This window comes from Suillus plorans (genome assembly GCF_016647745.1).
Source record: "Suillus plorans strain S12 chromosome Unknown HD556scaffold_38, whole genome shotgun sequence".
Lineage (NCBI taxonomy): Eukaryota > Fungi > Basidiomycota > Agaricomycetes > Boletales > Suillaceae > Suillus > Suillus plorans.
This window is the reverse complement of record NW_024537422.1, coordinates 373-263742: the sequence shown is the minus strand read 5'-3', so window position 1 is coordinate 263742 and position 263370 is coordinate 373. Positions and strand designations below refer to the sequence as shown.

The 263370-nt window shown below is 48.1% G+C and overlaps 69 protein-coding genes and 1 non-coding gene across 70 annotated transcripts; 34 read left to right on the top strand and 36 right to left on the bottom strand.

Moving 5' to 3' along the window:
• Positions 1–6413: 6413 nt before the first annotated feature.
• HD556DRAFT_1381389 (uncharacterized protein) lies at positions 6414–7961 on the bottom strand. Its single transcript, XM_041303258.1, has 4 exons — positions 7250–7961; positions 7173–7191; positions 7089–7112; positions 6414–7011 (listed from the first exon to the last, which is right to left on the bottom strand). The coding sequence occupies exons 1-4, from the start codon at positions 7793–7795 to the stop codon at positions 6557–6559; spliced, it is 1044 nt and encodes a 347-aa protein (XP_041158857.1). The 5' UTR covers positions 7796–7961; the 3' UTR covers positions 6414–6556.
• A 337-nt stretch (positions 7962–8298) lies between these two features.
• Positions 8299–11479, top strand: HD556DRAFT_1519986 (pyridoxal phosphate-dependent transferase). The gene is made up of 11 exons (XM_041309143.1): positions 8299–8362; positions 9350–9465; positions 9521–9589; positions 9642–9754; positions 9804–9923; positions 9977–10241; positions 10295–10357; positions 10412–10551; positions 10606–10717; positions 10774–10892; positions 10958–11479. The coding sequence occupies exons 1-11, from the start codon at positions 8349–8351 to the stop codon at positions 11279–11281; spliced, it is 1455 nt and encodes a 484-aa protein (XP_041158856.1). The 5' UTR covers positions 8299–8348; the 3' UTR covers positions 11282–11479.
• Positions 11480–18210: 6731 nt separating this feature from the next.
• Positions 18211–18833, top strand: HD556DRAFT_1482324 (uncharacterized protein; the record flags this gene model as incomplete). Its single annotated transcript, XM_041308649.1, has 2 exons — positions 18211–18569; positions 18623–18833. The coding sequence occupies 2 exons, from the start codon at positions 18211–18213 to the stop codon at positions 18831–18833; spliced, it is 570 nt and encodes a 189-aa protein (XP_041158855.1).
• Positions 18834–34734: 15901 nt separating this feature from the next.
• Positions 34735–36645, top strand: HD556DRAFT_1381369 (uncharacterized protein; the record flags this gene model as incomplete). Its single annotated transcript, XM_041303257.1, has 8 exons — positions 34735–34883; positions 34935–35125; positions 35179–35262; positions 35317–35438; positions 35487–35572; positions 35627–36023; positions 36167–36499; positions 36549–36645. Coding segments are annotated over 8 exons (1317 nt in total), but the record flags the coding sequence as incomplete, so codon positions are not given.
• A 1991-nt stretch (positions 36646–38636) lies between these two features.
• On the bottom strand, positions 38637–39153 carry HD556DRAFT_1309486 (uncharacterized protein; the record flags this gene model as incomplete). The annotated part of the gene is made up of 2 exons (XM_041300294.1): positions 38637–38861; positions 38917–39153. 2 exons carry the CDS (start codon positions 39151–39153, stop codon positions 38637–38639), a joined length of 462 nt encoding a protein of 153 aa, XP_041158853.1.
• Positions 39154–39570: 417 nt separating this feature from the next.
• HD556DRAFT_1309485 (uncharacterized protein) lies at positions 39571–40438 on the top strand (the record flags this gene model as incomplete). The annotated part of the gene is made up of 4 exons (XM_041300293.1): positions 39571–39804; positions 39831–39944; positions 39991–40210; positions 40284–40438. 4 exons carry the CDS (start codon positions 39571–39573, stop codon positions 40436–40438), a joined length of 723 nt encoding a protein of 240 aa, XP_041158852.1.
• A 1104-nt stretch (positions 40439–41542) lies between these two features.
• On the top strand, positions 41543–42912 carry HD556DRAFT_1432703 (uncharacterized protein; the record flags this gene model as incomplete). The annotated part of the gene is made up of 8 exons (XM_041305151.1): positions 41543–41664; positions 41717–41754; positions 41845–41866; positions 41915–42020; positions 42073–42266; positions 42317–42455; positions 42504–42632; positions 42754–42912. 8 exons carry the CDS (start codon positions 41543–41545, stop codon positions 42910–42912), a joined length of 909 nt encoding a protein of 302 aa, XP_041158851.1.
• Positions 42913–44584: 1672 nt separating this feature from the next.
• On the bottom strand, positions 44585–44965 carry HD556DRAFT_1239751 (uncharacterized protein; the record flags this gene model as incomplete). Its single annotated transcript, XM_041298065.1, has 1 exon — positions 44585–44965. A coding segment is annotated over one exon (381 nt), but the record flags the coding sequence as incomplete, so codon positions are not given.
• Positions 44966–49632: 4667 nt separating this feature from the next.
• On the bottom strand, positions 49633–49722 carry HD556DRAFT_t74. The gene has a single exon. It is a non-coding gene; the product is annotated as a tRNA-Ser (tRNA).
• Positions 49723–49783: 61 nt separating this feature from the next.
• Positions 49784–57600, top strand: HD556DRAFT_1381362 (uncharacterized protein). The gene is made up of 34 exons (XM_041303256.1): positions 49784–49828; positions 49879–50059; positions 50108–50267; positions 50317–50463; positions 50512–51089; positions 51149–51297; positions 51348–51495; positions 51545–52018; positions 52065–52208; positions 52257–52559; positions 52609–52833; positions 52881–53138; positions 53193–53360; positions 53419–53527; positions 53582–53701; positions 53749–53924; positions 53974–54173; positions 54225–54443; positions 54493–54642; positions 54695–54840; positions 54890–55038; positions 55087–55293; positions 55344–55521; positions 55572–55681; positions 55730–55897; positions 55948–56073; positions 56126–56380; positions 56434–56680; positions 56733–56756; positions 56827–56834; positions 56885–57214; positions 57266–57275; positions 57329–57406; positions 57455–57600. Exons 1-33 carry the CDS (start codon positions 49821–49823, stop codon positions 57343–57345), a joined length of 5892 nt encoding a protein of 1963 aa, XP_041158849.1. The 5' UTR covers positions 49784–49820; the 3' UTR covers positions 57346–57406; positions 57455–57600.
• Positions 57601–62065, top strand: HD556DRAFT_1381355 (RNA dependent RNA polymerase-domain-containing protein). Its single transcript, XM_041303255.1, has 14 exons — positions 57601–58070; positions 58140–58276; positions 58340–58436; positions 58486–59468; positions 59515–59709; positions 59756–59928; positions 59990–60399; positions 60452–60541; positions 60590–60679; positions 60733–60778; positions 60826–60982; positions 61036–61069; positions 61123–61133; positions 61186–62065. The coding sequence occupies exons 1-14, from the start codon at positions 57638–57640 to the stop codon at positions 61978–61980; spliced, it is 3651 nt and encodes a 1216-aa protein (XP_041158848.1). The 5' UTR covers positions 57601–57637; the 3' UTR covers positions 61981–62065.
• Positions 62066–62331: 266 nt separating this feature from the next.
• On the top strand, positions 62332–63231 carry HD556DRAFT_573929 (uncharacterized protein). The gene is made up of 6 exons (XM_041310988.1): positions 62332–62426; positions 62479–62604; positions 62660–62747; positions 62802–62895; positions 62948–63039; positions 63100–63231. Exons 2-6 carry the CDS (start codon positions 62480–62482, stop codon positions 63157–63159), a joined length of 459 nt encoding a protein of 152 aa, XP_041158847.1. The 5' UTR covers positions 62332–62426; position 62479; the 3' UTR covers positions 63160–63231.
• Positions 63218–64875, bottom strand: HD556DRAFT_573617 (uncharacterized protein). The gene is made up of 6 exons (XM_041310987.1): positions 64558–64875; positions 64293–64510; positions 64016–64236; positions 63561–63954; positions 63361–63507; positions 63218–63306 (listed from the first exon to the last, which is right to left on the bottom strand). The coding sequence occupies exons 1-6, from the start codon at positions 64781–64783 to the stop codon at positions 63304–63306; spliced, it is 1209 nt and encodes a 402-aa protein (XP_041158846.1). The 5' UTR covers positions 64784–64875; the 3' UTR covers positions 63218–63303.
• On the top strand, positions 64872–65848 carry HD556DRAFT_1381326 (transport protein particle complex subunit). The gene is made up of 5 exons (XM_041303254.1): positions 64872–64919; positions 64981–65026; positions 65080–65241; positions 65295–65499; positions 65555–65848. Exons 1-4 carry the CDS (start codon positions 64899–64901, stop codon positions 65474–65476), a joined length of 411 nt encoding a protein of 136 aa, XP_041158845.1. The 5' UTR covers positions 64872–64898; the 3' UTR covers positions 65477–65499; positions 65555–65848.
• HD556DRAFT_1381323 (HORMA domain-containing protein) lies at positions 65833–69479 on the top strand. Its single transcript, XM_041303253.1, has 20 exons — positions 65833–65934; positions 65982–66058; positions 66107–66138; positions 66190–66341; positions 66399–66464; positions 66513–66532; positions 66590–66620; positions 66675–66827; positions 66883–66934; positions 66987–67161; positions 67214–67613; positions 67663–67900; positions 67951–68093; positions 68144–68202; positions 68256–68264; positions 68318–68461; positions 68508–68572; positions 68628–68678; positions 68735–68955; positions 69011–69479. The coding sequence occupies exons 1-20, from the start codon at positions 65896–65898 to the stop codon at positions 69050–69052; spliced, it is 2169 nt and encodes a 722-aa protein (XP_041158844.1). The 5' UTR covers positions 65833–65895; the 3' UTR covers positions 69053–69479.
• Positions 69480–70583: 1104 nt separating this feature from the next.
• HD556DRAFT_1381315 (WD40-repeat-containing domain protein) lies at positions 70584–74258 on the top strand. The gene is made up of 18 exons (XM_041303252.1): positions 70584–70806; positions 70867–71047; positions 71099–71258; positions 71313–71416; positions 71472–71601; positions 71654–71793; positions 71845–72099; positions 72151–72209; positions 72255–72414; positions 72471–72614; positions 72662–72819; positions 72870–72956; positions 73010–73187; positions 73237–73469; positions 73519–73598; positions 73649–73721; positions 73769–73834; positions 73883–74258. The coding sequence occupies exons 1-18, from the start codon at positions 70762–70764 to the stop codon at positions 74018–74020; spliced, it is 2391 nt and encodes a 796-aa protein (XP_041158843.1). The 5' UTR covers positions 70584–70761; the 3' UTR covers positions 74021–74258.
• Positions 74045–75187, top strand: HD556DRAFT_573086 (phosphoglycerate mutase-like protein). Its single transcript, XM_041310986.1, has 3 exons — positions 74045–74475; positions 74549–74617; positions 74671–75187. Exons 1-3 carry the CDS (start codon positions 74284–74286, stop codon positions 75103–75105), a joined length of 696 nt encoding a protein of 231 aa, XP_041158842.1. The 5' UTR covers positions 74045–74283; the 3' UTR covers positions 75106–75187.
• A 1416-nt stretch (positions 75188–76603) lies between these two features.
• HD556DRAFT_1432696 (oxidoreductase) lies at positions 76604–78306 on the bottom strand (the record flags this gene model as incomplete). Its single annotated transcript, XM_041305150.1, has 8 exons — positions 76604–76618; positions 76716–76873; positions 76922–77098; positions 77159–77213; positions 77265–77679; positions 77726–77937; positions 77989–78113; positions 78165–78306. 8 exons carry the CDS (start codon positions 78304–78306, stop codon positions 76604–76606), a joined length of 1299 nt encoding a protein of 432 aa, XP_041158841.1.
• A 2991-nt stretch (positions 78307–81297) lies between these two features.
• On the bottom strand, positions 81298–82170 carry HD556DRAFT_572682 (cytochrome c oxidase assembly protein COX16-domain-containing protein). Its single transcript, XM_041310985.1, has 4 exons — positions 81904–82170; positions 81787–81855; positions 81443–81733; positions 81298–81355 (listed from the first exon to the last, which is right to left on the bottom strand). Exons 1-3 carry the CDS (start codon positions 82069–82071, stop codon positions 81626–81628), a joined length of 345 nt encoding a protein of 114 aa, XP_041158840.1. The 5' UTR covers positions 82072–82170; the 3' UTR covers positions 81298–81355; positions 81443–81625.
• On the top strand, positions 82122–83967 carry HD556DRAFT_1381272 (Adenylosuccinate synthetase). The gene is made up of 8 exons (XM_041303251.1): positions 82122–82261; positions 82314–82496; positions 82552–82647; positions 82698–82803; positions 82855–83041; positions 83092–83370; positions 83419–83641; positions 83689–83967. Exons 1-8 carry the CDS (start codon positions 82255–82257, stop codon positions 83910–83912), a joined length of 1305 nt encoding a protein of 434 aa, XP_041158839.1. The 5' UTR covers positions 82122–82254; the 3' UTR covers positions 83913–83967.
• Positions 83947–85477, top strand: HD556DRAFT_1381271 (uncharacterized protein). The gene is made up of 2 exons (XM_041303250.1): positions 83947–84790; positions 84841–85477. Exons 1-2 carry the CDS (start codon positions 84098–84100, stop codon positions 85246–85248), a joined length of 1101 nt encoding a protein of 366 aa, XP_041158838.1. The 5' UTR covers positions 83947–84097; the 3' UTR covers positions 85249–85477.
• A 690-nt stretch (positions 85478–86167) lies between these two features.
• On the top strand, positions 86168–87773 carry HD556DRAFT_1381266 (Scd6-like Sm domain-containing protein). Its single transcript, XM_041303249.1, has 5 exons — positions 86168–86255; positions 86307–86401; positions 86451–86478; positions 86565–86706; positions 86757–87773. The coding sequence occupies exons 1-5, from the start codon at positions 86236–86238 to the stop codon at positions 87528–87530; spliced, it is 1059 nt and encodes a 352-aa protein (XP_041158837.1). The 5' UTR covers positions 86168–86235; the 3' UTR covers positions 87531–87773.
• A 488-nt stretch (positions 87774–88261) lies between these two features.
• HD556DRAFT_1528085 (uncharacterized protein) lies at positions 88262–89203 on the bottom strand (the record flags this gene model as incomplete). Its single annotated transcript, XM_041309370.1, has 2 exons — positions 88863–89203; positions 88262–88806 (listed from the first exon to the last, which is right to left on the bottom strand). The coding sequence occupies exons 1-2, from the start codon at positions 88945–88947 to the stop codon at positions 88262–88264; spliced, it is 630 nt and encodes a 209-aa protein (XP_041158836.1). The 5' UTR covers positions 88948–89203.
• A 641-nt stretch (positions 89204–89844) lies between these two features.
• On the top strand, positions 89845–92235 carry HD556DRAFT_1239639 (phosphoglycerate mutase-like protein; the record flags this gene model as incomplete). Its single annotated transcript, XM_041298061.1, has 13 exons — positions 89845–90116; positions 90170–90471; positions 90529–90622; positions 90676–90698; positions 90747–90776; positions 90826–90872; positions 90926–90972; positions 91023–91122; positions 91176–91444; positions 91492–91509; positions 91569–91765; positions 91823–91948; positions 92003–92235. 13 exons carry the CDS (start codon positions 89845–89847, stop codon positions 92233–92235), a joined length of 1758 nt encoding a protein of 585 aa, XP_041158835.1.
• Positions 92236–93513: 1278 nt separating this feature from the next.
• On the bottom strand, positions 93514–95211 carry HD556DRAFT_1381239 (uncharacterized protein; the record flags this gene model as incomplete). The annotated part of the gene is made up of 4 exons (XM_041303248.1): positions 93514–93541; positions 93605–93795; positions 94927–94929; positions 95156–95211. Coding segments are annotated over 3 exons (216 nt in total), but the record flags the coding sequence as incomplete, so codon positions are not given.
• Positions 95212–96112: 901 nt separating this feature from the next.
• HD556DRAFT_1272183 (phosphoglycerate mutase-like protein) lies at positions 96113–98502 on the top strand (the record flags this gene model as incomplete). Its single annotated transcript, XM_041299192.1, has 13 exons — positions 96113–96384; positions 96437–96738; positions 96796–96889; positions 96944–96966; positions 97018–97047; positions 97097–97143; positions 97197–97243; positions 97294–97393; positions 97447–97715; positions 97763–97780; positions 97836–98032; positions 98090–98215; positions 98270–98502. 13 exons carry the CDS (start codon positions 96113–96115, stop codon positions 98500–98502), a joined length of 1758 nt encoding a protein of 585 aa, XP_041158833.1.
• Positions 98503–99134: 632 nt separating this feature from the next.
• On the bottom strand, positions 99135–102055 carry HD556DRAFT_1293818 (amino acid/polyamine transporter I). Its single transcript, XM_041299410.1, has 15 exons — positions 101442–102055; positions 101339–101385; positions 101225–101279; positions 101082–101162; positions 100962–101028; positions 100880–100912; positions 100739–100832; positions 100587–100688; positions 100445–100536; positions 100335–100397; positions 100211–100281; positions 100128–100164; positions 99930–100077; positions 99569–99881; positions 99135–99520 (listed from the first exon to the last, which is right to left on the bottom strand). Exons 1-15 carry the CDS (start codon positions 101559–101561, stop codon positions 99230–99232), a joined length of 1614 nt encoding a protein of 537 aa, XP_041158832.1. The 5' UTR covers positions 101562–102055; the 3' UTR covers positions 99135–99229.
• Positions 102056–102127: 72 nt separating this feature from the next.
• HD556DRAFT_1381215 (cytochrome oxidase complex assembly protein 1-domain-containing protein) lies at positions 102128–103269 on the top strand. The gene is made up of 4 exons (XM_041303247.1): positions 102128–102378; positions 102429–102647; positions 102701–102815; positions 102873–103269. Exons 1-4 carry the CDS (start codon positions 102145–102147, stop codon positions 102959–102961), a joined length of 657 nt encoding a protein of 218 aa, XP_041158831.1. The 5' UTR covers positions 102128–102144; the 3' UTR covers positions 102962–103269.
• A 359-nt stretch (positions 103270–103628) lies between these two features.
• HD556DRAFT_1381211 (P-loop containing nucleoside triphosphate hydrolase protein) lies at positions 103629–105666 on the bottom strand. Its single transcript, XM_041303246.1, has 8 exons — positions 105445–105666; positions 105280–105399; positions 105108–105229; positions 104792–105060; positions 104264–104757; positions 104194–104218; positions 103958–104146; positions 103629–103902 (listed from the first exon to the last, which is right to left on the bottom strand). The coding sequence occupies exons 1-8, from the start codon at positions 105485–105487 to the stop codon at positions 103794–103796; spliced, it is 1371 nt and encodes a 456-aa protein (XP_041158830.1). The 5' UTR covers positions 105488–105666; the 3' UTR covers positions 103629–103793.
• A 1323-nt stretch (positions 105667–106989) lies between these two features.
• On the bottom strand, positions 106990–107497 carry HD556DRAFT_1381203 (uncharacterized protein). The gene is made up of 2 exons (XM_041303245.1): positions 107128–107497; positions 106990–107063 (listed from the first exon to the last, which is right to left on the bottom strand). Exon 1 carries the CDS (start codon positions 107486–107488, stop codon positions 107186–107188), a length of 303 nt encoding a protein of 100 aa, XP_041158829.1. The 5' UTR covers positions 107489–107497; the 3' UTR covers positions 106990–107063; positions 107128–107185.
• Positions 107498–107872: 375 nt separating this feature from the next.
• On the bottom strand, positions 107873–110080 carry HD556DRAFT_1381193 (P-loop containing nucleoside triphosphate hydrolase protein). Its single transcript, XM_041303244.1, has 7 exons — positions 109859–110080; positions 109694–109813; positions 109522–109643; positions 108676–109474; positions 108606–108630; positions 108370–108558; positions 107873–108314 (listed from the first exon to the last, which is right to left on the bottom strand). The coding sequence occupies exons 1-7, from the start codon at positions 109914–109916 to the stop codon at positions 108206–108208; spliced, it is 1422 nt and encodes a 473-aa protein (XP_041158828.1). The 5' UTR covers positions 109917–110080; the 3' UTR covers positions 107873–108205.
• A 2111-nt stretch (positions 110081–112191) lies between these two features.
• Positions 112192–113858, bottom strand: HD556DRAFT_1432687 (uncharacterized protein; the record flags this gene model as incomplete). Its single annotated transcript, XM_041305149.1, has 9 exons — positions 112192–112256; positions 112356–112523; positions 112578–112858; positions 112910–112949; positions 113007–113025; positions 113076–113113; positions 113160–113208; positions 113256–113331; positions 113383–113858. The coding sequence occupies 9 exons, from the start codon at positions 113856–113858 to the stop codon at positions 112192–112194; spliced, it is 1212 nt and encodes a 403-aa protein (XP_041158827.1).
• A 1659-nt stretch (positions 113859–115517) lies between these two features.
• Positions 115518–117153, top strand: HD556DRAFT_572080 (uncharacterized protein). Its single transcript, XM_041310984.1, has 4 exons — positions 115518–115793; positions 115848–116043; positions 116098–116232; positions 116294–117153. The coding sequence occupies exons 1-4, from the start codon at positions 115692–115694 to the stop codon at positions 116767–116769; spliced, it is 909 nt and encodes a 302-aa protein (XP_041158826.1). The 5' UTR covers positions 115518–115691; the 3' UTR covers positions 116770–117153.
• Positions 117154–120229: 3076 nt separating this feature from the next.
• HD556DRAFT_1444674 (uncharacterized protein) lies at positions 120230–120988 on the top strand (the record flags this gene model as incomplete). Its single annotated transcript, XM_041306825.1, has 1 exon — positions 120230–120988. One exon carries the CDS (start codon positions 120230–120232, stop codon positions 120986–120988), a length of 759 nt encoding a protein of 252 aa, XP_041158825.1.
• Positions 120989–132242: 11254 nt separating this feature from the next.
• HD556DRAFT_1309462 (uncharacterized protein) lies at positions 132243–134135 on the bottom strand (the record flags this gene model as incomplete). The annotated part of the gene is made up of 9 exons (XM_041300292.1): positions 132243–132377; positions 132531–132604; positions 132679–132754; positions 132795–132861; positions 133007–133040; positions 133073–133155; positions 133240–133300; positions 133479–133615; positions 134044–134135. The coding sequence occupies 9 exons, from the start codon at positions 134133–134135 to the stop codon at positions 132243–132245; spliced, it is 759 nt and encodes a 252-aa protein (XP_041158824.1).
• A 1783-nt stretch (positions 134136–135918) lies between these two features.
• On the top strand, positions 135919–139669 carry HD556DRAFT_1482212 (uncharacterized protein; the record flags this gene model as incomplete). The annotated part of the gene is made up of 9 exons (XM_041308648.1): positions 135919–136026; positions 136073–136249; positions 136314–136370; positions 136433–136639; positions 136689–136739; positions 136794–136989; positions 137044–137178; positions 137240–138798; positions 138860–139669. The coding sequence occupies 9 exons, from the start codon at positions 135919–135921 to the stop codon at positions 139667–139669; spliced, it is 3300 nt and encodes a 1099-aa protein (XP_041158823.1).
• Positions 139670–142807: 3138 nt separating this feature from the next.
• On the top strand, positions 142808–147136 carry HD556DRAFT_1482208 (WD40-repeat-containing domain protein; the record flags this gene model as incomplete). Its single annotated transcript, XM_041308647.1, has 11 exons — positions 142808–142915; positions 142962–143144; positions 143203–143340; positions 143394–143600; positions 143649–143699; positions 143754–143949; positions 144004–144138; positions 144197–144651; positions 144701–145744; positions 145806–147074; positions 147116–147136. 11 exons carry the CDS (start codon positions 142808–142810, stop codon positions 147134–147136), a joined length of 3807 nt encoding a protein of 1268 aa, XP_041158822.1.
• A 6556-nt stretch (positions 147137–153692) lies between these two features.
• On the top strand, positions 153693–156103 carry HD556DRAFT_1482188 (laccase; the record flags this gene model as incomplete). The annotated part of the gene is made up of 12 exons (XM_041308646.1): positions 153693–153817; positions 153868–153919; positions 153972–154040; positions 154098–154247; positions 154296–154380; positions 154430–154457; positions 154516–155218; positions 155271–155291; positions 155351–155499; positions 155555–155578; positions 155632–155693; positions 155743–156103. 12 exons carry the CDS (start codon positions 153693–153695, stop codon positions 155814–155816), a joined length of 1542 nt encoding a protein of 513 aa, XP_041158821.1. The 3' UTR covers positions 155817–156103.
• A 654-nt stretch (positions 156104–156757) lies between these two features.
• HD556DRAFT_1444662 (uncharacterized protein) lies at positions 156758–157761 on the bottom strand (the record flags this gene model as incomplete). The annotated part of the gene is made up of 3 exons (XM_041306824.1): positions 156758–156801; positions 156852–157619; positions 157671–157761. 3 exons carry the CDS (start codon positions 157759–157761, stop codon positions 156758–156760), a joined length of 903 nt encoding a protein of 300 aa, XP_041158820.1.
• Positions 157762–159390: 1629 nt separating this feature from the next.
• Positions 159391–161257, bottom strand: HD556DRAFT_1444661 (uncharacterized protein; the record flags this gene model as incomplete). Its single annotated transcript, XM_041306823.1, has 4 exons — positions 159391–160285; positions 160343–160663; positions 160711–161045; positions 161093–161257. 4 exons carry the CDS (start codon positions 161255–161257, stop codon positions 159391–159393), a joined length of 1716 nt encoding a protein of 571 aa, XP_041158819.1.
• A 473-nt stretch (positions 161258–161730) lies between these two features.
• On the bottom strand, positions 161731–162195 carry HD556DRAFT_1444660 (uncharacterized protein; the record flags this gene model as incomplete). Its single annotated transcript, XM_041306822.1, has 3 exons — positions 161731–161774; positions 161835–162041; positions 162105–162195. 3 exons carry the CDS (start codon positions 162193–162195, stop codon positions 161731–161733), a joined length of 342 nt encoding a protein of 113 aa, XP_041158818.1.
• Positions 162196–163915: 1720 nt separating this feature from the next.
• HD556DRAFT_1482179 (uncharacterized protein) lies at positions 163916–165314 on the bottom strand (the record flags this gene model as incomplete). Its single annotated transcript, XM_041308645.1, has 3 exons — positions 163916–163959; positions 164120–165163; positions 165224–165314. 3 exons carry the CDS (start codon positions 165312–165314, stop codon positions 163916–163918), a joined length of 1179 nt encoding a protein of 392 aa, XP_041158817.1.
• An 806-nt stretch (positions 165315–166120) lies between these two features.
• Positions 166121–168059, top strand: HD556DRAFT_1444658 (uncharacterized protein; the record flags this gene model as incomplete). The annotated part of the gene is made up of 6 exons (XM_041306821.1): positions 166121–166131; positions 166840–167142; positions 167199–167304; positions 167556–167618; positions 167676–167933; positions 167985–168059. 6 exons carry the CDS (start codon positions 166121–166123, stop codon positions 168057–168059), a joined length of 816 nt encoding a protein of 271 aa, XP_041158816.1.
• Positions 168060–169598: 1539 nt separating this feature from the next.
• Positions 169599–170219, bottom strand: HD556DRAFT_1239610 (uncharacterized protein; the record flags this gene model as incomplete). The annotated part of the gene is made up of 5 exons (XM_041298058.1): positions 169599–169688; positions 169739–169819; positions 169882–169936; positions 170000–170046; positions 170100–170219. The coding sequence occupies 5 exons, from the start codon at positions 170217–170219 to the stop codon at positions 169599–169601; spliced, it is 393 nt and encodes a 130-aa protein (XP_041158815.1).
• Positions 170220–170657: 438 nt separating this feature from the next.
• HD556DRAFT_1528071 (uncharacterized protein) lies at positions 170658–172587 on the top strand (the record flags this gene model as incomplete). The annotated part of the gene is made up of 13 exons (XM_041309369.1): positions 170658–170930; positions 170993–171025; positions 171078–171097; positions 171153–171167; positions 171221–171259; positions 171315–171343; positions 171402–171415; positions 171684–171743; positions 171795–171810; positions 171859–171929; positions 171986–172217; positions 172271–172328; positions 172384–172587. The coding sequence occupies exons 1-13, from the start codon at positions 170858–170860 to the stop codon at positions 172585–172587; spliced, it is 864 nt and encodes a 287-aa protein (XP_041158814.1). The 5' UTR covers positions 170658–170857.
• Positions 172588–172810: 223 nt separating this feature from the next.
• HD556DRAFT_1381080 (uncharacterized protein) lies at positions 172811–173083 on the bottom strand (the record flags this gene model as incomplete). The annotated part of the gene is made up of 1 exon (XM_041303243.1): positions 172811–173083. A coding segment is annotated over one exon (273 nt), but the record flags the coding sequence as incomplete, so codon positions are not given.
• A 6444-nt stretch (positions 173084–179527) lies between these two features.
• On the bottom strand, positions 179528–180788 carry HD556DRAFT_571088 (uncharacterized protein). Its single transcript, XM_041310983.1, has 8 exons — positions 180722–180788; positions 180610–180663; positions 180473–180542; positions 180368–180418; positions 180116–180306; positions 179972–180063; positions 179737–179922; positions 179528–179687 (listed from the first exon to the last, which is right to left on the bottom strand). Coding segments are annotated over exons 2-8 (681 nt in total). The 5' UTR covers positions 180612–180663; positions 180722–180788; the 3' UTR covers positions 179528–179598.
• Positions 180789–181492: 704 nt separating this feature from the next.
• HD556DRAFT_1239701 (amino acid/polyamine transporter I) lies at positions 181493–183837 on the bottom strand (the record flags this gene model as incomplete). The annotated part of the gene is made up of 14 exons (XM_041298063.1): positions 181493–181792; positions 181840–182152; positions 182200–182347; positions 182402–182438; positions 182485–182555; positions 182609–182671; positions 182719–182810; positions 182861–182962; positions 183013–183106; positions 183208–183307; positions 183358–183438; positions 183501–183555; positions 183618–183664; positions 183718–183837. The coding sequence occupies 14 exons, from the start codon at positions 183835–183837 to the stop codon at positions 181493–181495; spliced, it is 1623 nt and encodes a 540-aa protein (XP_041158811.1).
• A 926-nt stretch (positions 183838–184763) lies between these two features.
• Positions 184764–187096, bottom strand: HD556DRAFT_1444652 (amino acid/polyamine transporter I; the record flags this gene model as incomplete). The annotated part of the gene is made up of 15 exons (XM_041306820.1): positions 184764–185051; positions 185099–185411; positions 185460–185607; positions 185658–185694; positions 185741–185811; positions 185865–185927; positions 185975–186066; positions 186117–186218; positions 186269–186362; positions 186415–186447; positions 186497–186563; positions 186614–186694; positions 186756–186810; positions 186877–186923; positions 186977–187096. 15 exons carry the CDS (start codon positions 187094–187096, stop codon positions 184764–184766), a joined length of 1611 nt encoding a protein of 536 aa, XP_041158810.1.
• A 746-nt stretch (positions 187097–187842) lies between these two features.
• Positions 187843–191640, top strand: HD556DRAFT_1444651 (uncharacterized protein; the record flags this gene model as incomplete). The annotated part of the gene is made up of 15 exons (XM_041306819.1): positions 187843–188356; positions 188407–188556; positions 188616–188748; positions 188813–188823; positions 188874–189133; positions 189204–189290; positions 189354–189394; positions 189453–189531; positions 189747–189900; positions 189958–189969; positions 190027–190588; positions 190648–190897; positions 190952–191172; positions 191262–191385; positions 191440–191640. 15 exons carry the CDS (start codon positions 187843–187845, stop codon positions 191638–191640), a joined length of 2799 nt encoding a protein of 932 aa, XP_041158809.1.
• Positions 191641–192382: 742 nt separating this feature from the next.
• On the bottom strand, positions 192383–194759 carry HD556DRAFT_570792 (uncharacterized protein). The gene is made up of 3 exons (XM_041310982.1): positions 194702–194759; positions 194160–194649; positions 192383–194103 (listed from the first exon to the last, which is right to left on the bottom strand). The coding sequence occupies exons 2-3, from the start codon at positions 194511–194513 to the stop codon at positions 192847–192849; spliced, it is 1611 nt and encodes a 536-aa protein (XP_041158808.1). The 5' UTR covers positions 194514–194649; positions 194702–194759; the 3' UTR covers positions 192383–192846.
• A 230-nt stretch (positions 194760–194989) lies between these two features.
• Positions 194990–196225, top strand: HD556DRAFT_1381031 (uncharacterized protein). Its single transcript, XM_041303242.1, has 4 exons — positions 194990–195097; positions 195147–195512; positions 195614–196056; positions 196111–196225. Exons 2-3 carry the CDS (start codon positions 195419–195421, stop codon positions 195736–195738), a joined length of 219 nt encoding a protein of 72 aa, XP_041158807.1. The 5' UTR covers positions 194990–195097; positions 195147–195418; the 3' UTR covers positions 195739–196056; positions 196111–196225.
• Positions 196226–200882: 4657 nt separating this feature from the next.
• On the bottom strand, positions 200883–201814 carry HD556DRAFT_1537002 (uncharacterized protein; the record flags this gene model as incomplete). Its single annotated transcript, XM_041309644.1, has 6 exons — positions 200883–200966; positions 200999–201049; positions 201075–201305; positions 201378–201440; positions 201505–201675; positions 201722–201814. The coding sequence occupies 6 exons, from the start codon at positions 201812–201814 to the stop codon at positions 200883–200885; spliced, it is 693 nt and encodes a 230-aa protein (XP_041158806.1).
• Positions 201815–206585: 4771 nt separating this feature from the next.
• On the bottom strand, positions 206586–208645 carry HD556DRAFT_1537001 (uncharacterized protein; the record flags this gene model as incomplete). The annotated part of the gene is made up of 8 exons (XM_041309643.1): positions 206586–207310; positions 207370–207504; positions 207559–207754; positions 207809–207859; positions 207909–208115; positions 208170–208250; positions 208315–208491; positions 208574–208645. 8 exons carry the CDS (start codon positions 208643–208645, stop codon positions 206586–206588), a joined length of 1644 nt encoding a protein of 547 aa, XP_041158805.1.
• A 1746-nt stretch (positions 208646–210391) lies between these two features.
• Positions 210392–212592, bottom strand: HD556DRAFT_1444649 (uncharacterized protein; the record flags this gene model as incomplete). The annotated part of the gene is made up of 2 exons (XM_041306818.1): positions 210392–212412; positions 212466–212592. The coding sequence occupies 2 exons, from the start codon at positions 212590–212592 to the stop codon at positions 210392–210394; spliced, it is 2148 nt and encodes a 715-aa protein (XP_041158804.1).
• A 2924-nt stretch (positions 212593–215516) lies between these two features.
• HD556DRAFT_1239762 (uncharacterized protein) lies at positions 215517–216302 on the top strand (the record flags this gene model as incomplete). The annotated part of the gene is made up of 2 exons (XM_041298068.1): positions 215517–215562; positions 215635–216302. 2 exons carry the CDS (start codon positions 215517–215519, stop codon positions 216300–216302), a joined length of 714 nt encoding a protein of 237 aa, XP_041158803.1.
• A 1647-nt stretch (positions 216303–217949) lies between these two features.
• HD556DRAFT_1444647 (uncharacterized protein) lies at positions 217950–218486 on the bottom strand (the record flags this gene model as incomplete). The annotated part of the gene is made up of 3 exons (XM_041306817.1): positions 217950–218003; positions 218055–218288; positions 218346–218486. The coding sequence occupies 3 exons, from the start codon at positions 218484–218486 to the stop codon at positions 217950–217952; spliced, it is 429 nt and encodes a 142-aa protein (XP_041158802.1).
• Positions 218487–220095: 1609 nt separating this feature from the next.
• On the bottom strand, positions 220096–220619 carry HD556DRAFT_1444646 (uncharacterized protein; the record flags this gene model as incomplete). Its single annotated transcript, XM_041306816.1, has 3 exons — positions 220096–220149; positions 220203–220436; positions 220491–220619. 3 exons carry the CDS (start codon positions 220617–220619, stop codon positions 220096–220098), a joined length of 417 nt encoding a protein of 138 aa, XP_041158801.1.
• A 2240-nt stretch (positions 220620–222859) lies between these two features.
• On the top strand, positions 222860–223410 carry HD556DRAFT_1380945 (uncharacterized protein). The gene has a single exon (XM_041303241.1). It carries the CDS (start codon positions 222880–222882, stop codon positions 223234–223236), a length of 357 nt encoding a protein of 118 aa, XP_041158800.1. The 5' UTR covers positions 222860–222879; the 3' UTR covers positions 223237–223410.
• Positions 223411–223506: 96 nt separating this feature from the next.
• Positions 223507–224562, top strand: HD556DRAFT_1239756 (uncharacterized protein; the record flags this gene model as incomplete). The annotated part of the gene is made up of 2 exons (XM_041298066.1): positions 223507–223777; positions 223835–224562. The coding sequence occupies 2 exons, from the start codon at positions 223507–223509 to the stop codon at positions 224560–224562; spliced, it is 999 nt and encodes a 332-aa protein (XP_041158799.1).
• A 1175-nt stretch (positions 224563–225737) lies between these two features.
• Positions 225738–226945, bottom strand: HD556DRAFT_570341 (phosphoribosylglycinamide formyltransferase). The gene is made up of 3 exons (XM_041310981.1): positions 226842–226945; positions 226725–226792; positions 225738–226667 (listed from the first exon to the last, which is right to left on the bottom strand). Exons 2-3 carry the CDS (start codon positions 226786–226788, stop codon positions 226021–226023), a joined length of 711 nt encoding a protein of 236 aa, XP_041158798.1. The 5' UTR covers positions 226789–226792; positions 226842–226945; the 3' UTR covers positions 225738–226020.
• Positions 226946–227623: 678 nt separating this feature from the next.
• On the bottom strand, positions 227624–229115 carry HD556DRAFT_1432679 (uncharacterized protein; the record flags this gene model as incomplete). The annotated part of the gene is made up of 2 exons (XM_041305148.1): positions 227624–228748; positions 228804–229115. 2 exons carry the CDS (start codon positions 229113–229115, stop codon positions 227624–227626), a joined length of 1437 nt encoding a protein of 478 aa, XP_041158797.1.
• Positions 229116–236893: 7778 nt separating this feature from the next.
• HD556DRAFT_1432678 (xylose isomerase-like protein) lies at positions 236894–238698 on the bottom strand (the record flags this gene model as incomplete). Its single annotated transcript, XM_041305147.1, has 9 exons — positions 236894–237233; positions 237289–237397; positions 237510–237605; positions 237654–237753; positions 237810–237924; positions 237979–238062; positions 238122–238289; positions 238359–238518; positions 238575–238698. 9 exons carry the CDS (start codon positions 238696–238698, stop codon positions 236894–236896), a joined length of 1296 nt encoding a protein of 431 aa, XP_041158796.1.
• Positions 238699–241537: 2839 nt separating this feature from the next.
• HD556DRAFT_1239616 (winged helix DNA-binding domain-containing protein) lies at positions 241538–242998 on the top strand (the record flags this gene model as incomplete). The annotated part of the gene is made up of 5 exons (XM_041298060.1): positions 241538–241638; positions 241692–241761; positions 241814–241912; positions 242441–242680; positions 242828–242998. 5 exons carry the CDS (start codon positions 241538–241540, stop codon positions 242996–242998), a joined length of 681 nt encoding a protein of 226 aa, XP_041158795.1.
• A 1058-nt stretch (positions 242999–244056) lies between these two features.
• Positions 244057–245277, top strand: HD556DRAFT_1239761 (SKN7, two-component response regulator; the record flags this gene model as incomplete). Its single annotated transcript, XM_041298067.1, has 3 exons — positions 244057–244539; positions 244585–244773; positions 244834–245277. 3 exons carry the CDS (start codon positions 244057–244059, stop codon positions 245275–245277), a joined length of 1116 nt encoding a protein of 371 aa, XP_041158794.1.
• Positions 245278–246265: 988 nt separating this feature from the next.
• HD556DRAFT_568998 (P-loop containing nucleoside triphosphate hydrolase protein) lies at positions 246266–249139 on the bottom strand. The gene is made up of 12 exons (XM_041310978.1): positions 248674–249139; positions 248524–248627; positions 248407–248471; positions 248318–248350; positions 248031–248267; positions 247857–247979; positions 247685–247809; positions 247379–247638; positions 246813–247318; positions 246735–246759; positions 246486–246674; positions 246266–246434 (listed from the first exon to the last, which is right to left on the bottom strand). Exons 1-12 carry the CDS (start codon positions 248989–248991, stop codon positions 246329–246331), a joined length of 2091 nt encoding a protein of 696 aa, XP_041158793.1. The 5' UTR covers positions 248992–249139; the 3' UTR covers positions 246266–246328.
• Positions 249140–250338: 1199 nt separating this feature from the next.
• HD556DRAFT_1239767 (uncharacterized protein) lies at positions 250339–252059 on the bottom strand (the record flags this gene model as incomplete). The annotated part of the gene is made up of 4 exons (XM_041298070.1): positions 250339–250602; positions 250846–251049; positions 251539–251743; positions 251800–252059. The coding sequence occupies 4 exons, from the start codon at positions 252057–252059 to the stop codon at positions 250339–250341; spliced, it is 933 nt and encodes a 310-aa protein (XP_041158792.1).
• A 211-nt stretch (positions 252060–252270) lies between these two features.
• On the bottom strand, positions 252271–254035 carry HD556DRAFT_1380883 (26S proteasome subunit RPN7-domain-containing protein). The gene is made up of 7 exons (XM_041303240.1): positions 253845–254035; positions 253587–253792; positions 253386–253531; positions 253110–253329; positions 252952–253060; positions 252680–252851; positions 252271–252628 (listed from the first exon to the last, which is right to left on the bottom strand). The coding sequence occupies exons 1-7, from the start codon at positions 253972–253974 to the stop codon at positions 252457–252459; spliced, it is 1155 nt and encodes a 384-aa protein (XP_041158791.1). The 5' UTR covers positions 253975–254035; the 3' UTR covers positions 252271–252456.
• An 18-nt stretch (positions 254036–254053) lies between these two features.
• On the top strand, positions 254054–256031 carry HD556DRAFT_1380878 (proteasome regulatory particle subunit). The gene is made up of 11 exons (XM_041303239.1): positions 254054–254224; positions 254272–254374; positions 254423–254505; positions 254558–254699; positions 254747–254900; positions 254965–255189; positions 255239–255386; positions 255440–255596; positions 255645–255735; positions 255784–255852; positions 255907–256031. The coding sequence occupies exons 1-11, from the start codon at positions 254125–254127 to the stop codon at positions 255922–255924; spliced, it is 1290 nt and encodes a 429-aa protein (XP_041158790.1). The 5' UTR covers positions 254054–254124; the 3' UTR covers positions 255925–256031.
• A 575-nt stretch (positions 256032–256606) lies between these two features.
• Positions 256607–257981, top strand: HD556DRAFT_568758 (uncharacterized protein; the record flags this gene model as incomplete). The annotated part of the gene is made up of 5 exons (XM_041310977.1): positions 256607–256728; positions 256777–257144; positions 257199–257280; positions 257388–257879; positions 257946–257981. Coding segments are annotated over 4 exons (1023 nt in total), but the record flags the coding sequence as incomplete, so codon positions are not given.
• Between the last annotated feature and the right edge of the window lie 5389 nt (positions 257982–263370).

Sequence of the window (263370 nt, the reverse complement as noted above, 5' to 3'; positions counted from 1 at the left end):
TCAGTCTCAGAACGCGAACCGGAATTGATACTCACTAGCACGACATTACAAGCAAGCAGATCGGAATCGACAGAAAATTCGGCCATGTCTTTAACGCACATGATCGCTTCTTCGTGTTCATTTGCGTAGAATATTGCAACAGCCTGCAGAAACCATAATGAAGCAAGGAGCATGGAAGAAAAATGCAACGGACCTTCATCAGAGAAATGAGGTTATGGGTTGTTGAATCTCCAGTCGCCATCTTCAACGCGAGATCGAATGCGCTACACGCTTCCCGAATCTGCCCTTTTCCGCAGAGGGCTATGCCCTTTGACATAAAGCCGACCGACGAACGCTTAATACTGATGGACTATGTCGCGACCCAAATTAGTACTATATCTTGAAGCTCAGTATTAGTCGGTATAACTCACCTGGTTTGCATCTTCAAGCGCGGCATCCCAGTTATGCTCGCGTGCAAGAGCAATCGCACGGTGCCCATAGCAGACGTGGTTGCTGGAATTTTCCTTTATTTCTTGTGTGAATATCTCCACAGCCGTAGAGAAGTCCCCAGTAATGCACGCTGCTTGGGCGGTCTCGGACATGGTGAAGATTTCGACCTATGGTATGCTCGAATCACGTCATAAGAGTCAGTAATGAGAACGTGCCTTTGTCTCGACCACTTCAGTCGTTGTCTTTGTCTAAGATCCGCAAGATGAGATGACGAAATCATGAAAAATCAACGGGAACATACCCAGGCCTGAGTGCTAGCCATCACCAGTCCCGTCGAGGGTAATTCCCACTGCGATATCTTCAGGTCATCGCCTCCGCTGAAGATATACCTGCAATCTTTGGAGAAGGTGACACAAGATGCGGAGGCAGAGACCTTGAGTATGTTGGATTGAATCGGGAACGACCAGAGGCGGACACTGCTGTCGTCAGATGCGGAAGTAATGATGGTGCTGGACTCATTGACAGAAATGGAGTTGATCTGGTCAGTGTGACCATGGAAGGCTTCGCAGATCTCGGTCCACTCCGACGCATCCCACACCCGAAGGGTAGCATCACGTCTACCACCCCCTGAGACAAGGTATGTCCCCTTGAGCGTCCATGTGAGCGCGAAGGTGCCACCTAAGTGACCCTTAAGTGACCTGATGCAGTCCATAGTTCCAGCATTGTAAATGCGGATATCTTTCTCCATCGCGATGGCCAGATGTTCGCCAGATGGCGAATACCTAATGCAGAAGACAACTGCATCGAGAGTGATCGCATTTTCTTCCTGCCACGTAGTTGTGCCTAAAAACTTCACAGTACGGTTACCCGCACTCGCCAGAAATTTTCCATCTATGGAAAAGTCCAGCGATAGGACTGCAGTGGACTGGTGGGCTGCGATGAACTGAGAAGCGACAGATTGGACAATCGTAGTATTGGACCCGTTTTGGGTGCCGGCCTGTGTTTTAGCGAATCCCGACCCGGATCGGTCATTAATGAGACAATTTCCAGTTTCTCCATCCCAGGGGATGATGCCTCCAGTGGCATCACAACTTGCTATCAATTTCCCGTCCCGTGATACCGCCAATTCAAGCACATCACTGGAATGCCCTACCAGACGTTTCAACGCTTTCTTCGTCGACAATTCCCACAGACAAAGTGTCTTGTCCTTGGAACTGGTGACTATGCGCCGTGCGTCGGGCAAAGCTGCAACTGCAGAGATACATTGTTCATGACCTTCAAACGTTTGTAACAGTTTCGTGACGTATGAGGTTGGAGGCTGCGGTACTGGAGCGGGCTGCGATACTGGAGTGGGCTGCGATACCATCGTTGTACTAGAGGTTAAGAAGAACTTGGTAGCCTGAGAGGGATTGCACTGAGCTGCAGAGGTGCGTTAGCTGCGTGTTTTTATATTGTTTCGGTGTCCATTAGACGCTGAATGTGAGAGGTCCTTATCTTGAACAGATATGCAAGTCCATGGGTAGATGCGTCCAAGTCCAGCGCAAGAATTCATTCAATCCCCACCTCATGATGTCCGAAAGCAAGATGCTTCCTGGGCCTGGCCCACGTGGTGATAACTACACAGGCGCTCCGAGTCGCTGCTATGTTTTCAGCTATATCTGATGAATCCTAAAATGTGGTTGTCAATGTCGACTTAACCTTACGACAGCCCTGCGAGTCTCCGATACAATGCTCATGTGGACCCTAAATCTTTTCTAGTATCCTCGTTTCATAGAACCCAAGTTTAGCTACCTAAACCTTGTCATGTTTTATTGTCAATTGTCTTTCTAAACCTTTTAGCATTACTTTCGATACTAGTGATCAGCATGTTAAACTGGAATATTACTTACGAAAAGGTCCATGGCTATTCCCGAGTCAGACATACCTACCCCGCGTCCGTTGTGCCTTTGCCGGCACAGGAAGCAAGCAGAGCGCTTCCGGGCCTTTATTTATTTATTTTTTGTACTTGTGTCGTATTACTGCCGCGCTAGTCCTCAAAGCTCTATGGTCTGAGAGTCTGTAAGTGCGACTGTAGTAGCAGAAGGTAAGAGAATGGGACGTGTCAAGCCCACAGTTTCACATCAGCAAGGTATGGGATGTCATTGGCCCGAATATCCAGAATCGGTTTCAACTTTCAAGTGACTACCAAACTCCTTACATGACCATCATGTGATAATTGGGTTTAGCAGCATGTTGTAGATGGATGGGGAAAGTGTCCCATGCGGCCTGCATACCGTTCCTTCGAGTTCGAAGTATAATTTTCAAATCGAAGGAGACGGTGTCCGTTGCCGCGGAACGGATGATTAAACACTTGACGCTACGGTGGATGCAGGCAAAAATGACAGGAACAGTTTGTCATTCTCAAAACCTGTGTAGAGAATTAAAATTCCGATGATCTTCTCCTGATGCGGCAAATCTTGCCACATCTAGCGCTGGCCGCTAAGAATGTTTAACCCAGATGCGACATCCAGGCATTAGAAGTCGGACATTGTGAGGCGTGCGCCAGTCCCCCCATGATAGTAGATCAACTTCTTCGCCACCGGCAAAGGCATACAGGTCTTTCCGAACCCGGCAACACCTTTGTCTTATGCACATGCGCAGTTTTGTTTTATTTGCGGATCAAAACCATTGTGCAGGAATTCCCCTACTCGGCTGAACTTTCTCAGCCCCCAGGATTTGCGTGAATTTTACTACTCCAATTGACTTGGGAGCGTCTGCATGTACTAGCTAAGTTAAATTAATCAGTATATTCTCTTCATGATATCGACCGTGATTACCATGCGGCAAGATTATCATCGCTTGAGATTATCACGTCCATCCCAGCTGGCAAAAATTGATCCAAGGTTTAGGACAATGAATGCCAGATCCAGACAAGCGCTCCCCACCCTGATTCCTCGTTGTGATACTCGGAGGGTCGCGGGAGTACTGTTTCTTATAATAATAAAATAGCTTCTCCTTCTTGTCTTTTGCGTTCATGTCAACATCGCATACGTCCGACATCAGGAGCGCCAGGAAGGCTCCAATGGCAATTTCCCGTTCCTGGAACAATCTCAGATAACAGAGGATTTTCGGACGATTAACAGCGATAGACTCGTACGTAATGCAAGCATCTGACTCACCCTGTTGCCTGCAGTGGCTGACTCCGATTCTTTTGTTAACCTTTCGAAAGGTAGACTCTCAATCGTGACAATGACGGTGCTCTGAGACGACCAGCAGGTTACTGGCGACCAGCTGATTGGCATCGGTCTGGTTCACGATCCCTGAAACAAAATTTGGCCCCGGGTATAGTCGGTGAGTTTCGCTTCCGCATTGCATCAACGTATCTTGCGAATCGCATTAATATGTCTCGGAACGCCTTATACAAACGCTGAGCATTGTTTCATCTTTAGTGGCAAACCGCACTGTCACCATCTCGCTTCCGTGCCTCCGTTATTCTCTTATCGGTCACCGAGCTGTCATCAAGTCATGCAATATTCTAAGATTCCAGAAGCCTTCGTCAACTGCGGACAGTTTACAGCGTCAAACGCGATGTGATTAGCAGCAACATGACTCATCTTAATGATATTGATGTGTCAAGTGTCCCCGCTACAATCGTATCCGTGATGGGAACACACCAGGCAGATCCACGTACATGATCGTGTCAAAATGTAGCTAGGCTGCATTCCAGGGTACAGCCCCCTGACCTACAATAATCATCTAATGGTCAGATGAGCTACGATTCAGAATTTCGGATGATTGTATTTGCCTTGAGAGTTCCCCCATAACCCTGTTTTACTATTCCGAGAGAATGCCATCCACACACCATTTCAACTTCCAAGACTCCTTCTACGAGTATCATTTAATCACTGGGGTTAGCAGCGTGTTGTAGATGGTAAGAAAGCGTCTCTTGCGAGTTCCCCTCGTGTTCGGAGAATATTGGAAGGAAACGAGGCAAAATAAGGAGCATTTCCTGGCGAGAAAAGTAATAAAGATACTTTGCATGGAGTTTTGGCGCATGTTGAGAGATTGCAGATCCTAGACCCATATGTCGTCCTCTGAATTGACCTTACAGAAATCTAGCTATCAGTAAGATGAGCGTGACATGAGGACGTACTGGATGATGTGCTCAAAGCTCCAGATTAGTTCGGCGTCGCAGTGGAAAATGATTGGTACAAATTAGAAAAAGGCTCGATGCTCGAATCAGCGTCCCATATCATTTGTGGTAAAATGCACGCCACCCTAGCTGGTTCAACTGGGTCAAATAAACTAGGAGATGATGGTCCATGGATGAACATATACTTAGGTAGATGATCAGTGAGCAGAATTGAGGAACGCACACATGACTCTAGATTCGTCCACACTGCCCACTGGCATCCCTCGAAGCCGGGAGATAGGACGGCTGTGATGAGTAGAAACAATGCATAGTCGTAAAGACGGAAGTCCCTACATTTTGACTGGCTGCCCTTCCGCCTCTCTCCTGTATCAAAGGAAGGTTGATTGGGAAAGGCGGAATCAGTGCAAATACCGTGCTCAAGTGAAAGTATTTATTGGATAGACATCTATAATATTGTTATAAAGTTCATTCAGGATCGTTAGTGACATGGGACGGTTGGCGTTTGACGCTTGCCCGCCTTTATTTGTACATGTTTGACATGTCCCTCCCCATCGAAATTCTCTGTCCTCCGACCCCTCGGCTGAGCGCTGCCTTGATCTTTACCTTCCGCAATTCCACCATCCTTTGGTGGTGAATCGAACAACGAAAGCCAAGCGATCACTCGTTATGCCGTGTCTGAGACAACCTGAACGAGTACGTTGGGTACAACATTCTTCTGGGACAAGGATGAGTATCCCGGTACCGCAAGTATTATTGGTGATGAGCATGTTGGCTGGTTGGAAAGTTTCATGACAAGAGGTGTCGAGGTGATTTGGTGTATTCAAGCTATCTGGCACTTGATTCCAAACTCACAGGATACTTATGCGCCCATGTGCTCAAGATCTGCAGAGAATATGCATAACTTTTGCCATATCTCAGCTCGCACCAAGAAATCACTGCCTTCGCACTCATGTCTCAGAAGGTCTGCACGCGTTCACTATCGCAAGTCATGTTGGAGCGGTGTATCCGCGACTGTGTGCCTGCGTATCGCCAGCAAGGCAAGAAAAAGTGGTCAGAACCACTACGCTACGACGAATAGCTGACTAATCTACGGTGCTACCCGGCTGCTACTACCCCTAGCCTAGGGGTCCCCTACTCCAATGTTCACATTTGTACTTGAGCCTATCACGGGAACTGCTCACTGTTTCGTCTGCCGATTCAGACATCAAACATCAATGTCCCTGTTCTTACCTCGGGTGTCTATAAGTCTTCGCTCGAATTGTGGAACGTTACGCCCTACCAACAATCCCCAACTTTACTAACGAGTCCTGACGACCTTTGGTTCAGTATGACCTTGGACGCACATCAAACAAGATAAATCCCTGCATTTGGGCCATTTCTCGCAATACAGAACCTCACACGAGCCTGACAAGCTTTTTTTACTTGCAGGAACAGCCATCCCCACCTTAGTGCATATGCTTCCGACCCCGCGATCTGTACGAGTTGTGACATGAACTTTTGCCACGAACACCATTGCGTTTCGAAATTTCTCGACGTCACAAATAATCTCACTCACATTTATCTGTTGCTGGCCAATGATATTATCGTTGATATCCAACCTGCAGAGGTCCAGCGTTGTGTCAGTTGCTTTGCGTTCTATCCCTTGTTAATTCATGCTCGGATCTGTAGCCTCGTAAGATCTGCACGACATTCGGGAAGACTGATCAACGCCATAGTGATCGTGATGAGTATCGACGATCTCCGGCCAAGCGTGATAGGGCTTGGGCATCATTCTGTATGTCCAGAATGCATTGAATCAAGTCCTGCCGCTGGTCGGTTTCACAGAATCTAACATCAATTTGCGAAACATATACGATGTAACAGTGCAGTTTTGAGCGAGATTTGAGCTCCTGGTACAACAAAATTTGTCCGACAATGACTATGTGTGAAGCGACAAGAAATAGAGATACAACAGTGACTGAAAGGAAGAAGCAAACGCGGCAAGTACACGAATAATCAACGAGCCTCCAAGACCACGTTCCATCGTTCCAGCCAACCCCTCAGCACGAGAGCAGCCTCGAACTCGAGCATTAGCCTCCGTTTACGCCATCCCTTGACGCTCAGTGCGTCGACGCACTGTTGTCTTGCTACAGGATCGTACGTAATCTTGGTTGATAGTACAGCGAGCGCATCAGCGTATACTGCTGATGTGTTGGTGAGGGTTGATAGTTTGAACTGTGGAGTGTCGTTTATTGTTGCGAGGACATCAGACAGGCGGTGGGGGAGACGGTGGGCCAGGAAAGGGATTACGCAGAAAATATGCTTCGTGCTGAGAAAAGGGATATGATTGGAGAGGGAGGTGAACTCCAAAGTGGTGCGGGAATCTTGGGGGAGCTGTATAGTAGCCATGTGCGTGAGTGGATGGTTGTTGAGGTCGATGATGGTCCCATAGTCGGTGGAGGGTGGTGGTGCTGTGGCGAGTGGGTCGGTCAGTCCGTCGAGATGCCCTTATGCTAGTGACTGCAAGATTGGAATAATGAATATTTACCATCAAAACCCTTCGTGTTGTCTTCTGGGATGAGTATGTATGCGTTGGAGGTGAATTTTTAAGCGTAAGAGCGCATATACTCACCTGAGACGTCTGCGCGTAACTGATGGACGGTCGTTCAGCACACGCGTCAGTAACACACACATAACATGGACACGCACCATTCGGTCTAGCCATTCCACCCACCACTTCCACTCGACTTTCAGACTGACAGAACAGCCATATGCACGAACACCCTGATCTATCAGGTCCTCGAGATCATATAGAGGATCGCGAAGCTCGATGACGCCATCGCAGACGTCTTGCAGGAGCATGCCTAAAGGTACAACGATCCTAGATCCGGTACGATGATTGGAAGCATGGTTGACGAGCTTGATGTAGCGCGCGGGCCAGAGAGAACAGCTTGGGACGATGACAGTTTGGAGAGCCTGGAGGGCCGTGCGGGCGCGTTGAGAGTCCTTCGCGAGTAGGCAGAAAGGAGACGTGGTCCAGAAACGGATGACAAAAAGTAGTGCTAGGATGATAGCAATGAGGATTGATTCGAGAGTCTTGCAGTTCCAAGAATCGTAGGACTTGATGAAATCGATGGTCCGGCCTTTGATGGCGATGAGCAAAAAACGGATTTGCCGAAAGTATTGATAGTGCACGTTGTACAATCTGCCGAACTGTTCAGGAAGAGACAAGACATGGAAGACGTGGATTGACATGGTGATTCACGCGACGAGGGGGATGTGATCAAGAATGAATTCTATTATTAGACTCACGCTGGGCTATACTTGGACGTTCAAATTCCGAGTCAAACGTGCCATAATTATGTAGGATTCATTTTAGGCGAGGAGGTAAAATGCATTGCGAGTGTCTTGCAATTGTGACTATCCTATGGTAATGCAATATAATGACACGGCCGTGGTAGCCTGAGTACTTATCTGTTACGGGCATGGCGGGCATCGCGGTCGTCGCGGGCACCTTCTTTCCATATTTCGGGGTGATGCGACACTAGTGTACTTGCTGAAAATGAACTCGAGCTATGGAATGGTCCTTCAGCAGTTATTTTGCGCATCATATTATTACAGACTCGCATTGGAATGCATACTTCAATGGTATCATTTCAGAAACCAGAATGCACAAGTCTGAAACCTGGCCGCGGCCTGGGACTCGGAAGTTGGAACAAGTACTATAGATTAGTCTTCAGTAACACAGTTCAAGAGAACGATAACCAAGTGACTTTATATTAATCATGTAAAGTCCTTTAAAGCAGCGATGCAGAGTCCAGAGTACTTATGTGGCTAGTAACAAGCATCAGTGAATTGATGACTCCTTGAATTTTGAAATGGTGGGGACTGCTATTGTACTAATTAGTATTGCTACCGCGCTGCAACACTATAGATACACGAATCAAATTTATTCATGATGAAATAGATATCGATTGTGTCTAAAACATTAAGGGAATGATTTTGCTCGTGGGTCAACTGAAGCCGTAGCGTAGATTTGAAACGTCACGGCAGATACCGCAGCAGTCACAGTGGCGCAGCATGCCTGCTTAGTAGGGCATATTGTTTCAGACAACTTTTCAACTCGCTTCGACTGCCAATATTTCAGCAAAACCACTGAAATGAACGCTTGATATAAACGTGTTACGGACACTTACGAACGCTCACGACTTCAGCGCTCAGCTGCAGTACTTAGCGCACTCATGCAATTGGGTGTAATAACGACTAAAAAGGTGCGTGAGCCAACCCTAGCTATATTTGGTTCCCAGAAACTTGAAGCTCCTCAAAGGCTCGTTTCTGGATTCTGGGTTTTTAGATTGGCGAGCAGGAGGTCTCTTTTAGATGTCGTGAAACGCGACGCCACTCCCTTCCGCATTCCATTCGGCCTAGCGATAACCGAAGACCCTTACTACTTTACAGTATAAGTAGCCCATGTACAGTCCCTACTAGCAGGCAATAATACCTATCGACGTCTCACTTTCGCATTCGTCATCCAGTAGCACTTTCATTATTTCATCAATCGTCTCGCACTCAGCACGTTTCCTATCATATTGCTCTCGTTCGCAATCCTCTGACTCTACAGCGCATATCTATCCCACAAAGCGGTCTACACACCCCTTCGCACTCACAATACTTCGCAGGTTCTTACAATCACCTGTTCCACTTCAAGCCAACTCCTACCCAAGTAACAATTTCTCATCGTCATGAATGCTGAACAGTACGTTCTGCAAGTCTCAGACTTTGACCTTTGTCATATCTGATATACCCAAGATTCCGTAGAGCTGGTTATCAAGCCATCGATAGGATATGTGACTACCATCTCACCTTGAGGGATAGACCTGTCTTATCCCAAGTTGAGCCAGGGTACCTCAGAAAGGCGCTCCCGTGTGTGTATTTTTATTTATTTTGCCTCGCACTTGCTTCTTACCGTCACGAGCGCAGCCTCCGCCCCCACTGAAGGCGAGGATTTCCAGCTCATCGCTGACGACTATCAAAAGTACATCATTCCTGGTACTTGACTCTGACTATTGCACAAATTGACCTATCTCATTCGGACTGACAGGCCTGACACACTGGCAACACCCCTCATTCTTTGCGTACTTCCCTACATCAAGCACATTCGAGGGTATACTCGCTGAACTATACACATCTAGCACGTCTAACCCTGGATTCAATGTACGTCTCTCTACTGCAACGCTCCCGCTATCTTTGTAACTTTCTGCAGTGGTCTGTGAGTCCCGCATGTACAGAGCTTGAGGCTGTAGTCATGGACTGGATCGCTCAATTACTTGGGCTTGATGAGTCGTTCTACAACATCTCCGAGGTCGGCGGCGGCGTCATTCAGGTCTGTTTCTCATCTCTTCATATCGCTAATTTATACTAATTGTCATGCACTAGCCGTCAGCATCTGAATCTGCGTTAGTCGCCACTGTCGCTGCACGTTCACGATACATTCATGAGCACCCTCAGGTAGCGATGGAGAATCTCGTGCTCTATACCACTACCCAAACACACTCGCTTGGGAAGAAAGCTGGGCTTATCTTAGGTGTCAAAGTGCGCGCACTAGGAGTCACAGCTCAAGATGACTTTGCATTGCGTGGAGATACACTCAAGGTCGCATTGGAGGAGGATATGAACGCTGGGTTCCACCCTTTCATCTTGAGTATGTTCTTCGCATGGATAGCGGTCTCAAAATTCATTTTACTCGTTCTGCAGTCGGTACTGTAGGGACGACATCCTCCGGTGCTGTCGATCGGCTCGACGAGATTGCTGATGTCGGTGCGTATACTGATCATGTTATTGAAGCTCCTTAAGTTTCCATTTTACGCGTAGCAAAACATTACCCCTTCCTTTGGCTGCATGTCGATGCCGCATGGGCAGGCGTTGCATTCGTGTGCCCCGAATATCGCGAGGCATACCAACTTCCCGCCATCAATAGTTATGTAGATTCTTTCTGCACCAGTTTCTACAAGGTTTGTTTACTCCTATTTTGTGGCATCGGTCTGGGGCTCATCAACCTTCTGCAGTGGGGTCTAATCCAATTTGATGGCTCTTGTTTGTGGGTGCGGCACCGGAAACATTTTACAGACGCACTAGACGTTACACCCGAATTTTTGCGGACAAAGTACGGAAATGCTGGTCTGTTTATAACTGTTATAACTGTTGGCCGTTGCATAAACGACGAATTTGTATAGGCACCGCTATCGATTACCGCAACTGGCAGTTAGGCCTTGGCAAACGGTTCCGATCGCTCAAATTCTGGTTTGTTCTTCGTGCGCGGGGAGTGAAAGGCCTCCAAAAATACATCAGCGACGTACGTCAACCCATTTATTATCATTGTCCTCTAACCCATACTGGTATTCGGTCCTGTCTCGCCAGGGTATCAAGTTGAACACCAAGTTCGCACAAAGCATATATGAATCCGAGTTATTCTCCGTCGTCACCAAGCCTTCCCTTGCCATGACAGTCTTCAGGCTTTCACCCAAGTCCTCTCCTCAACTCAGCACTCCCGAGCTAAATATTTTGAATCGTGCTTTTTATGCACGGCTTGCAGCACGGAATGATATTGCGCTCACCCAGACAGACTTGAATGGGGTGTTTTGCATTAGGATGGTAATCGGGGCTGAAAAGACTTTAGAAAGTGATGTCGACCGCGCGTTAGCGTTGATGAAGTCTGAGGCGATGGTTTTGTTAAAGAAATGAGAGGGGATTAGAGGTCGCAGAGGTAGGAAGACGGATGTGGTCCCATTTCACTCCCATTAAAGATATACCTATTTTACTTGTAGCGTAGCAGTGCTGGGAAGCGCCAGTCCCCGACTTCAACTTCGGCGTTCAAGAAATGACGATGGATTGGTAGCAAACAGTTTATTGATATACAACAAACAATCGAGTATGTACAGCAATCAGACACTTCGTGAATCAGACGCAGCACCACGAAATTCACAACAGTATTCAAGTCAGGCTAATCATCATCACATCAGGAAAATGCGAATGTCCTGCCAATGTTAGTGCTGCCGTGGTCCGGTTCGGTCCGGTTCACAGAGGGTCGAGCGAGAACCAAGAACTGGACCTAGGTCCGGTTCTACCAGACTCAACGAACCTCGAACTGGACCTTGGCGAACGGTTCAGAATGGTCAGGTCCGGTTAATTTCAGGTTCGAACGTGAACCGAACCAAATTTATTTACAATGAGCAAAAAAAAACATAAGTAGGTACTCATAGCTACACATCCAACTACACAGCTTCTGCCTCGACTGTTGCAGAAACATGGCCATTCCTATACGCCGCCTTTAACAACTGTAATGAGCCAAACGTGGACGATGCGAGTGCATTGCGTCGCACGGTGGAGGTGATCCCTCCGCTTGAGCAGCGCATGAGTCTGAATGAGCCATGTTGAATATAGTGCTTACCTGCTGAGGCTTGCACATTTTATGTGCAAGCAAATCAGACAGCCGGTGGACAAACAGCCGGTGGAGGATCGTAATAGCATCGTAGGGTGTTGGTATGATAAGGATCTGGGCGAGGACATGGTCATTATGAGCACAACACTCACACTGTTCAGTTTGAACAGTGCATATCATGACTTACCTTGTCAATGAGCCTCTGCATTTGACAGAAACAAGTAAGTATCGAAGCTCGAGAATCCTTGAGGCCAAGGTGAATCATCAAAGGCAGTGTCAAAACACGCTTCGACAATGCGACAGAACTTCTCGCGGTTCGGGGTTCGGACCGGTTCGGGGAAGGTTCGAACCAACATAGAACCGTTCAGGCAAATGGTGGACCGTGAACCTCACTCAGGTCCGGTCCGCCCCAATTCATGGACCACGGACCGAACCAAGGAAGAACCTGACCGTTGGTCAGGTTCGGACCGTGGTTCTGGACCGAACCATGGCAGCACTACCTGCCTGTAGATATTTTGGCGCGAGCGGAACGAGGCGACAAGGACTAGAACAGAAAAATAATCTCAGTCGTTGCAAACGGACTCTTTGTATATTTTAGTATGTACCTAGAACAGAAAAATACTAGGTACTTGTTAGCTTTTGAATGTACTAAGTGAAATAACGAGCATGTACATCTCAGTCGTTGCAAACGGACTGAGATGCTTGAGCGGCTGCACGAAGCCTTTTATCATACGGTAAAACTCGGAGAGAGAACATATACATCTGAAACATACGTATTTGACACTCGGCCGAATGACGACGCTCGATGCATTCGTACCTGGTCCGATGTCACTCACTCCTGCATCTCTTCCGGCTCGGCTTCGGACTTCAACACTCCCCCTCGAACGTGATCGAGGCTCATGAGGCCACAGAGCCTTTGGAGGCGTGGGCTAGGCAAGGCCTTCGTGAAGGCGTCAGCGACGTTGTCGACAATAGATGAGCTCGAACACTCCATTTTTGACGTGCGTTCTAACGAAATGGTAGCGTAGGTCGATGTGCTTGGTTCGGGAATGGAATTTGTTGTTGTTGGTGAGAGCTATGGCTGCTTGATTGTCACAGTGTATAGGCGTGGGGAGTTCGGGTGCGTCGTAGAGCTCCTCTAGGAGGAGTTGAAGGTACAGTAGTTCACGGGCTACCGTCGTCAGGGCTATATACTCAGCCTCCGCCGTAGAGAGAGCAATCAGAGGTTGCTTGCGTGCACTCCATGCGACCGGACCACCGTTAAGCATGACGACGTACCCCGAGACAGAGTGATGATGGGCCTGCGATGCCCAATCCGCATCTGCATAAGCTTCCAGCCCACCTCCTCCACCTCCCAGCGTGATCCCATAGTCAGCCGTCCCCTTCAAATACCTAAACACCCGCTTGGCAGCCTCCCAATGGGCTACGCCGGGATTGCGCATGAATTGCGACAAGGTCGCCACACTGAACGCTATGTCCGGTCGCGTGCTTGTAGCCGCGTACATTAAGGACCCTATTGCGCGCTGATAAGGCACATTTTTCATCCCTTCGGCCTGCGAATGAGTGGCTGGGGACTGAGCGTCAGAGAGAGTGGTTCCAGTCTCCATGGGAGTGTGTGCTGTCTTGGCGTCGGTGAGGTTGAAGCGTTCAAGGATAGTGTCGACATATGCGTGCTGAGAGAGAGTGATGGTTCGTGCCATACGGTTTCGTTGAACCTTAAGGCCCAGGAGCCAATTTAGCTCTCCAAGATCTGTGATTTCGAAGTGTTCTTGGAGCTGCGACTTGAAGGACTCGATGTGACGAAGGTAGCGAGAGGTGACAGCCATGTCATCCACAGACACGGTAATGACGGTATGTTCGTCGTCTGTGCGCTTGAAATAAATGGCCTGGTCAACTTGAGAACACGTGAATCCAAGTTTATAGAATACTCCTGCGAGTTCCTCCGCCCATTCGTACCCTGCCTGCTTCAATCCTGGTAAACTCCTCTTCAGCCTCAGCACCATCTTCTCCTCCCCCTGCTTCAAGTACCCCGGGGGCGCCCTCATATATATCTCCTCCTTTATTTCGGCGTAAAGGTAAGCACTCTTGATGTCCACTTGATGCACTTCCCAGTCTCATTGTGCCGCCATGGCAAGGACCGTTCGTATGCTGGTCATATTCGAGGTAGGAGCGAAAATTTTGAAGTAGTCGAGGCCGTATTGTTGACGCTGACCGTTGGCTACCAGGCGTGCTTGGAGCTTCAACTTCTGGCCGTCGGGGCCACGTTTTGTGGCTAAGACGAAATGACAAGGAATCAAGTTAGCACCACGCGGTAAGTCCACTACCTCCCACGTGCCCAGCTTCTCAAGCTGACTAATCTTGTAATTGATTGCTTCCTGCCATTCTTCGGCGTCTGGGCCACTCAAGGCCTGACTCAGTGTTGGTTCACCCACTGCGGCCACAAGTGCGAGATCCTGCCATCGGGTAACTTCTTCTTCTTTCTTTCCTTCTAACTCCTCTTCCTCCAGGTGGGCTTGTGCCTCGGCAGCAAGGGTGGCTGTTTCCCCATTGTGAAGATCGGCATAATAGCCTAGAGGGGGCCGTACTCTAGTAGTCCTGGGCGCCAGGTGGAGTTAGCGGTGGTTGGCATGGTCTGGCAGGGGTTGAAGGTGGTTGGGGAGTAAGCAGGTACGTGTTGGTTTGACGGTTCCTGGACGTTAACTTTTGCTACAGGGTTGGACTCCCCCTTGGCCAGGATACCATCCGCAACATCGACACTCAAAGGTATGAATGTTACGTTTCTTTCAACAGAAACACGCCTCTTACCCTCCCAATAGACTCGATACCCCTTGCTCTCCCCATCCACACTGACAAACTTGGCTGTCTCTGCCCTCGAGTCAAGCTTCCCGGCGCTCTCCACATGTACAAGAACCTCGCAGACGAATTCGCGCGCTTGCGACAGGTCAGGACGCCTACAATGGACAAGCTCATAAGGTGTGTGTCCAGGTATCAACCTGGATGGGAGTCTGTTCTTTAACCAGACAGCATAACTGACGGCCTCCGCCCATAGGAACTTCAGTGCACCTCGTCCCAGCAGCATAGCTCGTGCATGCTCAACAAGCAGTGCGGTTCAAGTGTTCCGCCACCCCGTTTTGCTGAGGGGAATCGTGGACAGTCAACTCTCGCTTGGTCCCACTCTCCTTCAGCAACGCCTCAAACTCAGCACTGAGGTATTCGCCTCCCCTGTCCGACCGTAGCAGTCTTGACTCCAATGCCATGTTGGGTGGTAAGTCTGGCTTGATACTGGCGATACGCGTCAATGGCCTCACTCTTGTGTTTCAGGAACGTTACTGACGGTTTCCCGAGAATAGTCGTCGGTGAAGGACATGTAATAACGTGTGCCTCCGAGGCTCTCATTTTGCGCCGGGCCCCAAAGATCGGTATGTATTATTTCACCATATCCTTTTGCCCTTTTGGTAGCCTCCTTGGGGAAAGGGACTCGTGCTGATTTCGCTTTTACGCAGGTGTCGCAGAACTCCGGATCAGTGGATGCGTCCACGTCCAAACCCTCCACAAGACCCTCCTTGACAAGATGCTTCACAGCTGATTGGGAGATGTGCCCTAGGATGTGATGAGCTTCGCATAACGTAAGTTTTCCTTTTGCTACATTCGCGCACTCCTGCTGACGATTATTGACACTGTAGAGACCTTCCACTTGCGGGATTTCCGCAATGACCTTTTGGTTGGGCCCAGGTGAGAGTATCTTGCACATATTTCCCTCAAAATGGACTGCTAATCCGGCAGTGGTGATCCTATTCGTGGATATGAGGGTAAATGCCATCTTGGGGGCATAGAGGGCGCTTTTCAGCGTCACGGAGGTACGTGTGGCTCCCAGTGGTAAGTCGATCTGGACATCCCCGCGTCCTATAGCACTGACTGTTGACCCGTCAGCGGTATGAATGTCCTGCGGTGGGATGGAGACGAAATTGGAGAACTTGGCGCGGTCAGGGCAAAAATGAGAGGTAGCGCCAGAGTCCATGATGGCTCCTCGTCTGCTTACAGGTACGTCAAGATTTTTTGCTATAGCTGCTAAATCTGACGTCACGAATGCGTATTCATCCTGCGTGCCAGAGTGTTTGGCTGCATTTGCACCTTCTTTTGGGCCGCGCGTTCCCTTCCGCTGGGTCTGTCTTGGACCCTGTCCCTCCTTCCCACCTCCCGCCCTCCAGCAATCCTGCTTATAATGGCCCTTTCGGTCGCAATTAAAACAGGTGATGTCTGCCGTGGCCGAGTTAGAGTTGTGCAAGGTGCGAGGTTTGTTGTTTGTAGACTTTGCTGATAGTGCAGAGTTCCCCCCCTTTTTACCAGGACGACGTTCGGTGAGCATTCGATGCTCATATTCCTCACTGACGACGCTGATGAGTTCATAGGGAGTTATGGGTGTCTGTGTGACCCTTGCTGCTGCATTTATCGAGGACAGCAACGGCCTATAGGATTCTGGCAGGGAGCCGATGATAATCGCGTAAAAGTCACGATCCTCGACATCCGCGCCCATACCGGCCAAGGATTCGCGCAAGTGGAGGAGCTCGCTCAAGTGACTCTTTGCATCTCCACCCTCTTCGCATCGCAGATCTTGTAATCGGCGCCTCAGGTCGATTTGGACGAGTTCGGTCTTTCCTTCGTGGATATCCCGAATCTCTTCCCATATTAATGCAGCGCCCTCGAGCTTCTGCACGCGCAGTAACAGTCGATCCGTGATCGTACTGAACATCTGCTGCTTAACGAGCGCGTCCTTTTGGAAGTGCTCATCTATTCTGTTGTCTAGGTCGTCAACCTCCGCCTGCGTGGCTGTGGAGCCATCGGGCTTTTCAACAACGCCTGTCTTTGCATCCCTTTTGTACGGGACGGGTTTTACTGCACGGCTGTCGACGTAACGCATCAGACCTCTAGCACCGATCGCCGTCAACATGCGTTCCTTGTAGGTTATCCAATTGCTGCCATCTTCGGCTAACTTTGGTATGTTGAATAGTGCGGACGTGGTGCCGGGGAGCGCAGAGTCAGTGGCCATGTCAGGGCTCATAACCTGTAGATGTTTTGGCGCGAGTGGAACGAGGCGACAAGGACTAGAACAGAAAAATAATCTCAGTCGTTGCAAACGGACTCTTTGTATATTTTAGTATGTACCTAGAACAGAAAAATACTAGGTACTTGTTAGCTTTTGAATGTACTAAGTGAAATAACGAGCACGTACATCTCAGTCGTTGCAAACGGACTGAGATGCTTGAGCGGCTGCACGAAGCCTTTTATCATACGGTAAAACTCGGAGAGAGAACATATACATCTGAAACATACGTATTTGACACTCGGCCGAATGACGACGCTTGATGCGTTCGTACCTGGTCCGATGTCACTCACTCCTGCGTCTCTTCCGGCTTGGCTTCGGACTTCAACACTGCCATAGGCAGCTGTTTCCTATGATAGGTAATTAATACATTATAATGACACTATCGCCTGGCGTACTTGATGTTCATGATTTAACAATGCGGCCTCATCCTCTGAGGAGCTCAAAGTATTCCTGGCACGTTCCAAATGTCCACTGGAAAGCCTGACCGTCCATCACTGAATAGAAGGTAGCTCGCTATGACCTGATGTCGATTACATAACATCGTCTATCAAGGCGTGGGTGTACATAGCTCGACACCACATTGTAAAGCTGAGGGCACTTCCGGCAAATTATGTTTTACATTGTAGAACGCAAACTCTTAGACTGCACTTCTCTCATTCTATATCTATGACTTACAAGGGGCAAGTCATTTTGTCACAATTGAACCACGCACTAGCTGACAACATAAACATTAAGTAATATGACCAGAGCATTGGCTAGTCTCAGCAACGGCTGAAAAATATTTGGTGAGGATTACATATTTTCATCTATTGAGACATGTATTTGGATAGCTTGACATCACACGAGTAAAATTTTATCGACATTCTAGAATATGAACATTGAGACCGCACACTCTCATTTAGTGATGTGCACGGCCCGGCTTCAGGCCGTGGGCCGGCCAAAGCCGAGCCTGATTAGGCCGAGCCAAGCCGGGCCCAAGTCAGGGCCTGACCACGGCCCAGGGCCCGGCTTGAGGTGTTGAAAAGCCTGAGCCGGCGGCTCAGGCCGCAGCTTTTTGTCCCTTATCGGCCTCGATATTTGCGACCATGTAACTATGAAAACAGGGTCAGTCCAGCTAATCCACCAACCATGTACATCCCTCCATTTGATACCACCTCCTACTCCATACTCACTTCGCTACTTTCATCTATACCAACTTCTCTACCATCCATACCGGAAACATTGACCACGAGAACCTCTTCTCCATCTACAATGTCGGTCACGAATCTTTCCACTCTGGGGCAACAGACATCCAGCCAACAGTCAACTTCAGACAATCCCCAAAACGTTACTCCGCAATCCTCGCAGACTAGTTCCTCTGATTCACCAACTCCCACGTTACCAACCACGTTCCCCGGAGGCTCTCCAACAACAGTGCCAGGTGCACAATCTTCCCATATCCCACAATCTCCGTGCGGAAGTCCTGTGAACACTACTCTTCACTCACCGTAAGTCATTAGAGCTATGACCGAATGTGTTGACCTTATTGTGTGATTCTAAGCTTCGCTGGAGTTGCAAAAAACGTCATAAGCACGACATCGCCAATTACACACAGTGGGGATGCGTTCTCTTCGATCACCTATACTTCGATTGGTACCTCTACTATTACAACATACTCCTGCTTTGGGTCTACCTCAGCACTCGTGACCCTGACATCATCTCCTCATCCTCTTCCCTCCTCCTACTCACGTCTGTCGTCCGCACTCGTTTGAGCCATATCAGCAGTTGCTGATGTGCGCTGGGCGTTTGCGCATGGCGTTCGTGGTGTTGGGAATGGCGTGGTGGAGCTTCTCAACCTGGTTACCTGGGTGAATTCACGCGCGACTCAGAGTACCGATTTACATTGGTATGCGCGTGTCGTTGATTGCTCACCGTTACAAATATGCTTAGATTGAATTTTAGATCATTTTGTTCTTGAAAGCCGTCGTTGAGCCCAAGCCGAGCCGCGGCTTTGGCCTGGCTTGGGCTCACGGCTTGGCCTGAGCTTTTGCAAAGCCCAAGCCCCCCAAAGCTGGGCCTAAGCCGGGGCTTTCAGGCCGAGCCGGGCCCGCACATCACTACTCTCATTTCACTATCAAGGGGAAATCACCATGTCGCAGGTGGACCATGCTTTTGCGAAAGGTACCAATCAGAATGCAGCATTAATCGAGCAAATATTTCTGACAAATGTTTGTAACATCAGTACGGCTGCTAGGTGGCTTGCAAAAGAAGACTGTGTCCGTTTCCTCCGTACGTTGGATAACGATGGTGTTTCCTTCGAAACCAACATCTGTCTTATTTGTCGGCAAATTGAAAGAGTGATAGTTTGCGGAGAGTGCGAGCGAAGTGCGCAGAATGAGCTTAGATTGATCCTGGAGTGCAGGGTTATCCCGAAAGTTCGTTGCGCAGTTGCAGACTACGCGATCGAGTCTGACTAAGTGGATGCACAGTGTATAGATCAGAAATTACCATCGTCGTCGATATCATAGTCACTGAGACTTGTATCTTCCATACAATTGTCCTCGCTCTCCTCTTCGCTCTCCTCGCTCATGTCCTCACTCTCCTCCTCGCTCTCCTCGCTCTCCTCGTTCTCGTCCTGCTCATTCTCGTTCTCCTCGCTCTCCTCGTTCTCCTCGTTCTCCTCCTCCTCACTCTCGTTATCGTCCGCTAGTTCATCTTCCTCACGAGATTCGTCATCACTTGGGCTATCCACTTGCCAAGGACCATGTCCGACACCAGCACCAGTAAACCAAATGAACATATCACGATCCACAAAACTGCATGTTGAATGAGAATGAATTAAAAAATTGAGACGACGACTCACATGTTGATATAGTATGCAGTCCATGTGTCGTCCTCCATCCATGTGCATTGAGTTGATTTTTGCTGTTGTGCAGACTGGCATACGCATCCATCTGCAAAAGCTGGGATCAAGTGTACCCCGCGAACCACTAATGCAGGATCGATGAAACCGAAAGCAGAGTCGTCTGTCTCGGGTACAAAAGCCACTTTTGGAAGACGAGCTGCCTTGATCCCTGACCGGTACCGCCGCACTGGATTGAACCATCTGACAAACAATATCTCCATCTGAGTTTTCTGTGGGCTTGCTCCGCTCGATCGTAAATCAAGTATGTTAACATGGAATATGCGCAGTACTCGAGCATACCAATACGGATGATTGGAGCGGGATTCAGAATCACCTGACAATACCATGATATCAGCGTGATTTCGAGGGTTAATCAAATCTTGCTGGGATTGTAGATCGTATGAAGTGTAGTTGACGCGTAGTGTATTGACAGAGAACAGAACGTTGTCACATATGACAACCTCATTTCGGTCATCGCCTGAGAATTCAATGAGGCCATCTTGCGCGTGCAAGCAACGTAATATATGGTCCTTGAGTTTTGGAATAAATTTCTTGTGAAAGTGGCTGAGTAGCTAATGCATGGAGACTCATGAGAACACACCTCAAATGCTGGATCGTTTTTGTTGTCCTGCAGTAGTTTGTGTATGTGTACAGGAGAATTGCGATGGTGGGATAGTTGGTGATGAAGGCGGGGAGCTGGAGGTGGAATATTTTCAATGCAGACTGGGCCAAGAGACGAGGCTTTCTCTGCCTCTTGCATCTTCCGAAGTCGTCGTTGTCGTCGTTCGTGTTTTGAAAGCTGTTTGGCGGTATTCTGTTTGTTGGTGAACGGGTACAGCGCTTTGATGGCCCGATGAGCAAGTTCACCCTGCAATCCGTATCGAATTTAGATGCTCAAACTGATAACTAACCAGCACCCACTATCTGCATTGTGAAAGAATCGGTCGTCCCAAAGAACTTGATAGACTGGACATAATCTCCAAGAGCATGGAACTTGTAGGTTTTCATGTTGAAAATTTTCTTCTTTGGAGAGGATGGCAGTGCATCAGTAGTTCGGTGTTCCTTAAGTGCTTCGCGTCGATGCCGTGCAGCCTTTTCCTTTGGAAGTTCAGTAGTATCATAGTTATCGCAGATCTGATGACGGAACTTTCATAGCTGCTTAGTGAGCAAAGTAAATGCTTGTGACATAGAAACCAGAGTTAATTCACTATGTAGCCGCAATTTTGCATAGGCGTGCCATTCAGCAAACCTGAATAGCAGCGTCTGCACTATTGTGTCATGCGGGGTCGGCAGGAGTCCCTCAAAAACGGGCATAGCACACTGCAACAACATCAGCAACGATCTCTGGAAAGAAACAACAACGACCTGTAAGATATCTTCGAAGTCCCTTGCAGCCAATCTCTTCATGCTCGCCGTATCATCAGAGAATTTTCGGATGACGCCTTGGCCAAAAGTGGGTACATGCCTGAACCTGGTGGTGTGGTGAGCCTTTCCACAAGTTTTAAACGACAAAGTCTTACCTTTGATTGAGTGTAATTACAACTTCGGCACCTTTCGGGAGCGCATATAGGAGGCGGATCAAGTGACTAAAGAGACTCTTCCAGGTCCCTAATTCACACTCGTGCATAAAATCGACGACCAGCATGCGAAATGGGTCGAGTCCGAGGCTGCCAAGCTTTTGCACGAAGACGTTCTGCATGTCATATCTCAGCCAAAGTAAATAGGACGAGCGAAATACTTACGATAGTCGGAATCCATGACTCACTGGAGAGAACTTTCTCTACTGCTGTCTTAATAACCGAGGGTCTTATATAAAGCGTGTAAGAATGTAATGACACCACAATTACACTTGGATAAGACTTCTTGCCAGTCCTCGATTAACACGGTCTACGACTTTTCTTCTTTCGTGGTAGATAATGTGTGAGTTCTTGGGAGGCTCGCTAAACCAATCAGGTGATCAACTTAGCCGGAGCTTTTATGTGTACCTCCAATTGCTTTGTCTAGGATTTGCTACCTAGATTCAGAACTGTGGTCTGAAGTACAAATAGCTTTGCCTAGATTGCACGTTCTAGGCACTGAAATGAACTGGGTAGATTTTACCAAGGCACAAGTTGGTCAAATAGGCACGAATAGGAGTAGAGACAAAGGGGTCTCTGTAATATCACGTTGACCAAAGACTGGTTGGTCAAATAGACACAAATAGCACTGGTGAGACAATGGTCTCAAGAATAATCACGTTGACCAAGGCACGAGTTGGTCAATTAAACAGTAAAACAGGAGAGACAACGGTCTCTAAAATCACGTGGACCAAAGACTGGTTGGTCAAGTAAACAGTAACATAAGCTTCTTATCGTAAGAAACTTGTATTCTCAAGGGATACGTTTCCCTGCACTTGTTCTGCTACAAGTGGGAGATCTTAACAAGTGAGATGTCTTGTTCAACTGAGGGGGTTTCTCTGAGAAGAAAATTTCCTAGAAGAGGGATCTCTATTTTTTTTGGGGAGAATGGGCTCTCCTTATATACATTTTGTGTGGGAAAGTAATGTAGGTTCGCAAACAATAAAATAAAGAGAGAACCAATCAGAATATTGGGTGAAACCCAATAAAAGTATAAAATACAAATAAAAGATGGAGCAATGACATCAGAGATGACATCATAGTGGAGCTAGAATATTCTAGAGCCTATGACATCATTATGACTTCATACATTACATCATAATTTCCAACAGAATAGTCTAGAACTTTCTGTGGAGCTATATGACATCATTATGACATCATACTCAGAAATAATATTTTCTGGAGTATCTGGTAGGTCATAGCATCCTAAATAAAAGAAAATAAACGAACAATGCTAGAGAAAACAAGATAGAAACAATGATACAAATACAATATGCAAGACACGGGCTTTTTAGATAGGTTTTTGTTAGGCTTTGAGCTTTTCTCAATGGTTTTCTCTGGCCAAAGTGAATAAGCCAAAGGTAAGGCAATACCTTGACCTTCATTTTACTTCACATATGACTTTTTCTTCTTCTTCCATATAAAACTTGAAATATAGGACCGAGGTTTGATACCAAGGTATGGGGTGACTAGTCTGAGGACTGTGCTAACAGACATAATCTTTTGAGGGTTATTCCTAGTAGTAGTTATGTCCATGCATGATTCCCGTATTATGCAGGACACCGCAACGCCATCAACGGCATATCCAGACTTGTATACCATGTCCCGAGCAGCCTGTACCTTCCGCAAGCAGTAAATTCTTAGATCTTCAATTCGCCCGCGCATGTCTTTCATAAATCCAACACGATCAGCTTTCGATTTTGTCACCAGGCATCGTGGACAAAGACAAGACCCCATGTCTTTCATGGTCGCAATGAGAATCCTGATAGTCTCGTTACAGTAGCATGCGACAGATGTCTTTGAGCTCACTCACTTTTCTGGATAGTCGGCAGAATATGTAAATATTCGGGGAAACACGCGGCGAAGTATGCCATCAGGGCTTCTCATTACAATACCATGGCGGTATGCATGGAGAAAGTCTTCATCCAAAAGAATATCCCAACAGGCCTGAAAGAGCTCTCTCCGGCAATGTGTGTAGAGAGCGGCTATCCCACTTTTCGTAGAGACCCCGAGATTTCGAAAAGTGTCTTTAATTCGACCTGGAAGCTACACCTTGATGTGAAATTGCTTTGAACAATGAACGTAAACAACACTTACAGACGGTAGGAAAGCGATTAAGTGACAAGCTCCAGAGCTGGGTTTTGCGCGAGCGTACTTTGACAAATTGCCAAAAAATAAGTATAACGGCCATGCTGTTGCATTTCCGAAGTTGGTAAGTTGTGTTGCGTCGGAGGAAAACATCAAGCCAGTAATTACTCGCTCAAGAGTACAATCAGGCTCCTTGGGCTGCTTTTGTAGGTCGTCGTGGGCTTGTATCCAGGCATCTGATGTATAAAGTTCATCGTAAAGACGATATGTTCGCCCATCGTTCGGGTTAGTCCAAAGACGGCGAAATGGCCATAGATAAAATGCCTTCACTTGAGCATCTGAAAATGCTTCGCGAATGGTGCTGACCAATGGCCAATAGTGAAGCCCTGGGACTTTAAACGGATGGCCACCGGAAGTGTCACCCTTCCGACCTGGGACTTTTATCATGACATCCGCCTCCACCCAACCTTCCGGGAATGTCACAGCTGCAGAGGGTACATCGCTGTCCCACGAATTTTGATCTGGAATGTCGAGGAGTCTCAGGGATTTCCTCATACTGAAGTCTTGCAGGTCGGTGGTGTTGAAATCCTTTGCGAGCAACACGTCACAGACCAGACGTGAAACTTCCGCCTCGGACTTTCTTGTACTTCCACTGGACATCCAGTTGAGCAGCCGATACACGGTCATGTTTGGAAAGGGATGTGGAGGTGGAGGAACTGAATTAGGCGGCTGTAATGTCAGGCATTTTTTGGCCAGTAAACATGAGGGGACGAAGACATTGGGTTCATAAGATGGGCGTTGTAGATAATCACGAGTTAGACCAAATGCTCCAATGACATTGCGAAGGGACTCTGTGACCAGCAGAATCACCCTTCGAACAACACTGCGAGCTGGTGGTATATCATGTGTCGCCGAGTGGTCATCTTCTGTCGCATCCTGAGTAGAGGTTTCGATATCGTGGACAACATGTTCCACAGGTTCGGCGACTCGATATCGCTTCGGTAGTCTGATGCGCCTTTGAGGTTTAGAGCGAGCTATTTCAGACATTAGCATATATGAAAGTGTAATGATTAATTTTTCACCAATACAATCCAAGTTCATGTCCATGGCACTGGGAAGAGCGTACGATTCACCTGGAATTGAGTTATCTGACATGAAATCGTTTGGTACAAGAAATAAACAAAATCACCAAGCTTACCAATGACCATATCAAGATCCTGGCTTCCTGCTGGTGCGTCCGTAGCATCTGTGGTGCCAGTATCTAGGTCAACATCCATAGGGGACTCAGATGCAGAACCCAAGGGAGTGATCTCTTCAACAGCTGGATATTCAGGAAGCGATGCCCACTCCTGCGACTCAGTATCACTTGCAGAACCCCCTTCTGGGGCGACGAAACACTTAAAATTTACTTTGTGAGTATCAAATCTGAAGTCCCGCGCAATGTAGAACTTACTTGAGGGCCAGATAGTTTGTCTTTTAATGCCCTCGCGGCTATTGCGTTGCGTGCACGATCTTTCCGTTTCTGAGAGGCAGCGACCACTGTTTTCTTATATTCTACGCAAGTTTTCCGGTGCAAAGTAAGAGCGCGCTGATCCTGCAATGTCCGTTGGCACCCATGGGCGCCACAAGAGAGTTCAACCATTAATGAAATGCAGAAAATTAAGATGACCGTTGCAGTGATGGAGCATCGGATTCTAGAACAAAGTTGAAGCATAGGTCCGTCAGTTTGGTCATAGTGAAGATGCACCTGGCGGTGGCCAGCAGTGCATGGCAGGTGGCACGTGACCTCAAATTGCTGTGCAGCTCTGACGCTCTCAGGTTATCATTTTCACTTTTGGAGCTAATACAGGCTGTACAGCATAAAACCCAACGACCGATGGTCATTGCTTGTAGTATATAGGAATCAGTATTTGTCAGATAAAGATACCTAGGACATGAGACCGAGACACAAACTGTCAGGCTCCCAAATAATGTAACTGTCTTCGTCATAGGAAGCAAATCAAGCTTGTAATGAGGAAGTGGCCACTATCAATTAAGCTGAATGTTCGAATATAATGTTAGAGTATGTGCGAGATCCTGCATGGCCTATCACTCATGAAGAAAACACCGGCAAGGGTACACTCCATGTTTGGAGAAGTCATAAATGGAACAAATGTTCGCGAGATTCTCTTATGCTCTGCAAGCACTGTTTCCTCCGTTTCCTCAACTCTCTGGATTTCAAAGGTTTTCGACACGACTTTGTGAAACTTGACCAAAAAAATGCAGTCTGTGGGTTAGGTAAAGGAGGATCTGCTTTGTTTTCGGTGGGAGCAGGTGCCGGCAAAGCTTCATACATGGCTATAGTTCTAGAACGCGAGAAAACCTGTTGCAAAATTTAATAGATAAATCACAAGACTACTTACAAACAGATGAGGAACCAAAGCCATTTCGCCTAATGGTGCAACGAGAATTTGATCGATGTCAAGATCCTGAGGCTTTCTGGGGGGGTCTTGTGGTAAAGACAATGCAGCAGGAGAGCAAGAATCCACTGATATATTCTCTAACGGAGAGATAGCAGTGGTCGAGAATACAATAGTCAACTTTGGTAGTGACCAGATCTATAGAAATTGATATTAGCTAGCTTCATCCCAAAAGGTCGATGTGAGGCTAACCTCTATGACGCCTTGTGGTCGCACGACCATGAGCCACCGACATCTGTTGCCAGCCGTTGCGGCCACCTGCAGTGTAGACATATTCTTATCTGCATGTACTGCAGGGGTAGTCTCGCTCGCCTCTATATCGAAGAGACCGATAGTATCCGTGAAAAAACAGCCTGCAATATAGCGAGATGTCTACATTGAAGCAGTAAATAGTGTGGAACAAGGTAAGCGAAATCAGAAATACCTTGTCACCCATTGGAGACATATCTTTGCGTCGAATCTTTCCTTGCTCCGCTTCACCAATAAAAAGACCGATAAACTCGTCTTCTCAAAGGATAAGTACAAAGGGATCGCAAATATTGCATGATTTAATCCTTGCCCGAGGTAGACTGCCGTCCATATCTTTGATAACTTGTCTTTCATTACCGTCTTGATTCCACCTCATTAGTCATCAATGCAAAAAGTTTGTAGGAATATCGTACTGAGCTCCAGCACACGGATAGCATTTGTCATGACATGCAATAGAGTGGTGCGCTGGAAGAATGGAGCTGCGCTTATCGTTGTCCCAGGTATGTGAGTCGGAATGGCAACATCGGTCTTTGCGGTCCGGGTTGCTATCTGCGAGGGTTTAGCGAATAAAATGTACCAAAAAAAAATTACCTACCCGCAAAACACCCGGTGTAGGATTAGCGTCTGTGCCAGTAATTATCGCGTCAATTTCAGCTGAAAATGAGTCCATAGACTTCTCATAAGAGAGACCATTGACACGTTTGGACTGGTGAACGGGAAGAGACCAGATTCCTCGTGCCCCTCCAAGTACATGCAGTTTCCGCTTAGTGCGCGTCGGAAGGTCACGCTGTGCTGAATTGTCAGTTGAAGTAGCAGTCTGTAAGATCATATCAACTCGCCTGGAAAAGGGTGAATCCGCCTAAATGACCTACTCCTGTGGCAGCAACAAGTTCCGGAACAAAACGTTCCTAAAAAAAGATTGAGCAGAGTTTGACCCATCTAAAGTCATATACTTACTCCATTCTTAGCAAGAGAGAATGTCATATCAGCGATTGGGCCATATGCAAGTAATGAGTCGCACAATGAAAGGTGAATGATGGAACGAGTCTTTGTCGTGGCACTGGCTCCTGATGCTGCTCCAACTGCCACCTGTGTGGCTGTCTGTGAATCGCCATATGAATCTGTGACGCATCAGTAGAGTTTCAAAACCACGTGGCAATGTAACCAACCATCGTCATCGTCTAAATTCATACTATCAGAAAAATTCATAGTGGTGAGAATGCCAGTATGCTGCGCAGAAAGCTCGAGAGGTACCTCTTCTCTAGCAGTCTTCATCAATACTGACGGTCCATCCATGCTGCCTACGAAAAGCAGGTCGTCATTTAGTAGTCTGGCGACATGTCATATCCCGTATTCCGGACCTACATCCGACAATATTCCCACGCCTCATCCGGACCTTCGGACACCCTATTCATGTCTCCAGTCCTCTATCCATCCGGATCCCTGCACCCCTGCACATCCACATCCACATCCACATACATTTACCTCCATACCTCAATCCACGCGTCTCATCCGGATGTCCGGTCCGGTCCGATCCGGTCCGATCCGATATACGATAAGCTTCCTAATTCAATTCCTGTGCATATAACGTTAACACAGCCTATTCCTCTATTCGGTATTCCTTGTCCTCGGTATCTCGGTTATACTTACTACCGGTATGCTTACTGATCCGTTAACCTATGCTTCATTTCCGACTCGCGCTTGATAACTTTGCTTATGCTTCATACATAGCCTCGGATGCTTGCTTACTGATCTTTCCGTTATTTCCTTAGTATATAAACTCTTGTATATGTCCTGTAGTTCCTCAGTCTGAATATCATATTAGTCCTCGCACTAGATCTCACTCTAAGTCCTCATATCAGTTCTAGTCTATCGACTTAGTCAATATCCATCTCGGGCCTAGGGAGAAATTCCCTAGGCCAGAGCTCCGCTTATCCGCTCATCCGATCCTCCGAAGTTTCCGGACGTTCGTCCGAAACTTTCCCGCGGTCCTCCGGACCTATTCTGCTTCGGACTTTGTCCTTGCAGCCTTTCCTCTGTTTGCTTCTACTTAGGACTTGTCATAAGTAGCCATTACACGTATCCGTATCAGGATGAAACCTCATCGTAATTTCCGGAAGTTCCTCCGGAACTTTCCCGCACTCGTCCGGAAAGTCCTTCCGAACTTTCCCGCGCTTCGGACGTCCTTCGGACGTCCTTGGACTTTCTTCGGACATCATTCTGAAATTAAGGGCACATACTCGGGTAAGGGGCGTAGCGCACGAGCTGAAGCCAAGCCCCTCGGAATCAGTCCTACCCTTTGTGCACGGTCTTAACACGACAGCTGGTATGGTTGTCTGAGCAATAACGGGTAATAACACTAGTTTAGATACAGTCCTCCCGTCAAGGATAATCTCAATGGGGTGTATCATGCCATCCTTTTGAATAACAAAGAAAGTCTTTTCATCGACAAACACGAGCCGACTACCTTTGAGATACAGGCCAAGGTCATTGTCTGCTGGAGCATTGGCATATCACTGACGCGTGTAGCCCAGCCAATAGCAAGAAGGGACACACGGCAAGCTGCTTGATGATGGAATTACTTGTGAGGATGATGACACCTCCAAGTGAAGTTGCGCAGGGGAGGAGAGAGACGCTGTCGTAAGGGAGACCGTCGACAGTCATGATAATGGGGTAATTTCGGCTCATGAGATTCAAGGTAAATATGTAGAGGCAAGCAGTGTCACGGTACTCCTTGAGACGACTACACGGAACACGTCATTGTGTGAAAATTAAGCAAAGCATGCCACGCACCCAGCCCACGTCTGCTCAGATTGGCAAAGCACCGCGACCGTTGGATTGTTGTATCCAGGAGGAAAACAAAGTCAATGATGTTCCGAATGCGCTCACCGACATCGTTGACGAGGTCTAGCATGAAACTTGCAGAGTATGGTACGTCCCTGTTGGTTATTCGAATTTGCATCGAGCCAGAAGTGGGAGAATTCAGAAGAATGCACACATTGTGTGGTTTTGTTCCTTCCGTTACGTCGAGTTCTGCTTGGGTCTGAAAGAACGGAAGAATAGCAAATGTGTCCTTTGGAAGAGATAGTGCTGCACATCGGGACAAGGAGTCTGCACGCAATTCTATTCTGAAAAGGGGACTATCCAATGAAACGTGAAACCTGGTCAGATATGTGCACAGTGATGAAGACAAACACCAACTATCTGCCAGAGGCGCTCGCTCATACATATGTATTGAAATGGTGACAAGATCGTGTGCAGCGTCCGACTACTCAAGAGCTATCTGTAATTACGATCAAGAACCACTATGAGACGCAGAATAAATGCCATCATACCTTGGCGTCCTTGAAGGACACTGATAGACAATCTAGTTGGTCGTCATAAGTTGACATAATGCGCACGCTCTGAGTCTCCATGCCAGTGACAGTGCCATGCAGAGTATGCTCTCGCACAAAGTTAAAGTGTGACACCATTGAAGGATCTTTCTTTGCAGTAGCCTGTAATGCAACTAAGCTACCCTCCCCAATTTCAGGCTAGGTATTCACCTTTACGGAGCCCATATTAACCCACCCTTCTCCACCCTCATTTCGCCTTTCATAGCCTCAGTGCCTTTTCGTATATGAGCCCTTCGCTCTCGCTCATTTTCCATATAAGTTGATATTTGCGGAGGTTGCTCCCAGACTTCGAAAATGCGCAAAAGGTTGGATCTTGAAACAACAACATTGGTAAGAACGCGAGGCAGCTTTTCCTGGCTGTAAGATCCAGTGATAGTTGAGGGCGTTAGTTTGAGTGTCGTTGCGAATTCAATACCACTAGGGGGGAGTAGTAGTATGTCGTGTCTCAAGGCATGCATTTCTCCACCCCGGTCTGTTTGTTTCTAAAGGTCTTGCCAAACAACCTCAAATTTTAATCGATTATGTAATAAGATCACGTTCTACTAAGTGGATGGATGCTCGGCGCTTGAGTCTCAAGTCTTTCAGTTCCTCGGTGAGAACAGTGTACCACGATGATGAAAATATTTAGTGCGTTCTCCAAATTGGAAAGCTCCTGAACATCCGTGTAAAATTTGAGATTGAAATCTACCGGAAAGGTAAGTGATGTTGGTATGTTGCATGGTCACCCATATGCACCCAGGTCTCCGTATTGAGCTATCAAATCAACCTTTGACAAAACATTGACATGCGGCAGTTCCAAGAGCAGCATAGTCCGGAGGGACAGGAGAAGTACGGAAACATATTCATATTTCGCGGTGTTGGTCGCATAGTGCGCATTCACAGAGATGAATTAGCGTTGTTTAACAACAGAACCAACATAATAGAACGTACCATAAACCCGATCTTCGTCAATCGTTGCACTATGCATCTCAGCGCCTCGTGATGTATGCTAAGCTCGACCTGACCGAGTACGTCAAATAGCACATATCCATCAGATCCCAGCTCTTGCAGCCGTGCATCGAGCCAATTGAAGTTGATGTATAGGTACTCCATACAGATCAGGATTCCTCCGTTGGGGCCAAGGCCATGTTGGTCCATGACATCCTGGAGGGAGATCAAAGAAGTTATATCAATTGTACATGGATAAGGCATGTTGTCGTTAGCTGGGTCAAGGTTGACAATGGATATTGGGCGATTAAAAGCAGTAAATAACTGGTACTTCAACATGTGCGGAACTTGAGCAGAAAAATACAACCACGTCCCCATTACAAACTCACCTTGCAAAATAAAGAACGTGAGATTGTATCAGCACTCTGAAACAGTCCCCGATGGTCGATCCTGTCGATGGGTCGAGTCGTCGCAGCTCACTGAAGTGTTTCACGGCAACCCAGACTGAGAGACACAATGCGAGGGCCTCCCAAACAGTGTCGAGCATCCAAACCATTGAAATAAAAAGCCGGTCGTTCACTACAAATTCATAGCTGCACGTATATGTGCCAGAGAGTATCAACTCCTCTGGTGTTTGTCTAATGAGCCGTGCTCTTCAAGTCAACAAGTAAAGCTTACCCAGGACAGTATCGTTGCCGCAATTACTCCGCAGGCGACATTTACAGCCAGGAAGTTAATAACAATGAACATGAGCATCGCTCTAGATCCCTGATACATGGCATGTAACCGAGCAATCATGATGACTTGCATCGTGTGTCAGTCAGGTCAATATCAGAGGTATTGCACCTGGGTGACTTACTACCCAACATGGCACATTTGTGCCATTCACTGCGTAGTCCGTGATAGTACCTAAAAACTTCCAATTAGTGAACACCCTCGCACTAGTATCAAAGACTCCGACTTACACCTATTAAGTAACTGTGTTGAGCCAAGTTGGATGCTTGGAAATCTGACTCACTCCCACATATGAGCATATGGATTGGATGGGAATGAGATGGTTACAGAATACTTACTGCATCTGTCATTGATACCGATGGCATATTTCTCGACACATACGTAGAATAAGGTATCCCAATATAGCGCATCTAGAACATTTTGGATTCAGCATAAGTTGCCCACCACGCTAAAGCACAACATGAAATACGAACAATAAAATACAGCACGGTCATGAGAGACCAGCATTGTCTCTGTCGCGAATTCATCGCATGCTCTTGTTTTCTTCTGATACGGCACTCTTGTCACTCACCCAAATGAGTTCAATCTAGGACACCATTCTTAGTGAGATATCTGCTCCGACAATAACATCGACGTACCTCTTGTCCGAGTGTTAAGATTGAAAATATCAGTGATTTTCGAACATTAATATTGCTCTCTCTGTTCTCATGAGTCGGTCTGATAAATTGAGCAGGGCGGATGATGATAATGAAATATATGACAAAAACATATTCTAATGCCAAGTAAACTATGGAAAGGGCAGACACAGAGACCCATCATCACGAGTGTGTCGCAATCCGAGGATCTACGTGGCAACTGGTAGATATTCAATTAGACCTCAATAGAGTGTAGCATTTCCAGAACTTACATTGTGATGTTGATCGTTTCTCTGAGTTGTGGACAAACAATATCCCAGCTAGTTACTAGCTCGGATGTGACTGAGATTACCTCCTCAAAGAAATTGGTAGCTTCCGTGCTGTCAGCTAAGTCTGAACTGTAAAAAGGATCAAATGCCCGAATAGCAGCCCAGTTCCAGTTTTCACTGAAGGCATATTGCAACTGAGGGTCAATTCAGTTAGTTACTGGACGAATGAAAGACTACTATACGCACCGTAACAATGGCGCATGCTAGCGTGTACCTAAAATTAATGAGCCCCGGTGTAGGGATTCATTTCTGGCTGGGCTTGTAGAGACTGTTTTTACCTTACCTTATGTTGGCACTTTTGTAGCTTACATAAGCAAGTTATCTTTTCACCAGTTATCAGTATGAGTCTGAGTCTTCAGTAGTTTTTCATGATATTTCCTCTCCTCTGAGCCTTGAGCCTGGTCCAGAAACCCTTTAGGGTCGAATAGCAGCTAGGTTCTGCAAGACCCAACATTGTTCAGACTCACTCTCTGAATTGTTGTACCTTCACCGGCCCACTATTGAGGACTCGAGGGCCTGCCTGGTTGTTGGAAATTTCATGACGTATGGCATCAGCATAATTGCGGGAGAGAAATTCAGCCATCAATCCTAACGGAAGAGTATTCCGAAATAGTCTCCTGTCTCCCTATATACATTCTCGAATCATCAATGGAATGGAAAAAGAATGTATAACAGTACCCACCGTTAGCGAATCATGGTAGTGTAGCCACTCATACCGTGCTTCAGGCTGTTGGGCTAGGGTAATCCTGTCGACCACGAGAGCACTAAAACTGAACTGAACCGAATCCAACATATTCGCCTGAACAAGATATCCGAAGCAGCACTTTTTCCAAAGTGATAATAGTCGGATAGGGCCGCGTACCCCAATTTCAGTGTTCAAGGACAATATTGCCAGATTTTCTTGTTGAGTTTCTGTTACGTAGTGGTCAGATACATGAAGAGTTTTGAGAATATAAATTACCGCTGATATTATTCTTGAAGGCCACAAATTTGAGGTGGCGGCCTGCTTCGGCTTTCAGTATCGCAGGGGCTAAAGTCCAAGCACGCAATATGACTATAGCAAAAACCGCTTGATGAAGATCGTTAAACATTCGCTTGGTAATCTATATGAAAGGTCAGACAAATTTTAGGTGTCAGATTTTGACTTACCGGAGCGCCGGGAAAAAATGGATGGTTGGGGGACGAAATCATATAAGGGTCATAGTTGGGGGGAGGACCTTGAGAATTATCATGGTGGACGACAGTTCCTTCTTGGTGTGACATGATATGAAGAACAGCTGGGTGTAATCTCAGGTGAGCTGCTAAGCGCACTCAACATGCTTTATATTTTGGATGGGCAATGCGGGGCTCAGGGCCTCAGCCAAGTCACACTCACTCGCCTAACAAACTGAATTGCTAGTGTTGCCGAGTACAAAAAGAGTAAAAGTTTAACGCTCGCGAAACGGAACCGAAGTCCAGAAATTCATCTGGAGCGGTGAACTTTGTGAACTCGCGTTCCGATCGGAATGTTCTAGTTTTATGAGTAATGAGTTTAACGGTGCTGACAACACTGATTTTGCTAGTAAGTACATCAAGCTTTTAGTATACTTACCCGAAATAGTCACCTCGTGGCACAGCATCGGCATTCGGTGCGATCAATTTGGGGTTCAAAGTTGAGACTCTGGCGCCGCATGCACTGACAAAGTTTCGATACATTAGTTTTCTGAATTCTAAATGGAAACATCCCTTCTAGGCGTGTGATATCAATGATTGACCGAGTAACGTCGTCAGGTATACTCGGACTGTGTCTCTGCAGGGTTTGAGGAAGCTCGGAAGAACTAAATAAGCTTTGACTGATAACGGTACTCATGAACCGAGAGTGATATGGTGTGAAGTCAGGAAGTGGTTCACGTGACCCAACTTGTAATTTTCTACACGGTCCTGCCGTGGTCGTGACGCGGCGAGACTAACGTGGACTAGGACTAGCAGTAAGACCTAAACCGCTTACAATTGTTTCAGGGTCAGCAAGTTGGGTCCTTGAAATACGTTGATTTATTCCGATAGGCCCATCATTATGAGAACCGCAGGATGTGAGCCATTTATTCTTCAAATCAACGGAAATCAACTCCCCAGGTCTGGCGTCAATCAGCGTCATTGTCTGAGACGGAACACATTGACGGGTCCATCGATATCGATACCATGTGCTCATTCCACGGACACCGAACTTTTCAGTGATTTCTGTCGACGATCTCAGGTGTAAGCTTGGGCGTTGGTCTGAATTTCAACCACAAGTAGTACGAATTCATGCTCAGTTAATTAGATATATTCATCGTCCTTACTACTTGAATCTATGTACCACGAACAAAAAGAGTTGCACAGCCACAGACCTTCGAAGTTCTGAGTGACTTAGTCTCATCGTGACCTCATAGAGGAAGGAAAATAATCATTTCAGAATCCTTGGTTAATCTCAGAGAAGGAGCCTTCACTTTCTTTCAGGCCATGAAGGTCAAATTTTGCCACTGGTCATAGTAATTATCCACGAACTCATTCTAATAGATTGCAGTGGAGGAATGCAGCCATGGCGCACTGAACGTGATCTACCAGCACCTACGTGACCTAGAGGCCAGGCACAACTATATTGTGGATTTACTTCTTATGTGCGGGGACTTTCAAGCTATTCGCAATCACAGAGACATGCAATGCATGGCTGTCCCGCAGAAGTATAGGCAGCTAGGTGATTTCCACAAGTACGTGCCAATACCTAGTTGACATAAACATGCATTGATACACTTTTCTCTAGATACTATACAGGAGAAAAGACTGCTCCGGTGCTTACCATCGTAATAGGCAGGAATCACGAGGCATCGTATTACATGTCAGAACTGTATGCATCCGCTCCGTGCGCCACCTATAAGGATATACTTATTTACTCTCACAGGTATCATGGCGGGTGGCTTGCACCAAACATATACTTCCTCGGGCATGCCGGATGCATCCAAGTGAATGGTATCCGTATTGCTGGTGCGTCTGGAATTTTCAAAAGTAATGATTTCAGTCTAGGTGATTCTCCAATCATGTTCTCGGATACTCCACATTAAACACATGCAGGTTTTTACGAAAGATTACCTTACGATCATGGCACCATGCGAAGCATATATCACATCAGGGAATTTAATGTTCGTCGTCTGTCCTTGGTGCGTGAATTTTAGTCTTTGTGAGTTCTTGATCTCACATTGGATACATCACAGTTATCCTCCCTGGATATCTTCCTTTCTCATGATTGGCCCCAATACATCGAGCGACATGGTGATACTCAGGGCCTCCTTCGCCGCAAACCATTTTTTAGACAGGATGTACAGACGGGCAACCTGGGTTCCCCTCCTTTAATGGGGCTCTTGCGGACACTGAAACCAAAATGGTGGTTTTCAGCGCACTTGCATGTTCGCTTTCAGGCTACCGTACAGCATGAACAAACCGGTACTGGATCAAATTCTCTGCCCACGACTTCGCCACCACAAAACCCAGATGAAATAGCAATTGCAGATGATGATTTCGATGCAGTTGAATCTCAGAATCCTCCAATTGAATATTCTCATTTGCAAACGACTTCTCACAATCCTGATCAAATAACCCTAGAAGAGGAAGTTACACAATTGCCTCCCATCGCTTGTCGGCCACAGCCATCTATGACAAACTTCCTCGCATTGGATAAATGCCTTCCAAACCGAGAATTTATGGAGGTATGTGGCTTTGTGTCGATAGGGCATGGTTCTGATAATTTCTAATATAGGTCATCGATGTGCCTACCACATCGGATGAATCTACCATGCCTGGACAACGCTGTGTGCCGAAGTTAACCTTCGATCCGGAATGGCTGGCAATATCACACGCTTTTCACCCATTCTTCTCCATGAGGCGGCGTCAAGCAGATTATCCCAATGAAGCAACAGCTCGTGCGATGGTTGCCGAAGAGATGGAATGGGTCAAGTCCAATGTGCGCAATAACGAAGTAGACTCTTCCGGTGTCCCTCTACCTGGCATCCGAACCATTTTGGATTGCCAGACATTCGTGCAGAGCGCCCCTGGTCCTGGAAGTGAAGGAGCTCAAAAGAATCAACAACGTGAGAGTACTGATTCCTTGAGATATATTAACTGACATTGGTTATGCAGCACCTTGGTACACTAATCCTCAGACTACCGTTTTTTGCGATATGCTTGACATTCAAAACGTGATTGATTTCTCTTTGGACAATCGGGCCTAAGAAGCTTTCCCGACGACAAGTGCATATCTCACATTCAGATCACTCATGCTTTCTACGTGTTTTCCGAACTGCACGTTCATGTATATGTAGCTTGCTTGCGCTCGTTTGCCCCTCCCTTGTATCAGTACTGGGACTTGGTTTGCATTGAGATTGTGTGACTAAGCTTCCAAATATGGTGTAATTACAGTGACCGTCACGCTGTGACAGGAGGGGGGGGACGCCTCTGAGGTTTCTCTGGGTGTATGTGCTATATTCTAGTTTTGCACACCTCTTGTCAACAAGCATCCATAATATACTTTCCCAAACACAATTGTAATTCATTATTCGACTTTCAATTGACATTTTCTTTCAATCCTTGATCTTCTGCGCGCTGGGCTGTGTTTCCCTGTAATTGACGAAAACCTGTTGGAATTTGTCAGGACTCGTCTAAATCTCGTTGAGAATAACGCAAGGACGAGGAGTTCATTAGCCTTCCTAGTGACTGAATTGCAAGTGTGTTTGTGTTTACAACGACAATCCGCCAGATCCACTTATACCTTCGTCTAAAGTCCCTTGCTAGCGAGTCTAGGAGAAAGCATCCAGAAATATGCGAGGTACGGCGGAAAGTGCTCATCCCATGTACTGGCGTCTTACTATGTCCACGCAAAGGCAACAGAGAAGTCGCTTGCGATACTTAGGTCCTCTCTGGAGCAAGCGGCAGCATCTTTGGCATCTGGTACGTGATTCCATTCAAACGTGCCTCGCTTTCTTCATCGTTCACCCACAGACAGCGCACAGTCAGATGATCTTCTCCGTCCAGTGTTCAAGGGGTGTGCGACCAAAAACGCGAAAGTCATTGCCATCTCGTTGGGATTGCTGCAGCGCTTGATAGCCCTCAAGGCTGTACCACAGTCTGTTGTTCCACTCATCGTAAGCACGATGAACGATGCCATGAGCCAAGACGTGGACATTCAACTTCGGATCCTGCAAACCTTAGTCTCTTTGATCACTAATTCTCTTTCGATACACGATGAGCTCCTGGAAGAGGTACATTCTGTCTATACTACCTGCTACCTATCTGATTACCTTCACTGGAGGGTCACCTACATCTAGTTCTCCGGTGCGTCAATCAATTTCTTTATCTTTTTTTTGTTCAGTTCTTGGTTCAGGCCCTTCTTGAACCGGAACAGGATTATTATCAGACTGAACTGATGGTTCGGTCGATGGGTTTGCTTGTTGGGAGACCTTGGCCAGCCCCATCCATCACTACCGCTGAGTCGTTTACATTTTTCGAGTGTTCTTTGTCATGTCTCCATGCTGCCTAACTTCGTAGAGCCATAACCATCCAATATAATCTTTGCGTGGTATCCGCGATCCCGATAGCCCATCTGTCCCTCATCCATATTAATACCCGGCCTCAGGATTATTTTATCGGCGACATGAACATTTGCTGTTTAATCTCTCGTGCCCTACTGCCACCTCTTGGTATCTTTTTTAGTAATAATTACGGACTTTTATTGCCTATACCTTGCTACCCTGACCAAACTCTTTCCGCTGTGATACTAAGTTTTGGAACACGTCACTTGTGGGCTGTGTTACATGCACTTTGCTATGTTGTATTGTGTACTCTGTTGTTGTGTATTGCGCACCCTATGTTGTATCGCACACTGAGTAGTGTATCATGCAAATATTAAAGTTGGCTTTGGAGCGTGATACTTCAGCAACTCAAACAGAATAGTGTTCGAGATACAACCATCATTATATACATGTACACACGTAGCAGATCACGAATATGACCCTTACGATCAGCAGAAGACACATACATAGAACGCGCACGCACGAGCTGGGAGGCCAAAAAGTCAAATGCAATGAACTACTATACATGCAGGACATCATATGATAAGAATACTATATACATATCAACTTACGTGGAGGTTGCCACTACTGTTGCCACTACTGTTGCCACATGTTAATACAGAGATATAATTATGAAATGTGTTGTTACTGCAATGTTGGCTTAGACGTCCCCTTCCTGCGATTGCAATGACCACAAGGTTTGTTCCGCCTCGAATTCCTTCCACTTCCAGTCGTCCAACTCCTCACCCAATGCTTTTAATAACGACAGAAATTGTTCGAATCTAGCTTGAGCAGCCACTCGGCCACCACGAACAGTGTGATGCGTGCTCTTTGCTAACTTTAATAGTGACTTCCGGTCAGAACTGCAGAAGTCGACCATGGAGTACTGCAAGTAATATATAGTGAGCAGTTTCTCAGCAGCCAATAGAGTCCAGACTTACCATGTGACGGAAATATTCATTGTTTGCAACCTCTATGCCATACTGCCTCATTGGACTGCCCACGCTCCCTGCACTGTGCCCACTGGTTGGACTACCTGTGCGTCTTAAAAGGGAGGCCCTCGGTAGACCCGTTGATGTCTGAGATTGGAGGGACATTTGAATTATACTGGGGGATCTTGAAGGTGAGCGCACATCAGGTGATACTATGACGGGGGATGAGAGAGCAGGCGTGGACATTTGGAGATGTGATCCCTCTGGACGAGCGCAAAATCCGGTAACTAGGACCGTGGTTGCATCCAAGGAGATTTCAGTACAAATTTGTAGCGGAGATTTTAAGATACATACGGCATGCACCAAGAGCTGAGTTGGCTCCGCTCCTTCAAGGAGCGATTTTGATTGGCTAACTGTGCTATAGATATCGGCCAATTAGAACTCTTCACTGCTCTTCACAAATGATTACCTGAAGGTGCGGAAAAGATCCGGCACGATATACTCAGTCTGGGTTTAGCTCAAGGGTTGCTGAAGGTGAGTAGGAAATGACGCCCGGTCTATTGACAGGCTTAAATACCTTCACTTTTGGGAGAAACGACACTGCTCATAATCATGTCACCATACTTCAAGTTTCAGGGCCGCTGCTATAGCCACGACTCTCACATGTCTGACCGTAATGACGCAGCTGAAGCGATCTTGCTCGGTGTCAGTGCCAGTAACTCTACTACGGACAACTTGAACGCGCCGGAGGACGTCTTTGCAGGAGTCGCTTTCAGTGACGACTACATTTGCACTCCTGGGGCGGAGAATTTGGCATATGGCCGAGCTGCTCCAGATGTAGACCGTGCCATGAAGCTTGTGGAGCAGTTCGAAGAGGAATACCAGCAACTGAAAAAAGTAAGTGCATATTCTGTCCGCCGTAGCACCAAACATACCTCGTTGCGGTTTTTCAGAACGTTGAGGATTGGAATGCTCGAGTTAAAGATACCACTAAGATTTTGCCCATTCTGAAGAAAAGGCAAATTGCATTGGACATCGTGAGTAATGTTGCGTATCCTTCTACAAATCATTTATTTTTGACAGACACCCTGCAAGTCTGGGCACAACAGGACCAACTCTCCCGAATGCGCTTCTGCTACAGGTTCTATTGCGCCAAAGAAGTGCAGACGGCTACAGACACCGTTTGAGTTCAGTCCACGCCCAACCCGGTCCAAGACCATCATTCAGGCAATATCTAGCATCGAGGGTGCTATTGAAAGACAGACGTTGGTGCTGTCTAGGATCTGTGAAGCTTTAGGCGACGGTCACTGAATTTTCGACTGGTGGTTACTATACCTGAGTTGATACATTTGTATTTGGTCTTTACTGTTGACAAGCGCTCCGATCACCTCCGGATGGAATTCTTAGAGTTGGACCAACTGAGTTGACGGAGGGTACCATTTCCAACTTCGACATTGTCCCCACTGTCACAGACAAACCTGCTAGCGCATCGACCGGTCTATTTCCTATGGAGGTCCCATCATTTGTCTGAGACTGCTGGTATTGTCGACACCGGCACGACTCGTTCTCATCACCTTCAGTAGGATAAGTCACTCATAAATGCAACGTCCAACACTGACTTGGAGCCTGAGAATGTTAGATGCGTCTCCCAGTACAGTACTCCTGCGAGAATACAACGGTCGTGACGGATTCGTGCTGCAATGTCGTGCAAGGCGGGCTCGTGCTACGGGCGCAGACTGGAACACATATACAGCCCCAGCAAACCACAAGACTACTGAGCTCACAGGCTGCAAGTCTAGATGCTGTTGACGTGAGTGCATTCCTTCTTAAAGACACGAACTCGATGTGCACTACCTTGTCGTTACGATGTCTCATACCACACATATACAGGTCATTCCCCTCGTACCTCCAGATTGGCCACTCGGTTCCCTTTCTCCTTTCCTGACTCACTCATTCCGACGTACACTCCACGCTAAGCATGAGGGGGCATTATTTCCCTACTATCAGTGTCGTACGTACATGAAGAACTCGTCTTCCCGGTCGCTTTCTTACCAATCATCAATAAATGACAGCCCCCGGAAGCCGCTTGCTCCACTAGCGAACAACTCTTACAGTTTTTAGAGGTCACGCAGAGGGATATTGGTAGGCTTCCTTTGTATGTAATTGTCAGTCTCGCATGGTATTGACGGTGGCCTGATGTGGTCGATTCATGTGCGGCGAATCTAGATTATTCGTGCACAAAGGCAGAGATGCATGCCTCCCGATATGTGTATCTTATCAGCGTCGAGAAAGGTATTTTGTTCGTATCCACTTCGTCGCTTCTGCACAATGCCCCTTTTGTCATCTAGATTCTAGGTGCATCTGCCAAATTGCCTCCGACCCCACTTTGCAATCACACTTCTCTCTTCACATTACGAATATCTTACTGGTGAGTCACGTTCATTCTGGGCTAATTGCTGTGCTGCTTGACAACACAGCATACAGGCCTCACACACAAGTGTCTTGCCTTCACATATTCATTCGGATATCACATGCTTCAGATTTTGGAAATATTTAGTCTGGTCATCACATAAAAAGGGATCGTGCTGTCAAGGGTTCCCCATCCTCTGCGCCCTCCACTTCTCTAACTTTCTCCATGGCTATAGAATCCTCCTCTGACCACGATGATGCTGCTGCTGTCGTTCGTGCTAAACGACGTATTGCGGCTCTGGAACAGGAGGTTGAGGTTCTCAGGGCCAGTAACAAGCGGGTCAAGCCGTACGTTTTTGGCCTCTTTTTGACTTGATACTCTCATTCCAAATGTGCACAGGCAAATCGACTCTAACGTACACAAAGGACGAGCCATCCGTCGGCTTGTGTCCTTGTTTGATGGACTCGAGGACCTCATAGCTGAAAACGACTGACGTGAAGAGTTGCTGGACTCATTGGATTTGCCAGATCAGCTTGTTTCTACTCAAGAGTGAGTGCTTCTCTCTGTTTGGCCCGTAACTCCCTTAACTTGGACCAGCGAGGACAGGACCATCAGATCGTTCAATGAACTACTTCGTTGCCTTCCCTGGCTCAAAAAAAAACTTTCGTCGGATGTTGATGAACTTGATTACATTTTGAAAGATGTAAGTTCTTACTTCGGGAATTATTTCTGTATCGCTGATCCTATGTTGTTAGCTGCGTAAGGGCGCGGACAGCGCCCGAGGGGATGATACCGCCAATCTCAAACATGTGATTGTCGCGTGGCTCACTGAACTTTTTCATCCCCTGGACCCGCCCCTTCACACGAATATCAAAGACGATCGCGGGTTCATCCATCACATCACTGGCAAGCTCTTGTGTCCCGTAGAGTATACTTGGTCTCTCAATTCGTAAGTGCCATCTGCACGTGGTAGTATTAATGTATTCACTGCCGCAATAGGACTAAGGAAAAAATCAGGGACAGGGACCCTGACTTTCTTGTCACAGCATACTCTTGGCCAGCAATGTTATACCTGGATTACACTTTTGACTCTGGCAACATCGAAAAGGGACTGTTTCATTCGGCTCTGCTTCTCAAGGTAAGTCGTGCTATTTCAAATGGCCAACACTGCTTATTTGAAACAAAGGCCTTCAAACATATATTCACATCTCCATCTTCTGCCAAAGAAGTTGATGGTGATGGTGATGGTGCTGACGCTATTGTAGCCTCTCAACGCCGCCAGTCCTCTGAGAGCGACATGACTACTCGTAGTCACGTGGCAAATATTATCGGCATGAAGTCGGTTACCCCACGATCCATCGCCTACACCGCTTGCCAGGTTCATGTGAGCGCCTTCACGTATTTTTTTTACCTTCAGGGCTAACTTTTACTTATAGCTTCGGTTCTCCCTCTCCAACGTCAATTCCTGGCGGAGTATTGACGGAGACTTCGACTACTACGTGTTCTACAACAACATTGTTGATTTTTTCGAAGTCGCACCTGGCATTGACACACAAGCCTGCATCAAGGAGTTGCTAAAGTGGTGGAACAGGTAATATTTATAGGACATTGGACTGAAAGGACAAGTCTCAGCGTGTTGAGTAGAAACACTATAACATTCATAATACCTGAAAGGACAAGTCTATAGTACGAACACAATGAGAAAGGGACAAAACGTAGAGACGGCGTGATACGTACCTCAGCGTGTTGAGTAGAAACGCTGAGGTGTAAACTAAGAGGGAAGGCGAGATTATAAACTATGTTACAGAGTCCGGGATGCCATAGTACGAGAAAGGAAATGATGACGAAGTAGAGAAGCGATGACGAAGTTGATTCCAACACACCCCCTCAACGAGGCATTCAACGTGAAACGAGCGCCAGCCCCGAACGATGCAAGACAAAGGCCGGACGCGGAAGAGCTTTGGTGAATATGTCGGCTGTATTTTGGTGAGTTGAAAGCCATATTGGCGTTATTGTACCCTCCTCGATATGTCGTCTGATAAAGTGGTACCGAAGATCGATATGCTTCGTTCGGATGTGATTTGCGGCTTCTTTCGACAGAGCTATCGCGCCAGCATTATCTGCGAAGAGTTGTAGGGGCAAGGGCAGAGGGAAATTAAGACATTGGAACAGAGATTTGAGCCATAGCCCGTCCTGCACTGCTGCGGTGAGCGCCATGTACTCTGCTTCAGTCGATGACAACGCTTGCGTCGTTTGCTTCTTGGCCGAGTGCGACAGAGGACCACCGTTTAGGAACCACACATATCCGGAAATCGACACACAATCTTCCGGACAGGAGGCCCAATCGGAATCCGAGAAGCCACGAAGGGCAGCGTTGTTTCCAGCTCCCCCATAGTGAACGCGCAAGGTCACTGTGCCTGCAAGATAACGCAGGATGTGTTTGGCGGCTGCGTAGTGCCTAGGCTCGGGTTTCGAGTTGTGTTGCGCAAGTCACATCACGGCCAAGGCGATGTCTGGTCGCGTGTACATTGCGAGGTAGAGAAGCTCGCCGATGAGCTTGCGAAATGCTGTAGGCAGATCCTCGACGTGGGGAAAGGCATCGTTTGGACGACCGAAAGGAAAAATGGGATCCATTGGCAATGATACGGGGTTGCAGGCAGTCATTCCGTGTTCCTCAAGTAAGTGCAAGATGTAGTCTTCTTGATGCATCCACAGTTCGCGCGTCTTACGCTCGCGGATGAACTGAATGCCGAGGTACTTAGAGACTGCACCGAGATCGGTGATACCAAAACGCTCGGCAATCTGCGCTTTGGTACGGTCAAGGAACGCACGATTATTGGACCCCGCAAGTCCATCGTCAACATGCCACGCAATGATGCATGTTACCCTCACCCCCTCACCATTGACGTGGTCGAAAATAAACACCGCATAGTCAGCGTCGCAGCGAAGAAAGCCGAGGTGAGTGAGCACTTCGCGCAGGAGTTCATACCAATCATACGCGGCCTGCTTTAGGCCGTACAACGAGGAGAGGAGATGCGCGACTAAGCGAGCGCCATCAGATCCAACACGCTCAAATCCAGGGGGCTGACGCATGTAAACATTCTCCTGTAGCTTGCCCCACAGGAACGCACGCTTCGCGTCGAAGCAATCTAGCTCCCAATCGCACGCTGCTGCATGTGCTGCGAGCACTCGGATTGACGCGGACTTGGCGACGGGGGCAAAGGTGCGTCCAAAATCGACGCCGGGAATCTGCGAGAACCCCTGCGCAACTAACCTAGCTTTGAAGACCGATCCCCCCTTCAAGTCTTCTTTGAACTCGAGCACCCATCGACACCCGATCGCTCGTCGTTCCGCAGGTAAGGGCATCAACTCATAAACGTTCATTTCTGACATCAGATTGATCTCTTTCCTCATTGCAGCTAGCCAATGGTCACTATCCGGGCGTCGCATGGCTTCGTCGTAAGTCGCGGGCGGGATGGCGAGGTCATAACCGTTTGCAAGGGGATTACGTCGTGTGTCGCTGCGAATCGCCAGGGATGCAACCTCAACGACGATGAGATTCGCAATGACCTGCGGGAAACCCACCTCCTCGCTCTCAGGCAAGATGGCGTCAGGGTCTGTGGGAATAGGAGTGGGCGGTCCTGGCATCGGCGTTGGCGTGGTGACGATGGGTGGATCCGACGAGTCAGTGTTCGCCGAAGAAGGTGGGATACCATTGACTTGCGCGGCTCTAAGCTCACGCTGACGTGCTAACCTTGCCTTGTCAGCTGCCACACAATCTCTCAAGGCATGTCCGCGTTCAGTAGGTACGGGGATCCGACCTGAACGATGAAGTGTCGCGGTGTGAGGAGGTTCAGATGAGGCCGTTGATGAAGGAGGGACGGATGGTGGAACGGGGGCTATTACCTTGGATGCGGTAGGAGTGTCCTCATCCTCGTCGGTGTCCGGTGCGTCTGCAGGATTCTCGTCGAATATGACATCGCGGGAGTTGAAGAACCCGCCCGTGACCACGTCGCGGCAACGCCAAGCTTTCACGCCAGGCGGATACCCCATGAACAGTGCCTTTCTCGAGCGCGGCCCCAGTTTTTCCTGCAACTCCGGTGGAATCTGCGCGAAACAACGCGCACCGAATACGCGAAGATGACTGAGATTAGGCTGGCTCCCGTGCAACATTTCATATGGCGTCTTGCCCGGGGGTAAAGCCCGTGATTCCGTGCGATTAAACAAGTAACACGCGGTGAGTGCGGCCTCACCCCAGAGAGACGGAGGCAAACGCGCGAAGTCCAACATCGCATACATACGACCTTCGATCATACGCATCACCCTCTCTGCCTTACCATTTTGCTGATGAGCGTATGGGGCAGAGCGTTGACGTTGGACCCTGGCATCTTCAAGATCTTTCGTAAAGGCATCACTTAAGAATTCCCCCCCGTTGTCCGAACGGAAGGTCTTGACTCGTTTCCCTGAAATGTTTTCCCAACGCGCTTTAAGCGAACGCCATGCTTCCAATGCTTGATCCTTGGAGGCAAGCAACTGAAGGTCAAGTGCGTGGGTATGATCGTCAATAAAGATGATAAAGAAACGTTTTCCGTGTGGCGTTATAGTCGGGATGGGTCCGCAAACATCTGAGTGTATCAGGTCGAGAAAGCTCTTCGAGCGTTGAGTCTCCGAAGGATGAAAGGGTTGTCGTGGGTGCTTCGCTAAGATGCAGGACTCACAGTGTGACAGCAGAGTAGTAGAATCAATCGTGACACCCTTAGCGATGTGCCCAAGCCGCATCACGGCCTCCTTCCCAATGTGTCCAATACGTGCATGCCATAGGTCAAGAGTGAGAGCGACGTGTGCGAACGCAGATAGTTCCGGATTGCAAATGGGAGCACACAATGACAATGTGGGGTGAATGAACTCGAGGTCGAGTGCATAGAGCTTTCCTGTGGCCGGAATTGCACCCAGGTTCTTGCCTTTGTGAGTGAGCTCGCAAGTCATGTTAGACTTAAAGCTGACGTCCCAACCTTTCACGTTCATGCAGCTGACGGACAACAAGTTAAGCATCGCATTGGGCGCATGCAGACAATTGGAAAGCTTGATGCACAAGCGCCGTTTCCCGATGGTGAGCCAGGCCACACATGTACCGCGACCTGCGGTTTCTAGTATGCCATGATTAGCCGTGCGAACAGATATTGATTCTTCTGTAGAATACGAGTGGAAGAAGTGCCTGTCTTTGACGAGTGTGACGGTCGTGCCCGAATCTAGTATTGTGGCGAATGGGAGGGACGTGGCACAGGCAATGTCATCCGGAACCTCCGCAATCGAGGCAAACAACATGTCTGTCATCAGACTGTTTAGACCTGCCACTGCAGCTGCAATGGCTGGAACGGGAGGTGAAAGGGACAAAGAAGGCGTAGGTGCCATTGGCGTGGTGGCAACTGCCGCGACTGGAGTTTCTTTTTCTTTCCGTTTGCTATTGCGCATCCATGGCACTTGACCTTCCATGCCACCCCCTTTTCCGTAACAGTGCGCGTGATCGTGGTCTCCTTTATTACAGCCTGGCGTCATGCAGAAGATTCCGTCTGGATTGTGTCTATGTTTCCGCAGCCCAGTAATAGGGTTGATGCCAGGTGCACTCGTGCTTGTGGCGGCCGCGTGGGCATATTCAGAGCCGGGACGGGCAGAATGGACAGCATGTGCGTGCACATGGCGCGCGGCTTCAGCGGTGATTCGAGAGACACAGCTCTCGACAGTGAAGGTGGAAGGATTTGTGGCAGTTGCGAGCATGATTTCATCGTGCATGCATTGCTCGAGCATGGACTTGAATTGTTGCCAGATCGGAGTCTGAGGAAGTCCAATGAGCAAGCTGTAGATAGCATCCCCGTCTCGCAGAGGGGCACCGGAATCATGGAGCCATTCGCGAAGCACAGCGTGCTGGCCAACGTAATTCGTTGCATCTGCAGAATCCTTCATGTGAAGGGCATCAAGACGTTGACGTAGTTGGTACTGAGCGCTTGTATCTGTGCGATTGAAGTGTTCTGCGAGAGTTTGCCATGCCTTGCGAGCGGTGACAGTGTGAGAGCGTGATACTAGCGAACCAACAGATGGACTGAGACAGCGCGTAATTAAATCTTTAGCCTTCATATTGTTTAACAGCCATTCACGCATCGTCGCCAATTCGGCGGGCGTGACGTTGGCTGGATCAGCTGGAACAGGCATTAAGGATGGTGTTCCGAGAATATCTGCGGGGTCAGCAGTAGTGTTGATGTGGCACCAAAGATCCTCGCAAGCTAAGGCATATTGAGTCTTTGTCGACCAACCAACATAATTTTCTGAGCCTAGCAATTCCGGAATATGATCGTACTTTTCCATGGCGATATCGCTGTGGGGGAGGAGTATGATGAGATATGGTGCACGAGTGGCGGTTCAACGTGAGTGGATTTTTGTCCTTTGTAGTTCCGTCTGATGGCTCAGTAAGAGCCAGGGCTCATAACCTATAGGACGTTGGACTGAAAGGACAAGTCTCAGCATGTTGAGTAGAAACGCTATAACATTCATAATACCTGAAAGGACAAGTCTATAGTACGAACACAATGAGAAAGGGACAAAACGTAGAGATGGCGTGATACGTACCTCAGCATGTTGAGTAGAAACGCTGAGGTGTAAACTAAGAGGGAAGGCGAGATTATAAACTATGTTACAGAGTCCGGGATGCCATAGTACAAGAAAGGAAATGATGACGAAGTAGAGAAGCGATGACGAAGTTGATTCCAACAATATTCTCATTTTTTCACGCCCCAACTGGTCTCATTCCTGACAGGAAGGTTTTTGGAAAGACTCGGACTATACCTCTTACACCAGCGCAGCTTGGGAGGTTCTCCGTGTCTAGGATGACTTCGCAGAGGGCTGTTCATGAGGGAGGTTCTCCTTAAGGCTGGACTGCGCAACTATATAAAATTCTTAGACTGTAGACAGATTGGTTCCAGAATATATATTCTTTATTTGTTCAAATCAGCCGATTCTCAATACTAAGCTACATGTTTCAATTTCATTGGTAGGATATAAACGAGGCAACGCACACGACGCGCCCATAACGAGGCAACGCGCACGACACGCCAATGACAAGGCAACGCGCACGACGCGCCCATAACGAGGCAACGCGCACGACGCGCCAATGACGAGGCAACGCGCACGACGCGCCCATGACGAGGCAACACGCACGACGCGCCCATAACGAGGCAACGCGCACGACGCGCCAATGACGAGGCAACGCGCACGACGCGCCCATAACGAGGCAACACGCACGACACGCCCATAACGAGGCAACACGCACGACACGCCCATAACGAGGCAACGCGCCCATGACGGGTCAAACCTGGCAGTACCCTAACTGATAGGAACATATTCCATTTAGAAGCAGAAATGTAGAAATATAACAAAAATAATTCATCGAGTTGACGTAGTTTCATTCATGGACAGCTTTACCTAGAATGGTCATCGACTGCGGCTCAAACTGACTTTGTGTACCCTGAAAAAAGTTGTATGTTGTTCCCGATCCTCGACCATATTGCTGATGCTGGCGAGATGTCGACTGTAGATAGATTTATCATCCATAAATGCACATGTCTACTGTCCAGTGGAATTAGTCCCTCGCCGAGAGAGGTAAGACATGATGCTCTCGTAAAGACTGAGCTTTGCAACCAAGTGCTATTGCGTCTTCAATGGCAAAATTTATACTAACTGTGACCCCAGAATCAACTTGCTCATTCTGATGGCAAAGTACAATGCCTCAACAAAACTCGTGATACCTTACGTATTTTCCTAATCACTGCACAACTCTCACGTACAAAGTCATAAAGACTCAGTGATATATTCTCCGCATAAAGGGTGATGGATTACAGTTCACCCTAATTAATTGTAATACTTCCTATGTTAAGATAATACAGGAGAAATATTAGTGTCCAGCACCGCTGTACTCTGAATGTGTAGCTTTAGGAAAGGAGGGTTCCTGTACATTCCAGTGCATGGGCTGATAGTTCAACTTGTCTATATTACACTGATTATGGACATTACAAGCATTATCGGGGTATATATTCCATGATCCAATTTTTCACGGTACAATGATGTCAGCGGTGGAGTGGTGAAGCGGCCCGCGCCGAGAATTACTTTGCTCTTGTTCCTTCAATTCGGTTGTGCTACCTGGGTCTATATATATAGTATATATACTCCTACTGTATGCGATGAACCTTGCAGAAGACGGACCACCTATTTCTTATGATTCTGACGCCTGGAGAAAAAGACAGCAATGTATGATGATCATTCAAAAACGACACCAGCAGGATTTGAACCTGCGCACGGGAACCGTAAGAGATATCACGTGTTCGAATCTCTCGCCTTAACCACTCGGCCATAGTGCCTCCGTAGTTTTGCCGGCTCTGCGCCACCATGAAAAGCTTGCGTTCTTACAATTTAGACATCATCACCGTTTAAGCACTCCAATTCTTGCACAAGAACGATGGACTGGTGCGTCACTCGACTTCTCGTTCATGCTTCATCTGATGATGCTATTATAGCTTAGAGTTGAACATCCGCCAGCGGATTCTGTCGGACCTTGCTACCCTCGAAACAGAAACAGAAGAGGACATCCTTACTACTCGTGACCTCATTCAATCCAAGGCCCAGCTGGCAGATGGAAAACAGAGTACACCCAACGGTGACTCGGGGGAAAGGGAGGTTGATCCTCGTGCATTCATGGTAAGTGCCCGCTCGATGCATGTACGTTGACTTATTATGACGGCGCAGTCCGAGGCTAGGGCTCACTGTAACATTGCTTTTGGCGAACTTGTCGCAAACTTTCCGGAGGAACATATTGCGAGGCACATTGATACCCTCATTCCCGTCCTAATGGATCTTTTACATGACGTGCCACGGGTGGATTTTGACCGGTGTCTCTCATGGGATGGTATGTCATCTCTCGTATATTGTGGTCGGTGCCCCTGACCGTTCATCAGAGTGGGCCCTCCCTGACCAGCTGGTATTCTCTACCGTTTCCGCCCTTCTGCGTATCTGTGGTGCACACCCAGAATACGCAGACAGAACTGTCACGTCCATCATCACTTTCGTCACCGACATCGTTGAAAACCTCCAGGAGTCCAGCTGTAGGGACTTCATTTGACTTTCGCGCAAGCGTTCTGACATCTCTGTAGCCATAGATGTGCTTACACACCTCACACCTTGTGTTCACGGATTGTACCGTGCAATCACTTCCACCCTCTACCCATGGACCGCCTCTCAATGGCGCCTTCTCTCTGAGTCCCTTCAGTTCCTTGTCGCCACTCCCGTTCTTGAACGAATCAACCGCCTCCTACTTGACATACATCAAGAAGCAGAGTCTAATCCAGAAGCCGATGCTACCTCCGTCGCCTTCTGCCACACATTCATCTCTCGATACATATCATTTGGACGCCCACTGAGTGGGTACTTTATCGTATGCTGTGTCATGGAGATGGAATGGACCGTGCTCGCACAAGCCCTCGCGAGTACTCCTCTGGTGCACAAGGGCCAGGTGCGCGAAGCGGCAGCGGCGAATAAAGCGTGGGTGAACCTCATGAAATGTCCTGCGAAGGATTTGGGATTGGAGAATGACGAGGAGACGAGGAAAGCTCTGAAGGATATCATCAGAGATGCATTGCAGTGCTTTAGTGATTTGCTGGATCAGATTGAGATTATGGAAAGCGAACCTCCCATCGATACTTATGCATGGGAGACCATGTCCGAGAGCTTGGTACGTTTTTCTCGTATATCAATTGACCGAGTATCTTTTCTGACCCGTTTATTGAGTAGAAACTTGCTTCTGTCTGCTCCGTTGCGCTTCGAGAGCTAGATGAAAATCTTCACACTCGCCTGACGCAGCTATTAAGCGACAGTGCACCCATCCTGGACAATCTTGTTCAGGAATCGGCGCTCAAGGCTACTACGGTGCTTGTGCAAAGGTTAGTCAGGCTATGAAACGCACAGCACTTCCTTGGCTCATCTTTTACAGCTTCCCGGAGATCGCTCCGTCTTTTGCCGTCCATCTCCGCCGTTTCGTCACCTCTCCTCTTTCGATATTCGAGTTCGCATTCAACACCGAGAAGCGTGCACCCCCTCCTTTGACAGCTGCTGCCAAATGCCTTGCACTTTGTATCAAGGTATGTCTTTCCTCACCCGGTTTTTTCAATACACCTCAGGCCTTCCCAGCTATCGCCTGGTGACGACTCCATCATGTCCAACATGTACTCCCTCCTCAATTACATCGCTGCGACCTCCAAAGAAATAACCGAATCGTCCTCTTCCAACCAACTCCTTTCCAACCCCTTTTACGCCTCGATCACCTCTCCCAATGATAATGTGACCTTCGAAAGCGACGAAACAGGGTTACACGGTCGCTCAGACGAAGAGAAGCAGCTCATCGGGATCACTACTATCTCCGTTGTCACACGCCTTGCACTCGAGTTCCATGCTGCGGGCCAGGAAGAAGTTACAAAACTTACCATTTCGATGTTATTGCAACGCTTGCGGACTTTGGAGCCGACCTTAGAGGCTGCGATTGCGTATAACCTCGTGGATCTTGCGCTCGTAGCTCCTGAAGAGTCGTTCATAGACGTTGCCCGCGCGTTCTCGCTTATCAATCGCGCTACAAACCTGGAGGACCCGAGATTCTCTAATAACATGGTGTGTATGGAATTATAAGTCGATGGTGTGTGCTGATGGATAGCAGGTGTTGGCCGCCCAGACGAGGCTTGCACGGGAACTAGACCAAAGACCAGATTTGTATGACGTATATTTGGTTGAGCTGCTCACTCTCTTCGGAGACAAAGGCGTTGCTATCCAGAATGTGGCAACATCTGATCGACACGTCAAGGTAAGTTTGCTTATACATTGCAAATGTTATGCTGAACGTTCGATTCAGACGGAAGAGATGATCGAGCAGCTGGCCTCTTTGTTGTTGCCGATTGAAGCGCTTCTTACCCATCCAGATTACTCTCCACACCTGGCCGCTTCGCAAGAGCTTACGTGTCTCTTCCGGAATATGTGGTTCCTCTGTGTCCTTTTCCACTTTACATCTGGCGAGGAGAGGGGTGCGATGACGTGGCTCGTACCTGTGCTGGCGAAAATCGCAACGAAGACACCAACTCTGGTGCTTGAGAATGCTCATGATGCGGCGAGTGAAATCGAGTATAGCACAGTCATCCGGCATGAATATGCACATTCTGTTAGTGCTGCGTTGTTTGGAAAGAGAGGATACTTGATGATTTCAATAGGTTATCTCAAAGCATCGGTCGTTCCTTACACGCCATATTCCACATCGCGCAAGCGAGATACGCTCTTTGTCCCCGGGACAGGTAATATTCTTATTGGTGATGCAGGACGTTGAGAGTATGCGATCTGCTGCTGGTCTCCCGTCTTCTTTGGTGTCATACTTCACGAATGGGAGCCTGAATCGACAAAGTTATCTTATTGTATGCATGGAATCTATAGCTGACAAGGTAATGTTCATCTTCGGATATAGTGCGCTGAGCTACATTGTCAACAGGTTATGCGTGGATGCATGGGAGATATGAATTCCCAAGCTGTGGAACAGGCACTACCAGCCCATCTATCAGAGGAACTTCGCAAGCTGCTCGTAGCCAGCACTCATCGTATATCTCGTGCTCGGGACGTCGCAGCCAAATACCTATTTAACTTGATCACGTCGTTTCCTTCCCTCATGTGCGACCCGCCACTGGTGTATGCAATCCTTGAGTGCCTTACTCTTCTGCGCCACGCATGCGAGAACGAGTTTACGGACGAGGTGACAGAAACATGATTCTATTAATCGAGTAGCTGACGTTTAATTCAATTGCAGTACAACCCGATGTGCGAGTTCCATTCTGAGCGCACCGGCATCACGCTACAGCTCACGGATGACTACAAAGTACGAAATGATATCCTTGGACAGCTGCAGCGCAATGCCAACACATGGTTTGAACTTGCACTCAGCCGGGCTCCCATTGAGCTCCAGTCGACGCTTCAGGTTCGTTTTGTTATCGTCATTTGCATCTCTTTTCCTTCATGTTATGTCCTCTATACAGAAATATCTTGCAGCTACACAACCACTGATTGGTGCGGACGCTGCTGAGTTAGGAGCTTCTGTTGCCGAAAAATTTGCCAAGGCATTTGGCCCTGTGCACCGACAACTTTGTAGGTGCTCGGTCTTCGATCATGTACAAGCATTCTGATCATTTTACATCCTAGCTTCTATGTGTAGCCTGTCAAACTGGAAGTCTGATCGTGCACGCGCTCTTGCCAGTCAACTTGCGAGTAAATGCTATTTTGCAGGGGAGGTTGCTGGTTTGCGACTTGCGGCTCGTAAAAGTAAGTCGGTCTACCTGATAGACGGTCGGTGCATTAACGTTTGCAAGATCAAGATTCACTGGATAAAGTAGCTCCTCAGATGCACTGCACTGGCGTCCAGCCTTTCAAGGACAAGATGGCCGATACGATGAACGACATTCGGAATAAACGTAGCTCTTTGACTGTTCAAGATCTGCAGCGTCTATTATTCCGTTGTGCAGCGATTCTTATATCGTTGGAGCAGGTTAGACCATACTCTATATGGTTCTGGCATCCATGTTGATGATTTTCAGTGCGATTACACCTTGGTACATTTCCTGGTAGCTCTACCATTTGAGGTTTTCACCCCCTCTGCGGTCGCTGCGGGTATTGAAACATGGACGTGGGTCATCGCGGAGCGTCCTAACATGGAAGTGGCTATCATGGGCGAAGTGCTCACGTCTTGGTTTGGGACTGTGAAGGAGCGGAAGGGCGTGTTCTCAGCCTCATCAAAGTTTGTCCTTTTTTTGGCATTCTAAATTCCCAAGTGATTGACAACCCACAGCTGTACCGATCCATTCTATCATCCCATCAGTTATAGTCCAACCGACAAGGACGAAATCGATCGAGCAACGACCCAAGCTCGTCGGCTGCTCATGCCCCACACCTTAGTTCTACAGATGTTGTTCAGTCGATTGCAAGCAGCTAGATATTGTCGCTCGACTGTGATGTTCCTCATCCAGAGACTTGTTTTGCGATCTGCGCAAGCGCACAAGTTGTTTAGGTACATTCAACAGGTCTACTGTTTGAAGCCATATTGACGATTCGTCCAGTACTCATCCGCTGGCTCGAGAGCTACGCTACACGTTCCTCCTGTTTGGACTGGAAACGTTGAAGAGCTCACATCTGGATGCTGTCTGCGAGTGTATGTTGCGCGAAAGTCTGTATCGCACAGCATATTCGTGGTTTGCTGTTCGGCCTCAGTCAGTGTATCTCTCAGATATCAGTGTTTGTACGAATGCTCATGCTGTCCAGGTGGTCTTTTGGAGCCAATCGAGTGCAGGTTGATGCTGATATCAAAGTCATGTCCGAATTTCTTGTACATCTCCAAGGTGACTCAATCAGGAATACGTCATCTCTTTCGAGCCTTGCTCCTTATCATTCTGCGTCGAAGACGTCCCGTAAGCACAGCCAACGTTCTTTTCTTTGCATTGAGCTTATCGGTTGTAGTTTATGCTACGCGCCTCAAAAACATCAACCAGCCACTCCGTCTTCTGATTGAGAATGAGATATTCAGAATTACGGTCTGGGCTAATCCTAGCAACGAAGCGAAACGTGGCAGTGACCTTCATGGCCTACTCGAGCGCAATATGCTTGAGGTAAGTACCTTGATGGCTCTGTGAATGGCAATTCATGTATTTTGATAGTCGGCTTGGCCTGGCATAGTCCGAACAGTGTGGGAGGTAGACCCAGCCATAGCGGTCCATCTAACAGAACGTTTCAAAAGTCCAGCAGCTCACGCTGAGGTGCAAAATCTGGTGCGGTCAAACGCTAGCCAGGTAGTTGACACTCCAGAGGCTCTACGATTTTTGATCGGGGATTCTTTCCGAAGTGGACCGAGACGAGAGCTGAAGGTGATCTCTTTTCTGCGATATCGTGATTCGCGAGTTTACGTTTTTGTCAGTACATCATCGTGTGGGCGCCTGTCACTCCCGTGATCGCTGTTACTTTCTTCGAGCGACGACACGGCAACGATCCGCTCTTGCTACAATACGCCCATCGAGTCCTGAAGCAGCATCCTGTCGACCTAACATTCTTTTTTGTTCCTCAAGTCGTCCAGGCTCTTCGGTTTGATGATCTTGGTATGTATCTGCAGCCTCCTGCTGTTATAGTTTCTCAATATATGCTTCAGAATATATCGCACAGTTCATTTTTGAAACCGCAAAAGTGTCTCAACTCTTTTGTCACCAGATCATATGGAACATGAAGGCCAATTGCTACAAGGATGATGCTGCCGAGATCGTGAGTTTCATGGATGTTTTTCTCTCTGCTCTACTGACACGAGATTAGGAAGATCCTATGAAACCTGCGCTAGATCGGATGACTGATCTGGTGGTGGATTCGCTATCTGGTGATGCCCGTGCCTTTTACGATCGGGAATTCGGATTCTTCAATGAAGTAACCTCGATCTCTGGGAAACTGAAGCCCTTCATCAAAAAGTCGAAACCTGAAAAAAAGGCGAGACCCTCGAAGATCGTCCTAGGATATGATTTGACGTGTCTCTACAGGCAAAGATTGACGAAGAGATGGCCAAGATAGTTGTTGATGTTGGAGTCTACCTTCCCAGTAACCCAGACGGTAGTGTTATCGACATTGATAAGAAGTCTGGTCGACCGCTTCAAAGTCACGCTAAGGTGTGTGGATCATCTTTCGCCTATATTTGTACTCGATACAATTTCACCCAAGGCACCGTTCATGGCTACTTTTAAAGTGAGGAAGGAGCGCGTCATCATTGATTCTAACCCGGAATCTCTCTTGGACGGTGGACTCGAGAAACGCGAGGAGTATGACGTTTGGCAACAGGCTATCTTCAAAGTTGGCGACGACTGCCGACAAGATGTGTTGGCTTTACAGATCATCGCGATGTTCAAAAACATCTTCACCAGTATCGGGTTGACCCTCTATCTCTTCCCTTACAGAGTGACCGCAACTGCCGCTGGAGTGAGTACCTTTTCTTCTTCATCCACACTAAATCACGCTCATGCATATCATAGTGTGGTGTCATTGACGTGGTGCCAAATGCCACATCTCGAGATGAGATGGGAAGGGCCACAGTAAACGACCTGCTTGACTTCTTTATTTCGAAATACGGAGGAGAAGAGACTGTTGCATTCCAGCGTGCCCGCCTCAATTTCATCCAGTCTATGGCTGCATATTCGGTTGCTTGCTATATCCTGCAGATCAAGGACCGTCACAATGGAAATATCATGATTGATGGCGAAGGGCATATAGTACATATCGGTGAGTTTTACCTGTCTAAGAGTACAGCAAGCATCATTAAACTTGATCTCAGATTTTGGATTCCTATTCGATATAGATGAGTTTGTTTTTCATTTGACAACCATTGATTGTTATGATTACTGACTTCGTTCTTGTGGTCTATCTACGTCCTGGAGTAAGTCTCCATCACGATACCTTGAACAGTTCTCTGACTATACTTTGCAGGGAGTCAAGTTTGAACCTAGCTCCTTCAAGTTAACTCACGAGATGGTAGTTCTAATGGGTGGCAGACTTTCTCAAGGCTACGAATTGTTTCAACATTTGACCGTGAAGGCTTTCCTCGCTATCCGACCTCATGCGGATCAGCTCGTCAGCACAGTCCAGCTCATGCTGGGAACTGGTCTCCCATCCTTCAAAGGCGAACCAACTATCAAGCGCCTCAAAGATCGGTTTGCGCTTGGGTTGAATGAGCGTCAAGCTGCCGAATGGATGGTGGGAGTCATCCGCAATGCTCATGAAAATGTGAGGAGCACGGCCTACGATGAGTTCCAACGGGTGCGTAATTCCTTCTTGTGATCATCAGGCATCCTCATATGATTTGTTCAGATACAAAATGGTAAGTCGGATGGATACTCAATACAATGCCTTTGGTGTCTGAGGCGTTTGCAGGCATACCGTACAAGTAGCAAATGCTACTACTCAAGAGTCAATGGATAGTATCGAAGTTAGATATAGAAATGTGCGAAGGTATATTCTACCTCTTGCCTTAAGCCGCATTAAATAAAGCTTAGATAGTTTCTACCAACAAAATCATGATGAGTGCGGCTAAACTTGGGCTAGACGGTTAGCGTTCCGGAATCCGGAACGAGTCAGAGCTCAGAGGTCTATATTTAGCAGCCGAATAGTGCTCGTGTCTAGTGGCTGAGCTTATCGATCGACCATCTCTATTCTTCCCTCTTGTGTGCCATCATCATCCTCATGGAGTTCTACATACGAAACGTAGACTTTCAAGCAACTGAATACGAGGTCACAAAGAAGATCGCAGAGGTTTTACATGCGTGCCCCGGTCCATTTGTGTCGGATGCCGATGCGCAGCATCGTCCCATCAACTTTAGAGTCATGCTCGAAAAGAATGAGTGCGGAGGCGTTCGTAACAAAGGCTTTGGGTCACTCAGACTGCCCTCTAAGGATGTAGGGCTGAAATTCCGTCGACTTGTTGACGGCGAAGATGGTGTCACCATCAAAGTCGGCAAGAAGCGTCTGAAATTCGCCCCTACAAACAACCACATCCCAAGCAACATGCTTGTCACCCTAACAAAGGCCCCCTATGTGGACCCCGATATCGCTCAGAAACGGCAGGAGAAGATCGATGCGTTAAGTTCTGACTTTCGAATTGCTAAGGTGCAAATCGGTATGTTATAAGTATCCTCGTATACCTTTTTGCCTGTCGCCTTTGGATCATATGAACTTATTTTCCTAGGCATATTTTATCGCCCCGAATGTGCGGGCCCATTAGATCCACGTACCTTCAGTGTGGAATGGCAGTCCAATCTTCTCCGAGTCAACGAGCTTGGGTGGTTGAACTTTGAATACGAGCACAAACTGATCCGTGCGAAGGTTTGGCATATATTTCATTCTGAATAGAAAACAACACACCGTACTCATCCTATAATTGGCTAGATCGGTGATCCAGCGCGTGGACAATTGTTATACAGCCTGATTATTACCTTCGCCAATATCAACAAAATGGCTGTGGGTTCTGATTTTGGTAATCAATGTAAGCATGGTGTCCATAGCTTGAATTTCTGAGTGTAAAATCTCCTTAGATGTATGCTTTGATCTGTTCACACCACCGATCATCGAAAGAGAAGACTGCAACAGAACCCTTACCGGAACATATACCGATAAGAAGAATTATCGCGAACGCGTGGGTGCTATACATCCAGGGCATGAGCAAATTGCTCCATACGCCCACCACATACGCATCATCCTCTCCGAAGATGGAGATCTGGATAAGTTCACGCAGTTCTGTAAAATCGCAGAGCTTCGTCCTCCGATCTCTGGAGTCCGCATCGAGGCCATCTGCCAGGAATTTTTCGCGAGCAAAAGACTGGCTTGGGTCCAAAGATGGCTGAAGTCATTGAGCTCAGACTGGCCTGTAGCATTTCAGATTGAGGCTCTTCTCCGAAATGGTATTGCAAATACAAAGGAACTCGAGAATTTACGCCCCAAGATCGATGATCTGATTCGCTGCCACCGACCATCTGCTGCAGCTATCATGCGATACTTTATGGTAAAAGCTGCGGCTCGTCCCCCAGGCCAAACGATCAACAAGTGCTTCGAGCGGGTGGTACAGGAGAAGCTTGGGAATGTCCGTCCCGGGGCGCCTGCTGGTCGCTTTTATTGTCATCGTGTTACAGTCACTCCGACTCGGCTCATCCTTGAAGGGCCTAACATACTGCAATCGAATCGCGTTATTCGCGAGTACGAAGGCTATGAAGGCAACTTCATTCGGGTCGATTTTCGTGACGAGGATCGTCTCCAGTATCGCTGGGATAGGGAAGTAGATGGGGCGAGTTTCGTCAGGCACCGTGTCGGGGGCTTGCTAAAGGATGGTTTTGAGCTTGCGGGCAAACATTTCGATTTCTTAGCATACTCTTCATCTGCACTGAGGGAGCACGCTGTTTGGTTTGTTAGCTCCTTCCAACATGATACCAAAGGATTGGTCAACGCGCATACGATAAGAAGTAGCTTAGGAGACTTCAGCGGATGCATTTATTCCCCTTCGAAGTATGCTGCCCGGATGGCTGTAAGTCGGCTGTTTCCGTCAATATTTCCTCTAAACAGCCTTTCAGCAAGCCTTTACGGCCACAGATCCATCGGTCAAGATCCATCGGTCGCAGTGGTCGGAAATGCCTGATATCGTCGAAAACGGTGTTATGTTTTCCGATGGTGTCGGCACCGTCAGCGATGAACTGGGTGATTTAATTTGGAAAACTCTCTGCGAAGCTCGACGAGATGGCGGTACGCATGCAGTGAAACCTTCGGCGGCAAGTGCTTTCACGTTTGGAAGTGCTGTACTAAACGAGACTACAGTACCAAATCAGATTCCTTGGCTTTAAAGGCGTCGTGGCTGTTGACAAGCAGCTCAAGGGAATCCACCTTCGTTTGCGAGAAAGTATGAACAAGTTCAAGGATCATGGGGAAGAATATGCTATGATAGAGATTGCTCGTCCCGTTGTGAAACCCAACACTCCTCATCTTAACAGGTATTTACAAGTTCATTATCATTTCAGTTTTATAGTGTAGATACTCAAGTGATTCGTACAGACCTTTGATCACAGTTCTAGAAGACCGAGGTGCCTCAAAGGATACCTTTATGGAGTTGCAGCAAAAGGTTGTCGCGGAAGCACGTACTGCTCACGACTCGGTCAATCTCTTTGCGGGGCTCTTGGAAAGCCACGGATTGTCTCAATCTTTCCGACTGGCATCAACGTTATGGAGACTTAATACCCTCGGTTTGGAGTTGAACCCTACACATCTTCAGCGGAACATCGACACGCCCTTTTTGGCGCAGTTACGGGCTTGTGCCATCAACCACGTACTACGAGCAGTCAAACATGATGCACGCATCCCAATCCCTAACAGCTACATGCTGATGGGTGTCACTGATGAGGGACCTGCTTACGAGAAGAAAGGCTACTCGAATGTGTTCAAGCTGCCTCCCGGCAAGATATATGGTATGCCACTCATTTCCGATAGCTCGCTTTACTTTTTTACCTGCCCTCTCAGCGTGTGTTCACAAGCCAGGGGATAGTGAACCCACATGGCTTCATGGACCTTGTATGATCTCGAGGAGTCCCGTCATACATCCAGGCGATGGTACGTTCCTGCCTGTGCTACACTTATCGCAAATTAACTCGAGTCTAGTCCAACAGTCATACGCCATTGGCAAGCCTCCGAGTGACAAACTTTGCCTTTTTGGTCACCTGAAGAATGTAGTTGTATTTGCATCCACTGGTAGGTGCACGAGTGTTTGAAAAAGTTACATTTACCTATATCCTCAACCATAGGCGCAACCTGTTTGCCAAACTCACTCGGCGGTGGCGATCTTGACGGGTGAGGAGAAATGCCACCTGTCTTGATCTGATATTCATAATTTATAGGGATCTCTATGAGATTATACAATATCCACCCTTGATCCTCCCTGATCATTATGATCCAGCGTCTTATCCTTCGGGGAAGCCTTTCACGATCGAACATCCCAGCACAATTGACGACGTGTGTAATTTTGTTGTGGAATATATCAACTCAGATGTTGTGGTACGTCGATTCCTGATGAGCGTATGTTGATCAATGGCTCAAGTGGGCTACAGGGGCTGGTGTCCGACAAGCATATCACTATTGCAGGCAAGTTTTTTTCTACAAGGATCAAACACCCCAGCTTATTGTGTTCACCACAGATCAAGCTAGCGTATGTAGTGTCATCAAAGATGTACAGAGCTCGAACTCAGATTATATTATAGGATGGGACGTTCAATGAGGCATGCCTGAAACTAGCAGCCCTTCATAGCCAAGCCGTTGACTACCCAAAGAACGGATGGAAGGTCAACGTCGAAGACATCCCTCGCAACCTCATCCCCTACAAACCTGATTGGCATGCAGCAGAGGTGGAATCTCCCCGGCCGACAGATTATTACGAGTCCGACCGGGCCTTGGGCCACCTATATCGTAACATCAAACTCGACGATATTCCCACTTATATTCCTCAGAAGCTACAAAAGCCGCTGAGTGATCTTATCTCCGTTACACTTCGTCCTTTAGTCGAACGACAGCTGAAGCGTCGTGAGAGACCTTCGAAACTCAATGTCTCGATGAACAATATATACTCGATATATGTTGACGAACTCATCTACGTTGCAACCTGCCACACACTCTCACGAGTACCCGGTGCGCGCCTGCGCGAGGAGGAAATCATCGTCGGAACTATCCTTGACAAGTGCTCACAGAAGCGATTCAAAAATGATCGGACATATGCAATGAGAGAATGCATTTCGGTCCTCATTTGCGATATCCGAGGCAGAATGCTACCGGAGAGTATGGCGGACGCGTCACCCGACGAAGTGCGGGATGGCTTAGAGAACGGGTGGTCTGCTTGGGCGCTGAGTCAGGAGAAGTACAAAGCGAGTTACGAGGAGGGAAAACAGGCTTATGATCAGGGAAAGCAGGCTTATGGCACGCAAAGTTTTGGTTTGGTTGCGTTGGGAATTGTGCTGGACTGTCTGGAGGAATTGGGGGAACTGTCCTTAACACCAGCTTAGGATACCATGGTACAATGTATAGACTCAGTTCGTACTTAGAGGAGTACTATGTAGGAAAAATTGGCACCGACCAGTTATCAGATCACATGATCTTTGATCTTTGCCACAGACGCGTCCGCCGAGACCGCCAAGAAACCATCCTAAACCATCCAAGTTGTTCACTCACTGCCACTACTATAGCTATCATTATATTGTCGTTCAGCCCCCGCTATCAAAACACTAGAGCGGTCAACGGTGAGAAGGCGTAACAGTGAGACACTTACTGCGTTGGCACTAAACTGTCTGTCGTGGTACAAGCATAGGTCGTGATTATTTTTGCACCAAGCCCGTTTATCGCGTTCATTATTAGTGAAAGGACAAACTCTACAACTGATAGGTATGACTTGAGGTACCATTAGGGCTCTTGATTCTTTTGTCGCTTTGTCGCAGTAGACAAACAGCATTTGGTTTGTCGTCATTTCTGAGTGCCATAATAGTCTACTGAACTTTGCCAAGAAGGATGCCAACTTTGCCAAGTAACACAAAGAGTAACAGTCCTCATTCGTTGGAGGCTAGGATGAGAACTACGTTCGCGAATGCTCGGACAGAATGCGCCCACCTCGTCGAGGAAGTTGAGGTTCACATGTAAGTTGCTCAGCATTCTTCTACACGATGAACAATACCTCCTTTGCGTTCAAAGCAATTCGGTGCAGGCCACCCTGGCCCGTATAAAAGAGCAGCACGAAGCAGATCGCGTCGATTTGTCAGCGCAACTTCAGGCCAATGCAGTAAGCTTCATAGAGAACGGCCGAAGTATCCTCTTTCGTTGACTAGTCTTCAAGGAGAAGATCCATGCGTTGTGTGCAGAGTATCCTTCGTTGCTCGATGACCTCGTTCGCCAGCGCATACAAAATGTAGATACGATGAAGGCTATGGGTGAGTCCTAGCGTATCCAAAGCGCATATATCCAGGATGATTTTGCACACAGCCCATGCATCGGACGTGGAAATGCGTAAATCACGAAAGAGGCTGATGGAGAAGGCAAAGACACGTCTTGATGACGCACGAGAAAGGCACAAGGTCTGAGGCTGATGCCCTTCTCTCAAACGCAACGGAGCTTAACGCGACACCCACCCGCAGCTCGCTATGGATGCCTCCGACCTCGTGAAACATTACAAAGCACTTGTCCTTGCGCTTTAAACATGTTTATCCAGCGCTTTTCACTTAGGTTTTCAGTTTGTGTTCCTTCCCTCTCTGTAATTTGCAGATGTTTGTATCATCGCCTTGTATCAATAAATCAAATTATCTGGTCTTTTGGTCCGTCAAACTATTTCTAAAACCAGGTCACTGGGCTCCATGATTTTCTGAGCTTGAGACATCGATGACTAGATTAAATCTCACCAATTCACTGGCAGAACGTTGGAGATGATCGTGCTTAGGGAGTGGTTGCGATATCTCGGGCCGAAGATTCAGATATTCGGACATGAACACGCGTAATATCATGTTCCATCGGCGCATGGTCAATACATCAAGTGCTGATGCATCATCCTAGAGAATCTGAGATCAATAGCAATGACAGGCACATGAAAATGATAACGAACGCGAAGGGTGTGCCAGACACGCGGGAATGGATATGCGATAATATGAAGAATGTTGACACCTTTCTGTAGAAAGGGTACGTGATCATCTCCGATATATCCGTAATTATATTGGTTCCCAGAGCCCGTTCGAGGCAAGAAGAAGCTGCGAAAGTTCGCAGTTTCTGCTTCATCAAGAGCACCAACATCCTTGAGCCGAGTTTCTGCGGAAACCATGGCATCAAATAACCAAGCTGTATCGATAAAATAGGATCTTATTGTTGGGTTCGGGGCGCCGAGGAGGTCGAGGAGGATGATGTGTTCGATGGTCGATAACTCCGTCAAACTTGCATGCCCAAGCAACCGTCGTTTAGAATTAGGCACTATATAAGTTGTTGACCATTTGCCTGCGAGATGTCTAAACGAAAGTACACCGTTTGGTTTAGTTCTGATATGCCATCCTCAAGAGAATTGCTGACCTAGCCCCATATACAGAGTCTGTGTCAGTCCAATCTTTGAAGGCTTCCTCGCCGTCAAAGAACACGAGTTGGAGGGTCGTGTCTGCCACATCTTCATCTTCATCTTCATCATCATATCCGTCCTCGAGACGTTGTTTGCGCTGATCAAGAAAGGGGTTCAAAGTCTCTGCTAGGTCGAGCATCATTGCACATGGTGCTGCGGAATCTGTCGCACCCACAAACTGATGGGCTTAGCATACAGCTTCCTGTGTGAATAATTGAAGACTCTGCTAAGTACCTGATTATCTGGGTAGTTGGGGAAGAATTTGCTGTCATAGTGCGCAGACAATATGACACGGCGCGAGGCGGTTGGATCTTTCGTTGCAATGATGTTGGTGAATGACTGAATACCATACGGAGTGTTGTCGGTAAAGGTGTCCTCTTCGACGTGCCAATCCAAAACCTTCAAAGTGGACACGATATATTCACGAACGAGGGTTATGTTTTCACTACCCACTGTTACACTCGTTTCAGTTAGCTTGGAAGGCAGAATAGACACATACCAGCGCGCGGTATGAGGATCTTCGAAAGATGAGAAGTGGGATTGTTGGCGTCTACATTTGCGACCGGGTCCGTTGCGGTCGCAAGAGCCAAAATTTGTTCCGAGGTCAACTGGATGAAATCACGTTCCCCGAGCGTGGAGCCTTGTATCGTTAGTGTAGGCCACAATGCAAACAACAATAGGAGCAGGCTCAGAAATGAAGACTGGCGATGTGGCCGAAGTTCCATTGACTGAAAGATGCGAGCCTAACGCTGAACGGTTGAGCCAGAAAAACCACTGAGATAGATCGGCGTGGTCCGTGGAACGCGAAGTTCCGCGCTGGCTACTTTCCCCTTCGCGCCAATGGCAATCTTTAGCCTATGGGTAGGTTCAACCCTTTTGTCGAGTAATTACCCGAACAATTACTCAAAGCAAGGTGTAAAAGGTCATTAACAAAGCCGGTGGATTGGTCTACCAGCGCAATTTCGCAGGTTGTTCAGAACATTTATGGGTTCAGCCTTGTTCATGACTGAGTCCTTCTCAGATGGCCTCGCTCAGCTCACATCAAACGAGTACTTAGTCCTCGCTGGCACTCTGCATGGAATTCACGCTATTACAAGTCGCTTATCCCCTACTGGTTCAAGCTCAGGTGCACAGGTTATTGAAGGGGAGTCATTTAAGATGACCATCTTGTTGACCGCGACAGGTGCTTGGTCTGACGCACGTCACAGCTAACCCCCTTACATTGATATCTTACAGGAACCAAATTCGTTCTTCTCACATCCTTGGCAGAGGCGACAGCGGATTTGGTTCTTCAAAGAGTGTACGAGGCCTATGCAGACGCTGTCATGAAGAACCCATTCCACACTCCGGAGATGCCAGTTCGTAGCGAGGGGTTTGACACACGAATTACAAGCCTTATTGGCACGGGACAACCATAGTATTATAAAACTTCGTATCAAACGTAAGTCCTCCGTGTGTTTTCGATGTTGCAAGTCTGACTCGTGGCTTGGTGATAGTATTGTTTTTGATATCGTATTTGTAACATTGTCGACTCGAACCACTGGTTTTGAGAGTTCAAACTTTACTGCCCTTCAAAGCTTCATCGGATGCATCACTGAGATATTGTCCTCGACCATTCAATTGCAAGATTCGATAATGTTACACTTACAACACTAGCTAGTGGATCTGTTCTCAATTCGGGTCATGAGTCACGTGATTATTTCACATGCGATACAAATACGCGTCGCGCGTCTTGCAACTCTTGCCAGCTTCATCTCCTTCGGTCTCCTGTCATCCAAGTAAAAATCAACGACTACTTCTTTAAGGTTCTGAGACACTCAGACGTACTTGAAAAGCCATGCAGATGCAACGCACAATAGCAAATACAGAGACCCAGGTATTAATCCACGAGTTGTCGTCAGCTTGGACTTGATTGTTCCTCAGACAATAAGCAACAAGCAGAGCTTAGAATGTGTACAAACGTTACTAAAAGCTGGTTTGGGTTGCATCGCATACCTGAGGTGCGTTTACTATAGCTTTCCGATTCTCATCTCACCTGTTAATTTCAGGGGTCTTCTACCCGCCGAGAACTTCGGTGAATGTGAGTATAGTTTACGAATAGCGGCCAATATACACTAACCAAAAAACGTAGATCGACTTTCATCTCAAAACAATGGACGAGCCTCCTCTTCCTCTGGTTCTTTCTCTTCAGACGGAACTGCCGGACTGAATATCAGCGGTTTCAAGTTCATGACCCTCAACCGAGGTTTCACTAATGAAGGGGACCGTATAATTGACTACCTGGTGCGCATATATCCATCCATTCTCCATGACAGACGCGCATATATCCATGTTTCTCAGGAGAACGGCATATTTGAAGCCATAGACAAGCAATACCTCCGGAAAGTTATATTCGGCATCTACTTGGTGAGATTAGATATACTTAGATACTCTCTTTTCTGATGTTCAGTCTAGGACAGCAAAGATCCCAATAAGTTTGTCAATTTTAGCCTTCAATCATTGCTAGGTTCTCTGACAGGCTACTCGCGCAGCATTGTGGAGGCTTACACCTTCAATTTTCAGGTGAGTGTTCGAGGCTTTGATATATATTATACTAAATGGATGAGGGACGCAAAGTACCACAAACTGCCTGGAAGCCACACCGCCATACCGATCATGACTCTTGGAGATCAATTGTCGAAGATGTCTCTTGCACGCCCAGATCCTGTTTCTGATGCTCTCAAGAAAGGGAAGCTGCCGACTCTTGGGGAGGTTAAAAGGAGTGTTAAGGTACACCAATCCTTACTTATTCAGAAGCATTTCGTTCTCAAACGCTTTGTTTCAGGCAATGGTCAAGTCGCTTATAACTACTATCAATCAGATGGAAAGCCTTCCAAGTGCGTGCCGATGTCTTTTTTTGTCGAGTTCGATAGTAACTCTATGGCTCAGAAAATCGTTACGGAAATTTCAAGTTGTTCTTCAACGAAGATGCCCCAGATGACTATCAGCCCCCTCATTTCCAGGCGGCAGATGCCGAAGCTAACAAATGGTTCTTTACCACCCATATGGCGAATGAAGTGCCGGAACGAACGAGTATCGGCCAAGTGAACGCAGGATGGCATGGGTAAGCACCAAGAATTCCAATACATCAACTTGGGTCCATCTTCTCTTTTCAGCCTCGACATGAAAGTGGTCTCAGTATCATCGTATCTTCCGTCTATATCAGAAGACAACAATGCGCCATTCGCGGGTATCACGTCTCACACAGCCCCGAGGTTGACTCCAGTCGAAGAGGCAAGAATCAGAGTAGAGGACGCACAGTTGCAGAAGAAAGATGCGTTGGAGCGCAACATCGTCTGGAGTGCAGACGAAGACGAGGATGCCGAAGGTGAAATGGTAATCGACGAAGGCATTGTTTTGTGCAGGTTCGGTGGTGACGTAGTCATGGCCCCCGTCGGTATACGCAACGAAGATGGAGGGGTTCAACCATTCCCTCAAGTCAATTATACTTCGTCGCGCGCTCGTGTCCAGTATGGCGGTATATCGGAGTCGACCCCGATATGCGTCGGAGACTTGGTCCGTCACTCATCTGTTCCATCTCTTACCTCACTGATGCTCGCGTTAGAACACTAAAAAGGCTGCTCATGACATTGAAGAAACGCAGCAGATTCCAGCTACTCAGGAGATTGTTATGGGGTCGCCGATACCCGCTCCTTTACCGAACAAGGCCCCATCCTTGCCTGCTTCTGATGTTGCCTTTTCCGCTTCGGTTATTTCGACTCAAGAGGTTGATACTCAATACCTCCAGGATCTACTTGGAATGAGGAATGGTGTGTCCACTGCACCTGATTTAGAGATGTTGGGTATGACGTCTATCTGACGTATTGCATTGCACTAAACTAATTCTTTGCAGATATGGAGACGCAGGTCCTAGAAGCGTCTGGACCATCCTGCAATCTAGGTACCACTGGTCCGCAGATCCCTCGTAACAACCGTTCCAAGGGCTCCAAGCAGTTGATAGATGAAGGCCAACTTGGCTGTGACTGTGGGATATCGGTGCGTACGCAGCGAAATGGAAAGAAATACAAGTGATTTCACCCTTTTAGAAAATTGACGATGCTTCTCTACTGTGTGAAGGTGATTGCAACCGTTGGTTTCACGTTTGGTACGCATTTTCGTCTCTCGCACAAAGCAAGCCCTCTGACGAAGGTTGGTTAGGTGCATGGGGTGCGCAATCATCTCCTTTCTGAATACGTGATATTTCGTTAAATGCGACGTAGATATCATGGTGCACAAGACAAGCGTCTCCCTGCTCAATTTATTTGCTTTGATTGCCGTCTCCGCGGCTCCCACGAGTGGGACATTATCGCGGGGATGATTCATGCTGATATCATTGCCCGATACAAAGACCTAGCCCTCTTCAGGTACAAGTGGCTTGTCCCTTGCGTCAACTTACTTACTTTTTTTCAGGAGGGCTATTAAAATTTATGAAGTGTATCAACCATCTTCGGCGTCGCTATTCAGGGTGCACACTGGTCAGTTCAATTTTGATCTTATCCCTCATTGTTTCAATTTCATATATCATCGAAGGGTGTGACACTGCACTGGTTGGTCAGCTTCTGACGAGGCTAGAAGAGGAAGGTGGGTGTATGATCAGTATACTTACGCCAGTCTTTTCGACGCAAATGCATTTCCAGGCTTTATTGCGGTTGAAAGCATCGTCTCTGATGAGTTGGGTATTGGTGTTACCCGCTCCCATGCGAAAAAGGGCAAGAAAGGCGTTAAATCCAAAAAGCAGAAGGAGCTTCAAAAAACCAAATATGTCTTTCTCTCCAAGGCGAAACGATCCAAGGCTTATGCAGATTACTTCAACCCACTCGCCGAGGTCGAGAATCGCCTTATGGGCCTATCTGATACGGTTAGAAATATCAATCATTACATGTCACGTTGCTAACGCAGGATAACGCTGCTAGGTGCGACGTAAATCTAAAGCAGGACCAACCTTAGTGGCGTAAGATCATCATTGCCTCATGCAACCTGATTGATCATATGTTGATACCCACACATAGTTCGACTGAAATTACAGATTCCAACTTACATCCTGAGGTTACGGCACAGGCGGGTTCTTCTGATGACGAATCTCAAACCCAAGAAGCGACTCAAAACGTCCTCACACTAGCGGTTGCCCATCAAGCCGAAAAGCGCAAAGCTGCAGCGGATTTAGTGCACCGCGGGAAACGGGTCAAAATATCAATCGGCTCAGGCGTTGATCTTTGCGACTGAAACTTCTCGTGAAGACGTTTTGCTGTATTGTGGTCAGTCCTTGCTCCAAGGAAGAACTGTTACAAAATTCTATATGTCGATGTGCTGTTCCGAGCTAGTCTTGCTGTGTACTCCCTCCACTCGCTGGGAATTCTAGGATTATTCGATCAAATTTGTCCGCATTCATTGGTTTCCCGTGCGAGTTTCGCAAGTTGCTAACAGCAGCGCAACGTTATTTTTTGATTTCAGCGCCGAAAGAGAACGTGGTAGGTCAAATAATCTTCACATCTATCCCGTCGTGTCTCTGGCATCCATACCGTCATATCGTTTAAAGGCGTCCGGCAAGTCCAGACAAGCCGCAAAATTTTCAGCGGTGCTCACTGTCCGACAAGGTTAAGTTTCGCTGGTCCAAAGGAAGTATAACTTTTTGATGCCAAGTCAGTCAGATATAGTTTCAGGGTGAATATGCGGTAGCCTTGAAGTCCAGACGCCGCAGGTTACGCCTCTGCCTGGATCTTCGATCTATTCGCGCATGCCACGGTGAACGGGTCGCTTCGCATCAGCGAATGATCTTCCCCTTCCTATCTCGTTCACGACACCCTAGTTTGCTGTTACGTTGAACTTACGGTTGCCCATCTAGTGTTACAGTGAGGTAATACCGTCTCGGGGAAACTTTCAATTCTGCTGCGCATAGGTTGAAGATATAAATTCGAAATTTGATTTTGCTACGAACTTGTCAGACCACGACAAGTGTTGGGAATCTAACACCTTGCCTCGGCATGCAAGTCCCATGCCATGTAGTAGTACTATGTACGCTAGTGAGTCTAATCTCATATTTGGCCCACTGCAACCGGCCCGCCGGGCGTCTGCATGGATAAATCAATAAGGCCTGCCCTAAACTGTATAAACGATAAATAATTCGAAATCTGCTAGCACCCTCTTTTTCTATCCCCTCACGATTTGGCAATTCGTCGTACTTACTTCAATTTACAGTCGACGGTCTGCATCGAGAGGCCCTCGCAGGAGATGAAATAATGGTGCATGGCATAGTTTACACCTCCGTATCTCCCTGCTGTCGATTTTACGACTGTTGGGTTCGTTAGCGTGGTGCACATTATAGTTTAATTATCAATGTTATACTTCTGTTTCTTCCGTTCACAATTATGGTCTAGCATGGTTCTACCAGTGCTGTGCGCACTGTGCAGTGCTTGGCTTGGCTGTGTATAAGATCCAATCTGTTTTGCTATAATTGACCGCCTATGTGAATGAAAGTGAGGAAATACCAAGATATAGAACTTACGATACCGTGACCGTGGTTAGATTTCGACTGTTCTGAATTTCTGACCCTTCATTTCATTGACGCGATTGCCCGCTTTTTCCTTGAGTAATCTTATCCCTCAACTGTGGTCTCTCGTCCACCCCTACAGTCCGATTCTACGCGGCTGCGAAAGGAGCTCGTCCGATGCCTTACAAGCTATCAGCCACACTATCAGCTCATTCGTCAGATGTAGGTTCTTCCAATCCATTAGTACTCGCGGGGGGATTCATCTGATCGTAACTTCCATAGGTTCGTGCAGTAGCTTCGCCAACAGAAAGTATCATCCTTTCAGCATCGCGAGATTCCACCGCGATCTCCTGGAAACGACCATCGCCAACTGTCCCCTTCACTCCTTCATCTATTCTGCGAGCTGGGTCAAAATTCGTCAATGCTGTACAATATCTCTCTCCGTCGCCTGAAGCGCCGCAAGGTAGGTCTGCCAGTGGTTAGCGTCACCTCATGTAGCATTGACCCAAGGCAGGATATGCTGTTGTTGGGGGGCAGGATACCGTCATCAATATTTTTGCCCTAGGTCCAGCACAGAAAGAGGATCCTGAATATTCGCTGGTGGGACACACCGATAATGTCTGTGCTCTTGGTGTCAGCCAATCTGGCACCATCATATCTGGCTCATGGGACAAGTGAGAATCTTCCATTGTTCAGCAAATGTACTGTTCTAACATTGAATACCACAGAACCGCCAAAGTCTGGAAACAATTCCAGCTAGTGTATGATTTGAAGGGGCATCAGCAAGCAGTTTGGGGAGTCATTGCCATTGATGACGAACAATTCTTGACCGGTGCGTGAGATCATTCACTGTTTGATACGCCAGTGACAGATCCTTCTTCGATCAGCTTCGGCGGATAAAACCATCAAATACTGGGTTCAACACAAGATGATGCGGACTTATGAGGGGCATAAGGACGCGGTTCGTGGCTTGACCCTAATACCTGACATAGGCTTTGCCTCATGTTCCAACGATAGGTAATTTATTCTCGCTATTTTTGGACGAAATAGGGTGGCTGATTAGGACTAGTGAGATCAGGGTGTGGACGATGCAGGGCGATGTGGTTTACACGCTATCTGGACACACCTCCTTTGTGTACAGTCTGTCCGTTCTTCCTAATGGAGGAATAGTATCGGGCGGTGAAGATCGTTCTGTGAGGGTGTGGCAAGGTGTGTCATTGAACTGCGTCCAACCCCATGGCATTCACTCACAAACATCAGACGGTGAATGTGTGCAAATGATCATCCATCCTGCAATATCTGTTTGGGCTGTATCCACGATGCCCAATGGAGATATTGTCAGTGGGTGTAGTGACGGTATTGTCCGGGTGTTCAGTGAATCTGAAGATCGTTGGGCCAGCGCGGCGGAGCTGAAGGCACTCGAAGATCATATCGCAAGCCAGACTATTTCGTCGCAGCAAGTGGGTGACGTCAAGAAAACCGATCTTCCTGGTCCAGACGCACTGCTTCATCCAGGTTGGCGGTCACTATTCACAGATTTTGTGAGGCTAAATTGAAATTGCATAGGTAAGAAACCTGGAGAAGTGAAAATGATAAGAAACGGCGACCTTGTTGAGGCGCATCAGGTGAGCACTCATGAATCAGCGAGATAATCATCTAAGCTAGTGTAGTGGGATAGTGCAACGTCAAACTGGCAGAAGGTTGGCGATGTCGTGGACGCCGTCGGCTCTGGAAGGAAGCAGCTTTTCAATGGCAAGGAGTATGACTACGTGTTTGACGTCGATGTGCAGGAAGGCGCACCACCATTGAAACTCCCATTCAATGCGTCCGGCAAGTATTTCATACTCGTGCTGTGGACATAAATTTGATATTTGTCTTCATCACAGAGAATCCATATGCGGCTGCTCAACGCTTTCTGGAACAGAATGATCTGTCATTGAACTACATCGACGAAGTTGTCAAGTTCATAGAAAAGAATACTGCGGGAGTCAATTTAGGCGCCAGCAATGAATACGTTGACCCGTACACCGGTAAGCATCAATGTTCAGTAGTACATCATGTGCTAGATTGCCATCAGGAGCATCAAGATATCAGACTGCCGCTACCTCAGCAGCGCCAGCCCCGTCCACGGCTTATATGGATCCTTTTACGGGTGCAGCTCGGTACAGTGGCGCCCCTGTCCCTACACCTCCAGTTCCTTCGGTATCACCTTCAGCTCCGAAAATCATACCTTATGTAAGATTTTTCTAGATAGCGATAGTTGAGCTCAATGCTGATTTCCGCAGCCCAAGTTTGTCTCTTTCAAACAAGCTAATGTATCAGCAATGCAAACAAAGTTGTACCAATTTGACGAAGCACTACGCAACGAAATTGTACGCACGCGATTGAGCTGCATTGAGCAACCTTCTGAACCCAGACATGCCAGTCCACTGCAACCCTTGCAATGTACCCCGAAGAGTTGGAGATCGTCGAGGAAGCTTTCACTTATCTTTCTCAAGTCACTTCGACACCTTCTCAACTGTCTCTTCCACCCCTCGGTGGCACCCACGCAGAAGTTATCATACAGATTTTAGAGCGATGGCCGGCGTCCCAGCGATTCCCTAGTAAGCATTACATTGTGCTAATTTCATCATTTCACTGACCGCTCTTAAGTGATGGACCTAAGCAGATTGGTAGCTGCATATTGTGCAGATGCTTCTGCAGTCCCCGGTGGACGAGAACGATTTCTCGCATCCCTGTTCAAGGCGTCTGATTGGACTGAAGTCCGATCACATGGGAAGGCTATGTCGAAGGCTCAAGAAACCAATATTCTGCTATTATTCCGCACGGTAGCTAATTGTTTCCAAGAGGGAACTCCTGTGAACGAAGGGCAGTGGGTTGCACAGGTAGGTGACTTCATTTTTCGGTTGAAGTAGTAGTTCTCACGGGAAGCAGGTTTTCGAAGCGCTCAGTCATGCACCTTACGCACTTCTGACGAAGGTTCAGCGCGTAGCTTTGGCGACCATCCTTTTCAAGTATGACTTCACTTGACCATATCAGGAAAAATGACTAAATGTCGAAACAGTTTCTCTTGTGCCTACTTGACAACATCCGTCGCTAGAGATGTGGTGAACCAACACACTGGATTAGCCCTTCAGGTACTCATCAGAAGCATGTTCTTGACCATCAACTAAGCAATTCTTAGTTGCTACGTTCAAATACAGATGATGCAGAGGTTACCTATCGCACCCTAGTTGCATTGGGGAACGTGGTAAGCGTCCTTCCATTCCGTACCAAGACTGTTTGCTCATCAATCTAGATCTATGCTGGGAATACGCGCGGCATTCCGTTAGATTCTGCCCAATCTGCGGACTTGCAAACAGTAATGTCAGCTCTCCCAGCATTCCCTGACGATAGAATCAGGAATGTGGTCGACGAAATCAGGGCACTGCTATGATGAACTCATTTTCCTTGGGTATACTTGATGGACACATTATCTGCAGACACACCTCCTCGCGTGACTCAGGAGTCTAGACATCTTGGCATGGAATGGATAACTGGTTTTGGGGCGAGTTGTGGAGGTTTATGGACTAAATAAATGATGTCCAGTGCACTTTTGCCTTCGTTGTACAAAGGTAGTCAACTAATCAGCATTGAATCAGCACTTGGAAAGTGACCGGACTTAATGATAGCCTAAGTCCTCAGTTCTTCATTAGCTCCATGACCATCCTTGCTCGGGTGTTTGTTGTGAGACACGGAGAGACGGACTCAAATCGCAACAGAATCATCCAGGGTCAACTGGATACACAGCTCAATGCCACTGGTCTTGCACAAGCTGCGGTGACTGCGGAGGCGCTCAAATCTGTTTCCTTCGACAAAGCTTTCACGAGTGATCTCCAGCGAGCTTCTGAGGTGAGACCAAACGTCTGAAACCAAATATAACATTTACAGCGCTCGATAACACTCGATAACTCATATGTCGTAGACTGCCGAGAGGATTCTCCAGTACCACACTGGCATCGAGTTGGTCAAAGACAGTGCGTTACGAGAAAGGGTGAGAGTCGAATTTAACCTCGACCTGTTGAAAAGTTGTTCATCTTTGGACAGTTTATGGGCGAGATGCAAGGCAAGAAGGGGCCAATCGACATGAAGGACCTGTCCTCGATAGAGACAGACGAAGCTTTTGTTCAACGTTGCATCGCTTGGTATAACCGGGTGATAATACCGTACATCTCCGTCACCAAACCTGACGTCTCAGAGGGCCGATGTCGGAACATAATCGTTCTATCGCACGGGGCGTTTATAGCTACGCTCTTTCGCATCATGATCTACAGCAACCATGCTACGTGTCCCGCAGAGTTGAAGCTTGGAAGCCTTCCTACATTGGGCAATACCAGTATATCCGTCGTAGAATACAGGATAGTTTCGAGAGGGAAGCGTAGAGAGGTGGAAGCTGACATATTGAAGTACGGGGATATTTCCCACTTGCGTGGACTGCATGTGATGGAAGAAAATGCTGATGTAGTAGCCGATCAATCATAGCTGCCGATTGAACACTCGTTTTGCTACCACCGCGCGCGTTGTCAGCGACAATAACATCGAGGGAGAAACGATCGAAAGAGGAAGGAAGATCGCACTATTAAGACAAACTAGTCGTAAGATCAGCAGTAGAACGAACAAAAATTCGATGCACACACCTAGTAATTTCACGTCATGTCTTTCTCCGCTGCTTGTTCAGCGAATGTGAAAATCATGGTGCCCAGAAGCCCTGGGATGATCATATCACTGTACAAGATATGTTCAAGCTCGTGATCAGTGTGGTCATTAGTCTCAGTGCTGAGTGTTGTCGTTGCAATAACCATGGTTAGACTTCACCAGATTGATCTTAAGAAAGCCACATCGGAGGTGTCTTCCGGGAAGACCTAAGCTGTACTGGTGATATTGAGCAGCAACAGGATTGTCGAGTCCACTTTTAAGATAGAGTTGACAGTGTCAGATATTTGCGCTGAGTAGACAACAAAAGGGATGCGCAACCTTGCATATTCTCGTCCCAAGATGCCAGCGATGTGCGGTGACTGCGGTCAGTTGGCAAAACGCTGCCATTCTGCCAAGTGACTACTGCCGCCGTGTCGGCAATAGGTCATGACGCTCATGATAAGCCACTTCACTCCCACAAAAGCGTCCAATGTTCTGTGTGCCGATCCCGACGGCTCGCTTCCCACCGTGACTGCGTGGAGTATGCTGGTGGGTCGACGACTAATATCAAACTCTATATCTTCAACCTCTTGAACGTTGCTTGGGCAACAGAATATTGTATCAGGCTGTCCGAACGCCTATTGTATCAATCTGATTCTGGAGCAACAAGGCATGCGAGTTTGAAACACTTCAACACCTCGGGGTCACTGCGGGGTCGAATCTCGATGGTGTACTGATGAGCCAGAGGATTGCAAAATAAGACGATTGCACACTATCGACTGTCCGGGTCTACCGCCGACATGATCTTGGGTACATCGCTTCAAACAAGACGATTCTCCGCTGGAAATATATCTAACTTTCACCCAATGTAAGCGCTATGGCCTATGGGATGCTCATGAACGACTCGACCAGGAGGAGCGCAAACATCTTACTTACTGTGAATCAATGTATCATAAAGCTGTTTCTTGCCTTGCGCTAGATGGTCAAAGACATATCCGGGCTAAGCGCTAGCCCCCGGCTCAGGATTTAGACACTTTGGGGTAGGCATCGGAGGTCCGGCAGAGTTCAGGTATGAATTTTGAACACCGCTTCGAGCGATTTGAGATGCCGCCAAATGACATCACGTTGGAGGAAACTCGTGTCTTACTCACCATCATCACCTCACCTCATTTCCGGGGCTCAGCGCTTAGCCTGTGGCCCTATCGTCATCGTGATCCGTCACGGTTTCTTTGCCTGCACCTTTGGCAAGCACATGGTTCTGACTTGATCTGCATTACTTGCGCAACCGTTTGCACGTTCATGAAGTGAAGGGGATTGGTAGGTGAGGATACTTACAACGGTAGCACTAGGGAATGTCAATCTACAAATACAAATTATATTAATGAGACTAGTGGAGTGGAAAGGGCGGTCTACATCAACGACTTTACCAACGTACGTGTGCCTACCCCGTAGTCTACCTTGACCAACAGTTCATCTCGTTTACCTATCAGGTCATTCACATCACTGAATCCACACAAACCCATCGTAACGTGTAAGTCACAGATGCTTTGCATCAAAATTTGCTCTACCCCCGCCTGGCCGGCTATCGCAAGTCCATAAACAATCGGTCGGGCGACTAAACAAAAGTATAAGATGGGAACAGAAAGGACGATGGGTGACACACTTAAAACACCCTGTGCTCCGATTGCAAGCGCCTTAATTATGTCGCTTCCTGTTCGAATTCCAGAATCGAATAGGACAGTCAGTTTACCCGATTTTTGCGCGTCAAGAACTTTCTGTGAGTGCATGATCATATCGAGCGCATCCAATGAGGCTATTGCGCCATCTATCTGACGACCCCCTAAATATCTTAATTCAACACAGTGGCGAACAAACAGATAATGTCGACAGTGATACGTACCGTGATTAGAGACGATAATCCCGTGGATGCCCATGTCGATCGCCTTCTCCGCATCCTGGTGATGTTTATGTCAGCGATAGCTCGTAACAACTCTGGATGAGCGCACGTTGACGGCTTGTATTCCCTTGAGCAAGATGGGGCCGTCCCAGTTGTCCTTGACGAATTGAAGGTCGTCCCATGTTCTGAAGATCCCAAATCCTGTCTCGGCAAGCCACTGGCTCGCAAGGAACATTGATTGTTTCGTTTCTTCGTCACCTGCCGCGGCTTTCTTTCTGATCTCTTCCTGATCGAATGGAAATTTTGGACGCTCATGTCGAGCAACGAGCCCGTGGCGTTTCATAAACACCGGGTCCGCCATACCCTGTTGGACGCCGAACCCATGTCCCGCTGGGCTGTATCCGATGCGATGGTCATGTGATCGCCATCCAATAATCATTGTGTCAACCGTGATAACGAGAGCAGTATACCCATTTTCCTTCGCACGTTTGAGGACGGACAATGCCACATCGGGAGAACGAGGCCTATAATATAATCAGGTTTCGCTATATGACACGAGACGGCACTCACCAGTAAAACTGATACCATCGTTGTCCATTCGGCCCATTGGCTTCCGCTACATCCTCAAGGGATCGCGACGCAGAAGAACTTAAAATCATCGGTACACCGACTGCCGCAGCTGCACGAGCTGTCGCAAGCTCTCCGTCAGCATGCACCAGACCTTGTTTGCCGACTGGTCCTACAAATATTGGTGAAGAGACTTTCATACCCAAAATTGTCGTCTGACAGAAGGGATTAGGAGGTCATTGTTAACCATCATTTCCAACGCTTGCCTCAACATTGCGCAATGTAGCATTGTTCAACATGCGCGGGACGATCTTCCACCTTTCAAATGCCTTCCTATTAGCATCATCGGTCGAACAGGTACCTGCACCCTTCAACGTATACTGGTATGCAACTGTCAAAAGTTGTTCAGGTTCAGTTGTGCCATCTAAATGTTGCAGCATACTAGAATTGTCCTTCATAACCTCGCGGGCTTTATCTTCGATTTCCTGGGCATCGACCGTACCGAGCACTGGCCCCTTGCCCGAGCTATAAATCTGCGACAACCAAGAGATCCATTTGTTAGGTGGTGGAGGTTGAGACGCCATAGACATCGTTGGTTCGCGACTGAGTTCAACCTGCTACTGACGAAGGTTACTGCTGGATAATTCTCTTGCGCAAGCTTCATATACTCCAGTCTGATTGCGTGGGATGTTATTTCCGAGATGACGTTCAAAAGGTCTCAGCGACGCTAGCCCTAACAGGCCTTTGGCGTGCACTGTCTCATCACGGATCATGATTCATAGAGGTGTGTGAAATCAACCTTTTTAGACATGCGGATTGGGGTTTGACAGCCAGAAAATGTATAGGTCTGTCATAGTCTAGTCCTGCCGAATCTGTCGCATCTTTCCGGTCCTGCTGCAACCTATTTGAGCAGTGCGGTGATCACGCGAGCTCGGGGCAACGATACCTTTTGAGGCGCAAGCCCGGGGGCTACACTGGGAAGCAGCACAAATGCACGCTAAAGTCAGACTCGAGAACATCTTTGCCGGGCTCAGGCTTGCCGGTGCCCAGAAATGTGGACTATCAGTCCAGCAGATTGCCAGCAGAAGAGATTACTTTGTTGGTAGTGTCGTGGTCAGAAGTCTGCTACTCTGACAACCTGTTTGGCAAAGCTAGTTCTGTCCGGTAGATGGCAAAATTATGTGCATCGTTCCCCACGCCGCCGATGTCGACTGCCTTTTCTCGGATATGGATAGCACTCAGTCTCCGAAGCGCTGCAATCTCTCGGTAGACATTCGAAATAATCACTACCATAGTCACATCAGACTCGGCCGCGGTTAATAAAAAGCTAATTTGTCGACATCATGCGCACGTGCACCGGTACCCTAACCAGCCATCAATGTCGGTGTAGCTGCTGATCTAGAAGCCAATTTTACCTCACTCACACCTCAGACTCGGAACACCGATGTCATGATCTTGTAGGTCCTGAATCCATATCACTCGATTGGATCAATGCAGCATTTGCGCTACTGCAACACAAGAAAGAAGTTATGGAAACGAGTGCCGGTTGACGGAAATGAAGTGTTGGGAGGCCAAGTTCATGGTCTTCCACCGAAATATGTACGAGATCGTACCATACACTGTCATACACGTACTTCCCCTCATCCATCTTTGTGGCGACAAATTCTGACCAGGCGTGATCCGCCTCACGACCATTTGGGATCAGATGACAATTCGGCATGTCTTTCGATGCACCATCATCAGTAAAACCTCGAATTACTTAATCAGCCTTTTTTGGACTTTTCGCTGGTTTTCACTTCTTTTCAAAAATGAGTGGCCTTTGTTGCAGTTATTTTTCTTAATTCACTGCCTCGTCCCAACTTGAATATCTGGAATAGATTATTATTATTATTTCATGCAGTTGCAATGGTTGGAGTTCACAATTTGTAAAGATTACCACTTCAGGAGAGGATTTAAACATAAAAATAATCAGTACTCTGTGCCACTTACTGGTACCAAATTTCTGTTTTTATATTTTTAAGCATGTCTCTTAGGTTTATAAAACATATTGGAACTATTCCTGATACTCAAGTTAGGACCAGGCAATGAATTAAGAAAAATAACTGCAACAAAGGCCACTCATTTTTGAAAAGAAGTGAAAACCAGTGCAAAGTTCAAAAAAGGCTGATTAAGTAATTCGAGGTTTTACTGATGATGTATAGCTCGTTTGCGTCTAAAACCATCTATTTGCCAGGTGTACCGTGTACGAACACCGTGGCGCCTTATTAAAGCACTCACACGGCGCATTGAAAGGTCCGCCACAACTGTGTGGCAGTGAGCGCACACATACATTCCACTTTGATACGTAACCAAGCTTCAATTTTTTTGTCTCTGCAAATTCATTCTACCGGTATCCTGTCAGGTAAAGTCCTGCGGCCTGGCATTGTGATACGCAATATCATATTTCCTCTCGGATTTGTATTGATTATGTTTATCAGTCAGGACTTTTGGGCCCGCACGAGGAGAACGTCCGAGTCAGATAGGCTACGGCCCGACTTCAGAGTATGCTCTGCGCCAAATATCATTTTGATAACAAAGAACAAGCCATAACCTCCGGTCGTTGCACGCAATTTTCAGAGGTATTGCGAATGTTCATTCCAAAAGGAGGCACGGGCTCACGATATCTGGTATACTTCGCTCATCGAGGGATATTTGACGAGTTCATTATCGGTCATCCAGCACACCACGAAGAATGACAAATAAGAACAGAAAGATTGGTAAGTAACCAACCAATCTCTCCACTTGAAGCTAATCTATGTGTATCCTACTAGTGGGGCAAGCAGAAGCAGTGAATCCAATGCATCATCACAAACTTTCATGAAAAATATGTCAGCATTAAATGCATGAATAATGGTGCCAACATGGCACTCCCTTGAGAGATAGCGTCCGAGGCTCGGGAGGTCGCGGATATCCTACAAATAATTAAAAGAAACTTACGGAGCTCGAGGAAGTGGTAAAGGAGAAAGAGAATAGGCTCTTGCGCTCACAGTAGATGTGTGTCCTCTCCATAGTTATGTTCAGAAATTGATGGGGACCGTCACCATGGTTCTGTGTTGGACGCGAAGACTGCTAAGCTCCGAGAACCCATAGCGTTTTGAACCCAAGCTCGACTTTTACCCCAATGAGCAAGTCCGTGTGACATCAACCTGCGATCTTCGTGCGTCGTTTGTGTGCCAACCTTCGACCAAGCCCAGTAAGAACGGAAAGGAGCAAGGATGCAGCTCATAGTAGGCGGTCTGCAAGATCTCCCGCAACTAATGCGATTCTGGGTGAATGAAGAGCTGTGTACCCTCATCCCAAACTAGGCTGCCTGTTGTTCTCATGCCTACCCTTTGACGTCGTAGGACGTACACAGTTCCCGGTGTGGCTATACGAGACCACTTGTCGTTTTCAATGTAACCTCTACCAAATCTTCTGCTAATGCAAGCGAGTCGGCATACACAACGGATGTTACAGGATCGTTCGCAATAAGTTTGGCGATGGGCCTGTAAATACTTCGCTGTACACAGCTTTGGTTTTAATGGCCAAAATGGCTGGCACGTCAGATGGTAGTACTTATGTTCGCAATAAAATGGAGGTGCAAAAAAAAACCACCTTGATGGTCATCGTTATGTCATCCCAGAACAATAGAATAAAAATAGAGTAAGAGTATGACAGTAGAAAATACTAAGGTACACTCGCCCTTGATCTGCGTTTCATCATATGCAGGAGAGTTGATGTCCAGCAGTAGGTGATATCCCGGATTTCCACTGCTACGAGAACTGAGGTATCGCCTATCATACAAGTCGGAACGAAAATGGCCTGGAGCACGGAACACTGAGTGGCTAAGAAGGTACCGATTCACAGCCGGCATTCTGAGACATATCAAGGCTTGACTGGAGGCTCAGTGGGGGGAACACCCGATTCTGGGAAGTCATTGGGTCTTGCAATTCTTTTTGGTTCCCAGTCTTGCTCCCCAGCAGCACTTAGTTTCTGATACGTTCACACTAGTAAGATCTTGAGAGACGTGCTTCACGAAAACTCACATAGTATTCCTCCCTAATGTCAAACTTTTTCTTCTTGCGATCAAGACCTAGAGCTTGCTCGTTGCTCATCTATGAGAAATTAAGTACATGATAAGATTCCGCACGGTGAAGTCAAACCTGCTTGACTTTCTGGTCCTGTAGGTCATATCGAGTTTGTGTGAAAGTCTGAAGACCAAACGAGGCGCCAATTATGATGAGAAGAAAGGGAACACCGAACAGTGCAGGATTTCGCTTCAACCTTGAATGGAGCGGTGACGGATTGATGGGCTTTGAAGAAAATGGCATATGATGTTCAGCCTTGGTCGGTGGTGGTACTAGTAGCCAGGCGTGGACAAGAACTGACTACCTTTTCCGGATGATTCAGACTTATCCGAAGATGTCCGAAAATTATATCATTAATCTCATTTCTTTTCCACATCGCAGCTCCTGCCAACTGGCTGAACCCGTATCACAGAAGCTCCTTTGTCCATGAGCGGTATGTCAATCTTTTCAGTACCGCCGATCTTTGATTACCGATCCTGTCGCAGTAACCGTCGTGCTTGGTTCGCAATGGGGAGATGAAGGCAAAGGCAAGCTGGTCGATATCCTATCGGCTGACTTCGACGTCTGCGCGCGATGCGCAGGTGGCAATAATGCCGGACACACAATCGTCGTGCCCGTTGGACCGGAGAAGGTGAAGACCACCTTTGCTTTCCATCTTCTCCCAAGCGGTTCGTGATCAGTTCTTATGATCCTTTGTATGTCATTGATCTATCCATTCGGTAGGTCTGGTAAACCCAACATGTGTAGGCCTGATTGGTTCTGGAGTTGTTGTCCATGTGCCTTCCTTTTTTGAAGAGCTCGATGCCTTGGAGAAGCAAGGTCGGGTTCATTATGGTTGAATGTGCTTTAGCGATGACATGGTTACCCAGGCCTGAACTGCTCGAATAGAATATTTCTTTCAGATAGAGCTCATCTCGTGTTCGACTTCCACCAAATTGTAGACGGCCTGAAGGAGGTGGAGCTCGGTGGTTCCAGGTATGAACCTTGATGTGATTCTTACAATTCTTATCATTAACAAACCTGTAGCATCGGAACCACGAAGAAAGGCATAGGCCCGGCTTACTCCGGGAAAGCCTCTCGTTCGGGCCTCCGAGTGCATCACCTTTTTAATCATGATACCTTTGCGCAAAAGTTTCGCAAGATCGTGGAGGGTCGTTTCAAGCGTTATGGCCATTTTGAATATGATACAGAGGGCGAGATTGCGCGCTATAAGGTCGTATCTCATGTTTTCCCCGTTAAATATCATCACTGAACATGACGTAGGTTCTTGCACAGCGACTCAAACCTTTCGTTGTGGATAGCGTAGAGTATATTCATGGCGCGCTGGCTGCGCGTAAGAAGGTCCTCGTTGAAGGTGCAAATGCGCTCATGCTTGACCTGGATTTCGGGACGTATCCCTACGTCACCTCATCATCCACCACAATTGGTGGTGTATGCACTGGTCTTGGCATACCTCCTAAAGCGATTGGACACACCATTGGAGTTATCAAGGCATATACCACTCGGGTTGGAGGAGGACCATTTCCAACTGAGCAGCTTAACGTTGGTCTTCTTATAACAATACATACTCAAGTATTCACGTATTTTCAGCACATCGGTGTCCACTTCCAAGAAGTTGGAAGGGAGTATGGCACTACCACAGGCCGAAGGAGACGTTGCGGCTGGCTGGATCTCGTCGTCATGAAACACTCAAGCCTCATAAACGGATATGATTCGCTCAACTTGACGAAATTGGATGTCTTGGATGAATTAGAGGACATCAAAATCGGGGTCAAGTACATGATCGACGACAAAGAACTCCAATATTTCCCAGGTGAGTTAACCATCGGACAAAGCGAAGCATTATTCACAATCCGTCAGCCGATCTTGATGTTCTGGCCAAAGTCACAGTGGTCTATGTGACACTTCCTGGGTGGAAGACGCAGATCAGCTCGATAACATCGTTTGACGACCTCCCAGATAACTGCAAGAGTTACGTAGGGTTCATTGAGAATTTCTTGGGTACGCCTATAGAGTGGATAGGTGTCGGACCAGGACGTGAAAGCATGCTGAAGAAGACCGGCAGGATATTAGCGTCGAATTAGCAAGCTACAGCTGAACATGGTATTAGACTATATTAGTAACTTCTTCTCACGCTCATCAGTCCAGTGTGGTTGGTGTGCGTAACCCTGTTTGGTCTCTCCTTCGTCACTCTCTGTCACGACGACGGTCACCTTCGCTGAAGACGCCGTAACAAGCGTCACATCCAAGGCTCAGTCACATCCGGACAATGCATGCTATGGACCCAGGGGCTCATCATAATCCATCACAGAGCACCCTCACACCAGTTTCATCTGCCCGTAGACGTTCGCGAGAAAATGAGACGCCCCAACAAAGGCAAAAACGAGAGAAGGCTGCGGAGCGGCAGCGCAGGAAACGCGAGCGTGATCGTACTGTCAATAACATCAATGCAATAATGGCATTTACGCAACCCACGGATGCCCAGGCTCTTCCCCAACCTCAACCATCTCAGCCACCCACTCCGACTTTTACCGGTCAAGAAATGACGCCTGAGGAACTTTCTAGGCGCGAAAGAGTCAGGGCCGCCGCCCGAGAACGGCAACGTAAACACCGGAGTCTTGTTAAGCAGCGGAAGATGCGGGAACTGGGACTGGATATGCCCAATGATATGATGCAGGGGATGGAAGAGTACAGAGTAAACGGAGACGGCCAGTATCAACAGGTTCTTCCCCATGAGATGTCACACCAGCCGCATCCAATGAACCCGCAAGACCCGTCCTTCCCTCAAGCACCACCTCCACAACTTACCGGCGGACAAAATTTTGCTTCAACGTTACTGCTATCTTTTTCATGCGCGCCCCTTCTTAAACAACATCTTCTAAGGACGTTGGCGATCACGAGCGAGGAACTTGCTTCCTTGGAACCAGTCATAGCAGAAGCCTTTGATCAATGGGATCATCAAGTACGAGCCACTGTCTCTTATAGCTACTGAAATAACTCACCCAATACTAGCGTCGCATGCACTATGCCCAACAAGCTGCAGTCAAAGCTGCAGACGGCTCTATTCCTGGACCATCGGCTGCCCCATTTCCAAATGTTGATATGGCCGACCCTGGTAGCAGTGGGTTTGGGGAACCTCCTCAGCCCCACCCGAGTGAGTTCCGTGCTCGATTCCATCGCCCTTTAGTGGCACCTTCCCCTTTCCGCAATTTTAATCCGGATACTTCTACAACTGCCACGACTTCTACGCCAACTTCAACCACGACGTCTGGACCTCCTTCAGACCCAATAGATCCAGCTCTCAGCGCCGTGGTGACACCTGCTGACACCAGACAAAAGAGTGTGACAGCTGTGGATCCAGACTTTGGACAGGCTAAAGGAGAAGCGGAAGGGGTGGCAGGAAGGTTGGAGAGGTCGTGATCACATACACATCACGTAGCGCATGTAGCCTTTTATCGCATTTCCTATCCCTCACATACTTATACTAGCATCGCACCATAACTGTACTGGCCTTTTTGATGCCGTAGTATTCTTGTCTCGGTGCCTGACAGTATTATGTGTGTCTCCGTAATTCGGAGAGCACACTTATTTAAAACTTTGAGCGGTCTGTCCTCAAGTTCCCCCCGGTATCATAAAAGGATATGTTTTTTGTGTTTCAAACTGTAGAAAAACCACCTGTAAATATATGACAGCAAAATGCACGAGATGTGTCTGCAATGGTGTAGTACGAGTCCGAATCATGGTATGAAGGAAGAAGAGGGCGAGTTCATAGCTATACGATTCATACTATATGACCTTCAACACGACGAGTGTCGCACTCAAGCCTCGGACTTACCTAGAACATATTTTGCAATTTGTTGAAACGCATGATTGATGTCCTCAATTACAATTACTTCAGCGCTTCCGAAGTTCTGAAGCCTAGAGAAGCCAACTTGTGGACAGATGACATCACCAGTGCTCCGAGGGCCCATGAAACGTTGGGACATCGATGCATCAACTTTGCAACGTTCAGCACCGCAAACTTCGACATTGATGATCTGCTTGGTCACTAAAATCAAGATATGATTATTGATTCAATGGAAATCGACTTGAAACTCACAGATGATTATATATTATACCCTTCAGGTCGATACTCTACAGTTGCAACCTGCGGCCACTCAAGTACTCACCAGTGACCGGCCGTGACCAATGAACTGTCAAGCACAAATGCAAATCGCCTCTCCCATCCTGAAGATAGTTAATATGCCCCTGGCAGAACTGCCACTTGACTTGTCAGTGTCATGCCGCCAAAGTAGGAAGGTCGTGTTGAACCAATTGAAGCTCCGACTCAAAAAGGCCGAATTCGAGCGGCGGCGATACGAAATACACAGAAAGCAATTCTTGCAGTTCTAGCCTTTGACAACAACCATGGCACTGAGCTTTATAGGGTATGTAGATTTATACTCATTTTGCAATTGTTTCTGATCACCACTGCTCAGAAAACCAATTTCTCTCATATCCCACTCTGATGTGCGGTATCGAGGAATACTGGCGGGTATTGACCCCGCTGCTTCCACGATCCAACTCTCAAATGGTGAGTTTCACTTTCTGCGGTTGTTCAGTTGGTCTTATATGGCTTCTAGTGTTTTCTATGGGTACAGAGTCGAGAAGGTGAGCCATTGTCCTTGTTCTGACACCGCCAGTTTCTGCCTCGCCTTCTCCTCACGACGCGTAATCTGACATCAAACTCGCGTCAGGCCACCCTCAGAATTCATTCCTCCCGTCCAAGAACCATACCAATACATAATTTTCCGCGCGTCTGAGGTCAAAGATCTTGCAGTTGATGAACCAGCTACTCCGAGTCTTCGTAGTGTTCACGACGATCCTGCGGTGCTGGGGGTGAGTGATTTTTCCCTACCTGAACACACCATAATAACCTAGTATGGTAGGCGTCTGCTCCAGGAACTCAACCCCAGTACGGTGCATACGGTCCTCAATACCAACAGCCTGTCGTAGCCCAGCCTCCACCGCCACAAGCTCAGGCTCCTGCCTATCCTCAGCCTGTGCCAGTGCAAGATGCGCCAGCTCCCCCGACGGTCCCTGTCGTGCAAACGACTGATGCACCAGGTCCTAGCACTGGCCCGAGTCGCGTCAGTTCGGTACACACTGCTGCTGCATCAATGGAAACAGTTCAGCGCGCTTTAGGAGACTTGCGTGGATCCGGAAATACGGCGCCCCCGCATGGAGGTCGTGGTGGCCGACGTGGTGGTCATCACGGTCATGGTGGAGAGACAAAAGATATCAAAGTCCCTGCGACGGATTTCGATTTCCAGAGCTCGAACGCCCGGTTCGACAAGACGGCAGTTGCACCAAAGAAGAAGGATAGCGATAATGAGAATGGCGTTCCCTCCGACCGTGACTCGCCGACGGACAAAAAGGATGAGAAAGACGATGTGGCCTATAACCCAACGAAATCATTTTTCGATTCTTTATCGTCTTCAACTCAAGCTGCTCCGCCACCAACACGAGGCACCGGTGGACGGCGAGGTGGTGGAGGCAGAAATCGTAGGGAGGAAGAAAGAGAGCGCAACGTGGCTACATTTGGTGAGCCTGGGGGCGTAGGACTGATGGGCCCGGGCGCTTATGTCGGAGGTTGGGGTGGATATGGACGACGAGGGGGACGTCCAAGGGGGCGTGGTGCGCCTCCTGTCGGGGGCCGTTAGCTTCGCATAATTTTTACTTGCACCAGTCGTCTGTTCATCTTTGCTGTTTCAGGCTAGTAATCACCAGTATCAGTACGGAACCCATACTCGATTCGTGTCGGCGCTATGTACCCTCTAAAGGGGTTCGCATGTACTTTCGCTAATACGTCATGCAACAATTCATCTCGTTGCAGAATTCGGGCTTGCAAGATTTTCTTGTCCCAGACTCCCAATTTCAAGAGTCAACTTACATTCTAACAAATGTTAAAATCAACTCGAAAGTACCGGCCTCGCACGCGACAGAGTAGTGAAATGAGTGGACCTGTAGGTATTCGAGTGATGTTTGATTGTCGAATCGGCTCTATCTTGTAACTGTCATTATTTAGAGATCTTCACATCCATAACTCTTGACACCAATCCCGCTCCTTTCTGGGACCCGCGCCCTAGCTATACCGTCGTCGCCGGTTGATTTCTTTGTTGGAACACCGCATCAAGACTGGATGGCATGTCAGCGCAACGTTGACTCTGGGATGATGACGAGTCTAGGAGTAGCAGGTTTAAATGCTGGTGGGTCATTTGTATGGAAACGAGTTGCACGGTATTAATGAAAGGAAGATAGAAAACAAAGAACCAATGTAAAGAGATGTTATGCTAACGAGTGTGAGTGAATGAATAGCAACAACTTGCGATGTGAGTCCTTGTATGAAAAGCTCGAATTTCAAATAGAACGACAGAGTTGACAGCGTCTCGGCTCAGTTGGACGCGTGGTGTTGACTCTCCGGCAGGCTCCGAATCGGCACCTTGCTCATCTCCTCGCGCTTGCTAGGAAAGTTGGAATCAAGTTCTGCGCGCTTGTCAACTCCACCGGGCGAGTCCGCGTCGGGTGAATCCGAGTTAGCGTTGAGTAGGCCGTCGCCGAATGGGGGGTCAAGTGTAAGTACGGGAAGTGTGTGAATTGTGGGAGGACAGGTGGTTGTATCAGTGTCAAGCTCCGCGCGCTTGCTAGACTCATCAGGTGATGTAGGTAGAGTAGGTGCGGAACAGGCGGTGCTGTCAAGCTCCGCGCGCTTGTTAGGTGTGTTAGGCAAGTCGGGCGCGCTGGGAGCGCCAAGGTCCCTAGATTCAGGCCCATTGCTACTGATAGGAAAGTTGGAGTCAAGTTCTGCGCGCTTGTCAACTCCATCAGGTGAATCCGAGTCAGGGTTGGGCGTGATGAGTGGGGTGAGTGGGCTGGGACTACCGACGACCCTAGTGTTTTGATCGAGGTTAGAGGTAAGCACCCCGCGCCTGGCCAACGCTACATCGCATATCAGCATTGATCTGACTATGTCGAGCGAAAACATGAATCCTCACATGTCGTCAACAAATGTGGTGCTGGATATGCCGCAGCAATGATGACAAAGGCCATGAGTGCCGTGAAAGAGTGTGAGAGCTGCATATTGAGATCGACAAGAGTGAGTAGTATCAATGTCGGATCCCGTCAGTCATAAGAACTTTTATACCGTTCCCAAGCACCCGACAAAAACAGGAGTACTTCGGTCTAGAGATGCATTTCGGGTCCGTGTCTCGTTATTCTCGTATTTGGCTGCAGCCTGCCAGTGATGGCCTGTGACTCTATGACTCCTTGAGGTCTGATGGGGACTTGTGTTTCTGGAACACTCCAGTCTCCGATTTGGCGAGCCTATCTAGTACTTCGGCAGAATACCAACAGGGTAAACACTCGATAAATTGTTCGAGTAACGACATGCCAATCAGACCTTTTAGAACTAGCCTTTAGTCACTAAAGCCAACCAAGGCTTGCGCGGGTATGGGTTGAGGACTTTGTTACTAGTACTGACGTAAGTGATGCGTTCAGGGGGTTGTGTCACCCACCTGGGAACCGATCTACTTCGCACTCAACTAATAGACACTGGCCCAGACATTTCTTGGTTATAGCTGTGTTGCCAATAATTCAATCACACTACGTATACCAGCTGCAGCAGCGCTAGCGTTAAGTTAGTGCGTTGGATGAAAATATTCAGTCCACGCAACGTTACTGTTAGATAGTAGTACCGCCACAAGAATGGTCGAATCAGTTTATCCTTTCGTGCATAACACCAACGTCATAAATAAGCGAAGCAAGAAGAAAGCGAGTTAAGGAGTAGGGAAACGAGAAGAAAGCGAAAGGGGAGTGGTCTGGGGTCAATCAAAATAGTTTACGTGCCCTAGTTACTTTAGTATAAGAACACGTCGTGTCGAAAAGCCATCCAAGTTGAAGACATTCTTCATGACTGAGCAGGGCTCACCACACGACTTGGACTCGACTCTTCCAGTGTTTACACCCGAAGTTAAGAGAATGGGTGGTCAGAGTCGACTTTACCTCAGCGATTCGTCGCCTCCCTTGTACTCTAGCAGTGCGCGGCGGTCACTGTTCTTACGCGTCGGCGCTGCCTTCTTCGCAGGATTCCTTATATGCCTGGCTGTAGTTGCACGATATGCCTCAAACCGATCATGCTTGCCATTTTCAGCCTTCGCTGCTTTACTGCCTACGGACGTGGGAACACCCGAATGGCACCAATACCCTCCGGCCGAGCCCACCAACGCATTTCCCTCCGCGTTTCCATCCAAGTACGTCTCTCTAGCTGCTGCTATTTCTCAAGGCTGGAGCCGTAGTCATGTAGTGTTGGCTATCCCGGTCGAACACAAGCAGGTGCAGAGCCTGGCGTAGCTGCTACAGCTCCTGCCTATCCTTTGCATTCTAATGTAGCGCACCTTGTACCCCCTACGCGTTTTTCTCAGGACAACACGAAGGCCACAACGAAGGACTTCAATATTTTCCGTAGCTGGGGAAGCTCATCTCCGTGGTACTCCATCCCACGTGGAAAATTTGGTGTAGATTCTAGTCCAGAAGCCCCCGACACCTGCAACATCACTGGCGTGCATCTTCTACATCGACACGGTGCACGATACCCTGCTGACTATGGTGAGTCCTCCACATCTCGATTTTGAAGTAGTTTCTGAGAGAGGCTTTGCGCAATAGCTAGCGGTAGCGGGCCGAGTGGATTTGCCTCCAGGTTAAGCAAGAATGCAGAAAATATCACCGTTACTGGACCTCTTTCATTTTTGGACAACTGGTGAGGTTGCCGAGAAAATCCACAAGGTAGCCGATATCTGACCCCATCCACAGGACTTACAAGCTAGGAAGCGAAGGTAACTGTCATATTATCGAAATGCGCTCCAAGGCTCAATTATTGTCAGGATTAACACCTTTCGGGAGGTCTCAATTGTGTAAGGGAATCATCATCTCGCATGGCAGCAGATTGTAATATTCATATAGTCGATCTCGGCGTGTCAATGCGCATGAGATACGGGTTTCTTCTGAAGGTAAATTTTTCATGTTTCCCTGCTTTATTCTTCAGTTTGACCATGCCATTCAGAATTTCAGCGAAACGAGTTCCTTGCCCGTGTTCAGAACAGACTCCCAGTAAGTATTTCAAGGGTCGATAATACACATTCTGAAGATGACGTATGAAGAACTCGGATGCTGGACTCTGCGCATAACTTTGCTCTTGGATTTTTTGGTTACCCTCTCGAGGGTCAGTACCAACAAGAGATCATGATTGAAGCCAGAGGTGTAAGTCATTTTAACTACTCTAAGATATTCGATTGGTAATATGAGCATGTCAGATCAACAATACTCTCGCCCCTTATCGATCTTGCCCCAATAATGACATTCCGAATATCGGCTACCGCGGGGCACCACTTACTGATGCATGGAATGCAGTGTATCTCAGGGATACCGTCCCTCGTTTGCAACGACATGTTGATGGGTTTGAATTGGGTGTCCGAGATGTTTATGCCATGCAAGAATTGTGCGCCTACGAGACGGTCGCTCTTGGTTATTCCAAGTTCTGCGAACTCTTCACGGAGAAGGAGTGGGAAGGCTTTGATTATTCGTAAGAAACCTCTTCTATGCAGTTTGCACCCCGCTGATCTTAACCAGATCCGATATTCACTATTGGTGCGTTCTCTCCTTCACTTGCCACCCCAAATTGAATTTTGATTGATATATATATATAGGTACAGTGTAGCTTGGGGCTCACCTATAGCCAGGGCACAAGGAATTGGCTATGTGCAAGAGCTTGTGTCTCGTCTCACTCAAACGCCGATTGAAACACACAATAGTTCCACTAATGCGACACTTCATAACACTGTCACTTTCCCCCTTGGAGACAGCCTTTATGTGGACGCAACGCATGAAACTGTAGTATTAAATGGTCAGCTCGTTGATGAACCTGAACTTGGAAAGCATCCTAATTTTTGTTCATGGACAGTTCTTGCTGCATTGAATATTTCGAGCTTTGCGGCGATGGGACAATTGCCGACTGATCATATACCAAAACGGCGCACGTTTAGGTCGACAGAGCTTGCTCCATTTGCAACCAACGTACAGTTCCAACGTGAGTAATCCCCTAATCCTTCAAAACTCCACTTGATTTTATTTGTCCTCGCAGTTCTGTCATGCTCCACGGAGCCCGACCCACAAATTCGTGTGATCGTTAATGATGGTGTTGTGCCGCTGGCAAACCTAGATGGGTGTCAAGATCATCCAGATGGGATGTGTTCCATTCATGCTTTTGTCGACGCGCAGAAGGAGAACATCCGGAGTACGGACTGGAACTTCGTATGTAACACCAACTTGACACTCCCCGATGGATGGAAGACTACCACGGGCTACCCTGTTTAGATTCGTCGCCCAGTGTGCCTACATCCTGGTGCTATGAATGTTGTCGATAGTAATTTGCCAAAGAGCGATACCCGTGAATCTCCTCATGCATTACATATCAGCAAATGTTGGCGAGAGGCCTCGAAAAATCAAAATGCTTGTGCACAACATATGCCCATCATCTGCACGCCCTTGATCCAAAATTATCTCATTACCGCAATACGTTTTTTTTCAACATCACCTGATAGATAGACAACACTGGAAAGGACAAGATTGAACAATGTATTGAAACAGTACCTTGATATATTATAGTCGATAGCCCGTCATAAGTAACCGCACCACGAAAGGGAGTTGAAGTGCAAGGACAGACACGATGATGTGTTGACAAGGGTAATTTCAGCCATGCACAGAAATTTTCAGCACATGAGCACGAGGATGCGTAGAATTCAGGGTAATAAATGGCAGACTTCTCCAGCGAGGCCGAACGGATGAGACAGACATGACATTGTCGAAACGTGTGCGCGACTTGCGAAGACACTTGAAACTGTAAGAGAGATCGACACGACGATGAGCAAGAATGCACGCGCAAAGCATCACGCAGTTCATCTTTGCGATGACCGAGACGCCAAGGAACGGTATGCGGTTAACAAATAGTTCTCAGATTATTTTTTATCAAAAAAAGTCAAGTTTTCCATCAGAACACGCACAGATGTATCAACAGAACAGAAGACGCCAGCAGAGTAGACTGAACGAAAGGACAAGCGACTGCGGGAAACTGCATGAAACTCGAAATTCTGGCGTAGAATGCAACTGCTTATCAATTGCTCGCCGTCCCGAGGGAGAGGAACCTCAGAAGCTATAAGAGTTTTGGCTGCAAACGTCTTTGAGCACGACAAGAATAAAAATATGGAAGGGACGAACAAGCGTCATTGCATGTGCTTGTAGAATCGGATAAGGCACGCGCACTGACTTCTACAGCGAGGCCGAACGGATGAGACATGCTGAGACAAATTTTCGATTTAGACAAATGACCTGGTATTGTGTCAAGCGCAGAGAGAGAAAAGAAACATGTGACGTAGGGGCTCAGGTATTTTGCCGCATCACTGCCGCAACTTGCCGCACCACTAACGCACCACACCGAAACCAACATTCAACGCTCATTTCCGACAACTACTCTAATCATACACAAGCTAATTGACCTAGCAGCATTACTCGTCGAACTCATCAACTATGCGCCTCTCGGACATGCCTTTGAGAGGTTGAATTTAGAGGACGTGTTGGGCGTGTTGCGGCACGGATGCGGTAGTGGGCGCGGCAGCAGTGAGTCCTAGTAATATAGTACGAGACGATGACATTCAGAGTCAGACTATATGGATTCTAGAGCACCCACTTTACAATGACCTGTCACTCTCGACAGGCACCTGCTAGTTACAATCTGTTATATATGACTCAGTGGCACGCACCAAGACCGATGGAATCCATATGAGGGTCTCCCCGAGCACTGGAATCATGGTGACCGAGATCCGTATGCACCAGAATTTGAAGGAGAACTGGATGTGCGTCGTTTTCATATTCACAGTGGGAGGTTGCTAGTGATGTGCACGGCCCGGCTTCAGGCCGTGGGCCAGGCCAAGCCGGGCCTGAATAGGCCAAGCCAAGCCGGGCCAAACTCACGGCCTGGTGACGGCTTTGGCCTGGCTTGACATTATGAAAAGCCGAAGCCGCCGGCTCGGGCCGCGGCTTTTGAAACTGTGCCTGAGCCTTGCGGCGCCCAAGCTCAACTGAGAATCTGGTTTCTATCTCGTCTTGTTTTAGCTTTTTAATCACTTCCATCGTGCTTCACGTCTCTTAACTATACCAACTATCGACATCAAGCTGTAGAAACCAGCCAAGATCACTCCCTCTTTGCAATACCCTTCTGGCTTTCTGATTCAAGTGTCCGTCACGAGTGTGTGTATAGATCTAGTACGCTCATTCGTCCTTGTAACTAAAATCTGAACTTACTATCATATCTATTAAAGGCCCATCATGGCTCAATCAGGAAGACACTGGCACCCCAATCCACAACTCATGCAGCAACATTCTATGCCACAGGGTTGGCAAGGCACCTGGCCCCCACCAGCTGGCGTTGCTCTTCCTCCAAACTTTCCTGGTCCACCATCCATGCCGCCTGGCGCCAACACTCACCCACATTGGAAAGCTGGCTTTTGGCAGTATAAACCTACCTCCAACATGAATGGTGCAGGTCCCGGTGTTTACTGGGCAACCGGCATGAGGTGGGCTCGGAATGTCCCTGCTAACTTTAATCCTTACAAGCGCGTCCCCCGTCCTGCAAGCCCGAGCTACTGGAGGACACAGCTCTCCGAAAATGGTCTTGGTTTTGGAGAACATGGTCCCTGCAAGGTGTGTGCGTGATTTGGCCTCCAAACTACGTTCGCAAGATGGAAGGCGTATCGAATCTAACATACGCATGTCTGAACTCGGTACAGTAGCGCTCTTCCTTTAGAGTCAAAATTCACCACCGCAACCCTCACCCGTGCACTTGGATCCAGCGTTCCCTTTCTACTCATGCATCTCCCTCCACCTCCGTCAATCTCTTCGGGTAACGCATGTCACGAAGAAACCGCCGAAATTCCACCGCCGCTCTCGACTGCCGCGATTTATCTGCAGGTGAGTCATGTGGTTGAATCCTGGTTTCACAACGACCTGCTCATGCTCACTTTGTCAGAATCGCAAATTCCCTACTCGAGCCGCGGCTCAGGCCAGAGCCGGGCCAAAGCCAGCCGTCATTTGCGGCTTTGGCCCGGCTTGGATTTTTTGCAGGCCAGAGCTGTCTGAAGCCAGGCCAAAGCCGCGGCTTTTGGGCCAAGCCGGGCCGGAACATCACTAGAGGTTGCATTAAAACAGTGCCAACCAACAGTGTGGGCCGAACTTTAGTGAAGGAAGTGAGCCCGAAGTTGTTAAGAAAGAGAAACATACCAAAAAGCCCAAACCACGGCCCCAGCCACGGCCAAGGAAGGTGAATGGAAGTACTTGATGTGCGGAGGATGAGTATGCTGTTGTGCTCGCCTGTGACTGGGTGCATTGATTCATATGTGAGATGCATGGTTGTTAGTCCGTATATTGTATGATGAGGGTGCACATGTACGTATTTGTCCTTGGTCAGACCACTGAGAGCCCACTCGTCGAACTTGGGAGGAGCGTCTATGGCAGTCGCAGTATACTTGGTAAGAAGGATGCGTTGGTGCGGTGCGGTAGTGCATAGCCACCAAATCTCAGAATTGCCGCATCCCACAGCCACAAAATCTCAGTATTGCCGCACCACACAGCCACAAAATCTCAGAATTGCCGCACCCTACCGCGTCACTACCGCACCCATGAAGTACTATATTCACTATGATACCACGATAATTCTTACACAAAAACGTGTACTATGGTATCTCTTAATCATAAATCATATTTAAGACCTTTGTGGACGACGTAGACATATTATATACGCATATAAGACACTTGTTGTGTAGGGTGCAGCACGGATGCGGCAGTGATGCGGCAAAATCCTAAGGCCCGTGACGTAGGAACACAGACCTGGACCAAGATAGGTCCAGGAAAGTAGTACCGCCAAAATTAAATGGTCGAATCAGTTCATCATTTCATGCATAACACCAACGTTATAAAGAAGCGAAGCGAGAAGGAAGCGAGTCTAAGGAGTAGGGAAAGCGAAAAGAAAATGGTTTGGGGTCAATCAAAATAGTTTACGTGACCTAGTTACTTTAGTATAAGAACGCGTCGCGTCGGCCATCCAAGTTAAAGCACAAATATAACATTCTTCATGGCCGAGCAGGGCTCACCACACGACTCGAACTCGACTCTTCCAGTGTTTACGCCCGAAGTCAAGAGAATGGGTGGTCAGAGTCGACTTTACCTCAGCGATTCGTCGCCTCCCTTGTACTCTAGCAGTGCGCGGCGGTCCCTGTTCTTACGCGTCGGTGCTGCCTTCTTCGCAGGATTCCTTATATGCCTGGCTGTAGTTGCACGGTATGCCTCAAACCAATCATGCTTGCCATTTTCAACCTTCACTGCTTTACTGCCTACGGACGTGGGAACACCCGAATGGCACCAATACCCTCCGGCCGAGCCCACCAACGCGTTTCCCCCTGCGTTTCCATCCAAGTACGTCTCTCTAGCTGCTGCTATTTTTCAAGGCTGGAGCCGTAGTATGTAGTGTCGGTTATCCAGGTTCAACACAAGCAGGTGCAGAGCCTGGCGTAGCTGCTACAGCTCCTGCCTATCCTTTGCATTCTAATGTAGCGCACCTTGTACCCCCTACGCGTTTTTCCCAGGACAACACAAAGGTCAAAACGAAGGACTTCAATATTTTCCGTAGCTGGGGAGGCTTATCTCCGTGGTACTCCATCCCACGTGGAAAATTTGGTGTAGATTCTAGTCCAGAAGCCCCCGACACCTGCAACATCACTGGTGTGCATCTTCTACACCGTCACGGTGCACGATACCCTGGTGGCTATTGTGAGTCAACCACATTTAGACTTTTAAGTAGTTTCTAAGGGAGGGATTGCGCAATAGCTAGCACTAGTGGGCCGAGTGGGTTTGCCTCGAAGTTAAACAGGAATGCAGAAAATGTCACCGTTACCGGACCTCTCTCATTTTTGAACGACTGGTGAGGTTGCTTAGAAATGAACAAGGTAGTCGATGTCTGACCCCACTTCCGCAGGACGTACAAGCTAGGAAGCGAAGGTAGCCACCATACGTTATCAGAATGCAGTTCCAATACTTAATTATCGTTAGGATTAACACCTTTCGGGAGGTCTCAATTGTGTAAGGGAATCATCATCTCGCATGGCAGCAGATTGTGATATTCATATAGTCGATCTTGGCGTGTCGATGCGCATGAGATACGGGTTTCTTCTGAAGGTAAATTTTCCATGTCTTTTTGCTTTATTCTTCAATTTGACCAAACCATTCAGAATTTCAGCGAAACAAATACCTTGCCTGTGTTCAGAACGGAGTCCCAGTAAGCATTTCAAGAGTCAATAATTCGCACTCTGAAGATGACGTATGAAGAACCCGGATGTTGGATTCTGCGCATAACTTTGCTCTCGGATTTTTTGGTTACCCTCTCGAGGGCCAGTATCAACAAGAGATCACGATTGAGGCCAAAGGTGTAAGTCGTTTGAACTACTCTGAGATACCCAACAAATAATGCGTGCATGTCAGTTCAACAATACTCTCGCTCCTTTTCGATCTTGTGCCAATAGTGGCAATCCAAATCGGGCCTTCCGCGGTGTATCACGCGCTAATGCATGGATAGAAGTGTATCTCAAGGATACCGTTCCTCGTTTGCAGCAATATCTTCATGGGTTTGATTTGGATGTTCAAGATATTTACGCCATGCAAACATTGTGTGCCTTTGAGACGGTTGCTCTTGGTTATTCCAAGTTCTGCGAGCTCTTCACGGAGAAGGAGTGGGAAGGCTTTGATTATTCGTAAGAAACCTCTCTTATGCAGTTTGCACGCCGCTGATCTTAACCAGATACGATATTAACTATTGGTGCGCTCTCTCTTTCGCTTGCAACAGAAAATTGAGTTCTGACCGAAACATATAGGTACAACGTAGCTTGGGGCTCACCTCTAGGTAGGGCAGAAGGAATTGGCTATGTGCAAGAGCTCGTGTCTCGTCTCACTCAGACGCCGATTGAAACCCACAATACTTCTACTAATGCGACACTTCATAACGCTGTCACTTTCCCCCTTGGAGACAGCCTTTATGTGGATGCGACGCATGAAACTGTAGTATTGAATGGTTAGCTCGTCGATGAACTTGAAGTTGGCAAACGTCCTGATTTTCATTCATTGACAGTCCTTACTGCATTGAATATTTCGAGCTTTGCGGCGATGGGACAATTGCCGACTGATCATATACCAAAACGGCGCACGTTTAGGTCAACAGAGCTTGCTCCATTTGCAACCAATGTACAGTTCCAGCGTGAGTGATCCCGCGATCGTTCCAAACCGTACTCATTTTGTTTCGTCCTCTCAGTCTTGTCATGTTCCACGGAGCCCGACCCACAAATTCGTGTGATCGTTAATGATGGTGTTGTGCCGCTGGCGAATCTGAATGGGTGTCAAGATCATCCAGACGGGATGTGTTCGATTCATGCTTTTGTTGACGCGCAGAAAGAGAACATTCGGAGTACGGACTGGAACTTCGTTTGTAACGCCAACTGGACAATCCCTGATGGATGGGAAACTACCACGGGCTATCCTGTTTAGATTCATCGCCCAGTGTGCATACATTCTGGTGATATGAATAGTAATTCGCCAAAGAGCGATACCGTGAATCTCATCATGCATTACACATCAAACGTTCGCGAGAGGCCTCAAAAAATCCTTGTGCAAAACACACGATGACACAACAGATGCACCCCATCATCTGCACGCTCTTAATCTACAATTACCAAGATAAGACCTCATCGTCGCAATAGGTCAGTTCCGCAAAAATGCAACCTGAGTATACGTTCTTTCAGGAACATCGCGTAGTTTATGCAATACCTCTTGTGATTCAGAGGCTAGCGCGCATCAACACAAACGCAAACGTCATGGCAGGAAATACATTGGTGAAACATGTACCGGAAAATGACTTGATGAACTATGCGGATTCCCAGAAGCTGAGTCACATCCCGTGGGCCGTGGGGGCAATATTCTCAAATGTTTGTAATGTGGGTAGTGATCTCATTGTATAAAAACGAATATAAGCTGGGAACTGTCGACAGACGAAATGAAGTAGCAGTTTAAGTGTGGACTCATCTGTCTGGACAAAACCAAAACTCTCGAAAATCGTCTCCACGAAACGGCTGCGTGTTTTGAGAGTCATGAAACAAGGGGGTATTCTATAACTGTTGGCCCTCAAACAATTGGGTACAAGCCAATCGCAGTCGGGAAATGATTGATATGTATCATTTGTATATACTGATGACTTCAGATGATATACGAACATTACTTATACATCAGCCACTGAAACAGAGATATCTGCATCATGTTGTTCCTTCTTCTCCGACATCGAATCCTCATCTCTGATAGTCAGTGTAAAGTTGGATATGGGTCCAGTGTACCAATGTACGCCTCCGTACACCGGACAATAATACCAGGAAATCGCCAGAAACATGAACCCTCCAAGTACCACAGCTGTATAGTTTATTTGTTGTGTCGTCGTTTGCGGGGTCGCGGGAAAGCAGAAAACAACGATCATGAAGACCATCCACACCACAGCGATCGCAGCGACTGGAAAGCTCTGCACAGATATATTAGTTCAAGCATACATCGCTGCCTGTTGACCCACCAGTTTCCCCAGATGAAATGGACCGGGTTTAAAATCATTCTTGAACGCAAAGCGGGTTGTGATCGGCGTTATGAAAGCGATATACGATGCGTTGACAGAAATTGTGAACACCGCATTGATGGCTTCGATACTCACGAACGACAAAAGACCAATCGCCAGAGCGCAGATGCTGTCGAACCAAACTGTATTGACGGGTGTTCCTGTGTAGCAATTGATCCGGTATAAATACCGTGAAAAAGGGAGGGCGCCATCACGAGCAAATGCAAACGTTTGGCGAGAGCCAACCAGGAGGCAGTTCGATGCCACCATGTACCTGCTCTATGATTAAGCTGTGAATACGTCACAAGGCACTAAAACGTACCCTGTTGAAATGATGAGACACCATAGAGCCAGGGCCTTTTTCTGCCCGAGCGAATTGTATAAGATCTGGGCCATAGGCTGCCCTATAGGGCTACTTAAGAGGCTACCAACATCAGTGCCCATGCAAAAGGCAAGGCAGACGTTGATTCCTGTATTGGAATATGCCATCAAGATCAGAGTGACATGTCATTCCACATACCCCAACCAAAGACGGCCGATACAGCAATGGAACTGACCTGACTGGAATAAATACAGCAATTGGTCATTTCTAGTGTCACTTACAATTGCCCATGGTATCGCAGTAGCGGCATTTGAAGCCTCCTCGCTCATATGAACGCTAGCATCATAACCCCCTGGTGGGTGAAAGATAGTCATGGAGCGATAATTCGAGAGAATATGGTCTAACCTATTGTATAAAGAGGGGCCATTAAGCTCAAAATAAACGTGAATCCGGATGGCCAGCCGGCCACTACAACTGATCGTGAGCTGTGAGCATAATTTGATAATGATACATACAATTGGTGAAATCCCCTAGCGCAAAATTTGCGCTGTTTTGGTAATCTGGTGGCGTTGCGATCGGAAGCGCAATGATGATTATGATGCAAAGGCTATCGGAGAAGTTGAAACGATGATCATGTACGAACTCTACAACACCTACCTCGCACTCAATAACGTGTATAGTCTCTGTAGCCTTGCCAAAACTTTGGTACCGAAGCTCACGAGGACAGCATGTGACAAAACCAAAGCTGCGTATATACCGCTGTAACAACCAATATGAAGAGTGTCGTGTCTGTATGGGAATGAGCTTACTAGAGTTGCTGGTTGGTAGTCGTATATGCCTGGTCAGAGGAGGCAATACTGATTGCTGCAGTAATTTGAATTGCACAGGCCCAGTTTACGGAAGCTAGCCCCATGTGATCAGGGCTGTTGAAAAAATGGAACCCGTCTCACCAACTCCCGTGATAATCTCTACGGTATTTGAATCTGCACATGTTAGGACTGGTTGCATTTCACATCAAAATGCAGGACTTACAGCCGACTATCCAAGAAAGAAAATTACGGCATCGTGGAGAAGCAAGCAAGTAAGTCCAATAGTATAGCTACATTTTGTTTCAAAGTCAAGTTTGAAACAGCAACAGCATCGACGACGTACACCGCCAGAAGTAGGTGCTGCTGATGCGAGCTCTGCCATCGCCAACCCGATGCACATAATAAAGGGACAAGCAACTGCCCACTGCGGAGAGGAAAAGTGAGATGTTTACGGACCAGCAATCCTCACGTGTGATGAAAGCTTACACCCCAAACCATCGCGAAAGGCCCACCATTTGGGATGGCATAAAAGAGTACGGAGCTGAACAAAATTTAATCATTAATGGTACGAAATTGGCTTGCGTCATAGTGACGGCTTACGCTATTGAAGGAGCCACTCCGATATAGCTGAATGCAAGTCCAGATACCTGCAGTTGTTAGGGGCCTGTGTCGCGTATACGGAAGAGTCTGCAATCAAACTCACCTCTAGCGGAGTGAATTCCCTCTGAAACTCCTGCTTGTATCCTAGCTTGTCGAGAGTTGTCTCATCTGCACTTGGTTGCGGGTGCAACTTCGAAATCGCTGAAGCTCTCGGAGCCGCCATGTCGTACTCTTGCAAGTAGGCGATTTCGAATGAGCACTGACCCACTGATCACGCCGTATCGAAAGAGACGAGTTGTCAATTGGGAATCACCTTCAGTATCCACATTAGGTGAACGTGGCGACCGAGAAGCCCTGACGCATATGTACATGTGGATTCTAGTCTGCGAACCAGACCGAAATTGAACCAAACCAAGAGATGTTTATCTCGACTTACGGTCCGGACTGCATCGGACGCCTAGCCTATCTGAATCTGATGTGCGTGGTCAACCCGGGTCGAACAATCAGACGGTCGGCATCTGGACATAAGCTTCATGCGGAACAGGTGTAATGCAGGTAACAGTATCCCGTCCTCGCGTCACGGTAGCTTTCGGAGACGATTGTGGCCGCGTTTCAGCACCATAGGACCAAACAGTAGTCCTTTCTGGCTCTGAGACATGGTGAATGGTTTCAAGTTTTGGCAGTGAACGTTTGAGTGGACATGTCAAAATCATGTGGATGCGGCTCAGAAGGCTCGGCCCAACTTGAAGGATATTTACGGAAACTGATGTGGCTGTGCTATACCGCATAACTTATCTCACCTAGTAATGCAAGCTTCCTTGACTGTGAAAATGATGTCCGTCACTCGACACGCAAAAAATCTCTCGGGTTTGGACAGAAGCTTTGGGGGAGCTATATCAAGGGGTTATGCGACAGTAACCAAGTTCCCGCGACCCCCTCCTCCTACCGAAGAACCTCATGTTGAAACGTTCTCTGCGCCTTCGAAACCAAGGCTATATTACACTAGACCTCCTCTTAAGGCTGACCTTCCTCACGTTCAGGTTTGCGCTTTGCGTCTACGTGCACGCATTCCACTTATTCGACAATACAGAAACGTTGGCCGTTCATTCTTGCATTCGCCACCCTCGGGGTTTCCGCTTGGGCTGCATTTTTACTCTTCGCGACGAACCAAGAGAAACTATCGAGCTCTGTTGTAAAGCATATTATGCAGACGGTTAGGGATAATGAAGAACTGAAGGATATGCTGGGAGATGCAATCCGACCTGAACCTGCCTGGTATTTGAATGGCGACCCTTGGATAAATGGCTCGGTAAGTACAGTCGGTTGTCGAAGCATTCACTTCATCTCAATGTTTTTGCTTAGATTAACCTTCCACAAGGCAATGTGGACCTAAGTTTCCGTCTAAAGGGTCACCAGGGCTCCGGTACTCTCTATTTTACTAGCATTCGGAAAGGCAAAGGACAGCCGTTCACTCCACGTGAGTTCCTATGTGATTCCCTTTCAGATCTCTGACGTTTAGTATGGCTCTAATTAGTGAGGTTCCGCGTCATCGGGGATGATAAGAAGGTTGTGAATTTATTCCCCCATACTTCAAGTTCGACCATCAGTGCCGAGTGTTCGTAACACTTGTCGTTCCCCGACGTGGGTTATTTGAACTACATCCTCAAGAAAGTTTGGCTACGTTTCTTGCAGCGTACGTCGGTGGTATAGAATCACCGTCTTTCATTGCAGAACATACAAGTAATCATTAGCCTTGCTGGGGGTCCCCTAAGACGCCCTTAATACAACCTCAATAACAACGTGTCATTCAAAAGCGTTAGCTGGCATATGCATCTCGACTTTTACCTGAACTCGAGGTGTCAAATATCCATCTCACCCGAGGGATTCTCTTGAAGGCCTGTCAAACATTATGATTTTCCATTTGACTGTCGTACCTGCTGTTCATAGTGGTTACGATAACAGACTGCACTTTGAGTTTATTACCTTACACATCGTCCCTCCGAAGGTCGTCAGTCTCTCCCGAACATCTTGAAAATGTTTCCGCTCCCTCGCCTCGAACTTGTTGTTCTCATAGTACTCTTCTGTGGAAGTGCCGACAACAGTTTCCTTCCACATTAAATCATGTAATGGGACGATTATGATACCCTTGGACTGACGTGAACCCAACAGTCTTTCTGGCGTAGCCGCCGCGTCAGTGATCGGCTGTAGTCCCACACAAGGACCGAGAATTGTCATGCTACCAATTCATGGGAACCAGGAGCATATTCTCGGTGTCAGGCCCATCTGGGGACGTTAGACATCTGTAAGACTGCGATATACATGTTCTATGCGATATAAGTACAGGTTTTATAATCTATTTGCGTTGTACGGAAGTGACTATCATTGTTACGTAGCATAATCCCATTTGCCGACGTATACTAGCTGGAATTTTATGAGGGCTATCCTTGATGGACTCTCAAGTAAAAGCTTGCGCTTGGACGTTATATAAATGAGCATACTCTCCCTCATGGTTCAACAGTTCCTGGTGCGTTCCCATCTCAATCACACTTCCTCCCTTCATACACCTACATTCGTCATTCGCATCAGAATGGAAGTCGATGATCAAAAAGGGATACGCACAAGATGAGATCGGCAAACTTGGTGAGATGCGCAAAACGGTGCGTGACGAATATCATGGTTCTTCCTTTGCGCGCCTCCCTGAGCTGCTTGAATAATTCGTATTCGCCTCCTGGGTCAAGAGCAGAGCTAGGCTCGTCGACTATCACAAACTTGATGTCCTCGGACAGCATACGCATAAACGTCCGGGAGCTACGCGAGTTAATTAAACGTCAATGACGCAGGATGAGTAGACTCACGCAACCAGTCTTTGTTTCTCTCCACCTAAGCGTTATTAGTACACGCACCATCCTAGCGAATGAGACGTACCAGACACGTTTATTGTCTTCTCCATCTTCTCGTACTCCTTTTTTAGGTCCTCGTTCCCCCTCCCTGTATAGCTAAGATGGGCAGTCTTGACAGGTTCGAGTACAGTGTCATATCCGTCGGTGAAGTTCTTGATAACGTCCTGAGCACCAGCTAACTTCGCTGCTTGAGCAATCTTGTCGAGATTTGTTACAGATGACGGTGACCCGATCCCGATGTTCTCGCTCATAGAGAGGGGGAATAAGGTGTGCTCCTGCGTTAGACTAGCTGTCACAGACCGCAAATCTGCAATTCGATAATCTTGGATGGGATTTCCATCGATTAAGACAGTGCCTGAGGTAGTGTCGTAGTAGCGGGTCAGGAGCTTGAGTATGGTCGATTTTCCTGAGCCGTTTGCGCCGACGATGACCACCAATTGACCTGCTTTTATCGAAAAAGAAACATCCTTCAATGCATCTCTTTCAGATTTGGCGCCCGGATAGTTAAACGATACGTTTCTGTGGATGAAAACATGAAGAAGAGCGACCGCACAAAACCCGAGATTCGTACCGAACTTCTAACGAGAGACCCAAAGAACCAGCTGCCGGTGAATACGACATACAACCGTCTTTCATCTTGCTCTTAAGATCGAGAAGTCTGTAGAAATTATTCAAGCGGGCCAATTCAATCGGATAAATGGTGATTATGTGCTTAGCGAAACTAAACGTGTATCGAAGACGTGTGGCAGTTTGTTCTAGCATAGCTAGCTGAACAACAGATACCTGACTTGGATTCATGAGAGCCAACAGTCCAATGTAGAGCTGGCAATGCATCAGAAACGCAGGCGTATAAAATTGCATAAACTCACCATGGGTCCGTCATTGCAGAGGTTCGAGAACATACTAGGCAGAGCAGTCGTTGATCTTCTCCACAGATCCTCGACGTCCCCGTTAGGTATGTGACAAAGTGCATCGTGCACCTTCTGATACTCTAAGAGTTATGTGAGTGATTTTGAAACTCAAAGATACTCAACACACGACCATTTAAAAGATAACCTGATAAATTACCTCCCATCACCTCAGCTTTGTATGTATGTTTTGCAAGTGAGGTCAAGGCCTGTTGCCGAAGGTAGTCGTCATTGACTGCCTGTTTCACGTAAGCTACGAATGTCAGGTCGATCAAATAAAATAAACAGGAGCACAAACCTTTTCCCCAGGATTTATTGCCCCACATATTGTCCAATATCATGGGCAAAAAACATATTACGATCGAGGCAAATCCAGCACTCGCAAATTCGGAGCCTAGGAGATGCAGCAATAATCGCAATTGGAGTAGAGACGAAATAATCTGCTTTCCAAGGTCGAGTAATCGTAAAAGGGAGTTAAACACTTGGCTAGGGTTGACTGTAAGACCCGCCTCATTATCTTTTACATACCCGACTTGAGCTCGTCATCCTATAAATCATATGACCGGCACCAACCTTGGGACGCCTCGATGTCACGCGCGAGATTTGCTGACAAGGCATTTCAGTAGCGTTGAGATGAAAATTGAGGTGCGGATACCTCGCAACAACCACTCTTGAAATCGGTAACAGACGAGCACGCGGTATTGATCCCTTACACCATTGCTATTGTTACCTCCGATTAACGTAATTGAGCCAAATTGGAGAGAATCTTACGAAGTCCACTGCACAAATCCGCTGAACGCGGAGCATGAAGCTCGAGCGATGATGGCTATACATAGATCTTTGTCCAGGCTCGTGTGAATCTTGCCTTCCAAAACAGACTGTTGGATCTTCGGGAACAGTGAATATATGTGAGTCACAAGTCAAGAAGAATTCACCCACAAGAAGTAAAAGGCGGTTTGAGAAATAGAGGGACAGTGAGTCCTCGATCGCGTACCAGAGATTCGTAACCATCAGGAGCCAAAACAACTTTGGACTGACAGAGTAAACATCCTTGTATGCGCGAGTCAAGAGGGGGATGTATGTCGATACAGGACCCCATTGAAGATTGGGGAGCCTGAATGATGATGATTCGTCAGCGGCGATCAGTACGCGCCATACCCCAATCCTTCGTTCGAGAAACGGCGTTCTCTCTTTCTGCGTGCCAGTTCGAGGTAGGATACGTCGAGCCCAAGGGAAGTTGAGCATGATTGGAGAGAAAACACTGGCAGGATGAGATGCTATAGGATTGACATGGCTTTAATACTAGCTATTTCAATATTGGTGACTGGGTGGAGCCGATGAAAATACAGCAATTTTAACGCATGTCCAGTGGCGGAGTCTGACACGCAGTCCAAGAGCGCAGCTAGTTCTGTAAGATGAGTGATCATTTCTGATGTCGGAAGTGTTTAGTCACCAAGCCTACTAGTGAGGCGGGCTATCAGAGAACCTGTGAGAAGAAGACATCGTCATTAAACGTTATATGGAAAATGGTTTTCGTCGCATTGGAATATATATAAAGTGATATATGACTATGTAAAAGCAGTGAGCACCATAATCAGCATAATCCCCAGCAAGAACTCACCGGTTTACTGATACGCCACCCACCTGTGACTCCTACCATGTAACCCTTGTAATTAGACGTGGATATTGGTCGCCAGGGTCCCTCTAAGTACAGCTGCAATGTGATGCATAATTGTTGGGTATTTATCGTGGGTACTTAGCAAAAATCAGCAGGGCAACCTCGGCAACGTTCCGGCATGCTATTAATATCGTGCCCTGACATTTTTGGCCGTTCGGCAAGTCCCATAAACCTTGTCTCCTCGCATTTCAAGCGTTCCTTTCACCGTTTCGCATCGGATCTTTTTGCAGACGATCATAGTAAGCATACTCTACATAATCCTATCGAAATATATGTCATAAGTATCTTGAATACCCTTCTAAGGACCATATGCTTCTCATCACCCTTCAATTTCAAGCCCTACCGAGACATCAAGCGAGTATCATACCTGTCCAACTTTCAGGCTCAAGTCTTGTGTCTCATGGCCGCTCACCTTACGGCTCGCTGTAGAGTAGTGTAAAGTATCTGCATGTCTATGGTGCGTCTTGAAAGCTTGATTGTTAATCCCCGTCAGGAAGGGAATGTGACCAGTACTGTGCACCAAGAAGATGAAGCTTTTCCTGGCCAAGACCCGGACATCGTACCTGATGAATATCTCGACGCTACTCAACTGGACCCTGATACGCAACGGCAACAGCAACCACACCAGCAAGCAGTAGCAGTACATACAAACCCTGGCGAACATGGAAGCGGAAAGTCCTGTGTCTGCTGCTAGCACGTTTCGATGTCCCTCGGACATTTTGGTTTTACTATCACTTGTATTGTAACATGTACGTGGACAGCTCTTATTTTATCGATAGGCAATGACTATCTTTTAGATTTTTTACAACGAACAGATTTATACAATCAAACCTCCTGTAGCTGGATGAGTTCATCCAGCAGCCATCACCTTGTCAACTGCTCTGAAGTCTGGGCGTCACAGGTCCAGATACTCGGCCACTAAAACCTTCCGTCAACCTATGTAAAGCGATTTTGCTTGATTATTGTATATGGAATTTGATCATGGTCGTCGAAGATGGGTTGTTGCGCCGTACCTGTTAGCTGGATGAATATATGCGTTTAGAGGGAAAATATCAAAACGAAATCTAAGCTGGCGGAACCTATATTGAGATGCACACTACTTGTGTCTGTAGCCCCCGCATCAGCGATCGGCTCACAAGGACTAATAATTGTCGTGCTACCAATTTACAGTGGGGATCGAGAACATATTCTTGGTGCCCGCATTCGAGGACCGTCAGACATGCGTGGGACTGCGATATACATGTTCTATGCGACATAAGTACAGGTTTTATAATCTATTTGCGTTGTACGGAAGTGACTATCATTGTTACGTAGCATAATCCCATTTGCCGACGTATACTAGCTAATTCTATGACGGCCATCCTTGATGGTTCGGTAAGTCTCAAGTAAAAGCTTGCGCTTGGACATTATATAGATGAGCATACTCTCCCTCATGGTTCAACAGTTCCTGATGCGTTCCCATCTCAATCACACTTCCTCCCTTCATACACCTAGATTCGTCATTCACATCAGAATGCGAGTCGATGATCAAAAAGGGATACGCACAAGATGAGATCAGCAAACTTGGTGAGATGCGCAAAACGGTGCGTGACGAATATCATGGTTCTTCCTTTGCGCGCCTCCCTGAGCTGCTTGAATAATTCGTATTCGCCTCCTGGGTCAAGAGCAGAGCTAGGCTCGTCGACTATCACAAACTTGATGTCCTCGGACAGCATACGCATAAACGTCCGGGAGCTACGCGAGTTAATTAAACGTCAATGACGCAGGATGAGTAGACTCACGCAACCAGTCTTTGTTTCTCTCCACCTAAGCGTTATTAGTACACGCACCATCCTAGCGAATGAGACGTACCAGACACGTTTATTGTCTTCTCCATCTTCTCGTACTCCTTTTTTAGGTCCTCGTTCCCCCTCCCTGTATAGCTAAGATGGGCAGTCTTGACAGGTTCGAGTACAGTGTCATATCCGTCGGTGAAGTTCTTGATAACGTCCTGAGCACCAGCTAACTTCGCTGCTTGAGCAATCTTGTCGAGATTTGTTACAGACGATGGTGACCCGATCCCGATGTTCTCGCTCATAGAGAGGGGGAATAAGGTGTGCTCCTGCGTTAGACTAGCTGTCACAGACCGCAAATCTGCAATTCGATAATCTTGGATGGGATTTCCATCGATCAAGACAGTGCCTGAGGTAGTGTCGTAGTAGCGAGTCAGGAGCTTGAGTATGGTCGATTTTCCTGAGCCGTTTGCGCCGACGATGACCACCAATTGACCTGCTTTTATCGAAAAAGAAACATCCTTCAATGCATCTCTTTCTGATTTGGCGCCCGGATAGTTAAACGATACATTTCTGTCGATTTGAAAATATGAAGAACAACAACCGCACAAAACTCGAGATTCGTACCGAACTTCTAACGAGAGACCCGAAGAATCAGCTGCCGGTGAATACGGCATACAGCCATCTTTCATCTTGTTCTTAAGATCGAGAAGTCTGTAGAAATTCTTCAAGCCGGCCAATTCAGTCGGATAAAGGCTAATGATGTGCTTGGCGAAAGAAAATGTGTATCGAAGACGTGTGGCAGCTTGTTCTAGCATAGCTAGTTGAACGACAGATACCTGACTTGGATTCATGAGAGCCAACAGCCCGATATAGAGCTGGCAATGCATCAGAAACATAGGTGTATAAAATTGCATAAACCTACCATGGGTCCGTCATTGCAGAGGTTCGAGAACATACTGGGCAGAGCGGTCGTTGGTCTTCTCCACAGATCCTCGACGTCCCCGTTAGGTATGTGACCAAGTGCATCGTGCACCTTCTGGTACTCTAAGAGTTATGTGAGTGATTTTGAAACTCAAAGATACTCAATACACGACCATTTAAAAGATAACCTGATAAGTTACCTCCCATCACCTCAGCTTTGTATGTATGTTTTGCAAGTGAGGTCAAGGCCTCTTGCCGCAAATAGTCGTCATTGACTGCCTGTTTCACGTAAGCTACGAATGTTAGGTCGATCAAATAAAATAAACAGGAGCACAAACCTTTGCTCCAGAGTTCATTGTCCCACATATTGTCCAATATCAGGGGCAAAAAACACATTACGATCGAGGCAAGTCCAGCACTCGCAAATTCGGAGCCTAGGAGATGCAGCAATAATCGCAATTGGAGTAGAAACGAAATAATCTCCTTTCCAAGATCGAGTAATCGTACAAGGCAGTAAAACACTTGCTTAGTGTTGACTGTAAGACCCGCCTCGTTATCTTTTACATACCCGACTTGAGCTCGTCATCCTACAAATCATATGACCAGCACCAACCTTGGGACGCCTCGATGTCACGCGCGAGATTTGCTAACAAGGCATTTCAGTAGCGTTGAGATGAAGATCAAGGTGCGGATACCTCGCAGTAACCACTCTTGAAATCGGTAACAGACGAGCATGCGGTATTGATCCTTTACACCATTGCTATTGTTACCTCCGATTAACGTAATTCAGCTATTTGATAAAATCTTACGAAGTCCACTGCACAAATCCGCTGAACGCGGAGCATGAAGCTCGAGCGATGATGGCTATACATAGATCTTTGTCGAGACTCGTGTGAATCTTGCCTTCCAAAACAGAACGTTGAATCTTCGGGAACAGTGAATATATGTGAGTCATAAGTCAAGAAGAATTCACTCACGAGAAGTAAAAGGCGGTTTGAGAAATAGAGGGACAGTGGGTCCTCAATCGCACACCACAGATTTGTAACCATCAGGAGCCAAAACAATTTTGGACTGATAGAGTGAAAATCCTTGTATGCGCGAGTCAAGAGGGGGACGTGTGTCGATACAAGACCCCATTGAAGATTGGGGAGCCTGAATGATGATGATTCGTCCGAAGCGGCGATCAGTATGCGCCATACCCCAAGCCTTCGTTCGAGAAACGGTGTTCTCTCTTTCTGCGTGCCAGTTCGAGGTAGGATACGTCGAGCCCAAGGGAAGTTGAGCATGATTCGATGGAAACCACTGGCAAGATGAGATGCTTCAGGATTAAGATAGCATGGCTTTAATACTAGCTATTAGTATATCAGGCGGACGGCCCGTGACAGGGTGGATCCGATGAAAATACAGCAATTTTAACGCATGTCCAGTGGCGTCTCATGCAGTCCAAGAGCGCTTGACGCTTAGGCTCTGTAAGATCTGACAGGTATCTCTCGTGAACCTGTCGGAAGTGTTCAGTCACCGAGCCTAGTAGTCACCGATTGAGATCAAGGCGAGACGTACGTTGTTCATCATCAATCTCCATGCAAAACTCAACTTTGAACAGGTCCAGTGTTATGTAATACAAGCTTTATCATCGGAATGACTATGTCTACTGCGATCCGGGTCCCGCAGACAAGTGCTATTAATCCTACACAGCAAGTATATGTACCGACAATCTGGCCACCTGCCAAAAGCCAAACATTTTGGGCTGAGTATCAAAGTCGCCTTTTTCCGAAAGCGCCACTGAAGTAGGTTGTTGACTCGGTCATATTCTAGAAATCCCTAGAATAGGCAGAACCAGCCCAATCACGTAAAACACGCCATCAACATCTCACGCTCATCCAAGGACTGCATGTCGAACACAGATTTCACCACAGGACCTCGCAGGATTAGTACAAGCACGCGCTCCATACGTCGGATTCATCATCCCCACCTGCCACGCTTAGGCTGCCTCGGTCACATCCACATCGATCGACGTGCTGCTCGTCTGAACATACCATTGCAGAGTTCAGCACACTGAGGGTGACATGTTCAGATGATAGGTTCTAGAAGTGTCTCCCGTGGGTGCTGGCAGTCGTACGAAGTTACATGATATGGAACCTGTAGTCTTGAAGCGTTGTAAGACGGATCCGTGCGTTTTTCGGAGGGGAACAAGGTATATACCAGGAGGAATATTTTCCCAACGTTGCCGTGTCTCAGTGAATGATTGCTGGCCAAGTGATGGCATACCCAGTGTCTCCTGGTACTAGGGAATACTATCCTGCATTTAAACATATGCAAAAGGCCGTGACATAGGATAACTCGGCGATGTGGCTGGATAACGCATACACGTGCATCAGAAAAAGGAACAATCAGTAAACACGTACCCTCTTCAGCGATTGACTCGAGCGCCTCGAGGCGCGCATGATCTGGAAATCAAGATTCGAAGATACTAGTAGTACTAGGACCGATCGGTGACATGTACACTAACGATTAGAACGGCAGGGCGCAATCGTATAGACGTGCAAGAGATTTAAATGATGTTGTACTGTGATGAAATGCAAGGGACGTAAATTGAAAAAAAAATGTACGAGATGATAGATCGAGGGGCCGGATCACGGATACGCATGAAAGATAGAACCCGGTCTTTTGCCTAAAGTACGTTTTCATAATCTTGATAACCGTAGTGCCGATACCCACGCCTAGAGCCATGATAATCTACAGCAAGTGATGGTTAGTGGGAATTAATCAGACGAGATAGGCGCCGATGATCAAAAGGATAAGAGGGATCGTGAAAGAGATCAAAAATGGACGCACAGGAGCTGGTATCGCGCTCTTGACTCAAACCCGCAACAGTACCAAGGTTAATATATCCCTCTGACACTGACGCCTTTCCCTTCCCGGAGACCTGCCCACCCGTGCTAACGTTGACCCATGGGGAACGGCAGAAGACACAAGTAATGTTGCGTCCACAGGATTTAGCCCCTACGTCAATGCATCAGTCCCATATTTCAATAGTAGCAAGTATATGACGTGTACATTGTGTGAAGCACTCCTTGTGCACAGCATTCGCACAAGTCTCGCACCAGATGAGGGTATTCTCATCTGCGCCGTGCATGCTCTCGTAGCAGATGGGACAGTCGTCCTCTGGGCAAGGCGCACGGCGCTTTTTCACAGGCTCAGACTCTTCAGAGGGGGTAGTAGTAGTAGCCTTGCCAGTTGCGCGTGCATATGCGTCCCGAACACGTTGATTAGTAACAGAGTTGGGTGCTGGAGGCGCATGCGCGAATATTTCTTGAAGTTCGGAGGTAAGAAGTGCCCTATAGGGTGATAATTGAGTAATGAAAGCTGTATCGACATGAAGTACTGACTTTTGGTACCACAGGCCGGAGCTCTGGCTGACTTGGAGGACTATAGCGGAAGTTCAGTTGTTTGCAGGGGGAGTGGTGGAAATAGAACTGCGATCACCTTTCAAAAAGATGAACAACTTAACGTAAGATTAGAAATGGAGGTGATACGAAGTAAGAGCGGCTTTACTATGTGCTTGCAGTGATTACCCTTGTTGGCATCTGGACCTGTCAAACGCCGAAAGTCAGGGGCTAATTGAAAGCGAAAGAAAACGCGACATGCAGTTGCAGGATGGTGTTTTATCGATGACAACAGTATACACCTATGTTGATGTAAGCGTGTTAAGCGACCAAATAGAAGAGCACTCACATTCCCTGTGGAGCCTAACACGCTAAACTCCTCACGTAGCTCATCGCCGGTACGCTTTCGGTCGACCATGAAAAATCTTGGTCGTGATCGATGACATGTTCTACCGAATACAGGAGAAATACGTTACCTTTGGGACATGACCCTATCTACGCGATCAAGAATATTCTGCGGACACTTTTTCTTGAACATTGCACCGCGTTTCTCTGGCGCAGGCTCATTAGGGTCTTTCTTCTTCCTTTGTTTCTTGACGGGAGGTGGTAGGGCCTCTTGAACTGGGGGCTGAGGTTCCACGTGAGGGTGCGTGGATTGGGGATACGGGTAGCTGTAGTTGTATGAAGAATATGGAACTGATGGCATCGTCATCACAGAAGTAGTAGGGGGGGTGTATGAATAGCTATAAGGAGCCTTGCTGTCGAAGGTAGAACTATAAGACATTAGATTTGGATCGGGGCCTTTGGTGGTAGTGTTGACCCTGAAAGTAGTGGAAGATGACGCGGGAATGCATGCTGGGGCTGTCCTCTTGTACATTGGGTCAGGCCCACTAAGATCAGCATAATCCCAGTCTTCAGATTCGCGCCGTCGTTTTTTCGCATTTGTCGGCATGTTGGATGTAGAAGCTGGAGGAAAGGAGAGGATGATCTTATGGACGAGCGCAGGGCGAGCGCAGTCTCAAAAACTTGGGCAGCTGATACTGTTGGGGTGAAACTAGTATAAAAGCGGGATCACCTCGTCGGGGTGTGAACCAAGCATGCACAAATAAAAGCGGCTACCATCACTTACTGCAGATCTTGTTCAAGTCACTGTTGGTGGCGCGGCCGTATCAAGTTGATCCAAGTACTACATAGGTGGTCGTTGTTACCGCCTTCCATATCTTCATGTCCAAGCTCTTAGCTGGTGTGCATCCCTTTCCCTGGAACTTTGACTCAAACGCGTTTATGTAAATTCTGGTATGCTCCAAATCATTGACGTACTAGTGGTCATGGTATGCCTTCAGTCAGGAAATTTTATTATTTTCAACGCCCGAAGGCCGAAATGAGTATTTCCACTGGACGCCGCTCTCACCGCAACTTGACGGCATGTTTCTGGATGTGTTCAATATCGTTCGTCTCCAACTTCCGTCAGAAACACTGGTACAACATTTGTCCGACAGATCAACCAATCACGCTGGCGCAATGCATCAATTTCGAATCTTCAAGTTCGTCACTGAGCGCTTCTTCAACCGTAAGAAACCAACAAGAGTCACCTGTCCTGGACGCTTTCGCTTGGACGCATGGGTAACCGCAGGCCTTCCATGAGGTTTGGTGTGGAAATTCGATATGGGCGCTTGCACGGGCACGTTCCTGATACGAATCACCCTGCATAGCCATGTCACATTTCCAATCACATTTTGGATACCAGAGTGACGTCGCAAGCGTGCTGCTACCTCGTCACCTTGGAGTATACAGCCAACCTGTTGATCTACTTGATCATCTCCTACGATCCTTGAAATTATAGGACACTCGAAATCCTCATGACATAACATAACATGCTATTAATAGTTCAGGCTGTCAAACAATAACGGGTGCTTCCAACCACAGGTTACATACATAATAATCCTCATCGCAGACATGTAGACGCCAGTCGATCCTATTCACTACCACCACGCCTCCTACTTCCATTGCACCAAAACACGCACGTCCGCCTATCTTTCCCACTTACTAGATGGATGAAAACAATCCTCCTCGCAAGAAACGCTGGGGGCGACCGAAGCCAATTCATTCAAACCCTCATTTGGTACAGGAGAGAGGCAGAACGAGAGTCAGTCACGATGTATGAACTGTCATCTTAGCATTTACATCATATCTAACTGTTACAGCCGTCATCTCTCTCGCCTTCGAGGAATGGGTCTCATGAAAGACGTTCAGGGTCAGTTTTCAAACTCTTTGGCAAGGTGGCCGAGCGCTTTGCTCGAAGCGCTCGACAAACCCTAAACCCGAAACACACGGCTGCAAGTTCCAGCTTACAGGACACCCAACCTGTTCAGTCAACTGACGTAAGCGTAGTCTAAACTCTGAATGTGTCCCGTGTGCTATGATTGGTACTGATCGCTTCTGCAGGATCTCACCCCTCCCACTCTCGAACCAAATTTTGGGCAACCTCCTAATTCAGGGATCGTAGAAGGAAGTTCTACTAACGAAGTTCGGAATATTCTCATTCATCTCTTTCGACAATGTGCTGACGTCTATACTTAGGCCGAACATCTCGACCCGAAGGTTGTGCACGATAAAATCGCCAATGCTGACAAAAGTCTCGCAGAAGCCGGCCACGTCCCAACAATACTCCAACATGCTTCTTCTGCGACCAACGACCTACCATCTGTTTCTGATGCGATCGATACGTTCTCCGTGTTGCTCAAACCCTTGAAGACATTCAACTCCATCGCCAACGCGATTGCAGATGTGCAAACCATTTATTTCTCTTCTGTACGTGACTAACATTCGTGCGCAGGTCCATCCCTACGCGAAGGTGGCACTGAGCATCTTCACTTGCGCATCCAAGGTAGGCCTCTTTCTCAATCACCGCCGTTGCAGGTTGACAAAGTCTCTGTAATAGATGATTCTCGATCAGGCACACCGTGATGTCGCTGTTCGCCTTCTGCTCTCAAAGATATCTGAAGTCTATACTTTCATCACGGAGAAGGAGGAATTGGCCAAGATTGAATCTATGCTATCGATATACGTGAAGATAGCACAGCAGACACTGGTGTGCGCTGATTTCATCAGCCATTATGCCGAGACGAAGAGTGCCTGTAAGTCGCTCCCACTGCTTCATTCGCCAAACTCAACGTTGCCTGTTCATATAGGGATAAGACTTGGCAAGCACGTTTTCGGCGAAACGGACACCACGATCCAGAACTACAACAATGTCCTCGACAATCTTATGCAGCAATTCCGAGACCGGGCGGTTCGTGATACCGTTGTGATCGTCCACCATATGGGTATGAATCAATTTTCAGGTCTCTTCCAGCCTCATCTGACATTCCACGATCCCTGGCATAGCTGAGGTTTTGGACCTTATAGGCATGGAGTACGCAACTGGCGCCGGATTGAATAGGTCTAAATGTTGTTTGCCAAATACTCGGCAAGACCTTTTGAAAGATATCAAGAACTGGATCAGCAGCACCGAGGAGGGTGCTCCACGGATCTTGTGGTTGTCTGGCACAGCAGGCAAGGGTAAATCGGCCGTCGCCCATACGATAGCCAACTGGTACATGGAATGCGGTCTTGGCTCATTCTTCTGCTTCGATCGTACTCGGCAAGCGGATCGCCGTCAGGATAAAATATTCAGGACCATCGCAAGCGATTTGGCGGGCCGCAACCCTATCGTGCGGCGAGCGTTGGCGCAGGCAGTTCGTGATGACGACGAACTCAAGCGGACTGCAGATATCACAAAACAATGGCAGGAACTCATTGTCGAACCGACAAACATAGCGTCAACCGCCATCGCTGCACCCGTGTGTTACAATAACATTTAACCAAGAACCCCTCCTACGGAGGTCATCATGACCTTAGCCCCTATCCCACCATATGCACCGTCTTGGAAGACTTACCGACTCAACGGAGACTCGTAGAGACGCCTAGAACAGCCTGGATGCTGTTAGATGAATAGAACACAGGAGAGAAGTCCGGAAGATGCCGGATTAGGTAAGCGGTCTGGACCGCTATGACGACATAGGTCTAGAAGACCTATTCCTGTTATCAAGATAGAAGGCAAGCCTCGTGCTGCCTCGTGTACTGATAGAAGCCTGCCTCATGGACGCTATCTCTGACTCAATAGATAAGCGAGATTAGAACTCAGCTTCAAGCTGAGCTTAGACACGATAGAGTAGCCTTATATAAGGTCGACGATTAAAGTAGATGTTCCTCACTTTAATCTACTAGGTTTTATCCAGAACTTCCTCTGAAAGACAGTCCCAGTCCTTCAGTCTAAGCCGCACCTTAAGGAAAGCCGACGCTACCTTAAGTGGAACCCCCGAACCTCTCATTCGAGAGAAGATCCCCGTCTCTCCAGTAGCAAGCCCGCTATCAGATTAGGCAATCCGCCTAAGGAGAGCTCGAACTATCCTAGTCCGTAACAAAAGATTAAAGTCTCACATTCCCGGCCCTGCTCATCACGCACCGCCGTTGAATCGATAACCGACCGCACCGCTGAGACAAGCGTAGACCTCTACTCTCGTGACCAAATCGCCGAGACCGGCGTAAAGCTATCCACAAATTGTCAAAACAGACGTACGAAGCTTTGAAACCTTAAAGCCCATCACTGTCCCTTCGCACCATTCCCTCTACCATGAACGCACCGACACAGATCATGATGATCAGAAGAAATACCAACGCCGCCGCCAACCTTTCAGGAATGGAAACAAGACACCACCTGAAGCAACGACGATGCTTTTCTTGCCATCACGTTGGACACAAAGCCAACGACCACAAGTGCCCGATGAGGAGAAAGATTATCGAAGAAGAAACAGTCCGCGAGACAGCGGCTGGTAAGGAGAAAACTGGACCGCTGATAGTTATTAACAAAAACAGCGTATCCAAGAAGAAGGAACTACGGGTTGCCGCCACCCTCATGTCCACCACTAAGCCGCCCATTACGACCACCATGGTCATAGATTCGGGCGCATGCGACTCATTTATAAGCAGGGAACTCTGCAAGAAATATCGCATTAGAACGCACCTCCTTCAGAAACCAAAAAGAATAATGAACGGAGACGGAACGAGAGGAGGCAACGTCAAAAGATTTTGCCGACTCATTATAAAGATCGACGACCGAGTAATGCACGGACGATTCCTCGTAATGCCGCGCTTAGACGACATCTTACTCGGATTCACATGGCTGGCCGCTGTGAAACCTTCCATAGACTGGAAGAAGGGTACGGTAACTATCCCTGCCACTGACAAGTCGAAAGGACTTGAGAAAACGATTGAGAGAGGTAGGAAGAGGAACGGGTTGAAGCCGCTCTTCCGTAGAGAAAGAAAGACGCGAAACACGCGCCAAAGAAGGGAGGTAGGCACCCTGATGAAGAAGAAAGAAGAACTCCGAGATGAGTATAAACTAGATCTGACAGAAACACCTGTCACGCAGAACCTCCGAAATGAGGCTAAACTACCAGAACCGGCTGATTCGCCGATGGAAGATCTCCGAAACGAGTCGAAACTAACCTCGGGAAAACGGACATTAACCCCGATCGAGGAACTCCACGAAATCCTCGAATACGCACCGGCTACCAAGCCGTTGGAACCCCACGCCTCGACATCCCAAAACGTTGAGAAGAAGTCCACGAGACAGTCGGACTTAGTTGCCACCTCACCACCCGCAGATAAATATAAATTTTCTGCAGTACCTGCCCAGATCTTAGGAAAAGGCAGAGCCACTTTCGACGAGGAACCCCCTCGTGCAAAAATCCTAAGACCGGCCCCTGAACCGGAGAAAACTCAGAAGTACATCTTTTCAGCAGAACCTGCCTCGGTTCTTGGAAAAGGAAGATCGGTAGTCACGGCAGAAGCACCGTCACCGAAGAGACTCCGCCAAGAGTATAAACTAGCAGAAAACGAACCGGCCGCTGATCAATGGATCAACCGGGCCGAGCCGATTGTTTCTTTCCCAGAACGATCGAAAACCGCACCAGTCACTCGCCCATTCCTCGTGCCCACGCAAGCCGATAAGGAAATGATGGATGACACTGACGATGAAGATAACGATAAGATAATCGTTAATATTGCCCCCGCGGCCCCTGCCATAGCAGAAGAACCCGCGATGACCCCGATGGAAGTAGATCGGATTAAACAACAAAACTACTTTCAGCGAACGATAAAGCGTATCGCAAGACACTGTCCCCGCCAGGACGACCCTGTGGATGTTAGATTATTCCAGGGAGAACTCGCACCAGTCACGGATCAGTCTGACCCTGACTGCGGAAACCTTGATTTAGACTTCTAGATTTGATCGGTGATCAAACGGCCTACTTGGGGGATGAAATTCTCATTTAAAAACTCATTTCATTCTCAATTTCCCTCACCCCGGCCACACCCTTATCTATAAATATCGACAATCACGAGTAGTCCGGCATGACTATAAACTGTGCAGTAGTCCGGCATGACTATAAACTGTGCAGTAGTCCGGCATGACTATAAACTGTGCATGAGTCCAGCACGACTATAAACTGCGTAGAAGTCCGAAATGACCTGAAACTATCCTCGGTCCGGAAAGACCTTAAACTATCCCAAGTCCATCATGACTCTAAACTAAGAATAGAAGGACGAACCCGGAGATACGGACCCCTTCACCTTGAAGACAAGAACCACCGAGAAACTCCTGCAAGCCCCGGATGCCTTACCTTCGCCACTGTCCGGAAAGACGCTAAACTATCACGAGACGAACTCCACGGAAACTCCTGCAAGCCCATGGAACCCTCTAGAAATGCCGACCGAGAAATTCAACAAAAAGAACATCTCGAAACGACATACCCCAGATCTTGACAGAATTCGACTAAAACGAAAAGTTAAGAAAACCCTAGCGTATCCCACGCATAGAACCTTCGATATCTGATGTGAACATCTAACAAAAGATAGAAGAAGAAGAACCTCCGGAACGAGGCTAAACTATCAAGAGACGAACTCCCCGGAAACTCCTACAAGCCCACGGAACCCTCGAGAACCCGACCCATCATGGCAATAATCAGCACCCTCTGATGAAGATTCCTGAACCTTGATAACCAACAAAGGATAAAGGAAAGAACGTACCTATCACGGCACATCCCCTCTGATAGCGACGAAAGATAACGAGAAGATCCTCTGCCTCATGGCATGATAAGATGATAAGACAAGATAACAACGAAGATAAGTTTAGATTGAATCGGAGCTTGGATTGATCTGGAAGAAGGTTATAAACCCTCTCGATCCCCGAACATCTCTCCATCGAACCTCCAATATATCATGACGAATCCCCTTGACGACAACTCTGTCCAGATCACACTAAAGGACTCCGACTACGGACGAATCCTTAGAACGATTGAGAATAGCGCATTCAACGAAACCGCTATCTTAACCCCCGCGTACTCCCAAGTGATCGACAACATCCTTGGTGAGAAAGACGCCAGACTTGCAGCAGGCACCTCCCTTGCCGTCTGCATTATAAGAACCACGAAGCTACTGGAAGACGTAGCCAATCGTGTTGACCTGGATGAAGAGACGAAGAAACTCGCCATCATTCATTTACAGAAACGGATTCGCGGCCTCGCGCTCCATCTACTCCCGCTTGACTTCCCCGACATCGCGAACCAAGCTGTTAAAATTGTAGAAACCAGAAAGGCCAAAGAAGAAGAAATCCGTCCGGTACGCCCGCCTAGAAAACGAAAGGCTACCATAGATCGTACCCGCATAACGCTATGCAAGCGATGCGGAGGATACGGACACAATTTTAGAAAGTGTCCAGACGCTGTGTGCTGCATCTGCAGCGAAATCGGACCCGACCACCTGTCGGTCCACTGCCCTCGACTCGGAGAAGTAGCATGTCTCCCAGAGTTTCGAGACGACGAGGAATACTACGAACTCCTCGTAGATTGGGAGAAGAACCACGTTGCGCTAGAAGAACTAATCGTGAACAACCCCGCGCCGCGCTCGCCCACTCCCATTAGCACCTGCAGTATTACTGCCAATCCAGACGAAGAAACCCGGGAGAGAGTTTTGTCGTAGTCGGTGACTTCGACCCAGAAACGGAGGTAATGTTACAATAACATTTAACCAAGAACCCCTCCTACGGAGGTCATCATGACCTTAGCCCCTATCCCACCATATGCACCGTCTTGGAAGACTTACCGACTCAACGGAGACTCGTAGAGACGCCTAGAACAGCCTGGATGCTGTTAGATGAATAGAACACAGGAGAGAAGTCCGGAAGATGCCGGATTAGGTAAGCGGTCTGGACCGCTATGACGACATAGGTCTAGAAGACCTATTCCTGTTATCAAGATAGAAGGCAAGCCTCGTGCTGCCTCGTGTACTGATAGAAGCCTGCCTCATGGACGCTATCTCTGACTCAATAGATAAGCGAGATTAGAACTCAGCTTCAAGCTGAGCTTAGACACGATAGAGTAGCCTTATATAAGGTCGACGATTAAAGTAGATGTTCCTCACTTTAATCTACTAGGTTTTATCCAGAACTTCCTCTGAAAGACAGTCCCAGTCCTTCAGTCTAAGCCGCACCTTAAGGAAAGCCGACGCTACCTTAAGTGGAACCCCCGAACCTCTCATTCGAGAGAAGATCCCCGTCTCTCCAGTAGCAAGCCCGCTATCAGATTAGGCAATCCGCCTAAGGAGAGCTCGAACTATCCTAGTCCGTAACACCGTGCTGATAGTCATTGATGCATTGGACGAGAGCGGCGAAGCTGATTCTGTTACAGTAACATTTAGCCCCTATACTCATTTCTTTTACCTTGCTTACAAACGGGCTGTCCGTATCATGCTTATCTCTTATCTTCACCAAGCGGGCTGTCCGCCTTATCCTTGATCCCTTATCTCTTATCATGCTTCTATCTTGATAACACATTTACAAGCTCCGCTTGAACATTCGTATATAAACCTAGCTACTTACGATTGTATTCCTTACTTTAATCTACTGGGTTTTACCTGGAACATTGTCCTTCAGTAAGGTCTCCAACCTTACTGTCTAAGAACCATTATTCTAAGGGAGTCAGCGACACTCGCCTTAGCCAGAACCTTTGATCTCTCAATCGAGAGCAGACTTACGTCTATCTGGCGTTCAGCCGATTGTCTATTCAAACAGAGATAGCTCGACTCATCCCAGTCGTAACAAAAGATTAAAGTCTTATCAACTGAACCGTTGCCATCCGCAACGACACCGACACCACGACTTCGTTAACTCCTTTGATCGGAGCCTTGAACTTAGGAGCCCTACCAAATATCCCTCCTTTGAACACCATGACGACCAAAACCAAAGATATAGAACTCAAGATCGGCTCCCCTCCTGAATTCGATGGAGACCGAGAAGAATCCAAGAGGTTCATGATGAAATGTCACGCGTACCTTGATATCAACGATCAGGTATATAACGAGGACAAGAAGAAGATCATCCTAGTATTGTCTTACATGACAAAAGGGAACACAGCGATATGGGCAGAAGACTTCATGGAAGCAGCCCTAGACCCCAAGAGGAAAGACACCTCTGGTCAAATAATCGGCTACGGAAACTGGGCCACCTTTAAAAAGGACTTCGACGAAGCCTTTAAACCCATGGACCCCGCCGGAACCGCTATGATGAAAATCCGAGAGTTGGAAATGAAAGGAGATCTCCACACCTACATCTCCAATTACAAACTCCTCGCACACAGGGCAGGGATGACTGAACAAGCCCCCCTGATCGAATTCTTCAGACAAGGTCTAGACTACGGGCTCCAAGAAAGCATGCACCGTACTGGTGAAAGCCTTGATGACTTCGACACCGTAGTCAATACCTGCATCAACCTCGATAACACTTTCCAAAGGATGAAGGCTATCAGAAGAAAAGAGAGACCCCACCAGCAGAAGAAAAAGAACTTCGGGAACAAACATTACGTTCCCAGAAGAAGCGACGATATGGAAGTCGATCGCATAAGCCGTCTGTCCGACGCAGAATTAAAGAAACATCTTAAAGAAGGGAGATGCTTCAAGTGTCACCAAGTAGGGCATCGCACCAACGATACCTCGTTCCACCCTAGGGAGAGGGACCAGATCCGAAGAAAACAAGAGGAAGAAAGCAGCAGCGACGACGAAGTCGAAAGTCGCGCTTCCTCCTCCAGAACTCCTATTAGGAGAAAGAAGGAGAAGAACGAAGAAGAAACCCCAAAAAGAAAAGCACCAATCCGAAGGAAAACTATGAAAGAGAAAGCGAAGGAAGTCGAAGAAGAAGAAGATAGCGACTTCACTGAAGTAGAACGCCGCTTCGTGGAAATGGATTTTTAGAAAGGAGAACTGCCTCGACGTCAGTAACTCCTATCCCTGTACGACTAATACGTTCTATCGGAACCAGAAATGAATTAAGAATTCCTGCATCCATTTTTTCCGATAAACGCGTACAAACCGTCGAAACATCCATGATCATCGACTCCGGAGCATCCGGAACTTTTATAAGCGACGCCTTTTGCAAAAGACATAAAATCAGGACCCATAAACTTTCTCGCCCCTTTCCCGTCATCACTGCGGACGGATCAGACGCCCAGGGAGGACTCATCTCCCGATATTGCGTACTCACGGTCAAAATTGACCAGCGAACCATGATCGGAAAGTTTAACGTGGCAAAATTAGCCAAGCAAGACAAAATCCTCCTAGGATTCCCTTGGCTCTCCGCACTGAAACCCCAGATCAATTGGGAAGCCAAGACAGTATCACTTCCACCAACAAAGAGATCATTGGCTATAGAAAAAGATATCGATAGAAAACGACGAAGAAGAGCCCTCCCACCTCTCTTCAAAGAGAAGAGGATCGTCGAAAAGGAAGCCTCTCGAGTTTGGGTAAATTCTAAACTACGGAAGCCAGTACAGGTGAAGGTGGCAACTAATGAAACCCCCTCCCCCTATACCGCTTCCGTAGAAGAAGAAACGATGGATGAAGAAACTCCTAACTACGACACCAAGGACGACGTCTGGTCAGAAAATTTTAGACCCCCAGTCTGCGATCCCCTGGCTTATCAACTAGCCAACGATGAAGTACTCGTTGAATACGCCACTGACGGAACAACAGTACGCATCATCGAAGACCTATCTTTCGATACCCCGCTCGTTCGAGACGGAACATCAAAGAGAGAACAAAACTTCGGAAAGACAAGCAATAAGGCCCAGGAATTCGCAGTCGCAGGAGAAATAGAAAAACAGAAGAAAACCTTTGAAGAACTTGTTCCCCCCTTTCTACACCAGTACCAAGATGTTTTCGCCAAAGATGGCCTTAACAAACTTCCGCCCGAGAGACCTGGGGTAGATCATCGTATCGACCTCAAACCAGGATTCGTACCCAAAACATCAAAAATTTATCCACTATCAGGAAAAGAACGAGAAGCGGTCAAAACGTTTATCGAAGAAAACACCAGGAAAGGTTTCATTGTCCCGTCCAAATCCCCTCAAGCTAGCGGATTCTTTTTCGTAGGAAAGAAAAGCGGAGAATTACGCCCCTGTCAAGATTACCGGTATCTTAACGACTGGACCATACGAAACCAATACCCTCTTCCCCTGCCAAAATCCCTCATCGAACGACTCTATGACGCCAAATACTTCACAAAGATCGATATAAGATCTGGGTACAATAACATTAGAATTCACCCCGAAGATCGCTGGAAAGCAGCGTTCACCACACAAGAAGGGCTATTCGAGCCAACGGTCATGTTCTTTGGACTAACAAACTCCCCCGCAACATTCCAGGCGTTTATGGCAAACCTCTGTCAACAACAGATAAATGAAGGGTGGTTGGTTATCTATATGGACGATCTCTTGATCTTCTCAAAAGATCTGCAACAACATCGATTACGGACGATTGAGATCCTCAATATCCTCCGGAAGGAAAAGTTGTTTGTCAAACCGGAAAAGTGCACTTTTGACGCTCAAGAAGTGGAGTATCTCGGAATGATAATCCGACCCGGAGAAGTAGGAATGGAACCCGCCAAAGTAGATGGAATTAAGCATTGGCCGACCCCGGAAAACCTGAAGGACACACGATCATTCTTGGGGTTCTGCAATTTCTACCGAGCGTTCATCGCTCACTACTCTGACATCGCCCGACCCCTTATTGACCTTACCAAGAAAGATCATCCCTTCTTATGGACAGCCGACTGCCAAAATGCCTTCGACCGTCTCAAAAACGCCTTTTTATCACAACCAGTACTACGAAACCCTGACCCAACCCGACAATTCGCAATTGCCACCGACGCATCGCTTGTGGCAACCGGAGCGGTGTTACTACAGACTGATGAAAATGGGATGTACCACCCATGCGGTTATCTTTCTCAATCGTTCAACTCTGCGGAACGCAACTACGAGATCTTTGATAGAGAATTATTGGCAGTCGTCAGAGCACTTTCCGAATGGCGCCACTACCTGGAAGGAAGCCCCCATGTTGTGATAGTATTCACAGATCACATGAATCTCCTCTACTTCCGCTCCGCTCAGAAGCTAACGAGAAGACAAGCACGATGGCAACTCATCTTGTCCAACTTTCAGTTGGAACTACACCACGTCGCAGGAACCAAGTTAGCTGCTCCTGATGCGCTTTCCCGACGCCCGGACCATTCACTTGGAAGAGATGACAACGAGAATCGCATTCTCCTCCCTGACACCATGTTCGTACGACTGATTGACGGAAACCTATCGGAAAGTATTGCACGTAACTCCGCCAACGACCCTGTATACCAGAAAGCCCTGGAAGCACTAGACGGAGTGTGCCTTCCCCCCATGAAATCCGCCCTCTCTGACTGGACATGCACCAACGGCGTCTTATTTTATAAAAATAGAGCTTATGTGCCAGCGGCCCAACGGCACGATGTGTTGTTCAAACACCATGATCATCCTACTGCCGGACACCCTGGCCGGTTCAAGACTGAAGAGTTGGTGAAGCGGGACTTTTGGTGGCCCGCCATGGGGACCTATATTCGCAAATATGTCGATGGTTGTGCCTTATGTCAGCAGATGAAGGCCGACACGCATCCTACTACCCCGCCCTTACGGCCGATCCCCTCCTCCGCTACTCGACCCTTCTCCCAAGTGTCTGTTGATCTTATCACTGACCTACCCGTGTCGAACGGTTTTGACTCTGTCATGATCGTGGTAGACCATGGGCTTACGAAGGGGGTAATTATTTCACCATGCAACAAGAACATCACCTCAGAGGGGGTGGCTAAACTATTCCTCAAAAACGTATTCAAAAGATTCGGCCTCCACGAGAAAGTGATCTCTGATAGAGGGCCACAGTTCATTTCAAAGTTCTCTCGAGAACTCGCCCGACTTCTCGGATATCAGATCGCTGCATCAACTGCCTACCACCCTCAGACAGACGGACAGACAGAACGTCTCAACCAAGAACTTGAAACTTATCTTCGAATCTATTGCAGAAGTAACCCGTTAGAATGGGCCAATCATCTTCCCATCGCCGAGTTTGTCCACAATCATCGAAAGCATGATGCCAGGAACACGTCTCCATTCTTCCTCATGATGGGCTATGAGCCACGAGGAATTCCCCACATCCTACCCGTATCAGATACGCCAGCAGCAGAAGAAAGACTCAGGAACTTACAGAAGATACGCGAAGAAGCACTCGCCTGCCATAACATTGCTATGCAGCGAATGGCAGAAAGATCTCGCCATGGGAAATATCAACCATGGAAGATAGGAGATAAGGTATGGCTAACGGCCACCAATCTCCTAACATCGTTACCATCTAGGAAACTTGCGCCTAAGCGATACGGCCCATTTGTTATCACCACAGTCTTATCTCCCATCACGTTCACCCTGAAACTCCCAGATCAATGGAAGGTTCACCCCACGTTCCATGCTTCCGAACTATCCTCCTATCGCGAAACAGAGATACACGGACCGAACTACACCGAACCTCCACCTGACGTTATCAACGGCGAAGAAGAATACGAAGTAGAAGCTATTCTTAGCCATAAAGGAACGGGTAAACGAAGACACTATCTCGTATCTTGGATTGGCTACTCTTCCGGAAGCAACGAATGGATACCCGAGGAGAACTTGCGGAGTTCGAAAGAACTTTTAACAACATATAAAAGGAGGCGCAAGTTAAACTGAACGAACCATTCTCCTCGAACAAACACCCCAGATAACATGACTCCCCCATTGACACCTTCCCCCACTGGATCATCTTCATCATCTGACCGCTCTCTTGGAAACTCCACATATAAGAAAAACATCCTTGACCTAGATGACGACGCCATCGTCGAGACAACCCTTCTGTCCCTCCCCCACGCAATTGAACTAGAAAAACAACTCGCTAAAGAACCCGCTCATATTGCCGCCCCCATAATTTCCCAGATCCACGTCATACGCGCCACCTCCGCTCTTGAACTTAGGTTCAAAGAAATCGAAAACGATGCCCTCAGACTCGCTTGTCAACACCTCCAAAGACAGATACGCAGCCTTGAGATTCAGCTGCTTCCTTCTGCTTTTAGTACTGTCTGCAAGTCAGTTATACGGGCTGTTGAAGAACGAAACAAGACCGAAGTCGGTCGCCCGCCAAGCCCTGCTACTAGCACTCCCCCCGGCAGCGTACCTGTTGCAGATACGCCTAGAGAAGAAACTCAGCCTGCTGCTCAGCCAGCACCAGCTGAAGAACCATTACCTATCCCTGAACCCACCGTCGTCTTTAAACGAAAGACCCGCAGAGGAGCCGTCGTGCATGGAGTGTCAAAGACTAAAGCTTCTAAGGGAAAGAAGCGTGAAGTCATTGACCTCACCGAAACCCCCGACGTCATCACAGTAAAACAACCCCAGTTCTCCGCAGACAATTTCGTCTGTCGCGTATGCAAGAAACTCGGGCATCGCCACAAGAACTGCCCTGAATACCACTGCCGCGTGTGCCAAGGCCAGAAGCCTGGCCATCTATCTATTTACTGCCCCTACGCCGCCGAGAAAGTACTATTCCCATTGGTTTACACCGATGAAGGCTTCTATGAAGCATTGTCAGCATGGGAAGGAAAGAAGGACGAAGAACTCCAGGAGGAGATAGACCGGGCGAATAGGGAGTACGCCACCAAATATAATGAACCGGAATTCTGCAACGCGGACGCTGATCCCATCTACTACGACTACATGGACGAGTATACCAATACCGAGAAATATTGAAGCCGGAGACTTCAACCATAACACGGGGGTAATGTTACAGTAACATTTAGCCCCTATACTCATTTCTTTTACCTTGCTTACAAACGGGCTGTCCGTATCATGCTTATCTCTTATCTTCACCAAGCGGGCTGTCCGCCTTATCCTTGATCCCTTATCTCTTATCATGCTTCTATCTTGATAACACATTTACAAGCTCCGCTTGAACATTCGTATATAAACCTAGCTACTTACGATTGTATTCCTTACTTTAATCTACTGGGTTTTACCTGGAACATTGTCCTTCAGTAAGGTCTCCAACCTTACTGTCTAAGAACCATTATTCTAAGGGAGTCAGCGACACTCGCCTTAGCCAGAACCTTTGATCTCTCAATCGAGAGCAGACTTACGTCTATCTGGCGTTCAGCCGATTGTCTATTCAAACAGAGATAGCTCGACTCATCCCAGTCGTAACAGATTCTCGTGAACAGATTCTTCGTCTACTCGCTGGCAAATTGAACACTTCCACGTCACAACTATCCGAACTCCCAGCCAACTTCCGCATTCTCCTCACTTCCCGTCCCCTCGAAGACATTCACAACAATCTGCACGCCGCGCCACATGTTCGCCACGTTCCTTTGGATGGTATCTCGTCTGCATCCACAGAACTCGACATACAGATTTATATCTCCCATAAGTTGGAAGACTTGCATCACGTCTTCAACGATGTGCACTTCAAGGCGCTTGCCCTAAAATCCGACGGCCTGTTTGAATGGGCTCGTCTCGCCTGCGAGTACATCAAGGGTACGAACAAGGTGGGCCTGGGTCCGGTGGGTCGTTGCAAAGCTGTGATGACTGGAACGTCTGAAAAAGGAACGCGTCTGTTGGATGATATTTATACACGCATCTTGAGAGATATCATGCCGGAGGACGAGCGCAAGGAGGCTATCCCGGTGTTTTGCTCGGTGATGGGGCAAGTCCTTGCCTCGTTGGAACCACTTCCCATACCTGCGTTGACGGCTATGCGACTGCATTTTCCTGAAGGGACTTGCGATTACGAAATGGACCGGGTCCTTGGACCATTGGGATCCCTTTTGACCGGCACTTCGGATTCCGATACTCCCATACGTCCCCTTCACGCCTCATTCTACGACTTCCTCACAGACAAGTCGCGAAGTCATGACTTCTGCGTTGATGCATCAGCTGTGCATAAAGATCTTGCCTTCGCCTCGCTTCAGGTCATGGACTCGGAGCGCGGGCTTCGCTTCAACATCTGCTCCTTAGAGAATTCGTACTTGCCCAACTCTTCCGTCCTTGACTTCGAGAAACGAGTCAAAGAATCCATTCTGGCCGAGCTATCATACTCATGTCGGTTTTGGGGGACTCACGTCGGCTCTGCGTCCTTTGAATCACCGCTCGCTAGGGAAGTTGAGGCTTTCTTCGATGGAGAGCGCCTTCTTTGGTGGTTGGAAGCACTGGCTCTGATGAAATACCTAGGCAACTCGGTAGTGACCCTCTTATCTATTGCAGATTGGTTTTCGGTGCGTAGCTCAAATTCATCATTTTCCCAACAATTCCTTACGAATAGTGGTGTGGTCGTAGGGCCATGCCGAGTTTAGGCATGTTGGTGACGCTATCAGAGATACCTTGCGTTTCGTCCGCACTTTCGCATCCACCATTATACGCAGCACTCCCCATTTATACCTGTCCGCTCTACCATTTGCTCCAACGCAGTCGAGAATATTTCGCAAGTTCGCCGCAAAGTTTCCTCACACCCCCCGCATTGTCGCTGGCCATGTCGAAAATTGGCCTCTGATGGAAAAGATAATCCACGCGAATCACAAGGTTTACTCGGTTGCAATGTCACCAGACAGAAAACGCATTGCATGTAGTTTAGACAATGGAACGATCCAGGTGTGGGATACGGAGACTGGCGAGGCATTGTGTGCCCCTCTTCAAGGCCACGCTTGGATTGTTGCGTCTGTCGCATTCTCACCGGATGGACTTCGCATCGTTTCAGGTTCATGGGACAAGACGGTCCAGGTGTGGGATGTAGCAACAGGCAAGGCATTGGGTACTCTTCAAGGGCACACTGGCACTGTTTATTCCGTCGCAATCTCGCGGGATGGAAATCGCATAGTATCGGGCTCAGATGACAGGACGATCAGAGTGTGGGATATGGAGACTTGCGAGGCAGTGGGCACCCCTCTCCGAGGACATACCGACTACGTTCGCTCCGTCGCGATCTCGCCGAATGGGCGCCATATCGTGTCCGGTTCAGATGACAAGACGATCCGAGTGTGGGATATGAAGACTGGCCAGGGAGTGGGTACCCCTCTCCAAGGTCACACCCACTATGTTTCGTCTGTTGCAATCTCACCAGATGGGAAATGCATCGCGTCCGGTTCAGAAGACACCACGATTCGGGTGTGGGATATGGAGACTGGCGAGGCATTGGGTGCCCCTCTCCTAGGGCACACAGGCACTGTTCAGTCCGTTGTATTCTTACGTGATGAAAATTGTATCGTGTCTAGTTCAGACGACCAGACGATCCGAATGTGGGATGTGAAGACTGGCGTAGCATTAGGATCCCCTCTCCAAGGCCACACTGCCTCGATTGAATCTATCACAGTCTCATCGGATGGAAGTCGCATAGTCTCTGGTTCAAACGACAACACGATTCGGGTGTGGGATGCCGACACCATTATGGGCCAGGCATCAGTTGCTACCTTTCAAAGCCACACTGGCTCCATTAATTCCGTTGCAATCTCGCCAGATGGACATCGCATCGTGTCCGGTTCAGAAGACAAGACAGTTCGAGTGTGGGATATAGAGACTGGCGAGGCATTAGTTGCCCCTCTCCAAGGGCACACTGGATCTGTTGAGTCAGTTGCAATCTCGTCAGACAGGAAGTGCATTGTGTCTGGTTCAGCTGATAAGAGTATTTGAGTGTGGGATATTAGGACTGGCGAGGTTTTGGGTGCGCCTCTCCAAGGTCACGTTGGCACGGTCTACTCCACTGCAATCTCGCCGGATGGACATCGCATCGTTTCATGTTCATGGGACAACACAGTCTGGGTGTGGGATGTAGCAACCGGCAAGGCATTGGGTACCCTCCAAGGACACAGTGACTGGGTTCGTTCCATCGCAATCTCGCTGGATGGATATTGCATAGTATCGGGCTCAGATGACGAGACGATCAGAGTGTGGGATATGGAGACTTGTGAGACGGTGGGTGAGCCTCTTCGAGGGCACACTGGCTACATTTTGTGTGTAGCAATCTCGCAGGATGCGAAACACATTGTATCTGGTTCAGCTGATGAAACCGTCCGGGTGTGGGATATAGGGAGTGGCGAGGCATTAGGTGCCCCTCTGCAAGGGCACACCGGCCTCGTTTACGCTGTCGCAATCTCACAAAATGGGAACCACATTGTGTCCGGTTCAGGTGACAAGACGATCCGGATGTGGGATATGAAGACTGGCCGGGGAGTGGGTCCCGCTTTCCAAGGGCACACCGCATGCGTTCTGTCTGTCACAATCTCACCCAACGGCAAACACATTGTATCTGGTTCAGAAGACAAAACCATCCGGGTGTGGGATATAGAATTTCTCAACCAACCCCACGCTTCCAAAGCGCCTGCGATATGCCTTTCATCCAACCCATCTTACGCTCTTCATTCCGCCTCCTCCTTTCTCCAGGATTCCTCAACCCCACTCTCTGTTGTTGCGAATGAGGATGGGTGGGTTGTAGGTCCTGACGGACAGCTTCTTCTCTGGATCCCACGCAATTTCCACCCGGTGATGTATGTTCCAGGAAACACGCTGGTCATACACGATCGTGCCTCGCAGTTCGATTTGAGTCGTCTTGCGCATGGCACGTCTTGGCACATGTGTCGGGAGTAGGAGGCTGCTTTGTTTTCATGACGATACCCTTGTATGTCGCGCTACACACTATATATGATTCGTACCATACGTGTTTGTCTTGGCCAGGGCTTATACAGTTCACTTCCTCACGTACATGTCCATAGTCGCTAATACACAACGTTTTCCATGATATTTCGATTTTGTACTAAAGCACAGCCGTACATTATATTGTTTCCACTATCGCTGCTAGCTTCTACATGCATCACAAATCACATCCCGTCTCTCTGACCCTTCCTGTGAACAGGAACACAAACAATAGATTTTACTGCACATATCCTATCCTCCTTTTCCCTGCCTAGCAGTCGAGTGAACACTGCATCGAGGGGGAAGATGATAGCAAGCATCTGGATGATACCGTGTAGTGACCTGCCTCTATTCAAAATCCTCATGCTTTCGTCACAATCAGTATTGCCCCGCCCAGTGTATCAACATCCAACACCACAGGCACACTGAAAGGTCAAAACTAGAAGCAGCGCAATTTCAAAACAGGTACTTACATCAATCACTAGCGTCTCTATCATCTCATCCAAAATCCTAATATCATCTGGCATGTTGACTGCAACATGTGACGCTGCATGGATCAACATCATCAGATCTCGTTCTGACAGGCAAGAAAAGACAAGGCGGAAGAGGAGAAACACTCACTCCAACTCGGTGATCCTCCTCCGAGCCTAACAAACAACCACCGGATCGATCTCTCCCCTAGCATCACCCATCCTTCCTGCCTGATGCACGACCATGAGCTTCTTGGTTCTACACACGCTCTTTGCGACAGGTTCTATGACCAATGGCGATATCGTCCAGGGATCGATCGGTTTGATGCTGGTGCTGCATAAGGAGGGATAAGTGGCTGGTGGGGAGTCGAGGAGATGGAGGGTAGATTAGGGTGACCCATGTGAGGAGGGTGGTGTCGGATGGATAGAGAGGTGTATTCGATAGGGACTTGTTGGACTGTAAGGATGTGAATACACACAACAGTTTGGAAAAGAAAAGAGTGAGAGTTTTTGCTGTGGGATTGATATGACAGGACGGGACAGACCTTGAGATCGAGACCCGATGCGGGGAATGCTTAGCCTGGGCCCTGCCAGCTGTATATCATGAATGCGAGGGCAATTCCGAAGCCTGCAAGAAGTCCATCGCTAGCACAGTTTCAAAAGACTTGAGTTCTGAATCTATAAATATGTCACATTCAAGTCACGACAACACCTTTGAATTCCCGATTTCAGATTGATACCACCTTTGGAGTATACAGCCAATCTGTCTGTAGCTATAGATCGCTATCAAAGATCTACCTGACCATCAATTTCATCAAGTCCTACGATTTTTGCAACCATGGGACGCGAGAAATCGATCGAGCTCATTGCTATCATCCCAGTGCTACTTTTCGTCATCCGTTTCTGGATTACGTCTTTTTCCCGCTCATACACGAAGGACTCCCAACGTACCCCTATGGTCCTCCAAGCGCTTCAAATTGTCCTGGTCCCAAGCCACTCCCTTTGGTCCGCGCGCTACATCAAACTCGTCAAACACGCCTCCAATCATCGTGCCGGATCCAGGATCGTTGTATGCTCCTGCAGGATGTCTGCGATGGCGTCATCGAGCTTCGCGATCCTCTATACGATCTCGAGGACCTGGTATCCGTGCGTATGGCTGTTCCATCAGTCTAAACGTTGAGGGGAAGAGGTGGGTGGGATGGCTGAATCGAATGGTGCGTGTCCGTGTTCTGTGTTCGTTAATAATACTGACGCGCGCGCTGAATGACCTTTCAAGTTGATGCACTCATCAGTTACCCACAAGCGTCTCAGGTGAGTACATGCGCTCTTTCTCTTGCAGAAATCTCATACTCCTACATGGTCTTTGAATATTTTGAAGATATGAACAACTGCGACTGTGTTGATTCTTCAGATTTCGCAGTCACTAGCGCACAACTCATAGACGGATTGATTCACCCACTCGCAACAGCACCTCCACCGGTCAATCATGGGCCTCAACAGCCACCCACTCGCGCACCTGGCTACTGTCCAGCTTCTAAAACGTTCCCGCACCACTTTGCAATTCACCTCCCTCTCCAACCGCATCTCCTTTCCCAGTACGACAAACATTTCAATCTGTCTCATCCTCTTCCTAACCCTCCGTCTTCACACTTCACGCGTCAAACTGTTCGAGGTTCATCAACACATCAGTAGTACAGCTGATACGCTTGCTGCATGTGAGCTCGTGTTTTATTCCAATTTTGTCCATTTTTGAGCAAGCTTACATATGATCCTGTAGCGAGATAACAGTACGTTGACAAACTGGATATCAAGGAATGCGGTTAATGCTCTACTTTGAGTCTGCTCTCGTGCTGAGGGGTTAGGTGGAACACTGGAACGTGCTCTTGGAGACTCGTTGATGATTTTGCCACGTTTGCTTATTCCCTTCAGTCGCTCTTGCACAAAGACGCATATCTGTTCCCTGTCGCTTTACACGCACTCATTTCAGCACAAATCTTGTTGTACCAGGAGCTTTCTTAAAAGCCGCAAAATTGCTATGTCTCGCAAATGTTGTGATGCTCAGCGCAATATATCAACGTAGGAAACTACATTTCGAACATCAGGTCGGATCGTGCATAAGCCTGTTGTGCTGGGCCAGTGGGCGTTGATAAACTCTTACCGATCGTCATGCACATCTTGTAGATGCTACCTATTCGAGTATGAGCTGGTGAGTGATAGAACAGGAGACAGCTGACAGAATTTTGGAACTCGGCGGGTTAAACGTTGACCGAAACATCATAGTGGCCAGCAGCGAATAAAGGGGAAAAACGTCAGCAGCATGTCAGGTAAAGTCAATAAGTTTGGACATCCCCTAATGATTTGGCGAAGACTTATGAAATAAATGTTCGCAAATTGCGGGGCTGGCAGCATGGGCTCGTCATGCGCAAAGGTGGGTATAGCTGTTCCTGCGAAGGAAATACGTTGAGCCAGAGAATCGTAGATACTCGTTAGTAAAGTCTGGGACCGTCAATAGGGTGCCACGTTCTTTGAGTCGAGCGCAGACTCAAGAATGCTATAGGAACAAGCATGGACATGAATTGGGGGATGAAATGATAAGTGGCCCCCGTACGTGATGTTCAAGGACAAAGTCTTCGATGGGCCGTGACCATAATCTGAGATGGGCAACACGTACAGGAAAAGGTACTGATTTCTGGGTGCGAGGTCAGATATTGCAAATCTAGAATCAAAGTACCAGACGACCGATTGAATACACTTGCAACTCACCTCGGAGCCCCTGATTATAAAGTCTGCAATCCTTCCATATACTTCCCTGCGACTCATAAATCAAACTCTCATCCACCATGTCCAACAGTTAACGTTCATCCCCGAGCTCATCGTCAATAATAATTGGAGGAAACTAAACACTCACGCTGAACTTCCGTCCTTGTCACAGGAAAAATGTTCTAACCAATGCTCTCATATAGGTTGAAATATAGCACAGCGAGTGATTATTTGACAGTTTTGACTTCCGTCGTTCAAACTACCCACCAGAGAAAGATCAGCATAAACATGTACAAATAAATGAAGGCAGTCATGACTCGCGCGATCGGACTCGATCATCATCATGAATGACTTTGTCCTTCCAATAAGTATCGTCACTCCGTTGCCCCGGTATTTGAATATTTGCACCTAAGCAATCGATCGATCGGTGAGGTTTCCTGATAGCCTTTTCCCTAGATCACATGCTATTAATAGTTCAGGCTTAACGGGCGCTTCCAACCGCACGTTCATAAGTGGTAATAATACCTATTGCAGACATGTAGACGCCAGTCAATCCTCTTCGCTACCCACCACGCTTCCTACTTCCATTCCACCAAAATAGGCACATCCACACATCTTTCCCACTTATAACATGGATGCAAACAATCCTCCTCGGAAGAAACGCTGGGGGCGAACGAAGCCAAGTCATTCAAACCCTCATTTGGTAGAGGAGAGAGGCAGGACGACAGCCAGTCCTGATGTATGAACTTTCATATTGGCATTTACATAATATCTAATTGTTACAGCCGTCATCTCTCTCGCCTTCGAGGAATGGGTCTCATGAAAGACGTTCGGGGTCAGTTCTCAAGATCTTTGGCAAAGTGACCAAGCGCTTCGCTCGAAGCGGTCGACAATCTCCTAACCCTGAACGCACGGCTGCAAGTTCCAGCCTGCAGGACACCCAACCTGTTCAGTCAGCTAAGGTAGGCGTAATCTAAACTCTGAATGTGGCCTGTGTACTATGATCAGTACTAATCGCTTCTGCAGGATCTCACCGCTCCCACTCTCGAACCAAATTTTGGGCAGTCTTCCAATTCAGAGATTGTAAGTTCGACTAACGAAGCTTCATCCGTATCTTTCGACAATGTGCTGACATCTATCCGTAGGCCGAACATCTCGACCCGAAGGTTGTGCACGATAAAATCGCCAATGCTGACAAAAGTCTCGCAGACGCCGGCCACGTCCCAACAATACTCCAAGATGCTTCTTCCGCGACCAACGACCTACCATCTGTGTCTGATGCGATCGATACGTTCTCTGTGTTGCTCAAACCCTTGAAGGCATTCAACTCCATCGCCAACACAATTGCAGATGTACAAACCATTTACCTCTCTTCTATACGCGACTAACATTCGTGCGCAGGTCCATCCCTACGCGAAGGTGGCGCTGAGCATCTTCACTTGCGCATCCAAGGTAGGATTCTTTCTCAATCATCGCCGTTGCAGGTTGACAAAGTCGCGGTAACAGATGATTCTCCATCAGGCAGACCGTGATGTCGCTGTTCGCCTTCTGCTCTCAAAGATATCTGAAGTCTATACTTTCATCACGGAGAAGGAGGAATTGGCCAAGATTGAATCTATGCTATCAATATACGTGAAGATAGCACAGCAGACACTGGTGTGCGCTGATTTCATCAGCCATTACTCTGAGACGAAGAGTGCCTGTGAGTCAATCCCACTGCTTCATCCCCCAAACTCAATGTTATTTCTTTGTATAGGGATAAGACTTGGCAAGCACGTTATCGGCGAAACGGACACCACGATCCAGAACTACAACAATGTCCTCGACAGTCTTATGCAGCAATTCCGAGACCGGGCGGTTTGTGATACCGTTGTGATGGTCCACCATATGGGTATGAATCAATTTTCAGGTCTCTTCCAGCCTCGTCTGACATTCCACGAACCCTGGCATAGCTGAGGTTTTGGACCTCATAGGCATGGAGTACGCAACTGGCGCCGGATTGAATAAGTCTAAATGTTGTTTGCCAAATACTCGGCAAGACCTTCTGAAGGATATTCAGGACTGGATCAGCAGCACCGAGGAGGGTGCTCCACGGATCTTATGGTTGTCTGGCACAGCAGGCAAGGGTAAATCGGCCGTCGCCCATACAATAGCCAAGTGGTACATGGAACGCGGCGGTCTTGGCTCATTCTTCTGCTTCGATCGTACTCGGCAAGCGGATCGCCGTCAAGACAAAATATTTACGACCATCGCAAGCGATTTGGCGGACTGCAACCCTATCTTGCGGCGAGCGTTGGCGCAGGCAGTTCGCGATCACAACGGACTCAAGCGGACTGCAGATATCGCAAAACAATGGCAGGAACTGATTGTGGGACCGACAAAGATAGCGTCAAACGCCATCGCTGCACCCGTGCTGATAGTCATTGATGCATTGGACGAGAGCGGGGAAGCTAATTCTCGGGAACAGATTCTTCGTCTACTCGCTGGCAAATTAAACACTTCCACTTCACAACTATCCGACCTCCCAGCCAACTTCCGCATTCTTCTCACTTCCCGTCCCCTCGAAGACATTCACGACACTTTGCACGCCGAACCACATGTTCGCCACGTTTCTTTGGATGGTATCTCGTCTGCATCCACAGAACTCGACATACAGCTTTATATCTCCCACAAGTTGAAAGACCTGCATCACGTCTTCGACGATGGGCACTTCAAGGCGCTTGCCCTAAAATCCGACGGCCTGTTTGAATGGGCTCGTCTCGCCTGCGAGTATATCAAGGGTACGAACAAAGTGGGCCTGGGTCCGGTGGGTCGTTGCAAAGCCGTGATTACTGGAACGTCTGAAAAAGGAACGCGTCTGTTGGATGATATTTATACACGCATCTTGAGAGATATCATGCCGGAGGACGAGCGCGAGGAAGCTATTCCGGTGTTTTGCTCGGTGATGGGGCAAGTCCTTGCCTCGTTGGAACCACTTCCCATGCATGCGTTGACGGCTATGCGGCTGCATTTTCCAGAAGGGACTTGCGATTACGAAATGGACGAGGTCCTTGGGCCATTGGGATCCCTTTTGACCGGCACTTCGGATTCCCATACTCCCATACGTCCCCTTCACGCATCATTCTACGACTTCCTCACAACCAAATTGCGGAGTCATGACTTCTGTGTTGATGCAACAGCGGTGCATGAAGATCTTGCCTTCGCAACGCTTCGGATCATGGAAGACAGACTTCGCTTCAACATCTGCTCCTTAGAGAATTCGTACTTGCCCAACTCTTCCGTCCCCGATTTGGAGAAACGAGTCAAAGAATCCATTCCAGCCGAGCTATCATACTCATGTCGGTTTTGGGGCACTCATGTTGGCTCTATGTCCTTTGAATCACCGCTCGCTAAGGAAGTCGAGGCTTTCTTCGATGAAGAGCGCCTTCTTTGGTGGTTGGAAGCTCTGGCTCTGATGAGAAGCCTCGGTGGCTCGACAGTGACCCTCTCATCAATTGCAGATTGGTTTTCGGTGCGTAGCTCAAGTTCATTCTTTTCCCAACAAATTCTTATGAGTAGTGGTGTGGTCGCAGGGTCATGCCGAGTTGAAGCATGTTAGTGACGCTATCAGGGATACCCTACGTTTTGTCCGCACTTCCGCACCCACCATTATACGCAGCACTCCCCATTTATACCTGTCCGCTCTACCATTCGCTCCAACGCAGTCAAGAATATTTCGGAAGTTCGCCGCAAAGTTTCCTCACACCCCCCGCATTGTCGCTGGCCACGTCGAAAATTGGCCTCCGATGGAAAAGATAATCCACGCGAATCACGAGGTTTACTCGGTTGCAATGTCACCAGACAGAAAACGCATTGCATGTGGTTTACACAATGGAACGATCCAGGTGTGGGATACGGAGACTGGCGAGGCATTGTGTGCCCCTCTTCAAGGCCACACTCACACTGTTGCGTCTGTCGCATTCTCACCGGATAGACATCGCATTGTTTCAGGTTCAGAGGACTACACAGTCCGGGTGTGGGATGTAGCAACCGGCAAGGCATTGGGTACCCTCCAAGGGCACACTGGCTGGGTTTATTCCGTCGCAATCTCGCGGGATGGAAATCGCATAGTATCGGGCTCAGATGACAGGACGATCAGAGTGTGGGATATGGAGACTTGCGAGGCAGTGGGCACCCCTCTCCGAGGACATACCGACTACGTTCGCTCCGTCGCGATCTCCCCAGATGGTCATCGCATCGTCTCTGGTTCAGATGACACGATGATCCGGGTGTGGGATATGAAGACTGGCCAGGGAGTGGGTACCCCTCTCCAAGGCCACACCGACTATGTTATGTCTGTTGCAATCTCACTGGATGGGAAATGCATCGCGTCTGGTTCATGAGACCGCACGATTCGAGTGTGGGATATGGAGACTGGCGGGGCATTGGGCGCCCCCCTCCTAGGGCACACAGACCTTGTTTGGTCTGTTGTATTCTCCCCGAATGACAATCATATCGTGTCTAGTTCAGACGACCAGACGATCCGAGTGTGGGATTCGAAGACTGGCGTAGCATTAGGATCCCCTCTTCAAGGCCACACTGCCTCGATTCGATCTATCACAGTCTCGTCGGATGGAAGTCGCATAGTCTCTGGTTCAGACGACAAGACGATTCGGGTGTGGGATGCCGACACTATTACGGGCAAGGCATCAGTCGCTACCTTTCAAAGCCACACTGGCTCCATTAAATCCATTGCAATCTCGCCAGATGGACATCGCATCGTGTCCGGTTCAGAAGACAAGACGGTTCGGGTGTGGGATATAGAGACTGGCGAGGCATTAGTTGCCCCTCTCCAAGGGCACACCGAATCTGTTCAGTCAGTTGCAATTTCGTCGGACGGGAAGCGCATTGTGTCTGGTTCAGTTGATAAGAGCATTAGGGTGTGGGATATTGGGACTGGCGAGTTTTTGGGTGCGCCTCTCCAAGGTCACACTGGCGAGGTCTTCTCCATCGCAATCTCGCCGGATGGACATCGCATTGTTTCAGGTTCATTGGACAGAACAGTCCGGGTGTGGGATGTAGCAACCGGCAAGGCATTTGGTACTCCTCTCAAAGGTCACTCTGCACTGGTTTTGTCCGTCGCAATCTCGCTGGATGGAAATCGCATTGCATCTAGTTCAGCTGACACGACAATCAGGGTGTGGGATATGGAGAGTAGCGAGGCAGTGGGCGATCCTCTCGACGGACATTCTGACTGGGTTTGGTCTGTCGCAGTGTCACCGGATGCAAAATATGTTGTGTCTGGTTCAGATGACACAACTATCCGTGTGTGGGATATTGGGACTGGCAAGACATTGGGCACCCCTCTTCAAGGGCACACCGACTATATTCACGCTGTCGCGATCTCACGAAATGGACACCACATTGCGTCCGGTTCAGATGACAAGACGATCCGGGTGTGGGATATGAAGACTCGCCAGGGAGTGGGTCCCACTTTCCAAGGGCACACCGGACGCGTTCTGTCTGTCGCAATCTCACCCGACGGCAAGCGCATTGTGTCTGGTTCAGCAGACAAGACAATCCGGGTCTGGGATATAGAATTTCTCAACCAACCCCACACTTCCAAAGCGCCTGTGATATGCTTTTCATCTAACCCAATCTATGCTCTTCATTCTGCCTCCTCCTTTCTCCAGGATTCCTCAACCCCACTCTCTGTTGTTGCGAATGAGGATGGGTGGGTTGTAGGTTCTGACGGACAGCTTCTTCTCTGGATCCCACGCAATTTCCACCCGGTGATGTATGTTCCAGGAAACACGCTGGTCATACACGATCGTGCCTCGCAGTTCGATTTGAGTCGTCTTGCGCATGGCACGTCTTGGCACATGTGTCGGGAACAGGAGGCTGCTTTGTTTTCATTATGATACCCTTGTATGTCGCGCCACGCAGTACACATGATTCGTACCATACGTGTTTATCTTGGCCAGAGCTTATTCAGTTCACTTCGTCGCGTACAAGTCAAATTTCGTCAATACACAATACTTTCCATAAAACTCCGTCTCGTACTAAAGCACAGCCGTACATTACTATGTCTCCACTATCGCTGCCAGCATCACGCATCACAAATTGTATCCTGTCTCTCTGACTCTTCCTGTGATCAGGAATGCGAAAGATATATTTTCATATGTCCTGTTCTACTTTTCCCTGCCTAGCGGTCGAGCGAACACTGCATTAAGGGGAAGGATGACAGTATGATACCGTGTAGTGACCTGCCTCTATTCAAAATCCTCATGCTTTCATAACAATCAGTATCCCCGCTCAGTGTATGAACATCCAACACCACAGGCGCACTGAAAGGTCAAAACTAGAAGCATCGCAAAACAGGTACTTACATCAATCACTAGCGTCTCTATCATCTCATCCAAGATCCTAATATCATCTGGCATGTTGACTGCAACATGGGACGCTGCATGGATCAACATCATCGGATCTCGTTCTGACAAGCAAGAAAAGACAAGGCGGAAGAGGAGAAACACTCACTCCAACTCGGTGATCCTCCTCCAAGCCCAACAAACAACCATCGGAGCGATCTCTCCCCTAGCATCACCCATCCTTCCTGCCTGATGCACGACCATGAGCTTCTTGGTTCTACACACGCTCTTTACGACAGGTTCTATGACCAATGATGATATCGATCGGGGATCGATCGGTTTGATGCTGGTGCTGCATAAATGGGGATGAGTGGCTGGTGGGGAGTCGAGGAGATGGAGGGTAGATTAGGGTGACCCATGTGAGGAGGGTGGTGTCGGATGGATAGAGAGGTGTATTCGATGGGGACTTGTTCGACTGTAGGGATGTGAATACACACAACAGTTTGGAAAAGAAAAGAGTGAGATTTTTGCTGTGGGATTGATATGACAGGACAGGACAGACCTTGAGACGAGATACGGGGAATATTTAGCCTGGGAGCTGTATGTGATGGACGCGAAGGCAATTCTGAAGCCTGGAAGAAGTCCATTGCTAGCACAGCTTCAAGGAACTTGAGTTCCGAATCTATATCCTTCTACCGTGACTCCACCAGTTCACTGATGAACGCTATATGAACAAGCACGGACATTTCAAGACGTCTGAATCGGGGGACGAAATAATAAGTGGTCCACGTGATGCTCAAGCACAAAGTCAACGCGCTGCGACCGTAATCTGAGATGGGCAACGCGTACAGGCAAAGGTACTGATTTCTGGGTGCGAGCTGAGATAATATTGCGGTTGGAGATTCCAAAGATGCAATACTATCTACGTGAACCCTCGATCGGGCCCTGGACGTTATGCCCCGGTATCTGCACCAAAGCATCGATCGGTGAGGTTTCTTGACAGCCTTTTACCTGCTTCGGCTTCGAGATGACATGCTATTAATAATTCAGTCTACCAATCGATAACGGACGTTCAAACATGTAGACGCCAGTCCATCCTATTCGCTACCCACCACGCCTCCTACTTCCATTCCACCAAAACACCCACATCCACACATCTTTGCCACTTACTAGATGGATGAAAACAATCCTCCTCGCAAGAACCAATGGAGGCAGCTCAAGACCAGTCATTCAGACCCTCATTTGGTACAGGAGAGAGGCAGGAGGACAGCCAGTCACGATGTATGAACTTTCATCTTAGCAACTACATCATCTCTAATTTCTATAGCCGTCTCCTCTCTCGCCTTCGAGGAATGGATCTCGTGCACGACACCCGGGCCCAGTTTGCAAGCTTTTTGGCAAAGTGGTCAAGCGCTTCTCTCGAAGCGCTCGACAATCCCCAGACCCTGAACGCACGGCTGCAAGTTCCAGCTTACAGGACACACAACGTGTTCAGTCAAACAAGGCAAGCGTAATCTCAACTCTGAATGTGTCCCGTGTGCTATGATCAGTGCTAATCGCTTCTGCAGGATCTCACCCCTCCCACTCTCGAACCAGATTTTGGGCAGCCTTCCAATTCAGGGATCGTTCTCACCCCTCCCACTCTCGAACCAGATTTTGTGCAGCCTTCCGATTCACGGATCGTACAAGGAAGTTCTACTAATGAAGTTCGGAATATTCTCATCTGTCTCTTTCGACAATTGCTAACGTCTATACTTAGGCCGAACATCTCGACCAGAAATTTGTGAACGAGAGAATCGCCCATGCTAACAAAGGTCTCACAGGCATCAGCCAGGTCCCGACGATGGTTCAAGATGCTTCTTCTGCTACCAAAAACGTACCATCTGTTTCTGATGCAATCGATTCGTTCTCCGGGTTCCTTGAACCCTTGAAGGCATTCAACAAAATCGCCAACACAATCGCAGATGTACAGTCATCTATATCTTTTCGGTACGCGACTGACATTCGTGCGCAGGTCCAGCCCTACGCGAAGGTGGCGCTGAGCATATTCACTTGCGCATCCAAGGTAGGACTCTTTCTCAATCATTGCCGTTGCAGGTTGACAAAGTCTCGGCAACAGATGATTCTCGATCAGGCACACCGTGATGACGCTGTTTCCCTTCTGCTCTCAAAGATATCTGAAGTCTATACTTTCATCACGGAGAAGGAGGAATTGGCCAAGATTGAATCTATGCTATCGATATACGTGAAGTTAGCACAGCAGACACTGGTGTGCGCTGATTTCATCAGCCACTATGCCGAGACGAAGAGTGCCTGTGAGTCGATCCCACTACTTCATTCACCAAACTCAATGTTGCCTGTTCATATAGGGATAAGACTTAGCAAGCACGTTCTTGGGGAAACGGACAGCACGATCCAGAACTACAACAGTGTCCTCGACAGTCTCATGCAGCAATTCCGAGACCAGGCGGCTCGTGATACCGTTGTGATCGTCCACCATATGGGTATGAGTCGGTTTCCAGGTCTCTTTAAGCCTCGTCTGACATTCTACGATTCCCGTAGCTGAGAGTTTGGACCTCGTAGGCATGGAGTACGCAACGGGAGCCGGGTTAAATACGTCTAAATGTTGTTTGCCAAATACTCGGCAAGACCTTCTGAAGGAGATTCAGGACTGGATCAGCAGCACCGAGGAGGGTGCTCCACGGATCTTGTGGTTATCTGGTACAGCAGGGAAGGGTAAATCGGCTGTCGCCCATACGATAGCCAAGTGGTACATCGAACGCGGCGGTCTTTGCTCATTCTTCTGCTTCGATCGTACTCGGCAAGCGGATCGCCGTCAGGATAAAATATTCAGGACCATCGCAAGCGATTTGGCGAGCCGCAACCCTATCGTGCGGCGAGCGTTGGCGCAGGCAGTTCGTGATGACGACGAACTCAAGCGGACTGCAGATATCACCAAACAATGGCAGGAACTCATTGTCAGACCGTCAAACGCCTTCGCTGCACCCGTGCTGATAGTCATTGATGCGGTTGGACGAGAGCGGGGAAGCTGATTCTCGGGAACAGATTCTTGATCTACTCGCTGGCAAATCGAACACTTCCGCTTCGCAACTGTCCGAACTCCCAGCCAACTTCCGAATTCTCCTGACTTCCCGTCCCCTCCAAGATATTCACAATACTCTGCACGCACATGTTCACGACGTTTCTTTGGATGGTATCTCGTCTGCATCCACTGAACTCGACATACAGTTTTATATCTCCCACAAGTTGGAAGACCTTCATCACGTCTTCAACGATGAGCACTTCAAGGCGCTTGCCCTAAAATCCGACGGCCTGTTTGAATGGGCTCGTCTCGCCTGCGAGTACATCAAGGGTACGAACAAGGTGGGCGCGAGTCCGGTGGGTCGTTACAAAGTTGTGATTACTGGAACGTCTGAAAAAGGAACGCGTCTGTTGGATGATATTTATACGCGCATTTTGAGAGATATCATGCCGGAGGACGGGCGCAAGGAAACTATCCCGGTGTTTTGCTCGGTGATGGGGCAAGTCCTTGCCTCGTCGGAACCACTTCCCATACATGCGTTGACGGCTATGCGACTGCATTTTCCCAAAGGGACTTGTGATTACGAAATGGACGGAGTCCTTGGGCCATTGGGATCTCTTTTGACCGGCACTTCGGATTCCGATACTCCCATATGTCTCCTTCACGCATCATTCTACGACTTCCTCACAGACGTATCGCGGAGCCATGACTTCTTTGTCAATGCATCAGCGGCGCATAAAGATCTTGCCTTCGCCTCGCTTCGGGTCATGGGCTCGGAGCGCGGACTTCGCTTCAACATCTGCTCCTTAGAGAATTCGTACTTGCCCAACTCTTCCGTCCCTGATTTGGAGAAACGAGTCAAAGAATCCATCCCGGCTGAGCTATCATACTCATGTCGGTTTTGGGGGACTCACGTCGGCTCTACGTCCTTTGAATCACCGCTTGCTAAGGAAGTCGAGGCTTTCTTCGATGGAGAGCGCCTTCTTTGGTGGTTGGAAGCTCTGGCTCTGATGAAATGCCTAGGCAACTCTGTAGTGACCCTCTTATCTATTGCAGATCGTGTTTCGGTGCGTAGCTCAAGGTCATTCTTTTCCCAACAAATTCTTACGAGTCGTGGGGTGGTCGCAGGGTCATGCCGAGTTTACGCATGTTGGTGACGCTATCAGGGACACCCTGCGTTTCGTTCGAACTTTCGCACCCACCATTATACGCAGCACTCCCCATTTATACCTGTTGGCTCTACCATTCGCTCCAACGCAGTCGAGAATATTTCGCAAGTTCGCCGCAAAGTTTCCTCACACCCCTCGCATTGTCGCTGGCCATGTCGAAAATTGGCCTCCGATGGAAAAGATAATCTACGCGAATGACTGGGTTTACTCGGTTGCAATGTCACCAGACAGGAAACGCATTGCATGTGGTTTACGCGATGGAACGATCCAGGTGTGGGATACGGAGACTGGCGAGGCATTGTGTGCCCCTCTTCAAGGCCACACTAACACTGTTGCGTCTGTCGCATTCTCATCGGATGGACATCGCATTGTCTCAGGTTCATGGGACTACACGATCCAGGTGTGGGATGTAGCAACAGGCAAAGCATTGAGTACTCTCCAAGGGCACACTGACTCAGTTCGTTCCGTCGCAATCTCGTGGGATGGAAATCGCGTAGTATCGGGCTCAGCTGACAAGACAATCAGGGTGTGGGATATGGAGACTAGCGAGGCAGTGGGCACCCCTCTCCAAGGGCACACCGGCTACGTTCGCTCCGTCGCGATCTCCCCAGATGGTCATCGCATCGTCTCTGGTTCAGGCGACAACACGATCCGAGTGTGGGATATGAAGACTGGCCAGGGAGTGGGTACCCCTCTCCAAGGTCACACCGACGCTGTTTTGTCTGTTGCAATCTCACCGGATGGGAAATGCATCGCGTCTGGTTCACGAGACCGCACAATTCGAGTGTGGGATATGGAGACTGGTGAGGCATTGGGTGCCCCTCTCCTAGGGCACACAGACCTTGTTCGGTCTGTTGTATTCTCCCCGAATGATAATCATATCATGTCTGGTTCAGAGGACCAGACGATCCGAGTGTGGGATTCGAAGACTGGCGTAGCATTAGGACCCCCTCTTCAAGGCCACACTGCCTCGATTGAATCTATCACAGTCTCGTCAGATGGAAGTCGCATAGTCTCTGGTTCAAATGACAAGACGATTCGGGTGTGGGATGCCGACACTATTATGGGCAAGGCATCAGTCGCTACCTTTCAAAGCCACACTGACTCCATCAACTCCGTTGCGATCTCGCCAGATGGACATCGCATCGTGTCCGGTTCGGATGACAAGACAGTTCGAGTGTGGGATATAGAGACTGGCGAGGCATTACTTGCCCCTCTCGAAGGGCTAGTGATGTTCCGGCCCGGCTTAGGCTCAAAGCCCCGGCTTAGGCTTGGCTTCGAAGGGCTTAGGCTCACAAAAATTCAGAGCCTAGGCCGTGAGCCCAAGCCAGCCCAAAGCCGGGGCTTGGGCCCAGCCAGGCCGCGGCTTGGGGGAGCCAACGGACAGAGCAGCTTTGCGAAGCCAACGGACAGATCAAGCATTAGTGGTAGTCTAATTACAATGTGTCTAAATGTCCGTCTCAACATCTGACACGTCCTCAGCATCATCACCCAAAAGTAAAACGTCCCAACCTTCTTCTTCATCCACAGCGTCACCAGTCTCTGCTCCCGCTTCCGCTTCTTCGTCATTGTCGTCCAGGTACTCCAACTCGACGAGAGACGATGGTTCGGGCTCCCAGAACAGAAGATCGTGTCGTAGCGCACATTTAACACACTGGAGTGCTTCGACGATGTCAGCCTTGAGCCGGTTGCGCCGTTTCGTGATGGTGATGCCGCCTTGTGAGAACGCCCGCTCGCTCGAGACCGACGATGACATGATTGATAGATAGTCCCACGCAAGTGAAGCCCAAACAGGGTACCTCTGCGCATTGATCTGAAGCAAAGATTATCATTAGCGCGAAATTTCTGAGTAATAAAAAATATACATACACCCCACCATTGAATGGTGGACAAGCCAGATGGTGGAGCCGCTTCAACCGTCTCAAGGTAGGCCAAAAACTCAGCCCTCCATGGTCTTGTTGGGTCACCGATTGAGGTAGGTGCTGGGTTGGTTGACGAATCATCCTCAGAGTCACTGAGGACTTCGCGAATTAGCTTCTTGAGACTGCCAGCTCTGCCTAGCTTAGTTGCGTTCTGTGAGGCAGCAGATGACGATGGTGGTATGGGAGAGGTGGATGGAGATTCTGTGGTTTCGGGGGACAAACGTTCAGCAGCGCGCTTAGCAGCCTCTGCAGCGTGGAACTCGTTGATCGCCTTGGTTTGGGATGGCAACGCTGCCTTCTCGGCATGCTGAAGGAGGGCGGCTGTTGGCTTTGTTTTGCGCACAGGACGTGCAACACGGTGCTCGGCATCTGTGCTTGTCATGGGTGGGTAGTAAGTAGGGATGTTAGAGGAACACGTACCGACATGAATCAATTGAAAGATATTGGGTGCGCCGTCACACTTGCGAAGGTGAAGCAAAAAAGGCTTCAGATTTACGAAAAATATTGATCTGTGAAACTGAGATCTGGTTTTCCGACAGCGGAGTGAGTTATGTCGAGCTCGCGAAGCAGAGGACATGGCGCTGGCACTCACCGTGACTTTTCCGTAGCAACAGACAAGAGATAAGGCGTTGAAATTGCTGGATATGTTGGCCAATGCAGGCTTTTTGACTGCAACATGTGGACCATCCGAGTCGAAGCTGATAGAGTTGATGGAAGTCAAAGAAAGACAAAAATAGAGTCGGGAAACGTACCTCCGGCAAGGCTTCTATGGCAGTGCCACTAAACATGCCAAAGCCACGGCTCAGGCCGGCGGCTCAGGCTTCTCGAAATCCAAGCCCAGGCCCAAGCCTTCCTCAGGCCGTGACGTAGGCCTGGGCTGGGCCCGGCCTATTTGGGCCCGGCTTGGGCCGGCCCAGGGCCTCAAGCCGGGCCATGCACATCACTACGAAGGGCACACTAAATCTGTTGAGTCAGTTGCAATCTCATCAGACGGGAAGTGCATTGTGTCTGGTTCAGCTGATGAGAGCATTCGGGTGTGGAATAGTGGGACTGGTGAGGTTTTGGGTGCGCCTCTCCAAGGTCACACTGGCGCGGTGTGCTCTACTACAATCTCGCCGGATGGACATCACATGGTTTCAGGTTCAGCGGACGGCACAGTCAGGGTATGGGATATAGCAACTGGCAAGGCATTTGGTACTCCTCTCCAAGGTCACACTGACTGGGTTCGGTCCGTTGCCATCTCGCTGGACGGCAATCGCATGGTATCTGGTTCAGATGACAGGACAATCAAGGTGTGGGATGTGGAGACTAATGAGGCAGTGGGCGATCCTCTTGAAGGACATTCTGGCTGGGTTCGGTCTGTCGCAGTGTCACCGGATGCAAAATTTGTTGTGTCTGGTTCACATGATAAAACTATCTGTGTGTGGGATATTAGGACCGGCAAGGCATTGGGTGCCCCTCTCCAAGGGCACACCAACTATGTTCGCTCTGTCGCGATCTCACGAAATGGGCACCACATTGTGTCCGGTTCAGATGACAAGACGATCCGGGTGTGGGATATGAAGACTCGCCAGGGAGTGGGTCCCGCTTTTCAAGGGCACACCAGACCCGTTCGGTCTGTCGCAATCTCACCCGACGGCAAGCGCATTATATCTGGTTCAGAAGACAAAACCATCCGGGTCTGGGATATAGAATTTCTCAACCAACCCCACCCTTCCAAAGCGCCTGCGATATGCCTTTCACCTAACCCAATTTACGCTCTTCATTCCGCCTCCTCCTTTCTCCAGGATTCCTCAACTCCAGTCTCTGTTGTTGCGAATGAGGATGGGTGGGTTGTAGGTCCTGACGGACGGCTCCTTCTCTGGATCCCACTCAACTTCCACCCGCTCATATATGTACCCGGCAACACACTCGTGATACCTAATCATGTCTCGCAATTCGATTTACGCCATTTTGAACATGGCACGTCTTGGCACATGTGTCGCGAACAGGAGGCTGCTTTGTTTTCATGACGATACCCTTGTATGTCGCGCTACACGCTATATATGATTCGTACCATACGTGTTTGTCTTGGCCAGGGCTTATCCAGTTCACTTCCTCACGTACATGTCAAATTTTGCCAATACACGATGCTTTCCATAGAACTTCGTCTAGTACTAAAACACAGCCGTACATTATGTTGTCTCCACTATCGCTACCAGCATCACACATCACAAATTACATCCCGTGTCTCTCTGACTCTTCCTGTGATCGGGAATACAAACCATCGGTCAGTTTGATGCTGGTGTTACATAGGGAGGGATGAGTGGTGTAAGACAGGCTGGTGAGGAGTCGAGAAGATGGAGGGTTGATTAGGATGCCCCATGTGAAGAGGGTGATGTCGGATGGAGAGGTGTGTTCGTTGATCGAGACTTGTTCGGCTGTAGTGGAGATAAATAGGTCTGTACGCACGACAGTCTGGAGAAGAAAATAGTCAGAGAACGATAGATATAGGACTTCGGGCTCCAAAAACAATTGGGCTAGATCGTAGATGGCAGAGGTAAGGACTGGTATTAGCAATCTAGTGGTGCGCGCGTGCACTTGGAGTTTGTGCTGTTGGATCGGTGATACGACCAGATGCGCCCATGAACAATCCTTCAAGGCTCTATGGGATATAGCTCGTCATCATAGTCCATAGCCATGGTCGGGGTGCGTACAGTTAGCCCGTCAAGACCTGAGCAGTAGCGAAACCTCGCAACTTCATTCACAGGCTAACAACTCATATGTTAGTTGAAAAGGGGATGCAATAAAACGAACCTAGTCAGATGCGGGGAATATTTAGCGTGCGAGCTTAAGTTCCAGCTGCATATCATGGACGCGAAGGCGATTCCGAAGCCTGAAAGAAATTCATTGCTTAGTAACAAGACACTTTGAAGACGCCTGCAGCATGATTGATTAGAGACGACGTGGTGTAGAATGACGATAAATCAAAGCCTTATGCAAGACGCTGCGAAAAAATGTTAGCATCAATACATATGAGGTCGTAGGGCACACCTGTACACCCACCAAACTCTACGTCCTCTACGTACAAGTACGATGCATATATGACGGCGGTACTTATCGTCCTTTGCAAGTGCAATACTGATCTCGTCAGTACCTTTCTCCATGCAGAGAAAATTGGTACTTACCTGACAGCATCCCGCAGGACTCGATAAAAATGCATCTTGTGTCTCGCGGCTGCTGCGACTTCTGACATCGCAACGCTATTCCTGGTGTTCTGATATATACCCGTATGATCATATTGTGTGGAGGAGCTGAGAATATGTGATGGAGGAAAGGCGAATGTGGGTAACGGGTTGACGGGAGTGGTGCTCATTGTCGTCTGCCAGGTCGGACGGGACTGGTTTTAGGTCACTGGATGAGTTATTAATATGGTTTTGATGAGGAAGGAGACTTACCAGTGCGGTAGCGTAGACAACGGACGAGAATATTTGGCATGAAGTCGAGAAGAAATAAGGTCGGTACACCATAGCTGATCGATCGTTGGCCATGGCAGGGCCTGACAAAAACACATATGAAAGTTAGTAGGACCGCTCAGGAACTTGAATGATACCTGTGACTATCCACAACCGCGGCCGTACACCAAGTAACTTCCATCTCGAGAGAATAACATACAGTCACTGTGTCTCGTTCTCCCGAGAAAGAATAACAAGTTGTTATCCTGATGGTGAATTGGATGGCTGACACTGGCTTATAGGACCCTGCCCGTACCGCGGCTGTACGATGTTTCCTACTACTACTTAGTAAGCTCTGCACGCTAGCTAGTGTATGATAGAAATCAAGAAACCGTGTGAACTTTAATTTCCGTTGACATTATAACGTAAGCTGCACCGGTCTTTCTGACTCACAGACAGCACTGATCTGTACAATATTTGGTGCCGACTGTTGCGAGTCATTGACAACCACTGCTCGCCGGTCTCGAGTCGTGTGCCAAATGATGTCCACCGAACGCCACGTGCTTACTATTTTGATGTTCGTAGTAATGTCTCATCGCCAGCTTGCACGCGTGGCTTCTCTGGTCGAGTTTCTATGTCGGTCGTCCCCGGGCAAGCACAGCTTCCAAGGGCTTGTGAACTTCAGCCCGTCGCAGTAAGTTATTTCCTCGCAGTATTTGATATACAGTTGACGTGTTATTGGCGGTTTTATGTTATGCACGACAACCCCGGTGTGTAGAGTCAGAACACGACCGCCCTTTCCCGATTTCGGAATACGGGCGCCCTGTATAATTTGCAAAAGCCACAATCCTAGGCTGCATAATTATGAACACCGGTTCGAATCCGTAGGCATTCCAGTTGGCTATTTTTCCTCCCTAATAACTAACAAACCTAATAGACATTCCTCTTGGGCTCATTGTGTACTACGGGATCTTCGCCCTCCCTACTAGTAGGTATGGTACGTTAATTACAGAGAAATGCTTCACTATTTGTCCGACATACAATCCTCAACAAACCAGTACGCAGCTAACTCATCGTATGCCACGGAATCGGCTGACTCCAGTGCACACGTGTCAATGGTGCCGATTCTCTGAATTATACCGTTATCTGCTTCTCAACTGTTTGCCTATAGTGTTCACCCAAAATCAGGTCCGTTCAGGGGCCGGCCAGATAGCTTGCAAGATATTCCTACTTGAGCGTGGACGATCACTTAGTCCCCTGCTTCTATATTTGTCCGACGAGGCACTAGTACTTATGATTCAAGTTGCATCGCGTCTATAACCTCGTGGTTCTATATTTATACCGATGACATTATAGGGTCCGTTTTCAAATTAACTGCACCTGCGGAATCACAGCAACACCTGATAGCGGTCCAGACGCCCACATAATCTGTCTTTTTCTGCAGTGCTGAGCTCAGGGGCCACATGATTCAATAGCCTTGGATGGATAATGTTCATGTGCCTATACAGGCACTTGATATAGCTCCAAGACGTCGCAATGCGGTCCAACGAATCAATTTACAACAATAACATTATTTTTTTAGCTGCGGAGGTATAATTAGATTCTACTCATCAGTTTGTCGGGTGTTCATTCTACACAGTAACAGGTGATCTAGCGCAGGGGGACAGCAGCTACTCACGCTCTTGAAAATTGCTGTAAGCCAACGTTTACTTACAGAGTTCATTCAAATATGACATTACTTACTGGGCAACTACCATGCAACGTGGCTGCGGCACCAAAGATCTTCGGCTTATAAACAGATTCATCTCCATACCAGTCTTGAACTCGGCAACTGTCAAATTTATCGCTACAGTGCCTGGCTCCAAGCCGAGTCTTGAAGATCTGTGGTCGTGGGTATTTTGACAACTCTGCCGAGGCTTGATCTAAATGTAAATGTTCTACTACCGGTATTGCTTGGCTAGTGATTGGATCCTATTGCATTATACAAGGCGGTCCGTCGTGTCCTGCATGCCCAAAATAGGTCTGAAGGCGGTAACTGTAACTGACATGACAGCCTAGCTGCCTCTTGAACCATCAATGCTTATTCAGGTGATCCGTTGCAACGCCCCCCGCCAACGACATCCACAAAACGTACGGAAGGCATGAAAGCGCATTCAGGTACTCCGGTCAGCCGCCAAGTCCCTTTTGGATGCTACCCAGCTTCAGAGTTCGTATCGCTGACGGAGACTGCCTTTGACAGGTAATCAAATTTTCCATTCTACAACTCCGTAATGCATTTGAGTTGATCGGTGGTGACCTATAGGTGGGAATCTGCTGGGACGTACCAGTACAGGGGATTACTGCCTCATAGTCGATTATTTCGATCCACGAATCGGAAGATATGGAGACCAATTCTCTGATCCAGGGGGTGATACCAGGAGCACTACTTAAGCTGAAGGATGCAACGTATTTCACTCATCCTCCTCCTCCTATTGACTCGAGTGTCGAGTCATGTTCCAACTCTATGTATTCATATGCCTTCTGGCATGCCTCCAGGGTCGTGCCGTGACTATTGGCCCAGTTTCTGACCTCGTCATTGCAAATGGCATTGTATCCCCAGACGGGTTCACCAGATCGTCAGTGTTTGCTTACCTTTCGACCTATATGATTACTGACTTCATCGCAGGGGGGTTCTTGCCGGTGGCACTCATCCCGGGCCCACTATCGTGGCTCAGAAGGTAGCGTCTGCTTTGCATGCGCAAACTCTTGGTTGACCTCGCGTGTATTTAGGGAGACACGTTCAAGATCAACGTCACGAACCAATTGACTAACGATTCGATGCTAACGAGTACCAGTATCGTAAGTACCAGCCGATAAATGCATGTAGGAGCTCACAATGATGTCTGTTTCAAACAGCACTGGCATGGACTATTCCAACAACATAGCAACCAAATGGACGGCGTGTCATTTGTCACGCAATGTCCGATCGCTCCGGGACACTCTTTTTTGTATGACTTCAATGCTACCGACCAAGTGGGAACGTACTGGTACCACTCTCATTATGGAGTACGTGCTTTTATTTATTTATGGTGTCGGTAGCTGATTACAATTTAGGTCCAATACTGTGACGGTCTACGAGGTCCGCTGATCATCTACAATCCCAACGACCCATACAGTTCATTGTACGATATTGATGATGGTGAGTGCGTTCGACGAAACGGAGTTGCGTTTCTGACATTTGAATGAAGAATCTAGCATCATCACATTGATGGACTGGTAAGAAAAGAAAAGGCTTATGCACCTTTTTCTGTTATTGACTCGGCTTGCTTTGTAGGTATAACCTGCCATCGCCTCTAGTGCAGAGACAAGTAACTGCCGACTCGGTGCTTATCAACGGTGTCGGGCGTTATGATGGAGGGCCAAATGTGCCTCTCGCCGTCATCAACGTTCAGCCAGGAAAACGATATCGTTTCCGCTTGCTGAACATGGCGTGCAAGCCCAACTACATTTTCTCGATCGACAGCCATAATCTTACGATCATCGAAGTCGATGGTCAATACGTCGAGCCGCTCGTAGTGGACTCTATCCAGATCTACGCTGCGCAACGATACTCCTTCATTCTTGAGACAAACCAGCCTGTCGACAACTATTGGGTGCATGCCGATCCCGACGCGGGTACAAATGCCACGGCTATCTTTCGATATGCAGGCGCTCCCGACGCAGAACCCCAGAACATGACAAACTCGGACTGGGATGCTCTGAATGAGACTAGCCTACACCCCCTAACTCCGCCTTCGCCTCGTTTACTGCAGGAACCAGACGTCAAACTTGACCTTGTTCTTGGCAAAAACCTGTCCAATTTCAACTTCCTCATCAATAACATCCAGTATACTTCTCCTAGTGTCCCTGTCCTATTACAGTTACTGAGCGGTGCTATTACGGCTGCGGATCTTGCGCCCAACGGCTCCGTATACACTCTGCCACGGAATAAGGTTATCGAACTTACGTTCAATCCAGATAATTCCCCTGGGGGTCCTGTGAGTCCATTTTACAATGACGTGTATGTCCTTGGCTGACATGTCTTTACAGCATCCGTTCCATCTTCATGGGGTGCGTCTTGCCGTGTCATCTACATACATTCGATGGACTAATGATAATCTGGTTTGTAGCATAGTTTCGCTGTTATCAGGAGTGCTGGAAGTACCGCTTATAACTACATCGACCCCGTCATGCGCGATACAGTGACCACTGGCAACACCGGTGATCGTGTGACTATCCGGTTCATCACAGACAACCCTGGGCCTTGGCTGTTGCATTGGTAAGTGTTATATCCATGTCTTTTTAGCTGGTAATAACTTTTTGTCTTTGTAAAGCCATATCGATTGGCATCTATCCGCGTGAGTTGCTTCTTTCTCTGAGCCTGGACTCGAACTAATAATTGCATCCGTAGCGGACTGGCTATAGTATTCGCAGAGGCTCCTGAAGATGTAGCGGCTTCGCAGCCTTTCAATAGTAAGCACCGAGCACTATGAACTAGACTGGGTCTGACGATCAACGTTAGATGCTTCGAGGCAGCTCTGTCCGATATACAATAGCATTCCTCAACAGAATTTCCCTCTCCCTCCCGTTGATTGATATTCTTAGTTTATGCCTCCGTTTTTTCTAAAGAACATTAAACAGGACATTTTTCAAATACGATTTGTAGATTCGTAATACTTAGGTCGGACACGATAGATAGTAAATAGCCCTCGTTCTTAATGCAGAAGTGATGTCCGAGCTGATCGACAGCCATCCGTGCCGTTCTCCGTATCAATACAATACAAAATATGATTTAGCTACAAATACATGCACCCTGTATCTTGTGTTCCGCATGGAGAGAGCTTAATTAAGATGCGTCCAACCGCACCGCATAGAGGTACCAGAATAACATCAATCGTCTATACTTGCAAATCTGAAAGGGAACGGCACAAAGAGGCCGCGAAGGAAAGGGGTCGCGGGTTACTATGTCAAATTGAAGACGTACACGGCACCTGAGGTGAGTCAACGTTCCTGCATAATGTATGCTGCGGTCCTCAGCTGGAGAAGGGTAGTGCTTTTCTGATCGGCGAGGCGTAATCTCATTCTGGTCTACTTCGTGTGCTACAATCGTACATATGTTACACTGTTTGTTAGGTGAATATTAGCAAAGCGCCGCCGAACCAACTCATTGGCGATCCTTAGCGTACAACCTCGTATGATAGTCAGCAGGAGGAAGACGCACTGCATGTGACCGCATTCAGAATCTAAATTTAGACTTAGTCTCAGTCAGTAAAGGGCTTTGGTGCCCACCGCCAACAACGAACACGTCACTGTCAACAAATACTTGTGAAAGACACTAAGCTTATTGATTGAGTCCGTACTCGATTACCTACTCTCATGCGAGCTAGGCTGCATCCTGATACTGTAGCTATATGATGTATGAAACTCAATACGCCTTCTCGCAACCCTTTCCTAATTCGAAAGCTGAACAAACACCAATAAGACTTCATAGTAGTAATGCAAGAGGAAAAAACCAGTACCTCTCTCGGATATATTGCCTAGTTGTGGCGCTTCTCGTTCTTCAGACGGTAAACAAAAGCCTCTGGTGACAGGTGTTATACATAGGGATCCACCAGGCCTGTGATGACTTACTTCTCTTGTGAACAAGGTGAGATCCAACGTCCTTGCGCCCCGTGTCGCTGCTTTCGTCGGTTGAATGAGCGATGCAGGACTCAGAGTCATGGGAGTTAGTGCTTCTCTTGTAAGACCCAACATCCTCGCGCCCCGTGTCGCCGCTTTCGTCAGTTGAATGAGATATGCAGGACTCAGAGTCATGGGAGTCGGGGCTTCTCTTGTGAGACCCAATATCCTCGCGCCCCATATCACCGCTGTCACTGATGTCACTTTCGTCAGTTGAATGAGCGACGCAGGACTCAGAGTCATGGGAGTCGGTGCTTCTCTTGTAAGACCCAACATCCTCGCGCCCCGTGTCGCCGCTTTCATCGATCGAATGAGAGATGCAGGACTCAGAGTCATGGGAGTCGGGGCTTCTCTTGTGAGACCCAATATCCTCGCGCCCCATATCACCGCTGTCACTGATGTCACTTTCGTCAGTTGAATGAGCGACGCAGGACTCAGAGTCATGGGAGTTAGTGCTTCTCTTGTGAGACCCAACATCTTCGCTCCCCGTGTCGCCGCTTTCGTCGATTGAATGAGAGATGCAGGACTCAGAGTCATGGGAGTTGGGGATTCTCTTGTAAATAAAGCCGTCGTTGTCAACCTCGACGTCAGGCGACACGGGCGTATCGCCAAAGTCAACCGAGTCAGGTGTATCAGGTTTATCAGGTGTATCGGACATCCCAAGCCTGGGTTTGAGATGATCCATGAGGTTGGAGGAAAGCTCCTGGGGCCTAGCCAAAGCTGCATAGCATATCAGCACCGACAAGAAAGGCACGAGTCCTCGGTGCTCACAGGTACGTTTTTTGACCAAATTTGGTGTCGGATGTGATGTAGCAATAGCAGCAAATGTAAGGAGTGTGGTGAAAATGAGTGTGAGTTGCATGGTTGGAATCGACAACGGGTGTTTGGGTGCTAGAGACCTCTCTAGTCAAAATCGCGAGGGCTTTTATTTGCCACGAACTAAAATGTAGTATCGTAAGAACCGCCTAAGTTCATCGGATACCTTGTGACTTGACGCTTACCGGACATGTTATATTTCGGATCTGTGGCTGGCTAAGACAAACTTCACCTAGTCGTAAGAACCACCTAGGTCCATTGGATACCTTCCGATTTGACGCTTACCGGACATGGTATAGTATTTTGGATCCGGGGCTGGCTAAGACGAACTTTACCTAGGTTGTTACCACTCCGAAATTGTTCGGCTCCTATAGCTCAGGTGAAGATCTCGAACATGGACCGACAAGCCTTGGCAGCCGAACGGTGGCGGAGTTCGAGAGTGGTAACAAGTCACTAGTACACACTCGAACTTCAAATCTCTTCTCTTCGGTTTCTGGTACTGTGTAGTGCCCTGTGAGCATTCCGAAGTACTAGGGGGAAACACAAGTCCGTGAACAGTGAACACAACTGTCGAGGGATTCGCTGGCCTCGCTGGCCTGGTTCATGGGAACACCGTGACGTTCCATTCGAATCCAACTAATCCAGCTTCGTCTAGCTCGAGTCGGTGACATGATCTCATCATGACCGAGCGTTAGCTCAGGGTGGGACGCAAGGAGATGGATCCGCTGGGAGGGCGGGACAACTGCTTACGGATTCGATTATGCCTAATTGAATGACTCGCTAGTTAGCTTCACACTAAGAAGTTAGAACAGACGCAACGATGGGATGATAATTAAAAGATCAGTAGTACGAAGGATGGACGAAACTATGGAGTACTGGCAAACGAAGGCATTGTGGAACTAAGGGGAGTGGTGGGTGGGTAAAAGAACGAATGTCTACTCGAGTGAGGAGCAGTATTAAAGTTAGCAGGTGCGACGAACTCGACGATGTATAGAAAAAACGCGGCGGCGCTACCGCGCATTGGTGCCGGGATATTCCGGCAGGCTGCACCTGTATGAATCATAATCATTCTGCTACAGTCTGCCACTAGGGGCCGGGTGGGTGACATGCAAAAGGAAGATATCGGGTGGTGTGTTTGATCCGTTAATCATTGCGGCTATTTCTTCCTGCTGGGAGTTACTGGGAGTCGGCTCGGAGTGAGTGTAGGAAACCAAAAAGAAGTTGACACCCATAGATATCTCCAGTCTTATAGTGCCATGACGTGCTTTTGACATTCAGTTCATTCTGTGCTCTACTTCGTGTGCTAAAATTGAGTGTCATTTGAGAGATATACGTGTGGTTGTTGGTGGAGTGGATGATAGACGATGATAACCCGTGAGATACCCGTGGATACCCGTGCAGATCCCTAGATATAAGTGTAGATCGTTCCAAGGATAAGTGATGCGCCCTAGTTGTCCCATGGCCGTCAAAGGCGCTGCACCTAGGTCCTAAGCGGCGAAAAATAGTGGTTGTGTATACGAGACTCCTGTGCGGACGAGAACCACGAGGGTTCATACGTACATCCGTTGGATGCAGCCATGTTGCGGTCCAAAGGAGGCGACGTGCCCAGAAATCAATAGACATAAATCACACTACCTGCCTCGCATTTCACCTCTCGCAGCACAAACTGACGTTCCTACCTCCCAAGCTTCATCCGCTTCCTAACAGGGGTATCCGAAGTCAGAACTTGTGACGCAGCTGACGGGACGCGTTTCTTGGCACTTATGCCCCACCCGCTCTTTCCAAGCAGCAACACATCAGGCGAAGAGTTTGGGAGCCACATTTCCCCCTCAGCATCCTCGTCTTCCTCCATTACATTGCCCAGGCTGTCAGAGGAGAAGTCAAGTAAAGGGACAGATGCGCAAGGAAGCTCGTTGTCATCTGTGTCGAGCAGCGTAAGACTCGAGCTCCGCGCGATCGGAGGACTCGAAGATCGCCCGGTGAGGTGTGGACTCGAGGTCCTCCCTGTGGTAAGTACGCTCGAACTCCTGGCAATAGGTATAGGACTCGAACTCCGAGCTGACGCATTTGACTTGGCACGGGGAGGCGGTTTCTTCACAGGCGTAGCGGTTACGAGGGTGATCGCTGGTGTTGCGCGAGATTGGGAGGATTGAGACTGGGAATCGGTGCGCCCGATGATACGCTTAGCGGTTGCAGCAGGCATCTTTGCATCTGTCTGTGACATCGCAGCTGTTGACCGATCTTTCCCCTTCCATGTACGAGACATGCTGATCTGTCGAGTTAGCGCACGCTGAAGTGCCTTGTCCTGCGTTGCGCCTACGCTTGCTGCACGTTCCTTTTCTTTTTCCTGGGCGAGCGAAATGGACAGCGAGCGAGTGCGAGCAGGGGGCCTTGTCGTTACACCACTTTGTGAGCCTGCTGCAGTAGTAGATGATGAATGATGAGAATGAGATCCATGAAGTGATTTCCCAGTAGATGGTCCGGGAGAAGGAGGTTCGTCGGAGAAGGGAGAGTTTGGGAAGAGTTTGGAGCGCAGGAGGGCACATTGCTCCGGGAGCTTGGATTTGAACCTGTAATGATTAGATGATTAGTATTATGATTTATATGTGCGTAAGGCGGTCACTTACAGTGGTTCAACTACGTCCTCGCAAAACTTTTGCATCCAGTCATGTTCATTCTTGTTGCGGGTCGCAATCTCAGTGCGAGAAGTATTCATAAGTGATACGAGCTGCCACATTGAGAGTTTGTCCATGAAGGACTCGAGACGCTCGATCGAAGACGGGATGATTAAGTTTGGTTTTTCCTTCTTCTTTTTCCGTGAACGGCTGGGTTTGACGGGCGAAATAAATAAAATATTATTGGTTGGTGGCACTTCGACAGGCGGTAATGGAGTACATGGTCCAGGAAGAGAGAGCTTGAGGAAATAAAGCAGGATCTGAATCTGGACTCTACAAAGTCGTTATGATGCGCCCAAAAGCGAGATAAAAGCACTTACTCACGCTGCTCCATGCGCTCGAGCCAACCTGACCTCCATTTCTCTTCTAGCATCGCGTTCTCTTCTCCGGTGAGGTGTTCGTTACGCTCCGCGCTGCCATCAACTTTCTCATACCCCAAAGCATACCACATCATGCTCTCCTCTGCTTCGCCTGCACCGCCTCCGTCTGCGATAATCTGAGGAAGCTCATTATGGTACTTGTTAGCGGCTGCGCGAAGAGAGAGAAGGAGAGGTTCGATAAAGGTGTGAAGAGGATGTGGCTGGTCTTCTGCGAGATCCGGAGTTCCTCGAATGCGGAGAAGAGATGGAATAAAGAGAGAGAGCGGCATTATTGACTATAGTGTTGTTAGTAAATATATAGAACGGTTAGAGAAGGACGTACATGAGGAAGCCATAGAAAGTGAAGGTAGGTGCGCTGGACAAAGAGGGCTGGATCTGCTGGATCATGGTCTTGAAACGGGTAGTCTCTGCTCAGACTCTTTTCTTGGCCTGCAGTCCATTTAAGTGAGGCTGGCGTATGCAAAACAAAAGCTTGCTGAAGTGACATCGGCGATTCTCAGTGTAGTAAGTCAATGAAACGCGTCGCACGTGACCGCGTTCACTTGTTCGGTAATTTCCTGGCGGCAGCCTCTTGCCATTAATCCTGCTCATCGATCGGATTGTTCCACAATCCCATGTATGTTATATGAGGTTATATGGTGGATAGTCTCGAAATTACCCCTGCGATGGTCCCAAGTACTATCATGCTGCGTTTTTTTCTCACACACTTTGTAGGTTGGGTGTTTAAATACAGTCGTTTTTTTTTACCAAAGTAGATTTCACGAGACATCGTAGCTACCCGAAATTTTCATTGTGTCTAACCCAATATAAATACGAATTCGGGTTTACATCAAGGACTAGTACAAGTTGGGACTGACGATGTTCTAACACCCCTTGCGAATCGTTGCCTATTTTACAGCTGAAAAACAATAAGAAATGATCGTAGAAACAAAGAGCAGCAATACCTCTCTTAGATACATGTTAGTCGTCACACCTCTTGGTGTTGGACTGGTAGCCAGAAGCCTCTGTTGCGATAAGTGTTACACATGGGTGTCGATTAATCCACCAGGCATATAATGACTTACCTCTCTGGTGGGCATAGTTAGGTTCAGCGTCCTCACGCCTAGAAGGCGAGTCGGGAGAGTCAGGGGAATCAGGGAAGTCGGGGCAGTCGGGTGAGTCGGGTGAATCAGGAGAGTCAGGAGAGTCAAGCAGACCAGGAGAACCAGGAGAACCAGGGTCCCTAGTGGCAACGACAACAATGTTACAAGGAAGGCCATGCTGAGCCAAAGCTGTATAACATATCAGTATCAGTGTATCACTTCCACTGACTAGAGTGGCGCACGAGTGCTCACAAGTACAATCCGCCCCCATTTCTGGTGTGGGATATGCCACAGCAATAGTGGCAAAGGTTACGAGGATCGTGAAAACAAGTGAGGGCTGCATGGTTGGAAGTAAGAAGAGTAAGGGCTGTTTTGAAAGCTTTCTTGGCTTCCTGTTTTTATACATTATTGCGCAAAGTTCTTTAGAACTACCTGAGGAGAACAGGAGGTCAACTTCGATCAACACGTCAGCGCTCAACTACACACGGACATATCCTAACACTGAGAGGATACCGCGGTGTTATGATAATTGAGAACCTTCGTGGACAAGGCGTCCTCATGTATGATCCGAGCCTGTTCTGGCTGGTACGAACTTCAAATCCCTTCTCTCCAAGTTGCTGTATCGATTGCTTATGCGAGGTCCTCATGAGATAACTCAATCCAGTTGGATTGCATGTAGGTGGACCAGTAAGTAGATTGTCAAGCCCGTCTGATACTTACAAAGAAGTACGATTACGCCTTATCATGGCTTGGTTGTAACGGCCCAAAATGCCATTCGTTCTGAGGGGTGACGTTATAAGGGAAGGGATAGCATAATTTGGACTCTCTTACTGAACAATTCGCTTCTAGGTCTGAAACTAAACGAGGTCCTATCGTATCTCTTTAGCAAAGAGCCAATGGCAGTGACATAGTAGCAGCCTCATATGGCTAGAACAGACGTAAGTCGCGAATGTTTGGTGCGGAAGTAGGAAACTTACTGTCCCGACTCGAACCTCTCGCAAACATCATCTCTAGAAGGTGGAACCATGCCAGTGGGTAAGAAACTCGGAGTGTGATCGTCAGTGCTCGTCTTAATCGATTCAACAATGTATAATTACCTGTAAACGGATAGTTGAACTGCAAGATAAAAGAGCTCAAGTTGGAACGTACGTAGTCAAGCCCCTGCTAGTATTTACGCCATCCAGTGACCACCCACATTATTCTGCAAGATCACATAACGATAGCTCAAACACAGTCGGACATTGATAGGAAAAAGCCAGAGAAGTGATTGAATTCGAGGAACCCCGGACAGAGCCTCAGTGTTATTAAGCGCAAACTTCGTTTGAAGCGTTAATGAGGCGTTTGTGCGGGCCCACCTTTCTTTCGAAAAGCAAGAAATGTGCTGCCGTGGCATGCTGCGGATATAGTAGGGTCGAAACACAGGATTCAGAACAGACGTCCTGCCGATATGAAGACAGAGACAGACTAGTACCAGTGTTGATCACGATTCACGATAGATCAAAAGCTCAATTTTTGCTCGTTGCCATCATCAAGAGTCTAGGGGGGCTCATTGTAGTGCTTATTGTCTGTCTGAGGAGGGGCTCGAAATCGATGATGGCCTGAAATCGATGGGATTGGTCCGACACAGATTGGGAACGGGCCGTCCGACGTTAGTCAGTATATGATAGAATGGAGCGCATAAACGTACGTGGGCAAGCCAATGGAAAGTTGAAAGTATCAAGCTAGGCGCACTTGACGGATATTGGGTCTGCTTGCTCGCGGAGCATAAGTAAAGTGCTCCTGAACCAACTTATTGGCGGTCCTTAGCGCACAGCCTCATATGATAGTCAGTAAGTGCTGCATGTGACCACATTTACTAGAATCTCAATTTAGACCCAGTCTAAGTCAGGATCCATTTGGTGCGTCACTGTCAACAAATATTTACTTGTCCAAGACACTAAGCTCATTGACTGAGTCCGTCCTCAATTATCTGCTTTTTCGTGCAAATAATAAGGGTCCCAGAATCGATTTCGACACACCAACCTGAGCTAGCCTGTGTGCTGATGCTGTAGCTCTATGATGTATTAAACCCAATACGTCTTCTCGCAACCCTTTCCTAATTCGAAAGCTAAACAGCAATAAGACTTCATAGTAATCAAGAAGAAAATCAATACCTCTCTCGGATATATTGCCTAGTTGTAGCGATTTTCGTGCTTGAGACGGTAAACAAAAGCCTCTGGTGTGACAGGTGTTATACATAGTGATCTACCAGGCCTGTAATGACTTACTTCTCTTGTGAACGTAATGAGATCCAACATCCTCGCGCCCCGTGTTGCCGCTATCGCTGTTGTCACTTTCGTCGGTTGAATGAAAGGCAGTGGACTTGGAGTTGCGGGAGTTGGAACTTCTCTTGTGAACGTAATGAGATCCAACATCCTCACGCCCCGTGTCGCCGCTGTCGCTGTTATCACTTTCGTCGGTTGAATGAGAGGCAGAGGACTTAGAGTCGCGGGAGTTGGAACTTCTCTTGTGAACGTAATGAGATCCAACATCCTCACGCCCCGTGTCGCCGCTGTCACTGTTGTCGCTTTCGTCGGGTGAATGAGAGACGGAGGACTCAGAGTCATGGGAGTTGGGGCTTCTCTTGTGAACGCGATGAGATCCAACGTCTTCACGCCCCGTGTCACCACTGTCACTGTCGTCGCCTCCATTGGTTGAGTCAGAGACAACGGATTTAGAGTTGACGCGGGAGCTGGGATGTCTCTTGTGGGCATAGTGGGATCCAACATCCTCGCGCCCCGTGTCGCCACTGTCTATTGTGTTAGACCTTCTCTTGTGGGCATGGTAAGATTCAGCCTCCTCGCGCATCCCGCGCTCCTCACTCCCTGTGTCATCATTATCAATGTCATTGTTATCGTTGGCTTCGCCGCTTGCATCAGCATCGGCGGTGGAGTCAGAATTAACGGACTTCTCGTCGGAATCGGAGTCGTCGGAATCAGAAGCAACGGACTTATCGTCGGAATCAGAGTCGGAAGAGTCAGAAGTGACGGACTTATCGTCGGAATCAGAGTCGGAGGAGTCAGAATCGACGGACTTATCGTCAGAGTCGGAGGAGTCAGAGTCAGAGGAGCTGGCGGGATGAGGAAATGGGAGGAGAGACAACACGAGAAAATTAGGTGCATCACCATAATCAACCGAGTCAGGTGTATCAGGCATATCGCCAAAGTCAACCGAGTCAGGATCATCAGGTTTATCAGGTGTATCGGGCATCCCAAGCCTGGGTTTAAGATGACCAATGAGGTTGGAGGAAAGTTCCTGGCGCTTAGCCAGAGCTGCATAGTGTATCAGCATCACTCTCACCGACAAGAATGGCACGAGTCCTCAGTGCTCACAAGTATGTTTTTTGACCAATTTTGGTGTTGAATGTGACGCCGCAATAGCAGCAAATGTAACGAGTGTGGTGAAAATGAGCGTGAGCTGCATGGTTGGAATTGGAGTGAGTATTCGGGTGTTATGGTCGAAGGGATCATCTAGTCAAAATCGCGAGGGCTTTTATTCGCCATGAACTCGGATGTATCGTGTTACGACTGGGATCGGTCGAGCTATCAGAGTCCGAATGGACAATCGGCGATGAGCCTGATAGACGAGGGTCTTCTCTCGAATGAGAGGATCAAGGGTCTAGGCTAAGACGAGTGTCGATGACTCTCTTAGAATCATGGTTCTTAGGCAACAAGGTTGGAGACCTTGTTGAAGGAATGTTCCAGGTAAAACCCAGTAGATTAAAGTAAGGAATACAATCGTGCATACTATGGTCTATATAGGAAATGTTCAAGCGGAGCTTGTAAATGTGTTACCAAGATAAGAGCGATAGGGCGGACGGCCCGCTTGAATAAGAGATAAGAGTGATAAGAGCGATAGGGCGGATGGCCTGCTTGGATAAGAGAACAAAGGTATGGACGGCCCATTTGGTATGTAACAGAACAAAAAGAAATGATAGGAGTAAATGTTATCGTAACATATCGTAAGAAGCAAGGTTATTCGGATACCTTCCAACTTGGCACTTACGAGGCATCCCTTCTATGTCATACTTCGAATCCGTGTTTGGCTAAGGTGAACTTCAAATGCCTTCTCTTTCTATCACAATTTACCTCTACTTGGTCTTCAGGAATAACTTGACCCAATCAGATCTCATGAAGGCGGAATATATCGGCAAACATTTCTAAAAGGTGACATTAATAGTAGTCGAAGGCATTGAATAAATGTCAAAGTTCAGACTCTCTTACCGAATCATGTCTCAAGAGTGCGGTTCCATGGAACAATGCAAGTAGTAGGCTACATCCCATCTGGTATGAAGAATTCTGATTAGAGTAGACTCATTTAGTATGAAAGCAGGAAACTTTCCTTACCGTACTAGTATGTACAGGTTTGCAACCCTGTAAGCCCCATGGCACACAGAGAGCCTTGCAAGAGGACTAGTGGTAGCACAATTTGGAGCTGTAAATGTCGGCGCACGACATAACAAAGTGGGGTTACCTGCAAGCGAATACTGATTACTGAACCATTGAGTAGGGCGCTCGAAGTAAAACCTACAGCCAAACACCCTGCTATAGTTCCAGTGCTGAAAGGGTGATTAACCTGTTCTACAAGGTCGCTATATATCAATGAGACAAATAGCCAGACAACCGTGAAAAGATTGACCCATGACTAAACAGTATAAACTGAAGGAATACTTGGAGTCCTGAACTGAGGAGAGCATGCCTTACTCAATGAAAGCGAATTCAAATCAATGGGGTTTGATTGTCTGTGACAGAGAAAGATAGTAGGATTTGATCATATCATAGTATATGTTCAGAACTGAAGTGCTGACGACTCCTTCAAGAATCACCTTACATAATTACCCACGGGCCACGATCAATGTCGACCATCCCATAATAGTCATGGTACATATTAGTACTTGTTGACAGAGTCAAGTTTGCCTGCCAGTGGCACCGTCTCACATAATAGGTAGCTCACCGTTGGCTACACGGCCTCCTTTGCGGCGCCGGGCTCACCCAGTCCTATTCACCATCACCCTCGTCCTGTTCATCTTTTTCAGTTCATCAACCTTAACCTTCCTATCTTCCGCGTTCTCTCAATCCGATTCATACGAGCTCGACCATCGCTCCGAAATTCTTGCCAAATGTGCCTATACACATGCAACACCCGGGCCTCCACCCCATTTCCATGCACGGACACAGAGTTTCCGCTACGCAGAGAACACGAAGCCTGCAGCGCAGAATGACTCCTCTGTTGCAGTTCGACGTCGTAGGGGGTGAGTCTGACGTTTTCTGTCTAGCAGCCCTGACTGATAAACCGATTATTTTTTAGTCCCTTCCCACACAACTCTCTCTTCTCATCTTCACGCATCAAACAGTTCGACATCCACACCAAACCCTTTGAATCGCTAGCCGTTGCTCCCAATGGCACCAAATTGGTCATTACGTCATACGACAACACGATATAAGTTCTTTGACTTGGCCACATTCAAACCCATCGGTGAGCTACTCAAGCATCCTGGCACTGTCTTGTATGCGGCATTTTCAGAGGACAGCCAATTCATCGCGACCGGCTGTGAAGGTGACAGCCTCATTCGCACAAGGACAGTTCCTCTGAGCGAGTCCGAAAAAAGGAGTTACAGGCAAGCAAATTCCATCTTTTTTTCACCATCCCTAAATATTCTTCCAGCAGGAGACCATCCCAAACTCTCCATCACCAGATGATGAACTTCCGCCGAGATTCTTTGATAGTGTTAGTCTTCAAATATTTAGCTACATCTTGAGGCACGCCGGCTGAGCCCATCTCCAGGTCGACACAAATTATCCACCCCGCCGCTCCAACTACCTCCCATACAGTGTGCTACAGCAATCTGCACAACAGTCTCGCGTTATGGCATTATTAAATCGTCTACCATTTAGCAGGCAAGCACAGCAAGCACGCCCGTCAGCCGAACGTCTTCGCTACCCCCAAAAGATCACGCAGCTCCTTCAGCAACACCTTCATCTCCGTCGGCCGATACCCAGTCCGAGCCAGCCAGTCAATGTCGCAGCTGCACATGGTAACGAGGTAACGTGACCCCTCTTACTTCTCGTTCCCTCTTTGATTGACACTCCACAGCGCGTCATTGCTGATGGCAGACTGAGGATGCCTCCTAAATGGGACTTGGAGCCCTTACGGTCATCACCAGAATAATGGTAGCAATACTCATGCTCGCACTTAGCTCATTGTGCTCTCACTTCTATTCACTTACATGTCTTGATTTCTCACTATGTCCGGATTGACTGCTTTGATCTCAAACATCTAATATATGGATACTAAAGCTAATGCCACGGTTGCGCATCATCATTGCTGCGTATTCCAGGACCTAGAATATAGTCCCTTGTCTTTAAAAGGTTTGTGTCACTCGTCAATTGCGTCCTGTTTTTGAGTCTTCACCTCCATGTAAATTTTACCCTCCCTTTCGACCACACTTTTCATTTTTGTTCCCAGAACATCTGAGACTACCTTTCTCCTTGTCTTTAAAGGACATGAGCGACTGCGTTTCTTGATCTCCATGTAAATTTCCCCCTCCCTTTCGAACAGGACGTAAGTGGAGCATCTGCTGCTTAATTGTTATGGACGTAATAGCGAGTTCAATACAAGGGGAAGTCGATATCTCTATGTAGCTGGCTGGTGGCAGAGAAACAATGTCAGTATAGCAGAGTAACGGCGGAAGCTAGAAGACTGTACCAGACCGCATGGATTTTGTCCTGCAGTTTGGGCTTCTTGCGTTGGCGGTCAATGAAGTTCATAAAAATCTTGTTGTCGCCAGCTTTAAACTCCTGACTATTGTGGACAGAAGGTAGTTCATTTTCTGGCGCAATCCATTCCTTGCAGATATCCACTTCACCACGCGGGTATTCATCAATACACTACAAAAGGATGGGTGAACATCAGGAATTATCCTCATGTGGCACTAATTCATGGACTCAACCACTCCATTTGTTTTGAATGTCTGTTGGATTAGTGGTGTCATTCCGACTCTGGTCTACGAAGTGGATGCGTGAGCGTCTATGCTTGGAGACAATGCCAGAGACGGACCTTCCCTATTACCAGTAGCCGGAATCTCGGGCAAACCTTTAGAATATCGCTGCTAGTCGACTGCAGCTGCCTGGGATCAACAATCATGATCGATGTAGACAAAACCTCTTTGTGGTCTTCCACGGCAATGTGCCTATAGTATAGCAACAATGTACAAACAAGGAAACCTGCTCAGTGGTCACCCCACTGTGTTACAATGTTCTGAACGAGTTTCTCCCAGTGTGTGTGGAGCTCACATGGCGAGATCAAATGTTGCGCTGAGGTGTTTGTCTTGTTCCGAACAGTGGTAGAACGATGCATTCACTAACATGAATAGTCTCTGCAGCCTTGCCAAAATTTTGGTACCCAAGCTTACAAGGACAGCTTGTGACAAAAGCAAAGCTGCGTATATACCACTATAGCAACCAATATGAAGAGTGTCGTGTCTGCATGAGGACGAGCTTACTAGAGTTGCTGGTTGGTAGTCGCATGCACCTGGTCAGAGGAGGCAATACTGGTTGTTGCGATGATTTGAATTGTACAAGCCCAGTTGACGGAAGCTAGCACACGTGATTAGGAGGAGACTGTTGAAAAAATGGAACCCGTCTTACCGACTCCTGTGATAATCCCTATGGTGTTCGAATCTGCAGATGAGTCAGAACTGGCTGCATGTCACATCGAAATGCAGGACTTACAGCCAACTATCCACAACAGAAAATTGCGGCATCGTGGAGAAGCAAGAGAGTAAGTCCAATAGTATAGCTAGATTGTGTTGAGTCAAGTGTGAAACAGCGACAGCGTCAATGACATACACCGCCGGAAGTAGGTGCTGCTGATGCGAGCTCTGCCATCGCCATCCCAGTGCACACGATAAAGGGGCAAGCAAATGCCCACTGCGCAGAGAAAATGTGAGATATTTACGAAACAGGAATCCTCACGTGTGATGAATGCTTACACCCCAAACCATCGCGAAAGGCCCACCGTTTGGTATTGCATAGAAGAGCACAGAACTGAACGAATTGTTATCATTAGCGATGAGATTTTAATTGGCTTGCGTCATAGCAACGGCTTACGCTATTGAAGGAGCCACTCCAACAAAGCTGAATGCAAGTCCAGCCACCTGCAATTGTTAGCTTGTGTCGCGTACACAGAAGAGTCTGAAATCAAGCTCACCTCTAGCGGAGTGAATTCCCTGTAAAACTCCTGCTTGTATCCTAGCTTGGCGAGAGTCGTTTCATCTGCACTTGGTTGCGGGTGCAACTTGGAAATCGCTGAAGCTCTCAGAGTTGTCATATTGCACCGTTGCAAGTGGGTGATTTCGACTCAGCCTGAACCACTAATGGTGCAGTATTAAAAGAGATTAATAGTCGACGGGGAATCACCAGTCAGTATTCACATTACCGTAACGACTGAGATTCCCTGATGCATAGTATATGTGGTTCTGTGGTTCCTATTCTGCGATCCAAACAAAAGTTGAACCAAACCAAGAGATAAATGAAGTTTATGCCCACTTACGGTTCGGACTGCGGAGCGGACACTGGCTGGCCTATCTGAATTTGACGTGCGTGGTCAACTTGGAAGAGTACTGCACCTCAACTAGCATGTCTCTAGCTGTGCAAACTGATGAGTCGTACCAACGCCACATTGCAAATTGAGGATTCTGTACTTGCCATTTTTGGCATGTGATACAAAGTCCGATGATGGAGGCAGAGTACACAGTGCACAGTGACTGCTTCACGACCAACATTTATGTTACGCACCTGGATTGAATTCATCTTTCTTCATATGAAAATACTCACTTTGGGTAATGTGCACTGCAGGAACAAATATAATCTCTCGACCTCATTTTGGTACTTAAAGCACATGGTATATCTCATTGCCATAGTACGTCCACCAAATTTGCCTCTCACCCACACTCATTCTCTATCAATATGACCATAGTCTTAAACGATCCCACTTTGTGGCCGATCATAAACGGATATCGTTATTCCAGCTATATTGTAGGTTCGTGCAGAGCTGTTGAATGTTGAAGCTGACTCATTCTAACCTTAGCTGCAGTTTTGCAGTTGCCACTTTTGTTGGAGTGACGTATGATTGGGGTGAGCATCATGATATTAAAGGACTGCCGCTGATATCCTAGAACTATTTCAGCACTTTCGTTCGGACAGGAGGTATGTCAATGCTATGGCTAGGGTGACCATCTCGCTAACAATGGTTTTATACTAGGTCGAACTGATCTGGGTGAGTGGAGTATCATGTCAGAGGAACACACATGAATGCACACTTAATTCCAGGGTCAACGCTGGTCCCTAATGACAGTTCTGTATCTTGGTGTATGCGGCTTATTGGTTGTAGTTTCCATGCTATGCTGACTTAAACGTATCCTAGGTGCGCTACCTTGGAATCTTATGTACTGCGTATGTTCGGAAGGTCAAATAACCAATGTTGTATTGATTGTCTATCTCTCATAATCAGTGTAGCTATGTTGAGTATGTCTCCTTAGTATATTCACTGCCTTCGCTTCTCCTAACCAATGGCATGCAGACTGTCTTCCAACCATTTCGCTAACAGATACGGTGAGTTTCCTGCACAGATGCATATCATCCCCCTTCAATTGACCGTGGTGTCCTGTAGGGGTCAGTGTAATTCTTTACTAACTTCTTGGTTCACTAATGACTGCTACACTATACTGCCACAGATGTGAGTCCATTTTGGAGTGTGTGCTACCCGAGGCTTGTCACTGACTGAATTTGTTAGGCATTATTTCATACATCGTACAGCTTTGTGTCGGTGGTTTAATATTTCCAATACTGGGGGGTGAGCTTGGCACTTGCGACAGTTATTTCCTTGACTGAAACATGCTGCAAGTCGTCATGATCACTCGGTTATATGCTATGTATCAACGATCCAGAAAGATACTGATATTTCTCAGTGTCATCTTCCTGGCTGACAACATTTTTAACGGAGTGGCTGTTGTAATGATAACTCTATATCTTTCAGGAGGTACACTTAATTGTGGATAAAAATAAATGTGCATAGTGCTCATTGATGAATACCAGAGGAACTTATTCTTTCTGGCACTCATCAGTGCTCGATTGACTTTGGAAAAGGTGGCTTGCCTTTGGATCTTATTATTTGGATACTTGGAACAGCGTGGGAGGTCCTCACACTATGTCTCGCAATCTGGATTGCTGTAAAGCACTTCAGGGAATTGCGACAATATTCGACAGGAAGTATCACCAGGGACTGTTTCACGGTATTGGTGAAAGCTCACGTGGTCTACTTTGTGAGGTGAGCTCATGGTGTGATCATTATTCCTCTTACTGAAGGTTCGGTGGTGGTAGCTTTGTTGCTACGTCTTGCTTCCAGCTCGTATTTGATTTCTCTGTAGTACTCTCAGCGGTATGTCAATATTTTACTGACCTCTGCGTGGGATCATGGTTCATCATTTCTATAGGACCAAAATCCCCTGAAAGTCCAGAATTATTCTGGATTTCTTCAAATTTTCTTAGTCGGGCAGATGTGTGTGCTGGGACCGCGCCTGATCCTTAGCGTTCGAAAATATCACACTGAGCTCGTTGCCAACTCTGATGCAGCAACCGGCATGACCTCAATCGCTTTCCAAGAGCGTGTGCATATATCGACTGGCAATAGTGTGTGATGCTCGGTGAAGTTAATGGTTCTCTAGTACTCTCCAAGGAGCAGGGAAATTTGCTTTTATTTATTTGCGCTTTCGTGATGGCATTGATTAAGTTCATTTCAAGTGTTTCGAGGTATATTTCAAGGAGTCATACAAAAGTTTTCGTTATAGTATTTAGTCAATATACACGCTTTAATCCAATATCCCGAACATCTCTAATGGCACTAGTCTATATGAACACTACTTATACATCCACCGCTGAAACATAGATATCGGCATCATGATCCTTCCTCTCCGATATAGAATCTTCATCTTCGTTTTCACCTCTGATGGCCGGTGTAAAGTTGGATATGGGTCCAGTGTACCAATATATGCCTCCGTACACCGGAAAATAATACCAGGAAATTGCCAAAAACATGAACCCTGCAAGTACCACGACTGTATAGCTCATCTGCTGTATCGTTGTTTGCGGGCCCGGGTCGCGGGAAAGAAGAAAACAACAGGACGTAAGTGCAGCATCTGTCGCTTGATGATTATGGACATGATAGCGAGTTCGAGACAGGAAGAGGTCTATCTCTCGATGTAGCTGACTGGTGGCAGAGACCGCCTCTGGGACGGCGTTGGTATGGAGTCTAGGTATGGGATATGCAGTTCATATATACAATGTACATGAAAGAAATAAGTCACTGATTTAGAGGTTTGAGGTGAGCGGATCGGGAGGGAGCTAGTAGATAGGGACAATATATCTCAGTCTATATTTTGGGACTCTAAGTCCATGTACAGTACCTAGTAGATAGGGACAATATCTACTCGTTTGAATCAGTGCGCGTTCTAAAGTAAGTTCGAAAGTAACAACTCACATCTCAGTCTATATTTTGGGACTGAGATGTTCGTTCGATATCTATGAAGTTTATAAGGTAAAACTGGCGCGATACGTATATTAGCGTTGTAAGGAGAATGATAAAGTGAAACATTGGTATCTAGACATCGAGTGACACTCGACGTCTCTTTTCTCGTGCCTCTGTCAAACAGTCGCGCTCGTACTACGTGGCGTCGTCCGAAGCATCCGATACGACCGAACTCAACACTCCCCCTCGAGCGGGACCGAGTGACATCATGGTCCTGAGCTTCTGGAAGCGCGGTCGTGGCAACGGCTTGGTGAACGTGTCTGCTACATTGTCATCAGTAGGACAGTAGCGTAATTCGAATGTTCCGTTCTTGATATGCGCACGAACGAAATGAAAATGTATGTCGATATGCTTCGTGCGCGCGTGGAACTTGCTGTTCGACGCTAACGCAATCGCGGACTGATTATCGCAATGAATGGGGGTAGAGCCATGGTCTTCGTCGTAGAGTTCTTTGAGGAGAAGCTGTAAGTAGAGTATCTCCCGCGCAGCAGCCGTCAAGGCTATATACTCTGCCTCCGCGGTGGACAACGCTATAATTGGTTGCTTCCTCGAGCTCCATGCAACAGGGCCGCCGTTTAGCATAATCACGTACCCAGACATTGAGTGGCGATGGGGCTGGGAGGCCCAGTCTGCATCGACGTAAGCTTCAAGTCCTCCATCTGTTCCCCCCAACGTTAACCCGTGGTCCGCTGTACCTTTGAGGTAGCGCATAGTGCGCTTGGCAGCTTTCCAGTGCACCCTGCCGGGGTTGCGCATGAACTGGGATAGCGTGGCCACAGCGAATGCTATGTCGGGCCTCGTGCTCGTAGCAGCGTACATGAGTGAACCAATGCCACGCTGGTACGGCACGTCCAGCATGTCAGCGAGTGCGGCATGAGTATCGGGAGACTGCTCCACCGACAATGTGCAGCTAGCGTCCATTGGGATCACTGCGCTCTTCGAGTCGGTGAGATGGAAGCGTTCGAGTATGGTACTGACATAGGCGTGTTGGGAAAGGGTGATGGTGCGCTCGGGTCGGTTCCGTTCTACCCGTAGACCCAATAACCAGCCGAGTTCGCCCAAGTCGGTGATTTCGAAGTACTGACGGAGGTGGTGTTTGAATTCGGTGATGTGTCGCAGGTGTTTGGATGTGACCGCCATATCGTCGACTGAGACGGTGACCACCATGTGTTTGTCAGTCTCGCGTATGTAGTAAATGGCTTGGTCAATTTGCGAACACGTGAATCCCATCTCTAAGAATACACTTGCCAGTTCTTCCGACCACTCGAATCCCGCCTGCTTTAACCCATACAAACATCTCTTCAGCTTCAGAACCTTGCCCTCATCTCCAGCCTTCAGGTATCCAGGAGGCGCTCTCATGTAGATGTCTTCCTTGATCTCGGCATGCAAGTATGCGCTCTTGATGTCGACTTGGTGAATTTCCCAGTCCTTCTGGGCAGCCATAGCGAGAACGGTACGTATAGTGGGCATGTTGGTGGTTGGAGCGAAAGTCTCCGAGTAATCGAGGCCGTGCTTCTGACGTTGGCCGTTTGCCATGAGTTGGGCACGCAGCTTGAGTTTCTCACCATCCGGGCCGTGTTTGGTGGCCAAGACATAATGGCAGGGTATGACGTTAGCATGACGTGGTACGTTTACCACTTCCCAGGCTTCTAACTTCTCAAGCTGACTAAGTTCATAGTCTATCGCCTCTTGCCATTCCACCGCATCTGGACCGTTCAAGGCTTGCTGGAGCGTCGGTTCAGGCTCTGCTGCTGCTAGAGCCCAGTGGGTAAGTGGAGCGTCGTTTCCGTCCTCGTCTGGGACAGTCGCTATAGAAGCTGACTCCCCTTCATTCAGGGCCTTGTAGTACCCGATTGGAGGGCGAACACGCGTTGCTCTGGGGGCAGTAGGTTCGGGGAGTGGTGTCTGGAGCTTCGGTGGGGTAGATGGTGTGGGTGTCAAGACGTGCTGATCGTTACTCGCTGGCAACGGCACCTTCTCCCCCTCGATCAGTACGTCTGCAGCCACGGTTATAGTTGTGGGCACGAAACTAATGTTTCGTTCTACAGAAATGCGACGCTTACCCGGCCAGTAGACCCAGTACCCTTTGCTCTGGTCGTCCACGCCTATAAAAACCGCCTCCTCCGCCCTTGCCTCCAGCTTCCCAGCGTCCTGTAGGTGGACATACACCTTTGCGCCAAACTCGTGGGCCTGGGCCAAATTGGGACGGCGACCGTGCACCAGGTCGAATGGGGTGTGTCCTGGCGTTGCCCTTGAAGGTAAGCGGTTACGCAGCCAGCTGGCATAGCTGACTGTGGCAGTCCACAGGAACTTGGGCACGTTATGTGCCAGCAACATCGCGCGTGTCAACTCGACTAGCGTCCTGTTGAGGCGTTCAGCGACGCCGTTCTGCTGGGGAGAGTCGTGTACGGTGAGTTCTCGTTTGATACCCTGACCTGCTAAGTACACATCGAATTCTGCACTTAGGTACTCTCCTCCCCGGTCGGAACACAGAGTCTTAATCTTCACGTCATGCTGCCTGGTGAGTCATGCTTCATATTGTTTGAAAGCTCCAAGGGCCTCACTCTTGTGCTTCAGGAAGAGGATGTGCGTTTCGCGGGAGTAATCGTCAGTGAAGCTCATGTAATATGAGCTCCCACCTATGCTAACAGTTTGCGCAGGTCCCCAGAGGTCAGTGTGGATCAACTCGCCATACGTCTGCGCACGACATTTCGACTCCTTTGGGAACGGCTGCCTTGCAGCCTTTCCCTTCTCACACGCCTCGCAGAATTCTGGTTCCGAGGCGGAGTCAAGCTCAACGCCTTCCACCAAGCCCTTTTCGACAGCGGACTTAACTGCCGAGTGCGATACGTGTCCCAGTGCACGATGGAGTTCCCCCAAGGTGACTTTTCCCTTGGCTAATGCAGCATGATGCTCGTGCTGACCCGCAATGGTGTATAGGCCGTCGACGTGAGATATTTCGGCGATTACTTGCCGTTTGGGACCCGTGGACAAGATCCTGCAGTTGGTCCCCTCGAAATGGACTGCTAATCCGGCGGCCATTATACGGTTCGTCGCCACGAGCGTATAGCTCATCTTTGGCATGTGCAGTGCGTCCTTGAGGGTGACTCTGGTCCACTTGGATCCTAGCGGTAAGTGCATTCTTACATCACCGCGACCTATGGCACTAATTATTGAGCCGTCTGCAGTTCTAATGTCGAGGGGTTTGATTGGGGTATAGGAGATGAACTCGGCTCTGTTTGGGCAGAAGTGGGAGGTAGCGCCAGAATCAATGATTGCCGTGCGGTTCTTTTCGGGTGAGTCGTTTTCTCCAGTCATAGGCACGCTGTCTATTAACGCGAAGGCGTAGTTATCCTGGGAGTCAGTGGCGGCTGCTGCTGTTGCAGCAGTCTTGTTCTGTCTCGCCTTCTTCTGACGTGGGCCCTGCCCTTCCTTGCCGCCTCCCTTCCTCCAGCAGTCACTCTTGTAGTGGCCTTTCCTATCGCAGTTGTGGCACACCACGTCTGCGTTCTGCTGGTTGGAGTTGCCAGTATCACGGCGACTCCCTTGGGTGGCTCTAGCTGTAAAAGCTGAGTTACTCCCTTTCTTCCCAGTTCTACGTTCTGAGAGCTGACGGTGCTCGTATTCCTCAGTGACCACGCTGATCAACTCATACGGGGTAAGCACCTTCGTGGCTATTTTGGCCGCTGCGTTTATTGACGAGACCAACGGGCGGTAGGATTCGGGCAATGAGCCCAACGTGATCACGTAGAAATCGCGGTCATCTATACTAGCGCCCATGCCCGCAAGCAATTCTCGGAGGCGTAGTGTTACAATAACATGTAACCGAGAACCCCTCCTACGGAGGTCACCATGACCTTAGCCCCTATCCCGCCTATACACCGTCATTGGAAGACTTACCAACTCAACGGAGACTCGTAGAGACGCCTAGAACGGCCTGGATGCCATTAGATGACCTAGACCAGCCTAGGCAACATCTGGACGGACCTAGATGGTCCTCGACCCAGATCATGAGGAAGCTCTGCCTCATGGTCAGAAGAGAAGCCGCATGCCGCAGCATGCGCAGTTAAACTACAAGGCATGTTCAGCCTTGAGGACTGATAGAAGAGGCGTGCAATGCCTCATGTACAGATAATCGCCCGCATGGCATCAGATAAGATGCCCTTGTATAGACACACTCATACCTATCTACCGAACGTAGTATTGGTCTGTGCACACGGACGACAGTATATAGAGCAGACAGAATCATGTATATTCCCTACTTGATTCTACTAGGTTTTCATCAGAACTTCCTCTGTGTGATCATCCCAATCACTCAGTCTAAGCCGCACCTAAAGGAAAGCCGACGCTACCTTTAGTGGAACCCCCGAACCTCTCATTCGAGAGAAGATCCCCGTCTCTCCAGTAGCGAGCCCGCTATCAGATTAGGCAATCCGCCTAGGGAGAGCTCGACCTATCCTAGTCGTAACACGTAGTTGCTCCCCGAAATGCGCTTTAACATCGCCCCCTTCCTCGCATCTCAATTCCTGGAGTCTGCGGCGGAGGTCTATCTGGACCAATTCAGTTTTCCCTTCGTGGATCTTGCAAACCTCGTCCCAGATGGAGGCTGCGCTGCCTAGGTTTTGGATCCGGAGCAAGAGCTGATCGGAAATGGTACTGAATATTTGTTGTTTTACCAGTGAGTCCTTTTGCTGGTATTCGTCTATCTGATCGTCTAGGTCCTCGATTTCCGCATCCGTTGGCTTCGAGCCGTCCTTCTTCCTCGGTTTCCCAGTCGATGGGTCAACCTCGAAAGGGACGGGCTTTTTCTTATGACCATCGATATATCGCATCAGGCCTTGAGCGCCAATCGCCGTCAACATTCTTCCCTTATAGGTTATCCAATTCAGGCCGTCGTCGGCGAGCTTTGGGATGTTGAAGAGCGCGGAGTTGGAGCTGGGGAGCGAAGTATCCATGGTAGTAGCAGGGCTCATAACCTTTAGAGGTTCGAGGCGAGCGGATCGGGAGGGAGCTAGTAGATAGGGACAATATATCTCAGTCTATATTTTGGGACTCTAAGTCCATGTACAGTACCTAGTAGATAGGGACAATATCTACTCGTTTGAATCAGTGCGCGTTCTAAAGTAAGTTCGAAAGTAACAACTCACATCTCAGTCTATATTTTGGGACTGAGATGTTCGTTCGATATCTATGAAGTTTATAAGGTAAAACTGACGCGATACGTATATTAGCGTTGTAAGGAGAATGATAAAGTGAAACATTGGTATCTAGACATCGAGTGACACTCGACGTCTCTTTTCTCGTGCCTCTGTCAAACAGTCGCGCTCGTACTACGTGGCGTCGTCCGAAGCATCCGATACGACCGAACTCAACAACTGAGTGACAGGGTATCTCATCATAACGAACTCATGGCTGATGCGAGTTGGAACGACGACAGATCCACAGCAGCTTACTACAATTTCTTCTGGCCCGCTTGTCGAGGCTTGTGTTTGTGTGGGCCGTCCTTGAGACACCTATGCCACAAATACAGGCTGACCTGGTCGCATTGAACTGTCGACCACACCACCATTCATACATAGTAGCATGGCTGCAGCTGCTTCCGCGTCAGATTCAGGGACAATGCCGTATCGCTGCAGATTGTTTTGCAATGGCAATGCGAGAGATTGCTGCGACAACTAGAAGTACTTGTTGTCAGTAGCAGCACTCTTGCATAGAAACAAGAGTTTTACCCGGAAGAAGTTGTTGCATGGGTCGTCATACGCCTCTTCGATGAAGTCACCGCCTCCCGTAGCATCAACCTGCGACAACAATGTGAGAAAAGCAAGACAGGAAGTCAAACATGAAAGTACTGACGTCAAGGCATGATAATGACGGGGAGCTAGGCCGAGTTTCCTGTTGTATGCTTCGCCTGTCGCTTTCCTGAAGTAGTGTGGCTGCTGGAAGCTGAGAAGTTATATCTTTGAGCATCCATAGAGGGAGATTCTGGCAAGACTAACTTTTCTCGCTGACGCTGCGAAAAGCAAAAATGTGAAATCGAGGCTTTACCAAAATAACAGTCATCGTGCATACGCAATTGATGCCTTAACATTAAGACTGATATCTACTCGCTGGGCCACCATCATTGCTAATGCTGCTTCTTGGCGACATATTTTTCAACGTTCGTGGTTGTAAGATCGACCAGTTGTCTTATCGTGCTCTCGTACTCTTCGTTCGCTATAATAGTATGTCAGCATCGGGGACTAGAGAATTTAGACCCCTTTACTTGAAACAGTTGCGTGCAGGATGTCGCTCCCAGCTACTTCCTTAAGCGGCTGAATACACAATTTATCCAATGTGTTAACTTTAAGCTCTTCGAGCGCGACTTCATCATATTGGTCGGAATCAACAGCTTCGAGCTCCAATTTGTTGACAAAAACGTCATGCTTGGTGAAGACAGCAATGATCGGAACTAGACTTAAAATATGAGTCATGAGAAACGAAATGCAAACATTGCACACTATCGCCTAGTATCTCCTTCCTCAATTTGAGAAATTCCTCTGCTCCGCTCTCAAGCAAGCGTCCATCGGCATGAGGTATCGAAAGGCAGAGCCTTCAAGCAGTATCAGTATGTCAGAGCGGCAGCGGAAGCCAGAAGACCGTACCAGACCGCGTGGATTTTGTCCTGTAATTTGGGCTCCTTGCGTCGGCGGTCAATGAAGTCTCTTGCAGTCTTGAAAGTCTTGCTATCGCCAGCTTCAAACCCCTGACTATCATGGAGGACAAATAGTTCATTTTCTGCCGCAATGAATTCGCTTTCGATATCCGCGTCACCACGTTCGTGTTCAGAAACATGCTGTAAAGGACATGTGAACGTCAGCAACGGTCCCCACGTGACAGCATTTCACGGACTCAACTACAAGTATTTTGAATGCCTCCTGGATCAGTGATGACTTTCCGACTCCGGTCTACGAAGTGGATGCGTGAGTCGTCTACACTTGAGGACAATGTCAGAGACGGACATTCCCTATTACCAGTAGCCGGAATCTCGGGCAAACCTTTAGAATATCGCTGCTAGTCGACTGCAGCTGCCTGGTGTCAACAATCACAATCAATATGGACAAGGATGCTCAGTTTGCTTCTGAGATAAGAGACTAACATACTGACGATATTGTGATGACAACAGTCATCGTCCCCTCAGTCATCCTATACTCTAGTATCACATAAAGCTATGAGTTTGATGCGACACAGCTGGAGGCGAATTGGTTCACCTTGTCTGCCGTTGTGATCCTCTGCATTAGACAAGATGTCCTTTCTGTTTAATGAAAACTTCTTCGTGGTCTTCCGCGGCAACATGCCTATAGTAAGGTAACAGTGTACAAACAAGGAAACCCGCTCAGTGATCACCACACTGTCTTACAATGTTCTGAACGAGTTTCTCCCAGTATGGGAGGAGCTCACATGGCGGGATCAAACTTTGCGTTGAGGTGTTTGTCTTGTTCCGAGTGACTGTGGTGGATCTCCTGTCGACGCGAATCAAACTTCAACTCGGCAAAATCGATTTTCTTGCTCGAAGTATCATCAAGGCGGATGACAATACCTGGGAAGAAAAATGTTAAAGGGTGAAATATATGGCAAGTAGGAAATCCTTACTGGAGATATGGAGAGAAACAGAGGAAGCGACTGTGGTAGGGGTATTCTCCGACATTTCCTTCAAAGCGATGAGAGTCAATGTGAGAACGGGTAAGGAGGAATGATGACGGGAGAAAACCGAGTAGTAGCTCTGGGACGCGACTCCCTGAGCGCATGTTCGCATGTGCCTAATGCATGCACATGACTTTAGAGGTGCATGAGGCGAGCTCGGTGTTTGTTCGTAATGGCGGCCGCCATGACCAATTTTCCAAAGACCCCTGGTAAAGGCAGCGAGGCCGAATTTTGAAAAATTCGTACTCTAGGTTTGTATACAACACTGTATGCTGTAGAATACATATGTATCATTTTTGTATACCGTTGACTTCACAACAGTATTATACGAACACTTCTTATACATCCAGCGCTGAAACATAGATATCGGCATCATGTTCCTTCCTCTCCGATATAGAATCTTCGTCTTTGTTTTCACCTCTGATGGCCGGCGTATAGTTGGATATGGGTCCAGTGTACCAATGTACGCCTCCGTACACCGGAAGATAATACCAGGAAATCGCTAGAAACATAAACCCTCCAAGTACCACGACTGTATAGTTCATCTCCTGGGCCGTTGTTTGCGGGGTCGCGGGAAAGAAGAAAACAAATATCATGAAACTCATCCACACCACAGCGATCACAGAGACCGGAAAGCTCTGCAGAGGCATGTTAGTTCAAGAATACATTGCGCCGATTAACCCACCAGTTTCCCAAGATAAAACGGACCGGGTTTAAAATCATTCTGGAACACAAAGCGGTTCGTGATCGGCGTTATGTAGGCGATATACGACGCGGTGATAGCAATCGTGAATACCGCATCGATGGCTTGGGTGCTTACGAACGACAAAAGTCCGATTGCCAGAGAGCAGATGATTTCGAACCAAACTGTGTTGACGGGTGTTCCTGTGTAGCGATTGATCCGGTACAAATACCGTGAAAAAGGCAGGGCTCCATCACGAGCAAATGCAAACGTTTGGCGAGAGCCGACCAGGAGGCAGTTCGATGCCACCATGTACCTGCTCTATGATTAGGCTGGGAATATGCTACACGGCACTAAACGTACTCCGCTATAATAACGAGACACCATAGAGCCAGGGCCTTTTGCTGCCCGAGCGAATTGAATAGGATTTGTGCCATAGGCTGGCCAATAGGGCTATTGAAGATGCTGCCGACATCAGTGCCCATGCAAAAAGCAAGGGAGATGTTGACTCCTAAATTAGAATATGTCATCAAGATCAGAATGGCATGTCATTCATTTTACATACCGCAACCAAGGACAGCTGATACGGCAATAGAACCGACCTGACTGGAATAAATACAAAAATCGATCATTTCTAGTGTCACTTACTATTGCCCATGGGATAGCCATAGCGGCATTTGAGGCCTCCTCGCTCATGTGAACGCTAGCATCATAACCCCCTGGTGGGTTAATGATGGTCATGGAACAATGATTCGAGAGAATATGGTCTAACCTATGGTATAAAGAGGAGCCATTAAGCTCAAAATAAATGCGAATCCGGATGGCCAGCCGGCCACTACAAATAACTGTGAGCTACGAGCGTAATTTGACGATGAAACATACGGTTAGTGAAATCCCCTAGCGCAAAATTTGCGCTGTTTCGATAATCCGGTGGCGTTGCGATTGGAAGAGCGATGATGATTATGAAGCAAAGGCTATTGGAGGATTTGAAACAATGATCGTGGACGAACTCTACGACACCTACCATGCATTCACCGACGTGAATAGCCTCTGCAACCTTGCCAAAACTTTGGTACCGAAGCTTACGAGGACAGCTTGTGATAAACCCAAAGCTGCATATATACCACTATAACAACCAATATGAAGAGTGTCGTGTCTGCATGAGAATGAGCTTACTAGAGCTGCTGGTTGGTAGTCGTATATGTCTGGTCAGAGGAGGCAATACTGATTGCTGCAGTGATTTGGATTGCACAGGCCCAGTTTACGGAAGCTAGCACGCGTGATCAGGGGGAGACTGTTTGAGAAAATGAGACCCTTCTTACCAACTCCCGTAATCATCTCTATGGTATTCGAATCTGCAGATGTCAGCACTGGCTGCATGTCGCGTCAAAATGCAGGACTTACAGCCAACTATCCAAGACAGAAAATTGCGGCATCGTGGAGAAGCGAGAGAGTAAGTCCAATAGTATAGCTAGATTGTATTCAGTCAAGTGTGAAAAAGCGACAGCGTCGATGACATACGCCGCCAGAAGTAGGTGCTGCTGATGCGAGTTCTGCCAACGCCAACCCGGTGCACATAATAAAGGGGCAAGCAAATACCCACTGCGCAGAGGAAACGTGAGATATTTACGAAACAGGAATCCTCACGTGTGATGAAAGCTTACACCCCAAACCATCGCGACAGGCCCACCGTTTGGTATTGCATAGAAGAGCACGGAGCTGAACAATTTTTCGTCATTAATATACAATTTCGATTGGCTTGCGCCATAGTGACAGCTCACGCTATAGAAGGAACCACTCCAACAAAGCTGAATGCAAGTCCAGCCACCTGCAATTGTCAGCTTGTGTCGCGTATATGGAAGAGTCTGAAATCAAGCACACCTCTAGTGGAGTGAACTCCCTGCGAAATTCCTGCTTATATCCTAGCTTAGCGAGAGTCGACTCATCTGCACTTGGTTGCGGGTGCAACTTTGAAATCGCTGACGCGCTCGGAGCTGCCATGTTGCACTGTTGCAAGTTGGCGATTTCGAATGAGCCTGAGCTATTGGCCACGCGGTATAAAAGAGATTGATAGTCAACCGCGAATCACCAGGAAGCACTCTCAGTATCCACCTTAGGTGACCATAACGACCGAGACATCCTGATGCCATACATGTGGTTCTGTGTGGCCTCTCTGCGACCCAAATGAAAATTGAACCAAGATATCACTGAAATTTATCCCGACTTACAATCGAACTGAGGACACCAGCCTGTCTGCGTCTGGTGTGCGTGGTCAATCAGCCAGGGTCGAACAAACGAGAACTTGAGAAGGCTAGGTCGACATCCAGTCATGGGCCTTATGCGGGACAAGCGTGGTACAGGTAACAGCAGCCTACCGTAACCTCTACACACCTCTGCTGTCAGCAGAATAAGCGTTCTGGTTCTTGACTTTTTTGCGCACTTGAACTTCTCAGGCTTGCATAGCTTTCGCAGACGGTCGTGGCCGTGTTTCAGTACGATGAGACAGTGAAATATGTCTTTGCTGACTCTGATTCATGGTGAATGGGTTCCGTACTATGTCTCTGAGCTTAGAGTCACCGAGAGTTAGGGGATGAACGCGTGCTTTGAAGTTTTAGCAGAACATTCGAACTTTATATTTGGCCGCATCAGTAGACACGTCAAAATCATGTCATCATCAAATTCACACATTCCTTAATTGTCAGTCTATTACATAACAAGGCAACTAGACGTTTGTCGAGCTTTTTACAGGCAGCTTCGTCGTGGCAAGGAGTGAAACTTGCCATGACCAATTTTACAAAGTCCTGCTAAAGGCAGCGAGGCCAAATTTTGAAAAAACTCGTACTCTAGAACACACTGTATGCTAGTGAATTACATATGTATCATTTTTGTATACCATTGACTTCACGACAATCTTATATGAACACTACTTATACATCCACCGCTTCAACATAGATATCGGCATCATGTTCATCCTTCCTCTCCGATATAGAATCTTCGTCTCTGATGGCCGGTGTGTTGGATACGGGTCCAGTGTACCAGTGTACGCCTCCGTACACCGGAAGATAATACCAGGAAATCGCCAAAAACATGAACCCTCCGAGTACCACAACTGTATAGTTCATCTCCTGTACCGTTGTTCGTGGGGTCGCGGGAAAGAAGAAAACAAATATCATGAAGGTCATCCATACCACAGCGATCACAGAGACCGGAAAGCTCTGCAGAGGCATGTTAGGTCAAGAATACATCACGCCGATTAACCCACCAGTTTCCCCAGATAAAACGGACCGGGTTTAAAATCATTCTTGAACACAAAGCGGTTCGTGATCGGCGTTATGTACGCGATGTACGATGCGGTGAGAGCAATTGTGAATACTGCATCGATGGCTTGGATGCTTACGAACGACAAAAGACCGATTGCCAGAGAGCAGATGATTTCGAACCAAACCGTATTAATGGGCGTTCCTGTGTAGCGATTGATGCGGTATAAATACCGTGAAAAAGGGAGGGCTCCATCACGAGCAAATGCGAAAATTTGGCGAGAGCCGACCAGGAGGCAGTTCGATGCCACCATGTACCTGCTCTATGATTAGGCTGGGAATGCACTACACGACACTAAAACGTACTCTGCTATAATAACGAGACACCATATAGCCAGGGCCTTTTGCTGCCCGAGCGAATTGAATAAGATTTGTGCCATAGGCTGGCCAATAGGGCTATTGAGGAGGCTGTCGACATCAGTGCCCATGCAAAATGCAAGGGAGATGTTGATTCCTGGATCAGAATATGTCATCAAGATCAGAGTGACATGTCATTCCACATACCCAAACCAAGGAAGGCTGCTACAATAATGGAACTGACCTGACTGAGATAAATACAGCAATTAGTCATTTTTGGTGTTACTTACTATTGCCCATGGTATCGCCATAGTGGCATTTGAGGCCTCTTCGCTCATATGTACGCTAGCATCATAACCCCCTGGTGGGTTAAAGATCGTCATGGAGCAATGATTCGAAAGAATATGGTCTAACCTATTGTATAAAGAGGAGCCATTAAGCTCAAAATAAATGCGAATCCGGATGGCCAGCCGGCCACTACAACTAATTGTGAGCTACGAGCGTAATTGGACGATGAAACATACAGTTAGTGAAATCCCCTAGCGCAAATTTTGCGCTGTTTCGATAATCCGGTGGCGTTGCAATCGGAAGCGCGATGATGATTATGAAGCACAGGCTATTGGAGGTTTTGAAACAATGATCATGGACGAACTCTACGACACCTACGATGCATTCACCAACGTGAATAGCCTCTGCAACCTTGCCAAAACTTTGGTACCGAGGCTCACGAGGACAGCTTGTGATAAACCCAAAGCTGCGTATATACCACTATAACAACCAATATAAAGAGTGTCATGTCTGCATGAGGACGAGCTTACTAGAGCTGCAGGTTGGTAGTTGTATATACCTGGTCAGAGGAGGCAATGGTGATTGCTGCGACGATTTGAATTGTACAAGCCCAGTTTACGGAAGCTAGCACGCTTGATCAGGGGGAGACTGTTTGAAAAAATGAAACCCTTCTTACCAACTGCCGTGATCATTTCTATAGTGTTCGAATCTGTAGATGTCAGCACTGGCTGCATGTCGCGTCAAAATGCAGGACTTACAGCCAACTATCCACGACAGAAAATTGCGGCATCGTGGAGAAGCGAGAGAGTAAGTCCAATAGTACAGCTAGATTGTGTTCAGTCAAATGTGAAACAGCGACAGCGTCGATGACATACGCCGCCAGAAGTAGGTGCTGCTGATGCGAGCTCTGCCAACGCCAACCCGGTGCACAGAATAAAGGGGCAAGCAAATGCCCACTGCGCAGAGGAAACATAAGACGTTACAAAACAGCAATTTCCACGTGTGATGACAGCTTACACCCCAAACCATCGCGAAAGGCCCGCCGTTTGGTATTGCATAGAAGAGCACGGAGCTGAACGGGTTTTGATCATTAATGATACACTTTTTTCAATTGGCTTGCGCCATAGTGACAACTTACACTATAGAAGGAACCACTCCAACAAAGCTGAATGCAAGTCCAGCCACCTGCAATTGTTAGCTTGTGTCCCGTACATGGAAGAGTCTGAAATTAAGCTCACCTCTAGCGGAGTGAATTCCCTGCGAAATTCCTGCTTATATCCTAGCTTGGCGAGAGTCGCCTCATCTCCACTTGGTTGCGGGTGCAACTTCGAAATTGCTGAAGCGCTCGGAGCTGCCATATTGCACCGTTGTAGGTGGGTGATTTCGAATGAGCCTGATCTATTGGCCACGCAGTATAAAAGAGATCAATAGTCAACCGGGAATCACCAGGAAGCACTCTCAGTATCCACATTAGGTGACTGTAACGACCGAGACGCCCTGATGCCATACATGTGGTTCCGTGGAGCCTCTCTGCGATCCAAACGGAAATTGAACCAAGAGATCACTGAAATTTATCCCGGCTTACAATAGAACTGCGGACACTAGCCTGAACCTGACGTACCGCGTGCGTGGTCAATCAGCCAGGGTCGAACAACTGGACATCAACGAGAACTTGAGAAGGCTAGGTCGACATGCAGTCATGGGCCTCATGCGGGACAGTACAAGTAACAGAAGCTCACCGTAGCCTTTACCTACTCTGAAATTTTAGCCGCATTGAACAGACATATCAAAATCACGTGGATGATGTCGGTAGCGGCGATGCATCAATGTGCGTCAGTTATCGACTCGTCATTCGCGCGTGATTCAATGAACTGATGAACAGAATGGTACTATTTATAGAAAATAATCACACAGACACCAATTGGCAATTGCCTGACACCGTGCAGACTTTTGACTCTGGTCATTCGCGGCTCCCCTACGGAAGTTCGGTTCATTCGAAGCTACTAATAATAGGTTCATAACCGCAATACTTCCCCACGAACGTAATATTTTATTACGATGCGGACAAGCCTCAAGTCAAGTTCGCCTGGCACCGTCTAACGCAATGGGTAGCTCACGGCCGTTGGCGACCCGCCCTCCTGTTCGACGTTGGGCTTACCTAGTCTTGTTTATCGTCGCACTCGTCTCCATCGTCCCTTTCCATTCCTCGACATTTATCTCTTCTGCGTTTCTTCAATCCAGTCCACAGGAGTTTGCCCGTCGCTCCCAGATCCTCTCCAAATGTGCCTACATACGCTCCAAACCCGGGCCACCACCCAATTTCCACGACCGCACCCAGAGTGACCGCTATGCAGATTCCGAGAACACAGCTCCCGTTCTTGTGCGCAACGCGACTATCTGGACAGCTGCTAATGACGGCCACGAGGTTCTCAACGGTGACCTCCTCATCCACCGTGGTCTCATCAAAGCCATCGGGGACGTTCCTCTTTCCCTGATTCGGCAGGTTGAGTCAAAACATAGGAAATTGGAGGTTGTCGATGTTCACGGAGCGTGGGTGACCCCTGGGATTGTAGATTTACATTCCCATATTGGTGTCGGTAGCGTGCCTGAGCTAAATGGTGCGTTCATTTGCTACTCTACAATAGCTATAAGATACCATTTTTTGCAGGCGCACGCGACACAAACTCTCGCAAGGCCCCCATCTTACCCTGGTTGCGCAGTATCGACGGGTTGAACACCCATGACGCATCATACGAACTTGCCATAGCTGGAGGCGTCACAACCGCGCAAATTCTCCCTGGGAGCGCAAATGATATCGGTCAGAGTTGTCTCAATAAACGCATTGTCTAATTGCTGATCGTAAACCTTGTCTACTAGGTGGTCAAGCGTTCATAATGAAGCTTCGTCCTACAGCCGAACGTTCGCCTTCTTCCATGCTCCTCGAACCTCCCTACACCCTCAATGGCTCTCACTTTGACCACTCTCTCACACCCCGCTGGCGACACATGAAGTCTGTTATCTCACTCGCTCGATATTCTCTCATTTACCTTCTCACTTTTGATAACACCTGACAGACATGCATGTGGTATGTCCCAGAAAACGCTTCGTCATTATCCTCGCTCACTCACCCATAAGGTGAAAACCCCTCTCGTGTCTATGGCATGACGCGCCTTGACTCCGGGTGGAACTTCCGCGCCGCCTACGACAGTGCCCGAAAGCTGCGTGACGCTCAAGACGATTTCTGCGCCAAAGCAGAGTCTAACTCCTGGGACGACCTCGCGGGAAATGCATTTCCTGAAGATCTGCAATGGGAATCCCTTGTCGATGTGCTCCGAGGACGTGTGAGGCTTTCCGTGCACTGCTATGAGGCAGTTGATCTCGACGGAATCGTCCGTGTGCGTTCAAATTTTCTTAGAATAATTCTTTTCTAATTTATATGCGCATTTAATGTATGCGCATGAACAGCTTACGAACGAGTTCGAGTTCCCAGTAGCATCGTTTCATCACGCTGGAGAAACGTACCTTGTTCCGGACTTGTTGAAGAAGACCTGGGTGAGTTTTTCCTCTCCTCGGTGCCCGTTCACAACTTCCTCTAACGGCATTCATTTCCACTAGGGTGGCACGCCTGCCATAGCACTCTTTGCATCCAACTTCAGGTACGTACATATGGATTGACTTCTGTAAATCTGCTGATGCGGTTGATCTTGAATGAAGGAAGAAACGCGAGGCATATCGAGGATCGGAGTTCGCACCGCGCGTGCTGGCAGAGCATGGAATCGACGTTGTTATGAAGGTAAATGTCGCCTTGGGTACTCCTTCACCCCACTTCCTTCTTTATTTATGCTACGTCAACGTGCTCTTCTATGCATGTACTTATGTCTGGAGCCACGCAACTCGTATGTACATTTTACATAATGATCATGAATTACTGATCTTTCCCTCCATCGTTGTTTTCACTCACTTCTGCCATGAAACTTCGATCTCGCTTCAACTAACTCGTACTTGCAGTCTGACCACCCGGTTGTCAACTCCCGCTACCTCCTGCACGAAGCTGCCCAAGCGCACTACTATGGCCTTGACCCCGCACTCGCGCTTCTCTCTGTTACGTATACTCCTGCTACTGCCATGGGGATGGGCCATCGAATTGGGATGCTGAAAGCTGGTATGTGAGACTACTATATCAGTTCAATGAAGAATTCAAGTTTCGGTTGAATTGCAGGATATGATGCCGGTACGTCTCGCAGTCTGAATATATGAAAGTTCTGTCTAACTGTCTAATCGGAACTAGATGTTGTGATTTGGTCCTCCCACCCACTTTCACTTGCTGCAACGCCCACTCAGGTCTATATCGATGGTATCCCTCAGCTCTCCCATCCCGGCCGCCATGTCGCCAAGGGGCCCACCACGTCCCCACGCACGCCCGATTTCGATTCCGAGAAGGTGGCAACCGTCACGCATGAGGGCATTCCCCCTCTTGAACCTCGCAGCGTAAAAGGGGCGTTATTCGTGAACGTCTCGGGGCTTTATATGAGAGGTGAGGGCTCGACTGGGGTGGCGCGTATCTCTGAAAAGGTGGGATCGGTGGGCGTAGAAGATGGCCGAGTGGTGTGTGTTGGTCAATGTTCGGATTTTGCACAAGGGGCTGTCGCTATCGTGGACCTTGAAGGCGGCACGATCACACCTGGACTGACGAGCTTTGGTGCTCCGCTGGGGCTCGTAGAGATAAGGCTTGAGCCGAGCACAAACGATGGAAGCGTCTATAACCCTCTCGATGGGGATCTCCCTGCCATATTGGGTGACACGATCATGAGAGCACAGGACGGGCTCATGTTTGGCGGTCAGAATTTGCTGTGTGTATTCTTTTTTTCATCCAGGGTCTGCATTTCTGAATTGACCTTTTGGATTGCAGGCTAGCTTATCGCGGTGGCGTCACAACGGCCATCACTGCTCCCTCTGGGAGCTTCCTGCAGGGTGTATCTACTGCATTCTCACCTGGAGCTGCGCATGCGAACGTGGAAAATGCGAGTGTTGTCGATGAAGTCGCATTACATGTTGGCATAAGCATGTCTTCAAGGGTAGGTGTAAGTACGCAGATAGCAGCCCTTAGGAACATGTTATTTGGGGAGGGTGGAGATAAGGTGCTCAGGAGGGTCAGAAAGGTTAGTTTATTGTACTTCTCTCGTATCGAATCAACACTGATATCTAGAATCAAGGGCAAAACCACGCTCGTTGTGGATGTTGAGAGCGCAGACATAATGGCGACGCTGCTTCGACTCAAAGATGAGTACGAGGCTCATTCCGGGAGAGAGCTTCGTATGACCTTCGCGGGGGCAACTGAGGCCCATCTCCTTGCGCACGAGATTGCGAAGGCAGGCGTGAGCGTGATCGTCACGCAGAGCAAGCCATTTCCGTCGACTTGGGAGCAACGGAGGATGTAAGTATCCTTGTACCCTTTCTTCTTAGTCCTATCTTCGTTTTTTTCTCTCATTTGCGACCAAGGATGTTAACCTGACGATCACATAGACTTGCTGGCCCGCCGATCACGCAGGAGAGTCTGGTCACTGCGCTTTTGAAGGCAGGTGTCAATGTAGCCATTGGAGTCATTGATGAGTACAATGCCCGGAATACACGTTTCGAAGCCGGTTGGGTGCGTTTAGTCGAACCCTGCTTTTCATGTCATTTTTACTGACCATAATCCTAGTTCCTCTTAACGTCCAATGGTACTATTGATCGCACAACGGCCCTCGCGCTCGCCACGACAAACCTCGAGAAGGCGCTCGGAGTACAGAGGGAGATGCCTCAGGACCTTGTGGCTTACCGTGGTGGGGACGTATTTGAGTTTGAAGCCAAGGTGGTGGGTGTTATATCGGAGACGTTGGGGCGAACAGATTTGTTTGTGTGAGCAGCGTCAGAGGTTCATTCGTAATCTCTGGGCTTTATTGCAGGAACGGATGTTCAGTACACATGTAGTACGACCTATCACAGAATTGCAAACTAGGATGAAAACGCCGGGTACATATGTCTTGAATTTCACAATTGAAAATCGTCGATCATGCAATAGTCCAACTCGTTCTCTTTTCATACTGACATCAATACGAACTTCTTTATGCGAGATTGTGAATTGAAAAGTGGAGCTTCTTCCGCGTAGAAGGATATCTGGAATGGCTATTACTTTGTCAAGCGGAAAGTGGATCGGATCCCCTCTTGATTCGATGACAAAGTGTCACGGAGAAATTTGCATTATCACCCTTTGCCTGGTAGTGCATAGGGGGGCACTTCAACCGGAGGATGGCGCGTCAGCGAGCAATACTGAAAATAACGAGCCTCAGCTGGAAAATCACGCTGGAACTGGGCATCCTTTGAGGACTCGTTGATTCCCGAACCATCTTTTCAACCAGGAACAGGTCTTCAGTAAGAAAGATGGGATACTCGACGTGACGAATATCTTGATAGCCCACCCGGTCAATTTATGCCATGTATGACAGGTGTCGATAAGCTCAAGGTACGAACCAGTAGATTTCAAGCGCTCGTGATCGCACGTTGCTATACCGGCCCAGAGATTAGTACAAAAGGCAGAGCACGAATTTCATTTACTTACATGTGAGGCTCTTGCCCGGATCTTGGTTTACATCAACGAGCGAACCCACATGGGGATTAGCAACTTGAAAACGTTTTTGATATCAAACACGAGGCCTTTCGCGGTCCGGGATGTCGATGATTGCGTGGACATAGAACTTCCTGATTTGAGTCCGGCTTGCTTCAATGTGTAGTGAGTCTTATGAGAACGAAAGAAACGGGCCGGGCTGTGTACTTGAATTCGAGAGATGCAAGGCCCATCTGTGCATTAGTATCCACTTAATATAATGTCTCCCCACACAGGTGTCGAGCGCGTACATAGAAACTTGGGATCTCGTCGCAGGGAGGGAAACACCTGGAATAGCGTAGTAATCCACTCTCCTATATCGTAACAAGTGAGTATAAACGACATCCATATAAGATAAGATACATCTCTAGGAGGGCGCGTTTTCAGGACTGTCCAAAACAAGACATCACGAAAGCTCTGAGAACCAGAGAACAAGTACGAGCAGCACAGAAGCCCACGCTATAATCACCCTGCCCCGGTGATAAAGTACCAATACCCTACCACTGGCCTTACACTGTCCCTCATCCCATTCTTAAACAGCTCCGATTTATCATTCGAACAGATCTGTGTGCCAACTGCACCAGCAACAATCACCGTATCAAACAAGTGTCCATGATCATCCAGTTTCACATCGAGATGAGCGTACCCGCACGGCACACATTCATCGTCGATGATTGGATACGGCATCCCGTCGAGTACCAGGAAAGGACGCCACGCTCCACGGAAAGTGTACACCGAGGCAAACTGGGCTGCACTCAGCACTCGTGGATCTACAGGACGAAGGAGTTTCTTTGGCGCGTCTTCCCGCATGCGCTCGGCATTTAGCGGGGGACCCTGCCACATGCCTTGCTCATTGAATACGCAAAATGCGGTGATCCAGCCTGAGAGGTAGGTCGGCCCGCTCCCGCCTCCCTCGTAGTGCGCGACTTTGGACCAGAAATCGAGGTTTTCGGGGCTGGATGGTGCGTCGAAGGCGGCTACGAATCGAGAAATGATGGGGTGCAGGAGGTGATACCACGCTATTGTTTCTATGCTGTATAGTTTTAGTCGTTCAAGTCGTTCAAGGATTGCTTCCCAGTCATGTCTCTCCCCCAGAAGGGTCACAACCGGTATCCCACAACGTAGTACAAACTTGTAGCGAAAATACTCTTTCATCGTCGCCATCATGGACATCGCGTACACCGTCCGGTCTACATCCGTCGTCGTTGAAAATTCTGGCATGATCCAATCCCTCAGCATCGGATCCACTACACGTGTGTGCATAAGGCCCAACATCTGGCGCGCCATGGGTGCATAATCTGCCGTGTCACGATTTCCATCGCTAATGATGATGAGTTCCTCCCGACCGTGGGCCGCAAAGTGCGCACTGAGTTGCTCGGCATTTGCGCTCACGAAGAAGCTGAACTGTATGAGGATCGCGGTCCAGACGTCGTCCGGGCGGAGGATGAGCGCACGATGGTTATTGTATGCCTCAAGCACCGTATGCACGAATCCGTTGGGCTTTGGCATGATGTCACGCACCGTATCGAGGTTGGTAGGGAGAGACGTTCGAAGGAGGTGGAGACAACGCATGAATTGTTCAGGAGATGTCTTTTCGAGGACGGTGAGGTAGGGGTTTTGGTGGAGTGGGATCTGGAGACGGTAGTCTTCTGTGAAAGACTCAGCAGGATGCGTGGCTGGGCAGAATGAGGTCACGCCAGAAGGAATGTGTTGTTGTTGAGTCTAAGGAGGGGTCTGGCGTTTGGCATAATCGAGCATTAGGAATGACATGAACATACCGTGGAGAGTGGAGACGAATCCTCAAATGAAGCCGTTGAACTAGCCATGGAAGATATCGGGGAGAATTTATGTGAAAACATGGGGTGTGTAGGAGGTGCAGTCGTGATGACCCTGCGAGGTCGTTTCTGAAGCTTCGGACCGGGATACGGCCTGAGTGAGCCTGTAATACTCTCTGTAGGGGCAGTAGCCGTGAAAATGGCAGAAACAGCTTCCTCCTTGAACTTGCTGCCTTGGGAGAGAGGCAAATCGATGCTGATCGGGGAAAGTGGTGGTGGATTATAAGGGGGTGCTGGAGGTCGGTCGGTGTCCCTCGATCTCGAGAAGACACGCCCAAATGTCAGTTTTCGAACCATAAGGTTAAGGGCTGCGTATGCCAATAAAGTCGAGTTGAGAAGGAGTGGATGTCGAGGAATGATATTGATATCAATCGCGACAGGCACTGCACCTATTGCTGAGTATGAAAATGGACCTGGACCACGAGATAGATGTCTAAAATGAAGTTCAGCTGACTTTGGAGGATTAGGTTAACAAGGCAGCTGACGGCGTACTATCCCTTCCACATGGGAAGAACCATCGTAACAGGGCTTCAAATTAATGAGCGTGTATGACGCGTTGGTAGATGTTGGCCCGAAACGCAAGTATCAGATCCAGCTTGTTCCGCTATATAGGTTGAAGAGATTGCAGGAAGTATGCCGGCGATGGCTGTCGCAGAGGGTTGACAGGACCGGCTCGCAAGTTGATCATCCAACTCAATTGCCAGTGAAGTTCGCGAAGACTCGGGTGACTTACGCAACTTACGCAATTTTTTTATGACAAATCAAAAAGGCTCTATGTTTCATACACGTACCTGCGGGGAAAAGGCTCAGTTCCATCCTGGTACCGTGCCAATCAGCCAAATTACCACTTCTAGCATTTTCCGCGGCGGGAATCCTTAAATGTTCGTGCATGTCGCGCATAAATGGTGGTTTTACTAATATCGCGGACAGTGGCCACATTATGGGAGCTCTAGTAAGCCAGTGTGCTTACACCTTTCCTTCCTTCCACCTGGCTCAAGTATCACGACTCTCAGCTGGCTTAACAACACGCACGCTGTGGTAGCATTGAGAAAACATGGTACGATGCCAAAGTGTAGCGCGAGTCTCCAATCACATAGAGTTCAACTTTCGATTGGCCGCGATCATTCGTTTCACTGCGTTAGCTACCTCTTCCCAACCACCGCAGCAATCTCTCCCCTAGTGTCACCCATCATTCCTGCCTGATGCACGATTATGAGCGTCTTGGTTCTACCCACGCTCTTTATAACAGGTTCTATCTCGGCTTTGTTGAGCTCGGAGGAGGATCACTGAGTGGGGGTGAGTATTTTTTCATTCTCTTCCTTCGCCTGTTCTTTTGTTCTGTCCTGCTTTCTTACTTGTCGAAACGAGATCTGATCACGCAGCGTCCCGCGTTGCAGTTCAAAAAAAAATCAATATGCCAGATGCTGTTAGGATTTTGGATGGGATGACAGGGACGCTAGTTATTGATGTAAGTGCCTGTTTTGCGCTGCTTCTGATTTTGGCCTTTGTGCTTGTGGTGTAGGATGTTGATACGCTGGGTAAGGGTAATACTGACAGGTTTTTATAAAAACATCAGGATTTTAAATAGATGCGGGTCACTGAACGGTATCATACTGTCATCCTTCCCCTCGATGCAGTGTTCCCTCGACTGCCAGGCAGGGAAAAGGAGGCCAATCTATCGTTTGTCTTCCCGATCACAGGAAGAGCCAGAGATAGGATGTGATTTGTGATGCATGTAAGTGGCAACGATAGTAGACACAACGTATGTACGGCTGTGTTTTATTACGAATGGGAGTATCTTGTGTATTAGCGAAATTCGATTGGTACGCGACGAAGTGAACTGAATAAGCCCTGGTCAAGACACGTATGGATATGTAGTGCGTGCGCAACATACAAGGGTATCATAGCGAAGCCTCCTGTTCCCGACACGTGTGCCAAGACGTGCCATGCGCAAGACAACTCAAATCGAATTGCGAGGCACGATCGTGTATAACCAGTGTGTTTCCTGGGGCATACACAGCCGGGTGCAAAGTGGGTGAGATCCAGAGAAGGAGGCGTCCATCAGAACCTACAACCCATCCATCCTCGTTCGCAACAACAGAGACTGGGGTTGAAGAATCCTGGAGAAAGGAGGAGGCGGAATGACTCGGAAGAGCGTAGGATGGGTTAGGTGAAAAGCATATCGTAGGCGCTTTGGAAGGGTGGGGTTGGTTGAGAAATTCTACATCCCACACACGGATGGTCTTGTCTTTTGAACCAGATACAATGCGCTTGCCGTCGGGTGAGATTGCGACAGACAGAACGCGTCCGGTGTGCCCTTGGAAAGCGGGACCCACTCCCTGGCCAGTCTTCATGTCCCATACCCGGAGTGTCTTGTCATAGGAACCGGACACAATATGGTGCCCATTTCGTGAGATCGCGACAGCGCAAACATAGCCGGTGTGCCCTTTGAGAGGGGCACCCAATGTCTTGCCAGTCCCAATATCCCACACACGGATAGTTCTATCATCTGAACCGGACACAACATATTTTGCATCCGGTGACACTGCGACAGAACGAACCCAGCCAGAATGTCCTTTAAGAGAATCGCCCACTGCCTCGCTAGTCTCCATATCCCACACCCTGATTGTCCTGTCAGCTGAACCAGATACTATGCGAGTTCCATCCAGCGAGATTGCGACGGACCGAACCTGGTGAGTGTGACCTTTGAGAGGAGAACCAAATGCCTTGCCGGTTGCTACATCCCACACCCAGACTGTTTCGTCCCGTAAACCTGACACAATGCGATGTCCATCCGGCGAGATTGCAGTAGAGTTGACCGTGTCAGTATGGCCTTCGAGAGGCGCACCCAAAACCTCGCCAGTCCCAATATCCCACACCCGAATGCTCTTATCAGCTGAACCAGACACAATGCACTTCCCGTCCGACGAGATTGCAACTGACTCAACAGAATCAGTGTGCCCTTGGAGAGGGGCAATTAATGCCTCGCCGGTCTCTATATCCCACACTCCAACTGTCTTGTCATCTGAACCGGACACGATGCGATGTCCATCTGGGGAGATTGCAACGGAGTTAATGGAGCCAGTGTGGCTTTGAAAGGTAGCGTCTGCTGCCTTGCCCGTAGTTAGGGAATGACATGGGTATACCCATGGGTATCTGCAGTGATACCCCCACCCACACCCACCAAAAACCCACACCCACCTGGTGGGTGTGGGTATATTCATGGGTACCAGGGATGGCTACCCATACCCACACCCATAGAGGGTATACCCATGGGTATGACATGAATGATTGGTACTACACACTTAGATATCTTAATGAATGTTGTAGTAGTACTGGAGACAAATATACTGCTAGTCTCACCTTGTTAATTGGCAGTCATTTGAGAGAGATATAAGCTAAATAAAAACCCAACATCAGTAAGTTTTTTACATACATACCCACCGTGTGGGTGTGGGTAGGGGTGTGGGTATCCTAAGTGCCTACCCCCACCCATACCCCTGGGTACCCACACCCACAACCCACGGTGGGTGCTAGATACCCATGACATTGCCTACCCGTAGTAGTGTCGGCATCCCACACCCGAATTGTCTTGTCGTATGAACCAGAGACTATGCGACTTCCATCCGACGAGACTGTGACAGATCGAACCCAGCTGGTGTGGCCTTGAAGAGGGGATCCTAATGCTACGCCAGTCTTTGCATCCCACACTCGGATTGTTTGGTCGGCTGAACCAGACACGATCCAATTTTCATTCGGCAAGAATACAACAGACCAAACAAGGTCTGTGTGCCCTAGGAGAGGGGCACCCAATGCCTTGCCAGTCTCCATATCCCACACCCGAATCGTGGTGTCTTCTGAACCAGACACGATGCATTTCCCATCCGGTGAGATTGCAACTGAAAAAACACAGGTGGTGTGACCTTGGAGAGGAGTACCTACTCCCTGGCCAGTCTTCATATCCCACACCCGGATCGTCTTGTCATCTGAACCAGACACGATAAGGTGCCCATTTCCCGAGATCGCAACAGAGCGAACGTAGTCGGTGTGTCCTTGGAGAGGGGTGCCCACTGCTTCGCTAGTCTCCATATCCCACACTCTGATCGTCTCGTCAGCTGAGCCCGATACTATGCGATCTCCATCCAGCAAGATTGCGACGGAAAAAACCGAGTCGGTGTGCCCTTGGAGGGTACCCAATGCCTTGCCGGTTGCTACATCCCACACCCGGACTGTGTTGTCCCATGAACCTGAAACGATGAGATGTCCATCCGATGAGAATGTGACAGATGCAACAGTGTCAGTGTGGCCTTGAAGAGGGGCACACAATGCCTCGCCAGTCTCCGTATCCCACACCTGGATCGTTCCATCGAATAAACCAGATGCAATGCGTTTTCTGTCTGATGACATCGCAACCGACGAAACTCCGGCATTCGTGTAGATTATCTTTTCCATCGAAGGCCAATTTTCGACATGACCAGCGACAATGCGGGGGGTGTGAGGAAACTTTGCGGCGAACTTGCGAAATATTCTCGACTGCGTTGGAGCGAATGGTACAGCGGACAGGTATAAATGGGGAGTGCTGTGAATAATGGTGGGTGCAAAAGTGCGGACGAAACGCAGGGTATCCTTGATAGCGTCACTGACATGCGTAAACTCGGCATGACCCTACGACCATCCCACTACTCGTAAGAATTTGTTGGGAAAAGAATGACCTTGAGTTACGCACCGAAAACCAATCTGCAGTAGATGAGAGGGTCGCTGCCGAGCCACCGAGGCTTCTCATCAGAGCCAGTGCTTCCAGCCACCAAAGAAGGCGCTCTCCATCGAAGAAACCCTCGACTTCCTTAGCGAGCAGTGATTCGAAGGACGTACAGCCGACATGAGTCCCCCAAAACCGACATGAGTATGATAGCTCAGCCGGAATGGATTCTTTCACTCGTTCCTCCAAATCAGGGACGGAAGAGTTGGGCAAGTATGAATTCTCTAAGGAGCAGATGTTGAACCGAAGCCCGCGCTCCGAGTCCATGACCCGAAGCGAGGCCAAGGCAAGATCTCTATGCGCAGCTGATGCATCAACAAAGAAGTCATGGCTCCGCGATTCGTCCGTGAGGAAGTCGTAGAATGATGCGTGAAGGGGACGTATGGGAATATCAGAATCTGAGGTGCCGGAGACAAGCGAGCCAAGATGCGCCATGACAAACTTTACATCGTAGCGGTCACATGGAAAACACTGCCGCATCGTGTTCAACGCATTGATGGGAAGTGGTTCCGACGATGCAAGAATTTGACCCATCACAGACCGAAAGATAGGAATCGCCTGCTTATGCCTGTGCTTTGGCATGATCCCTGCCAAGAGCAGTTGGTACATCTCATCCAGAAGATGTACGCCTGTGGCAGATGTTTCGGAAATTTCATTGAAATTGTGCATCGGGCCTGGGCTCACGATGTTCGTGCTCTTGATGTACTCACAGGCGAGACGAGCCCATTCAAACAGGCCATCAGATTTCAGAGCCAGCGCCTTGAAGTGGCCATCGTTGAAAATGTCACGCAGATCTTCTAGCTTGTGGGAGATATAAAGTTCGATGTCGAGTGCTGTGGACGCAGACGAGATGTCATCCAGCGAAATATGGCGAACATGTGGTACAGCATGCAGAGTGTTCTGAATGTCTTGGAGGGAACGGGAAGTGAGGAGAATCCGGAAGTTGGCTGGGAGTTCGAATAGTTGTGAGGCGGAAGTGTTCAATTTGCCAGCGAGTAGATCAAGAATCTGTTTCCGAGAATTAGCTTCGCCGCTCTCGTCCAACGCATCAATGACTATCAGCACGGGTGCAGCGATGGCGTTTGACGCTATGTTTGACGGTCTGACGATGAGTTCCTGCCATTGTTTTGTGATATCTGAAGTCCGCTTGAGTTCGTCGTCATCACGAACTGCCTGCGCCAGGGCTCGCCGCACGATAGGGTTGCGGCCCGCCAATTCACTTGCGATCGTTGTGAATATTTTGTCCTGACGGCGATCCGCCTGCTGAGTACGATCGAAGCAGAAGCATGAGCCAAGACCACCGCCTTCGATGTACCATTTGGCTATTGTATGGGCAACAGCAGATTTACCCTTGCCTGCTGTGCCAGACAACCACAAGATCCGTGGAACACCCTCCTCGGTGCTACTGATCCAGTTCTGAATATACTCCAGAAGGTCTTGCCGAGTATTTGGCAAACAACATTTAGACGCATTTAATCCTGCGCCCGTTGCGTACTCCATGCCTGCGAGGTCCAAACTCTCAGCTATGCCAGGGATCGTGGAATGTCAGATGAGGCTCAAAGACACCTGAAAACTGACTCATACCCATATGGTGGACGATCACAAGGGTATCATGAGCCGCCCGGTTTCGGAATTGCTGCATGAGGTCGTCTAGGGCATTGTTGTAGCTCTGGATCGTGGTGTCCGCTCCATCGAAAACGTGCGTGCCAAGTCTTATCCCTATACGAACAGGTAACATTGAGTTTGGTGGATGAAGCAGTGGGACTAACTCACAGGGACTCTTCGTCTCAGAGTAATGGCTGATGAAATCAGCACACACCAGCGTCTGCTGTGCTATCTTCACATATATCGCTAGCATAGATTCAATCTTAGCCAACTGCTCTTCCTCCATGATAAATGTATAGACTTCAGATATCTTTGAGAGCAGAAGAGAAACAGCGACATCGCGGCCTGCCTGATCGAGAATCATCTGTCATCGAAACTTTGTCAACCTGTAATGGCGATGATAGAGTAAGAGGCCTACCTTGGATGCGCAAGTGAAGATGCTCAGCGCCACCTTCGCGTAGGGATGGACCTGCGCACGGATGTTAGTCACGTACAGTGGAGAGATAGATAGTTTGTACATCTGCAATCGCGTTGGCGATGGAGTTGAATGCCTTCAAGGGTTTGAGCAACACGGAGAACGTATCGATTGCATCAGAAACAGATGGTAGGTTGTTAGTCGTGGAAGAAGTATCTTGGAGTATTGTTGGGACGTGGCTGGCGCCTGCGAGACCTTTGTTAGCATTGGCGATTCTTTCGTTCACACATTTCGGGTCAAGATGTTTGGCCTAAGTATAGACGTCAGCACATTGCCGAAAGAGACGGATGAAACTATTCCGAACTTCGTTAGTCGAACTTACTTCTACGATCCCTGAATGGGAAGACTGCTCGCAATCTGGTTCGAGAGTGGGAGGGGTGAGATCCTGCAGAAGCGATTAGTACTGATCATAGCATACAGGACACATCCAGAATTGAGATTACGCTTACCCTAGTTGAAGGCTGGGTGTCCTGCAGGCTGGAACTTGCAACGGTGTGTTCAGGGGTTGGGGGTTGTCGAATGCTGCGAGCGAAGCGCTTGGCCACCTTGCCAAAGAGCTTAAAAACTGACCCTGAACGTCTTTCATGAGACCCATTCCTCGAAGGCGAGAGAGAGGACGGCTGTAACAATTAGATATGATGTAAATGCCAATATGAAAGTTCATACATCGGGACTGGCTGTCGTCTCTACCAAATGATGGTCGGAGTGGCTTGGTTTCGGCCGCCCCCAGCGTTTCTTCCTATGATTGTTTTCATCCATCTAGCAAGTGAGAAAGATAAGTGGATGGATGTGCGTGTTTTGGTGCAATGTAAGTGGGAGGCGTGGTGGTAGCAAATAGGATCAACTGGCGTCCACATGTTTGCAATGAGGGTTATTATCAATTAAGAACGTTAACGTTGGAAGCGCCCGTTGTCGATTGGCAGCCTGAACTACTATTAATAGCATATTATCTCGAAGGGTGAAGCAGGTTAATCGGGCAAAAGGCCGGCATCAGGAATTTCACTGATGGGTTAGGTGCAAATACCGGGGCAACTTGCGGTGTTCGAACGTTCAACAATTGTGACAGAGTAATTATTGGAAGGACATTCAAGATGATCGAGTCGAGTCCGAGTCATGGGCCTGCCTTTATTTATTTGTGCATGTTTAAGCTGAGCGCCCGACTCAACATTTCCTGCAAGTACTACATGGAATATTAATGATACATAGTACCGCTTCTACTAGTAGCATTTGCCGTGGCGGGAATCCTCAAATCTTCGTGCATGTCGCGTATACACGACAGGTTTTAATATCGTGGACAGTATTATGGGAGCTCCAGTAACGTATGCTTGCACTTTTCCTTCCTTCCTTCCACCTCGCTCAAGTATCACGACCCTCAGCTGGCTTAACAGCACGCACGCTGTGATAGCATTGAGAAAACACGGTACGATACCAAAGTGTAGCGCGAGTCTCCAATCACATAGAGTTCAACCTTCAATCGGCCGCGATCATTTATTTCACTGCGTCAGTTACCTCTTCCCGACCACCACAGCAATCTTTCCCCTAGCGTCACCCATCATTCCCGCCTGATGCACGATAATGAGCGTCTTTGTTTCACCACGCTCTCTATAACAGGTTCTATCTCAGCTTAGTTGGACTCGGAGGAGGATCACTGAGTGGGGGTGAGTATTTTTTCGTTCTCTTCCTTCACCTGTTCTTTTGTTCTGTTCTGCTTTCTTGCTTGTCGAAACGAGATCTGATAACATTGATTCATGCAGCGTCTCCCGTTGCAGTTCAAGAAATTCAATATGCCAGATGCTGTCAGGATTTTGGATGGGATGACAGAGACGCTAGTTATCGATGTAAGTGCTTGTTTTGCGCTACTTCTGGTTTTAACCTTTGTGCTTGTGGTGTAGGATGTTGATACGCTGGGTGAGGGTAATACTGACTGACAGGTTTTTATGAAAGCATGAGGATTTTGAATAGATGCGGGTCACTGAACGGTATCATACTGTCATCCTTCCCCCCGATCCAATGTTCACTCGACTGCTAGGCAGGGAGAAGCAGGACAAGGACATGTGGAGTAAAATCTATCGTTTGTGTTCCCGATCACAGGAAGAGTCAGTGAGACGGGATGTGATTTGTGATGCATGTAGAAGCTGACATCGATAGTGGAGACAACATAATGTACGGCTGTGCTTTGGTACAAATCGGAGTATCATGGAAAACATATTGCGTATTAGCGAAAGTGGACTTGTACGCGACGAAGGGAACTACAAACACGTATGGTATGAATCATGTCTAGTGCGTGACACGACATACAAGGGTATCATAACGAAGACAAGGTGGCCTGCTGTTCCCGACACGTGTGCCAAGACGTACCATGCGCGAGACGACTCAAGTCGATTTGTGAGGGACTATCATGTATCACCAGCGTGTTGCCTGGGGCATACACCACCGGGTGAAAAACGGGTGGGATCCAGAGAAGAAGGCGTCCATCAGGACCTACAACCCATCCATCCTCGTTCGCAGCAACAGAGACTGGGGTTGAAGAATCCTGAAGAAAGGAGGAGGCGGAATGAAGAGCGTAGGATAGGTCAGGTGAAAAGCATATCGCAGGCGCTTTGGAAAGGTGGGGCTGGTTAAGGAATTCTATATCCCACACACAGATGGTCTTGTCTTCTGAACCAGATACAATGCGCTTGCCGTCGGGTGAGATTGCGACAGACAGAACGCGTCCGGTGTGCCCTTGGAAAGCGGGACCCACTCCCTGGCCAGTCTTCATATCCCACACCCGGATCGTCTTGTCATTTGAACCGGACACAATATGGTGCCCATTTCGTGAGATCGCGACAGAGCGAACCCAGTCGGTGTGCCCTTTGAGAGGGGTGCCCAATGTCTTGCCAGTCCCAATATCCCACACACGGATAGTTCTGTCATCTGAACCGGACACAACATATTTTGCATCCGGTGACACTGCGACAGACTGAACCCAGTCAAAATGTCCTTTGAGAGGATCGCTCACTGCCTCGCTAGTCTCCATATCCCACACCTTGATTGTCCTGTCATATGAACCAGATACTATGCGTTTTCCATCCAGCGAGATTGCGACGGACCGAACCCAGTTGGTGTGACCTTTGAGAGGAGTGCCAAATGCCTTGCCGGTTGCTACATCCCACACCCAGACTGTTTCGTCCCGTGAACCTGAAACAATGCGATGTCCATCCGGCGAGATTGCAGTAGAGTAGACCCAATCAGTATGGCCTTCGAGAGGCGCACCCAAAACCTCGCCAGTCCCAGTATCCCACACACGAATGCTCTTATCAGCTGAACCGGACACAATGCACTTCCCGTCCGACGAGATTGCAACTGACTCAACAGATCCAGTGTGCCCTTGGAGAGGGGCAATTAATGCCTCGCCGGTCTCTATATCCCACACTCCAACTGTCTTGTCATCTGAACCGGACACGATGCGATGTCCATCTGGGGAGATTGCAACGGAGTTAATGGAGCCAGTGTGGCTTTGAAAGGTAGCGTCTGCTGCCTTGCCCGTAATAGTGTCGGCATCCCACACCCGAATGGTCTTGTCTAATGAACCAGAGACTATGCGACTGCCATCCGACGAGACTGTGATAGATTCAATCGAGGCAGTGTGGCCTTGAAGAGGGGATCCTAATGCCGCGCCAGTCTTCGCATCCCACACTCGGATTGTCTGGTCATCTGAACCAGACACGATGCAATTTTCATTTGGCGAGAATACAACGGACTGAACAGGGCCTGTGTGCCCTAGAAGAGGGGCACCCAATGCCTCACCAGTCTCCATATCCCACACTCGAATCGTGCCGTCTTGTGAACCAGATGCAATGCATTTTCCATCTGGTGAGATTGCAACACACAAAACACAGTCGGTGTGACCTTGGAGAAGGGTACCCACTCCCTGGCCAGTCTCCATATCCCACACCCGGACGGTCTGGTCATACGAGCCAGACACAATATGGTGCCCGTTTCGCGAGATTGCGACAGAGTGAACATAGCCGGTATGCCCTTGGAGAGGGGTGCCCACTGCCTCGCTAGTCTGCATATCCCACACTCTGATCGTCTCGTCAGCTGAGCCCGATACTATGCGATCTCCATCCAGCGAGATTGCGACGGAAAAAACCGAGTCAGTGTGCCCTTGGAGGGTAACCAATGCCTTGCCGGCTGCTACATCCCACACCCGGATTGTTTTGTCCCATGAACCTGAAACGATGCGACGTCCATCCGGTGAGAATGCGACAGACGCAACAATGCTAGTGTGGCCTTGAAGAGGGGCACACAATGCCTCGCCAGTTTCCGTATCCCACACCTGGATCGTGTTATCGTATAAACCACATGCAATGCGTTTTCTGTCTGGTGACATTGCAACCGAGAAAACATAGTCATTCGCGTGGATTATCTTTTCCATTGGAGGCCAATTTTCGACTTGGCCAGCGACAATGCGGGGGGTGTGAGGAAATTTTGCGGCGAACTTGCGAAATATTCTCGACTGTATTGGAGCGAATGGTACAGCGGACAGGTATAAATGGGGAGTGCTGCGTATAATGGTGGGTGCAAAAGTGCGGACGAAATGCAGGGTATCCCTGATAGCGTCACTAACATGCGTAAACTCGGCACGACCCTACGACAACCCCACTACTCGTAAGAAGTTGTTGCGAAAAGAATGAGTTCGAGCTACGCACCGAAAACCAATCTGCAATACATGAGAGGGTCGCTGCCGAGCCACCGAGGCTTCTCATCAGAGCCAGTGCTTCCAACCACCAAAGAAGGCGCTCTCCATCGAAGAAGGCCTCGACTTCCTGAACGAGCGGTGATTCGAAGGACGTAGAGCCAACATGAGTCCCCCAAAACCGACATGAGTATGATAGCTCAGCTGGAATGGATTCTTTGACTCGTTTCTCCAAATCAGGGACGGAAGAGTTGGGCAAGTACGAATTCTCTAACGAGCAGATGTTGAAGCGAAGCCCGCGCTCCGAGTCCATGACCCGAAGCGAGGCGAAGGCAAGATCTCTATGCGCCGCTGATGCATCAACAAAGAAGTCACGGCTCCGTGATTCGTCCGTGAGGAAGTCGTAGAATGATGCGTGAAGGGGACGTATGGGAATATCAGAATCTGAGGTGCCGGAGACAAGCGAGCCAAGATGCCCCATGAGCAACTTTACGTCATAGCGGTCATCATTGCATGGGAAACACCGTCGCATCGTGTTCAACACATTGATGGGAAGTGGTTCCGACGATGCAAGAATTTGACCCATCACGGACCGAAAGATAGGAATCGCCTCCTCATGCATGTGCTTCGGCATGATTTCTGCCAAGATGCGTTGGTACATCTCGTCCAGAAGATGTACGCCTTTGGCAGATGTTTCAGAAATGTCGTGGAAACGGCGCATCGGGCCTCGGCTCACGATGTTCGTGCTCTTGATATATTCTGAGGCGAGACGAGCCCATTCAAACAGGCCATCAGATTTCAGAGCGAGCGCCTTGAAGTGGTCATCGTTGAAAATGTGATGCAAATCTTCTAGCCTGTGGGAGACATAAAGTTCGATGTCGCGTTCTGTGGACTCAGACGAGATGTCATCCAGGGAGATATGGCGAACATGTGGCGCAGCGTGCAGAGTGTTGTGAATGTCTTCGAGGGGACGGGAAGTGAGAAGGATGCGGAAGTTGGTTGGAGTTCGGATAGTTGTGAAGTGGAAGTGTTCAATTTGCCAGCGAGTAGACGAAGAATCTGTTCCCGGGAATTAGCTTCACCGCTCTCATCCAATGCCTCGATGACAATCAGGACGGGTGCAGCGATCGCTTTTGAGGCTATGCTTGTAGGACCGATGATTAGTTCCTGCCATTGTTTTGCGATATCTGGAGTCCGCTTGAGTCCGTTGTGATCACGAACTGCCTGCGCCAACGCTCGCCGCACGATGGGGTTGCAGTCCGCCAATTCGCTTGCGATCGTCGTGAATATTTTGTCTTGACGGCGATCCGCTTGCCGAGTACGGTCGAAGCAGAAGCATGACCCGAGACCACCGTGTTCGATGTACCACCTGGCTATTGTATGGGCAACAGCAGATTTACCCTTGCCTGCTGTGCCAGACAACCACAAGATCCGTGGTGCGCCCTCCTCGGTGCTGCTGATCCAGTTCTGAATGTCCTTCAGAAGGTCTTGCCGAGTATTTGGCAAACAACATTTAGACGTATTTAATCCTGCGCCCGTTGCGTACTCCATGCCTGCGAGGTCCAAACTCTCAGCTATGCCAGGGATCGTGGTACGTCAGATGAGGCGCAGAGACCTGAAAACCGACTCATACCCATATGGTGGACGATCACAAGGGTATCACGAGCCGCCCGGTCTCGGAATTGCTGCATGAGACTATCAAGGACATCGTTGTAGTTCTTGATGGTGGTATCCGTTTCATCGAAAATGTGCTTGCCAAGTCTTATCCCTATACAAACAGGTAAATTGAGCCTTGAGGGACTAAACGGTGGGATCGACTCACAGGCGCTTTTCGTCTCAGAGTAATGGCTGATGAAATCAGCGCACTCCAGTGTCTGCTGCGCTATCTTCCCATATATCGCTAGCATAGACTTAATCTTAGCCAGTTCCTCCTCCTCCGTGATAAAAGTATAGACTTCAGATATCTTTGAGAGGAGAAGAGAGACAGCGACATCACGGTCTGCCTGATCGAGAATCATCTGTTACCGAGACTTTGTCAACCTGCAACGGCGATGATTGAGTAAGAGTCCTACCTTGGATGCGCAAGTGAAGATGCTCAGCGCCACCTTCGCGTAGGGATGGACCTGCGCACGAATGTTAGTCGCATACAGAAGAGAAATAGATAGTTTGTACATCTGCAATCGCGTTGGCGACGGAGTTGAATGCCTTCAATGGTTCAAGGAACCCGGAGAACGTATTGATTGCATCAGAAACAGATGGTAGGTTGTTGGTAGCAGAAGAAGCATCTTGGACTATTGTTGGGACACGGCTGGTGCCTGCGAGACCTTTGTTAGCATTGGCGATTCTTTCGTTCGCAAATTTCGGGTCGAGATGTTTGGCCTAAGTATAGACGTCAGCACATCGTCGAAAGAGACGAATGAAGATATTCCGAACGTCGTTAGTCGAACTTCCTTCTACGATCCCTGAATGGGAAGACTGCTCGCAATCTGGTTCGAGAGTGGGAGGGGTGAGATCCTGCAGAAGCGATTAGTACTAATCATAGCACACAGGGCACATTCAGAGTTTAGATTACGCTTACTTTAGTTGACTGAACAGGTTGGGTGTCCTGCAGGCTGGAACTTGCAGTCGTAGGTTCAGGGTTTGGAAATTGTCGAGCGCTTCGAGCGAAGCGCTTGGTCACCTTGCCAAAGAGCTTGCAAACTGGGCCTGGGCGTCGTGCATGAGATCCATTCCTCGAAGGCGAGAGAGAGGACGGCTGTAACGATTAGATATGATGTGAATGCTAATATGAAAGTTCATACATCGTGACTGGCTGTCGTCCTGCCTCTCTCTTGTACCAAATGAGGGTCTGATTGACTTGGCTTCAGCTGCCTCCAGCGATTCTTGCGAGGAGGATTGTTTTCATCCATCTAGTAAGTGGGAAAGATAGGTGGATGTGCGTGGTTTGGTAGAATGGAAGTAGGAGGCGTAGTGGGTAGCGAATAGGATCGACTGGCGTCTATCATATGGTTGGAAGCGCCCGTTAGCCTGAACTATTAATAACATGTCATCTCGAAGGCCGAAGCAGGTTAATCAGGCAAAAGGCTATCAAGAAACTTCACCGATCGATGCTTAGGTGCAAATACCGGGGCAATGGTGTCACGACAATACTTATTGCAAGGACAAATCCATTCAAGATGATCGAGTCCGAGTCTTGGGCGCGCCTTTATTTATTTGTACATGTTCCGAGCTGAAGCTTATCAGACTCAGTGGTTCGAACGACTGAAGCCTTGTAAGCACGCGATCCCTCGCTGTGCTGTATTTCGACCTATACGAGAGCATTGGTTAGAATATTTCTCCGATGACAGAAGTTCAGCCGCTGTGAGTGTTCAGTTCCAACTTATTACTAGATAATAATCGGAATCCGCTTCGCAGCGACGTGACAGGGGTGTCGCCTCTTTTGAAATTGGCCTCCATAGGGGTACTATATAGTCACTTCGCACTCCTCTCTCCTGACTTCTCGCTCTAAGAAAATCTTCGATTCGACTCTGCGTTAGTGGCATCGAGCTACACCGCTACAGGTTCTTCTTCACCATCTCATTCAATAGAGTCTGCCGTTGACTGATATCTATTCACAAGATGAAGCTTAATCCGAGTACCATCCTTCTCCTCGCTGCGACAGCTGGGCCCGCAGTAGCAGGCCCAATCGCATATGCTATCTGTCAAACTGGTAAGGTCGACGAGCACGATCATCGTGTACAGCTGTCTCCACTTTTTGAGCAGGCTGCAACGGAATCGCTGTTGCGTGCTACTCTGCAGCCGGTTTTACATTCGGCGTCGCACTGCCTGCGGCTCCTCCCGCCATTATAGCTTGCAATGCAGCCCTTGGGGCATGTATGGCAGCTTGCGCTGCAATCGCGCTTGGACCCACTCCCTGAGTGAGTCCATTCGTGAATGCAGCGAAAAGATCAAACACGTCAGCAAGGCTTGTAACGTCTTCTGGTGTATTACTTTCATCTCGTAGCTGTCGGTTTTTTGTGGGTCATTCTACTATTCACGTATGATTTGTATCAGTGTGTCGGATCTCCGACTGTACAAAGCACTCCTATCTTACATGCCGTCGTTCTAACTGTTTCTTATAAGTAATGTTTTCGCTGTCTGGAATGTAGCATGTGTTGACACGGTTGAGCGCATCTACGGTCGTCGCGATGGACAGAGCTTTCGACAGTCATTACACAGTACTCTCGAGCCGTAGATATTGATTGTGAGAAGAAGGCAAATTTGTCTTGTCATTACCTTTGTTTTATAGTCTCAATCATTAAGAGCCTTGGTGAGATAGGATAATCTTCGGGGGATGAGTATCAAATTGATCTGCGGCGCGTTGAATCGTGATCGTGGTTCTTGATGAGTCGACCTCAGTCCATAAAAATGTATATTTCCTAATGATAAGCATTATGCAACAAAATCATATACCAACGTGTATGTATCCTCCATAAAGATATAACAATAAAACGCATATAACAAAAATAATGTTCAAAGTACATAGTGATCGACGGCGCTATAACACCCTCTATTTTGAACCTGAAAAGTACAGAGTCATGCAGGATAACAACGCAGAAAGAGAACAACGTACCTCCATCGGACAAATGACATGGTTAGATCGCTTCTTGATCAGCCTAAAACAGCCCGTTAAGACCATCAGGACCATCAGGCTTGTCAGGATCGCCAGAGTGAAGGCGCGTGTGATCAGGACCCCCAAAGCGTTTGCCTGGAAAGTTGGGCGTGCTAGGGCCGTTGGAGTCAAGCTCCGTACGCCTGTTTGGCATCTCAGGTCTGCTGGGACCGTTGGAGTCAAGCTCCGTGCGCTTGTTTGGCATCTCAGGTCTGCTAGGGCCGTTGGAGTCAAGCTCCGTACGCCTGTTTGGCATCTCAGGTCTGCTGGGACCGTTGGAATCGAATTCCGCGCGCCTGTTTGGCATCTCAGGTCTGCTGGGACCGTTGGAGTCGAATTCCGCGCGCTTGCTTGGCGACTCAGGTCTGCTAGGGCCGTTGGAGTCGAATGCCGCGCGCTTGCTTGGCGACTCAGGTGTGTTAGGGCCGTTGAAGTCGATCTCCCCGCGCTTGCTTGGCGACTCAGGTCTGCTAGGGCCGTTGGAGTCGAGCACCGTGCGCCTGTTTGGCATCTCAGGTCTGCTAGGGCCGTTGGAGTCGAGCACCGTGCGCGTGTTTGGCCTCTCAGGTTTGCTAGGACCGTTGGAGTCGGACTCAGGTTTGTTAGGACCATTGGAGTCGAAGGCTGCGTGCTTCCTTGGCGACTCAGGTTTGTTATGGCGGTTAGAGTCTAGCACCGTGCGCTTGTTTGGCATCTCAGGTTTGCTAGGACCGTTGGAGTCAAGCTCTCCGCGCTTGTCAGGCCCGTCAGGAGTGCTGGGAGAACTGGGAGAGCTGGGAGAGCTAAGAGAGTTGGAAGACCTGAGAGAGTCGGGAGAGCTGAGAGAGCTTAGGTGGCTGTTGTCTCTAGTGAACGGCGCATCAGGTGTGGGAGGACCGTTGGAATCCAGCTCTACGCGCTTGTCAAGTGAGTGCACGTCGCGCGAGTCGGGCGTGCTAGGAGAACCGGGAGAACCGGGAGAGCTGGGGGAACCGGGAGAGCTGGGGGAACCGGGAGAGCTGGGAGAGCTCTCGTCGAACAGGCCGACGTCCCTAGTGTTAGGCGCACTAGGTGTGCCAGGAACGTTGGAGTGATGCTCCTCACGTTTGCTAGACTCGGTACCCCCTGCAGGTAGGGTAGGTGCGGTAGGACAGGTGGTCGTGTTGGAGTCGAGCTCCCCACGCTTGCTAGACTCAGTACCCCCTGCAGGTAGGGTAGGTGCAGTAGGGCACGTGGTTGTGTTGGAGTCAAGCTCCTGGCGCTTGCTAGACTCGTCACCTCCTGTGGTTGCAGGAGTGCAGGTGGTTGTGTTACCAGGCTCCTGACGCTTGCTAGACTCATCACCCCCTGTAGGTGCGGTAGGACAAGGGGTTGTGTTGGAGCCAACCTCACGCTTGCTAGACTCGTCACCCCCTGTGGTTGCAGGAGTGCAGGTGGTTGTGTTACCAGGCTCCTGGCGCTTGCTAGACTCGTCACCCCCTGTAGGTGCGGTAGGACAAGGGGTTGTGTTGGAGCCAACCTCACGCTTGCTAGACTCGTCACCCCCTGTGGTTGCAGGAGTGCAGGTGGTTGTGTTACCATGCTCCTGGCGCTTGCTAGACTCGTCACCCCTTGTAGGTGCGGTAGGACAGGTGGTTGTGGTGGAGCCAACCTCTTCGCGCTTGCTAGACGAATCAGGCGCTGTAGGCATGGTAGGTGCGGTAGGTGCGGGAGGACACGTGGTTGTATTGTCACGCTTGCTAGACGACTCACCCCCTGTAGGTAGAGTAGGTTCGGAACAGGTGGTGTTATCAAGCTCCGCACGCTTGTTAGGCGAGTCGAGCGCGCCGGGAGCGCCGAGGTCCCTAGATTCAGGCCCATTGCTACTGATAGGAAAGTTGGAGTCAAGTTCCCCGTACTTCTCAACTCCATGAGGCGAGTCCGCGTGAGGCGAATCAACGTTAGGGTTGGGCGTGATGAGTGGGGTGACTGGGCTGGGAGAGCCGACAGCCCTAGTGTTTTTGTAACCATCGAAGTTAGAGGTAAGCACATCGCGCCTAGCCAACGCTACGCAGTATATCAGCATCGATCTGACTAAGTCGGGCGACATATGAACTCACGTCTCATCAACAAATGTGGTGTTGGATATGCCGCAGCAATAACGACGAAGGCCATGAGTGTCGTGAAAGCATGTGAGAGCTGCATATTGAGATCGGGAGGAGTGACCAGTATCGATATCGGATCCATTCAGAGTCGCAAGAACTTTTATACCCCTCCAAACCACCTGACGAAAATAGCAGTACTTCGATCCAAACAGTTTAATTGAGAAGAAGACAATATGCAATTTGCTTGCCACAAACAAGGACGTCACCATCGTAAGAACAGATATCAGGATAATTTCGGGTCCGTGTGTCGTGTCTGGCTGGTACGAACCTCAAGTTGCTTCCCTTGCTGTAACAATTCTTTCTATGCCCTCGTGAAATGACTCAACCTAATCAAATGTCGTAGAAGCGGATCAACAAATAAACTGTAATGGGCGTCTGGTACTTACGAGGAAGGCATGTTATGGTTCGCTTGCAAAGTGCTCCTAGAATCATATCGGAATCCATTTGTAAGGGTAGCCGGCATGACATGAATTTCAAGTTTCATGCAGCGGGCTCTCTGACTGAACAACTCTGCTTCTATGGGTTAATTCAAGCCGAATTATATCTCGTCAGAGCACATCTGATGCAAAGAATTCGGCTAGAACTAAGGTAAGTAACGTGCCCATAAACGGGTGGTAAATGATTGATGGAAAAATCGATGACTGAGCTCGAGCAACCTAGGATAATGTTCGTATGAGCATAAACTTCGTGTCGCATACATAATGCAGCCGACATACGGAGCATGGTATCGCATCATGGTCTCGTCATGTTCGCCTCGGCATACCCTGTCACCGGAGGTGACAAAAACATGGTTGGGTGAAGATGTTGAAAAAAATCGGATTCGCGAAGTACTCTCGTTATGTTCGAACTCGAAGGTGAGTACCGACTTCGTTTATGTAGCTGAAGATGTAAGGAATTGAGTTCACATAATAACACCAAAGTTTGTGCTGACCTATTTCCGTTATTTTGGCCGCCACTTGTGAGCATAGTCAATAACAGCGCTTCAAGTTGAATTAAGACTCTTGCAAGGGCACCGTACTGCGTTTCATACGATGCGAAAGTACCCGTTACAATTCTAGAATGCTAGAACATGCAACACCAAACGCGGATGCGCCGAAGGCACAGAAATTGGAAGGCGGAGCGCGAGTGTTCTGATGTTACAGGAGAGCGACGTGGCTAATGGCTTCGATGACGAGACGTCTTTGGTAAGCGCGGCTCTTTGACAGCTTGATCATGCCAAAACCGTTGACCTGATCCCGGAGTACTGAGAAGACGCAAGCGGCAAGGGTAATACAATGTTGGTCAAGCTGCCAGTCAGTTATCCGAAGCGCTTCAGCTGCTGTCTCTGTGATTGCACCAATCCAAAACGCGATTTGAAAGATTTGAGGTTCTGATGCGGTTCACACCTTGAAAGCTTGATGATCTCATCACGAAATTCGTGAAACTGAAGTAAACCGACGTCGTAATAATTTTGCACGTTCCGAATCGAAGGCGACTGTAATGTTGATTGAAATAATGACACGTATGATTATGTAAGAAAATAAGTAGCATATACATGATACAAACCGAATAGAGTCGGAGTCCGGGATCCCTTAACCTTTCCATCCACCTCGTGAGTGTTGCAATCCGTGGTGCGCTATGTAACAGTGTGGATGCCTCACGATGAAAGCGTTGGTTTGCGTCAAGGACAATTGGCAGCTGCAGCTGCAGAATCCGCGTCAGTACTAGTAAGTACTACATATTTATCATACACGACCACCAATAATCACAGCGCAGAATAGTAGCGGAATGTCGTTAAAATTAATGTCGTCATTGCATAATGGGAATCAACATATGGCAGAACTGCCAGTGGGTCCAGATTGATATCATAGGTGCGGTTCAATTTTGTAGAAGAAAAACGCAACTCGCGTTCATACAACAGGCGTGCGACACAGTTTCAGCTGACCCGCGATGTCCAGATCTGTTTCGATATTGAATCAACTGAACGTGACCATCATGATGACCTTCATGCGCACTTCCAGCTCGATCATGTTTGGCAATGATTCCGGGTTATGTTCTGCGATATTAACGACTACTAGGCTACGACAATCATTACTCACAAGAAGCTGGCACATAACACAACTCGAAGGTTAACGTTCTCCATTTCATGCAGTTCTGACTATCACTGATACCGACACGACCAAAGTTTCGGATCAGAATGCAAGTAATTTCCGAGTGGCTAGTCGCAGAAGATCACTACAAACCCTGCCCTGTATTCGAACTCGTCACGTACAAATATATCTCATCAATTCTGTTCCAGGTTAGGACTCTTCCAACTCGAAGAAGAACATGTCTTCCACTAGTGCTCGCCCAAAATGGTACAGCCTCACGACATCGAGCGTCCAGTCATCGTTTCAAAATCAAGGGATCACTTCGTCTATCTTCCTCGACTCCAACTCACAAAACTGTTTATTTCTCGTAATTCGTCACTCAGAATTTAAACGGCCATGAACAATTTTCTCCTACCTGTACCTCGTACGATAACAAATGGTTGATGACTCGGATATGTTGTCATTGACATAGCATTATTTCTGATATCCCCTCGTTTATCTGCCAAAACTCCCTATAGTATGATTATATCGCTGATACATCTATCTTCGATTTCTTTCCACCAAAATGAATGCTAATTAAAGACCTACTGAGCGCTCAAGTTGTTGGACGAGTGCAACGAAGCTCGGCGATACTCCGAAAGCCGACCGGACTGAACCTTGGTCAAAGTTTATTCGTGGCACTGGCGTGCGCAATGCGCATGCCAGCGTCAAGTTACACCTCACACACGGTTTTCAAATCGCCGTGTCAAACTGCCCAGCGCTATTCACCCTAGTGACCCAGTCTCTCACCCAGTTTTGAGAAGCTGCTCCATCATCACCTCCAGAGTGAACAGTTCGCGCCATCATGACCATGTTCATGAGGGGTTCACCATACGCTACACTCTTTGTTACCTGCTTCTTCTTTATATCTGTAGACAGTCTAGCCCACGATGCCGCCATGCTAAGTAGACGAGCGGTCCCGGAAATTGGCGGTTCACAAGGCGGTATGTGGCTTCCCCTGCTCTGCTCCAACATGTAATTGTACGAGTAATATCTCAAATATCAATCTCCAACAGGTTTCATCGGACTCGTCGTCACTTTGAGCTTGCTCATTATCATCTGCTGTATTGCAGTCTTCTTCCTCCTGCGCAATCATGAACCCTCCGAACAAGATCGCAATGCCCGCCGTGAGCACTACCGCCGTAACCGCGACCTCCAAGCACACGATTCAACAGCAGAACACGGCTCCTTTGGGGACAAGCTCCGTGGGATATGGGCAGATAGATGGAGTAGTAGGAGCAGAAGCGGCGGACGACGAGGTGGGCGTGGCTGGATCCAAGCTGGCTCAGGTGATGAATGGGAGATTAATTCAGATCACGGTGAAGAACGTAGGGCACAGCAGCCCATGGAACCCTTTTCCAGGTCTTTTCAAGAGGGACCTTACAGCCCCCAGGTCCCGGAAATTGACTCGCCGCTGTCAGATGCGGAGTCGTATACACCGATGCATTACGGGGATTCGTACGCAAAGGGCCCATTGCATGTAACATCGCCACAGCGGGTGACTTTTGCACGGTCGCAGTCACCGCTCTCACTGTCGAGCTCACCTATGTCCCCTGGATCGCATCGAGACGCAAGTGTGGATGACGAAGAGGTGCACCCGCCCGACCACCGTCATTTCTCTACACAATCATCGACATCAGTGCGGACTTTTGAGGGAGGCACAAAGTTTATCGAGTCGCTCTAGCTCATGCTAGTTATGTTTTGCCTTTACTCACACATGTGTTGTTGTCTTTCATCTTTTATTCTCATGGTCCACGTGTACTCGTCGCGCATTTTGTATAATTCGGACGCTCATCCGTGCAGTTGTTCTTGCATGATCCTTTGCAGTGTATCTTTAGCACTCCCCTGCTAAATGCATATTACCTAATGTTGATCCCTGGCTTTGATACAGCTTCTTGTCACGGTGCCTCGAAGCTACTAGTTAGCTTCGCTAGTGTAATCATATTGATTCTCCACCGTACTTTTCTGTACTTCCCTTCTCTCCACAGCTTCTCGGCCAGTACCATGTACGTATACAATATAATGGTTTTGTAATTTTATTTTTTTCACGTACGATTCTCCTCTAGAGGGCCAGCGCTCCTGAATTCTCCCTCTCTCCCTTTCGATTTCTGGCATCTTCCCAGCTTTCCCTCTATAAGTATCCTCATCGCTACCTAGCAGCACGTTGCCATAACGTGTTTGGAAATCATATCATCCACGATTTACTCCACACCGGCCTTTCCATCCCACTCCCGGTTACTCACTTTCTCTTCGCAGCTTTCCCTCACCGGTTTACATGTTCTTCCAGGATCTAACATTAGAACGTCAAGCCAGAGGCCACCGTGTCCAATTGTCGTCACCAACTCAAGTTCAGGTTGGGGTGAGATGCCGCATGGGCATAGCGCATGCAACGTTCACATATATATATTGTTGCAAAGGTATAGCCAACAAGCTCTATTTTAAAAGTTAACTTGATCTCTCGTGCGGTCGGAGGTCTTCTCACTGCCAGACGACAACATCCTGTATTTTTATCGGCGGCACCTTTATCTAAACGTGAGGACCTGGCTTGGGGTTTGTCTTCGTGGCGCACGTATAAATCTCACAACTTCAATTTCTACTCGATTGATGATCTAAAATCCTTGGAGATCACTATCAGATCCGTATTACAAATCAGTCGCCAATCAGTCAGGGGCCCGCATCTGCATCCGAGTCGATGGCTGTCGTTGGTATCAGATGCAGTCTTCTAGAATAATGGGTTAGTTTATGTGCTTGTCGACTGCGCGCAAAGCGAAACCAATCTACGAATCAGTCCACCTTCCCAAAAGGCAGCTACGATACTGTGTACAAAGTTGGTTGTGTCGTCGGTGACGGTCTCAGAATGCTCTAGAGCGTACCACACACACTTACATCGTCGCCTGCCTCATGATGCTAATATCACACTTTGTACGCCGATGCCACCGACTGTCGTCGGAAACGTGATATGAGCTTTGTTCGGGATGACCAAGACTTTCCATCTTCGAATAAGATCGGGGGCAATGGAAGCAAACGCTGGACCTCGAACTGATGGCTACAATGAAGATATCCTAAAAGGGAGGAAGATGCCTACCACGATGTGCGGCGAACTTCATAGAGAGATCGATCCAGTATTCCGGTCTCGAGCTATGCAGCTTAACGATATGAAAAACCCTTGCAGATCGTACAGGTAGCCTTACATGAACCAGTCGGTATGGTGATTATTTTGATGGGCGACCGCGCTCTGGAACAAACATGTGATTATTTCAACGCGGCAGGCATCGTGTATTACATCAACTGCGTAGATCATATATATTGTACAGCCTTGGTGCAGGGCCACCTAAACAACGTAAACAGTCTCATTCACGAGTTGTAAGTACGGCCAGAAAAGCTCCTGCAACGCGTGTCAGATATGTACATCAAATATAGCCAGGGAATAACGTACTCCAACGAGGTTAAAATGAGCAAGTCCAAGCTGTGCTTGCCCGGTAGCGAAGGATGCGGGGACTTGAACAGAGAAGTCTTCATATGGGTCTTCCGCGCCCGGCCCATACTGAGGATTGAACGGGCCTTCGTACAAGAGAGTACCCATATCCTCACTAATGGGCAGACAGTCCCCAGTTGGGCAAGACTGGATAGCAATCACAATCGCTATCTCCTTACCGCCAGTGAGATTGTTCTGATGATGCAAGTGGTTGAACATCACACTCTAAAGAATGAGAGTTTGAGAGCTCACCGGGAGGCCTATTTGCACAGTAAAGTTGGTGCCTGCAGTAATATCGGAGCCAGGCGCAGGCAGGTTAATGTAGGCGTTCTGAGCGCAAACAGACACTACCATGAGAACGGTGACAACTATTGCTTTGATTAGGAAGTACATTGCAACTGTGAGCGTGCAGATTCTAAAGAGATGGTGAATGCGTCGCAGTGCCGAGGTTTATATGTGCTGAGCGGGTGCTACATTTGGTAGTCTCCAAACCATATACAGGGCATCTATAGGGATGTCAGCACCTCATGCAAATGCATAGCACCATAACGGAGATGTAAACGCCACAATAATGAAGATACACCGTTGACTAACCTGGGGATTGTGAATATCCAAGTGATGCAAGGTTGATGTCGTGCTACTTACCTACTCGACTCCGGTGTCCGCGATGTTGAGTTAGCTATCCGCAGTCTGTGCCATGAGCTAAGCTTGGAAAATGGCACGTGTGTGGACAAAAAAGCGGCAGGTGCTGCCCAATGGGCAAATGAAGCTCATGTATTTTCTGTAAAGTGCTCATTTAGTTCTACAAGGATTAATCAGAGTTAAACATACTCCGTAGTATAGTTTCACATGAAACTACTTACGATTATTGACTATAATCATCATTTTAAAGCATATGATTCATGTTACTGTCAGGCAGGTAAAGCAACCGATCCAGTTGACCGGTGGAATCGGAATGAGGCAACGGTCTCGGTGAACAATAACCGTAACACTATCTGCCAGTGCAGGTGCCGCGAAAGGCATTATGACTGTGCATGCGTTCGCTGTTTTGATGCATCGAAGGTCTTCTTGCCCGTGTCCTGAAAAATGTGATGTGGATGAGGAACGTTCCATGTTTTGAATTAAGTTTGAGTATGAAACAATATTACTTCTGATGCTATTATCAATGATGGTTACTAGCGTAAGGGGTGCGCATTCGGAATGGCAGATACCATTGGAATGAGTCGGATGTGAGCAATAACGCGCTCTCTCCGGGGAATGAGTCGAGCACTAATTAGCCTTACTAGTGAGCGATAGGCTCTACCGGTATGCGAGCCATGGTCTGCCATGGTAGGGTTACAGCTCTATGCAATAAAATCAGGCACGACAATCGATCTAACGAGAAGGTTTGTACTACACCATTTTACTCGGAGCATCAACGCCGCCCGCCATACAAGAATCCATAACTCGCTAGGCTGAGGGTGCGTCTCGGGCCTCTCGGTGACTTCGGTCCGGACTTGTCCACAGCTGCATGTCAAGGGAATGCCGCAGTGAAACTAGCTTAGTTTTGAGGCAAAATGTTTAAGCTTGGCTTTGCCATAGTGTTGAATAGTCTCCTGTAACCAGACCGGTCACCAAATAGAAGGAAGATAGTTCTTCGTCCTATGTGACGATGAATGCGAAAATAGGCTACGTGGGCGTCACAGGTAAACACGGTCCGTCCCGAATCCCGATGAACTGATTTGGGTATCCGGAACACCTCGGAATTCGTAATCACTACTAGTGCCACATGAGTATGTTCGACGATTCGTACTCAGTACTTCCTATATATACAGTACTGTGACATTATGACATGCAGCACAATCGCGAGAATTCGTAAGCACTTGAATAGGATGTAGGACATCATAGGAATTACAGAAACATGTACTACCAACCGATTTATATGTATGCGTGCGATACTGCACTACAGCGTCTATATCCAAATAGTCCCAAAAGGTCCATAACGATGAAATGAGAAACATGATCATGAAATTGTAATAGTGCGGTTCAGAATCTCCAGGAAAGGGCCCGCCGAAGCCTAGACCATAACATTAGTTGCGAGCACTTTTGAATAATGTTTAGGACACTCACTCCCACAAGAGTGACATGAACAACCTCAAGAAGAGCGGTTCCGCTGGCAATGCTACTCGGAATTTGAACTGTGAAGTTTTCATAAGGGGGAAGATATAATCCATGAACCTGTGGGTCGAAGGGACCGTTGTACAAAATTTGACCCATGTAATCAGCAGGGTTAATGCACGGCGTTCCTGGGCATGACTGTATGCCAATGACGACAGCAACTTCCACAGAACCCGTCAATGTAGCCTGTAAAACAAGCATTAATTGAGGAACAGGCATGATTGCATGTCAGAAACTCACAGGTCTCTCTACCTGAACAATCAAATTGCTTCCAGGAGAGACTGAAAGACCTTGCGGAGGGTATCCAATTACAGCGCCCTGAGCGAAAGCAGAGGCTACAAAAAGAGCGAGGGAGAGAACTGACTTCATGATGAATGATTCTGTAGAATTGGTGGACGATGAAAGCTCACCCTTTTATATGCAGCATGCTTTTGGCTTTGGGCGAGAGGGCAGCATTCGCCGCAACTTTGAAACCATACGTGTCAGAAAATTCCAGGACGCTGTGCCATCAAAATATTGTTCCGTTGACAGCTTGAGCTGACCACTGACTTGATCGGTAATAATCCATTCCAGCCTAGTGAACACAGGAATACTTCTCATGTCAATGGAGCCGGCGACATTCGGAAAATGCTCATAACATGCATAGCTTTCATTCAAAGTTAAATGTTGAAGGCTATGATCAATGCGTGTATGAGTGAGCTGGCTGAACGCAGCGGACTCAAAGTTGATTAGGACTGGTGACTGGTGTGCAGCTGGTTGACTGTTGAAACTAAGTTTAAGATCAGCAAATTGCGTAAACGATTAGAAATCGACGTAAATGCATACCAACGCTCCACCCACAAGCAGTCCGTGAATAACTCGATTTTTTATGCTAAGGCCCATTTACAGCCACATAAGCTTTTCACATAACCGCGATTGACTCTTGCGCAGGCTACCATCAGATTCGCCCGGACCTACTAGTACATGCTGCAGACGTCTTCTTCGGACTTGCCAGTGGCGCAAGACCCGAACTGCGCAGTCACGCTGAACCTAAGCCTTTGGCATGCTGTTCTCCTTCCATGGCCTTTCTCTCCTTGTAGGCATGGTTTTCAAGCTGTACGTCACTTTCGTAGAGGCCTTTCTCGAACCTGCTGACATACAGAATGATGAATTTCGCAGATATATAGTAAGACGCACGGCAACTGAGTATTACTAGTATTCCAGGATGACTCACTACATCCACTTCTCAAAATGAGAGTCGTCAAACCGATCGTCGCCTTGCTTTTTTGAGCATTGCTTCTGCATAATAGGTCTTTATAATGTCATCATTGGCGGGCACGACTGTCTCCAGGAAAAAAAATAACGATCACTATTGGGAAACCAGTAAGTTAATGAGTCCTCTCCAGGTACAATCTCGATTTTACGTTGTACAGGGACTCATTGTCTACTTCCGAGTCGTCGTTGCTAGCCGCTCACGCACATGGAATCTTTGTGCCCCTCAGGCTGAAGCGCTAGGCGAAGTTCTCTATTAGTGATCCATTTAATCCCCGCATGAACTTCAAGCAACCGAGCGAAGACTCCAACATTAAGATCCCTCAATCTATAAGTAATAGTAGCGCCCTCTTCACCGTCACTCATTTTTCCCTCATTGGGGTACGTGTTGCATTCTGTGACTGGTGTAGAGCCAATACTGAGTGTGGTTAGACCGCCTTGGATGGAGATAAAAATATATATCGGTACTAGTTAACCAGCTTATTTCGCAGCCTATGGCACGATTCATTGTATTGCAGTATCACTTTGGCAACTGGAATGCTGCTTGGTGCTCCATCACGTTCTTAATTGCCAGGACGAATGACTTCGAAAGAAGAAATGGATGTAATGGAAACATGATCCATTCACAGATGATGATCACCCCGGAAACCCCTGACCGCCCCACCATGTGGACACGTTTGTAGCTGCACGAGGACATTTCATCTAGATATGAGAATTACGAGTACTAATACATCGAGCTCCACAGCCTCATGCTTGACCCGAAATTTTGAACGGCGCTATATATCCATCAAGAATACATACCATGGAGGTCGGCAGTACCCTGAAAGCATCTTCAACTTCAGTCTCCCTGCCAATATATCGTGGAACTGTGATGAGGACTTCAAGTGTCTTCCTCGCTTCCACTTTCACCGTAGCTGCGTTTGCACAAAATGTTTACAGTTGGTGCTGGAAGGAACCTTAACGTCGACATTGTTTGATCAGTAAGCCACCAGACACAATATTCTCGTCCCATCGGGATCAGACGATTGAATTAGTCCACTGGGTTTCCAGTCTTAGTTGCAAGATGTAGTTGGCGTAATTGCAATCCAATCATGTCATCCAAGCCGCTGGCCAGGCGAGGCACTCGGTGACATCATCTACAACGGGCCCTACAAGCCACAAGAGCGTAACTCGAACCAAAGTGGCTTTCAGCCATATTAGAAATTTGATGTTTGAGTTCCTTCTGATTTGATGGGCAGTGCGTTCCTCAGGGTAACGGATGTGGCGCTTATTGGGGTGAGAGCTCGTGATTGTCGTCCTTCTGCTCAAAATTAACGCTGGTTGCATCTATGCCAGGCTGGGCCCAATGCGTGGATAGAAGAAAAGAATGTAACGTTCCATGTTCTTTGATATGCCTGCGAGGAATCATTTCATTTTACTATCAGCGATTCTGATGGGAACAGGCAGTACGAATTTGAGATATACCAACCTGAGGTCTGCGTGCATCGGCCGCAGACCAATCATTTCAAGAAACGGCGCTATACACTTCGAAGCGTCTACGATGAGATCTAGGAGTTATCACCGTAGAATAAGCGAAGATGTTCTACTATCAAAGTCGCAGTCGTTCCCAAGCAAACTTAGCTACGATCAGTGCTTCGTCTTCGGCGTTCCCAAGATTGACTTGGATCATTTCGGGTACCCGCACGTACGCTCTATTAAGCTGGAATGGGACTCTGTCAATCTAGCCAAGCAGTAATAAGGTATGATCATGACCGTGAACAGTTACTAAAACGATCTTGAACAACACACTTCCTTCAACCTTGCGAGTTAATTTGCAATGATCACTCAGTATGTTACACAGCCCATATTATTCACATGAACTTGAACATACCAGACATATGTTGTAGTGAATACAAACTGGAAATTGAAAGGGAACTTCACTAACGTTTGAGCTTGGATTTACTTCAATTACGGAGTCTAAAAATAGTACTACCAAGTTGTAATTCTCTCCCGAGACCTTCCTAAGATGACACATTTCAGAGTCTTCCTCGGCGCCCCATCCGTCAGTGATCTCAAAAAACATTCAGCTGGTTCGTACACCTGGAAGACTATTGAGCATTCTTCAACAGAGGCCTCCCAAGCACTACTATATCCTCCTGCAACATCGGAGGCCGCAAGCAGACGAATATCTCTGCTCTACCAGAACATTATATTCGACGACTGTGATGAAGAAGCCCTTGATCAGGAGCGTGTGGACAAGAGCGCATGGCCTGAGGGAAGCCAGCCTTTGATGAATGGTATGTTTATTGCATAGCTCCACGATCGCGAGTTCCACTTCATATACGTGCAAATAGAGCAGACGACGGTGATAACCTGGCCTCCGACCCCTATTGCAGACACCGTTGATGTACCTTCCTTCCTGCGCGTATCGCAGTCCCAGTCCCAGTCTCAGCTTGCAATGGATCAAACACAGGAAACCACCTTTGTGTCTTACTCCGACGCGTCGTCTATAGCTCGCTTCCCGCATTTTCAGATTAGCCTTCATAAGGTCTCGTCTCTTGCATCCCTCTACAACCAAAAAATTGCCAGAGGGAGAAAAGTGAATATATTACTCGCCACGCTAGAGGTGGAAGGCCCTGATACAGTGTGTGTGAAGAAAGGCCCGGACGCAGGGAAAGAAGTTTCTGTTCTCAAAATGATTCTGGGTGACGAAGATGGATCAGTATGCAAGCTCACCGCATGGCGTGATGTTGCAGAGGCTTGGGGTGCACTGGGCGTCAAGCGTGGAGATATAATTTATCTAGAGAGTGCGTATCGTATCCTTGGGATCGCATTGCATGGACCCACGTTACTTCACATCACAGACCTCGCACCAACGTGCGAGCCAGGCAGCTCGATCACCCTTACCGCTTCTCCATATAACAAGCCCACCGCGGAGATTTGCTTTCGCACCATGCCTTACACACGCGAGGATAATCGTCTCCGGCCGGACCTCCGGCTCGGGAAAAGCGACGCCGCCGTCAAGAAGGTCGCTGCACTGACCCAGTGGTTCGAGCGGATAGCCGGGTTGGCGGTTAGTTAGTTGAGCAGATGCCCAGCTTGACAGCATCACTATGGCTATTCCACATTTGGCGTCGGTGACTCATAGTCTTAGACGTAGAGCTAGACCTTAGCTGTGGCGCAAGTTACCGGTTGCACTGGCGTCATTGTCGCCGGGCCACCGGCCGCGGATCTCGATCGAAGATGTTACTCGGTAATTATGCCTGCAAGCTCGCTAGCCCGCAGCTGCACGCAAGTGTTCATTCATTCATATGTATGCATACACAGCCATCAGACACCCATGCTTATAATAGATATGTCAATCCGCGATTCGTTCCGTACGCAGGTCAATGCCAAGCACACAGGTCCACACCATGGGCGCCACCGCTTTGGCCACACCATGACCATCAGTACAAAAGCCCACTCTCACTTTATCCGTGGATGTGGATGTGGACGTGGACGATGGGACACCTCGACGTTGGCACTGCACTATAAAGCTTCCTCATCGTTCTCCTTGCCTGCCAGTGACCCCGTGTAGTGTCATTCGCGGTCATCTAGATCTCGACAAATCCCTCGTGATATGCCCTTTTCAGAACCCGTCTCTACAAGCTTTCTCTCCATTCCTTCTGTGTTTACACGTCTTCAACGCAGCATTAAACTTCGAATGCACGCACCCTCCGTTTCCGAATTCTTCTTGCCGAATCATCTTACCCTGAAGCGCAGGAGCTCTCTTTCGTCCACCCGTACGCAAAAATCGTCCTTCACTTCCAGGGCCACAAAGCGCAGGTCTTTACTTCCCTCCCTGAAGTTGTCCTCGTCCTCCTTATCTTCCTGGTCTTCCCGGGACACGCAATTCAGTCCGAAACCTGTGGGCTCTGAGTCAAGTGCCGAATCGACCGTCCTCGATATTATTGTGACACCTGCGAGTCCTATTTGCCCTTCGGTGCTCACATTTGCTGTAAGTTGGTTTCCGTTCAGTTCGATTGATTGATTCTGACCGTTTGACGCAGCCTCCACTCGGTCAAAAAATCACTGATCGGTTCTGGCCCGAAGAAGATCTTGAACAGGATGATCAAGATAAAATATCTGGAAATGGCAGGCTTTCGTCGCCGATGATCGTGAATGTGTTGTCACCTCCTCCCTATCACCGACGTGCTCCAAATGCCATCGTGCATCAGGATCACATACTATCTAGGTATGTTGTCCAGATTTGGCTTCTTGAAGTCTGAGAAGGCTGACGATGTACTTGCAGCGATAGTTATCCTTCGCATTATAGAAACCAGGACGACTCAGGCCCTATGCGGTTCCCTTTCTGAGCATAAATTTGTGATATAGATAAATGGTATCTTACCCTCCCGTTAATCAGACCTATTGTCTGCCCGTAGACTAATTTGCATACTGTATTCTTGTATTCTAATGTTTACTGTATCTTGGTTTCCCTTTTGTTACTTCCTAGATGTAATTGTGCAAGTTGGCCTTCCACCGCGCAGGCCTGATTATGTTAACTTGAACCGTCGCTTGACAGGGGCGGTTGCACCTCATCCAACACTATTCGAGTAGCCTCCACAATAATCTCCCATTCTACCTTATGTAGCCTCTCCTCATAAGCCTCTATCGCCTCCCCCTTCACTACCTCCACTCTTCTCTGAATCAACGGCTCCCCACGATCGACTTCTTTGACCACACGATGCACCATCACGCCCAGCTCATCCACCTCCCCCTTCTGGAACGCCTCAAAGCCTCTTTCAACTGCATGCGCACCATCAAACTGCCCAAACAAAGCCGGATGAATGTTAATCACAGGTACTTCCCTCGCAAGCACCTCCTCGCCCTCCAATACCCGCGTCCCCTTAAACACATCCAAGAACCCCTCGCTCACGATGTGCATCCATCCCGCACACACGACTGCATCTGGCTTTGCGCGCAACACAATACGCGCGACCTCGACATCATAGTCCTCGCGCGTCTTTCCGGGGTTTGATTTAATGAACGGTTGAAGACCGAGGTATGCGGTAGGGATCGGAGGCAAGGCGGTGGAAGCGCGTATCAGACCACGTGCGTTTTTGCGATTGGAAAGAACAAGGACGATGCGGGTATCAGGCAGGGTCGATGTGTTCTGTGCATCGATCAGTGCTTGAAGGTTAGTTCCTGTAGCCACGATCTGATATCATAGGATGTACGCTTGCGATTGAGATCAATACATACCCGCTCCTGAGATGAGGACAGCCAATCGTCGTGGCGACGTTGCTGCAGGGTTTGGATCTTCCATGTCGCTGAAACAGTATTAGCTCTTATCAAAAGTCCATGATATGGATAGCGTACTTTGTGAGCACTTAATCCGCGACGTCGTGATAAAGTTTGCAAAGTACCATGTTACGCTATTGTGGCGTACCTGATTTAGACTTAGCAGATATTCAGGATTTGTGGTCGCGGAGTTCAGCATAAATGAAAGTCCTGCGGATCCCAAAAATAACTTGTTTCTGATAGAAACCAGCTTGAGCTTAAATGTTGAAGCGAAAAAGCACAATGTTTCCAAGAAGAGCACTAGCTGGGTAAGTTCTCAAAGATGGGAATGAGAATCAGTATTGAGATGGCCGAGCACACTGACAAGGTCCATGGTACATGTAAATCTAGAATTATAAGTAACGAGTAAGGTAGCCAAACAACAAACACGGCGCCCATATCCTGTGATCCTAGAAGGACACCCGCCTTTTACGTTAACGGGGCGTATGTATGTGGTACACTTTTGATTCGACAAAGATGATACAAAACACCAAATGAGTAACGGTAAAGAGCGTTTATACTGCAAGTTTTGGTGAGGTCAAAAAGGAGGGTTTCGTTACTCGGTGGTTAGTGTTACATAGATAAAAGACAAAACATACAACGAAAGCGAACGCGTGCAAGTCGATGAAGCTACGCATAATTATAATGATCAAGCAAGTGGTCACTGAGACAAAATGAGAGGAGTGGGTTATGAAAACGTAGACAACAAGATGCGGTCAGAGCATAGCAAGCAGAAGAAAAAGCGATACTTCGTCCTGAAGTCCCAAGGCGTCCGTGCACGGCACGGGAATTGTGTGCAACGCCTTAAAAGCTCATAGACCTCATATCATCATGCCATATACTCCGCCATTGCCAACGTTTATCGGGACGCCCAAGCCTTGCTTCGTCATCATGGACCCCATGCCATCCTCGACCCTGCCGCTCCACGACCCTGCGATACCAGTGTTGATGTGGAGGTTTCCCAGGCCCAGCCTTTTGGGTAGACCATAATCGGGGAGGGCATTCGCAATCTCGTAGCTCATAGACGAAGCTCCATGGGATGGTGAACCGTATCCAGAGCCAGGGCTGCTGTGACCAGATCCGACGGATGATGTGTCGTCAGCATCGGCGACATAACCCATGGCACCGTGCTGCTGTTGGAGCGCTAGCATTTGCTGCCGTTTAAGGTTGACAAGGGCCGCCTGGTCCCCAAAGTGATGTCCGGTCGTTGCCGACGATCCCATGCTGTGCGAGCCATTGGGAGGTGTGATCAAGTTACGCTGCACCGAGAATTGTTGGGGATGTTGAGGGTGATAGGCGTTGTACGTGTTCGACCACGCTTTCATGTTATGTTGATCCATAGCGGGATGGTGTTGTTCAATGTATGGGGCTGCGGCAAAATTCACCCGAGGTTCGTAAATTGAAGGCATTTCCGGGTTCTCGAAGGAAACAGGAGAATGCATCTGAGCGATCATGGGACCGCCCTGCGAGTTGGGCGGGCCGCGTGGCATCAAATGCGCGATGTTCACGTCAGTGGGAGGCATATTCCCATGTGCATACATGCCGTTCTTGACCATCGGCGCAGAGGGCATGACATCCTCAGTGTCGTCCATGTTGTTTGGCATCGAACCAGCGAATTCATCGTCACCCTCATCATATCCGTCATACGCCTGACCTTCTTCATCTTCTTCCATGACAGTTGCAATAATTTCGACTTCGCCGTTGAGGACCATGGAAAAGCCTTCTCCACGAACAGGCTCTTCCACATAGGGAAGACCAGCACGATCACGCCATTCGTTGAGTTCCCGGCGAAGGGCATCAGATTCTTGCTTCAGAGCCCGCAACTCCCGCGAAGCTAGGAAGCGGTGACGCCTTGACGCGTGAACGTGAGCGATCGAAGAGTTAACGATCGCAGACTTGGAAGGTCTGCGGATCTGCGAAAGATTAGGAAGCAGCGCAGCGAGGTCCTAAAAAGATAGCGTTCGGATCAGCGGTTCTTTTGATCAAGAAAATGAGGCTTGCCAAGAATCTGCCATTGAGAGTCTCTCTGCGCTGTCTCTCGACTGCGTTGTGAGTAGCACGCCTTTCCGCGGTATTGGCCCGGCGGCTGGGCTTTCGTTTGACCTGCGTAACAGCGCCATTGGCTGAGGCTGTGCTGGAGCTTTGTGATTGGACGTTATTGTTTTGCTCTGTGGAGCATGCCAACGGAAGTGAGAGAGTTTGGCCGGCGGCAGGAGTAATCGGAGTTTGTGGGGGAACAGAACCCTCTACTGAAGCAGGAGAATTGCTAGCAGATGGAGACGAAGAGGAAGCGATTGGAAGTGTTAGAGCCATGATCGACAAACAGGAGTTCTACAAAAGAAAGGTAGAGTATAATTGAGATGATAACACGAGTAAAACAGAAGAGAGAGGTGGGTTCCGGTGACAAAAGATGATTAACCAATTGATATCGATTTTACAAGGAAACAGTGATAAGAACAGTAGGGTACGCGAGTTTCCTCAGCGGAGACCTTGACTGTAGGGATTTGCGGGTGCACTAGGAAACGGGTTATATGCAAGTAAAGTGGTGGATAGTCGACAAGCTGCTATAAATCAGAGTCGCGAGCGAGCTCAAGCGTACTACTGATTGGTCCTTTGAGGTATGTGGGGGTCGTTTAAAGGTCGGATTGTGAGAAGCCGGCAAGGGTCGCGAGATCTATAGCAGGTCATTAAAATATCGAGTCTGTGAAAACAAGAAAGACTGACTACAAGCGGAATCCTTGTTAGCGGCGAGGCTTATCGGGGATGAGGGAGAAAAGGGTTTATAGACCTCAAAGGACCATGCAGAGAGGGAGGACTGACAAGTGATGGGGTTGTAAAGTTAGGAAGACGAAGACGACGCTTTCATATCAATCGGCTAACTCCGCATTATTTTATTATTTTCCCAGAAATCACAAATCCCTCTCACGTATACCTATCTAACCGATGTCACCAACGCTTGATGCCGAAGATTATTTAATCTTATTTTAATTTATATGGATTTGTACTTATTTGCATCCGTTCCCTATTCATTGACCCTTTTGGATATTCAGTCGGCTTTGCCGCTCAGCAGTGCACTGGGCTCTGCAGCATAATACCCGATCCCCGGGCACTCTTTACAATTTTTAATACCCTCCCTTACGTTCAATCCGCGTTCTGAACTGAGTTACATCCTTTGATCGCGGATTTTGACGTTGCAGCGCCTTCGGATCCTCTTCTAGCTAACCGCAAACGGCGTTGCTATCACCACCGAGGGCTTGCAACTCCTGCTGTCTTCCCTCGGTCGATTATTACTATCAACTGCTCACGGTCTCTAATATTTCTTTGCCATGTATGTAGACTCTGTTGTCGTTTCATCGAGATAGTCAGCGCGGCGCGCTGATATAATTTTAGTAAGTCAAGTTGAAGTTCCGACGTTTTCGAAACACACTGACCTGGTGACGTTAATCATAGCATCGCAGTTGTGTCTTGTTCTCATTTAGGCACTGCCGAGGCATGGCAGGGTTAGCTAGCATTGCTCCCTCTCAAACACAAATCCCTTGGGAAGTACCCTCACACCCTGTCAAACCTATATTTCGTCTCCCTCAGGCTCCACTTTCTCCGGTATTTTTATTGTGCTTATTTTCATGCACCACAGCATTGGTGCAACTTTCTTACAATTAAGTACCAGCGCCCCGCATATTACTCAAGAAGACATGAGAAGATGCGCAACGAGGCTTCCGAGATGTCCTACGGCGCCGTATTGCCTTGTTTGATAGACATGAGCAGATCCATCAAAAGCGCGAGGACGACGAGGCCGCCGCGGGCGCAGAAGCACGGAAAACCGGTCATGTCTTATTATCACAAGCCAGAGTCGTATAAAGGTACCATGACCTGACTAACCTCACTCTGTCGCCTGCAGCCATTGTCAACTCATTTGACACCTAGTAGTACTGTAACTCAGCCAACCATTCACACGATGGCAACCATGCAAGACGCCAACTGCACTGATATCCGCCGAGGATCAACCAGGTAACGTTCTGATGAATGCCTGTCTATCGACTCGACGTCAAGTCAATCCGTCATCGCTCGTGATCAAAATTTGACTTTTCAACATGTTCAAGGATGAGAATCACCGGGCACACTTGTACTATCTCCGATGTTGCAAAAATGACATGCGTGGTTTGTTCAGAGGGAGAAGTAGTGTTGGTTGTAACGGAAGCCTAAGGCGTTTCTTTTACCCTAATCATTGGATTTTGAATCGATGGAAAGTGACCTTGGTCAGATAAGATACTCTTGCACACACACACGCAGCTCCAGCCAGGTCCCGTTGAAGGCGATTCCGACCTGTCAGTGAGAGCTACATGTGATTGTCGCCCTTTGTCCTGCAGATCTCCTGAACGTGAAGTTGACCTTAGTGGTACCGGAAACCCGCAGGCCAGCTGCAGCCTGGAACTATATTTTGTCGTCTACTATGGCCGCTCTGTAAATCACTTTAAGCGGCGAGCCCCCTGCTTAAGAGGTACATATGGCCTTTTCATGAATCCTCTGCCATTCTACCAGAGGTCCAGAACATAATGTCTATTTTACCTGTTGTAAGGACGGAGCCAAACGTTCCCCGCGGAAGTAATCCGGATTAATTATTAAGGTCTGGAACCAACTCCGCTTCCGTTCTGTGTTTAACATCAGCACGTGACTGCAAGTCATCCAAACGAGTACGCAGTGAATAACTAGGGCCAAGCAAAAACCTGAGACAGCGAGGGAACGAAAGTAAGCAAACTCACAGAAAATACGATAACATGACGAATGCAATCTCAAATTTCTAGACACCTATGTGAAATACAATCACCTGTTCCAGTGGAATCTTCTTGCGCAACGACTTTACGATAGCCCGCGCGCAGTCTGATGCGCCTGAATCATTAAGCCAGTTGTCATAGAATGCAGAAACAATTTCGCCTGCAACATAGACCGCAGCGTGGAATCAATAACACCGCGAAATCCGGAAAAATAAATTACATAGCCGCAGCGACGTGAGTTGAGACTTCTCTCATCGCCTACAGTGATGTGGCAAGTTGATAAGAATGCGGACTCCGAGTTCGGCCAGGCTAATCGGATGATGTCCTTGGTCTTTATTGGCGGCCCGCCGCACATTGCGGATGAAGACTCGACCGGTGTTCTATTTAGCACCCCATGGCGGGCTAGACAGAGCAATTGATTACAAACTAATTATAGTGCAAAGCACAAACGCGAGGTTGTTCCGGAGTGATGTGAAGGATGACACGATGAGTATAGGACGCTGAGCTATGACGGCTAACTAAAGAGCGACATATCTCGGAGCCTCCCTCTGTCAGGGCTCCATTGAGCGGCTTGACCAGTTACAACAAATTATTGTGTGGGTACATCTTGAGAAATGCGCTATCTCGCGAGTGCCGCCGAGGTCGGGACATGTAAAGGTGACATGAATTGGAGCTTCCTGCTGCACGTAGGAAAGTTGCGTAATCACATGCAGAAGATGCTAACAAGCTTGCGTTAACGATCAAATCGCTCTACGAGGCGCCGAAACTCGGAGACTTTGGTCCGCGGGATATCGAATGGAACGTGGATGAGAGATCGGGCACTGAGGCTCATTAAATCCATACTGACTATCACCGATGATTAGCGTTAAGCCGCTTGAACAGGCTGCGCCAGTGTCAATTGATGGAGACGAACGATCGAGCAGCGCGCATGAACATGCCAACTGGGTCCAGAATATCGCACGGCTTTGCTCTATCAGCTCTACAGCAGTGGTCAATGCATCATGACGAGCAATATTAATGGAATCTGTGGCAACGCAAGAAATGGCCTTCCTGACAGCATCAAATGGCGCCAAGACGATGATAAAAGAGTAACATGCCGATATAGGAATGTCAATGCGGTGTGATAGGCAACCAATGCAGAGCTCACATCAAATTTACTGCCTACATCGCATCCATCAACTGCAAACCTTATAACCCCCCGCCAACTGAGTAACTAGCTGACTAGTTGATTCGTTGAAACTTGAAGTTTTCCTCATATGTCAGCAGCTTTTTCGTGTCAGTACGCAAAACTTGAACAAAATGACATCACATCTTCCCTATTAAACTGCGAGGAATTCATTGGAGCAGTATATCCGCGACTATGTGCCTGCGTGTCGTGTACAAGGCAAGCGATGAAGAGAGCTCTACGACAAGGCCCACTCCGGGGCTGACTAAGCTACGGTGGTACTCCGGCCCAGCCTTGTCCCCTACTACTAGTACTACCACTAGACCATAAATTTGAGAAGGCTTCCGCGATCATCATTCTCCAGAATGCAGTTGCCACTAATACTGAGGGCATGTCTTCTTCATCCAATGTTCTTCATCTTCAGAGGAAACGGCATGGTCGCCATGTGCACGGACTTCGGAGACTGACCGTGTACGGTACTACATAGTCTTCCTGCCAATTGCGATGAAGCAAAGTGCAACACATCCACTGGTCCCATCCCTCAGGTCACTCAAAGCTGTTTTACTATGATGCGTTTTTTCTATCTAGAGGGAAATTGTATCCGCCATTAAATCCCTCAAAACTTCAGTACGCACTGTGCGGCAGCAGGGGGGGTTGACAACCGATGTCATCTACTCACTCCTCAACTCGAATCAACCCAAGTACGTTTGGGACACAAGTAATTCAAACGTTACTCATGCCACGTCGGCTACTTTGGGGAAGGTCTCATTACTTGCCTCCGCCTATGGAATATCAGTGCCAACTGTGGTATCAGTAAGTTTGTGTCGAGGGTGTTTATCTGAATTCGACTGTCAGCTCCTAGGTACGCTGGTGGTGCAAGAATATGCGGCCATGGATGATGGAAGCGGAAATAGGAGCGCCTCGGGAAGCGGCTTTCTTCCGTCCGTCGAATGCCTAGGACCTAGGATTATCAACCAAACGTATACGAACTTCTGTAAGTTTTGAAATATGTTCATAGTCATGGACTGTATCTGTTTCTATAGTGATCGAAGATTCGACAAGTATAACTTTCTTAACGCAAGCTTGAGAAATGATTCTTCCAAAATTGACATGCCAAAATTATTCCAGATCTAATTTCTTACGTTCCCACATCACCTACCCACTTTTCAGTCGGAGAATGTCCAGCCACTGTGACTCAACACTGGGGTTGCCAGATATCAGACGTGATCAACTCGCAGGAGCTTGTGAGCAGCACAATTGGGGACACCTTGTACCCCATCTGTTCTTCCACGACCAACAGAATCGTCAATCATACGCTTGATCAAACGGAGGTTTTATCTTGAGCTCGTAAGTTTTGTGTTACGCTGTCTTTTCCCACCTCTAATGATTCTCTTCAGGGGGGTTCTGGTATTGTGTTGTTGAGCTCTCCGCAACGCAGTTCTTTAAAGATAGTTCACATCGACTTGATATTACTCCACAGTTTCTTTTATTATAGGCCACGGGTATGATACTCCGAACCACCTCTCTTCCCGAGTTAATGGGACAATGTCCATATCGACGATCAGCTGGACTAAGACATCGCTGACATGGTATGATTTTTAGTTATTTTCGTTATAGTAGTGTTTGTTCTCAGTTGTATACCTCTCCTTTCTCTTGTCGATTTATGCATATAAGTAGCGCACGAAGCTAAGCTTTAGGTAGCTGGGAAGTATGTTTTCATGTCGGCGGAGGCACGCGACGTGAAACGCCCGCCGTTTGTACTGCATATGCGAATGCCCCTATGAATGTTATACATGTGACCCAATTACGGTGGACCCACACATCATCCACTGACTATCTCATCGACCAGCTGCAGGCTCTGTGACTTCCCGCCATCGAAGCAATTGAGTACTGCGACACACTGTAAGTACCACAGCGTTGGTTTTCCCCATATAAGTGTCTAACAGAACATTCCGTCTCAGCAGCACGCGATGAGTAAATAAAACTCATTAGTCCGCCTAGATCTGCTAGATAGTCTTGTTGACGAGGCTTCCACAACGATCGTTAACCCTCAGGATGAATGTGCACTGATACTGAGGATCCGTCTTCCGAGTCTTCATGCAATGTTTCCTGTCTGTGGAAAAAATGCCACGATTCCGACGGGAGACTGTATGGTTGTTGGACCGGCGGATCTCACAAAGCTTTTCTATGAGTTTCGCAGGTGTCGGGAGACCTATCTTCCGAACAATTCAACGACATTTTGCGAAGTTGGCAGCCATGGTTATTGTGGTATTGCACTCGCACGCACTGCAACTTGGCCTTTCTCCAAATAGAGCACTCGTACAGAAAGTGAAGATGTAGGAAAATGTAGAAGACGAATGAGCAAAGATAGTTGGACACGTACTGCACGGTCGTTGAATTATTCTGGTCCAGGTGTACGATGTTGTTCAGCCTTATTATTACAGCTTCTCTCCTCGATAATGTGACTAGTATAATGGCTGCTTGCATACTGATCTTCTCCCACCTCATTCCATACACATGTACACCGCATTTACATGTTGTTTCAGCGCCATTCTACTGGTACCTTCTTGCCACTCATATGAATGCAACCAAAAGGCTTTATGTAAAGGCTCTAGACTCTACGTATCTAAAGCGTCATGACGCATGTATATATTTTCCAGTCAATTCACCGGAATCTCACTGAGGTCGAAGTCTTGAGAAGATGTTAATCTGTGATTCCAGTCTCTAAAACTCTTAACCGCGTGTCTTCGAAAACACTTCTTTCAACCTTATCGCTTGAGTTCGAACTCGCACCGTCGGACATCATAGAAGCATAGACTTACAGACCCAGTCCACGATTCCTCGTATTACGTGTACTGTGTCCAGTACGAGGATGTCGAGGAAATAGTTGTATTGCGGGTCAGCCAACACGCTCATCAAATAGATATCAAAGTCACTCGCAGAAGAACAATATAGCCACCCCGTGGGTCAACAAGGTCCGCCTTAACTTCCGCAATCCTGCACAGATGTGGGACAAAACAAGGTAAAAAGTTTCCCAAGATGGTCGCAATGTTACTTAGCACAAATTCAAAAGCGCGCCTCCGAATCTCAAGCAGCCTTCTTCGTACCAATTAGACCGGAAATTCCGCAGAGAACGAATGGGCCCCGATTGCCTTCACCGACAAAGTCATATTCAGCAGTAAAAGGGTATTCCCAGAAAAGGCAGGCGCCGACAACTGAGATGCGGGAAAGTTGGTGTGTCAAAATCACAGAAGCAAAAGACTCACGTCACTGGCTGCTGAAACTTGGATTTGGCCTATTCTTATACGTAGGTCAAAGATGAGTTCAGATCAGTAAATTGAATAAACAGCTTATACGAACGAATACCTTTCCTCCAGAATTTGCGATTATGTCTTCTATATGGTGTATCAGCACAAAGATTGAATGATGGTTACCTTAAATTCAATATGCTTGGAAACCTTCTCACGGAAAACCCTGTAACCGGCCTGGTTGAACACGGCTTCATTCCCCTCGCCGAGAATGTTCAGGCCCCTGGGGGCTTGGGCGTCGGGAAAAATCCTGTCGATATATGCGTGAATGATGAAGAACTTTTTTATGCTTACAAAATGCCGACATTATCTGCTACGAAGGTGCACCGGTGAAGACTTGTTGGCGCAACTACCCAAATCTGGCGAGGTACGCGGCCCGGGACTTATCCGTGTCTGATAGAACACCTATAATGTGCCTTGTGCGAATCATGACGACGGAGATCCGCGATGCCCGGGAACTGCGCAAGAGATATGGTGATTTTCGGTAGACGAGGCTTATCACGCCTTCGAATAATAGGATGCTCTCCTTTCGTGCCAAAGACATTTGATTCTGGAGTTGCTTCCTATCAAGATCGGCTCTCGGAAATGTGACGATATTGATTGCGCTGTCAATGCATTCCTCCAAGCAACCTCGAAGGGGGGGTGACAAAAATAATAAGATGAGTTGGCATAGCGTAAATGAGCGCTATGCTCGCAATTGTCAGCGAGAACAGGGGGAAGGTAATAATAAGAATATCAATTGTGGAGCAAGATAAATTTACATCGGACACCAAACCAACAGAACTTCTCGGAAAATGCCTTAGGGTCGTAATGGAACTGTTGGCGAATAAGCACCGACTTACCTTCCTAAGCACAGTCAGAGTCATGATCTTGATCCTCTGTCGTATTCCGTTTGCGTGTACGGGTCTTGCTCGGCCCTTCCGTCTTGCTCGCTTTCTCCGTCTTGCTCGCTTTTTCCGTCTTTTTCGCTGCGTGACTTCGCACTAATGAGGTGATTTCATTCACCAACGACAGTTCCGCCTCGAGGACTTCGCTATCGTCGATCAAAGAAAGGCGATTGAGAGCCGATATCTCCTTGGTCCATATTTCTGTTGCTTCGAAAGTTGGGGTCTCGAGAATGAGAGGAATGTCTTGCGTCCGAGGGTCGGACACAATGTGCCTGAACGTAGAAATGCCAATATGACCGCTATAACGGCGGTAAAAACGCCCATTTTATAAAGAAGTAAGGATGGGGCACGCACAGTCCAATATTTTCATGTCGATCTTTTTTTGACCCGAGGGCGGCCTTGGAGTCATTTAAATGCAACCCCTTGAGATATGATAGTCCAACTTCGGTGTCGAACGCGGAGACTGTGTGATTCAGGTCACGTTTGTGTTTCATAGTTCGTATCTGTAGAACTCACGCGTTGCACTAGAAAGTTACATTAGCTGGTGTATGAAACGAAATAGTCGACAGACATACTCCCATCCAACTTTTGTTGAGATGTCGTATCCCTGAAATCACGGTGAAAAGTTTGCGAGACAGAGAATGAAGCCCTTACTGCAGCGAACGCATGACCTAAATGTCACTTGTCAGTAAGAACAAGCACAAAAGGCTGAGACGAACAGGTATCAAGGCAAACGCCTACTCGTGTCTTGTCCTCGACGTGGCCGATGATCTCCTTCAGCTCTGAAAACTGAGAGCCTATGACATTTCCTGAACCTGCCTATTTTGAACGATGAAGTGAAGATAGTCGATATTCCAAGCCGTATAAATGCACACCATGTTCTCGATGACAGTTGTTATATATTTCGTCATTTTGTGAGCGTTGTTGATACATTCAGCGATCAGAGCTATCGACTCTTCTTTTGTGGCCTGCCCAACGGTCGAGCCTGGACTTCAGTAATGTGGGCTCGATGTTGACGGGAAAGGGTTAGAATGATGAACTCACTGGAAATTATACAGCTCAAGGCCAAGCTGTTCGCACCGCTGAAGATCGTCAAGGAAACAGTTGAACGATTTCTGCCTCTTCTCCCTAAAATCAGACAATCATCATCATAAACCCACAAATCAAAGAGGAGAGCTCGTACTCACTCGTCCGGGTTTCCCAGATTAACTAAATAACTACCATGGGGAAGAACGTGTTTTGGCGAATACCTAAACTCTTGCATTCGACTCTTGAACGCATCGACGCTTTCAGCGGAAAGTGGTGCGGAATCCCATTTTCGTTGAGACTTGACGAATAGAGCGAATGCGTTAGCACTGTACGGGGTTAATGTCCAACGTTCAGCACTTCCACAAAGAGAGACTAGCACGAAACGCGTCTCTCACCCAACTATCGCTGCATTTCGAACAGCATTCTCAACCCCTCCTGCAGCTGATACATGCGCTCCGATTTTCCACGAACCGGAGACACGTACTGGAAAGTCTTCCGTCAAAGGTTTATCCTCCGTCTTTGTCCGCTTCTTGCGGCGCGGGGGTTCTTTCGTGGCTAGAAGTTTCATATTTAGTCACCAACCAGGAGATGAAGTCGGTTCACAGTCTCACAGGCACCATTATCTGACTCGCCTGCTAATGCTGTTCTTCGACGTTTGGAGGACTCCGGGTGAGAGTCGGGTGACGTCAAAGGAAATGATGCAGCGACGGCAGTAGATCTTCTAGTCTGAACCATAAGGTTCGTCGGAATGAGAACCCTTGTTTGCTTGAGTGATGAGAACGATGTGCAGGGTGCAGGTCTGATATGAGATAACGCTGCTAGCATCCGATTCCAAAAGTCGCAGAATTTGAAAGTCACTAGTTGTTCTATGTAATACGCCCACGGCATTTCCCGGCCCCCCCAACAACAATCTACGACTTTCGAAATATTTTATGTGGATCACAAGTTGCTCAGAAAAATAAGGTGTAGACGTATCCTGACTTCACTAAATGCGAAGTGTTTCAGATAAATATAGGTGAGGGGGAGGCGTAACGTAAATGGCAGGCAGGGGCTGTTCCATGAAATTATATCATTCTCCAGTGAACCAGCTGGGAAGTTCCGCCGTTTTCGCGAATTCGAATCATCATGTTTGCGTTCACATTTTTAGAACACAGGGAACATGTTGTAATAGGGGTGAGTGATTAGATCATATTGCCGATACTCTTCGCAAGAGGGGGGGAGATACGACATTGTGCAGGAGTTGACCGTTGATCGGTCGACGTGAAATGATCCGATGGTGGTTCTGTGTCGGGTTGATCCAGATTGCAACGGCAAATATTGAATGGACCGACTACTTACTATCGTGCAGCTAGAAACTCAAGGGACTACGGGAGATTGCTTCTGTTTCTAATCGGGAGGCTGCATGCATATAATTTATGTATGAGGCAACTGTGATCAATCGCCACGCACCAGCAACGACCATTGAAAACTATGTTATGTCTCGGTGGGGCCTTTGACACAGACGAGTACTTTGTCTTCCTCCAGTGTCTTGCACGGCGACCGCTATCGCCTATGACAAACCTAACATCCCGGTTCCTAAATATCAATCCTATAAATTCATCCAACATTACATTTCGTGATACGAACCATGGAACTTCCCGGGGATGCCCCAGCAAGAATTATTCCCCAATTTGATGCCGGTATCGCCATTAATATTCTGGTTAATGTGCTTCTGCATTTCTAACACAGGGTATATGACACTTAATGCTGGCTCCGATAGCGCACCTAAAGGGTATTTCCACATCACCTGAGCTACTTCGCTCCCCGAAAACTCGGTATGCCCACTCATAACGCGCTTTCATATCAAATTTCGGAACTGTAAATCTCAGTGAGGTCGGATTACTAGGGGGATCGGTGCCTGTACGTCTTCTTGCGACATAGTAAACTCGTCATGAATTTTTTTAAGCGTGTGTATGGGATTCGACAGAGCGAGTTCTACCCGCCAAGACAAAGTTGGTGATGATTGGGGTTAATGTGATGGGGTATCCACGGGCGGGTACATGGTAGATGGGTGATTAGATCTCCGAGGGTATGTGGCGTACCAGCACGTTATGCATTCCGTGTATGACAGTAGTAGTTGCGGTACCCTATTTCACATGAACATCATATAGTGGCAGGTGGGACAAACGAAGCGACTCACGAGGTTTGTATTTGTTGATGAATGGGGTATGTACGCTGAAAGGCGCAGTAATTTGTATAAATCGCAAATAAAGCGACGGTCAAGGACCTCGCGTTTACTACGGACTTGGCATGAGGGCATGACTTGAGAAGAAATCACAGCCCGAGGCTGTACATAAAATTTGATACGTAGTATGCGCAGCGAGTACTAGGACGTCGCGCAAGAAAACTAGGGACATGAGGGGCATCGTGTTCGTTAGGTCATAAGATATAGTAGTACGAAGCTGTGCATAAGCAGTCAGGGAATAGTTGTAAGGAGATAAGACCTCGTGCCTTTCCTATTTGAATATGTGGATGGGCTGTGTATACCAGTCTTTCGTTAAGGACATCACAACGGCAGGTTGACTCGGACATGTAGTCCGAAGCTAGTGTCAGGCCGACCTTCTACTCATAAAGTCAGACGTCAATGAATAAAGACCTTGGAGAGCGCAACCTTGCTTTCTTTGTGAGTGAAACGCCCAGGGCATACCGACTCGGAGAGGGTGAGAACCAACAAGGATGGGTGAATGAGTAATAGGGGTGGAGGAATGAAGTATATGTCGGGGGGAGATAGGTAGGTGCATAAGATGGAAAATCAGAATAGCGAAACCGACATGATGGAGTAAGGATCGGATATTTGCTTCGGCGAGGCCCGAAGTTGAAAGAAGGGGAATTTAAAGGAATTAGTGCATTGGAGGAATGATGATGGGAATGCCAGCAAGGTTTGACCAGGTTCTACTACATAAAGAATTACTGAATCGATAGCTTGGCTGGATAGTGACCGGTGAAGGGATTTGGTCTAGAGCAAGTACTAGCAGTAGTATCGCCGTCGAGTGCGGTAGTCGGACACTCGGGACCGCTTGAAGTTAAGCCTAGCCTAGAACTTTAGGGCGCCTATTGAACAGTACTTTAGTGAAAAGTTCTAGACTCTTTTACCGACTAATTCTTCCATTGATACTTACTTGATCACCACTACCATCGACGTCGGCGAGCGTGGGTTTGAAGAAACCGTGAGTTTACTTGTGTTTGGGTTTTGACCTTTACAAGATACACCCTTGCGATTTGAATAAATCAATTGGTACCTACAGCCATGCACATGGACCACCACCACACCTCTGCAGCTAGTACAACAGGTCCTCCTTACTCTTCAGTTCGTTTATTTGCTTCACATCAGTTACCACCACCACAAGTTCAGCTACCTGCTATAAACCTCCCTCAGCGTGCATCAGCCACAACGCTCCCTCCCATGGCTGCAATGAACTCTTCGCCCTATCGCCACCCTTCTCCAGTATCATGGGGTCCATCATCGTCATCAATCCATCGCACTTCAAATTCAAGAGAGGATGTATCAATTCATTCACAACGAGAGATGAGGCAGATGAAGAGAGAACCCACTCACCAGATCCACTCAGTCCCCCCACTCAAAGAACAGGAAGATACCATGCCAGCAACAAGCGATTTCGTTAAAAAGCTATACAAGTACTTCTTCTCTTCTTTCTTTACCGTCACGACTTTTCATTTTTGTCCTACAGAATGTTAGAAGACCATACCTTCTCCCATGTCGTCTCATGGGGACCACAAGGTGACTGCTTCGTCGTAAAGGTCTGTATTCTCTTCCAATTACTATCACTTCCATCAATCTTCGTTCACTCAGGACATGAACGAATTCACAAAATCTATCCTCCCACGCATGTTCAAGCATTCAAATTTTGCCTCCTTCGTCAGACAACTCAACAAATATGATTTTCATAAAGTGAGCCTTCGGATCTCGAACTTCTTTCTTTCAATCCTTTCCCCCTTCCGCTGTTCCTTCTATTTTTATACCCCTACACCTCGAGTTCTCCATCGTCCCCTCCCATCACGCGACTTCTTGCATCCCCCCTCATATCGCCTATCAAAGGCAATACAATCTCCTTTATCTCAGAGATCCGCATTCCATTCTACCATAGGAATCCCCCATCTCCAACTCGGCCTTATCCGTCGATCTTCGGTTCGATCCGAGGCTTCTACTACCGCCTCTACCTTGTTCAAGACATCCGACAGTTTTTCCGTGCATTGGCACCCTTTTCGTAATTGGTCGTTGCCACAGGGGTCCTTGGCGTGACTTGGCACAATCACGTTGGTTCCCTCTTCATCTCCGTGAAGGCAGCCTCCAAACGCCATACATTCCTCCAGCCCGTGACAAGAAGTACTTGCTACACGATCCACCACTCCACCTCCTTGCCTATCTTACCTCCTCTTGACCTCGTTCTGTTCTCCCATACTAATCCTTCTAAATCAGGTAAAAACATCCGATGATGCCCAATTTGGCGAACACAGCTGGACATTCCGACACCCTGATTTCCATGCCGACAGACGCGACGCCCTCGAAAACATAAAGCGCAAAGTCCCTGCTGCACGTAAATCTATTCCTTCCGCCTCTAACGGGGGTCTCAGCGGTGGCAGAGGAACAAGTTCCGGCAGCCCCGTCCCAGGCGAAACTACTAACGCCGAAATAGCATCTGTGCAATCGCACATCAGCGTCCTGCAAAACTCGTACCAATCTCTCTTTTCGTCGCATGATACACTTTTGACATCCCACGAGACTCTACGAGGACAGACTGATTCTTTACTTGCCTCCCATTCATCTTTACGCGCTCAGAATGATAATCTTTTCGCTACGAATGAGAGTTTGAGGAATCAAATCGGGAGGGCTGAAGAGCGGATTAGGGTGTTGGAGCGTCAGTATGGGGACGTACTTGTTGAGATGGTCAATTTTCAAAAGGGGATGGCGCAGCAGGATGGCTTGATGCAGGGATTGATACAGTATTTTTTAGGGGAGGGAGGTGAGTGTCTTTGATTGTTACTTTATTTTTTTATTATGTCCCGTCCCGTCCCTTCCCTCTCCGCTTTCCCATTTTCCCCTGTACCTTTTCAAATGGCGATCCCCCGTGGGGGATTACCCCGGTGGAGATGAATATTCGTTTGTTTGCAATGCGCTAGTCGTGGTTGTATAATCTAGGCATTGATGATGAGGCCTCGATACCCAGTTTGATGGGTCCATGATGTTCAGTTGATGGGTCTACTAGGCACCAAGGACGCGGGTGCATCTTTGCGCTGGTAACGGGCCTGATTTTCTATGCCTGGGCCTGTCCTTCTTTTCGTGTACTTGTGTTTTCCCTCATTAATACATATTGCTGTCCCCTAGGTAAACCTAAAGACCCCTCAGACGCTACCTCCCAAACCGCCGCCGGGTCTTCTACCACCGCTTCAGCACCCCTCGCTCCAGCATCGGTGTCTCAGTCTACTGTGTCTCAACCCCCACCTCAAACTCCCATCCGCAGCATATCTCAAACCTCAATAACACCCATCGCACCTAGCATGACTCCCAGCACACACCCGCCGCCTTCCCTCCTGGCATCCCACTCACAGCAGTCCATGGGCCAACCTCAACCATCGCCCTTCCTTGCATCTCCTTCAAACTCAAATTCATTCTCCATGCCTTCCTCACACGCACGCAAATCCATGTCAATGTCCCAGCCGCCTCAATCGGCCTCCCTCCACAACCCATATTCTCTCCCCCCTCCCCACCCCCATCAATTCGTCCCAGCTCAAGAACTCGGCCTTCAAGATCCAGATATGGTCGCGCGGCTGAGTCTGGTGCAGATGAATGAAATGTCGAGGCGGGCTGCGAGCGATGCGGAGTTTAGGACCCCGACTTCGATGCCGAGGTCGGGTTCTGGTGCTTCGGGGTCGTCTGCGGGTGAGGAGATGCATATGCAGAGGACGAGTGGGTCGCATTCGCATTCGCATCGAGGGGGGCAACAGCAGCAGCAGTCGCCATCACAAGCGTCAACGCAAGACGGCAACGCTACGTTTATCCTTCCCCCTGATATGAACTGGGACGCGCCAACGACAATGCATGAGGGACTGCAGGTTTTTACGGTTGGTCATCTGTTGCCCCGGAGTAGCGCGGACGATCAGAATGGGAATTGGATGTTCAATGTTACTTCTTCGACGGGCGCTGTGGCTCCGCCTGCAGAAGGTGAAGGTGAAGGCGAGGGAGGGAACGACAATGACACCGACAACGACAACCTACCATCGGAACCCGATCCATATTCTGAAGAAGTCGTACGTCCGACGTTGTCTAATGGACAATCTCAATCTTCGACTACGCCTACGACTATCCGTGTTCGACGGTCTACGTTCGTGCCAGGATGGGCTGTTCCTCCTAGGGTGCTGCTTGTGGACGACGACGCGGTGAGCAGGAGATTGAGTAGCAAGTTCCTGCAGGTATTTGGATGTATGATCGATGTTGCTGTGGATGGCGTTGGAGCTGTGAATAAGATGAACCTTGAAAAATATGATTTGGTGTTAATGGCGAGTCCTTTTTTTCTCTGTGTATGTTACGAACTAATTTGATGTTTTCAATTGGGAACGCGACAGGACATTGTGATGCCCAAAATGGACGGAGTTAGCGCTACGAATCTCATTCGCCAATTCGACCACATGACCCCCATCATCAGTATGACGTCTAATTCAAAACCGAGCGAGATTATGACGTATTATTCATCTGGGATGAATGATATTTTGCCCAAGCCGTTTACGAAGGAGGGGTTGTTGGATATGTTAGAGGTGTGTTTTTTGTGCTTTGTACCAAGAGCTAGGGATCTATATATTGATACGGCTGCACAGAAGCACCTTATGCACCTTAAAGTTATCCAACAAATGTCGAAAGTACCACGTTCGCTCGGCGTCCCTCCTCTGTCAGACCCATCTTTTAGCGAAGCACTCGCGGTTGGGGCGTCGCAATTACAACGACACACTTCAGCGTCCAATCCCAGTTCCTCATCTAATTCATCCTCCTCTTCTAGTCTGCATCCGATGGGAATGTCGGGGTACGACGATGATGGACGGATTAACCCCTTAGCTGGGATGGGTCTATCTGACGAGCGATACGCAGCGATTCTCAGAGATCTCGTTACTCAGGAGAGTTTTTCGGGCGTGGGAGTGCCCGAGGGCTTTTCGTTCGGTCTAGCAGGTGCCTTAGGTTCTGAGATGGGAGGGGAGAAGCGGGGATTGGATGACGAGGGCGATGGGAGAGAGGGGAAAAGGGGACGGTTTGAGATCATTGAGTAAGTTTCATCAGAATGGATACCAGTTTCGGAGACGCTTTTTCTTTGATGCCAATCCCATGGACTCTTACTTTTGCGAGCGTTTGGGTATGGCGCGTTGTCCACTCGTACTTCTCACTTTCCTTTACGTATTCTCGTCACGTCATGATCTTCATACCTCATGTTACCATGCTTTACTTTGCGCTTATGCCCGTCTTCATGATATCATATCCTACGCTTTCGTTTTCAATTTCGCCCTTGTATCGAGATTGTTTTTCTTCTCTTCTTTTTTTTTGTTCTCTGTATTACCACTGTACTCTGTTGCTGTGACATATCATATACGAATTTAGCTTGTGGAGTCTCCAGATGGGTTAATACGTCGTGGTCTCCTAGCCAGACCAATCGAATATCCCTTCGTATTAAGATTTTATGGTATGTTCATGGATGCTTTCCCCATGGCATTAACGCAAACACTCCGCCATTACCCTGCCGCATCGGGAATTATCGAGCCTGTCAAAAAGGCCAAACAACATGATGCAGTTACCTGAGTCACGTACACACCCTAGATTTTTCATCTTGCCTGGTGAAACTAAGCTCATTTTGGGATAGTGGGTTCTTGCCCGCGTGAATGTAAGTTCCGATATATGCCGTCAGCAATATTTTCAATCGATAAAGCTCCTTCCTGGCAAGTATTCCTCATCGAAGATCTGATCGGTGAACTGGTCCGGGGAGCACTCGAAGGTCAGTTTGTTTACACCACACGTATGGATAAGGCAGGTGTCAATGCGTGGTTCTGGTTAGGCAGAAACGTGGCTCAGCTGCCAGGTCTTGGCTTGAGATTCCAAGATCTGAGATCGATACTTATCATGATAATAGGACTTTTGCGCGCGAAGGTTTTGTGTACCCTTTTGGCCTTTCAGATAAGCTTGAGTCATCGAGACTTGAATTGAAAAGGTTACAGCAACAGATATCACAATTAAGGGCACAAAAATAATATGGGGAACGTAAACAAGAAGCGTACGAGAAACATCAGCACAAGAAGAGTCACAAAATCACCGACGCAAAAGCATCCAGGATTATGCCGAGAGAATTTGGGCATTATACAGCTTCGCATACTCCCCATCGCCTTCGATCAGTTGATGATGCGTCCCTCGCTCGACCACGCATCCATCCTTCATACATCTGCCACGAGGTATCAATTTCATCTGTGGCTAGCATGGTGTTTTTACTTACATGATCTGATCAGCCTCCTTGACAAGATGGTGGAAGCGGTGGGTGACAAGGATCATCGTCTTTCCTTGGCGGACATGGTTAAATTGAGAAAGAATATCGCGTTCCGTGATAGGGTCCAAAGACGACGTGGCTTCATCGACTACGACTAGTCTGATGTCTGTGTGATTAATCCTCATAAAAGTTCTAGCCCTGATGACGAGGCAATGAAAATGAGTAGCTATGACACGGAAGTAACGGCAAAGTACGTACGCTGCAAGTCGTTGTTTTTCACCACCTGTCACCACTTGTTAGTCAGTGAAAACGTGTACATAAACCGCAAGTACAGACCTGAGATTGTGACTGTCTGCTGGTTATGACGCGCCAGTTCTTCCCGTAATCTCTCAGAGATAGTGCCATAAGCTCCGTCGGCCCACGCGTTCCCGATGTCATGAGTAGGTTTCACCTGTGTATCAGAGCCATTCTGCAATTTTGAAACCCAGTTCGTGCAACTACCCATTTTGGCTGCTTCTTGAATTTGCTCATCGGTCGCATGAACACAGGATGGCAACCCAAGGCATATGTTCTCCTTCACAGACATGGGAAACAACAGGGGAAGCTGGGGCAAGAATGCGATTGATGCGCGCACATCATCGGAATCATACGTCGACAATGAATTGTCGTCAATCAAAATTTCCCCTTCAGTAGGATTGGAGAGACGCGCAATGAGCTTCAATAACGAAGATTTCCCGCTGCCATTGACACCGACAACAAGAACAAGCTGACCAGGAGCAATTTCCAGGGTGACATTGTCAAGAGCTTTGTGACTGCATTTCTCGTAACGAAGGGATACTTGTCTATTTATATCACATGCATCAAAGTTAGCAACGTCACCGCATTTGTAGCATGAAGCTCACCGAAAAGATATTTTCATCCCATCCGACGAGCTACAATATTGTGAGGGATCTGGATAAGACATCGGTCCATTGGATATTTTGCTCTTGTAACCGATAGCGTCGTAGAGCCACTTTGCCTGAAGGCACAAGCTCTTTATCGATGTATTCATTCCATATTCGCCGATGCTTAGAGAAAGCCTGTTGGTCGTTTGTTGCAGCAGAGCAACTGCCATCACAGAAGAAGGCGAAAGTCGATGAGGCAAAACCAGCGCATAGACCGCCTTGAAGTGTGTTAGTACATCCGACGAGTAACATCCGATAACTTACGAGTGGAAGGTCGAGGGTTAAATTGATTAGGAAGTCCCAGTACCACCTTCTGATCAAACCACCTGCCCAGGGAAACGGTTCAGTCACAATTTCATCACCGAGCTGCTTAGTTGACTTCTGGTATTCTGCACAACCCGTTAGCATAGGCACGCTTAAATGAACGTTGTCTTACCAGAGTGGAAGCTGTTGGTGGCACCGTTGAGTATCAGTTCCTCTCGATATTGAGGTGAAAATGCCAGGTCGTATAGAGCTTTCATTTGCTTGAAAGGCACGTTGAGTGTATAAAAGATGTATCCTACCACGAGTTTGTTTCAGAAAATAGCAATAGTCCTCAGTGACCACAAACCTTGAGTACCGGTAACATTCGATGGTGCCAACCAGCGGACGAGCGGATGAGCAATGCAAAATAGAAACAATACCTCTCTCTCCGGACTTGGTTTGTGCAGTACTGCATTTATCAAGACAGCTACTTGCGACAATAGGGAAATGGTGGTGCGAGTGATGTGAAATAAACCTTGTAAAAATGACGAGCCCGGTACATCCGACGCAAAGTGGCCCCTGACGGGAAATATTGTGTAACAATCTAGGAAATCTTATCACAAAAGGTTTTGAGAAGTGAACGAAGATCTATACCTTGCATCGAAGACACATCCACACGCATACTGGCTGAAAATATTGTTTACGGTCTCAATATGGATACAATTCTCGATGGATCGCATCACCTTCAATGAGCTGGGGAAGGAAATGAGCTTTCAAGCGACTATTGATGATATCGTTCACATATGCTCTACAGGTAATGATAAGCCAGCCACTCGAACAAAGAAATCACATGAGCGTACAGGCAGCGACTGCAAACAGGTTCAACGATGGCGCAGAGGAACCCTCCGTAGATGACAATATCAAGTGAATCGTGAGGCACGTTTCCCGAGGACTGACCCTCGACCTGCATAGGATAAGTTTCAGACATCGGATTCGGGCTCATCACTCACAAAATTGATTATGGAACTTAAACAGAAAAGAAGTAGTGCATCGGAGATGCCAAGCCACAGCGTGACGCAGATATGGCCGATCAACAGCCCAGGACCTAGAAAATATATTTCTCCGAGAAGCCTTCGAGCGTAGGATAAGTTGGTGAAGGAGACAAAATACTGTCCAATCCAAGCTCGAATGTCCGATGTCCAGTTGAGAGGTGACGGGCTTTCGTAGGCAACGGTATATATGCCGTGACTCAAGATTCGTGGTGGGGGGTAAGGGGAAGGGACTACATCCAGAATACAAGAAATCATCGGTTTCTTCTCGTCGGTCATGATCGTGCACGCGCGAGAATGGTGGTCTCTGGAAACTATTTGATCGAAGGTACGTATGCTGGGGAAGTATTTATGTGTCTTTTGAAGGACACACACCGCCTCTTAACTCGTGCCACCGCTACTCTTGTGCTTCGTGGATGAGGTGGCCAATAAATGAGAATCTGTGATTCCTGGAAGCGATCGATTTGACATCGACAGAGTGGTGCCACGAAAGGGCCCACAGATCCACCACCTGTTGCGACGCAAGTACGGATGCCAGATGCCAGACATCCCATAAGGAGAAGGGCTGTGAGGATTCAGGAGGGTGTTGTGTGTCCCAGGAGACAAAAGTCCGACACCAATAGGACAATGTATCCGTGACTGGTGCTTCTCCAAAGTCCTACTAGGCCAGTATGGCCGCATGCCAGTGTGCGCGGGTACACACAATAAAAAAATGTTTTGGCCATCATAATAGATGCTCCTTGATTTCTTGTGAGTTGGTAATATCCAGAAAGGCAGCTTCTTGCAGGTGATATGCGTCTTGTACAAATCGCATTGCACGAGAAAGGATCATCGATGGCCATATCCGAGTCAGCCCGAGGAGGAAAACGACCACGAACCTCTGTTCGAACAAGTGTGAAAATACTCGTGGAGAAATTGTCAACAACAGTTCATTTCGGTCGTTGAAACTTGGAATGCCATCATCGCGCCCACAAGCAGCTTGCGTTTGTCACGATGTTTTCGGCTAGGACAACGCTATGATCCAGCAGCGGGGCCGAAAAACCTGAAACTAGCAAATCACTTCCCACATATGGCTTGAGAATAAACATGGACGCTAGCTTCATAAAGTCGTTTGAGCTAGCTGATGGTCGGGCAAAAACTTGATGTCATGACCTTCAAGTTAATGAATAATGCAACATGATGACCCGGGCATGTGAAAATTTTGGTGATCAGTATTGTGTTAATAATGGGAAACTACGGACATCCTGGGCCAGCGTGTACATCGAGGACACACCGTCGAGATTGAATCGCCGGTCACACTTGGGTGCACAAAACAAAGAAGAATGCAAATTGTCGAGACTCCCTTAAAATAATATTACGTACTAGCGTTTCTCGAATCGGAAGCTGTTGTACACCCAAATTTACTTCCGCGCCAAATTTGAATTGTTAAGAAGTAGCAGTACTTGTTGTTTCATAGTATAGCGAGTTTTTGTTGTGTGCTTGAAAAAAAAAGGCCACGTTGCGGCCCTGCGGAACTTCACTGTAACAGACGTTGTCAAGGGGAAGGCTCTTCCTGCCCGATTTACATACAATTATAGATAGGCCGCAATACCGCAACAAACCTGATCTATATTTCCTTTGTGTATTTCAAACAAGGGACTGCTTTGTACCCTCCGGATTCAACCACGAGTTCATTTTCTCCCATACATCTTCCTGCTCCTGTGTCCACTCTTGTGTCTTTTCTCTGACACACGCAGCGCACAAGCCCTCGGCAGCCCAGTCTATTTGCTTAATTTGCTCAAGCATTTCGAGTGGTTTGCAGACGCCAGAGTCAGATATTGCGGGTGTTATTACAAGCAACATCCATTTGTCCGCAAATACATCTGTACATGCCATATGAGGAGTTGCAGGCTAAAATAAATAATGAATTAGCACACAGGCTTATGGTCACACGAGAACGGATCAAGTCATAAATAAAGTAAATCTTCCAACGTTTGGCACTCAGTATTTGATGAAGTGTATAACAACTGAAGCCAGTGGAACATGTCAACAGAGTCATCGTTTGATTAGGATCTCATTTCCCGATGACTCCCCACAAGTCAAAATATTACTGCGGTGGCTACTTCCTCGGAATCAGATAACAGGAATACGCACTGGTGTGAACAAAACAGGGGTGAAATGCTCCACGATGCCGGTCATCAGGCTTCTGCACCGCTTAACATCTGCAGGGGGTAGAACGAGGTGTGGCGTTGAGGATGACCCTGGCAAGCCATTTGATTTGATGGAATTTTCCAAGTCATCATCCTCAGGTTCGAATTCAGAAGTCGTGACAAGGCTGTAATATATGCCCTTTCTGATCTGGAATAGTGGAATCAGTTTCTCGATAATTTGTGCCGAAAACCTTGGAAACGCCGAGCGAACGAAGAAAGGTATTCGACGACAGTGAATGCTTTGTCCTCCGATCATAATTAAAACGGAATAATCACCGAGACCTAGCGGTTGCCTCCCTCCAAAAAAGGACCGCAGGAGTTAGACTCTGGCCCATACACAAATTCTCCGGAACAATAAAATTGCTCATGAACAATAGGAACGAGCCACCCAAGCATTGATAGTAACATTCCCAGACGCGAGGTGTACACACAGCCTGAAGCACAGCATGTAAAAAAATCAGGCATTTACCATGCAGTAAGGGAACCCCCTTGGGACACTACATAATTGCCCGCCACGCGTCGGGCACCGCAAGATGCTCGAAGGACCGAAGAGCATGCACAAATATCTGACTGGTCACTACAACAGGAAGGAACCTAACAAAAAAACACAAAAACGACAGAATGGAGATGAACCCACCGAGGAAATCTGATACGAGTGCGCAAGTGCCAGTGCCTCTTCTAGATGGTTCCTAGGATGTGCGAATGGCTGAGGCCCCTGTGGAAACATCGACACAAAGTAAGCCCGTGCTGACATGTGCACACCAGGCAAATCAAGCTGATCTGGGGAAGAGACACGCAGGATCGCCGCAACATGCGAGAAGGGTGCTTGAGCGGAAAGAGGGCTGCAGGAGCATCAAGATTGTTTTCTATCAGTTCCACCACGACAGAATGCTCTCACATATCATGGTATAGATGCTCCAGCAGCGCTGTCAAATCTTGGACTTGAACACCGAGTTCTGGTGGAATCAATACTTCAGAGTCGGCGCTGATCTCGCTATCAAGCATCCTTTGAACAAAGCGAGATTGTCGACGCAGTAAACTCCCATGCAACTTGAAGCAAACCTCCTTATTGCTCGTGCTGCGTGATCGAATGACGATGGAGCCATCGTTGAACCAGTATGTAGGATGCTGTCTGACGTTGTGTGGCTCGGTGGTCATGGTCGTGCATAAGCTTGCCTTGTTGCCTGTTGTGCGCCACGATAACCAATATGTCAAGCCTGCAGCCAATGAGACGGGAATGAGTGTGAACAGCGCTCGACGGCTAGAGGCAACGTTTGTCAAGTTTGCCATGAGAGGTCGTGGCACACGATGTGAACGGCGTCGTCTCACGGAAGCAAATCTTCGACCTCACTCTGGCACCGTAAACACCATGATGTCAATGCACTAATATTAATGGACCTACTTACGAAGATACTCATGGTCCCGAAGGATGTGCATGTTAATGACATGAACGACTTGAATGTGCCCAAGTCATAACTGTGCACGGTGCACCCTTCATGTATCATGAGTACAATACTGTCTAAGTACACGAAACACTGAGACGAGACAAAAAGTACTAGTACAGCACTTTGCTCAATCTTTGTATTGAATTCAACAAGACATCGCCTTGCTTTATGACTTTGTCGTATTGTGCGTTCTTGAGCGATGGCCGCGTCGTCTCCACAATACCGTGCACCTTGTCGATGGTGCAATGCAGACGCCCGTTAGCAATAAACCGTGAGAGCTCACTAGAAGAGATGCTCAGAGACAAGGGATATGTACGTGCAGATAATACATGCCTGTCGACAAATTCGACGCTGACGCCGAATGCACCGCTAAGACTTTCAAGAGTAAGACTGCGGTAGGACTCCAGAAGTTGGCTGTATGCCAAGATGCGCATCTCTCGTACATAGTAGCGGGTATGAGGCGAAAGGAGTCGCGAGGGCAGGAGATACGTCTGTTCAAGGGTCGCTGTGGGAATGGACACGGCATGTCAGTCGACGTCAGACAAGTATAATGTGAGGCTAGACAAGGGCCTCGGAAGTGGGTTGTAAGTATGAAAAAAACGTACCGAGTGCGACGAAGAATTTTGCGTAATGACAGTCGTAAAGGTTGTTTAAGAGGTCTCCAAGGATCGGAATTTCGGGCAAAACGGAGATAACCTCTGGTGCGGTGATGAGCTACAGAAAATATGATCAGCAGTGAGAAATATTAGGAGAACAAGCATACCCGTTTCTTGAGATCTACTCGTTTGAGAGTGAGAGCGTTTATGATGATGGTGAGAGCGACGAAGTCGTTGTACGTTGTGAGTTCAGTGGCAGTGAATGTCGATAGTGCATCGAGGAGAAGTGCGCCACCAGCCTTAAGCTGGCGGATGGATATCATGTGGAGCCCGCGGTAAACCTTTAGACGATTACGCCTATCCCAGTCACCACCCTCCTCGATGAATCTGGATGATATGTCAATTCAATATCGCGGCAAAGGTAAAGCTTTGCGATAGCGCACCTTTCTGCTTTGGGGAGGTTCTCAGTGATAAGGCCATTATCACCGAAGAAAAATCCCAGTCGGATGAGAGTGAGCACAATATCTATCCTCGAGCCAAGGCCAGGTGTTTTCTCAAGGGCAAGCTTTTGCGCTGCGACTGCGCCTTCCTTTATGTATAGATAATATTCAGTACCTGTATGACTTGGCATAGGAAAGACGTACCTTGTCACCAATTCGAGTTAGATGATTGGCTCTGGCTTTCAAAGCGTCTGATATCTCAGATTCTCCCTCTTGCTTCTCCGCCTCTGCCAGTCTCTCGTCTAGCTTCTTGAGCTCTTCCTCGTTATCTTTCTCCATCGATTCGAGCAATGCAGAGTCAGGCGTTAGAGCACCTGAAGATATTACTAACTTATAATACGGCGACATTTCTGCATGCACCACAGATCAAGTCAATAACATTAAGATGACCTCATTACTTACTGTCTGCCTTGATTCCTTCAAGCAATTGTTTTCTTGCATTGTCGTGAAGTTGCACGAGCGTTGGTGAGATAAGAGTGAACAGGTGCTGCGGGAGGCTGAGATTTGGTATCGGAATGATTTCTTCTGCCATGGCTGTCAGTGTTAGGGAGCTTTCCTTGGCTTACCTTCGACGCGTCAGTCTCAGAAGTTCATATTCCCACGGTGTGAAGACGCGTCACACCTATGAACGCTTTCTACTATAGTACCATCGGAGTACCATAGCCGTAGCCAACACTGAACCATGGCATCTACTCAAGACCTCCTCAAGCAAGCTGCAGATCTCTCGTCCTCTAACCCAAAGCGTGCAGAGGAGCTTTACAAACAAATATTGAATTCTACGGGTGTGTTGAACAGTGTATGTCTTGACTGGTGCTAATCATGCTCTCAGCATCAACCTCCAAGGGATCGGCAGTCAATGCCGACAAGGAACAGTCTTTGCGTGACCAAGAGTTAGCCTTGATAAAACTCGCAGAGCTCTATCGAGATCAAAAGTGAGTCTTGCAAAGTCTGTTGTTTTACGCAAGCCTCATTCCAGACAGAGATGCCAGTGGCTTAGCGCAAGTCATCACACTCTCGAGATCATTTATGTCTTCAACTGCCAAGGCAAAGACTGCTAAGCTGAGTGAGTGCCTTCTATTCTTGACCTGCTATACTTCGTTAATGTCTCCCTGTAGTCCGCACGCTTCTTAATTACTTTAACTCTATTCCTAACAGCCGGCAAACTCAGATCGATGTCCTAACCGACAACATTGAGTGGTCAAAGCGCGAAAAGCGCATATTCCTCAAACATAGCTTGGAAATTCGACTCGTTTCCTTGTAAGAAACACTTCTACTTCTTACGACAATGCTGATCATTGGTACAGGCAGCTTGAAGCACTGCAGTACAAGTTAGCCTTAACGCGAATCGACGCACTCTTGACAGAGTTGAAAAGGTTAGATGACAAGATGATTCTTACCGAAGTACACCTGCTCGAGAGTCGCGTCTACCGTGGCATTGGAAACCTGTCGAAGTCCAAGGTCAGTCCTTCGAGTGCCATCCCGATATTCTCATTATGTGCCCTTACGTCCGTGAAATGCAAAGGCTGCCCTTACTTCCGCCAGGACTGCTGCAAACTCAATATATTGTCCTCCTCATCTTCAAGCAGCGTTAGACCTCCAATCTGGTGTTCTCCATGCCGAGGACAAAGATTACACTACTGCATATTCGTATTTCTATGAGACTTTCGAGAACATGTCGTCGCAGGATGACCCAGCAGCGCTGAACGCACTCAAGTACATGCTTTTGTGCAAGGTCATGTTGAATATGGTGTGTCATCACTGATCTTCACTGATCGGTCATTTGATGTGTGTTCCAGCCCGAAGATGTAACATCACTTCTCTCGATCAAACTCGCAGTGAAATATGCTCAGCTCCGCGAGATCGAGAGCATGCGTGCCATAGCGCTTGCGCATCAGAATCGAAACTTGTCAGATTTCGAGAAGGCCCTTCGGGATTACAAACACGGTATATTATACTCCATTTACACAACTTGTTGTTAACTTGTCATTGCTACACAGAACTCTCGTCCGACCCTACTATTCGCTCACATCTTGCAGCGCTTTACGACACCCTTCTCCAACAGAATTTACTGCGTATCGTTGAGCCATACTCGGTGGTAGAGATTGACTACGTTGCCAAACAGGTCGGGCAAGGACGGCAGGACGTTGAGGCCAAGTGCGTATTGAATTGTCTCTGTGAAAAGTAGTTAATATCGTGTTTTAGGCTATCTCAGATGATCTTGGACAAGGTGTTCCACGGCGTGCTGGATCAGGGACGAGGATGCCTGATCGTATTCGATGAGCTAGAAGCTGACGTGTGTCCTCTCTTCTCACTCTTCTCATTCATGCTCATCCTTTTTCAGAACACGTATGGTGCAGCAATTGGTACCCTGGAACAAGTTAGCAAGGTCGTAGACTCGTTGTATGCCAAAGTACGTCTGTTTATTGTTCCTGGCCGCTGGTCTATGCTTACGAATATCATTCAGACTGTCAAGATTGCATAGATGTAGTTGTTTATATGTCCTCCTTCCTACACATGAAATTCAACACGATACGTATACTTAAGAGGGGGAAACGGCCACACTGTCAATGGTAGATATTTCCGCGCTCACTCGCGCCGATCTGAAGCCAAGTAAGTGGTTGTCGCAACTCTATGCCTAAATATATTGCAGAATAAGGGACGAGTAGAACATGAGACAATATTTCAAAGTAAGGTCTAACAAGGTCAAAGTCAACTTGCGCTGGCTGCTGCTGTCCTCGTTGTCAAGTCTCAAAACACACCGAGGTGACTTCTCGCGATCGACATCGACCAGTGAAATCTCATCCAAAATTGAAGTCATTTGCTCATCTTTGATGCAATGCCGTGCCCGGCCTATCTCGGGAGTTGCTTCTTGAGCCGCATTGTGGCACAATCAGTACTGATGATATTCATACATATCCAGTACAGCATCCCTCGTTCCCAGATCATTATCGCCACCAAATGCTATGGCCTTGTCGCAAATGATCCTTCCATCCTGTCGTTCTTCTCAATAACCTGCCCGAGTACGTCAATCAATCTGGCCTGTCTCGCGCTGCAATCTTCAATGCTGTCAACGCGTCCCTCGCTCATCTCGACACCTCATACATCGATCTCTTGCAGATACACCGCTTCGACCCTTCAGTCACCCCTCAGGAAACCATGAAAGCCCTCCTGCTATTACTCAGGCCGAAGACACCCCGAGCCTTCTGCAGCATCCTCTTGATGCTGACGTGGATCCACGCATCGCGAGCCTGCACGCAATGTTCCCAGATTTAGACGACTCTCTACTGTGTGTAGACAGTGTTCTGTCAAGTCAAATGTGCTGAATGATGTGCAGATCATCTGTACTCCAAAGTGTCAACGGTGACCAGGATATGGCAATTGACACACTGTTGGGGATGAGCGATCCTGATTATATCTCCCAACCAACACCACCACCGGAACAACGTAAACCTACTCAGACTAATCTAGACGAACAACTCACTCGACATCTTATACTCGAGGAAGAGCAAGGTGCACAGAATCAGTGGCGCCCTCCGCAGCAGGGACAAGGGCCCCAATCCTATCAGTCGAGGTGGTCTGCTAGTCGCGACCGGGGAGGTGGAAATGAAACCGGAAGGTATGACAGTATGGCGCAGGCGGTTGCTCCACCGCAACGGGACACTATGGCAGAATTTCAAGATGGTTTCAACAAGATAGCAGAAAGTACGTATTTCAATTCTCGTACCATAGTCAGTAACTGACTTTGGAAACCACCAGTTGGCAAGAAGACATTCTCTTCAATTGTTTCAAAAGTCAAGGCGAAGATACAGGAATACGATCAGGGCCAGGGAGCCTCCAGGTACGCATCCCTTTACGTCTGTCACCAAAGGTTGTTTCATTAAATGATAACGCCACTTCCATTGACATTCGCTTCTTTGTTTAATATCTAACGAGTCTTCGTTACAGACAAGATACACAACCTACGTGGGGTCAGACATCTCAACCCTCATGGGGTGGTGTACAACCCACGCAGCACCAGGAATCCTACTATGACCCCAATACACCGGGCGAAAGCGGGATTCGTGGAAGCGGGTGGCAATCTCCTCCCCGTCCTGGTGGAGGCAACTCAAATCCAAGGACGAACTCCGTTCCTACTCTCGCTCCAAGCGCGACATACGCTCCTCCAAACTTCGTCACTCAGACTGTACCGAACTCTGCGTCCGTTGCAAGCAATAGCCCAACCTATGCAGGGTCATCGACGTATTCCCCGCCGAACACAGGCATGGGCACGTCCCCTCCTCCCGAACTTGTTCGGCGGTCGGGTGACACCCCAAGGCCGCCGTCCACGGGCGTTGGTACCCCGAGTGGCATAGATGCCAGTCAGTCATGCTCTTCCCTCCCGCTGTTTCACGCCTAAGCTTACTGGTTCGGGCAGGGAGGGGCGGGGGGCACTCTCTCGTTCGTTTCTTTTGTGTCTTTGTCTTTGTCAGCTTTTAATTTTTTTTTCTTTTTGTTGCACCTCAGGCACTTGGCGTGGGGAAAAAATGATCCAAAAATATTCTCATACACCGCTTTGCTCCGAGCCATTCCGTGGTCTCATCGCATCTTCTCCATCAATTCTCGCAGAGATATTTGCAAAATAAGCGAAAAACATCGGCGGGTTTTGTCGACTCGGTTCTGCAACACCAACCAGCAATTGTGGTTGTGTAGTCCATCCCGTGGGAAGAATCTCCCGAAAATGGACTCGCTTTCAAATCATAGAACACCTCCTCCCTTCCCCGTCCATCGTCTCGGCGCATCTTCTTCATCCCATCTCATCGAGATATATCAAAAATATGCGAAAAACATCGGCGCAATCAGCTCTCGCTACAATGCATCTCTCACCAAAACAACCTCTAGAGCAACCACCCCTGCGACCTCATGCGACTAATGCAACTTCACACCACACTCTTCAGAGCAACTCAACCATGCAACCATGCAACTTGGTGCAACTCATGCAGCCACAACTCAGTCGACCTCTTCTTGAGGCAACCAAACTTGGTGCAACTCATGCAGCCACAACTCAGTCGACCTCTCTTGAGGCAACCATACACTGCAACTCAATCATAAAATGCAACCAACCAAAATCCAAACCAGCAACCAGCAACCAAGCAACTCAACTCAGTTTGAGCAACTCAATTCATGTGACTTCACCATGCTCTTCAGAGCAACTCAACCATGCAACCTCAAATTCATGCGACTGCAACTTCACCACCCTAGCAACTCAACCCATGCAACCAGCCCGACTCAATTCACTTTCCGATGAACAACAACAAATGAATCTCACGCAATCCCAAAGGTCTCCCTCTTTGAGGCTAAATCTTTGTCTTGAGAAATTCATTCAAGAAATCCTTGTATTAAGGCGTTGATATCATAACTCTGTATAGGCTCAATGCGAACAAAGCTGGGCTCATGTCCTTCGACACAAATCATACCAGCCCCATTGATATCGCGAGGGACCCGAGTTCAAAAGGACCATCTATCCAATTCTGGAAGAGAAACCATGGGAAGAATCTCCCAAAAATGGACTCGCTTTCAAATCATAGAACACCTCCTCCCTTTCCCATCCATCGTCTCGGTGCATCTTCTTCATCCCATCTCACCGAGATATATCAAAAATATGCGAAAAAACATCTGCACAATCAGAGCGACCTGCAACTCTCCCTCAGGATCTACAATCATGCACCCCTGCGACTCATGCAACTAATGCAACTCAACCATGCAACCTGTGCGACTCAATGCGACTTGCTAATGCAACTCAACCATGCAACCTGTGCGACTCAATGCGACTTCACTACGCTCTTCAGAGCAACTCAACCATGCAACTAATGCTACTCAATTCATGCGACCTTCACCACCATAGCAACCTGCAACTCAATCATGCAATCAGTGCAACTCAATTCATGCAACCTCACCAACCTTTTCAAAGCAACTTCAACCTGACTCAACCAATGCAACTAATGCAAACACAAAGACTGAATCACTGTTACAGAATCGACCCTACTAATTAAACTAAGACTCCTCAAATAATTGTACACATCCCCTCACAATAATCAACTATAATCTCTCGCCTACACGGGTTCTGGACCATGTTACAAGTAACATCGGTCGCGGGGCCCCCCTATCATTTTCCCTTCGTCCTCGTCCTCACGGCCTACCGGCTCGCACTTCTCTACCGGATATCTGTTGACCAAGTGCTCCATAATTATATGCAGGTCCCTAATATTCTTAAACCCGCCTTCCAAACTGCCAGGCAGAAAGCTCCTGCCAAAAAATGCGGGAGGAAAGCCACCTCCTGCCATTTTGAGCGATGCGGGACCGTCCATGGAAGCATTTGCTCGCCCTGAAAGCATCCTGAAAGTGTCCTGAAAGCGCCTCAAAAGTGCCTCAAAAGCACTCTGAAAGCGCCTCAAAAGCACTTGAAAGCGCTCTGAAAGAGCTTGGAATACTGGTGCCCTCCTAGAAGGCACTGTTTCAGTGCTGGCCTAGATCCCCCTGAGTGCTTTCACAGAGCTTTGAGATAAAAGCGCCCTGAAAGCGCCCAAGGTATTATTCTTGTGGGAGGGCGCCCCTTCCTCCTTTTTCCCACGGTTTTTTTTTTGGCATATATTTCATGTTTATCCTCGTCGTGCTTCTCTCATTTGGCCTTGTCATGTTTTCTCGTTTCTCATTTCTTGACTTTGCTCTTTAACATCTCATTTCTTGAACATTGTCCCATTAACTTTGTTTCAGATTACATCATCCCTGACTACCACACACCTGTTCCCATCCATGCTTTGTCCCCCACAAACTTTGATTTTAATTTCAAAGGAAAATGTTTGCAGACATTTATTACCCCTCGAAAAAAAAATGTTCAAAATCAAGTCTCAGCCCTCTTGTGGTGCACTTGTAGTTAAAGTCTGGGAGTCCTTACAAGTGTGGGAAGAAATTTCTAAAAACAGAACCCCCAAAAAAAAAGTTGTGGGCAATGTCTGTAGGTACACATCTGTGGTGATGGCAAAGCTCAATGATGTTATCTGAGCGAGTTATGGCCCAAAAAAGTGAAAATCTTCGACAGGTTTGAGCCAAAAAGTTAAGACAGTCAAGGATAAAGGAAATGATATAGTTATCTGAAAGTGTGGGAACAAATTTCTGATAAAGGGGAAGTCGAAATGAAAGTTGTGAGTTGTGTGAGGACAATCTGTGGTTAGTTGTTTGTTGGGACATTCTGCCAGTGGTAATTATCGGCAGTAGGTTGAAGGTGGTTGGCAGAAGTTGACAGAAATATTATACCTAGTATTTGTTCCAACTAACATAGAATTTATCTTGGTGGTCATTACCATAAACATCTCAACCTATCTTCAGCACCCACCCCTCTATCAAATACATGCTCCTCTCCCTCTACTTCCCATCCTGGCCAAGACCAACTCCATCTCACCCTCAATCACAAGAATGAGGAGGGAAGAAGGCACATTTAGATATATTGAGCCAAGTTGGCGCAATCACCAACAAGATTGGGAGCATTCAGTCCAGAGAAGCTAGACAAAGTCTCTCACAAGGAACTCAAGAATGATTGTTACATGGCCAAGCTTAATCTCAAGGAAAATGAACATCAGTTCTTCCAAGCTGAGCGCCAGGATAAGTGCATGGATGCCGCCACCATTCATTAATGTTGGCAAGAGGCGAAGGACACTGAGATCCATCTCCATGAGGCAGAGGCTAAGATGTATGAGTTGTCAAAAATTGTGGGTCTTGAAGGTTTGTGCACTGTCATTCTGATTTTTAGTTGTATTTGTATGTCACGTTGTGCTTTGTGTTTCTAGCTCTGTTGTTTGACATTCCTATAGCTACTGTTCTACCTATCATCATAGTATGTTGCCCCTTGAATTTCCTATCCTTCTTGGCGCTGTGCTCTCAATGCAGGGCTGTCAAATAGTAGGTCCATCAACCTCACACGGGAAGCCTGACCTGGAGTGCCATTATACAATCTGTCACCAACCACCTGATTACCATCAGGGGCCCATGCTACTGCACCACTGTCCTCATTCTATCCCTGAGCTTCTTTCTAACCATATGATCATGTTATGGAGTATTAGGCAGCATTGAATCCAATGAATAGCTGTACAAAGGTCATCCATCAGATGGATATCTTCAAGTACACGACTTTGAAGTATATTTCCCTGCAGTCATGAATATCAGAACGAATTAGACTCGCGGCAAGATAGAAGCGAACTTACTAGACTTGTATGACCATCTCCGGCTTGATCAATGTTCATAGTGGTATGTTCTGAGTCTATTTCGACATCCATCGTGCGTCGTTGTTTGATTGAGTGCGCGACGGTGAACTAGTATGTTGTGTGATATATGACTGTCACAGTCACTTCATTCAACTGTGGCAAACAATGGCAATACCCTTAAAGTTCTCGTGCTCGTCCATGGCGAAAACGTAACACTTGCAATTGAAGCTGTCGATTTCGGAGATGTCCCGACTATCCTGTGCTCTCGGTCATAATCTGCTCCCAGACAGCACATGCGAAAAACAGCCTAAAACAAATTCAGATCTCGAAAAAAATGGATGGAGACCACACCTGTATCTTGGCAGCAACACGTAAGGGAAACACTCTATTTTCCATCTGCATAACTTCGAACATGAGGGGAACGCTATCGCGCGAGGATTACCTCATATAATCATCATAGGGGTAACACAAATTTTCACTTTCGGTTGATCTAATTGTCTCTGGGAGCGTTCGATGATATCAATGCCATCACCGTCACAATCGGCTTTATCTGTAGAGGAGGGAGAAGTAAAGATGGCCTTGGAGCCCTGCAACGTAATGAGGTATAAATCAACTATAAAGATTAGACTCAACTATAAAGATTAGACCGCTCACCGTAATTAATAGCTTCGGCTTCTCGAGACCGTGCTCCAAATTACCGGGTAAGCTACATGGTTTTGATACATAAACGATAAACGGACCTTACGAATTCTAGCAGACAGTGAAAGTATTTGTGCGGTCGTGGATGCAAGCCCTGACACGGACCAAATACCAACATCATGCAAGTATAAGAACCATCAAGACCATAACTTGCGCTGGGTTCTCTAAGAATCATTCCGCCCAACAGAGCACTTGTCACTGATCTCGATAAGCAGGGTCGCGAAACTCAGCCATGAAGCCATTGGCAGCTTTGCTGTCATGCCATGCTCACAATCAATGAGGAGATGGATGTCCTCTTCCTCCTTGAGTTTTCAAAGGAGGTTCTTCAAAGCTTTCCGAGGTTCTTCATCCTAACCCCCCACGGGTGTAAATGTCTGCAATCACCGCAAGGCGTTCCTCTCCCGACAAAGAATCGTAGAGATCAATTAGCATCTTGCGATATGCCTGCCTGGGGGCATTCAATTCAAAGGAGTCGACCATGAAAATGCCAGTAGAGAATTGATTCAATGCCCACAACAAATAGTGTACATTTGAGCATCAGCAGGGCTCGTACGTTTCTTGCGGGACCACCTGTATAGCGCTGATACGATGTGATCGATAGACGGGAGTTCATCTCACGACTCTCTGAGTCGTGGGCAAGGTTTGAAGTTCGTGCGCCTCCGTGCATTCAACTCCCTGCGATAAAGAATCTGTCTTACTGTGAGGCGTGCAGAATTACAGCCTGAGAAGTCTTACCTGAATTCGAATCCAGGAGATCATGATGGCCAATACAGCCATGCTGTGTGCAAAGAGGACGACATTACTACCTTCCGACTAAAGTTGAAGTTGTGCCATGTCTGGTTCTTCCCACACTCGAGCTCAGGCACGTGTGTACCATACATTTTCTGTACTAATCAGCAGACCACGAATTTTCCCACAGATCTAACACCCAACAGAATGAGTTTTGAAGCTGAAATGAAGTTTGATTCCAGAAAAACTAAAGACAGTATGGTTTA

What these genes read in the sequence shown, in the direction of transcription:
- HD556DRAFT_1381193 (XM_041303244.1), bottom strand. Translation starts at nt 109,916, where the DNA reads ATGTGTTTTTTGCCCCTGATATTGGACAATATGTGGGACAATGAACTC. An exon ending in CAATGAACTCTGGAGCAAAG is followed by an intron (nt 109,814 to 109,858) that starts GTTTGTGCTCCT and finishes TAACATTCGTAG; the next exon opens with CTTACGTGAAACAGGCAGTC. An exon ending in GAGAAACAAAGACTGGTTGC is followed by an intron (nt 108,559 to 108,605) that starts GTGAGTCTACTC and finishes TAACTCGCGTAG; the next exon opens with CTCCCGGACGTTTATGCGTA.
- HD556DRAFT_568998 (XM_041310978.1), bottom strand. Translation starts at nt 248,991, where the DNA reads ATGACCGACGAGAAGAAACCGATGATTTCTTGTATTCTGGATGTAGTC. An exon ending in GGATGTGTCTTCGATGCAAG is followed by an intron (nt 248,268 to 248,317) that starts GTATAGATCTTC and finishes AAGATTTCCTAG; the next exon opens with ATTGTTACACAATATTTCCC. An exon ending in TAACCCTCGACCTTCCACTC is followed by an intron (nt 247,639 to 247,684) that starts GTAAGTTATCGG and finishes ACACACTTCAAG; the next exon opens with GCGGTCTATGCGCTGGTTTT.
- HD556DRAFT_1381215 (XM_041303247.1), top strand. Translation starts at nt 102,145, where the DNA reads ATGCAAGCTTCCTTGACTGTGAAAATGATGTCCGTCACTCGACACGCA. An exon ending in ACCCTTGGATAAATGGCTCG is followed by an intron (nt 102,648 to 102,700) that starts GTAAGTACAGTC and finishes GTTTTTGCTTAG; the next exon opens with ATTAACCTTCCACAAGGCAA. An exon ending in AGGACAGCCGTTCACTCCAC is followed by an intron (nt 102,816 to 102,872) that starts GTGAGTTCCTAT and finishes GGCTCTAATTAG; the next exon opens with TGAGGTTCCGCGTCATCGGG.
- HD556DRAFT_573929 (XM_041310988.1), top strand. Translation starts at nt 62,480, where the DNA reads ATGCCAACTTTGCCAAGTAACACAAAGAGTAACAGTCCTCATTCGTTG. An exon ending in GAGGAAGTTGAGGTTCACAT is followed by an intron (nt 62,605 to 62,659) that starts GTAAGTTGCTCA and finishes TTGCGTTCAAAG; the next exon opens with CAATTCGGTGCAGGCCACCC. An exon ending in ACGCACGAGAAAGGCACAAG is followed by an intron (nt 63,040 to 63,099) that starts GTCTGAGGCTGA and finishes ACCCACCCGCAG; the next exon opens with CTCGCTATGGATGCCTCCGA.
- HD556DRAFT_1519986 (XM_041309143.1), top strand. An exon ending in TCAAAAGTACATCATTCCTG is followed by an intron (nt 9,590 to 9,641) that starts GTACTTGACTCT and finishes TCGGACTGACAG; the next exon opens with GCCTGACACACTGGCAACAC. An exon ending in GACAAAGTACGGAAATGCTG is followed by an intron (nt 10,718 to 10,773) that starts GTCTGTTTATAA and finishes GAATTTGTATAG; the next exon opens with GCACCGCTATCGATTACCGC.
- HD556DRAFT_1381389 (XM_041303258.1), bottom strand. Translation starts at nt 7,795, where the DNA reads ATGTCAATCCACGTCTTCCATGTCTTGTCTCTTCCTGAACAGTTCGGC. An exon ending in CAACACGAAGGGTTTTGATG is followed by an intron (nt 7,012 to 7,088) that starts GTAAATATTCAT and finishes CACTCGCCACAG; the next exon opens with CACCACCACCCTCCACCGAC.
- HD556DRAFT_1380945 (XM_041303241.1), top strand. Translation starts at nt 222,880, where the DNA reads ATGTTCTTTGATATGCCTGCGAGGAATCATTTCATTTTACTATCAGCG.
- HD556DRAFT_1381272 (XM_041303251.1), top strand. An exon ending in GTGGAGCTCGGTGGTTCCAG is followed by an intron (nt 82,804 to 82,854) that starts GTATGAACCTTG and finishes ACAAACCTGTAG; the next exon opens with CATCGGAACCACGAAGAAAG. An exon ending in TTCCAACTGAGCAGCTTAAC is followed by an intron (nt 83,371 to 83,418) that starts GTTGGTCTTCTT and finishes ACGTATTTTCAG; the next exon opens with CACATCGGTGTCCACTTCCA.
- HD556DRAFT_1381266 (XM_041303249.1), top strand. Translation starts at nt 86,236, where the DNA reads ATGGCACTGAGCTTTATAGG. An exon ending in ATGGCACTGAGCTTTATAGG is followed by an intron (nt 86,256 to 86,306) that starts GTATGTAGATTT and finishes ACCACTGCTCAG; the next exon opens with AAAACCAATTTCTCTCATAT. An exon ending in CACGATCCAACTCTCAAATG is followed by an intron (nt 86,402 to 86,450) that starts GTGAGTTTCACT and finishes TATGGCTTCTAG; the next exon opens with TGTTTTCTATGGGTACAGAG.
- HD556DRAFT_1381362 (XM_041303256.1), top strand. An exon ending in AAACCTCCAGGAGTCCAGCT is followed by an intron (nt 50,464 to 50,511) that starts GTAGGGACTTCA and finishes ACATCTCTGTAG; the next exon opens with CCATAGATGTGCTTACACAC. An exon ending in ACTACGGTGCTTGTGCAAAG is followed by an intron (nt 51,298 to 51,347) that starts GTTAGTCAGGCT and finishes CATCTTTTACAG; the next exon opens with CTTCCCGGAGATCGCTCCGT.
- HD556DRAFT_572682 (XM_041310985.1), bottom strand. Translation starts at nt 82,071, where the DNA reads ATGCCATTTTCTTCAAAGCCCATCAATCCGTCACCGCTCCATTCAAGG. An exon ending in AGGACCAGAAAGTCAAGCAG is followed by an intron (nt 81,856 to 81,903) that starts GTTTGACTTCAC and finishes AATTTCTCATAG; the next exon opens with ATGAGCAACGAGCAAGCTCT. An exon ending in ACATTAGGGAGGAATACTAT is followed by an intron (nt 81,734 to 81,786) that starts GTGAGTTTTCGT and finishes TGAACGTATCAG; the next exon opens with AAACTAAGTGCTGCTGGGGA.
- HD556DRAFT_570341 (XM_041310981.1), bottom strand. Translation starts at nt 226,788, where the DNA reads ATGGAAGATCCAAACCCTGCAGCAACGTCGCCACGACGATTGGCTGTC. An exon ending in TGTCCTCATCTCAGGAGCGG is followed by an intron (nt 226,668 to 226,724) that starts GTATGTATTGAT and finishes TCGTGGCTACAG; the next exon opens with GAACTAACCTTCAAGCACTG.
- HD556DRAFT_572080 (XM_041310984.1), top strand. Translation starts at nt 115,692, where the DNA reads ATGTGCAAACCATTTATTTCTCTTCTGTACGTGACTAACATTCGTGCG. An exon ending in TCTTCACTTGCGCATCCAAG is followed by an intron (nt 115,794 to 115,847) that starts GTAGGCCTCTTT and finishes TCTCTGTAATAG; the next exon opens with ATGATTCTCGATCAGGCACA. An exon ending in TGTGATCGTCCACCATATGG is followed by an intron (nt 116,233 to 116,293) that starts GTATGAATCAAT and finishes TCCCTGGCATAG; the next exon opens with CTGAGGTTTTGGACCTTATA.
- HD556DRAFT_1381315 (XM_041303252.1), top strand. Translation starts at nt 70,762, where the DNA reads ATGCCTTACAAGCTATCAGCCACACTATCAGCTCATTCGTCAGAT. An exon ending in TTCTGTGAGGGTGTGGCAAG is followed by an intron (nt 71,794 to 71,844) that starts GTGTGTCATTGA and finishes CACAAACATCAG; the next exon opens with ACGGTGAATGTGTGCAAATG. An exon ending in CTCCGAAAATCATACCTTAT is followed by an intron (nt 72,820 to 72,869) that starts GTAAGATTTTTC and finishes TGATTTCCGCAG; the next exon opens with CCCAAGTTTGTCTCTTTCAA.
- HD556DRAFT_1380878 (XM_041303239.1), top strand. Translation starts at nt 254,125, where the DNA reads ATGGCATCTACTCAAGACCTCCTCAAGCAAGCTGCAGATCTCTCGTCC. An exon ending in GAAATTCGACTCGTTTCCTT is followed by an intron (nt 254,700 to 254,746) that starts GTAAGAAACACT and finishes TCATTGGTACAG; the next exon opens with GCAGCTTGAAGCACTGCAGT. An exon ending in GAAACCTGTCGAAGTCCAAG is followed by an intron (nt 254,901 to 254,964) that starts GTCAGTCCTTCG and finishes TGAAATGCAAAG; the next exon opens with GCTGCCCTTACTTCCGCCAG.
- HD556DRAFT_573617 (XM_041310987.1), bottom strand. Translation starts at nt 64,783, where the DNA reads ATGGAACTTCGGCCACATCGCCAGTCTTCATTTCTGAGCCTGCTCCTA. An exon ending in GACTCTGTATATGGGGCTAG is followed by an intron (nt 63,955 to 64,015) that starts GTCAGCAATTCT and finishes ACTTTCGTTTAG; the next exon opens with ACATCTCGCAGGCAAATGGT. An exon ending in GTGTCTGGCACACCCTTCGC is followed by an intron (nt 63,508 to 63,560) that starts GTTCGTTATCAT and finishes CAGATTCTCTAG; the next exon opens with GATGATGCATCAGCACTTGA.
- HD556DRAFT_1381271 (XM_041303250.1), top strand. Translation starts at nt 84,098, where the DNA reads ATGCATGCTATGGACCCAGGGGCTCATCATAATCCATCACAGAGCACC. An exon ending in TTGATCAATGGGATCATCAA is followed by an intron (nt 84,791 to 84,840) that starts GTACGAGCCACT and finishes ACCCAATACTAG; the next exon opens with CGTCGCATGCACTATGCCCA.
- HD556DRAFT_1381326 (XM_041303254.1), top strand. Translation starts at nt 64,899, where the DNA reads ATGGCAATCTTTAGCCTATGG. An exon ending in TGGCAATCTTTAGCCTATGG is followed by an intron (nt 64,920 to 64,980) that starts GTAGGTTCAACC and finishes AAGGTGTAAAAG; the next exon opens with GTCATTAACAAAGCCGGTGG. An exon ending in CATCTTGTTGACCGCGACAG is followed by an intron (nt 65,242 to 65,294) that starts GTGCTTGGTCTG and finishes GATATCTTACAG; the next exon opens with GAACCAAATTCGTTCTTCTC.
- HD556DRAFT_1380883 (XM_041303240.1), bottom strand. Translation starts at nt 253,974, where the DNA reads ATGGCAGAAGAAATCATTCCGATACCAAATCTCAGCCTCCCGCAGCAC. An exon ending in AACCTCCCCAAAGCAGAAAG is followed by an intron (nt 253,330 to 253,385) that starts GTGCGCTATCGC and finishes CATATCATCCAG; the next exon opens with ATTCATCGAGGAGGGTGGTG. An exon ending in AGCGTCGAATTTGTCGACAG is followed by an intron (nt 252,629 to 252,679) that starts GCATGTATTATC and finishes CATCTCTTCTAG; the next exon opens with TGAGCTCTCACGGTTTATTG.
- HD556DRAFT_1293818 (XM_041299410.1), bottom strand. Translation starts at nt 101,561, where the DNA reads ATGGCGGCTCCGAGAGCTTCAGCGATTTCGAAGTTGCACCCGCAACCA. An exon ending in GGAGTGGCTCCTTCAATAGC is followed by an intron (nt 101,280 to 101,338) that starts GTAAGCCGTCAC and finishes AATTTTGTTCAG; the next exon opens with CTCCGTACTCTTTTATGCCA. An exon ending in CTGCGATACCATGGGCAATT is followed by an intron (nt 100,165 to 100,210) that starts GTAAGTGACACT and finishes TATTCCAGTCAG; the next exon opens with GTCAGTTCCATTGCTGTATC.
- HD556DRAFT_1381323 (XM_041303253.1), top strand. Translation starts at nt 65,896, where the DNA reads ATGCAGATGCAACGCACAATAGCAAATACAGAGACCCAG. An exon ending in TAGCAAATACAGAGACCCAG is followed by an intron (nt 65,935 to 65,981) that starts GTATTAATCCAC and finishes ATTGTTCCTCAG; the next exon opens with ACAATAAGCAACAAGCAGAG. An exon ending in CGCCGAGAACTTCGGTGAAT is followed by an intron (nt 66,139 to 66,189) that starts GTGAGTATAGTT and finishes CAAAAAACGTAG; the next exon opens with ATCGACTTTCATCTCAAAAC.
- HD556DRAFT_571088 (XM_041310983.1), bottom strand. An exon ending in GGCTACTGGTAATAGGGAAT is followed by an intron (nt 180,419 to 180,472) that starts GTCCGTCTCTGA and finishes TCCACTTCGTAG; the next exon opens with ACCGGAGTCGGAAAGTCATC. An exon ending in CCTGCACGCAACTGTTTCAA is followed by an intron (nt 179,688 to 179,736) that starts GTAAAGGGGTCT and finishes ATACTATTATAG; the next exon opens with CGAACGAAGAGTACGAGAGC.
- HD556DRAFT_1381211 (XM_041303246.1), bottom strand. Translation starts at nt 105,487, where the DNA reads ATGATATTGGACAATATGTGGGGCAATAAATCCTGGGGAAAAG. An exon ending in TCTGCAATGACGGACCCATG is followed by an intron (nt 105,061 to 105,107) that starts GTGAGTTTATGC and finishes ATGCATTGCCAG; the next exon opens with CTCTACATTGGACTGTTGGC. An exon ending in GAGAAACAAAGACTGGTTGC is followed by an intron (nt 104,147 to 104,193) that starts GTGAGTCTACTC and finishes TAACTCGCGTAG; the next exon opens with CTCCCGGACGTTTATGCGTA.
- HD556DRAFT_573086 (XM_041310986.1), top strand. Translation starts at nt 74,284, where the DNA reads ATGACCATCCTTGCTCGGGTGTTTGTTGTGAGACACGGAGAGACGGAC. An exon ending in ATCTCCAGCGAGCTTCTGAG is followed by an intron (nt 74,476 to 74,548) that starts GTGAGACCAAAC and finishes CATATGTCGTAG; the next exon opens with ACTGCCGAGAGGATTCTCCA. An exon ending in ACAGTGCGTTACGAGAAAGG is followed by an intron (nt 74,618 to 74,670) that starts GTGAGAGTCGAA and finishes ATCTTTGGACAG; the next exon opens with TTTATGGGCGAGATGCAAGG.
- HD556DRAFT_1381355 (XM_041303255.1), top strand. Translation starts at nt 57,638, where the DNA reads ATGGAGTTCTACATACGAAACGTAGACTTTCAAGCAACTGAATACGAG. An exon ending in ACAAACTGATCCGTGCGAAG is followed by an intron (nt 58,277 to 58,339) that starts GTTTGGCATATA and finishes ATAATTGGCTAG; the next exon opens with ATCGGTGATCCAGCGCGTGG. An exon ending in AGTATGCTGCCCGGATGGCT is followed by an intron (nt 59,469 to 59,514) that starts GTAAGTCGGCTG and finishes ACAGCCTTTCAG; the next exon opens with CAAGCCTTTACGGCCACAGA.
- HD556DRAFT_1381031 (XM_041303242.1), top strand. Translation starts at nt 195,419, where the DNA reads ATGCACGATTATGAGCGTCTTGGTTCTACCCACGCTCTTTATAACAGG. An exon ending in AGGAGGATCACTGAGTGGGG is followed by an intron (nt 195,513 to 195,613) that starts GTGAGTATTTTT and finishes CCCGCGTTGCAG; the next exon opens with TTCAAAAAAAAATCAATATG.
- HD556DRAFT_570792 (XM_041310982.1), bottom strand. Translation starts at nt 194,513, where the DNA reads ATGGTTCGAAAACTGACATTTGGGCGTGTCTTCTCGAGATCGAGGGAC. An exon ending in ATTCGTCTCCACTCTCCACG is followed by an intron (nt 194,104 to 194,159) that starts GTATGTTCATGT and finishes ACCCCTCCTTAG; the next exon opens with ACTCAACAACAACACATTCC.
- HD556DRAFT_1381203 (XM_041303245.1), bottom strand. Translation starts at nt 107,488, where the DNA reads ATGTTCGCCAGGGTTTGTATGTACTGCTACTGCTTGCTGGTGTGGTTG.